Source organism: Muscardinus avellanarius (genome assembly GCF_963383645.1).
Source record: "Muscardinus avellanarius genome assembly, chromosome: 11".
In the NCBI taxonomy this organism is placed as follows: domain Eukaryota; kingdom Metazoa; phylum Chordata; class Mammalia; order Rodentia; family Gliridae; genus Muscardinus; species Muscardinus avellanarius.
In genome coordinates, this window is record NC_137797.1 from 42,218,755 (window position 1) to 42,507,112 (window position 288,358).

General features: G+C 37.0%; 1 protein-coding gene across 2 annotated transcripts; it reads right to left on the minus strand.

Annotated features, from left to right (window-relative positions):
* Positions 1-14,880: 14,880 nt before the first annotated feature.
* Positions 14,881-236,592, minus strand: SYT1 (synaptotagmin 1; the record flags this gene model as incomplete). 2 transcript variants are annotated; one of them, XM_080705390.1, is made up of 8 exons in its annotated part: positions 14,881-15,087; positions 23,256-23,389; positions 125,655-125,772; positions 167,147-167,314; positions 171,517-171,684; positions 175,675-175,788; positions 181,919-182,103; positions 236,427-236,592. In XM_080705390.1, 8 exons carry the CDS (start codon positions 236,590-236,592, stop codon positions 14,881-14,883), a joined length of 1,260 nt encoding a protein of 419 aa, XP_080561516.1. The 2 variants fall into 2 exon arrangements, with proteins under 2 accessions (XP_080561516.1, XP_080561515.1); XM_080705389.1 differs by having other exon boundaries at positions 175,675-175,797.
* Positions 236,593-288,358: the final 51,766 nt, after the last annotated feature.

The window sequence follows — 288,358 nt, forward strand, 5'->3', positions numbered from 1 at the left end:
CATATGTCACATATTATGCTATCTTTTTTTTAACAAAAGAAAAAAAAATGATTGCCCTTCAGTGTCTTAAACATCTGGTATCTGTATGGGTTGAAAAAGAAAAATTCAATTTGAAAGCTGAGGCCAACAGCTCCAACAGAATTAGTAAATAAGGAAATACAATTGCACAGCAATAAGAAAATATAACTCCCCTATTCCCATTCTGCATGCATGAGAAACCATGGGTTTGCTTTCTGAGGCAGCTTGGCTATGCCAGCAGGCTAGAGGGAAGCAGGCCCTTCTCTATGCGGGTGGGGCTGTCAGTTGGGAAGGTTGTTCTGCTTGACAGTTGATTAGGGGTTAAATGAACTGAAAAAATGGGTAATTTTTGCTGCTTTTGCACTTATTGTAACAGCAATTATCTTCTTTTTTTTTTCTGTGCCAGTTCTAAAGACTAGATTCAAACAATTATCTATGTAAGAAAAACAGATTTTGAATGACAGAAGGGCAGCTAGGATTTGAAACCAATGGCTTTTTGAAGGATAAGATTCTTATTGGGAAATTGGCTGATGTGGTTGACAAGTCTTAAAAGACGCCTTTAAAAACCTGTCAGAATAACCAGGGCTGGTGGCGCACGCTTGCACTCCCCCGTACTTGGGAAGCTGAGACAGAAGGATTGCAGGTTTGCTGCTAGCTTCAACAACTTAGTGAGGCCCTCTGCGACTTAGTGAGACCATGTTTCCAAATAAAAAATAAAATAGGGCTGGGAGTCTAGCTCAGAGGTAGAATGCCCCTGGGTTCCATTTCCAGTACAACCCTATCACATACACACACACCTGTCAAATGGGTGTAGAGGTACATGGCTATGTTCTCAATAATTGAGAGGCTGAGTTAGGTGGATCGCAGGTTTGAGGCCAGCCTGGGAAATTTAGTGAGGCCCTCAACAACTTAGAAAGACTTTGTTTCAAAATAAAAAAAATACAGCAGGTTCAAGAACAGCCAAGTACTGAGACTTGTCAACTTAGCAAGACCCTGTTTCAAAATAAAAATAAAATAGGGCTGGGGGAATGTAGCTGGAAGGTAGAATGCCTCTCTCCGGGTTCGATCTCCAGTACTACAAAAAATAAAAATAAATAAATAAGCCAGCTGTGGTGGCACACGCTTTTAATTCCAGCATTTGGGAGGCTGAGACAGGAGGATCGTGGTTCGTAGATAGCCTCAGCAGCGACTAGACTTTAAGATCTACTCGTCTTAATATAAGAACTTGGACTGCTGTGTTGAGAATAAACCACAGGGAAGAAGGCGGCCGCACGGAGGTCCTTAAAAGGTGGTTGCATCGATCACTGAAAGACCCAGAAGGCTGGGACCAGGTGGGAGGGGCAGGGGCTGGGAACAATTAGATTGGATGTTGGCTATATTTCACAGGCAGGCCGGGTAGAACTTGCTCATGTGTTGGACATGGTGCTGGAAAGAGTGAGAGAGAGTGGTCAAGAATGGGGCAGGTTTTCGGCCTCACTGGGACGGAGGACTCTCTGAGCAGCAGGTCTGCATGGAGAGCCGTAGGGTGCTGGGGGAGGGCGAGTGTTCAGCTGGAGACAAATTCCATTTGAGATATCCAGGTACACTGAGCAGGCAGTTGGATAGTTGAGAGTTGAGTGCAGAAGGTCTAGGCTAGAGATGAGAATTGCGGAGCCATTACTGAGTAAGAAACATTAACATCATGAGACGGAGAGATCGCCCAGGGTGCGATGAGAAGTCTGAGCTCAAGGACGCTTTAAAATTCTCAGCATTGTTATTGACTCAATCTATGATTTTTTGATAAGTGCCTCAATCTTTGTGCTTTTCAATTTTGGGTCCAATGTTCTCCAGTAAATAACAATGTGATTTCAAACTTCTAGTAGCTACATTAAAACAGTGAAATTATTATTAATTAGTGCTGGGAATTGAACTCAGGGGCATTCTACCTCCAAGCTACAACCCCAGTCCTATTTTATCTTTTATTTGCAATCAGGGTCTTGTTAAGTTTCTGAGAGTCTTGCTAAGTTACCGGGGCTGGCCTTGAACCTACAATCCTCCTGTCTCTGTCTTCTAAGTACTGAAATTACAGGTTTGAGGCACCATGCACGGCAAAAAAAAGTGGAATTAATTTTAGTAGTTATTTTGTTTAACTCAATATGGTAGGCATAATATTGACTTCAAAGATGTCCAAGGTCTTTGAAAAGTGTGTTTCTCATATAAAGAGACTTTGCAGATGTGATCAAGGTTGAGAACCTGGAGATGCTGTATCCTGAACCGCCGAGGTGGGCCCCATTGAGGCTTCCAAGTTTCTAAAAATGGAGAACATTTTCTCAGCTGTAGTCAGAAAGATGTGAGAATGTAGGAAGAGGAAGACAAGAGATACTGTTGGCTGTGAAGGCAGAACAATGAGCCAAGGCCCTGGGGCAACCTCTGGAGGCTGTTGAGGCAAGCCAAGGGATTCCCACCTAGAGCCTCTGGAGGGAGCCGGATCTGCCAACGCGTTGGCTCTAGCCCAACGAGTCCCACGCCAACCAGTCTACCTCCCAGCTACACCCTCACTCTTCTTTATGTTTTGTCTTGAAACAGCCTCTTGCTAGGTTACTGAGAGTCTCCACTGCATTGCTGTCCTTGAAACGGCAAATCTCCTGTCTCAGCCTTCCATTTACTGGAATTACAGGTGCTGGAATTACAGGTGTGCACCACCATGCCTGGCCCATGTCAGACTTTTAAACAACAGAAATGTCCCTAATAGATTTGTGCTATTTGAAGCCACTAGCTTTGCGATCGTTTGTATGGCAGCTATAGAACCATATGACACTCGGCATACTCTTAAAAATTGTCATTTTCAGGTAAAGTGGATGTAAAAATATTTTGATAATTTACATTTTTTTAGTTTGTCTTTGAGACCTGCTGTGTATTTTACATACTTCTTAAATTGAAATGATGTAGGATAGAAGAAATAAACAAGTAGAAAGGAGACAGACAGGAGGGAAAAATAAAATATAACTTTAATAAAGAACCTGGTGGTAAAGTACCTCAGCCTTTACTTCCCAAACCAGTTCTCTTTCCCAGGCCCATCTCTTCCAAATTCCTGGGAAATCTAGATGCCAGACTTAACTGAAAGAAATTATAATTGCCCTGTGCATTGTTGACAAGACAGATATGAAACCTTGAGAACCTATAATTTAGGACACTACAGCTTATCTATTAATCAGATAATCGAAACGTCCTTCAGCCTGAGGACCCTAAGATGACCAAACTATAGATCACCAGAAAGTAACTCGAGACCAACCGACCAAGGTCATCCTCACTTACCGCTCGTGAAAGCCCCTATAAAAGAAGAGCCTGACCCCCCAGCACTTCTCTCTTCCTCTTGAGATGGCTCACATTCTTCCTTGAATATGTATTTCCTACTTCCCTAACCAACTCTGTTCATGTCTCTAGTTGGTATGTGATGAAATTTTTTTCTGTCACGTTAGCCAATCCTGAGTTCCCGAGTTATGGGATCAACCCATCATCCCGAATAGGACTAGCCTCATTTTAAGTGCTCAAAAGCTTGATGTGGTTAGTAGCTGCTATATTAGCTATTACAATCCTACTTACCTCGCTGAGGATTTGGAGAAGTACTTTAGTACAAGTAGGAAAGCAGTAGTTTAGTGAAAGGAAGACATGCGTTGGACATGTTTTATTTGTGTCTAGATATTTTGTCAAATACTCTAGATGATTCCATGAAAGTTTTTTTTTACTTATATAATTCTTAAATTAATGTTTTAATTGATAAATAATAATTGTATATAAGACACAATAGGATGTGTTGATATATGTGAAGTATGTGGGATGATTTCATTAAATGAATAAATATCTCTATCACTTGGTTTACTTATCATTCATGGTGAGACATTTGAAATTTGCTCTCAGTCAGGAGTGGTGGCGCACGCTTGTAATCCCAGTTCTTGGGAGCCTGAGACAGGAGGTTCCAGGTTTGCTGCCTGACTCAGCTACTTAGTGAGCCCCCCCCCCCCACAACTTAGTGAGATACTGTTTCAAAATAAAGAATAATGCCGGGCATGGTGGCGCATGCTTGTAATCCCCACGCTTAGGAGGCTGAGACAGGAGGATTGCGCAGGTTCAAAGTCAACTGTGCTGGCTTAAGAGACCGTTTCCAAATAAAAATATGAAAATGGGTCTGGGAGTGTAGCCTGGAGGTAGAAGGGTTTCCAGGAACCCCAGTAACACACACACACACACACACACACACACACACACACACAAAATAAATAAAAAAATAAAAAATTGGGCTGGGATTGGAGCTCAGAGGTAGAATGCCCCTGGGTTCAACCCCCAGCACCACCAAAGGGGAAAAAAAAGAAATTTGCTTTCTTGGTTATTTGGAGTTATATGTTATTATTAACTATAGTCACCCTGATATACAATAGATCTCAAGACTTACTCCTCCTGTCTGAAAATGTATATGTAAAGTTTTTTTTTGGTTCATATTAGCATTTAAATTAGTGGACTTTGAGTAAAACAGGTTATTTTCCATGATGTGGATGAGTCTTATACAATCTGTTGAAGACCTGAATAGAAGGAAGACTGGCTCCCAGAGCAAGAAGGAATTCCACCAGCACACTGCCTTTGGACTTAAAGTGCAACTCTCCCCTGAGTCCACAGCCTGCCAGCCACACCCCACCCCATTGTATTGTGGGCCCTGTAAACTTTCATAGTTGTGTACAACCTATTTTTTCACACTAAAAGATTTATTTATTTGGGAACTCTAGGTTGGATTTTTATTTCTTTATTTATTTTTGTGTGTGGTACTAGGAACTGAACCCAGGGGTGTTCTAGCTCTGCATTATTCCCCCAACATTTTTATTACTATTTTTTTAAAAAAATTTGAAGCAGAGTGTTGCTAAATTACCATGAACTGACCTTGAAGCTGTGATCTTTCTTCCTTAGCTTCAGAGTACTAGGATTAGAGGTATATTAGAGGACTGGGGACTGAACCCATGGACATTCTTCCTCCAAGCTACACCTCCAACCCATTTTACTTTTTGTTTTAAAGCAAGGTCTCACTCTGTTGCTGAAGGTTTTGCTAAATTGCTGAGTTGGGTCTTGACCTGTGATCCTCCTGCTGTGGCCTCCCAAGTACAATGATTACAGGCATGCACCATCATGCTTGGCTGGTTTTTGTACTTTTTAAAGGGTTGGAAAGAAAGGAAGAACATAGGGACAGACCGCTGGACAGAAAGACAGAGAGTATATTGCAAGCTGGGCATGGTGGCTTGTAATCCCAGTACTTGGGAGGCTGAGACAAAAGGATTGCAGATTCATGGCCAGCCTCAGGAACCTTGTGAGGGCCTCTGCAACTTAGTGAGACACTGTTTCAAAATAAAAAATAAAAATAAAAAAATTTAAAAATTTAAAAAATAAATAAAAATTTTATTTTTATTTTTTATTTTGAAACAGCATCTCACTAAGTTGTAGGATGGGGTGTAGCTTGGAGATAAAATGCCCCTAAGTTCCATCCTCAGTCCCATTTCTCTCTCTCTCTCTCTCTCTCTCTCTCTCTCTCTCACACACACACACACACACACACACACACACACACACACACCACAAAACCTAAAATATCTGCTGACTCTTTGCCAGTGCTCGTCAAATCCCAGGCTGGATTTAGAAAGACAAGAGCTACCATCTTTGCATGTCTATTTCATATTATGTTTCAAGGTCCATTGTTTTTGATTCTCCAAAGCAGTGCCTTGTCCAGGGCTAAATGGCCAAGTGAATGAACCAGGGATTGGGCCTGGGCGGCGAGGCTCTATGGCCAGTGCCCTGCTGGTCACAGTGGCAGCTGGAGCCCCGGGTGCTGAGTCAGAGAGGCTGCTGGGAGGCCACTGCGACACCAGCCCGAGCGAGGGTGCAGTGGTGGAAATAGAGAGCAGGGAAGAAGGGACTGAGGAGCTTCCCAGGCCCAGTCTACAGGCCTGCGTGTGAGAGTGAGGCGGAGCTTTGGAAGGGTCCCATCAGTCTTCCCAGCCTCCCCCCACGGCTCCTGGGCTCTCTGCCAAAGCTTTGCTGGTGTCCTTGAATTTGGGGTTTTAAAAAAAGTTGCTTAGAGTACTGAGGAGGACTGTGGGTCAGAGTCAGAGACTCATTCCAGTTCTGGACCTGCCATCACCAAGACACCTGACCCCACACAGCTGGCAGTCATTAATTAAACTCACCCTGCCAGCTGGATGTGGTGGTGTATGCTTGTAATCTCAGTTCTTGAGAGGCTGAGACAGGAGGATCACTTAAGTTCAAAGCCAGCTTCAGCTGTTTAGTGAGGCTATAGGCAACTTAGTGAGACCCTGTTTCCAAATAAAATACAAAAAATAGGTGGAGTTGTAGCTTGGAGGTAGAAGGAAGGCCCCTGGATTCCATCTCCAGTACTACAAAAAAAACAAAAACAAAAAACAAAAACCAATCAATAACAACAACAACAACAACAACAACAACAACAAACTCACCCTGCTGCAGTTGGGGAGCTGGTGGGAAACTGCAACATGTCATATCAATGGCAGTGTATCCTGCTGGAGCCTTCCAAGAATCAAGCTGACGACTGAAATAGTTTCTTTCCCTTGGCAACCCTAATTCTGGAAACTTAGCCTAGGACAATAAATAGAAATGGCTGGGCATGGTGGCACACACCTGTAATCCAAGTAATTGAAAGGCTGAGACAGGAGGACTGTAGATTGGAGGCCAGCCTGAGCAATTTCACAAGACCCTGTTTCCAAATAAAAAATAAAATAGGGCTGGAGGTGTATCTTGGAGGTAGAATGTCCTTGGGTTTAATCTCCAGCAACACACACACCAAAGAAAATAAATGAGAAGGCTATCACTATCATCCATCTGTATCTATCTATATCATTATTATCTATCATCATCTACCTGTTGATTATCTATCATCTATCTCCTTACCTAACCATCCACCCACTGGACCAAGAGAGGGAAGGCATTAGTGAAGATGTGAAGTAGGGCTTGAGAGAGAGGGGAAAGTTAATACCTAGAGACACCTTTCATATTCTTGCTGAAGAATTTAAATGTTAAATCTGTATGGAATAAGAAACATAGAAATGCTATTTTAATAAATAAATTACCAACAGTTTAAACAACCGATATTAGGAAAATGGTTGAGTGAGCTTCTACTTGAAGAAAAGTCTGATGATCATTAAAAATATGAATTATAATAATTGGGCATGGTGGTGCAGGCTTGTAATCCCAGGATATGAGACAGGAGTTTTGCAGGTTTGGGGTTGGCCTCAGCAATTTAGAGAGACTTTTTTTTTCAAAGTAAAAAATAAAGTAGGACTGGGGGTGTAGTTCAGGGGTACAATGCCCCTGAGTTCAACCCAGTAACACACACACACACACACACACACACACACACACACACACACACTACCAGAAACTTTCTTACGCCCAGCCACTGAGCAATTCTTTTTCTTTCTCCATTTCCCTTTTTTCTTGTTTAATTTCTGTTATAATAAACTTCTCTTATGAGTCTAGAAATCTAAAATTCTGCTTATGTCTTAATGCTTTTCAAATAAGGCATCAATTTAAAATACACAATAGATGACTAGCTTTCTTGTCAATAAATGGATGTTTTCAGATAATTGGAAGGTGGTACATACTTAGAAACTTTCCTTTCTAATAATGTTGTGTGTGTGTGTGTGTACTGGGGTTTGTACTCAGGGTATTCTACCTTTGAGCCAAACCCTCCACCCTTTTTATTTTTTATTTTTGAACAGGGTCTCACTAAGTTCCTGAGAGCCTTGCTAAGTTGCTGAGGTTGGCTTTGAACTTGTGATGCTCCTGTCTCAGCCTCCCAAATACTGGGATCTTAGATGTGCGCCATGATGCCCGCTCCTAATGGTGTTTTTACGCAAAAGGAAGTGTGACCAGGTTGCTGCTATGGCCTGACTTTGTGCCTTCAATATTCCTTCTTTTAGGGATGAAGTAGGGTCAAGGAATAGATGTCTACTGTTCTGTCTGCCAGGCCTCTGCTTTCCTTTCTTGTTAATATCAGTCTTGTTTTTCTTTGAGAAATTATCCTTATCCCGAGACAGGAACCACTAACGAGGTAGCACTCCTGGGCCTTGGCTGGTGGCCTGACAGCAGTCCCGGGCCCAGGGGGCTTGGTGTGAGCCACCTTCACCCAGAGTCAGCTCCGTGTGCTGAGGTCAGGATGCTGCGCAGGCTTCTCTTCAACAGCTGCAGGAACTTTTCTTTAGCACTTGGGACAAATGCTTGTGTTGAGTGCACCTGAAACCAATTAACATTTTCACCCCTGCTGGTAACCCATAAAGCCAGATCTTTTCTTTTATTCAGGGAGCCAGTCTGATACTTTCTTTTTACTTAATATAAATTTATTTTTGTGGTGCTGGATATTGAACCCATGGACATTCTACCTTTGAACTATATCCCTCAGCACTATTTTATTTATTTATTTATATTTATGGTACTGGGGATGAAACCCAGGGGCATTTTACTTCCAAGCTACACTCCCAGCCCTATTTTTTAGTCTTTTTTTTTGAAACAGGTTCTCACTGAGTTGCGAAGGGACTCGCTAAGTAGCTGAGGCTGTCTATGAACCGCAATCCTCTGGTCTCCACCCTCCAAATGCTGGGATTATAAGCATGTGCTACCATGCCCGGCCTCTTATCATTTATTTTTATTAATTTTTTTTGTGGTACTGGGGATTGGACCCAGGGGTGTCTACTGCTGAGCTATACCCCTGGCTCTATTTTATTGTTTTTAATTTTGAAACAGGGTCTTATATATTGCAAAGGGCCTTGCTAAGTTGCTGAGTTTGGCCATGAACCTGTGATCTTTCTGTCTCAGCCTCACAATTACTGGGATAATAGGCACGCACCACTATTACCTGGCTCTATTTTTTTGGGGGGGGGAACAGGATCTTGCTAAGTTACCCACCACTCTTTTAGAAGTAGGACCTAGATTTTTGCCAAAGCAAATGCCGCATCCTATGGCCACCGTGATTATTTTAAGGGCATGTGACCCAAGCATGCAAGCCAGGTAGGAAAATTTTGATGTCATAATTGTGAACAAAGCATTGTCTTTAAACACGCTAAGCTGGAAGAATATAAATTTGGAATTGCAGGTAACCATCAAGTCTTGCAATGTGGAAACAAAGAAGCTTGACAATGAAGTCATTATTGAGGATCTCAGAGTTTGAGGGGTGGGGAGAGAGAGAGAGAGAGGGAGAGAGAGAGAGAGAGTCAGAGACAGAGAGAGAGAGAAAGAGAGAGAGAAATGAGAGGAGAAAGTGATAATATTATTTGAGACCGTTGGCCCAGCTGTTCCTGAATGTAATCACCCTGTGAACTTCCTGGTTAGGTGAATCAATATTTCTTTTTTTCTCTCTGCCTGCCTTTCCTTTTGTCTTTTGTCCCATATTCAGGTCACATTTGTTTTCTTCCACTTGCATTTATTCCCAAAGGGTGTCAACTCTTTGCTGCTGCTCCCAGCCCAGAGGAAGTGGGAAGATGATAGAGTCAGGCAGCAGAAAAGGAAGTGGGTCCCCACTCGTCCCATGGAAAATGTTTTTTAACTTTACGCACGCCCGGGCAGGGCAGGTACATTTTGCACAGAACAAAGGTTGGGTGAGCAAGACAGTCACTGTCAAAGAAGAAGGATGAATGTGGAAACTTGAAGGACGTGCATTAGTCCAGAAGGGTAAAGAAATCAGGCTGCTGGGATGTGGGTTATAAAACATAGGTGACTTATGACCGGCCTCAGAACTGGAATCGCGCACATCATCAGCAGGTTCCAAATCCTGTTTTTGTTCCCGATCTCATTTGCTAGTTCCTCCTGCATAATCATTACTCTTTATATGGTGGGAAATTTCTTTGTGCATTTAGTACCAGGCCATATCTCATTTTTATTTTTCTGTTTTCTTACCTTTGTAGTCCAAAGTCCCCATCTGACTGTTGAACAGTAAGGATTTGTGTGCAGCTTAAATCAGTTGCTAAACATCAAAGAGTCCTGTGCATATGTAATAAAGGAGTGTGCAGGGAGAGGGGGGAATACAATCCTGGCTGGAGTTCTCAGATCTGTAAGCACAAACTCTGCATAAACGGGAGAATATGATTTCTAAGCATCTGTTGCATCAGGTGGGGGATGCCATGATGGCTTGAACACCTGAACACTCCTAGGAAGATACTAACCTACCTACACAGTGCGTGCAGCTGGCCACAGCTTTCCTAAAGTGTCGGTCATTTGCGGCTGCTCCCGCCGTTCTGGGCTCTGCCATCTACTGGGGTGAAGTCTCATGCTTTGCAGACTGTTGTTCCTAGAATCCTTTTCCAGCCACTGATTGACTTCTGTTGATGGGAAGTACTGGTTGAGGTAGAGGTAGGAGGGGAAGAGAAGAGGGTTCTTCTTGCTTTTAGCTTCTGTGTCTATGTCGACTTCCCTCTAGCAATAGTGAGCAGCCATGAACCAGGGCTTGTAGCTTTCCAAGCACCCCCAAAGGACACCTCTTCTTGACACCTCTACCAGCGCATGACACCTTTGGTGCTTCTTGCCCATGGGGTCCCCATACCATCTCCCTCATTTCTAGCCCCTCCTATACAATCCTAGGTTCTGTTAACGTCGTATTTCTTCTTCCAGTCTTATGGGTGGTATTGACGGATCTGTGGGTTGCCTCCTATCTTCTTTCTTAGCATGTGGCCAATTTCCTAATTACCTGTGCGTGTGTGTGGTACTGGGGATTGGACCCAAGGAGCATTCTACCTTCAAGCTATTTTCAGCCTGATTTTTAAAATTTCTTATTTGGAAATAGGGTCTCATTTAGTTGATGAGAGTCTCACTACTTGGTGAGGCTGTCCTCAAACCTGTGGTCTTCCTGTCTTAGCTTCCCAAGTACAGGGATTACAGGCACACACCACCAAATCCATCTTATATTGCTGTTTTGAAATATCTGAAGTGTTTTTATTTTCCTGACTAATACACCTAATAAGTAGGATATCTTAAGTGAGTCGGGTGTGGTCATGCATGTCTGTAATGGGAATACCTGGGAAGTTGAGACAGGAGGATCACAGGTTTGAGGTCAGCCTCAGCAAGATAGTGAGACTCTTAGCAACTTAGCAAGAACCTGTTTCAAAAAAAGGGGGGAGGGGTTGGGAGTATAGTTTAATGGTAGAACACCGTGGGGTCAATCCTTTTAAGAAAGTAGACATCAGAAAAAGAATGGTTGGGGCCGGGCGTGGTGGCGGACGCTTGTAATCCCTGTGCTTGGGAGGCGGAGACGAGAGGATTGCGCAGGTTTGAAGCCAGCCTCGCTGGCTTAAGAGACCCTGTTTCCAAATTAAAAAAATATGAAAATAAATAGGTCTGGGAGTGTAGGTCTGAGGTAGAAGGGTTTAAAGGAAAGGATGGTCGGGAGCCAGACATGGTGATGCACACTTGTAATCCCAGCATTCGGGAGGCTGAGACAGGATAGGGGTTCGTGGCCAGCCTCAGCTACTTAGTGAGGCCCTTTTCAACTCAGTGAGACCCTGTTTCAAAATAAAAAATAAAAAATAGGGCTGGGGGTGTCTTTCAGAGGTAGAATGAGCATAGGTTCCATCCCTGCTACTGAAAAAAAAAAATGGGGTTGCAATGTTCCTGGTTATTGGTTCTGAGTACAATCCCCAGAGGGACATATTTTGGGTGGAGTGGAAAGCCTCCAACTGTGGCAGGTTCTGGGTCATGAGCAGAGAGAGAGGGAGCACAGAAGTGAAGGACACTGGTCAGGAATGCTGGGCACTCATGGCCAGGTGACCTCCAGGCACTGTTTTTTCTGCAGCCCTCACAGTCAGGTGTGACTCTGGCTGGCTGTCAGCGCCACCTTCCCCTGCTGCCGCCACTTGCAGCTGTCCCACAAGTCTATAGGTCCGCGACTTAGCGCCAGTGTCAGGCAAGAAAAGTGGACCAGCGGCAACATCAACAGGAAATAAAACATTTTTATTGAATATCTGTGTTAATATGTTAAGTCATTTTTAACAACAATCAGAAAACTACTGTGGAATTCACTACACAAAGTGAAACAAAATTTTAACCACCTCATCGAAAAATGAAGGTAAAATACAGCTAAAGTAGTTGGCTCGCGGGCCACGAGCCTATGGCGGAAGGAAACACCCCAACATTTCTACAAGACAGAGGAAATCCACACATAGAAACACTCAAGCAGGCAGTAAGTATACACAAAGGCAACTAGGATCTTTCTAGGGCATCGGATTCTAATACTTTACACAGCTTTGTCAGAAAGGTACATGTGACTTATCGGAGAATGAATCTTGGTCATCAAACAGGTCCGGTCACCAACTTGTGAGACGTGACTTAGTGCTGGCTGCTGCTATGGTGACAACCCCACATTGGCAGTGTTGCGAGAGAATGCGCTAGTAGTGCTTTAATGCAAGAACTAATGTCTGTCCAGCAGCTCGAACCTGCTTGTTCCAGAGCGTTGTTTCACTGTGAACAACTTAAAGCTGAAGATGGTGACATGAAATGTCAGTTTCTGGTATTTAAGGATTTTCTTTTGTTAGTCAGCTCCCTCTCTCTGATGGGATTCGGTCCTTGAAACTGGAAAGCGTCTCATTTGAATGATCTGTTCAAATTTGATGGAGCTCCTGTTCTGACCTGCATATTTTTATATTATCTGTGTGTTTTTTCAGCAGTATGGACCAAGGAGAGGGAATGTCATTCTCCTCCTGTCCTTTGTGTCTGTTCCGTTACGTAAAAGTTGGCTTTGATGGAGCTAAAAGGAGAAAGGCTCGTCTCTTTGATGAGGAAAGAATAATGCTGGGAATTCTAGTTTTATCAGGAAATGGCCAGCCCCATGTTTAAAGTCTACCATCAGCCCTTTCCGAATTCTCCTTTGAGTTTATTTTTATTTTTAAACATGGTGCAATATCCTAAACACCCAACACGAGGCCAATGCTTCGTTCTCCTCTACTTTATTTTGGTACATGTCAAGATAAACACGCACTTCAGAGCGTCACCACCCTCTGTGGCCTGGAAGTTAAAATGGGCCACAGAAGCAAGTGGCAGAAAAGACTAGAAGCAGCGTAAGATCATCGGTGCCCTTCCAACCAGGGCTGTCTACCAGAGTGGGAAAAAATATGGAATATTGCACAGTGTTTGACAAATGCTGTGTGTTCCACTCCAGCCTGTGTCTCTTTCCCGTCCCGTGCATAGCTGTTCAGTTCTGAATTGGTCCTTTGTAATGAGAACAGTTTGTTTGTGCCACACACACCTCGGGCAGTGCAGAAGAAGGGAATGGCAGTATTGTTACAATATCACTACGGAATAAATTGAGTGCTATCCACTGAGGAAACTACGTGTCTAAGCACACACGGCAGTCACAGTGTTACACAGAGCAGTCTTTGAAGACGCCTATGGAATGACTAGTAGCTTCATAATAGTGCCATTTACTATGTAATAACATTGAAAACATTTAAAAACTCCTCCTAAGTCAAGCATCTAGTGTACATAAGAGGTTGCTTCAGTTTTCTAGAACTTGTTCTTGGTTTTGTTTCCCCTTTGTTTAAAGGACAAATTAAAACTTGTTTAAGTAAAAAGAGCATATAAAAAGATCACTAGCTGTCTGTTTTGGCTTAATTGAAGTGCATTCAGAACTATGGCTAATTGTTATTATTTTTCTTTATCATGGGATTACAATACTGTCTGTTTACCACAAAGTAAATTTGTGTAATAAACACAGATTGCTGTGTTAAAAATATTCTGCATTCCTTCTAATCTGGTTTCGTATAATAAAATATTTTGTAACAAAGTCTAATGTGCAAACCTTTTGGAATCATTAGAGATGTGAAATCTGGGATGGAATCTGTGGGATGCACATTTGGTATAAAGGTGATAATGGAGAGCTTTTTTTTTTTTTTAAAGAGTCAGGCAATATTTCAGAAATGCTGACTTCTCAGCTTCTCCTTCCTCACCCCATCCCCAAACAAATGTGTACAGTGCACACACACTCATGTACACACACAAACGCGTGCACACACACACACACATGCACACACAGGCATACCAGCATGATATTGTTACTCTAGGTGCAGTGATATGAATTCACTGGTTCCTGTTCTGTGCTTCCTCTCATGCTGAGTGAAGCCATGGTTTCTGCTTTATAGACATATACAGACAGACGCTATTCTGGCTTGTGGCTATGCTTCCTTGAGGTCAGCCTGGGTGCTGCTGGGACCACGCTATTTTGCCTGTGAAGGAATTCTACAAAACTGGGTTCGCTTACCCAGTTTGTGGCGTCAGTGTGTCTTGGTACTCAAGTGATTCAATTAGAAAGCGCAGGTTTAAGTTGTCCTTTAAGACGATTCTCTGTACTAGTGCCTTACGAGTTAATATTTTTTTTTTGCTGGAATGCAGACGATACTATATTTACCATATAATATATTATTAGCTCTCCTATATCTCGGTCCATTTACATAGTTTAAAATAGACATCTTATTAAAAACATCTAGATATACACAGATTAGGAAACGCTTACAACATACAAATACACAAACTAGAAATAAATCTTTAGCATACTGGTATGTACAACAGTGTGATACAATAAATAATTTCAGTCATGCTCTATCTACACATCATATTGCTTAAAAGAAGAGTAGATCTGGAGGGCAGTGGTATGATGAAGGGCGCAGGGGCTCTCTACACTTAAATTTGTGCAAATTAAAATGGGATTCGAAGTACCACTGAACTGTGTCAGGAATGCACGGCTGAAAGGATGAAAGGACCCATATTACTGAGGTATTTACAGATACTGGCTAAAGAGCACGATGTGGGCAAATGCAGAAAGGCTTCTTCTTCCCTTTACTTCTTGATGGCCAGCATGGCATCCACTTCCTCCTCCACCTGCAGGGTGTGCCACTGGGCGATGGGTCGCCGGGGGTTGGCCAGCATGTCTGACCAGTGCCGCAGCTCCGCGCCGGTGCTGTTGTAGCCCACAAAGACTTTGCCGATGGCATCGTTCTTGCCAATCTTGTCATAGTCCAAAACAGTTACCACCACTTGCACTTTCTGAAAGAGGACACAGAATGCACATAAAGTGTCTGGAGAGATCAAGCCCTGCTACGTACATGACCGCAAATATGAATAATCGATTCCCAGCCACCAGGGTGAGGCTGAAAATGGCTTGGACATAAAAATTTGAGTCCTTTTTTTTCACTACTACACCATCCTCCTCCTCAATCATCATCTTGATACTGAGATGCTAATTTTTTGGTGTATATCTGGGATTATCCTAAGTCTTTTATAAGATCTAACTCAGTTATTTCTCATAATACATCCTGTCAATAAAGCCATTAATCAGATACAGAGGCCTGAAGCTCAGAGAAGTTATGTAACCCGTCTGAGGTCACATAATAAGTGAGTGGGTTGGTTTCCAGAGCCTGTGCTCTAAACCACCAAGCCATGTTTGTGGTGGCAAATTGTTTCCCTTTAAACCTATTGTGTCATCTGTCATCTTTCTCTTCGGTGAGAGATCCAGCACTGACAAATAGGCCATTTTTTTTTTTGTTGCTGTTATAAAAATTCCCTCAAGTAACCACATGCTGTAATCTCATTTCAAGGAGGAACTAGTACAGAATTAAATTTTATTTATTGTCAGCATGAAATGTGACAATATAGTATCTTTAAAAAGTAGCAAGTAAATGAAAATATATTTTCTTCCATCATGCATTCTTCCAACAAACCTTAATTAAGAAACTTCTGTGTATCTGGCACTGACAACAATTGGATGTCACCTTTTAGGCCACACAGGATGTACCTCAATAATGCCACAGATTGTGAGAGTTTATTTTGTAACTTAAATTTTTGGACTCAATGAACTGATGGAAGCAAACCCATATTATTATTATATTATGGAAGATACATTTTTTTTTTTGGTGGCACTGGAAATTGAACCCAGAGTCACTCTAACTCTAATAGGGGAAGAGTTAGAATCGCCTTAACTCATAAGTTGTTATATTTTTTCCCAACTTTGTATATGTGTGTGTGTGTGTGTGTGTGTGTGTGTGTGTGTGTGTGTATGAACCCAGGGACATTCTTTTTCTAAGCTATAGAGCTACAGAGCACTAGAGCACTAGCTGTTTTTAAAATTTTTTTGTTTTGTTTTGAGACAGGATCTTGCTAAGTAGCTGAGAGTAATCCTAAATCGCTGAGGCTGGCTTCAAACTGAAATCCTCCTGTCTCAGCCTCCCAAGTACTGGAGTTACAGGTAAGTATTACCATGCCTGGCTGGAATATCATTCATTTTCATTAATCTGTTCATTTACTTTTGTGTGTGATACTGGAGGTTGAAATCAGGGGCATTTTCCCTCTGAGCAACACCCTCAGCTCTATTTTATCTTATCTTTGTTTGAAACAGGGTCTCACTAAATTGCAGAAGGCCTTACTAAGTTTCTCAGGCAGGCCTGAACATACAGTCCTCCTGTCTCAGTCTCCCGAGTATTGGGATTATAGGTGTGAGCCACCATACTTGCATCTGGCCAAGAAACATTTTTTTAAGAGCACATAGATGAAAAACTTCTCAAAAAATTATTAGCAATTCACATTCAAAACTATATCAATAAAATGGTTCACCATGACCAAGTAGGCTTCATCCCAGGGATGCAATGCTGGCTCAACATTTGCAAATCAATAAATGTAATTCACCACATTAATAGACAAAATCACATGATTATATCAATAGAGAAAAGGCATTTGACAAAATACCTTTTCATTATAAAAACACTAAAGAATTAGGAATAGAAGAAAACTATCTTGACATCATGAAGTTTATATATAACAAACCCAAAGCCAGGATCATTATGAAGGGGAAAAATGGACAGCATTTCTCTTCAGAACAGGAACTAGTGAAGGATGCTCAGTCACCACTCCTATTCAACCCTAGGAGTGTACTAGGAACTCAACCCTCAGCAATAAGAGAGAAGAAAGGAATCAAAGAAATACAAATAGAGAAAGAAGAACTGGAACGAACTATCTTGGCAGATGACATGATCCTTTACATAGAAGATCAAATAAACTCATCAAAAAGACTTCTAGAGGTGATAGCTTTAGCAAAGTCACATAATACAAAATCAACCTATGAAAATCAAAATCATTAGCATTTCTTTACACCAATCATGAGTCCACTGGAAAAAAATACAGTGAACGATCTCATTCACAATAACACTTCAACATAAAGGTAGAAACTTCCTCAATGAGACTCCAAGCTTAGGAAATTAAAACAAGAATTAATGAATGGGATAGCTTTAAGTTAAAAAGGCTTCTATACAGCAAAGGAAATCACCAAGATTCTAAAGAAAGAACCTATAGAAAGGGAGAAGTTCTTCACCACTTACCCATTGGACAAAGGTCTTATATCTAGAAATACAAAGAGCTTAAAAAGCTTAATGCTAAAAACGAGCAAGTGAACTAAATAGACACTTCACAAAAAAAGAAATCCAAATGGCCAATTAAAGTATGAAAAAATATCCAATATCATTGGTAACCAGAGAGATGCAAATAAAAACTACCCTGATATTTCACCTAACTCCAACTAGAATGACAATCATTCAAAACACAGACAACCATAAATGCTGGTGAAGATATGGAGAAGTGGTAACTCTAATATATTGTTGGTGGGATTGCAAATCAGTGTAACCACTTTGGAAAACAGTATGAAGGATCATCAGAAGAATGGGAACAAACCTATCAGATGTTCCAGCAATACCACTTCTGGATATCTACTCAAAAGAATGGAAACAAAATTACCGAATTAATGCATGCGTGTCTATGTTCATAGCTGCACAATTCACAATTGCCAAACTATAGAACCAGCCAAGATGTCCATCCACAGATGAATGGATTACAAAACTATGGGATATGTACACAACAGTTTTTTTTTTTTTTTTTTTGGTGGTACTGGGGGTCCTGGAAACCCTTCTAACTCTGGGCTACACTCCCAGACCTATTTTATATTTTTATTTGGAAATGGGGTCCCTTAAGACAGAAAGGCTGGCTTCAAAGGCTGGCTTTGAACCAGTGCGATCCTCCTGTCTCCGCCTCCCAAGCACGGGGATTACAAGAGTGCACCACCACGCCCAACCACAACAGAATTTTACTCAGCCATAAAGAACACAATTATGTCATTTTCAGGGAAATGGGTGGAACCGGAGAACATTATGCTAAGTGAGGTTAGTCAGTCAAAAACAGTGAAAGTTTAGCGGGGCGTGATGGGCAAGCTTGTCATCCCGGCATTTGGGAGGTGGAGACTGGAGGATCGCAGTTCACTGACAGCCTCAGCTACTTAGTGAGGCCCTTTGCAACTCAGTGAGACCCTATTTCAAAAAAATAAAAGACTAAAAATTAGGACTGGGTTGTAGCTCAGAGGTAGAATGCCCCAGGTTTCATCCCTAGTACCGCAAAAAAAGAGAGAAAAAAGTGAAAATTGGATATTCTGCCTAAAATGTGGAGAAAAAGTCATAAGAGGAACTCTAGACAAAGAAGGAGAAACCATAGATGAGCAAATAAGGAGACCCAATTAAGGGAGACGAAAAGGGGGAAGAAAGAAATTTCCTAACGTACATGATGTACATTGACAAACATATCAAAGTCACTAAGCCAAACATGAGGAGGAGGGGGAGGAAATGGGGTGGGAATTGGGGAAGGGCTAATTGAGTGATGTGTGCATGTATGTCTCCACCATCTTGTACTCCATTAAGATGTATGACTACAATGCACCAATTAAAAAAAAGCTTAATTAAAAATGAGCAACTGAACTAAATAGACACTTTTCAAAAGAATAAATGCAAATGGCCAACCAATATATGAGAAAGTGTTCATCATCTTTAGCAATCAGAGAAATGCAACAAAATTCCACTGAGATTCCATCTCACTCCAGTTAGTATGACAATCGCCAAGAACACAATAATAAATGCTGGTAAAGATCTAAGGAAATAGGAACTCTATTGCACTGTTGGTGGGACTGCAAACCAGTACAACCACTATGAAAATCAGTGTGGAGGTTTCTCAGAAGATTGGGAATGTAACTACTATATAACCCAGTGATAGTGCTTCTTCCCAAAGGAAATGAAATCAGAATATTATAATCATCCATGCATATCCATGTTCATAGCAGCACAGTTTACAATAGACAAATTATGGATACAGCCTAGCTGTCTATCAATGGATGAATGGATCACAAAACTTTAGCATATACATACAATGAAATTTTTCTCAGCCATAAAAAGAACAAAATTATACTATTTTTAGGAAAATGAATGCAACTCAAGAACATTATGCTAAGTATACTGAGTCCTAAAGAACAAGTAGATTATGGTCTCTCTTATATGTGGAAGCTGGAGAGATATTTGGCAACAAGAACAACATCAGATAGATGAGCAGAGACTCTAGAGGAGTGACTAAGGGGATTAGGGAAGGGGGGACAAAATCATAAAGAATGCAATAATAGAAATAATGCAATGAACATAGACAAAACTATCAATTTCAATTTCAAAGACTTGCAGGGTGAGGGTGGGTGGAGAGGGCAACAAGAGTATGTGCATGTATTTTTCTAACTCCCTGTACCCCAATATGATGTAAAATTAAAATGCACCCAAGTTAAAAAAATATTAAAGCACATTTCAGTTCTGCTTCCAAAGTAATGAATTTGCTTAATCAAAAAATATGCGATGTAGATGCAGATGTAGTTTCTAATATGTAAAAGAGATAATTTCTAATCTAGAAACTGAACATGAAGATGAAGAGTTCAAAATAAAGTGGAATGCATAACATTTGGTTCCCAGAGTTAAAGGGAGCAGAAAATGTAATTATGAAAGTGCGGCCCAGATGAAGCTCCAGCTGAGTTCTAGCCCTTTTGTGGAGTTTGTACTAGGAGGATTGAATTATTTTACCAGTGTACTGAGTGATGCCACTGAGCAGAGAAAACAATCACTTCTGAAATTAGAATTTAGAATGCAGAATGCAACACACTGGCAATCGACATGTCCCCATGCTACTCTGGAGTGATTCCACTGTTGACAAAACCACCCATCCCCTGGAGGGTATATAGAACCAAGGACAAGATGGCATCTGTTGCCTACCAATTCTCAGAATTTGTCAAATGCAAACTCATCAGGGTAGACTGGCATTTCAGGGAGTGGGGTGGGGAGCATTATGCACATAGGGTTTTCAGAGCTTGGAGTAAATTTTGATTATTTTATTTAGTAATAAATTGATAGGTGGCACTCAAGACAGAATATCTTTGTGATTAAAGACACTTAATCACAAAAAACACTTAATTTTGGATTAAGTTTTCCAGCCATATAAGTAGGTTATTTCTCCTTTTTTTTGGGGAGGGAAGGAAGGGGTAACATTTTCGTATGTTTTTGGAACTCAGAACATCATGCTATTTTTATAATATATGTCAGCAGGATTAAGGAAGATTGAAGACAGATCATTTTATAACCCCAGGATAAGGAAACCCTAAACCTCTCTTTTAGCATATGAAACACTTGATTATTCTTTAGGGAAATGCAAAGATTAGGAAAGCACAAATTGACTCAGGGGGCAGGGAAAGAGGGATGCCAGCAGAGGCGTGCTCATTACTTTCATGCCTGATGTACTTTACATCTGGCTGGGTTCCTTTCTCTCTCCTTTAAAATGTTGCCCCAGAAACCCCCAAATTTGTCTTGTTTTGAATGTGCTTCACTTGCAATTTATCTGTATTTCTATGCCACTTGTAGCTGAAATTTATTTTTAAAAGTTTAGAATGATAGCTCCAAGGAGAAAATTTACAATGGGATTATTTTTTCATCTCAATGCCCTGCTTTGTACTGTTTTGTGGAATTAAAAAAAAAAAAAGGCCAGGAGGTATTAGTTTCCATAGGAATGAGGTCTTAGAACTAAAAAGAGTTCACTGGACAAATTTTGCAAAATAAATTGTTAGAGAAAATAGATGTCATAAGGTTTACCTGTGGGTCTAAAGCAATGGGGTTCGCAGGTCCCAGCTAATGAACCAGTGACTGGGGACAGGAAAACTGACCTCTGCAATGTCATTTACTTATATAACAACTTAGAAAGTAAGTGTGTGCATTTTGTCACCCTGTGAAACCGTGTAAAGGAAAAAGCTTATATGAAAACTTGAGCCATGTGAGGATGCTGGGGTTACTGGGTATTTTAAAAATTGCCCTATATAATGGAGTAGCTGCCGGTCATGGTGGGGCACGCTTGTAATCCTCGCTCTTGGAAGGCTGAGACAGGAGGATCGCGCAGGTTTGATGCCGGCCTTCACTGGCTTAAGAGATCCTGTTTCCAAATAAAAAACATAACGGACTACCTATAAACCACAGGAAGCAGTTGAAATTTAATTCTAAGTAAGTTGAAATCGAATAATGTTCCCCAGGGACATTAGTGACTGAGGGGCTGATTCGCCACTGTTGGCTACCGCATTGGATAGCAGAGATGATAAAAGATTTCCATCATCACAGAGAGTATTGTTGGACAGTGCTGGTTTATGTATTTTATTTTATTGTTAGATCCATTTCATAATAAGGTATTAATGTAAAAAAAATGACATTAGCATTATAAATATAACTAGAATGGAGACCTTTCTCTGAGTGTTCCTACGTGCTGGGTGATTCCACTGACTTCTCTATTCATAATTTTACTTTCAGATAAATTCTGTGATTATTCCTATTTTATATATGAGGAAATTTTAAGCCTTAGTTTGCATATAGAAAAATTGAAATAATAATGGTATATCTCTCATAAGGTTAAATAAAATTATCTATGTAAAGTACTTGCCTTGGACTCAGGCACATAATATAAAATATATTAAGCTATTTTACTAGCTTTGTTCATGGAATAAGTATAATCATTTATAAGATACTATATTCTAATAGATCACAAGTAAACAAAAAAGTCGAGTATAGTGGTGCATGCCTGTAACCCCAACACTTGGGAAGCTGAGATAGGAGGATTGTAGGTTCAAGACCAGCCTCAGCAACTTGGGAGACCCTGTTTCAACATAAAAAATAAAAAGGGCTGGGGTTGTAGCCCAGAGGCAGAATGCCCCTGAGTTCAATCCCTAGTACTGAAAGAAAAAAAAAAAAAAAAGAAAAAGAAAAGTAAATGAAGACGATTTGCTGAAGTTTGTTATTCTGGACCTTTAGAAGGCTCCATGTTCTAGTTTTTTCTTCAAACCTTTATATCCCTGAAATGATAGACTCACATCAATTATTTAATGAAATGTAAATAGTAGTGTTGCTTTGTGCAATTTGACTCCTTGGTACACATTATAGACTACCAAGAAATAGTCCATAATTAGTGGATATGGACTTTGAAATTTGATAGTCTAAGGAGATGGGATGAAAACATGTAAATAATCTTTAAAATTCCTAAATTAAAAAGATCACATTTTATCATTGTATCTACATGGAGTATCTTATTTTGAAAATGTTAACTACAAGATCTTTTAGTAGGCTACCTCCTATCAGAATTACTGTTTATAAATACAATTTAGCTAGGAGTGGTGGTGCACATTTGTAATCCCAGTTACAAACTGGGAGGCTGAGATAGGAGGATCACAGGTTTGCTGTCAGCCTCAGCTACTTAGTGAGGCCCTGTTTCAAAATAAAGAACAAAAATTGAGGTGGGAGTTGGAGCTCAGAGGTAGAATGCCCATAGGTTCAATTTCTGGTACCAATAAAGAAATAAATAAATTAAAATATAACTTAGCCTAATTTTTAATTGTTAATTATCTTTTAATAAGCATTCAGCATGCTGCATATTTGGCATAAACTAATTTTTTTCTCTTCTATTTTTTTGCTCTAAGGGTGTGATAAGAAGGATTGCTTATGGCTAGGAGTAAATTGTGAGAGCTAACTTTCTCTTGGCTTTTAAACTTCATAGATGAGCTTTCTGAGTTACCAAAGTTGTTCTGTTGCTTTTCCTTTTTCTCCCTATTTCTGCTCAGAAGAAGGCCAGCTGGTTTTGGCCAATGAACCAATACATTCTCTGTGATATATTTTCTTATATTCCTATTGATGTAGCCAAAGTATCAAACATAGATGGGAATAAGAAGGGTAGTTCTAATAAAGACAATGAGCACTGATAATGTATGAGATCTGCGTGTATTGTTTATGTGATCTGAAGGAATAAGATTGAATGGCGGGGGGGGGGGCTAAAATCATGTCTGACATTACCTGGATTTGCTCAAAAGGTACTTCGAAGCTGAACGACTCATTGTAGTAGGGGTTAAGCGTGTTCTTTTTAATTGTCGTCTTTTTCTTCTTCAGCCTCTTGCCATTCTGCATCAGATGAATCTTCACATAAGGATCTGAAAAACAGACACAATACCTTTAGAAGATCAGAGCACATATTTTAAATAATAATTTTATAAAAGGGTCAAGTATTTTCAATGAGTAAATACTTATATAACATCTACTCATTACATTTTTAAACATTTCAAACACACTCTTTACTGAAGGACCTTCAGCTTCCTACAAGGCACGCCCGGTGCCATGCTAGCTGGATAGCTATCGCTGAATCATGGAGCTGAGAGCAGCTGTGAGCTGGTCAACCAGCTCTTTGGAAAAAAGGCGTCTTGGTGCAGCCTTTGCAGATTTCTGTGGTACGGAATGCTCACCAGGGCCGATTTCAAGCCACAGGCAGTTTAACAACTGGCTTGTAAAGTCCCTGAAAATTTAACGATTGGCTTTTGTAAGCTGGCTGGGGGCTTAGCTGCAGCACACCACTGAATGGGAATAAGATTTGACAGAGAAGACAAAGGAGCCATTTCATTCATTCACTGATTCATTTACTCAACCAATATAGTTGAGCACTAAGATGCGGTAGGCACTGTTAGGCCCCAGGGTGCAGGAGTACACACAACAGACCATCTGTCTTCAGGATGGAACCCCAGACTTGTGGGGCGCAAGGACAATGAGCTGGCAAAGAAGCGAAACACATGTGAAATTAGAAGTTGACAAGAGTGCTGGGGAAGAAAGCAGCGGAGTCTAGGTCTGATGAAGAATCCCGGGGGTGGTGAATACTGGGCGTGGCATAATGATTGATAAGGTAGGAATAGAGTTATTAAATTGCTCAGGTGAGACCTCTGTGGAGGTGGAGGTAACATTTAGGCTGAAATATGAAGGTAGAAGGGAGGGAAGAAGCCAGCTCTGTAAGAAAAAGAGTGATGCTTGAACATTTCTACTTGGAAAGCACTTCCTTCAAATGTTCATGGGAAAGAAAAGAGGCCAGTACATAGAAGGTAATGACAAGAGGGGGAGAAAGAGTCCGAGCATTTCCCCTGAAGCTGAAGCTTCATTAGGCAAAGGTAAAATGATCAGTAAGTCACCAAGACAGTTCTCATGCTCAGCGCCCATTACAGCAGTGGATGAATGGCTTGCCTCAGGGTCACTAGGAACCAGAGCCTGAGAGGGACAGGAATGTCTTTCTACTGTTTTCCTTAAACATTTCCCCATTTCATTTGTAATGCGTGCTCATTATAGAGAAATATCAGAAGGCAATGATCAACCAAAAGAAAAATTTAAAACCATCCAAAATAACCACAGCTAAGCCTTCCAACTTTTTTTCTCCTCTCTTTCAGAACACGAGGAGTTGTGAGGAACATTATAATCTTGTCTAATGCCCACATATTTTTAAAAGAGAAGATTGCAGATAAAAAAAGATTGTTTTTATCTTCTCCCTACCCCTTAGTAGAACATAACTCCTGAAAGACAGAAACCTTATCTACCATATTCATTCTTTTAATTTATTAAAAGAGTTACTGGCATACATTCAGTGTTTTTGTTTTGGGTGCTGGGATTGAACCCAGTGCCTTGTGCATGCAGATAGCCTTAATCCTTTGCTTATCTTTTTAGTGAGTTTTTCTGAGATCTAAACCTTACTCCTATCTCCCTAGCAGCTGGATGAGTCCTCTAAATTGAAATATACCAACCTACATATGAGTCACACTTGAGCTTTGAGGGCATAGAATTTTTTAATTTAATTTTTGTACTAGAGATGGAACTCAGAAGCATTCTACCTCTGAGCTATATGTCCAGCTTCCACCCCCATCCCTTTATTTTTGAAACAGAGTTTCCCTAAGTTGCTGAGGCTGGCTTTGAACCTGTGACCCTCCTGTCTAAGCCACCCAAATACTGGGATTACAAGTGTGAACCACCATGCCCAGCTGGGGACAAGTTTTTAAAAGCAAAGATCATCTCTCTTGGAAGGTAGGACTCTCTACAATTAAATTTGTTCTGTTTTAGAAATTATTGTGCAAAACAAATTCTTGTCCAAATCCAAGTTTCTTGGTGGCTTAGAATACCTGGTGATTATATAATAAGATATAATTTTACAGAAATGATAAGATAGGCTATAATGAGACTCACTAATGTTGCCCTTACTTGAGCACAGCTGCTAGACAGCATGCAGGGCATCAAACACATCCCTTGGACTTTGGAAGCATGTAAATTGCATGGAGAAATATGCAAGCCATATAATTGGGTTACTCTCTTCAGGTGCTCTATGTGGCTTGTGGATTCCTTTGATTCTTAAAAGCAAGCACTCAGGGAAATTCCCATCATCTAAATCCTGACCATCCTTTTCCAACAACACCAATTAGATATTCCTTGTTGCCATCAAAACAGGTTCAAGACTTGGGAAACTTCAACATTTTTTTATTGGCTTATTCTCAAAATAGTAGATTTTTTTTAAAAAAGTTTTTTGTTCTGATGTTTGTGTAATTTCTAATGACACATGGCTGTAATTTTTCCAAAAACGTGATAAATTGGGATCAGAAAGAAGGTTCTCTGTTCCTAATAAAACAATGAGTGGACCCCCCCTGTGCTCTTTGTGGATCATTTTCAGGGCTCTCACTTGGTCTTGTTTATGTGTCTCTGTTGCCCCTCCCCACCACTGTCAGGCTTTCTTTAGGTGTGAAATCACCTAAATCCTTTCTGTCACAATAGCTGTTCTGACTTGGAGGTTTTTCAGGATACTAATGAGATCACTTTCAAACTTTCATATGTTGACAAGCCTTTTTAATATAACAAACTGGTTTTTTTTTTTTTTTTTTGGTTTCTAATGTTCACATTATGGTAGGCAGAAAAATAGCTCTTTCCAAAGGTGTCACATTCTAATCCTCAGCACCTATGAGGATGTTAAATGGCAAAAGGAGCTTTGCAAATGTGTTAAAAGTTAAGGACTTTGAGATGAGATCATTCTAGTTTCCAGGAGGGCCTGATCTAATCACACAGAGTCCTTAAAAACAGAGCTTTTTCTGGTTATTCTCAGAAAGAGACATGGCAGAAGGAAGGTCAAAGACATGCTATACTAGCTTTGAAGACGAGGGAGGGCCCACAAGACACGGAATATAAGTGGCCTCTAGAAGCTTAGCAAGGAAATGCATTCTTCCCTAGAGCTTCCAGAACGGAATCCAGCCATGCTGACACTTCATTTCTAGCCAGTGAGATATGTTTCTGGCTTTTAAAGAAATTGTTTTGAAAATTAATTTCTAAATCGACAAATAGAAATGTTAGCTATTTATTGTGTACGATACGATGTTTTGAAACATGTATACATGGTAGAACAGCCAAGTTCAACTAACGAACAGAGACAGTATCTCACATACTTATTTTTTGTAGTACGAACACTTAACTATAGTCATTATGTTGTACAATAGATCCTTTGAACTTATTCCTCTTGCAATGGTTTAGATTTAGAACATGATCCCTAGTCCTCATGAAAACCAGGAAAGCATTTTGGAGGCAAGGCTTGGTTGTCAAGGAGGGATCCCTTGGCATGCGGCCTTGGAGATTATAGGAGATCGCTCCTTCCCTTATTCTCTCTCTGGTTTCCAGCCTCCATGATGTGAGAGCGAAGTCTTGTTCTCTCCCTTTCTCTTCTTCTTCTTACTGTGTCCTGAGCTCTGCAAACCTAGCCTACATGGACTGAACTATAAAATCTCCAGAACTGTGATCAAATAAATATTTCCCCCTTTAAGTTGTGCAGGACCAGGCTTATTAGGTTACATCAGTGACAATACGGACTGCAATACCTCCTATCTAACTGCATGTGTCAGGTTTTTCTTACCTAGAGGTTTGTGATAATCTGTTATGGCAGTAATAGAAAACGAATGCAATAACCAATTTTGAAATGAGGATTCCATTGTTTATTTAGCCAGGCTCAAGGATAAAAGTCAATTCTTTTCTTTTTTTGGTACTGGGGATTAAACCCAGGGGCATTCTACCTCTGAGCAACACCCTATTTTATTTTTTATTTTGAAACAGTGATCTCGGACCATTTATTTAACCTTTTTGTCACATAGTTCTTTCAACGGTAAAGTGGTAAAAATGAAAATAGTGCCTGGTGTGGTGGTGCACGCTTATAAACCAGTACTTGGGAGGCTGAGACAGGAGGATCGCAGGTTCGCAGCCAGCCTTAGCTATTTAGTGAGACCCTCTGCAATTTTGTGAGACACTGTTTCAAAATAAACACTAAAAAGAAGGCTGGGGGTGTAGCTCGGAGGAAAAATGTCCCTGGTTCTATCCCCAGTACTGAAAAACTAAAAAAAGAAAAAAAAAGAAAGTACTTAGCTCACAGAGTTTTGATGGTGAACTGTGTTATCACATGGAAAGTGCTTCAAAGTGAGTCTGGCACATTTTTAATTAGGATGGGAATTTGGTGAAAGTGATAACATCTTAGGCAACATGTGCAGACCAGACTCTTCCAACTCATTTTGCTGAACTGGTGACCGCCCTTCACAAACAAGGACAGGGTTCTCATTTACTGTAGAAGTAAGACAAGCTCTACTTGTACCCGTTTATTTCTGGAAAGGAGCATACCTACTCTAAGCAACCCACTCGTGAATGACAAATTTAATCATGTCTGAGATAAAAGACAGAGAATGCCTTTCATTACTTTCAGTTTGAGGTGGTCTTGAGGTGTGGGATGAGAAACGGATTCAGTGTCCTGAATGGTTTTTCTCTCACTCTAAAGTCAACAGATCAAATGACTCAAGCTGGAAAGAAGAGCTCAGAGTTATCAATGGAATCTTGTTACACACCCTTGGACAGTGTGAATCAGAAATTTGACTTACTGGGTCTTCTTTCCGCTTCTGAGGCCAGCTAATATTGACGTACTTGGGCATATTTTGTATGAAGTACCTACTTTCCTTTGTTTTTGGTAATGAGGATTGAGCCCAGGGATGTTCTACCTCTGAGCTACACTTTTAGCCCTTTTTAATTTTTTTTTTGAAGGTCTCCTTAAGTTACTGAGGCTGGTCTCAAAACTGTGATCCTCCTGTCTCAAACTCTAAAGTACTGGGTTACAGGAATGTGCCACCACACCTGGCTCCTATTTTTCTTATGCTGCTAAAAATGCAGACATGGAAAAAAGGGATCCCTTAGCCTTGACATTTTATTGTCAGAGATGAGTAATACCTATTATTGGAGAAAAGTAATATCTATATTCCTTCTCTTACTTTTCCTGTTAACTATTTTCTTTTGTGAGAAAACTTGATAGTCTGGTTTCTTCTTTCTGGTTGCTACTTAGCCATTAAATTGGGATTTTTTTTTTTGGGGGGGGGAGGACTGAGGATTGAACTCAGGGGCTTTCTACCAATAAACTGTACCTCCAACTCTTTTTATTTTGAAATAGGGTCTTGCTAAGTTGTGTAGGCTGGTCTTGAACCTATGATCCTCCTGTCTCAGCCTGCCAAGTCCTGGAATTACAGGCATGAGCCACCACATCTGGGTTAGCCACAGAATTCTTTCCTTCCTTCCTCCCTTCTTCCTTCCCTTCACTTTCCCACTTTCCTACCCAGAGCGTGGAGCAGGGGATCAGTGTTAAAGCTGCAGTGGTATGATTTGCCAAATCACTTATTGTGCTTCAGGATCAAGACAGTGGAGACTTGGAACACTGACCTACCATGTAAGAGGACAGCAGAGGGCCCCAGGATGTTGACGAGGTGCATGCTGTGGCCTTGCTAGCTAGCTTATTTGACAGGTTCTGTGACTGCTTGGTCTACCCCAGCTTATGAGCAATTCTGAAGATGAAAAGGAGTTCTCCCCTCTGCCAGCTGGGAACTCACAGGCAGAAAGCCTGTGATCTGGTATCATTATTTTTGACATTCAAGCATTAATTTTGAGTGAGAGATTTGTTATATATTTTTCTCATAAAAGTTTTCTGAAAAGCTCCTTCTTCTCTTTTTTGGTGCTAGGGATTGAACCCAGGGGCATTCTACCTTTGAGCTACACACATACACAACACTATTTAATTTTTTTATTTGGAAATAGGGCCACATTAAGTTCCAGAGGGCCTGGATAAGTGGCTGAGTCTAGCCTTGAACCCAATCTTCCTGGCTCAGCTTCTCATATACTGGGATTATAGGTGGATGCCACCATACCCCACTTGAAGGGCTTTTTTTAATAACCAATACGTTCTAGCAGGCTGAGCTAGCCCTGATGCTCAAATATCTAGCTCCAGGTGGAATGAACCATCACCTCCACAGTCCTCAAGGGCCATATTCTGTCCCCCTCAGCTCCATCTGATCTACCCTGGGCACACCAACTCAAAGGGTGATGGCACATTCATGCTTCTCCTTCCTGGCTCTTCTCATTACTGGGCTTTCCTAGCATGCAATCAGTGGGACAAAGGTTCAGCTGGTTTGATGTTTTTATCTTTGGAAAGAAAATAAGGAGTTTGGGAGTAGGGATCAAAAAACACCCGAGAAGTCCTCTCCAGATAGTTCATGATCCCACCATTGCTGGCCTTGTTATCGTACTCCTCCTGCTCTCTTTGTTCCCCTCTTTTTTTTTTTCTCAGTAATCATGAGCTCATCCTCTTTTCTCCTTTACTTTACTCTTCCCCAAGACCCTCAAGGACATATTTTATTTTTAATGGCCTTAGCATTATTTTAACATGTTTCATAGGATTTTTCTCTGCCTTCCTTTTCTGAGACATTCTGCAATGCAACCTCATACTTCCAATATTATTGCTGCCTCTGTTAAACTAAGTTTCTGACCAAGAATCTGGCCCTGGAGTGTATTTTTTTTTTTATCAACACTGGTGTTGCCAGCACCATTTTCAACATGTGGAGCCACATCCCCCCCCTCGAAAAATATAAAATAAACTTGGAGGAAAGCTTTGGAGGTAAGCACAAAATTTGTTAAAATGTTTTTCTTCAATTACAAGGACGCAGCAGGCATGCTTGCAGAAACATAAGCTCAGTTTATGTGCTGCACTCTAAGGCCACAATTGCCTCACACTCTTCTTTTACCCTTTACACAGAAACCACTGAGCTCATTCTCTTCCCCCCAAGCTTGGTCTTGTACTGCTTCCTGTGCCAAAAAAGTTAGAAAATCTGGGGCCACCTTTAATTCTTTCTCTACTTTCCCCAAATAGTTAGCCGTGACATCTACCAATCTACGTGTTTTTTTCTTGGTCAATTTTCTCTAACCCTTTGCTATCTCTGAAGATCATAAATCTAACCTCTCTTGCAATTGTATCCTCAACTTCAAAGCATTCTTTTATATAATTTTTTAAGCTATGTTTGATAACACCATTCCCTGTTAGTGGTTGTACATCCAGACTCCACCGTTGCCTTCTCAGCCCTAACCTAATGTGTTTGTCTTGTCTCCTCAACTCATGGTAGATACTCATTGTTCCTCACGGGGAATTTGCAGTGCTGTGTCTTTGAACCGATTGTCCTTAGCTTGGAATGCCTTTGCTTGCTTGCTTGCTTGCTTTCTTCCTTTATTTCTTCTTTCTTTTTCTTTCTTTCCCTACCTTAAGCTTGGCTTAAAAGTCACCTCCTCCCTGAAGGTTTATCCTCATAATTTTGTCAATCAGGAACATCAGACAAGCTGGGTATGGTGGTTCATGCCTGTAATCCCAGTATTTGGGAGGCTGAGACAGGAGGATCATAGGTTTGAGGGCAGCCTCAGCAAGAAGTGAGACTCTCAGAAACCTAGTGAGACCCTGTTTCAAAATGAAAATAAAATAGGGCTAAAGGTGTAGCTTGGAGGTAGAATGCTCCAGGGTTTAATCCCTGTACCAAAACAAAACAAAACAAAAAATTAAAAAAGTCAAAATTTCTTTTGCCTTGCAGTGTTTTCTTTTGTACTTTCTTTTCTGGTCTTGGGAGACTTATGTGGTACTCTAATAAAATAAAAACAACATTCCTAGGGGAAAATGTGTTTTGAATTCAGAACTATGGTTTCCAGAGGAACTCTGGGAAGGAGATGTACTTGCAAAATGGGAACTTTCTTCATTACTATTCTACACTATAATACCCTAGAACACTGTCACCCTTTCTTCCCCGAGGCAGTTCTAATGTCAAATTATGCTAACTTCATAGAAATATAATTGCCAAACAGCTGGCTGTAAGCAGTGATCCTTTTGTGTGAGATATAAAGGAGCCAATAAAGGCTTTTTGTATTTACAATGAGAACTAGAAAGCAGCAGTTCAGAGCTGAATAATGTGAGATGCCTGCAGTTTTTATCTTGACAATTTTGCATAATGCTATGTCTTCTTTCTTAACTACCACAGTGACCTTGGCCCTGGTGACCACAGCCTTTCCGTTTCAGCCAAAGATAAGAAATGGACTCATTTCAGGAGCTTGGCTCAATCCCTTCTGGGACAATATCCAGCTTCTAAGTGACTTAGGTATTATTCTTTTCATCCTTTCTCCGTTGAGTAATGTTCACTGAATTTCAATTTACAGTGTTGGATGAAGAAAGCAATAATTATATCAATTAGGGTTCTAAACCTCCACTCACTGAAACCCATTTCAAAATGGTATAAATTATGGGCTTATAAGATGGAAAAGTCTGGAAGTAGAGCTGTGTGGCAAAGATGGTGAATAACCTTTAAAATCCTTTCCCCTTATTTTTATTATTTTTGCAATAGAATCCCTGAAGTTTTGCCTGGGAACCAGTTTATCCAGCTAGAAATGTTTCTTTCATATTCTCAAGACTCAGTGTGTGGACTAATGGTACCTCTGAGTCTTAGATGGGAGTGGCATAGTATATCCTTAAAATAGTGGTACTTGATGTGGGGAATATCTGGCACTGGAGATAGTTTTGTCCGAATTGGAAGAGAGGGATTCTATAGAAACCTAGAGGGATGGTGGCCAGGGAATCTGCTCAACATCTTAAAACATATTGGGTAGACCCCCACAGAAAAGAATGATGAAGCCAAAATGTCAACAGAGCTGAGATCAGTAAACTCTATCTTAAAATGAGCTCTTGCTCTCTCTCTTCCTTTCTTTTCCCTTGCAACCGAAATGTGCATTAGACGATGGGGTGGTGAATAGAAGGGCAGCAAGAGAACAATAAGATGGGAGGATACTGGGTCCCTAGATGATGTCATGGCTCCGAACTGCCTGCCAGTCTTGGCCATTCTCCATGAAGAATTTAAAAAAGAAATTCTGTCCTTTTGAGCTCCTGTATTTTGGAGTTTCTTCGTTAGAGCAGTTTAATTTACTCCGTACCTAATATAAAGCTGGTAAGATCAACATGGTTCCAGGCTTGTCTGTGTCTCTGCTCTCTTCTATGGAGTCCTCAGATTTTTTGTGGTTGCCTTCCCAGCCTCTCTAGGCTTTTCTCTTCAGAAGGCAAATAGCAGCAGCAGCAGCAGCAGCAGCAGCAGCAGCAGCAGCAGCAGCAGCAGCAGCAGCTACAGTCTACTATAATCATATGAGACCCGTCAAGGAAAAAGAGTATGTACCCCAAATTTGTTGGGATAATCCTAAATTAACTGATTGACATAGCACCTGAAGTGCTGGCCCTCTATTAATCTGTGTGCTAAAGAGAATGCGATGAAGCAGACTGGCTTAGACCCGGGTTATGTATCCCTCCTCTAATCCATTAGGAGAGCCAGGCAGACCTACTTTTGGAGTTGGGGGTAGGTTCAATCCTATCTGAAGCTAAAGGCTCAGAGTAGAAGAATAGTGTAGATATTTCATCAGGAAATCAGAAAGTCTTTCCCACAGAAGGGGGGACAGAAGATGAGAAGCAATCAATCAATATTTATAGTTTCTCACTCCATGGTCTCCAGGATCCCATCTCTGCCTAAACTTGGAAATATGCATATACTTATTTGCCAAGAGACATTTCCTTTTCACAATCGATCAAATTCCTGGAAATGGACCATCAAGCACTTGTATAAAGTGGTCAAGTAGAGCAGAGACAGTGGAGATAGAACACAGTCGAGATAGAACACAGTCGACCAAGGATTCAGTTCCTTTGACGACTGTAGTTTTTTCTTATGTACCTTTTGAGTACCACTTATTTCATCAGTAAGCCAATCATTTAGCAGTATGCAAATAATTAGATAGTAATAGGGTTCACAGAGCAAACAATTTCCATTTCTGTCGCTGGCAATTTCAACATATTTACTTGAGGGGATCTTTATAAATAATTTACAAGTACTTAGAGAAGCCTACATTAAAGAGTTTATGTGTCTTTATAGTTTAAAATGTCTGTATAGATTAACACACTCCCTGTAATGCTATGGGGAAGGTTGCAGCATTAAAAATAAATTCTGGGAAAATTTTCTACGCAAGCACACAATTTAAAAATGAATTTACGTTAGTTAAGTGCAGTGTTCTCTAGAAGAAAACAACATTACATAAGTGACTACCACAGAGAAAATAAACTCCATTTTAATGAGACAGATCATAAAATAGCAAAGGCTGATTTAGTTCATTAATGGTGGCAGAGTGCTTTGAAGAGACAAAAACCATAAATGCAAAACACTATTATTATGAACTAAATGGAAAGCATTTTTCATGGTGGTAGGGAAAACCACTGAATTCCAACCATCATTTCCAACATTGTCAAACAGTCTTTATGTGACCGCAAGCTTCTTGACTAAAAATGAGGGAATGGATACACAAAAACTAGAGAACAAGGAGATGGCAGAGAAAGACTCTACAGATGGGCAATCTCCTGGGCAGCAAAGATAAAAATGTGTAGTCTGAGCTCCACACTTAACTGAAGAAGGAATATAGTATGTTTACATAATTTGATTCAAGTGTATTTCTCCTGTACTTTGGAAAATCAGGAAAGGCAAACACATGAACATAGGAAAAGCAGTAATTAGGTTTGGCTCTTTCTAAATGACTATAAAGGGTTTGGTGGAATGACCAAGGATAAACTGTTTGTAGGAGCTGATTAGCAAAAACAAGAACAAAACAGAAAGTCCAGCGATTCAGCAAAGCAAACATAACTGTGAACAGCAAATTTGACTTGATCCCGCCCTCCCCTCTGGAGATTTGGGCTTCAGCTCTTATTTATGCCAGAGGAAAAGTCACCAGTGACACAGTTCTTTAAAAAAGAAACAAAACAACAAAATGATAGAATTGTTTAAAAAACAAAATAGGATGAAATAGGATTTTAAAGTACATGTAATAAGACAAATGGATGGATAACACTTGAGAATGGAGGTGTTCTCACACCTCATACACCCAAGCAGGAATCATAGTCTTCAATGAGGCCACCCCAGGCTCACTGGGTTCCTAGGCTGGTTTAGCCAGAATCAAATTTTCTTTCACTAACTTCCTATTCCTTCCATGTATTTGCTGCAAAATGTCTACCTGTCTTCTAAATACTCTACCGCCCAACCATTAGAAAGTTTATGCACTGAAATGATCTTAGGATAACGTTGGAAATGCTTCTAGAAGGAGTAGAGGAATCTCCATTTCCTTATTTTTAACTGTTCCTAACACTCATCAAGGGTCTGGGTAAAGCTTCTAGTTTGTGAGGTCATGGCTTCTAAGTTTTTTGAGTTGGAAAGGTCTCAGTGCTTCTTTCTCATCTTGAGAAAGAAAACATATTAGTTTTTCAGGGAATTTTTTTCCCTCTGCTCCCCATTTCTTGTCCTTAGGTGATACTGTTGAGCCTGAAGACCTGGTAGAGGATGAATTATGCCCTATTGGTCTCCCTGTTAGAAAAGGAGATGATGTTTTCCTAAGATACATGATAGTGTTAATAAGTGATACATCCCACCTTTGGTTTGGGATTTTGCAATATGAATAATACATGTCGCATTCTAGAAAGAAAACAAACTTTGAACACCTTGGCTGGCTTGTTTATTAAGTTTTTTATTTGAAGGGTGATTTTCCTTATCCTTCCAGAGAGATATTTCATTTGGTTCATGGATAGCCAAATATGGTTCTCTTTTATATAACTGCAAAACTCTAAAATCAGCTAGCAGTCTGCATGTCAGGAAGATAAGTAGCTTTGCAGGAGAGATCAACTTCTACCTTGGTAATCTAGTTTCCTCACAATATTAGGAGGAGAAAGTAAAAATAAACTATGGCTTCAATATTATACTGTGTATAGGAAAATGACGAAGTAATACAATTCCATGGTGATTTTACTGCTTCTTATGAAGCAAATTTGTGATTAAGTCAATCACCGCACATCAGTATTTTCAGATCTCAGTAGACACTACAATAATGTTCTCATATTCACTTATTTCTTTGGAACTGACATTATATAAGATGTGTTATTCCTGAGAAGTGAGAGTAGGGATGATAGTCAAATACCTTGTGTAGCTGGGCATGGTAGAGCACGCTTGTAATCCCCATGCCTGGGAGGCTGAGACAGGAGGATCGCGCAGGTTCGAAGCCAGCCTCAGCTACTTAGTGAGGCTCTCAGCAACTTAGTGAGATCCTGTTTCCAAATAAAATATAAAATGGGTCTGGGAGTATAGCCCAGAAGTAGAAAGCCTCTGGGTTCCACCCCCAGTACCACCAAAAAACCCCCCCAAAACAAAAAAATTAAAAAAAAAACCTTGTGTAGAAAACTTGGTTTCTGTGAATGATTTAATTCCTTGCAAGATTGCAGAAGCACAAACTACATGACCAAAGATGGCCCAGGATAAAGAATTCTAGGACTGGTCATGTTTTATCCACATTTTCCATTTTCTTGAATCACATTCTGGAAGGCTAAGGTAGCTTCAATGGTTATTTTGTTTTTCTTGATATTTTCCCTTAATTCTGTGGCATAGAATTCATTCATTCATTCATTAATTCATTCATTCACTCATCCATTCATTCAGGGTCTATTATGTGCCAGGTATTTATCTTTCAGCTAGATAATTGTGCAACTCTGTATTCCCATGCTTGTTGCAGAGATTGAAACATGGTAGGAAAGGAAAATATTTTTAAAATAGCTGCACAAATCAATAAAATCTCTACGGAGCCACTCTTAGGGATTCCAAGAGAATGAAGATGTAAGAATAACTGTAGAATTCAGTTTGTTCTTTAAAGTCTTGCCATTCAGTTGGAACAAGAAGATATAAATTTCTGAAAAATTAAGTTTAAATCAACCCATCTAGTTTTGTAGTAGGAATGATACCTAGGACAATGTGTGCTATCCTGCTAAATGATTTTTAGAGCAGTAATTGTGAGAAGAATTTCGATCAGGAGATACCTTTCACTTGGAGGAAATGTTTAATTTGAATTTGAGGCTTTACATTTAGGGAGTCCAAACAAATTTCAAAAAGAGAGAAGTTAAGCCGGGCGTGGTAGCGCACACTTGTAATCCCTGCGCATCGGAGGCAGAGACAGGAGGATCATGCTGGCTTAAGAGACCCCGTTTCCACATAAAAAAAAAAGTATAAAATAGGTCTGGGAGTGTAGCCCGTGGGAGTGTAGCCCAGAGGTAGAAGGGCTTCCAGGAACCCTAGTACCACCAAAATTAAAAAAAAAAAAAAGAGAGAGAGAAGTAATCTTTTATAATTCTAAATATTATCAGCTTTTATGTAGTCTCCCTCCACCTCCATATATAGTTGTATAATTTCATAAAACAAATACAGTGATGTTTTGATAGTGCTTATGTTTCTGTAAGGAGGAAGAGAGTTCACTAGATGGATGGTCTTTCTTTGAATTTGTTTTTCCCTTTGCTTTTTCCAGACTTCCTGTGCATAATGGAAATTCATGATTACCCTAATGTGATTTTCACAAATAAGAAATCTGTCCATCTTAAGATAGTCTCAGTGAAGTGGAATTTTGTGTGATATGCAAAATTTTGTAAGGAATAGGATCATTCTTACCTATAATATTCAAGTTGACAAAGGCAAGCCCGTAAGCCATCTCTCTAAATAGTTTAAAGTGATAAATTAAAAACACAAATTGACAAAGATGTTATTTTCTATTCTATAATCTTGAAAATATACACTGATAATGATGAGAGTCCAGCCTTGCATTGAGAATGTTCAGATGCCCCGGAGGCTCTGCAATGGGACCTGGTGTTTGGATGCTGTTTCCTCCTGGTTCTGTCCTCTTCTCTTCTCATGAAGTGAGCTCTGCTGGGCTGTGAGAAGCTCTGAACATACATATGGGCATGCCTCAGGCTGCATTCCAGTATCTATACTCCATTGCTTCTTAGACATGGTGTACACATTGCTTTGGGGCCTCATGTGTCCTCCTGTCTCTCCCCAACACATTTTTACTTATGCTCAGTTTTCATACCACTTCTTCCTGGAAATTCTTTAGATTGCTTATTCTAGACGAGGTTCTCCTCTTATAATCCTCATAAAACCTCATTTCATCTTAATAGCTGTGTGAGTGATTCTTTTTTTCTGACTAAGCTTGAAGCTTCCAAAGTTCAGGGACCATTTCTACTATTCAATTTTCCCCCATCCATGTCCTCAGCACTAGCTGGGAACCCAATAGCAAACAAATAGGTCCATGATCAGCAATTTTTGAATGACTAAGTGATTTCTGGTTTATTCTCTTAGAATGTTTGTGTGAAGGCTGTACCTGTTGCGGAGACTTTTTGAACTGTCCCCAGAAATTCAAATCCTCAGAGCAGTAGTTTATTCATGGAACACTGAAAAAGATGGCTAATGGGACTTACAGCCAATTGATTTTTGACAAAGGGGCCAAAAACATACACTGGAAAAATCATGTTCAACAAATGGTGATAAAAAATGGAAATGGTGAAAAATGGAAATAAATTCTACTTTCTCAAGCTGCACAAGTTAATTCAAGATGTATCAAATACTTGGAAATTAGACAAGGGACCTTGAGGCTCCTTGAAGAGGGCATAGGTCCAATACTGCAACACATAAGCACAGATAAAACTTTCTCAACAAGACCCCAAAGGCACAACAAACTAAAAGGTGAATCAATACATGGGGTTGCACGAAACTGAAGAGTTTCTGTATAACAAAGGAAACTATTAAGAACCTCAACCGAGAGGTAACAGAATGGGAGAAGATTTTTGCCACCTACTCCTTTGATAGAGGACTAATATCTAGACTATACAGATAACTCAAGAAACTCAGCACTAAGTAAACAAATAATCCAATAAAAAATGGGCAAGTGAATTAAATAGACACTTCACGAAGTAATAAATTCAAATGGCCAATAAGTGCATGAAGAAATGCTCAACATCATTAGCAATCAGAGAGATGCAAATCAAAACTACCCTGCGTTTTCACCTAACTCCAATTAGAATTGCAATCATTCAAAACACAAACAACAACAAATGCTGGTGAGGATGTGGAGAAGTGGGAACTCTAATACACTGTTGGTACAATTGCAAATTAGTGCAACCACTTTGGAAAACAGTATCAAGGACCTTCAGAACAATGGGAACAAACTTACCATGATCTGGCAATACCACTTGTGGGTATCTACCCCAAAGAAAGAAAACCAAACTGCCAAACTAATGTATGCATATCTATGTTCATAGCTATGTTCATAGCTATGTTTTGGCTATGTTCCATTGCCAAACTATGGAACCAGCCAAGATGTCCATCAACAGATGAATGGATTAAAAACTGTGAGATATGTACACAATGGAATTTTACTCAGCCATAAAGAAAAACACAATTACATCATTTACAGATAAATGGATGGAACTAGAAGACATTATGCTAAGTGAGATAAGCCAGTCACAAAAAAATAAGAAATTGGATGCTCTCCCTAATATGTGAAAGCTAGGGAGAAATTGGTCATAGGAGGAACTCTAGATGAAGAAGGAGATTCTGTAGATGAGCTAATAAGGTGACTTGAGGGGATGGGAAGGGGGAAGAGGGAAATCCTATAATGCACATGATGTACTTTAACAAACATATCAGTGTCAATCACTAAGTCAAGCATGAGAAGAAGGGAGGGGGAGGGAATGGGGTGGGAATTGGGTAAGGGCTAACTGGGTGATGTTTGCATGTATATCTCCACCATCTTGTATCCCATTAAGATGTATGACTACAATGCACCAATAAAAATTTTTAAAAATTGGCTAGTTTATCCCCTAACTCCTTCCATGAGCTTCTCCTTAGAATACTCTACCAGGTATTTTACAGTTGAAGTATAACTTAACAGAAATTACTGACTGGAATGGTCGGAGGGAGTTAATTTCTTAAACTAGAAATCTTATAGAAATTTTGTTAGAAATACAAATACTAAAGTTCCATATTGCTGTGATGAGACTTTTTTTTTCTCCTGCTTCATCATTTTCTAGATGGCTTTGTGAAATGGGTGGTTCTATAGTTATCAGTATTAGATTATTACCATCATGCAACATCATAATCCATAGAGGGCAAGAATGACATGCATTGGATGGCTAGAAATTAAGGACTTTTTTGTTTAAATAGAGAAAACAGCAATGGAATTTTTTGGAGAAAAGCAATTCCACCTCATTCTTCAGAAGATTGTGCCCTATTTGTAAAGCAAATTTATCTAATGAAAGACTGTGAAATGTGTTTTTTTCTTTGAGTAGCTGCCTGTGGTGTGGATGAGGTTGGAACACCCTGTTCACATTCTTCCCAGTTTAGCTTCAGGGTGGGAAGGGTTGCTAGGGCTAAACACTGAACACTGTCAAGTCTAGGAGTGAAGATTAGACAAAGAGGAAATATTCTAAAGCAAGCTTGTGATTAGCCTTGAAAATCCATCTAAGGAAGTGCAGAGTGAATTAACTTAGTGGAATTGTTGAGCAGAGGCAGAGGTCTGATTTTGAATCTCGTTGGGAACTATGCAGGGTGATTAGGATTCCAAGTCTGGTTTCAAAAGGGCTAATTCTTACCAGGCAGTGCTGGATGTGAACATTCTTCAAACAGCTCACAATTTGTTACTTAATCTGAAGGCCACTTTTAAAGAGACAGTTAAAAATCTTTATTGAATAAATGAATAAGAGGGAAGACACAATGTTCTAAAAGAAGCTACCATTTATGGGCTCTGGATTGCATGGAAAGGCTCTCTGTGTTTTTAATGCCTCTTTTAGGAAGCAATATAAATGAGTCAAAGGCCATATGTGATAAACATTATTAATGCTTTGTAGGTAAAACAATGCCTATTCAACTCTGATAGACGGAGAGAAGTCAACATTTTACACAATCAGCTTGACCTATTTTGGCTAACATTTTGCTTATATTGTTATTTGCTGCTTCTCTGGACAAATAAATGTTTAATTTTTGTCACTGGAATTTTTACAAGGACACATTAAAGCAGGATAAAAAATTTCTCAAAAAAGGAAGCAATTAAAGGATTAATATCTATTTAAAACAGGACAATGATGAATGGGAAACACTTTAAAATTCAAAGAAGCAGATCTGCATAAATCACAGCAACATGTTTCATAGAGAAATGGGAGACCAAATAGAAGGTAGAGTATAGATATTGTGCTTCATTTTTAGGGAATCAAAGTAGCTATCAAATAACTTTTGAACTACAAATGGCCAGTTTGTAAAAGTTGGTCTTCACTAACCACTTGTCAGCCATATTCCAGCACCCCTAAAAAATACTCAAGAAAACAGGCTGGGCAGAAAAAAGAAACTGTGCAAATGGAGATGTCAGTGCCCTTGCAGAATCAATACAATCATGGCTTTGCATTTCAACTTGCAGGAGAAGGAAAGATGTCTCGATGTTTATTTCTGTTATTTGTATGACCTCTACTCTTGGAATGTTCAAAGATAGTTGGAATTTCACAAAGACTTTTGCAAATCTTAATTATGAATAAATGCACACACACATACACACACACACACACACACACACACACACACACACACACCCCACAATATAGCAATGGTAGTTGTTTGTAAAAAGTATCTTATTTTCAGGGAAAGAGTATGATTCATTTGTAAGGCTCTCTGTGGCTATTCATTTTCTGGAAATGCAGAAATTCCTCTAAATAGGTCATTGTAATCCTGACAGTCATCTCTACAGTAACCAGCTTTCAAGGCAATGGGCTGAGTATTACATTTCTGGAAGGGGGAAATTATATTAGAGGCATAGTAGCAACATAAAAAGCTGCAAGCTAGGGCCATTCAATTCCCTTATAAGTACAGCATTTATCAAATATTCTCCTAGTTATCTGAGTTAGGCATGATTTACTTGGGAGGACATTGATAGGTAATGCTTAGTTTCTTACTGTATGATATAAAAGGCACAGGAATTTGGTTATTTTCTTTATTGTTTAGGCTAAGCAAATAAACCTAGGTGCTTGGGGTTTTTAGTTTCTACTGTATCTTGTTAAAAGTCTAGGGATAGGTATTTATTCTCACTTTCTGTCTCTGCCACTCTTTATAGGTGGTTGACATATTCAAGAGAAAGAGCAGAATCTTGTGGGATAATGCATAAATAATACTAGGCTAAAGGAATCATTAAAATTAATAAGTCTTACGACAAATATGTTTTTTTAGATATAAGACAATCCACTGGATATGGTGGTACACACCTGTAATCCCAGTACTTGGGAGTCTAAGACAGGAGGATTGCAGGTTCCGACCAACCTCAGCAACCAGTGAGACTCTGTTAAAAAGCAAAAACTGAAAGAAAAAAAAAAAGGCTGAAGGTATAGCTCAGAGGTAGAATGCCTTGGGCTTAATCCTCCCTCCAACACACAAAGATATTAGAGAATCCATTTTTTTTTCAAGTCCAGGAAAAAAGCAAATCAACTTTTTAGAAGTACTCTAAATAAAGTCCTTGGCATGTTTTTTAGCCAAGAGCAAGAAGCTAAGCTAGGACACAGCCCAACCAAACTACCTCAGCTGTAGGGCTTTGTGCCTGTGTCTTAAAACACGTAGACCATTCTGAAGATGGAGCTATTTCATGGCCATGCTGTATTTGCAGACTACAAAGTAGAATGTTCGATAGAGTTAGAAGAAATAGTTGCAGCCTCAACTGAAGGTGATCAAGTACAAGCAGATCACAGTGTCTTCCCATCCTGTTCTCTCTCTCTGTACTAAAAAAAGAATGCTAACAGCAAGGGACACTAGCTCTCTCCTCCCCAACAATACATCAAAAACTAAATAGGGAAGGAGTGTGGCCTTATAATATGATGACAGAACAAAGCACACACACACACACACACACACACACACACACACACACAGCAACCCCCTGATGTTCCTGAAGTTATATAATGCATCCCCTAAACCTGATCCTCCACCATGCCCTTTGGAGCCCATTGTTGAATTGATGAAATCTTAAGATCTCATTATTACCCTTAAATCTAGAGAGATGCTAGCTGAGTAACCATACTTATTTCCTCCCTCTTGTCTGAAGGGTAGTGGGTTGGCCATTGGGCAGAAGCAAACTGCTTCTTTCTGATATCCAATGTATCAGGAAAGATACTACACTGAATCTAACCTTTCAAGCAAGGGGACTTCGGTCTCATCTGTTCGCACAGCTCATTCCCCCTTGCCTAGAGAACAATAGTGCCTTGTAGAGGGGAGAGACTCAATAATAATGTGTGGAATGATTGGAAAAACAAAACAGAACCCCAGAGTGCTCCTTTTCAGTGTGAATATGTGTTCTGATTGGAGGGAGAGGTAGAAGCTTGGTTCTAAACATTGAACACATCCCAGAGCAGGGGGGAGAACCTGAGCATTCTGATCCACATGGCATCTTGCAGCTTCAAAAGGGCTTTCCCAGCCCTCTCTACCCTCTCTGATGTTCCTTCATTTGTGTTGAAGTAGATGGTATCCAATTCGGCATTCTCAAAGGAGAGCTTGGTGAAATGAGTGAGAGTCAAGGGAAATAGAACCAAGTAGAAGCCATCAGAGCAGAGAAGGTCTGGACAGAATTTTTGAGGTATGAGCCAGAGGCAGAGGAAGGATGAATACCCAGATGTGCCAAGGCAAAGCTCCCAAAGAAAGGCAAATGAAAGCAATCCATCCTGAAATGAAAGGCACACAGTCTGCCGAAGAATGAGAAAACCACCACTTCACCAAACAACCAAACAAAATTCCTCAGAAGTGCATTGTTATGAATCAAGTAAATGAGAGCACAAACCCAGGAAAGCATGACCTCAAAGATGGGATGATAGAACAGGAAAGTTGTAGAATGCAGGGATGGAGGACAAAAGCGATGTTATAGAATGAACTAATAAAGTGGATATAGTAAGGAACAGAGTAAACATAGTTGCAAATAAAAATTACTGACCTAGAAGAGCAGCTTTTAAACACAAGGGACCAAAGGAATTAGAAGGGAACAGACTGGAGTTTAAAAGCACTTAACATGAGGGAAATCTCTTTCTGAAGAGGATCTAATAAGTGAAACAGGGCAAGTCTTCACAAATATCGGATGAGGAAATTTTACAAAAGAGGGAGAAAAGCCACATTTATAGATCAAAAGAACAGACCATGTTTCTGGAAATGTTGATAACAGAATGCTTAATACTACAAAATATCTTTACTGAAGATATTCCTTCAGCATTTAAGCAGTTAAAACAAGCTACATGGGAGAAAGCAAAAATTAGGCTGGCCTCAGATGTCTCTACCACATCCACCTGAAGGTAATATGTCTACTAAGCAACATGTCAAAACAGACATCCCATCTTGAAAAAATTTTAGCCAGAAATGGCTTATAATTTGGTCTTGAGAATTTCTGGTCACAATGATTAGAAATAATAATGCAGCCAACTTTAGAATATCTATTCTAGCATTTTCCAAATTGTATCCTATGAACTTTAATCCTGTGAAGTATTCTTTGATAGAGGGCATTGTATTCAGTTTAGAAACACAGAAACTCTAAAGGTCCTACCTTAGAGATTTATGAAACACATTAGCATATAAAAGACTTCAAGACATTAAAGAAACTCAAGATATTCTTTTTTTTTGCCATACTAGCAATGAAACCCAATACTTCATGCATGGTAGGCAATCACTAAACTACATGCCCAGTCCTTTTGATTTTATTTTGAGACAGTCTCAATGAATGGTCCAGGGTGGCCTTAAATTTATAATCCTCCTGCCTCTATCTCCAGAGTAGCTAAGATTATACATACACACCACCAGGACCAGCCTAAAATCCAGTATTTTTGCCTTGAAATGAATTTGACTTCCTAGAACACTTGTTTATGTCTTGTTGAAAAAGTGACAGAAGTCCATTGGGAAGAGTTTGATCTACCTTAATGGAGGGGAAAAGACTTATTAACTCAACTCATTAATTAATCTAAAAGCAATTCATACTTAATTGTCTATTCCTCATCACAGGACAGCAGTGAAATTTTGCCATTCATCTATTGCAAAGGAATGAAATCTTAAATCTTATTTCAGGAGTGAAAGGTAATAGCAGAGTGGTTGTTGAAGGGCCACTTTGAAAGTCTGAGCAATAAATTTCCTCCTGAGGCAGCCATTTGCAATCCTCAAGCTCTGCTCCATTTCACAGCTGTTTTGTTTAAAGGAATGCATCTCTGGAATTCTGGATGCGGCAGAAATTCAGCTGAGTACAGACTGAGAGAAATTCTAGGAGCTTTACTGAAACTAAACACTGGTGTTTTTTCTTCCTGAGGGAACCAGGAACCATGTAACTAAGGCAGAAAAGGAATAAATACCATCAATGCCAGAAAGACGACAAAGCAGTGTCTGCAATACCTTTGCCTAGTCTCCAGTCTTTCTCCAATTTCCTTAAGCACAGTTTATGACAGTGTGAGATGCCTTCTAATTAGAGTACATACCACTGCCTCAGAATGGCAGAGCACTTTGCTGCCGGCTCACATCGCGTCTCTTTTATGCTACTCTGAACTGGAAGAATTTTAATTCAAGACTGGCTTGTCTCTGTTTCCCTCTCTTCCTGTTAGAAGACAGAAGTGTGTGAAGAATGTGGAATGAAAACGTGGGAGGAACTTTCAGATAGTGTTCTATTTATCTGTCCTTCTAAGATACTGCGGAAAGAGTGGGGAGGATTGAGGTGAGGGAGTAGGTTAAAGAATGACTGGCTTGGAAAAGGTCACAGAATTTAATGGAGCAAAGAAGGGAGGGGCCCAGGAGCTGGAATGCAGGGTAACGGGTAGCAATTGCCAGGATATGCTGCCCTCTTCAGGATTTTTAAGGAAAAGCATGTAGAAGTTGGCCAATATGGCAAGGATGTGAGCCCTAGGAGGGTTCCCATACTTCTGGTTAGTGTGTTATTCTGTCCTGTCTAGAAAAGCTGACGATATGCATATTCTACATCCCGGAAATCCCACTGGAATGTAAATATCCCTGAGATTCTCCCCCACATCTTCCCAAAGGAATGTCCTTTGGGACTGTAAGAAGTTGGAAATAACTCCATTAACAGATCAGCTGGAGTATTTACTCACTGTAGAATGCTATATAGCCATAGAAAGTAAAAAGAAACACATTATATTAATGAACATGGATGCAGATCCAGACAATAATTTGCAGAGTTTGCATCATGGTATAATCTGATACCATTCATTTAAAGTTCAAAAACACATAAACATGTAGAGTATAATACCGTTTATATGGTTGAAAACATGTCGAAACAAAACTGAGTATAAACGTAATAAAAACACGCATGGGAGTGACATCCATAAACTGTGAAAATAGATCTGAAAATCACAAATTCCAAATTCAAGAGAACAGTCACCTCTGAGCACAGAGCGGCAGAAAGGAGATAGTGAGAGGTATGCAGTGTATTTTGATGATACATATTAAGTTTTATTTCTTTAGTGTGATGAGTACATGAGTATTTATTATATAATTATCTACCCTTGTATGCATGAGCTATTTCATTCTAAAAATGTAGGAGCTCTGAGTCAGCTTCAACTAAAATTTATGAGTGTCTGCCATGTAGCTAGCATGGCGCCCTTCAACGTCTGGCAGTGTGACAGCCGATACTGGGGGAGTCTGAGCTTATAAATGTAATTAAATCCCATTATATGGAAACTTCTGCATCGAACTCTTGGATCGTTTAGCCAATACCATCCCAGCTGACCCACTGCGGGATGCTGTGAGCTCACCATTATGACTGATGGATTGGTGGAGAAAGGGAGCAGGTGGGAGAAGAAAGCAAGGCAGATGATTGTGACTTCGTAGGGAAGAAATTAAGATGATTTGGAATTCCTTTTCCTAAATGAACTCAGCTCCCTTCTTTCCACGGCTCACATTCTGTCTTATCTTGCCAATATCTCAACATAAACCACAGTATGGGAGATGTGAGTGCAGATAAAGAAATTCTTAAAGAATCATTAGTAGCCCAAGGACCTGGGTTTGGTACCCAGCACTGCGAAAACAAAGCAAAACAAAACAAAACAAAACATCATTAGTGTGTACTGCGTGGGGGAAAGACAAAACATGCTATTGGTTTGATCTGGCGTATAATGGGTAAGACTCAGAGACTGGGTGGTAAGCATTGACATGCTTGCCGAGGCTAGATGTTTGCTTACAAGGCAACTATAGGGGACTCCCAGCATCCAGGAAAGGGGATACGTGTATAGGTGGTTAGTTATCAGCTCTGGCTTTAATAAAAATCACCCGAGGAACCTTAAAAATGACTGACCCCTTGGCCTTATTGTTTGGTCTGGAGTGATGCCCCAGATTTTCATATTTGATAAATATTCATCCCAGGTGATTCCCAAGTGTTTTCATCATTGGGGCGTACTGTGCCGGGGTATTGGCTCATGTACTATTAACAAGTTCAGGACTGTTGGTCACCATGGTTGGGATAGCTACCACTGGCCATTCTTGTCATATGCTTGTGACATAATGGTGGAAAATGGGGATACGTGTTTGTTTCTACGAACTCTCTCTCTACTCAGACCTGCTAGCATCTTTGAGGCCTAAGTTCTTGCCCAAGCCACCTACCGGCTGTAAATTATTCATTGAGCTTTGAATCTTCATTCTTTTGTGTCAGGCTAGGCATTCTGAAAACACAGGACTGGGCTCCACAGTTGGGGGTGCTGACATCCACAGGCCATGGAGAAAATTGGTTTCAGTGTCTAACAGGTCTGGACTCTTTTAACAAACTCTACACTTACATTCTGGGTACAAGAATCACAAATCTAGGATCTCCCCCTCCCCTATACCCCAAAATCTGTTTGAAATAATGGTAAAAAGCCGGGCGTGGTGGCGCACGCTTGTAATCCCAGCATTCGGGAGGCTGAGACTGGAGGATCGTGGTTTGTGGACAACCTCAGCTACTTAGTGAGGCCCTCTGTAACTCAGTGAGACCCGGTTTCAAAATAAAGAATACAAAACAGGGCAGGGGGTGTAGCTCAGAGGTCGAATGCCCCTGGGTTCCATCTCCAGACCCGCAAAAAAAAAAAAAAAAAAAATGGTAATAACCTGGAAGGGGGGGGATCCCACAAATTTGAGAGCTAAAAGAATTGAACTTTCAATCCAGCAGACAGCTTTAAGACTTTTGATAACTTCTTAGTGGAGGAGTTCTTCAGAAAGGAAGGGATGACAGAATAATGTTTTAGAGCTTTGTCATCCATGTATGTTCCCAGCACTACCTGGGAACTGGTTAGAAGTTCAGAGCCCTAGGCCTCTTCTAAACTTGAAGAAGCAGAACTTTCTCCATTGTAACAAGAGCCCCAGGTGACTTCAATATGCCAGAAGGCCTGAGAAGCACCACTTTATAGGATGCAGTAAGGTTTTTTCCAGGCTGAAATTGAGACAAGTGGAGTTTGGGAGGTATGTGTGCGAAGAAAGCATCGCGCTACCACAAAAGCTGCGGTGTGTGAAATAGTGCAGTGTTACCACACCTGGAGCACAGGTTTGTAAGTGCGGAAGGAGCAGTCCACTTGGAGACGCAGGCTGGGCCTTGTCATGAAGGGGCTTGCAGAGCATTTTAAGGAATGTGGATTTCATCATAAAGGCAGAGAGAGCTAATTAAAACCAATGAAAGATTTTAAGAGGAGAATGGCAGAGTGCAATCTTTGCTTTGGGAAGATGCCATTGGCAATAGTGTGGACGACAGAAGGAAGACAGGTCAGGCAGGATCCGGAGGGGCTGGGCTTTGGGGGCCATTCCCGGGGAGGCCACGCAAGAGGAAGCTCAGGAGGAGAGAGGAGATATGTGGGAGGCTTGGCGACAGGACATATTACTATGTGACCATTCCTGTTTCCTTTAAAATCCTTGCAATGATGTCATATGTCACTGGAAGAAGGAAAACGAGCCAGTCAATCAACAAACAAAAACCTCAAACTCAGCTGAGCATGATGGCACATGCCTGTAATCCCAGTACTTGGGAGGCTGAAACAGGAGGATCACAGTTTCTAAGATAGACTCAGCAATCCAGGGAGACTCTCACCAACCTAGTGAGACCCTGTTTCAAAATAAAAATAAAATTGAGTTGGGGATGTAAATTGGAGGTAGAATGCCCTTGGATTCAATCCCCAATATCAACCAACCAACCAACCAACCAACCAACCAACCAACCACCACCACCAACAACAAAACCCAAACTCTCACATCCCTAATCTTAAATAAAATTAAGACTTAGGAGGAAGACACAGGTTCCAATGACACTTTATAGAACTAGAGAAGATTCAATGAAAATGGTCATTGTTCCATTGTTTTTGTGCTGCCTCAAGTTGTCCAAGAGACACTTCTGACAACTGATGATGGATGCATGCTTCACAATGTAGATTGAGTGAAAAATATATTGCTGTTGGGTATCATAGGGAACTTGAAGAACAGAAAGCACACACACACACACACACACACACACACACACACACACACACACCCCTAATAGGAGTTCTCTTGTACTTTGGCTCTTTATGACTACTCAGGGTCTCAGGGTCTTACTGATCAACAAAACAGCTATTGTTTTTATATTTTATTAAAGGTATCATCATTTCCAAGAGCATAAAGTACCTTTTGTACCTCCTTTCTTCATCAATAGCAGATGAAGAGCAGATGTCACGGAATTTATTAGTTCCCAACTTTTTTTTAAAAAAGCAGAAGTGAAAAGGGCTCATTGTGTGATGTGTGCATGTATATCTCCACCATCTTGTATCCCATTAAGATATATGACTGCAATGCACCAATAAAAAAATTATAAAAAAGCAGAAGTGAATTTTAGTAGTTTGCTGTTGGAAATAATAACATGGCTGATAAATTTTTACTCTTTTAGCCAAAAAATTGGATTCAGCCTTCTTCTTTCCATTTTTAGATTTTAATCAATAATATAAATTATGTATGTGAAGGCACAGTAAATTAGCTGAGTATTAAAGAGGTATTTGAAAAAATCCTGAAATTGAATTACCAATGCTGCCATTTGTCTATCAATCATAATTTTATAATCTTGAAAATATATTTATTATTTTTTTTACTATAAAAGTATGAGCATAAACCTGCATATGTGTGTGTGTGTGTTTGTGTGTGTGTGTGTGTGTGTTACTGGGGACCCAACTTAGGGACATTCTACCTCTGAGCCCTATTTATTTATTTTTATTTTGAAATGAGGTTTCATTAAGTTGTTGAGGGCCTCATTAAATTGCTGAGGCTGGCCTCAAACCTGCAACCCTCCTGCCTCAGTCTCCCACATACTGAGAATATAGACATGCTCCACCAGGCCTGGCAACTCACATCCTATTTTGAAGAGGGTTTTTATACAATAGAAAAGCAAACTGTTAATGAAGATGGAATAGTATATTTCTGAAAAGCATTGAACATGGGATGAAAAGAAAAGGCAAATGACTTATCTCTGCTTGGAGCCTTGCTGCCACCCTTCCTCAGGAAGCGTCCAGGCAAATACCTACCATCCTTTTTGTTTCAAGGGATCTGCATGCCACGCGTCACAAAGTTTCTTGAGTTATTTCTGACTATCTCTCTGTCTTGTCTCTCTCTCTGCCTTCCTGACAACAGTAGCTCCAAGTTGGCCCTCACAGTTCTCTTATTAGTTTGCTTTCTAAATAGAATTTTCCTCAGAGTTGGAATGGGAACGCTTTGATAGCAATTAGCGCTGCTGGGAAAGCTAAAACAAATATGATTCTCAATGCGAGGGAACTGAGCCACACCACGGTTTAGTTGCATTACCAATGCAAATTGTTTGGAGATAACAAAAGCTCAGAGAAAGCTGAGCTTGTGTGCGTGACTGGGATCCTGGTTGCAGATGGGTCCCTAGATCCTGAGACTTGAGCAGGTGGAACTGGTTCCTTGGCGGTCTAGTTCAGCACCTCCTACGAGGAAACCTTAAAATAAAGGTTGTCTCCTCCAATAATTATAAATTGTAGCAATGTTTTGGGAGAGCAATTTGGCAGCATCTATCAACACTGAAAATTCACATTCCCTTCCATTTCTCACTTAGAGGAATTTATGTAATGGGTTCACTTGCATTAGTATCCAAAGTTGTCTACGAAGAGATTAAAATAGTAATGCCTAAGAAGGCAAAAACCCTACATTCAAATGATATGTCTACTATTGGGGAGTGATAAAAAAAATACAACCACATATGGTCCATTCACAGAATGGAATGGTTGGTAGCTACATATGTGTTGTCATATAAAAACATTGAAGTGATAAAGCTAAGGAATTGCTTGGGGACTTTCATTTCCAGCACCCACTTGTCTTGGGTATGGGAAACTGGCATTCTATTTTAAATGTTTTGCAACAGCTTCAAGACCCTCTTTTCAAACAAATTGCCTCCTTAAGTCCCTCTATCAACATTACAGTGTTAGCATGATAGCATGGGTTCATGAAAAAGGTAAAATAGTATAATACTTAAACATAATATACATTATGCATATATCTGCATAAGAATTTCAGAAAGAACACATGGAGAACAGCTTAACAATGTTTCTCTCTGAAAGAAGGGTTGGGTACAGTGGTCGAAAGAGACTTTATACTTCTGGTCTATTTTTACTTTGTCATGAACACATACTGCTTTTATAATTTAGGAAAGAAATTTAAAATAAATGAATACTTCTACACAAACAAGTACGTCAAATGGAAAATCTATAAAAGGACAATTATTATCTAAGTTCTTTAGGTGCAGATCCCCTAAGAAGGCCCTGCAAAAAATTACAGCCCTGTGGTGGTCCAGGAGATCAGAGACTTGCCTGTTTTACCCATCACTGTATCTCTACAAAAGAAATGGATTCCTGGATCACACTGCCACTTAATTTTTGTGGATTCTGAAGGTTAGGCCTAAAGTGTGGCAGTGATAACAAATTTCACCTCTTTCTTCTCCCTAGAAGATTGCTGTAATGCTTTTTTTTTTTTTTTTTTTTTGCTTTTGTTGTTGTTTTTTGGTATTATTTTTTGGTAATTCTTGAAGTCCTTATTGGTTTCTATTTCAAAAGTCCTATTTCAAAAAACCAAAGCAAAACTCCTTGCTGTAGATTTGGTGTTTTTTGCTTTTTATTTACATTTATCCTGCTGCGTTTATCTCCAGTTGGAATTATAGCTGTTCTTATCATAGTATTCCCTTCTATAAAAGATACAAGGGTTCCCTACCAGGATTGCAGGTATAGGGAAGAAGATCACCCAGATTGTGCCAAGTGGCTAGAATGTGACATTTTCTAGACAGTACCAGCAGCTCTCCTGGGAAACCCATGCTTCAAGCCAAAGTCCCATCTTTTGATAGCCTGAACTATAAGGATCTATACACATCCCACTCTGCCAATACATGCACACACCCAGGATCTCCATCTGCTGCCACTTCCTGGTGCACACCCATCATCCACCTTCCTCGAATTACTTGTCTTCCTGGTATGCACAATGTATTCTTTTACCACAATAATTTGTACCAACTGTGGTTCAAAATGCAATTAACCCAAATTCATTTCTCCTTCCTTTGCATTTTGATTTAATGCTTCTTGACTCAAATGGCTTTTCCCATGAAGAGAGAAAAATAGACTCCAGAAGGACAATTGGAGGAGGGGCAGACCATAACAATGTTTTACAATCCTATGGGATTACAGTGTTCTTTGTGCCTGCCCACTAAATTTCCACTGGGGTATGTGTTCCAAATGAGTCACTGCAAAAAGCCCAGCCTAAATTATAAACAAAAATGTTTATCTGTCTTCTTTAAGTCTAAGGAAAAGAATTGCACTTACAGAGAAGAAAAGATAGTTATGGAATAATATTTAATTTTGGGTTTTGCAGGGGGAGGGTAATGTTTATTTTATTCCTTATTTTTCTTTTTACTTTAGCAGTCAGTCCTGCAATTACCTGAAGTTTTGTCCTTACAGTCTAATTGTAAATTATTCTGTACTATTCACACATGCTCCCAGATTACCTCTTGATTTACTACTTAGCTCTTGGGCATGAAGAAAGAATTAAAAAGCTGCAAAGAATTAATTACTCCAGAGTAATTTATACATTGTAGAAGCAAAAAAAAAAAAAAAAAGCACTCCCATTTATAGATAGCATGTGCCTAGGCATTTGAAATTTTCCACTTAGCAAAACATCAAGAAATGATACAAACAGCCTTTTTGAATGGCATGTTGTGATCTGGCTCCAGAACGTACATCACCAGGGCTTCAAATGTAGCAAAACATGACACATCGTCAGGTATTTAAGGGCACAGAATTGTTTTCAGCCTTTACATGTTTAGATGGGAAATATTCCATTTGGTATGAACATAGTTGAGCAGACAGGTCTTGTGGTATACTGACTACCTGAATTAAATTTGAAACTCCTGGAATATTTTTACTTGCCACTCTGCTGAAATGAGAGTTTGACGGCCAATTCCAGGGAGTAATGGAGCTGGGAGAAAACCCATAAATCACACAGGAAACAGTATCTTTCACATTCAATGCCAGGCAAGCCAAGATCCTGGTGACTTTCTTTCTTTCTTTCTTTTTTTTTTTTTTTTAAACTGGGGATCAAACCCAGGGGCATTCTACCACTGAGCTACACCTCCAACCTTGTTTTAATTTATTTGGAAACAAGGTCTCCCTAGGTGGCTAAGAGACTCCCTGAATTGCTGGGTTGTCCTTGAACTTGTGATCCTCCTGTCTTAGCCTCTTAAGTACTGGGATTACAGGCATGTGCTATCATACCTGGCTGCTTCTTTCTTAAACAACAGAGGAAATAGCTGGGTTCCCCTCTTTGCTGCAGACTTCATTGACTGTCTCTTGAAAGGAAATAGGGTAACATCACCTTTCTTTTTCTTTTGTGGTACTGGGGGTGGAACCCATAGGCTTTCTACCTCCGGGCTATACTCCCAGACCTATTTTTGGAAACAGGGTCTCACTAAGTTACAGAGAGCCTCACTAAGTAGCTGAGGCTGGCTTCGAACCTGTGTGATCCTCCTGTCTCAGCCTCCCAAGTGCGGGGATTACAAGTGTGCGCCACCACGCCCGGCTTGGTTACATCACCTTTCATGTTGCCATTCATGAGTTAGCAAAAGAATGACTTACCAACCAAAGATTGGTTTGCTAGGGTCTGAAGTATTTCCAAATGTGAGCATCCATAAACCCCTTCTCTCTTGTCACATTTTTTCAACAGTATTAAAAAAGGTTGCATGTAAAGGCGGGGAAAATGTTCAACTTCAAAAGTAATTAAAGACATCCTAAAAGTGAGACCAACATGTTAGACTATCAAATTGGCAAGGATTTGATAAAAATCTGTATAATATTCGTTGTTGGTCAAAAGGTACAGTCATATACTCAGATGTGAGGGTGATAATTTAAAATGTTATTTTTTCTAAGGAAGAATTTGACATATCAGCCAGGCATGGTGGTGATACCTATAATGCCAGTACTTGGGAGGTTGAGACAAGTGGCTAGCCAGTTTCAGGCCCACCTCAGCAACTTAGGAAGACTTTGCTTCAAAATAAAAATTAAAATAGCATTGGTATGTTGCTTGGAGATAGAATGTACCTGGAGTTCAATCTCTGGTACCACCAAAAAAAAAAAAAAAAGATTTTGACATATTAAAGTCTTGAGACATATATACACACATATATTTTGATGAGAGAATTACCTACCAAGGAGAGTATTTGAGAATACGATGCTATTTCAGTATGGCTTAGAATATAGAAAAACTTAAAATGTCTGAAGTGTTCAACAATAGGGCATTTGCTAACTAAATACAATGATCATATCATGAATTGATCTACAACAACTTATTTATTTATTTATTTATTTATTTATTTATTTATTTTTGCAGTACTGGGATGGAACCCAGGGACATTCTACCTCCAAGCTACACCCCAAGCCCTATTTCTTATTCTTGACTTTGAAACAGGGTCTGAGTTGCAAAGGGCCTCACTAAGTAGCTGAGGCTGTCCACTAACTGGGATCCTCCTGTCTCAGTCTTCCAAATGCTGGGATTACAAGCATGTGCCACCATGCCCGGTGATCTACAATAATTTAAAATAGTGTTAAAAGATTATTGACACAGAAAGGTGGTTTCAATATTGTGTTGCTAAAACACAATTTTTTTTTTTTTTGCAGTACCAGGGTCATTCTAACTCCGAGTTACACCCCTAGCCCTATTTTTATTTTTTATTTTGAACAAGCTCTTACTAAATTGCAGAGGGCCTCACTAAGTAGCTGAGGCTGTCCACTAACCATGATCCTCCTGTCTCAGTCTCCCAAGTACTGGGATTATAAACATGTGCCACCATGCCCAGCAAATACTCTGACTTTTTTTTGTGTGTGTGGTACTGGGGTTCCTGGAAACCCTTCTACCTCCGGGCTACACTCCCAGACCTATTTTTATATTTTTATTTGGAAACAGGGTCTCTTAAGCCAGCGCGGCTGGCTTCGAACCTGCTCTATCCTCCTGTCTCTGCCTCCCAAGCGCAGGGATTACAAGGGTGTGCCACCACACCCGGCACACTCTGACTTTTTAAAGGAGAGAACATAGATACACAGGTGTGCATGAAAATAGTCCTGAAAATATGTACTAAAAAAATTAACCCTACTTATCTCTAGGTGGTATATTTTATGGTGATTTTCATTTTTTCCCAAAGTTCTGCACTTTCAGATTTCCTACAGTTTTTATATACAAATGTTAGTGAAACAAAAAGAAGCTACTTCTTTAAATAAACATGAATATCAACATTATTAAGGCAATCTACAATAAGCCCACTGCCAACATCATATTAAATGGGGAAAAACTTCAAGAATTCCCCCTAAAAACTGGAACGAGACAAGGATGTCAATTATCACCACTTCTCTTCAATATAGTACTAGAGACTCTAGCCAGAGCAATAAGGCAAGAAAAGGAAATCAAAGGAGTACAAATAGGAAAAGAAGAACTCAATCTTTCACTATTTGCAGATGACATGATACTATATTTAGAAAACCCAACAAATTCAACCCAAAGGCTTATAGAACTGATCAACAAATTCAGCAAAGTATCTGGATACAAAATCAATCTTAAAAAATCAGAAGCTTTCCTGTACACCAACCATAAATCCACTGAAAAAGAAATTCAGAAAACACTTCCACTCAGGATCTCCCACAAAAACATAAAATATCTAGGAATAAACTTGACCAAGGAGGTAAAAGATCTCTACAAAGAAAATTATAAAACACTGAAAAAAGAAATCGAAGAAGATCTTAGAAGATGGAAGGATCTTCCATGTTCATGGATTGGCAGAATAAATATCATTAAAATGGCCATCCTCCCAAAAGTGATCTACAGATTTAATGCAATGCCCATTAAACTACCAAGATCATTCCTCACAGACATAAAAAAATCAGTCCTTAAATTTATCTGGAATAACAAAAAGCCCAGAATAGCCAAGGTAGTTCTCAGCAAAAAAAAAAAAAAAAAAATCACGCAGGAGGAATCACAATACCTGACTTTAAACTATACAATGGAGCAGAATAGAAGACCCAGAAACAAGTCCACACACCTTTAGCCAATTGATTTTTGACAAAGGGGCCAAAAACATACACTGGAAAAAAGATAGCCTCTTCAACAAATGGTGTTGGCAAAACTGCTTAACCATATGCAGAAAATTGGAAATTAATCCCACTTTCTCACCCTGTACAAAAGTCAACTCAAGATGGGTCAAAGACTTGGAAATTAAACCTGAGACCTTGAAGCTCCTTGAAGAGGGCATAGGTCAACACTGCAACACATAGGCACAGATAAATATTTTCTCAACAAGACCCCAAAGGCACAACAAATTAAAAGGAGAATCAACATATGGGATTGCATGAAACTGAAGAGCTTCTGTTCAGCAAAGGAAACTATCAAGAACCTCAATCGAGAGCCAACAGAATGGGAGAAGATTTTTGCCACCTATACCACCAATAGAGGACTAATATCTAGAATATACAGGGAACTCAAGAAACTCAACACTAAGAAAGCATCCAATAACAAATTGGGCAAACAAACTAAATAGACACTTCACAAAAGAAGAAATTCAAATGGCCAATAAATGCATGAAAAAATGCTCAACATCACTGGCAATCAGAGAGATGCAAATCAAAACTACCCTGAGATTTCACCTAACTCCAACTAGAATGGCCATCATTCAAAACACAAACAACAACAGATGCTGGCGAGGATGTGGAGAAGTGGGAACTCTAAGACATTGTTGGTGGGATTGCAAATTAGTGCAACCACTTTGGAAAACAGTATGGAGAATCCTCAGAAGAATGGGAACAAATCTACCATTTGATCCAGCAATACCACTTGTGGTTATCTACCCAAAAGATAGGAAGCCAAACTACCAAACTAATGCATGTATATCTATGTTCATAGCTACACAATTCACCACAGCCAAACTATGGAACCAGCCAAGATGTCCATCAACAGATGAATGGATTACAAAACTGTGGGATATGTACACAATGGAATTTTCCTCAGCCATCCAAAAAAACTCAACTACATCATTTTCAGGGAAATGGATGGAACTGGAGGACATTATGCTAAGTGAGATTAGTCAGTCACAAAAAGTAAGAAATCAGATGCTTTCCCTAATATGTGAGAGTTAGGGAGAAATGGGTCATAGGAGGAACTCTTGAAAAAGAAAATCCTATAGAGGAGCAAACAAGACAACCTAAAGGAGGAGAAAGGAGGGGGGAAGAGGAAAATCTCTAAAACACACAATGTACTTAAACATATCGAAGTCAACCACTAAGCCGAGCAAGGGAGGGAGAGAAGGGGAGGGAATGGGGTGGGAATTGGGTAGGGGTTAAATCAGTGATGTGTACATGTCTGTACACAAGTTTTTTACCCCAATATAATGTTTGAATATGATGCACCAATAAAAAAATAAAAATAATGAACATGAATACACATTGAGATGCTCAGTCAATATCTGACCCTGACAATAAGAAGTCAAGGAGCCAGGGAGCCCCACTAAAAAGGGGACCGGGTGTTACCTCGCCTGCGTTCATTTCACCCCTTCCTCTTTGCCTGGGCACCCCAGTTTCCTTAGAACACATTGTCCACCCAGAATGAAAGACCACATCTCGCAGCTCTCCTTGTAGGTCGGTGATCAAGGTTAGATTCAGACCACTGACAGGTTAGTGGAAAAAAGAATTTTCTTTTAAAAAGGGCATGGCTTTACCATTATTTCCCTTTCTCTTTTCTCACATGGATGCATTGGCTGGAGTCCCAGCGGCCACACAGGTCTATGACATAAAAACCACATGCTGAGGATGACAGAAGAGAAAGATCCTTGTGACAGATGGAGCCCCAGGTCATCTTTGGGTTGGATACCTTCACACTACTTCATATTATAGAGAAACAAATTTCTTTTCCCACTATCTCACTGTAATTTGAGGGGGTTTGAGTTATTTTCAGATAATCTAAGGCTTAGCTAATATGCTAATTATGGTTGTTGCTTACTAATCAGAATTCTTTACTGAGGAGTTTTTAAAAATTGTCCAGATTAAAAAAAAATACTTGATGTTTTATAAAAATGATAGTTTCACATGTACCTACAGAAGTATGTTAAATTTCTGGATGATGTCCCATTAATGATTTGTGGTTTTTTAATTTTTGGATGAAGAATCGAACAGTCTAGATAGACAGGACCTCAAATATCAAGATAGTCAATTTGGGAGTGACAGCTTCCAAATGTAATTTTTTCTTATTTGTTTGTTTGCAGTGCTAAGGACTCAACTCAGGACCTCACACATTATAGATAAGTGAAATCCCACTGACTGCACCCCCATCCCTATAAATCTTAATTACATAAAAATATATTTAATGGCTGTGAATAATGATGAAAATAATGATATTTTTACCCAAGTGAAATAGAGCTTCTTAAAGTACAGAGGTGTTAGAAAATACATTCAGGGAAAAGTAGCCCCTTACTAAATGACAGCTCTTCACCTGGGATGCATTGTTGAAAGAATTGATACCAAATTAATATTTCTGTGAAGTAATTTATGACCTTGAGAGAAAAACTGTATTGAGCTCCAAAACAGTCAATACCTGGATAGGCAGTTAAGTCATTTCTTTAGCGTTAGTTCAGATTGCTACCAAATTAAGACAAACAGTGTAATTTGTACGCTGTGAGTAGACAGCATGATCTATTACTCTCTTTCAGGGACATGAAACTTTTTTCTCAAATTTCATAATTACATGGTTAATTTGCAGGGCAGGGTAGAGGATGCTTCAAGGATTTAAACCTTGATGATGATGAAAACTCCATTTTGTTAGAATTGCCTCTGTAAAAACATGCAAGCATTTGAAAATGATTTTTTGCAGTGGTCAGGAATATATGGGCCATTAAAGAACACAGCATTCATCAATCCTCCCCCAAAGTAAGACAACATTATATCATTATATGTGAATATGGCGAGAGAGAGAGAGAGAGAGAGAGAGAGAGAGAGAGAGAGAGAGAGAGAGAGAGAAGAGAGAGAGATAAACAGATTTTCTTTTTTCTTTCTTTTTTTTACTTTATCAATGCAAATGCTCATGTTTTCATCTCAGTAGGATCCTTTCCTCACTGCATTCCACAAGCCCAGAGAAACTTGCTGGAACTCATACAAAACCCTCTTCTACTACCATATTAGGAATCAAAATGTGTAGCAGGAACCCACTGCCAAGTCGAGATAATCAACAGGGAATGTCTATGCCTTCAAGCCAAATGAATGCAGGAAAATGATCAAGGCAGCAAAATAAATAATAAAACTGAGGACTGGCTTTAGATTATGGTCTTGTTATTTATCCTACTCTCTAATAAGGATGTGCTGGAAATTTATGTACCTCTTGGCCATTCAGGTATAAGAACTTGGTTAGGTCTAATTTTACTCTGGAGAAAAGTTACTCCGGGACACAAATAGTGTGAAGGGAAATCATCTATCTTTGTCTTATTAACTGCTTAAAAATTTTTGTGTGGTTGCATGCCTCATAAGTCTCACTTAATACCAAACACAGTTTACCATAACTTTTAAGTTTCAGCATTTATCTCCTCAACTTTGAAAAGGGTCTATAGTGTATGGGAATCATCAGAAAACTTTTTGGTAACATTGTTTTTGCTCCAAGTGAAATTGGTGAAGATTAATCATATTTTTCTTTCATTTATACACAACATTTGATCTATCACCTATTTGGCTTGAAATACATTTTTAATTAATATGTGAGCCAAATTAATAGAGGTTTCAAATCACAACTCAGTGGTTCTGGAATCAGAGCAAGGGACAAAATGGGGGCTATGCAGTGAAGGCTGGGCAATTATCTAGTGGATTAAATTGACTACTGTGGAACTAACTGCCAGCTTTATTAAGACAGTAATGATTACACCTGAGAATGGAACACTGTAATGATGAGAAATTTGACCTTGCAGCCACATTTTGTGAGTTTTAAAAAAGGCAGAGGTAAGAAATGAGATCAGAGAACAGAAGGCTTCATAAATCAAGACAGCAGATGACAGGTACACGGGTGAGTGCATAATTGTGGACTCAGGATGAAGCAAAGAATTTAAAGCTATTACAAAGTAATTTGTGTGCTATGACTCTCTTGGAAATTATAATTATCAAAGCAATAATAGATCTGTGGTCAAACTGCTTCTGGTCATATAACTTGGACCAAAAATAAATAAATAAATAGAGTGTTCTAATAAATCTGGGGACAGAGAGAAAAATTCAGGGGGATACTCTAAAACCAATAAAAACTGCCCTTCTTGTATTTTATTGTATGTCATAGTTTACAAAGTAAGTTTTGCTGGTTATTATCTTTTATGACCCTTTGTCAAGGCTATGACGAAGTCTTCCTTATCCCTTTAATCCACATAAAGCATGGACTGAATCACCTCACTAAATATCTTTCTCAGAGTCTCTATGAGAATGTGCACTGGATCTCAGATCCTGTTCTTTTCAACTAGCCCCACAAAGTTCCAACATCTGTTTACTTTCTGGAGGGCCCTTTCTTTTCTTTGCAGTGAGAATTACTTAGAGCCTCCCTTCTTGTTCACTGGTTGTTCAGCCTTCAATTTGTATAATTTCTGGTTCTTCAAATTTTGCAAAATCAGTAAGGACTGGGACTCCTTAGACATGTCATTTAGCTACCATGGCTTTGGTAAGGCAAATCTGCAGCCCTGAATTGGCAAGCAACTCATGGAAAATGCCTTCTCTCAAGACTGAGAAAGGAGTGCCCAAATCCTTGGCTGCTACTGCCATCTCCTGTTCAGAATGACTCAGCTAGAACTGTCTTTACATATATTGCTTTAAATTCATGTGTAATAAGTCAGGTTAGAGGAATATTCTCCATGCCTTAGTGGTTCCTTTTTTCTGGAAGAAACATCTTTTGGTGGTGATCAGTAGCAGAAGGCAGTGTGAACAGGGTTAAGAGAGTGAAATATTGTTTGTAGTAGGAAGGGCATAGGAAGAAGAGGTCATCATCAGGCAGAGAGGGGGCCCATGATGGAGGACAAGAAGACAGCAGGTGCATCTACTCTGAGGATACCAAAGGAAGGTTAAACACTTCCACTCTACAATGACATCCTTCCTTGACTGGGAGTTGCAAGAGTTGTAAAAAATCAGATCCTCTTCTTATTTTAGGAGGGGTCCTTGATAGAGCTTTGATGTGCCTGAGAAACACAGACTCCATGCTGCAGATGGATGCAACCCACCTAGAGCGAGGTTAAGGACTGGGCAGTGGTGGTGCACAGTGAAGAGGGGCTCTTCTCAGGGCTTAGTATTGGCATTTCTGAGATTATGATTTTGAACAATCACAACGGAATGGCAGATGGGGGTAACTATTCTATAATTCATTCTTTTCTTTGCTCTCAGGGCTTCTTGGGTCTCTGGGCTGTGAATGGGAAGTAGAACTGAGGAATAGGAGTACCACTACCTGGTGCTAACGAGTCAAGGCAGGTGACAATATCCTGCCTCTCCATCATCAAGACCTGTCTATATTTGCTGCATGGCCTCTTGTCAATACCATAAAAGGCTAATATTATGAAATTATTTTCTTTTTTAAATAGCTCATGATGCTAAATTTAGGTTTGTTTCACCCAAATAATATTAATGGGATAAGTATACAGAGTATAATTTGTCACGAGTAACAAATCACTCCAGGGTGAATTCCAGTGATAAATTAAGAAAAAAGAGTGAGTCATGGAAAAGTATAAGAAAAGAGGGAGGAAATTACCTTTTTGTAAGGATTTGTACTAAGAACTTTCATATGTCATCTTGTTTAATTCTCACAACAGTCCTATAAAGAAGGCATTATAGTCTCCTTTAAATAGATGAGGAAACTGAGGCTGAGGACCAGTAATTAACTGCCCAGGGTCCTAAAGATGATAAATGATAACATCAGGATATGAATCAAGGCCTTAATGACGTCCAAAGTAGTACATTTAGCCTCTGTACAGGATAATAATGTCAGGCATCATAAAAATATAGCAACAGCAGCCATTCCATGAGTTCCTGTGCCAGATACTTTTAAAGTATACTTTTACAAGCCATCCTTGGGGTGTTTCTTCATGTTTCTATTAAGATGCCTCATGTCATCCTGCAGACTCCTGTTCTTCCCTCTTTTAGTGCCACATTAGTTGTTCTAAACTATGGCTTTCTTATACCATTTTGTTCTTAAGAGTCAGCCATGATGGTCTTTGTTTGGTTTTTTACTTGGCCTTTCAGATAAAAGTGGCCCTGTAATATTAGATCCAGCTAATAATATCTAAGGGAAGTCTGAGTGGGATTTCTGGGAAATGTTTTGCTTTCCTGATAAAGGGGGAAGACATGATGGGAACAACCACCGCCTTCAGTTGCTCCATGATCAGACAAGCATGGGAACAAGAGGGCAGCATCTGGAAGATGGAGGAGCTGAAACAAAAAGGAGAAAGCCCAGATCCCCAATGGCATCACAAAACAGGCAAAACAAGGCCTGCACTCTGACATCGTATGCTATAAGATGATCCATTCTAGTCTGAGTATTGTTCATACTTGGGTTTTCTGTTACTTGTAGCTCAATGCAATATATATATATATGTATATATATATATATATATATGCACACACACACACACACACACACACACACACATATATATATATATATATTAACTTCATTTTTGAGGATATAAAGTATATATACTTTACCCTCAACAGTGAGATCTTGAAGGCTGGAGTCTGAATGATTTTGGTTAAGAATCTATTTGTCAAATTCCTGCATAATGCCTGAGACATACTGAAGGATAACACAATGCTTGTTTAATGAATCCATTTTTTTTTTGGTGGTATTGGGGTTCCTGGAAATGCTTCTACCTCTGGGCTACACTCCAAGACCTATTTTTATACTTTTATTTGGAAACAGGGTCTCTTAAGCCAGCACAGCTGGCTTCGAACCTGCGCGATCCTCCTGTCTCTGTCTCTCAAGTGCGGGGATTACAAGCGTGCGCCACCATGCCTGGCTAATGAATCCATTTTTTAAATTTACCACATATAGACCCACCTTAGGAATTTGCCTAATTCTAGTCCAATTAGTTGACATTTAAATAACAAGTCTTTGATTATGGAGGTGCCCAGTGAAAAAATCCAAGAACTTATGGAATATATATTCATGCCTACTGGGAATTTCAGGAATTTAAAATTCTCTTGTTAAAAATATTTCTGGTTCTATAAAGCCCTATTAGTTAAAAAAGTGCCAGCATTGCACAAGTGCATGTGGAGCCCTTATAGATTTCACTGGATGAGGAAGAAGCAAAAGAAAATTCAGATCAAATACTTCCAGTTCCTTAGAAAATAACTGATGACAAACATCCCCTTTATTTAAAAATGATAGAGAGCAAGCTTCCAGAAACAGGGCTGCTCTTGTTCATGTGGCAACAAACATCAGTTTCTCAATCGATGGCCTGCTGCTATAATTGCTCAGTAGGAAAATACTCTCTATTCCATCTGGACCCAGTTAAATAATGTAACTAGCAAGTGGTTGTGAAGCTCACTCACACAGGGCCTGCCCGAATGTATTAATCTCACAGTTGTCATTCTGTGACAGAATGTTATCAAGAAGGTACATTTAGATTCAAATCCAATTGAAAGGGCTCCTTGACAATCTCTTTCTTGATAACTGATATAAAAAAAATCAGGTTCCATAAATATGAATCATTTATCCCGAAGACCTGGGACATCCTTGACATATAATTTGCATAAACAATTATGAGCTTTAGCTCCGGTTTTATTATGCAATGTCATCTAGTGTCTTATGTGTTAAGGACTTGGCTAGATAAACCAGACAAGCTTCATGGACATAAGATCTACCTTTTCTGGCATGTACCTCATCATCAGGTAACACACATGTCTCAAATGAAACTGACTTCTCTAGCTGAGTTGGTGGAATGTATCCCTATTTGTGGATCTGACCATCCCTGACTTAGACATGACTCACAGGTGAAGTAGAGTTTTTCACTCCTAATCCTGTTACTGTTGATTCTTAAAGGGGTGGGGGTGAGGCCTGCTCATGGCCAGTGAATTTATAAAGGCTAACATTGTGAGGGTGTTTGGGGGACATGGGATAATTTTGATTCTTACTCAAGTGTGGTCACTCAGTAGTTCTATGTCTACTGCTTCATTTTCAAGAAGGGGAATAGACAGATTTACTAAGTTCAACCAATATAATTTAGTCTGCCATTCATGGGAGTTGCAGAAGGTAATTGAAGACTCCAACCAGACAGACAGCAATTAGACTGCTCTGGTATTTGATAAACTGGCTTTATTGGGTACCCGCAGTTTTGCTTTTACCCCGTGAAGTCTGTATTTGGAGGCCAAGTTCCTCTGCAGTGTTGTTAGGAAGTTTTTCTTTGAGCTCTGGCTTCATTTCCAATTTACAAGCATAAAATGGATCCAAGGCCCATTTATAAAATATGACTCAGAGTCATGTATTTAACTGAAATGCACAGTTTAAACAATGTTTACACCTGTATTCGCTGGAAAATTTCTGGGGCTGCATCATTCTTGTATTCAAGCAAATTCCAAGACAGTTGCCCTCAATGTCAATCTTCGTAGGATTCACTGAGGGGGTTTATTAAACTCACTTAGAGGGCTGGGCCCCGCTCAGGATTCTGTGGATCTGGGGTGAGGTCAGGGAACTTGCATTTCTAACCCTCCCCAGGCGATGGTGATGCCCCTGGGCCTGGCACCTCATTCTGGGAATCACTGCTCAAAGAATAAACATCTCTACTAATCTCTTCATCTCCCTCCTATTTCCCTTTTTACTTTCTTGATCATAATAAAACCCATTCAGGTATCCTATGGGTTGAATTGCATCTATGCAAATTCCTATGTCAAAATTCTAAACCCTACTACCCCAGCATGGGACTGTAGTTGAAGAGAGGATACTGGGGATTGAACCCAGGGGCATTCTACCTTTGAGCTCCACTCCCATTCCTATTTTTATTTTTTTTTTCTATTATGAAGCAGTGTCTTACTAAGTTGTGGAGGGCCTAAGTTGCTGAGGCTAGCATCAAACCTGCAATCCTCCTATCTCAGCCTTCCAAGTACTGGGATTACAAGCTTGTGCCATCACGGTCAGCTAGAGAGGGACTTTAAGGAGGTAATTAAGTGAAAATGAGATCATTAAGTGGGCCTTATCCAATTAGTTTAAGGCCCTGAGGGGGACTTTCCCTGTCCCCCCAGGAAGAGGGAACTCTGAGTCAGACTGTCTTTTTTTTCCTTTGTCTTTGGCTGAACAGACTCTTCCTGGGTCTCCAGTCTATGGTCCTACTCTACAAGTTTAGACTTGGCAGCCTCTGCAAATGAGTGAGCCAATTCCTTAAGATAAATTTTACTTCCTCCCCTACACACACACACACACACACACACACACACACACACACACGAACTCTTTATTCTGTTTCTCTGGAGACTCCTGAAAAATACAAAGTTTTATTCACATTCCATTCCAGTTCTGGTTGTAGCCCAGGTTTTCTTTTGAATATTTTCCAGAAAATAAAAGCACCTGGAGAGTCAACCCCGATAAGGTTGGCTTGCCTCACATACACCTGTTATCTACTGACTTCTGTTATCCTTTATTCAGATGGCTTGGCCATCTGAATAAAGGCGTGTGAAGGCTGCTCTTTCCTGGTGAAGAGGGCAGCCTCTCCATCATGGAGACTGTGATTTCAATTGCTTTTTTAATAGGTTTTTCTGTGGTCAACATTAGGGCAGAACTAACTGTATGTAAGTGTATGTAAGTATGTGTTAATCGAGACTCTGGTTTAATCAGAAGGGCTAATTCAGGCTCTTAGTATGCTGGGAAGCCATGTGGAGTTGGAGTATTTTGGTTCCTGCAAGCTTTACAAATACATCAGCATAAGCTGATCTGGGGCCTTAATGTCTTCATTAACTTCCCCCTAAACCTGCCCCACACACTGAGGATTTAGAGAGCTTTCACAGCGATCTTGACATCAAAACAGAAGTTGGGGAGTCATTGAGCTTTCTCCTTTCATCTCTTGCTCCATTTTCCCCTGCCCCCACCTCTGGCATTGATGTGATTGATCTTCGGGGTTACTGAGATCTGTAGCACACAAAAAATATCTGTGAGAATCTGTTTCTTAGGCTGCCCATCCAAGAGAATATTTCTCAGGCTGCCTTGTGTTAAGTTAGCTTGAAGGACAGAAGTCAAAGCCTTCAGAATTGATTAATCATAGATAACTACTGTGAAAAAAGACTTTGTCAAAATTGAAACCCAGATTTTTGTTTCTTGAAGCTTGAAACCTTGAATTCTTGTTAACTGGAAAATAGAGCATGTTTACCTGGCGCCCCCTACTGGCCAAGTGGGATATGGCGGCTCTAGGAAGTAGCTCGCCCTCTGGCAAGATGGGGGCTAGGATTCCTACACATGTAGGTGGATGGAAACTTTTCATGGGAGAAACTGCTATTGTCTGAGTGTGTGAGGAGCAGAGAATAGTTTGACTTCCAACTGGCATCAACTCCAGTCTCAGACGATTTGTGAAGGGCTCCACAGTTCTGAACTTGTGCAATAAGCGTTTGGAAACCAGGGCTATCCTGTGAAAGTATATCCCTGACTGGGGACAGGCCGCCTAGTCAATGCCCTTCTTCCTAAGAAATTTGATTTAATGATGATTATTCTTAATATGTTTTGTTCACATAGTAATCTATCATTGGTAAAGTAAATGCATTAAGAAGTAAAATAATTTTTACAGAAAACTGCTGGCTAATAAAAGCATTCAGGAAAAGACACTTTTTCCAATAGCGGAAAAAGGCAAAACCTGGATGTTGTCACAGGCTGTATCCATGAGGGACTTATATTCCTAGTTCACGAACGCTAAGGGAAAGCATTGGGAACTCTATGGCATGTTCTTGGTAGATGCGAACGCCAATCGACTTGGTTTTAGTTATCATTGCAATTTAACTTTGTCGTCAGTATTACTTTGGCCCTTGTTTAGCGTTTTTACTTTTTAAACCATTTTGTGTATGCCATGATAACAATGAAAGGCAGATGAGCCAGGTAGCATTGGGCCCATCTTACATCTAAGGTTATAGACACAAGAAACTGAGGAAGATTTTTCAAGGCCACTTTGGTTGGTGGAGCTAGCGCCCAGATGACATGTCCCTAACTGCTAGGGGAGTCATCTGTTGGTACCTGTGAGGGATTGTTTCAGGATCCCCACACATGCCAAAAGCTGCAGAGGCTTGAGTCTCTTAGAGAAAATGGAGGCAGTATGTGTTTATAACCTATGCCCTTCCTCCTATATAAAGTCATCTCTAGACTCTTAATACCAAACACAATGTAAATGTTATGTAAGTAGTTGTAACTATTTTTTTTTTTTTAGGAAATAATGACAAAAATCACTTGAATATCCTCAGTACAAACACAACTGCCCCCTCCCACTTTTTGATCTATAATTGGTTGTGTCTGGGGATATGGAACTTGGGGAGGATAAAGAAGGCTTACCACATAGGGTCTGTCAAACTTGCTAGGCCTGATTAGTTGAATCTTATCATAATTGCAATATTGGTTAAAGGAGTGAATGACTGATTCCATATTTTGCTTTGGTTCTTTCAGAGCTTATAAGTAGACTTTAGTTAAACAAATGTACTATAGAGATCCAGGGAAACACAACGGTGCGTTAGAAGGTGCATGATGTTGACACTTGCCTTTCAGCACTGCTCAGGTCTACGACCCACTATTACATATTGTGTGGTCTCCATTATGTTCCGTCAGAGAGCTCTGTCACCTGTGGCAGTGCTATCTCACCAGAGCTGATTAGGGAAACCATGAAGTTCCTTAGCTCTAATTTCTTGACCTGTATTTTCTTGCAAGTAACCATCAGTTCAACCCTTTTGTTTCTCTAACCTGTAAAAAACTAAAAACCCTGTCTTAGCATCTTTATTTTCTCACTTTCTATCTGGTATACTCTGGATTGGCAGTGGATATGAAATGCATTCGACAGGGAGATTAGTGTAATAACTTGTAAAGACTGGAGGTTCTAGGACAATAGAAAGGAAGCTCCCCTTCGCAGGCAGTAGGCAAGACCTTTTGTTTGCCAGCATTATGTTGGATTCTGGAGATATATCATCCCATTTAACCATCCAGTATAGTCAGAAGTAGGTATTACTTGCCTCCGCTGTTATACTTCTTTCTGTAATGTTATTCTGTGTTCATAAATATAAAGGATTACTAGGCATAGATGAATGTGAGACTAGAGAGGGAAGCTTACATTTTGGAGAGAATGTGATTCATGTTCTTGGAGAAAAAGTGGAACTAGTAATGCTGTAGCCATCGTGGCTTTAGAGAGAAAGAAGGTCAGAGAAATTTTGCATTTACTCAGATCAGTTTAGATTGTCTAACAGAGCTGCATATGAAGGTATGCATGAAGGATTAAAGATCTTCCTTGTGGATGTCACTGGTTAGTTGAACTAAGAAAAGCAGGGAGCTGGGCATGGTGGTGCATGCCAGTAATAACAGTACTTGAGAGGCTGAGACAGAAGGAGCAGTGCAGCAGGACTCTCAGCAACCTAGTGAGACCTTGTAAAAAAAATAAAAAGGGCTGAGGGTATAGCTTGGAGGTAGAATTAAACATCATTTATTCCAGTGGTTCTCAAAATGTGGCTTTATAACAGGACATCAGAATCACCTGGGGACTTGTAAGACATGCAAATACTTGCATACCATCCCAGACTTCTGGGGCTGGGACTAGAGATCTGAATTTAGGTGAGACCATCACCAGACAATTCTGAAGCAACACAAAGTTGACAGCCACGTGTTTACTCTGTAAGTCTTCTAATGAAAATTCTAATTTCTGTCTTCGTTTAAATGTGAAAAGGTATCTCTAAAAACAAATCCCTTAGCAATTATCAAACGTACTCGATAAGACCCAGTCTGCTTTCTTTCCTGATTTGTTATGGAGATGCAATTACATTTACGAGGTAAATGTAATAATGCAGAATGTTCCTTTTTGTCAATATATTTGGACACTTTGACTTATAAAGAAAACCCAACATCTAACTAACAAGAACATCACATTTGAATTTTTACTTTCTCTTTAATCATAATATTATTTTCTTTGAGATTACCTGCTGAAGACAATGATTGAAACTTTAAAAGAAATTCAAATCACCACAGATAATTTGTTAATGTCATATAATCATCTGCATTTAAGAACAACACTATCAAAAACTCTTTTAAAACTTGAAAGATCAAGGAAAAGATAAATATTCATTCTCATCCAATCCCCCAAGAAAATAAATATAATCGAAATAAAAATGTTGTAGGACTTCAAATGAGACCAAGCGCTATGCTGGACCTTCTATGAATGTCAACTTTGACAAAGTAAGAATGCAGAAACACAGAGAGGACAGTTTGAGATCTCGCAATTAACTTGAATGCACTCTACCAGATATTCACATGGCCATGTTGAGCTGGATAGTGATTTGAAGTCTTGAAAGGAATTAGCTACAAGGGCTGTGAAAAAAACATGTTTCAAGAAGTTGCTGTTAAACATAAAAATTGGGTTTTGTCCCCCAATATCAAGTTCTCTCCTCCACTCAAACCTACTCTTTGTAAATCACACCCATTTTATATATTGAAACTTTCCTTTGGAAAATAGCAATTTAGATGATGAGTTCGCCTTAGAAATATATTCTAAGTTTATTTATTCATATTTTTTGGTACTAGAGATTGAACCTCAGGGCATTCTGCCCATACCTTCGACCCTATTTTGTTTTTTATCTGGAAATAGGGTTTCTCTAAGTTTCTGAGGGCCTTGATAAATTGCTGAGGCTAGCCTCTAACTTACCATTCTGTCTTAGCTTCCCAAGTTCTGGGATTACAAGTATGTGCCACCATGCCTGGATGTTTGTAAATGTTTTGATATGTTTATTATTTAAAAAATTATATGTCTGTTTGTGTTACCTAAAATTCATGTAATCATTTTAGAATCTATTGTGTTCTTGACTTCTGGAATAGAGGAATTATATTTTATTAAATGCATATTGTGTCCAACAACTATTTACTGTTTTCTTATTACATATTTTACACCATAGTAGGCATTATGACTCATATACCATAAATAATATCTGGTCCTTGTCATCAGGAAAATTAACGTCAAGTTGGCTGATGGTACAAAGCCAAGATAACTTAGGAATTGAACACAATTCAAAAGCTATTTTAAGATAGTAATTGCTTAAAAGCCAAATCAATTATTAAATACAAGATAGCATCTGGTATGAACTCAGAGCAGTCTTTAGTATTCTATCTAAAATATGAAATTCATTCAATGGCATTTGAACAAATATCTCCCCAGTTTCAGAGCAGCTTAGCCTACATCATAGCAAGGACTATCTTTTCGTTTTGTGGATCAGACTGACCTTGCATACTGATGACCCTTTCAGAAAGGTAATAAATTTTATATATTGTGACTATTATGAATGATATCTCATGTTTAGAAATTGATTTCATTGGAAGGTTTCCTTTTAGCTTTAAGCAATAATTCAGAATCCAATGTTTGTAGTATGGACCTAGCTTCATTCATAAGACTAAAGAAATTCACCAAAATTTCCTGAGAAAAAACAAAAACTTCAGGGATTTAAATTCTATATAGCAATATAGAATTTACAGTTTATAACAGACAACATAGTGTGAGCTTTTCCTGGATCACCAGCAATTTGGATTAGGACATCACATATACTTAAAAAGGAACAATTCTGATATAATTTCCTATGTGAATCACATCTCCATACCCCTACCTTTAAGACTTTCAGTATAGAGTTTTTGCCTTTAAAGAATGATAAAGAGATATCATGACTTGAATTATTTAGGGATTGGTTAGAATCTCCCCAGGACCATATCACATCATCTTGCTGTATCAGTGAACCTGCCTCCAATTTCGACTTCTTTCCTGGGCCACCTGCCACACAGCAACCAGAGTAACATTCCACAGAGCAGGCACCTCTCCTTGTTGTCACCCTTTCATCCGAAGAACCTCTGATGGCAGCTCCCTGGAGTAAGGGTAGTGTTGACCGCCCCCCTCTGGTGGCCTCCTGCTGCCTCTGGACCTGGTACCTTCTGCTTTCACAGCTGCGTCCTGGCATATTGGCCATGCCAGCCTTCTGACTATTCCTCAGCCATGTATACTTTCTTCCCATTTCAGGGCCTGGCCATTTGCTTTTCTTGTTCCTTGAAAACCTCATCCTTCAGGTTTTCAAAATATCACTTTTTTAAAAAAGATACCAGAGCCAAATCCAACCCTGCATTCACCCTTTGATTGTTCTGGGCTCACAGCATTTACCAGTACCCCAAACTATCCTTCTTAGTTTTTCAATGCTTATTATTTTTTGTTTCATAATATAAGCTCCTTAATGGCACTCTGTCATGTAATGCTTTCTAATTCCCAGTACCTACTGGATAGTGCTTAGCACTAAATAGACACCCAATAAATATTCACAGATAGTCTAAACACATCCTTCAACTAAGCCACAAATTTCTCTACTAAGCTTACAATTATGTCCCCTTAGTCTGGCTATACAGCTTGTCAAAATTCCATTCTTTGAATAATTATTTTTAATTAGAAAAAGAATATGATGACTTCATTTAACTTAATTTTGTACTGTATTAGTTGTATTAGTATCACTTAGGAAAAGTTTAACAACATCAATGCTCTCTGTGACCTTTAGCCAACTTCTTCTCTTGGATGGAACCCTGACACTGATATTACAAAACTTCCTAACGTAAATCTGATGCACTTAAAGGGTCAAGAAAGACTAGACTAGTACTTAATGTAACAAATATTTAATATTTAAATTAATATCTACTTACAATGTATTATATACTTATCAAATATATTCTCAAAACTTTGCCTTTAATTGAAATAGAAAGTCTCAATATAGGGCAGAAACCATGTCAACCAGTCTTCCTGCATTGAATGTGGTCCTAGATGATAACTGGCCACCATTAAAAAAATTCCTTAGTCTCACCTATAAATCTATTAGCATATTCTTCTGAATCCTATAAAATATTCAACATGCTATATATCTCACTCAGTTTCTAAATTATTATAACATTAAGTTTAGAAATGGTTATAGTATTGAGCAACTAAAATTATTTTTTAGGTAGATATATATTTAAGATGGAGTGTTACCAAATGTTTTGCAGCCATAATATGACAACAAAAATAGTTGACCTGGAGATAACTCAATGGTAGAGCACTTGTCTAGTATGTTCAAGGTCCTGAGTAGGATAACAAGCACCATAAAAATAAAAAACATCCTTCCCCAAAATGACAGTAACATAGATAATTGCTATCCTGTGTACCTTAACAAAAAGTATTACTAAACTTAGCCGGGCGTGGTGGCGCAAGCTTGTAATCCCTGCTCTTGGGAGGTGGAGACAGGAGGATCGCGCTAGTTTGGAGCCAGCCTCACTGGCTTAAGAGACCCTGTTTCCAAATAAAAATATAAAAAAATAGGTCTGGGAGTGTAGCCCAGAGGTAGAAGGGCTTTCAGGAACTCCAGTACCAAAAAAAAAAAAAAGTATTACTAAACTTATTAAGAATTAATTTAAAAATCAGGAAAATTTGGATACTTCTTTACTGAGTATGCTATGATGCCTTATAAATAATTTAATGTTATTTTATTTTTGATGCATCTATTTTTGATGCTCCCTGTGTTCTTATTCTCTTTACATTTAACTTTTTGAGTAAAGTGTATATTACACATATGTGAGGAGAGAAAATACGTTTATAGATCAAGCAACTTAGTATCAAATTCTACAAGCGTTGAGCTATTTATTTCACTAATTTAAAAACAAATCATTCAGAGGCATTCTGAATTACAAACATGGTTGGTTTATGTCTGTTCTATAAACAGTCTTCCTTTCTACTTCTTTTTCTCTCTTATTTTCTCCATTCCACTTATTTGACAAATATGTTTAATGCCTGATATATATCAGGTCTTTACTTTGACATCATATTGACATTAAAAATAACAACATAAAATAATAAAGCAGTGTGGTGCATAAAAAGGTTTCAAACACTGGGATTCTCATGTGATTCACCTGTTTAAATTTTATATTCTTAATAATAATTGAGGAGATAATTTTAGGTAGACAGGCTAATCCATAATGACCAAATATACTTACGGGCAAAATGACTTTCTTGGGCTCAATAAGTTACTAGCAACATTAAATTTACATACCAGATATTTTAGCATTTGAAAGATTAATAAGAATGAAAACATATATTCTAGTTTTCTGAAATGTGGTAGAAACTTCTGATGAATTTTACTTAAGTATTACATTTTATTGATATGAGTTAAAACAAGTTTTTTCTAATATAAAAAAGACAAACAAATCAATTCTTATCTCAATAGTTGAGCACCTCAAATGCATTAATTTTGAAGTGTGTCAACCTTTAAAATAAGACATCAGAATAAAGGTGGTTATGTGTCATCAACTTCTGATTGATTACTGTTGGTCTTGCTGAATAAATGTGTTCATTTTTGGACTGAATTATCTTGCAGTTTCTGTTTATATACTGTCCTAACAAGCTACCTTTATCTATGTTTATCAATTCCCTAGACAGGTGAAGCCTGACACACTGTTTGAGATTCTGCCTATAATTTTTTCCTAGCTGCATTTGTACTGTCTTCAATTTTTTTCTTCCCAGTGAAAGCAATATATTCATTCTAACAATGGCTTTAGTGACATTCCAGATCATGTTCCTTTCTTCTGGTCCATTGCAATTCAAGTTAATAATACCCAGCTTCATACCCTTAGCAATTATCAGGTGCTTATCACCAAGTTATCTGGGCTGCATGTACAAACTTGTAGATCTGTCTGATTTTAAATAATACAGGTGACCAGGTGCTATATCGTCAGAGAGGACTGTAGCCAAATACACGGTACTAAATACCTCTCAATGCCATCCCTGTAGAACTTCTGGGTTAGTCAGAAACAGGGTACACATTGTCATGGCAGCTGTGTCTGGTCCCTCCTCTCCCAGGTTGGAATAGTAGAGGGATATTAAGGCTCGGTAGGGAAACATCTCAGTGGAGATGCTCAATATTCATTTCTTCCCCAAAGGGCAAAAGAGATCAGAGAGTGTTTGGGTAGGAGAAGGTGGAGGGTGGCAAACAGAGGAGGCTGTATAGTTAGAATAAACTACTTTCTGTATTGATTTGATTAAGTTATCAATCTTTGATTTTGTATACATCAGACATAAATTTTTCTTTTTTAAAAACACTTGGTATCGCCGGGCGTGGTGGCACACGCTTGTAATCCCCGCGCTTGGGAGGCAGAGACAGGAGGATCGCGCAGGTTCGAAGCTAGCCGCGTGCGCTGGCTTAGGAGACCCTGTTTCCAAATAAAAAATGTAAAAATAGGTCTGGGAGCGTAGCCCGGAGATAGAAGGGCTTCCAGGAACCCCAGTACCACCAAAAAACAAAACAAAACAAAACAAAACACTTGGTATCAGCTTAAGCTGGCTTACTATTTATTATTTTTTGTGTGTGTGTGGTACTGGGGATGGAACCCAGGACCTTCTACCTCTGAACTATAACCCAGCCTTACTATACTATACCCCAGCCTATACTATATCCCAGCCTTATTTTATTTATTTAGAAACAAGGTCTTGTTAAGTTGTTGAGACTGGCTTTGAACCTGCGATCCTCTGGTCTCAGCCTCCCAGGTAATGGGATTACAGGTGTGTGCCACCATGCCCATCATGGTTTGCTAATCTTTTTGTTCTTTCTTTTTATTGGTGCATTGTAGTCATATATCTTAATGGAGTACAAGATGGTAGAGGCATACACACACAGCACTCACTTAGCCCTTCCCCGATTCCCTCCCATTCCCTCCCTGTAGCTCCTTCTCATGTTTGGCTTAGTGATTGACTTTGATATGTTTGTTAACGTACATCATGTACATTAGGGAATTTCCCTCTCCCCCCTCCCATCCCCTTAGTCAGGTCACCTTATTTGCTCATCTATAGTATCTCCTTCTTCGTCTAGAGTTCCTCCTATGACCCATTTTCTCCCTAGCTTCTGCATATTAGGAAGAACATATAATTTCTTTTTTTGTGTGTGACTGACTAATCTCACTTAGCATAAAGTAAACAATGGAATTTTACTCAGCCATAAAGAAGAACAAAATTACATCATTTACAGAGAAATGGGTGGAACTGGGAAACATTATGCTTGGTTTACTAATCTTGATATTTTTCTGTGTCCCTTCTTTTGTCCTAAACTCCATGTATATTGTATATCACGTGTGTGCAAATAAGAGTAAAGAAGTATGTTTGATCTTCTTGTTCTAATTTGGTATAAACTAGTGTATATTTTTACTTAAGTATCAACAACATGTATTATTGGATATATTCCTTTTTAATGTATTTTTATTGGTGCATTATAGTCATATCATTATGTAGGGATATATTCTTTTTTTTGTGGATTTGGGGATGAAACCCTGGGGCATTTGACCTCCAAGCTACACCCCAAGCCCTATTTTTTAAATTCTTTTTATTTTTGAAACCGGGTCTCACTAAGTTGCAGAGGGCCTCACTAAGTAGCTGAGGCTGTCCACAAACCGCGATCCTCCTGTCTCAGCCCCCCAAATGCTGGGATTATAAGCCGGTGCTACCACGCCCAGCTGGGATATATTCTTATTTATAGTCTTTTATCTTTTTTCAATGGATAGTCTTGGCACAAATTAGGAAATCTATCTATATCATGACTTATTTTTATTATTACAATTACTTTTCCACAATGGCAAAAAGTCAATTTTGTTGTTTTATGCATGCTAAGAAACAAATCTATTTTATAGAAAATAATTTGTGTGTGGTATTGAGTTTGAACACAGGGGCATTATACCTCTAAGCTATACCCCCCCCCCACAGTCCTTTTTATGGTTTTTATTTTGAAATAGGGTTGCTGCAAATCTTAATGAGGCTGTCCTTAAATCTGTGCTCCTCCTGTCTCAGCCTCTCAAATCCTGGGGTTACAGGTGTGTGCCATCACATGTGGCTTAATTTGTATTTCTTACTTTGCTTTCAAAGTGTTGTCCAAAGTATATTTCCAAGAAAATTTGCAATCTAGAGTATTTCAAAAATTCATTTTTTTCTTTGTTATTTTTTCCTCTGGCTGATTTATTTCTTTATAACATTTTTTTCTCTTTTTGCAGGTCTGGGGATGAAACCCAGGGGCATTCGACCAATGAGCTACACCCTCTACACCCTCTACCCTATTTTTTATTCTTTATTTTGAAACAGGGTTTTACTAAGTTGCAGACGGCCTCACTAAGTAGCTGAGGCTGTCTGAGAACCAATATCCTCCAGTCTCAGCCTCCCAAATGTTGGGATTACAAGTGTGTGCCACCACGCCCGGCTTTATAACATTTAAAAAATTTTATTGGTGCACTATATCTCACATCATAATGTAGATCATATTGACAAAGGCATATATTCACACAGTACTTGCCCCCCCCCCCCAGCATCCCCTTTTCCCTCCCTCCCAATTCTGAGTGTCCATGTTAACAATGTTATATTTACATGTATATACATATTCAAATATAGCTTTGCCATTAATTAACCTTAGCCTTCTTCCTCTCCTACCCGCTGAGGTTTCCCCTCCATTGTCTGGAGTCACCTCTGGTATCCCTAATACTCCCTAGCTTGAGCATATTAGAGAAAACATATGTTCCTTCTCTTTCTGAGCTTGGCTGATTTCACTTAACATAATGTTCTCCAGGTCTTTCCATCTTCTTGTGAATGACATGATTTTGTTCTTCTTTATTGCTGAGTAGAATTTCATTGTGTGTATTTCCCATAATTTTGCAATCCATTCATCTGTTGATGGACACCTAGGTTGGTTCCATATTTTGGCTATTGCAAATTATGCTGCTATGAACATGGGTATTTGTTATTTTTAATATGCTTTTATTGGTACATTATAATTATGTATTGTAGTGAGGTTCAAAGTGATATAAACATACATGGCACACCGCACTTGGTGTGATTCTCTCTGGATCCTACTTTCTTTCATCATTATTTTTGAGAGACTGAAATGCGGCAGTCACTGTGATACCTTCACAAAAGGATATCTGAACTGTTCTTCTTTCTAGAAACAGTGATTAGTAGCAGATATCACCCTTTCTTCAAAGAAAATTACATTTATGAGGATATGCGCTCTTCACCTGTTGGGGGATGTGGTACATTCTTAGTAAGATTTTAGGATATATGTGGAGCACCTTCAACAGTGGACTAATATTTGCCATGAAACTTGCAAAACCGCTGTAGTGATAGCCTCCTTTCCAGTTGTGACATCTGGAATTCTGCCCATTGTCTCACAAACCTCATAGGCAGGTTTGTACTCCTTGGTATTTTAAAATTTCTTGGTTTCTGATCACAACAAATCAGCCATTCTGAATAAAAATAAACCCACTTATTTCTTTCTATGGCTCTCCTAAGTGGTATAATCATGTATAATTCTTACTGTCTATTCAAAACTGTTGGAGGATCAACTAAAGATTCTGTTTCAATGAATACAAAAGATAATGACTTTTTTTTTTCCTTTTGCTCTTGGCAAAACCTTTTTTGCATTTGGAGAATAATAAGAGTGGGCCATTTCAGCTCTTGGCTATCTTCCTAATACATCCTTTGGAGTTAATGACCTGTGGACTGTGTCATTCTTTATTAAATTAAGATTTTCCATTCCCAGGGAGATTTTCAAAAATTTTAAGCAATATGATTCTGGCATCCAAAATGTATACATGTTGGAACTGGAAAAGAAGCTTTGAAAGCAGCTTTTATTACTGGCTTTAAAAACCACTGTTGTCCTTTGTTATTTTTTGCTGTAAATATGTAGGCTAATGCTTCTCAAAGAGTGATTCTTCAGGACTTTGCATTGCATTATCCAGGAGTCCTGAAATGACCAGGAGTTATTAATATGAAGATATCTGAAAACTTATCCCACAGCTACTGAATTAGATTCACTGATGTGGGCCTGGGCACCTGCATTTTAAATAAATACCCCCAGGAGCTTCTACTGCACAGTACTGATGAAAAATGAGTTCTTTAACTTCCTGGTGCTTCGTGACTGTGACTGACCTTAAAAGTAGTGATTTGTTACTTTGCTCCTGGTGCCACAATTTGCATTGTGTAGCTGGAGTGAAACACACTACAGACTAAGCATTCACCTTAAAGAACTTAGAAAATAAGCTAAATACTCTTGGATGCCTCCACAGTTCCATTAAAAGTGCATGCTATTACTTGTGGTTGAGCTGAGAATTGAATCTCTTCAACCATTAAGATGAAGTGGTTGCATTTTATGGCAAGATAGCAAAAGAAACTTGAATATAAATATGCAATTGAGGTACGGTATAAAATAATGATTCAGGAGTCCCTGGAACTAGATTTGGATTCTTGTTCCCATAAAAAATTAAAGAAAAATTATTTAACCTTCTGGAGTTTGTTTTATCATCTGTAAAACTATAATTATGGTCCCTATCTCATAGGGTTGCTGTAAAGCAACCTTTGGACTGCTTTCTGTAAAATATTTAGCACAGTGCTCGATTCATATTAAGTACTTAGCCAATGGCAGTATTTTAAATTAACAAGATGTTCTCAGTTTCACTGGTTGTACTGTTTAATTTAGGGCTTATTAGACAGGACACAATACTGGGAAAGATAAATATATATTTTACTAGAATTTTTATAATGTAATATGGATTAGGTATCTTTATACAAATGGTTGACATATGTGTTGCTAAAAGATCTGATTATTAAGATACCCTGTGGTCTATTGGAAATGTCCCTTGAGTTAGAACTGATATTCTCACATTTTAATTTCTTGTCAGTTTGTAAATATGAATGAAAATAACTTAATTAAAAACAGTTCTGTTGTAAGGAGATAGAGAGTGCCCACGGAGAGAAGGGGACAAGAGAGTAAGTCTACACACAGAGCTTATGTTTCAAAATATTACGGGATGATAAAGTTCCTAGTGTTGTAGATACACACCCTTCATGGCATTCAAAAATGCTTTCTTTGGAATTTGCTAAGCAGCAGTATTTAGGCATCTGCCAAAAGCTTAGAAAAAGGGGCTGGACTCATATGACGTAGATCACATCTTTGCATATGTTTCATGACATGCTTAGCCCTAAAAAAGTGGTACTTGGCTCATCAATGGAAATACTACCATAGAAAATAAAAAAAAAATACTACCATAGACTATGTGTATGCATGTGAATATATACCAACGTCAATCTGGGTATTGTGCTGGGAGGGAGGGGAACGAGGAGGGGGGCACCAAGAACAGATGCATGTATGTCATTGCCAACATGATTTACATTATGATATGAAACTATAATGCACCAATAAAAGCACAAAAATGGGACTTAAAGTGCTTGCTTATTCCTCAAGTCTTCCTATGAATAGAACATGGAAACTTAGAAATCATGATCACCACAAAACTTATACCTTTCCAAACACATAATCCTTCTCCTGAATTAGTAGTTCTGTTTTCTTCTTAAAAAAAAAGTAGAATAAGGCATGTGTATATATGTTAAAGAGAAAAAGGATGCAAGTAGAAACACTATTGTTGCAAGGTGTTGACAAGGGAACTGCAGATATTTTTTTGCGCAGTTCCACCTATAGCCTCTGAGAGCTATACATACACAGGTTTAAATATTTGTACAGTTAGTAGAACAAAAAGTAAGTGAGCATATGATATAGGTTCTTTTGTTTTAGTTTACAACAATGACATTTATGTTTATGACAAACTGTCTTCATGAGATAGATAGCAAACATCCTGGATTAAATATATCATCTAAATAAGATGCATACAACAGCTACTCCTGAAATTCCTAAGAGTTAAAATATGTCTACTAAATTGTGTGTATTGATCAAGGCATTCTAATTCCCATAAAATTTTATGCCAAAGATAAACAATCTGTAGCTATACATGGTTAAATATTACAGATATTTTTAGACCATCTTAGGCATTTTAACTTCCTAGCTATTATTTGGTTATTACTTAAGAATATTCTAAAATTAACAGTAATTTCTAAAATAAGTAAAGAATTCTTGTTACCCCTACCTAATATAATGTATATCAAAAGAGAATTTGGTATATCCTTTTTATTCAAATGCTTATAGAAAGAATAGAAAGACTAAGAAAACAGTAATTATAAATTGGTCAGAAATATTTTTAAAAGTTTGCATTGTCAACATATTTGAAAAGGTATTTAATTATATTTTTATTATTCTTTAACCTCGATATACCAAGATACTAGGTCTCATTTAATTAAAAAATAAAAAAATCAAATCAAATAGTTGATTTAAACCTGAAAGGGGCCTTAGCTGTCAGGCAGTTTAATTTTTTCCACAGAGAGGTGTCGATGACCAGGCAAGTCAAGTGATGGGCCCATAGTTATAATTCTAATTATAAAAGAGCTGAGATAAAACTGTTTACTTTACTCTATATTCCACTTAACTAAGATAAGGAAGGGAAAAAAAAGTCATATCCTGACATGTGAATTATCACTAGATTAGCAGTCTCTTTTCTGGGTCACTGCTGTCTCAGAGAATTACTGTCTCTTTCATGTAAAAATGTATAATATGTGCAAAAATATTTCTCTTCTGAAGGATACCAGTCAGATACAACATGTAAAGATTTTAAGGTGGGTACCAGCGGGTAGAGACAGTACAAGTGCTGACATGTAAATAAACTAAGATAAGTTGTGATCAAGACAGGTTAAGATATCAGTCATGGAGCTGAGTATGGTAGTGCAAACTTGTAATCCCAGCATTTGGGAGGCTGAGACAGGAGGATCACGGTTCACAGACAGCCTCAGCTACTACTTAGTGAAGCCCTCTACAACTCATTGAGATCCTGTTTCAAAATAAAGAATTTAAAAAATGCCTAGGGGGTGTAGCTCAGAGGTAGAATGCCCCTGGGTTCCATCCCCAGTACCACAAAACAAAACAAAACAAAACAAAACAAAACAAAACAAAACAAAAGGTATTAATCATGATTGGGGTTTGCAATGATACTTGTGTCTTATCTCAAACTCATGTTCTTTATCCCTTACAGGCAGGTGACTGTGCAGACATCTTTATGTCCACTACTCTAAAAATAACTTCATTAATCCAGGGATAGGTATTATCCCAGGAGAATGCGATTCAAACATTAGTGTTGGGAAAGAAAGCAAGAAGAATGAGCAGAGCGCAGTATTGTGGAATCTTTGGCTGGATGCAGCATTGCAGACGCGAGAGGTAGGAGTTGCTGGGAGATTGACCAGCTGCCAGGATGGTGCAAGGAACCCTCAGGTCATGGATGCACCTAGTTCTGCGTATGGAGGATGCCTGGAAATACCAGCTTCAGAAAAAGGCACTGAACCTCTTTGTAAATCCTTGTTAGGTTACAGAAATTATGATCATAACGGGTGCTTAAAAACCCAAATAGGGAAGGCAAAGAATGATTATTTCTTTAATAAAAGCATAACAGGCATAAAAGACACTCTATGCAATAGAAAACAAATAAAAAAGAGGGGAAGGGAATTCCAGAAACATATTTGAGGAAAGTTTGGTTACTTGCAAAGGAATCTTATATTTGTGAATTTGTTGGAAATTTATTGTTTATATACTTTTTGTCAAGAATTACATTATTTTTCTCTGGTGGGGGATGTGGTATCTTTCTTTGGGAATGGTTTGAAAAATTTTTTATCTAATAGCAAGCAATGGTCTGCCCAATCTTTAAGCAAGAATTCGAGGTCTTAAATTGGCCAATGTTGACTTAAAATAGGCACTTGGTATCGCCAGTGCACGTCAGAGCCATAGCGGTGACAGTCACCATCATTGCCATGTGCCACCTTTCCTATGGGGCAGCGTCCACTGCAAAGTATAATTTTCTTTCAATGGTTGTATTTTTCTAGCTTTCTAATTTATTGATAAACCACTTTATCTTATTCTGACAAAAGTGATTTTGGGGGGAGTTATAAATTTTGTTATATGTTCTCACCTAGGACACCAGTAGCACATTCTATTCCTGGCTTTCTTTTCTTTAGTTAGTATGCTTATGCACATTTTTGTAAAAAAAACAAACAAACAGGTAATTGAATTTATACCCGCAATTGTCTGATGTTTTCCCAATTGGTACCTTTGGCTTAATACACCAATTTATCCTAAAAGCCAGGATGGGCTGCACATACGAAACTAGTTTAGTTTATAATTATGCCCAGACACCATTTTGAATTGGAAATCCTAACACTCTGCCACCAGCAATTTTGGTAGCATGACTCTAATTTTAGTTGTGGGTGACATTTTAAGGGGGGGGATAAGCATAAAGATTTGTTGTTTTTAAGGCTAATCAGACTTGAAAAAAATCAATGAATATACATAAACCTTGATTGAGCATCCACAAATAGATTGAAAACAAATTATACCTGTAAACAATCCTGAGAATTCATTTTCAATAACTGCTCATGCAGTCCTTAACTTTGTAGAGTTTGGGAAAATTTTTTTTGTTTTTGATAGCAGTTGGTTCTTCACTGAAAACCAATTGTTACTCTCTCCCAAAGAGACTGTTATCAATTGTTTGGTGGAAATAACCACTACCAGAAAAAGAGTAAACAATTAAACAATAATCCAAAAATCTGAAAATTAAACACCTATATATAAACAGATTATGAACACAATATCTATGTGACTCCAGAGAGAGTCAGTGAAACCTATTACATAACAGGCGATGGTAGTTTCTCACATTTGCCAACACTGTGGAATCATCTTTCATTCCTTGTTGATGTGCTTCTATCCGGAACTTGAAATGATGGCACTATAAAATGATTTTCCAGGAGAGTATCAGAAATATTTGGAAAAAGAACTTAATCACTAGGTGCGGTGGCACATGCCTGTAATCCAAGTACTTGGGAGGCTGAGAGAGGAGGAATACAGAGATGAAAGCTGGGCACGATAATTGAGCAAGATTCTATTTCAAAATAAAAAATTAAAAAGGTCTGGGGGGTATAGCTCAGAGGTAGAATGCTCCTGGGTTCAATTCCAAGTTACGTACAAGTATGTGTGCACACACACATGACCCATTTATTTCAGTGCATAGCTTTATGTCTATAAACACATTTATTCAGGAGCTGTAAAGCTGCTTAAAATATTTTCTGTAAATTTGTATAAGTTCTACATGCTAGGGTTAAACTGGATTTTAAACATTCTTATACCTAGTCCAGATACTGGCCATTCTGGTTATGTGTCTCTGTAGACTAGTTGCTTTTTCTTTCTTTTTTTTTTTTTTGTGGTACTGGGGATTGAACCCAGGGGCATTTTACCTTTGAGGTGTCCCCCTCCCCCAGCCCTATTTTATTTGTTATTTTGAAACAGAGTCTTGCTAAGTTGCAGACAGTCTCCCTAAAGTTGCTAAGACTGTCCTCAAACCTGTGATCCTCCTGTGTTGGCCTCCCAAGGACCAAGATTACAGGTGTGTACCACCATGCCCAGCTGGACTATCTTCTACTTGTTCTAATAGTAAACTGTTTAACTAGTCTTGTTTTTTGACATCCAAGAATTGGATAATTATAGATATGAAAGAGGTCATCTAAAGATTCTTTAGGCATTTAAATCTAGTCATATAAAATTTGGTCTATATTTTGTGTATAAATGTTGCCCAAACTTTTACAAGAACACTTTTCTACTAGCCATTGTCAAAAGCATATGTTTAAAAGGTGCTGGAAAAATAACAATACTTAAATCTACTGGATATTTTCAAAGCTAAAAACTTTGCTTCAGTTGCTGTGTTTTATTATGTGGTTCAGCACTATAAAGTAAATACGCAATTTATTATAAATGTATAATAATGAAATACAAAAACATGGCATGCATGAAAAACTTGCTCTAACTACTGAAGCTCAATTTCTTTCATAAAAAATCTTTCAGATTAAAGTGATCACTGTACAGTCTACTGTCCATATTAAATTTTCTAGAGAAGGGTAAATGCCCTACTTGAATAAACAGGGCACGAAACCTGGTATAAGATCCTACTTCCTCCAGAGAATTTCCAAATAATAGGTATGATCAAGGGTGAGCGATATACTTGGAGGCCATTTTTCAATTTATTGTTGTAGTGTCTTTGAGATGAATTCATCTCGTTAGCACATCAACATAATAAAGAGGGTTTTGCATCTTTTAGAAAGGCACAGGTGCTTCACATGATTAAGAATTGAGGAGCGCAATGTAATAATTCCTCTCTGTACCTGTTTTTATATTGTCATGTCTCTGTGAGTAATCTAGGGATTCACTCCTTCATAAGATGAAAGAATTGGAAAGCTGCTGCAACAACAAATAAACCTAATTAAATTCTGACCATTCTATCACGCATTTTGTCTAATATTTTAAATTTTGCAAGAGACAACATCAAGATAAATGCAGTTATAGAAACAAAAAGATTTTTTGTTTTTATTTTTAGAAAAACACTTTTTACTTTTTTTTTTACTATATTTTTATTTTTCTTGTGTTTTTATTGGTACATTATAGTCTCACATCATGATGGAAATCATGTTGACAATAACATACATGCACATGGCTCTTAGTGGCCCCCCTGCCTCCCCACTTCCTTCCTTCCCAATACAGAGTACCAAGATTAATGTTTGTATATATTCATGTGTATACACATAGTCTATAGTACTATTTCCATTAATGAACCTCAATCTTTCTCTTGACCTACCCTTATGTCTATTTCCTGGCTGAAGAGGAGATATAAGGTTTCTCCTCTATTATTTGGAGAATTTCTTATATCTCAATTACTCCCTATCCTGCACATATTAAAGGAAACATTATGGCCCTTCATTATTTATGGTTGGCTAATCTCACTTAACATAATATTCTCCAGGTCCTTCCATTTTCTTGCAAGTTTTATTTTTCTTTATTGCTAAGTAGAATTATCTTGTATGTATTTACCATAGTTTTGTAATCCGTTCATCTGTCTATGGACACCTAGGTTGTTCTATAATTTGTCTATTGTGACTTGTGCTACTATGAACATGGGTATGCATATGTTACTGTGGTTCTCTGGTTTTAACCTCTTTTGAAAGATACCCAGTAGTAGAATGGCTGGATCATATGGTGGATCCATTCCCAGTTTTCTAAGGAATCGCCACACTGATCTCCAGAAGAGTTCCTACTTCTCCACAACCTCACTAACATTAATTGTTATTTGACTTCTTTACAATTGCCATTCTGATTGGGGTTAGATGGAATCTCAGTGTGGTTTTGATTTGCATTTTTCTGATTGCTAATGATGTGGAGCATTTTTTCATGTATCTATTGACTATTTAAATCCACACATTTATAGTCAATTGATCTTCAACAAAGGAGCCAGATACATATGCTGGAGAAAAGACAGCCTTTTCAACAAATGATGCTGGAAAAATTGGCTATCCATTTGTGGAAAAGTGAAACTAAATCTTCACCTCTCATCCTACACAGGAATCAACTCAAGATAGATCAAAGACCTGAAAGTTAGTTAGACCAGAGTCTATGAAGCTGTTAGAGGAGAGAATAGGTTCAACACTCTAACATATAGATACAGGTAGAAACTTCCTCAACAAGACCACCAATTAAAACAAGAATTAATATATAGTATGACATCAAACTAAAAAGATTTTGCTCATCAACAACAACAAAAAAATCAAGTCTAAAGAGAAAGCCTATAGAATGGGAGATCTTAACCAGCTATTTCTTTGACAGAGATCTAATATCTAGAATATACAAAGAACTTAAACAACTTTACATTAGAAAAACAAATAATCCAATCAAGAAATGGGCAACTGAATTGAATAGAAACTTCACAAATTTTTGCTTTAAAATAGCTATTTGTGCCAGGCGTGGTGGCGCACACTTGTAATCCCCATGCTTGGGAGGCGTAGACAGGAGAATCACGCAGGTTTGGAGCCAGCCGCGCTGGCTTAAGAGACCCTGTTTCTAAATAAAAAAAATATAAAATAGGTCTAGGAGTGTAGCCCGGAGGTATAAGGGCTTCCAGGAACCCCAGTACCACCAAAAAAAAAAAAAAAAGCTATTTGTACTATATGAATTTATTTTGCTATTATGCCATATTGGACAGGATAAACATATCTATAGATAGGGAGGAAATAAAAATATATGTATCTATTCTACAAAGCATTGTAAGGTTTTTTATTACCACATCATGAATAAATATTTCAACAGATGTGTTTAGGTGTGGATTAAATTCCTTTAGAAGAGCCGTCGAAGACATGACAAGTGATTCTCGATTTATCTAGGATTCCAAACAACACACAGAGTACTTAGGGGGAAATTTTATATTTTACAGGGAGTAAAGAAATGCCCACATTTTTATAATATTTGAGTTTGTTTAGTAGTTCAAAGTGGGGACTATACTATGCCTTTATATCATATATCAAGAATCTCGATTCAATGTTTACAGCACATACCACTTATCATCTCTCAAAGTGATAAAGCTATCCTTTCCCTGATTTTTCATATATGCACTAGGACTAAAGGTTAGCACTGAAACAGTGTCATTGTGATAAGATGAGTCACTCCAAGAAGGCCAGTAGATACATATTATCAAATTATGGCTCAAGCTTTATTTGAGCTTCTTTTAAAATTATTTTTAGTTTTTAAACTGACTGATAACATTGTATGTATTTATCAGATATAGCCTGAAGTTTTGAAGTATGTACATCATGGGATGATAATGTCTAGCTTATTAAAATGCATTACCTCACAGTTATTTTTGTGGTGAGAATGCAATATCCACTCTGCATTTTTCAAAGACACAGTAAGGCATGCCAATGTTACCTGGAGTCAGTATGCCGTACTATAGAACTCTTAAACTCATTCTTCCTCTTTATCTGTGGTTAGATATTATTTGCTAAACATTTCCCCAACCAACAGTGAATGGTAATCACCATTCCATTCTCTGATGAGATCAATTTTTTAAATTTCACAAACAAGTGAGACCATGGAGTATTTGTTTTTTTGTGCCTGGCTTATTTCATTTAACATAATGTTGTCCATATTTATCCATGTTGGCACAAATGACAGGCTTTCCTTCTTTTAATGGCTGTGTAATGTTCTATTGTATTCAAATACTATGTTTTCTTGTCTATTCACTCATTAGTGTACACTTAGGCTTAAGTCCATATCTTGGCCATGAATAATGGTACAATAAACTTGGAATACAGATATCTTTTAAATATACTGCTCTCTTGTCCTTTGCTTATATACCCAGTAATAGGATTGCTATATCATATGGTAGTTCTATTTTTAATTTTTTGAGAAACTTCCATATGGTTTTGAACAATGGATAACTAATTTATATTTCTCCTAATATAAAGATTCCTTTTCTCTACGTCTTCATCAATAGTTATCTTTTGTCTTCATGATAACAGCCCTTATAACAGAAATAAGATGATGGATATTATTGTAGTTTAGATTTTCTTTTCTCTGATTCAAGGCATTAAATAGTTTTTCATACAGCTTGGCTATTTGTATGTCTTTTGAGAAATGTCATTTGTCTGTTTCTAAATCAGATTGTTTAATTGCTACTGAGTTATTTGAGTTCCTTATATATATTAGATATTAGCTCCTTGCCAGATAAATAGTTTGGAAATGCTTTCTTCCATTCTATAAGTTGTCTGTTCACTTTGTTAACTCTTCACTGTACAGAAGCTTGTTAGTTTGATTCTATTTCTCTGCTTTTGCTGAATGTATTTTGGGGTTATATCCAAAATGGCATTATCCAGACCAAAGTCATGGAGCTTTTTCCCTATGTTTTCTGCTTGTAGTTTTCTTTGAGTAGTTTCATTGAGTAGTAGCTTAAGGTTTTACATTTAACTTTGGACTGATTTTTGTGCATTGTGAGGGATAGGGGTCTTGTTTCATTCTTCTGCATGTGGATAATCAGTTTTCTCAACTCCATTTACAAAAGAAATTGTCTGTTTTTGGTACCTTTGTTGAGAATCATTGGCTATCAGTGTTTAGATTTGCTTTTGGGATCTCTGTTATGTTCTACTGATATCTGTTCTTATACTAGTGACCTGCTGTTTTATTATACATTTGAAATATATTTTGAAGTCAGGTAGTATGATATCTCTATCATTCTGTTTTTCTCATGTTTGCTTTGGCTGTTTGGGGGTCTTTTGTGGTTGCATGGAAATTTTGGGATTTTTTTTCTATAAGAATGTCCTTGAGATTTTGAAAGGGATTGATTGCATTGTATCTGTGCATTGCTTTGGGTAATATGGATATCTACTAATACTTACTTTTCCAATCCAGGAACACATGACATCTTTCCATTTACCATGTTCTTTTTATTTCTTTCATTAATATTTTATGTTTTTTAGTATAGAGATCTTTAACATCTTTGATTAAATTTATTCATAAGGTCATCCACATGATGGAAATGGGATCATTTTCTTCTTTTTCAGATAGTGTGCTATTAATATATACATATGGAAAACCTACTGATTTCTGTATAATTGACTTTGTATCCTGCAACTTTGCTGCATTTGTTTATCAATTTAATAGGGTTTTGGTAGAGTTTTCAGGGTTTTCTATATGTGAGATCATATTGTCTATGGATGAGGTCTGAGTCCCCATGATCCAATCACTGCCTCAAAGGGAACCTCCAATACTACTGTGATGGGGACAAAGCCTTCAATATGTGAGCCTTTGGGACCATGCTAGATCCAAGCCATAATATCTCCTTAGCTCTCGGAATTTTCTTATGTGTATAGTTGTTCTGTTATTCTGCTATCTTTCTCTACCCCCTCTTCCTCTATTTAGGCTTCTTTTACTTTCTTTCCTCTTTGAATTCTTTCATTTTTTGGCTTTTTTTCATATATATATATATATATATATATATATATATATATATATATATATGAAGAAATATATTCTTTACTATGTACCAGAAGAAAATAAAGGGAAAGAATCACTGCTTCTTTTTTGCTAGAAAATTCAGTTAGAGTATAGGGGAGGAAGTAAATCACATCTATGTACTTTCATTCTTTTGTAAATAAATTCCCTGAGGGAGGTCAGTCTCTTCAACATTATCCAGAATTTTATAGGAACTCGAATCTGAATCTTTATGGAAAAATGATCTCAGGCAACTTAAATACAGTAAAGAAACCAGTTCTCTCTTTCATAATAGGAATAACCATTAGAGCATTCTAGACAAAGGCATCATACCTTTAAAAAAAAACGCCTTGCACTCGAGCCTGAGAAGCCTGTTAGCATTTAGTCACTGCCCTGAAGTAACTAACAGACTCCCACGATGGAGAACTACTGTGCCATTTTCATATGCAGGTTTTCTTTAACCGGGGATGGGCACTTTGACAACTGATTGAAAAACACGTTGACTAAAATGGTCTTAATAAGCATACCTCCTGACCTTCCTCCCCCGTGGTCTCATCAGCAGGCAATAAACTAGGCTCATCACCCTCCATTCTCCTGTAAAAACCTATCTGTCAGAGAAGTAATTACCTAGCCAGATGTACACCTCTCTGAGGCTGGCCCAGAAATCATTATAATACTCTGTAATTAGTGTTTATTATTTTATCTGTTCATGTCAGTAGAAGTACAGAGAAAAAAAAGGCCCCTCAGCTGGACAATCCTATCATAACAAGATGTAGAAAGTATTAATGTAAAAGCTTTTCCTTGTCTGCATTTTCTTTACCATGGCAACTTAAAATCAGCTTGCTTCCAAGCAATTTGTAGCTCAACCACAGTCCTCAACCCTCACACAGCAGACCTGGCATTTCATCTAGGAATATCTAAATCTTTAGCCTGACAACAGGTGTAGGTATAATCTTGACAAAGACCTGCATGATAAGCTCTTCATTTTTCTCTACAGGGGCAAGTAGTGCATTCAGGGCTTGTTCTTGGCAGATGTTATTCTAACAGAAATTCAGAATTCAAATCCTTCAATCCCCCTGCTACGCTGTGTACTAAGATGGGGAGTAAGTACACAGAATTGGCTCCTGCATTTCAATGATGTGCTGTTAACTGGACCTCGGCTTTTGTTGTTCTGCACTTTGCAACCATGGTGGTCTTTTATATTCTCTTCAAGGAGATCTGATAAAAATGATCTGACTCAGTAAGAACTTGAGACATCTACGTTACAGAGTTTGCAAAGTTTACACAGTTTTACTTTTGAACAAAAGATAGGTTTCTTCTGAGGAGCAAAATGAATGCATGTATAATTTTTAAAAGTTGAACTTGTGTTTTAAAGTAGGAATCAGAGAGTTTATAAGAATGGTTTTATAGTTTAATATAGGCCATTGATCATCAAGTCATCCAGAAATAAAAGTGATTAAATATTAGGAGAAAATATGTTTAAATAACTAATGGCAAAGACTTTAGATTCCTCAACTTCAAAACGTTGATAATGATACCAGTTACCTAGAATAGTCATAGAAAGTAGGTGAGGCAAGGATTTCCAAGTATTTAGCACAGTGCCTAGTACACAGTAAACTCTGAGTAATGTAGCAGTTACTCTACTCTAGCAAACCACAGAGTACTGGTGTGGTGCTAATCTTCTCTGGTGGGCTTGGTATTCTCTGCCAACTTTGGAATCCTACACAAGGGGTTGCTATAGCACAAGCGGCTTCTGGAAATACACAGGACTTCTGAGAAAAAAGAAGTCAATAAGTAGGTATTTCTAGAAAGTAGTGGGATTAGGGGAGGACCATGCTTGGAGAATTTTACAAGGGACTTTTTTTTTTTTTAAATCCAGCTAAACAAACCATCACTTTTAGGAAGGAAGTTGCTTGCGTCCAGATACAGAGGTATGATACAAATCTGCTGACCTATTGAATAAGGAATAAGTGTGAATAAATACGCTCAAGGAACATATTTCCTATGGCATCTTGGCCACAGTCTCTCTCAACCCTGGGCTCTGTCTTTTAGGATATGATATTTAGTTCTCACTTTATATTTTCTCAAAAGATATAAATGACAGATGCTCTAATTTCCTTTCTCTGTGTGTGTGTGTGTGGGGGGGGGTGAGTATTGAAGAAATGTTGAAAGAATGGCCAGGATGAGAGTTAAAAATTTTGGTTAATCTTCATAGCAAACAAAATATTTAAAGTAAAATAGGTGAATTCTAGAAGAAGTTTTCTAAAGATTCTAAATTGTTTCTGGAAAACAGTTTTAGATTCACAAATCAGAAAGAAGAACCCAAGTGGAGTTAGAAGGCATGGGTTGAGTTATTCGTTCAGTCATTTACTCTCTGGGGTGATCTTTGGTAAGTTCTTCAACCTTCTTAGCCCTGTTTCCCCAACTTCTCATCAGGGTGAATAATACCCTTTTCAGGTTTGTTGTGTAAATATGGCATGTAGGTACTATAAGTCAACCCTCACCAATATCTGTTGTTATTTTTATTGCCATATTCCCTTTTGGATAATTATAATATCCTTTTAGTAAACATATTCCTCAAAGCTAGCTTTCTATTAGATAATGTTTTAATACAAAACATTATGATTACTATATTAGGGGGCAAAAGACATAACAGATTTATTTGATTTATATGATTTATTTGAAATCACAGCTTACTACAGGTTTGCTACTGAACTTCGAAAAAAGATATGAACCAATCCCAAAGCTTGGGCTAACTAGGACATTCTATAAAACACCAGGAATCTCTATGTGGATTCACTGTGTTATAGTACAGAGCAGACAGCTCTTTGAAATGTTAAGATGATTAAGAAAGCCCATATAAGCCGGGCATGGTGGTACACGCTTGTAATCCCAGTACTTGGGAGGCTGAGACAGGAGTATTGCACAGGTTCAAAGCCAGCCTCAGCTACTTAGTGAGGCTCTCAGAAACTTAGTGAGACCCTGTTTCCAAATAAAATATAAAAAAAAATAGGTCTGGGAGTATATCCCAGTGGTAGAAAGCCTCTGGGTTCCACTCCCAGGATTACCAAAAAAAAAAAAAAAAAAAAAAAGCCCATATATATATTCAAGGCTCTCAGAAAACTACTTAGAAAGGTATACAGCTGGCACCTTTGGGTAACCTGCAAAAAGGCCATTCTGTTGCATTCTTTGAAACATTACCCAGAAATTTTAACTGAGGCTTACATTTTAACTGAAGTTTCAACTAAGTTTTTTTTTTTTTTTAAATGATAGTTTCATTCTGTGGCAGTCGTACTAACCTAATTAAGTAATCAAGTGATTTGTTATTTCAAGCATATCCCATTGTCTTTGTTGCATTTTTGATTAACATGCTAAAAAAATTCTCTACTGATATGCTTATTGGGTCTGAGGACCATTTATAAAACTATAGTCTCAGAACTGAAAATGAGGATGTAAGTTGTCAGAAACATGACAGGAACACTAGAATTAAATGCATTTCTTTTCTCAAGAGAAAATTACCATGGAAGGATTTAGAAGAAAACAGGTCTCTAGGTCCCACCCCTATTTTGAAAAGAAACACTTTGACCCTAGTTTTTGAACATGCACTTATTTTGGCGTTGATTTTGAATGTAATTTTCATGGCTTTCATATATTTTCTAGGCTCTGTTTTCAAGTAACTGATATAAGAACTTTCCCAATTAAGGATGTAAAATTATCTAATGACCATATTTAGTTATGATATTTAGCGCTTCCCCAAGTACAGTCCTTATGTTGAGTCTGTGTGTGGGCCATTCCAGCATGTTCCTTGAGTTAATCACTGATTCAGATTCTAATCTTGATCCTTTGTTCTTGAGCTAGTAATATAAAAGTAGGGTCTTGTCAAAAGCATTTTTCTAAGTATGGGTCACATTTTGTTTGTTTTTATAAAAAACAAGGCTGATAATTTATGCTTCTGACCTTCACAAGTGGTTCTTGGATCAGAACAGTAGGAAGATCACTGCCAAATCAGGATCCAGACTGGCTCTTAATAAAGGAGACTATGAGCTCACTACTGTAACTTCTCTTTGGTTGAGTCTTTAAAAATATTTTTTAACCAATTAATTTTTGTAAAGTGGCTTAGTGGGATATGCAATCTAACATGTTTGGTAGTAAGAAAATAAAAAAGATTGTTTACATCTCTTTGCAGTTTTAAGAGTTTACACTTATGCGTTGCAGATTACATAACAAATTTCTGAAGGTTTCTAGATTGGTCCTGGAAAGGTACGTGTCAGTAAATTAGGTTGGATTGGAAAAACTTCATAAAGGAATCAAGACTTGAGCATCTTCTCGATGGTAAGTTACAGATTTTTAAGGGAAGGAAATTGAGTGTGATAATCTGATAGACAAGTACGTTAACGATGGCGTGTGGCATAAAGCAGAAATGCAAACCTAGGATGAAGACTGCATGTGACAATGAGGGAAAATTCCGTGTTTCACGGCCTGTGTTTTACAAAGCTGAAAGTTTTAAGAATTAGATAATATAACATGTAAGTGGAAAAGGTACCTGAGCTACGAACAACAGAAATTTGTGATGGTTGAGATGGGGGCAGGAGAAGGGAAGGAAGGAGGGAGGAAGGAAGGAAGATAATCCATGGCAATGAAGATAAATGTTTTCAGTGCAATAGGAAGTTGTATGTTTGGTGTTTAGTTGCATACCAGACATCTCCATTCATTGTTCTCATTCTATCATAGACTTGACCCTGACTCTTTGAACCTAAGCCAGCCTCTCCATTCCCCCTGATCCTGGACCGATTGCAAATTCCGCATCTCAGGGTTTAGCAATTTTATTCTTCCTGCTTAGGACAAAATCAGTAAATTTATCCTTGGCTCTTTACTTTCTTTCATAAAACAAATTCCATTGGTTCTCCCTTCAAAATATATCCAGAATTTGACCACTTTTTAGTAACATCCCTGCTTAATTTTTCTCCCGAGTTCCCTGTTGCTTGGAATAGTCTGTGTTTTTTCCCTTTCTTTAGAATATCATTCTCATGGTGGAGAATTTTTGTCCATTTTATGCACAAATTTATCCTTAAGCTCTAAACTTGCCTAGTATGAATAGTGAGTGCTCAATAAATAGTTTTTGGGTTAATGAGTGAATAAAGTTATTAGGAGAGAAAGAAGAAAGGGCAACAAATACCAAATTGTATTTATTCTTAATTGACTAATTCAACAGCTATTTTTATGTACTTCCTAAGTGCCTACTTGAATATTAAGTCTTTAAATGTTGTAGATATTACATATATTTCACCAAAATTCTAAGTTATCCTTAGGGCTTTGGATAAGATAATTCTAGAATAAAATTATACATACATATATATATATATATATATATATATATATATATATATATATATGGAACATATATTCACTAACTACTGCATAGAAAGAGTATATACCTCTCCACTTTTTTGGTTTAATAAATTAGCAGGTAAGAATTAAAATTTAAAAACTTTCAGGGAATCTCATCACATTTGGATAAAGTATCACTGGGAAGAAAAGATCATCTTTCAGACGTGCTTGAACTGTTTCTTCACATAAACTCTTTCCTGTTTAACTTCATTTAAGATTGCAGTGATGACAAAATACATGTTAGAACATAATTACAAGAACTCCTTAGAAAACAACAGGGTTTTCCTAAATAACAGATTGAGTATGTTGACTAAATTGTACATCATTTTAGTATCCTGGCTATTTTCAATTTATAATTAGTCTTAAAGGAGTCTAGAACTAAAGGGAGAAACTGAGTTGTTGATGCAACAAAGACAATATGGACAAAGTCTGAATTTTCAAAAGCAACTCTGTCATATGTAAATGAGGTTAATTCCAGGATGCAGATATATTCTTTCAGAAAAAAGAGAGATGACAGCAACAAAAGATGGTGCTTCTCAAAATCTGCGTGTAATTTAAATAGTTCTATGAATTTTATATTTTACCTTTATTGACTAGAGAGGTTAGTAGACTATTTATATCTAGGCCATAAGTATCCATAGTGGAAAAAATAAATTGGTGGTTAAGATGCAAGCTATTTAGAAAGCAAACACATTATAAAATGTAAATATCTCCAAAGGGAAAGCTGTAACATAGCCCAGCACATAGTAAGTCCTCAATAGGTATGTGCAGAGTAAATGAGTGAACTCTAACAATAAGGAGCAATTTGAGTTAAAATTCAATATGGGTTTTATTGATTCCTGGTTTGTTCTGCAACAAGAGCCCTGACATCTAATAAATAGATAAGTAATATATTCATAATTTACAATGTGATATGATATTGGGTGGTAAAATATGAAATCTTTCTGCAATTTACACAGGGAGGCATACAGAGGGTTTCAGATAATTCATGGAATGGGTCACTTATTCTGTCTTTGAATTCAAGTTAAAAAGTTAGCCCAATGAATTGTACATTGGAAAGATTTTTCTTCACCTCAAATTCACTGCAATGTAACTAGAAAATCACTCCATTCGATTAAGGATATTTCTTAAAGGAAATGCATTTCAGTGGGAAAGGAAAAAGCCATGTACCAAAATGAAATGTAATTAGAACTTGCTCAAGAAAATTTATTATGAATAAGACAGTTGTATAGAGAATGATTTATCTTTTTTTTTCTGACTGCTTTTGTTCCAAGTTTTACATAAATGGTGCAGTCTATTGATCTATATAAAGCAGGAAGAAAACATCGACATAGATAAAGTAAGGGGGAGAATATTGGCTTTATGGCTGGCTGTTGATTTCCCCTGTCCCCTTTATTCACTAACTACGTCTGAGTGAGGCGCTGTGCTGAGCACTCAGCAAGTATTGATGACATAGTCTCCATAGGGGCAGCAAATAGCAACTTAGAAGTGAAATTCATGTCACCAGTTATGATACTACATGAAATTAGTGAAGCAAATAAGTGCAACAATGGAGAATAGCAAACAATAAAATAGGGGCTAGCATCCATTTTAAAAGAAGGAAGAACATCAGAAATTAATTTGAGGTTACAAGCTCAGTGTGGGGCAGAACTGGGATTCTAAGGCAAGTAAGGCTGAACTCACAGGTAGCATTGCTACCACAGAACCCATCGCTGCGGCCCGTTCTAGCATGAACTCCCTGCTCACACCCCCATCTCCTCTGGAGTGTAGAGTTCAACTCCTTAAAGGCACCAGGCTATCTCTCTGACTTCATTTCAATTATTCTGCAGTCCCCTGGTTTCATACCACCTCTCCTTTGCTCACACCATCCCTGAGGCCTGTTCCCACGACCTGCATAATCCTTCAGCTCAGTTCTTTCTCCAAGAATTATCCATGACATGCTCCATTGGGGTTAAGTACCCTTCCTCTGAGCTCCTGTAAAATACTCTTAGTTAGCAAATTATCACTCGTTGAGTAATCTCTGCTGTATGTTTTTGTCGGCTATGAGCTAAGAAGATATTTACATTTTTAAAAGTTGAAAAAATAAAAAGATTAATTTTTCATGAAATAAAATTTATGTCAGTGTCCATAAATAAAGTTTCATTAGAAGATAGCCTGGCTTATTTGTGGCATAGTGCCTATGGCTGTGGTTGTGTTTCAATAAGGGTCAAACAGTTTTAAAAACATGATGGGGCTTGCAACGTCTAAAATATTTACTATTTATTTTTTTACAAAATAAGTTTGTCAACTTCTAATCCAAGTCTTGCATAGTATTTCCTAGTAGAGTTCCCAGAGCCGGCTTCATGTTCCTATAGGCTGGGATTACATTTTACAAATCCTCTGTTTATCTGACTCCTAGCCTGCTGTGGTGCTTAGCAAGTGGGCATTTAATACATACATACCAAACTGTGATTTCATACCTTTGTCCCTATGATAGTTCTGCAGACACTTGTAAGCAGCCAGCCTGCTGCCCACCCATTCTTCCCCTGTATAGGTTAAACATCCAGCCATTTTTTGTGCCTTTGTGACACTGGAGTTCTGAAACAAATCATGTTTAGCACCATGGTACCTGTGTTCTTCTTAAAACATGGCATTATTACTGAATTTATGAAGAGCTTCCCATTCATTGGAATACGTATCATTTTAAGCTGAAAATCAGGCATTATGTTGATAAATCTCAATGCTGCAATTTTCTGGTTTAATAAGTGAGAAAAAGTGGAAGCAATACGATGTATTTTTCTGTCTGTAGTAAGAGATAAGAAAGGAAATGGGGATACTGTTGGCAGAATTTTGGTTTATAAACTAGAAAGCTTTAGACTTCTGTGATTTTCAGTGTGGAGTTACATGACCTCCTCCTTCAGGTACCCTAAGAAAATATTAGAATTTCTACTTCATTCCTTTCAAAAAAAGAAAAAATTAGAAATGGACTAAGATTTGCACAGAGCTTGAGCATGTCCTCGTTGGGGCCTGAGTCACATGCAGTACTCCAGGTGTCCTGAGGGTGGCGTGGGAGCACCACCCTGGAGGTGGTTGGGGGGCTCATTTTATTTGCCATGGGCATTCTGCTATGAGCTGCTTATGTGAGTCCGGTTAACTTGATTTATGGATTATTAAATTGTAACTAAAATGATCCTCACAAAATGAGTAAGTTGCTTAAAATGCTTCCTGAAAAGCAACTGCACAGTACACTGAAGAAAACTTGAAATGCAAACATGAGTGGAAAACAAGAATGTGGCAAGCTGACACCTTGTCCTTCTTCCACTGAGCTGCACCAGTCATGCTTAGATGACAAAAATAGAGTAAAATAAAATAAAAAACCTTCCATCAATGTGGTATACTGGCATATATTTACTATAAATCTCAAACTAAATCCACATTATAAGTAGTGTGCATCTGTGAAGTGTTTTTCATAAGTGACCTTTAAAACGGAAATAAATGGAATGTAATATACTTGTGAATTGCTACATTACAAAGTTTAATACATTAAAAATATGAGGTTGTATTTGCTAAGATAATAATAATTATGAATAAGCTGGGAGTATACTTGCAATCCCAGTACTTAGGAGGCAGAGACAGGAGGATTGCAGGTTTTAGGCCAGCTCCTGCAACTTAGACCCTGCTTCAAAATAAAAACTAAAAGGGTTTGGGGTGTAGCTTGGTGATAGAACCCTTCACTGAGCTCAAGCTTTAGAAACACACACATACACACACACACACACACACACACACACACACACACACCACACAATATTTTAAAGAGAAACATTTATCATTATAAGCCAAATGCCATAATTACAAAATGTTTATTTTTGTTTCAGCCTTTATATTGTTCTACTTTTCAGTGAGTTTATAATGTTCATTTTATGCTACCTTGTAGTAAATGTACAAAAGGGAAGTGTTCCAAAAGTTTTACTGATGGGTGACTGACTATCAACCATATTTGAAAATATCTCATTAGACAAACCTAAGTAAGTTTGTCTGTAACTTACATAGGTTTGTCTGTAAAGTGAACTTGTATAACTTTACTTATGTTAGTAAGACAAGCACAGATATAGGAGAGAATAGTCTCCTTCCCTCAATCACTTAAATTTTTACAAAATATTTACTTAATATGGCTATAAACGATTTTTAGGAAAAGGATGTGATTTTGAGAAAATGAATATAATTTTGAGATGAGAATGGCCATTAGCCCCTAAAGCAGACTGTACCATTCGGATGATGAGACACTCATTTCTTTTTTTCACATCCTGTTAAATTTTTCCAGTAGGATTTTCTTTTGTATTTGTTTATTGTGGGTCTTCTTTTTGAGAGTGTAGGCGTCAACAGTGAGAGACAACGTCCATTTTTTTTTTTAAATGAAACCTGGTGCCTAATGTAGGGCTTAGCTGGTTAAGGTACATAGTATACCCTGCCTGAGTGGTGTTTAAAAGCTGGAGACGGGAAGAGTAGAGAGGTGTGTATGGGGGGTGGGGTTCTGATGATCTGGCTTCTCCTGGGAGCATAGCAAACCTTGCACCAAGAAGATGACTTAGCTCTGGAAACAAAACTTTACACCCGTTTGTTTGACTGATCCTCCTGTACAACCAACAGCAGCAGCTTAGATTACTTTACACATCATTTGCTTTTTTGGAAATATTGTCAACTTTCTAAAGCTTGTTTTACATTTCCCAGACAATTTCAAATACATGTTGATTTATACTGTGTCTGCCATTATGGTCTCAATTTAAAGCTCTTACTATACTATTAAGCCCAAAGGTTGCTACCCTTTCCATGGTAAGAGCATCACTCACTGAAGTTATATAAAATCATGACTAGTTCATTTTGATTTGTTCTGATTCTAGTTCATTTCAGTTCATACTATATGCCCAACACGGAAGATAAAATAAATTGTTCAAACTGGGTGCAGAGGTGCACACCTATAATTCCAGTGGTTGGGAGGCTGAGAAAGGAGGATTGCAGATTTGAGGTGAGCCTCAGAAACTTAGCAAAACCCTGTGTCAAAATTAAAAATAAAAGGGCTGGGAGAGATATCTCAGAAGTAGAATGTTTCTGGATTCAATCTCCAACACCACCACCACCAATGAATAAATAAATAAATAAGAACTGTTCATATTCTACTTTTCTTATGGACCTACGTGTACCTGCCATTGCTAGATGATGGCCACACAAAAGTGAACTAAGCAGGATCTCTGGTTCAAGGAGTTCACATAGCAAGAGCCACAGGTACCCACGATGTGAAAATCATGGGGCGGGACAGTAGCCCCAATGTGCAGTGGGAACACAGAAAAGGTGAACAAGATGGATGGTGCTTGGCAACCCTGATGAGGAAAGAATTGTGTTCCATCGGTGAGGATAAACATTTTTAGGACAAAACCAAAGAAAGACAGCAGTCAGTGTTCAAGTAAAAAAAAAAAAATAATAATACAGATCTTAAAAAGGTAAAGAGTCACAGCAGTGGGGCTCGCTTATCTGGGGAAAATTTCCTGGGAAAGCAATATTTGATCAGTGGCTTTGTGTTGCTTGAGTTAGTTTTTGCTACGTTTTGCCAAACTCAAAATGAAGGGGCCAAAAACAAAAAAACAAAAAAACAAAAAACCAAGGGGGAAAAAAAAAGGACAGGATGCTATGAGCTTTTGAGCTCATACCTCTGAGGCATGACTACAAAAATGATCAAAAGTAAATTAAAACTGCCCAGGGACTTGCTGGCTATATGTGATTGTCTTCCCTCCCGGACGCCGCCGCTCACTGTCTTGGGGCTGCACTTTCTGTATTATGTAAACTTGTAAACACTGGCCCCTCCCTTCTTAGTTTGTCATTGCAAAGAACGCAAATTCCTTCTGGATATTATTTTCCAGAAGAAATGAGAAATATGCTAAAGAATGAATAAAGAGCAGTTGTTGCTTTTTTTGGGGGGGGACTATTAATGCATTTGCTGTTTATCTATGAATTTGCAGGGATTTGCATGTGCTGGCATTTGCCAGCACAGTTGGAGAGCGTTACTTTGTCAAAATAATCTATAGAGGGTTCTAAATGTGAGTCAACTGATGATCATCTTACAGCTCAAGAGCATTTATTATCTTCTAGAGTGAGCTTTCCTGATTTAGGGATTAGGGCCAATTGACATTACAACGGTGCACAGACGAGTGGGTTGCCACGGGAGGCAGGCAGGCAGGCATGGGCAGCAGGTGGCCGGGGCAGGAGCCGGGGCTGCCATTTCTCCACTCTGTGACCTTGAGCGAGTCATTTAACTTTTCCAAACCTCAGTTTTTTCATTTGTGCACGGAGATAATGATATCTATCTCAACCTAATGGGATTATGATTAGGATCAAATAAAACAAAATTAGTAAATGCTTAGCATAGAAAGAACTGACTAGATTCTCGCTGCAGTTATGATTTTATTAACAGCATTAGCCTTTAATTTTTATTTTAAGAAAAAATAAAATCACTTTTGATGGGAATAATTTGTTTTCAATAGATGTATTCTTCTACATGCTGATGTGAGCTTTAGGCCGCACCTTCAGCCCCTTTTTATTTTTATTTTTTGTTTTGAAATAGGGTTACTGAGTCTCACTAATTAGTCCTCTTGTCTCAACCTTCCAAGTACTGGGATTACAAGCACGTGCCACCACACCCAGCTGTAACCCAGTATTTCTAATAATTGCTGCTAGTCTTGGTTTAGAAACTAAAATAGAAAGAACCAAGCATAAGTCTCCATTGCTTACAACCATTGATCCCAGTACAGGTCCTACCATTAACAGGAGCGAGTGAGTTCACGTCTTTCTCTCACATATTTTCAGGTGGTCACCGTATTTTCTGTTCCTTCTTTTGCAGTGTCCATATCTCCAGTTTCCCAACCGTTCCTTAGCTCAGACCTTATCTGCCTTCTACATGACCCTGATTTCTTGCTAGATTTGCTTCAGGAAATTAATGTCCCTGTTCCTAAGTATGTTTCCAGAAATGAATGCAATGTTCAGGTTCTTCAGAGGAGACTATAGGAGCTTTGTTGGTGGAGTCTCATCTTGGAAATGAATAATCTCAGCTGGTAATGAGATCTCACTGTTGTTTTACATTTCAGATTAACTCATGTTAGAACTGAAATGGGAAGTTAAAGAGGTAATGTCAAGAATCACAGTTAGCAAAAAAAAAAAAGGAGTTTTTTTTTTGCTCACTGACTTGCCCAAGATGAAAAGAAAAATTCATTCTTGATAACTTGCTTGCAAGCAAATGCTAAATCCTCACAGCTCAATAACTAGTCCTCTTGCATCATTAAAGATGGTCTAGAACCTGGTGTCGTGGCACACACTTGTAATCCCAGCATTTGGGAGGCTGAGACAGGAGGATTGCTACTTAGTGATGCCCTTTGCAACTCAGTAAGACCCTGTTTCAAAATAAAGAATAAAAAAAAGAATAATAGGGCTGGAGGTGTAGCTCGGAGGTAGAATACCCCTGTGTTTCATCCTCAGTACTGAAAAAAAAAGGCTAGACTAATGTGGATTTAATAATATTTCAGGTGGCAGTTACAAGAACCAAAAATATATATGCAATAATAGCGTGAGGCAAGTTTTAAGAGGTCTATCTCTATATATAATTTGAAGATGGTGTCTTTTTCTTTAGTTTGGAGTAAGCTTACATAATTCTTTAATTCTATTGTATTAAATCCTATTGGATGCATACTAAAGTAATCCTCATTTAAAAAAAGCATCCTTAGCCAGGTATGGTGGCCCATGCCTGTAATCCCAGTATTTGGGAGGCTAAGATAGAAGGATCATAGGTTTGAGGCCAGACTCAGAAATTGGGATTTTGGTTTAAAAAATTAGAAAGGACTGTGGGTAGGACTCAGAGGTAGAACCCCCTTGGTTCAATCCCTAGTATCAAAAACAAAACAAATTCCCCAAACACATTCCTGATTGCAATATGTTTGCAAAGAGTTTTTCACTTTAGGACCGGGCAGACACATACCTCTTAATTTCATGCTTATAACTGCCTTAGCATCCTGGGGAGCTCTGACACTTTGATCCCTAGTGTCTGAAATATGGTCTTCTGGTCTATAGCTTCACAGAAAATGTTTTCTTAGTGATTGGTTTAAGCTGGGGTCAGCCTGGCTAGTTGTTTGAGAGAGGTGCAGCCAAACAGTACTGAGGTGGGCCAATTTAGCAATTAGCTAGAAAGCAAATCAAGGTGGTATAGGGGTATCACCTCTGCTGGAAGACTAATTTACAGTAATCGTCCACAGCCCTTACCCAGATTCTTGGTAAATACTTTAACCATGCTGCTTTTCCCATCGGCAAGTGGAACAAGGGCAGGTGCACACTCCCACCTGAGTTTTCTCCATTTGTTGAAAGGTCAGGATGGGCTCAGCTTGAGAACGTGTTTGGTATAGAAAATGAAATTTTAGCTAGAGGAAAACAAGCAGAAAAGGGTCAAAGGGTCTTGGAAGAAAGTGGGAGTTTACATGGGCCCTTTTCCTGTTTTTTTTTTTTTTTTTTTTTTTTAGTGTTGATCTGATTTGTGGATATTGGGAAATTGAAGAGGTAAGTGACAGCTAAAGTGTCGACCCCAGAATATGCATCAAGCAGCGACTGTTGACTCATATTTTATCCAATTAGGATTTATTAGCTGGGGCACGATTGTTAGGCAAGACAATTGGGAATTGCTCTGGGATCAGGCTCTGCCACTTCTAGTCAAATTAACATAGCAACAACAGGTTTCATCTTGTGGTGTTTCATTTTGGAGAGAAGGCGAGTTTGTCCAGCATCCAGGCAGAGACTTGATAATTAGGATGACAGACGCTCCATTCTTCCTCTTTATCCCTACTTGTTGGCCCAATTAGCTGTGTTTGTCTTGAGCCTATTACCATATAAGAAGTACTTGGAAGAAAACTCTGGTATCTTAAATAATCCAAATTATTGGCTTAAGGAATTAAAGGTGGAAATAAACTATATTTGGCCCTCTATACCCATGGATTCAACTAACTGTGGATTGAAGCTATTCAAAAAACTGCATCTGTGCTGAACATGGGCAGACTTATTCCTGTCATTATTCCCTAGACAATATAGCACATCAGCTATTTGAATAGCACTTACATTGTATTCAGAATTAGAGGTAATCTAGAGATAATGTAGAGCATCCAGGAGGATATGCACAGCTATACATGCAAATACTGTGCTGTCTCATATGAGGGACTTGAGCATCTTTGGGGTTTGGTATCTATGGGGAGGAGGGAAGATCTTGGAGCCAATTCCTTACAAATATCCAGGAACAACTGTATTGCTGGTCTTATCTCATATCCCCTGGGAATTGTGGCTGAATAGCAATAGAAGCGTGGAGGAGAATTTACTGCCTAGCTTTCAGATGCCCTCAGAAGTTTAGTCTAAAGCAGATAGCTGCCATCCAAATAACGAAGAGGCATTCTTTATAAATATACATATGTATTGTGTTTATAGAAGTTATATAGAAAAATGGGTTTTCCTGGAACCAGGATATGGTAAGAAAAGATGAAGAGTTAACCAAGAATTGCCTTTTGTTTAGAAATCACCAGCATTTATACAATGCTTTTACTTAGAGCTCCCACGTAATGTTATTTCACTTGTTTACTCAATAGCGTGGCTGTCTTTAATACCCTAGTTTTATGGATGAATAGTCAGACTTAGGATCAGAAAGCTAAGGCTTCAGTGCCGGTTGCCTCTCAGGAGAGGGGCTGCTTCTGGCTGAGTTACAACTCCACTGGAGGCCAAGGAGGCAAGGACAGATGCTGGCATTTCCAGATAGGTATTTATTATTAGGCTGTGCCCTGTAATGACTGTTAAATCATGCTGTAGGCGTGCCTCTTGGCAAGGTCAGGGCACGTAGAAAGCGTTTTATAAAGTTAAATTCCTGTTGGGAGGCTTTTAAGGTTTTTATATTTTAATGAAGTTATTAAAATGAAAGTTCAGACTTGCATAATTCATAAGCATTCACTGCCTCTTTTAAAATCTCTGCCACTAAACTATTTTTTGAAATTTTCAGTGGAATTCTTATATAAAACACGAACGAGTATTTCGGCGAAGAGGAAAACAGATTTCTAGTTATAGTAAGCTGGAGTTTCGCTGTCCTCTATCTCTTGGCAAGCTTTATTTACTGCTTTCCCTGCATTAAAGGCAGGTATAAAATTCAACGTGTTTTCTATGTAAACACCTTGAATTGCCGGCCTTTAGTAGAAGCAGCTTACAAATGTTTAAGTGGTTTGGTAAAAATCTATGAACTGGGAAATCCTCCGAAAAATGCTGTTTTTGACTTTTGTAAAGGCACATATTTTTACTCTGACTTTTAGTGACTGTCTCTACAAATATCTTCAAGTTGCTGTCCTAACAATGTTGCTGGATTGAGTATTCTAATGGATTCAAACTCCTACAAATATAGTTGATGAAAACCTGCAAGCTAATGACCCATTTTCTTCTTCTTCTTTTTTTTTGGGGGTACTCTTTGCAATCAATCCAGGTTGTCTTTTTAAGCAGCACTTTTTAGGTCCTGAACTTAGGGTAATTGCATCTTACTTTAAAATCTTTTCTTATTTAGATGCATGATGAGATTCTGTAATTGTGACATTTTACTTCTCAGCAGCAGGAGCCAGAAGTAGAAGCAACAAGCTAGCAGATTGTAGGAACATTAAGAACTGAAATGGAGACTTTCCTCCCATTGTCTGTCTCTTATTGAGATGTAAGAACCCTTTGTATTATAGGGACATTAATATTTCATATGTGTATGTGAGGGGAAGCTTTCTTTTAGTCTGTTCCTTGTCTTTAATGTCATTTATGGCTTCAACATTTGGAAGGAACTGACATCTTTATTACATTGTTTCTCTGTCCAAGAACATATTATTCTTCTCTTTAGGTTTATCTTGAGTCCTCTGGTGAGCCTGGTTTTTCTCATAAAGTTGTATCTATAATGGAATTACCAAATTTATGAAGAGAAATCCAAAGAGATGCTATGCAAGCATTAGCGACAATGGAAGAACTACATATGTGGCTGAAAGAATCTCTATTTCAATTTCTTTAGGCAAAAATAATTTCCAGAATTACATGATTCTTATCCCATTTTTAAATTAAGTGTATACATACATACACACATCCATATATACATACATATGTGTGTGTGTTTCATCGGTATAGTATGAAAAGCAAATCAGGAAGTTCATGAAATTTCAAATTGCTTCTTTGAGACAATTAACTCCTTCTGAAGAATGGGGAGGGACTAGAAAGTTGTACTTAATTTTTTACTTTACATGTTAAAAGAAGCATTGCAGTTATGGATTACTTATTGAGGTTTTCTATAATTTAAAATTTTAATTCTAGTAAGAGATTGGAAGCAGTGCTACTTGTGAAAGCATTTGTTTCCTTAGTCAGGATACAAAAGTCTATAATATTATCAGCAAGTGACATCTTGTCAGTAGATCACTACACAACCTGCAGTTCCATATGTAGGTGCATTAATTCTGCAAGCACAGTACCACTAAATGTGAATTCAGCTCTTTTTTGTTAACTGGGGAGAATTTCATTAATTATACTGTCACACTGTTGGCTGACATCAGTTGTTTGAATTTCTTAAGTCAATCAATCTTGTTGTTTTCGGTTTGGATAAAGGCAGTTTCAACGTTCCAAAAGATATGAACATGCTTATTTCATATTTTTTAAGTTGAAAAGTCAATTTCCCAAGTAAACACTTGCAATCATTTTCTTGTTGAAGAAGAAGTGATAGGAAGCTTCTCAGCTTTCCTGGGATCACTGAGAATAATGTGCAGCAAAAGTTAGGCCATTAGTGACTCAGAAAGGCCACCTGCTGCTATGGTCTTTGACTTCCTTTTATAAGGATTCAGTCTATAAAGAAGTTGACACAGAGGATGTGGAATCATTACTTTATCTGTTCATGCTGGGCAAAAAATATGACCAGGGGATCATTACTTCTTCCTTGGAAAATGTCTTTATGACTGTCACTGAGGAATAACTGCAATAATGTGTCCATTTCTGTGTCACTCTCTCCTTTTATCTCTTGAATGTAGTCTGTTACATTTTTTTTTAACCACAAAGGGGTGTGGAGGCAGAAAGTAAATAAAGAAATGAAGTAAAATCTCCTGAAAAAAATGGTAGCTAAAATAAGCAATAAATTTCAAGAACTATGTTTCTGGTCTTATTTATTGCTCAGCTGATATTTCCATTATAATAAGATTATTACTATGTGATACCAAAATAGTTATATTAAGTTGTATGAGTTGGAAGATGATGACAAAACAATCATTTAAATTGGTAGAGTTTTGAAATTCATCACTGGATGTTTGGGCAGAGTATGCTGAGGTCTGTCCCTTCAACAGAGATATGAGGGGCTCTGAGAAGGCAGTTAAAAGTGAACACAATCCCTGTTTTCAAAGTAGCTAATTATAAAGCAGATGGCAACATTATGGACAAGAGGGAGAAAGAGGAATGCCTTTATAACTAACATTAGGTAAAGGGATTAAGGGACCAAATACATATAGTATGTCTTTTCAGAAAATGAGATGTCTCTAATAAACATATAATAAACAATGAACCCAGGGACATTCTACCTCTGAGCTACACCCCCAGTCCTATTTTTCATTCTTTATTTTGAAACAGGGTCTCACTAAGTTTCAGAGGGCCTCACTAAGTAGCTGCGGCTGGCCATGAACCTGCGATCCTCCTGTCTCAACCTCCCAAGTACTGGGATTAAAAGCATGCCACTACGTCTGGCTTAAATAATGATTTTTAAAAAGATTGTTTTTGATATTCCAATTTCTCTTAGTGTTTTCTCAGTGTTTGAGACTCAAAATGTTGCATGTTTCTGTCACCTGACCATTGTAGGATTTATTAATAGAAATCTTACGGCTTTACAAAAGGGAGAGAAAAACAGTACAGACTTTTGCTATGCACTTTAAATGGTTCTATTAGGATAAAATTTATTTACAAAACATGAATAATATCTCTTGAAGGAGACTGTTAAAAAATAAGATTTTAAAATAGAAGTTTTGGGGGCTACATTTCTGTTAACCTAGTAGAAATTTGGACCCTTTCTTAATTCCTTCCCTGTATATTAAAGCGAGAGAAGGGGCTAGAATTGGTTGGGCTAAGGATGCAAGTGCAGCCGTTCCGTGTTGGACTGGGGAGATTCACAGGTGTGGAGCTTTTCTGATAGTCTCATGCCATAGCATGGTGGGTCAGGATTCCTATAAGACAATACCAGGTAAATTAAAGGTTTAGAAATATCCCTTTATAAGCTTACAACACAGAACACACTCATACATTTATTTTTGCCTTCTATTTCAGCCTGTCCCATCTTCTAGAGCAACATGTTTTTACTACCAACTGTAAAGTAGCAAAGAAACTCTGACAAAGAATTTTTGAGTAGAAAGGTACCTTTGAGATCATCCCAAATGGCTCTCCCTTTTATCTATTCTCTTTCAAACATCAAGGTTACTTTCCAAGTCTAGTATTGTGAGATGTGAGGAATGAGTAGGTATTACTCTAGTTCTACCTTTCATGATTTTCAGACTTTAATCATATCTCTGCTCGGGCTTCCTTTTCCGGACTACAAAGTCCGTATCTTCTTAGCCCGTCCTTACCTACAGCCCTGTCATCCCTCTATTTTGGCTCTCCTCCTCTGGCATAGGTCATCGAATGCAACTGTCTTTTCTGAGGTGGAAACTATACTTATGTGTACTCCATGTACAGATAAACCCCAGGCTTGGACACAAATGGGGCATCCCCCACCCTACCTTGTATAGTTATAAAATCTTTGGGGACAACATCGACACTTTTGTGGGAAGGTAGCATCACACATGGTGAATGTCTTCAATGGATGGTTCTATGTGACTCTTTTCTTCACCTATAATCGACTATCATTCTCTACTCTAATTTGGATTTTTTTTTCCTTTTCCACTTATTGTTTCCAAGCTTGCCAACAAGCTTGTCAGTCATCTTTCCATCACTGTGAAAAAATACCAGAGATAACTTATTAAAGAGAAAAGTTTATTGTGGCTCACAGTTTCAGTCCATAGGCAATTCACTATGTTGCTTTTGGGCTTGGGACAAGGCAGAATATTACAGTAGGAAGCCCATGATAGAGCAAAGCTGATTACCTCATGACAACCAGGAAGAAACAAGGTCAGAGAGAGTACAGGGCTCAGGTCCCAGCATCCCCTTCAAAGACACATCCCCAGTGACCCAACTTCCTTCACCTGGGCTCCACCTCCTAAGGGTTCCACCACTGCCCAATGGCACCACAACCTAGTTAACTTTAACACATGGGCCTTTGGGGGACAGTGAGATCCGAATTATAGCAAAGCTTGTCATTTCTTAAGGGTTTTTCATTGACTCACTGAGCTTGGCTTTCAATGGCTTGAAATACATGTAAACACTTATGTCACCTTCAGAATTGGACATTTCAAGGTGACTAGCAACAATGTCTTAGCACTGACCTCTGTGTAACTCACTATTTCTCCAGTTGGGGATTTCTCTTAAGATTTTCCAGCTGGGCTCTATTTTTCAGGTAAGTTGTCTATCACAAGTTCAATTTATTCTTATTTGGTTTTAGTCAAATTTATTTAATTTTAATATTTAAATATGTAACTTTGACCCACAGAGTCCCATAGCAATTTATAGCGTAGTAAGCATTTATACTAATATCAAAATGTCCTCCTCCCTGGAAATATGACCCAATTCCTTCCAGAATTAACCCTTGATAAAATTGAGTATTAGGAACAGCTTTTGCATTAATGTCTCTCTTCTATATAAAAGGCATTCAGATTCCTAGTCTTGGACTCTCTTCCATTATGGTCAGCAACATCTCTTACTGCTTCACACCCATGCAGCTAGAATGTCACTTTTCTATATCTTGTCTTCTTTAAAGAACCAATTACTAAAGCAACATATCAATCGCTACTCAGGACAGAAAGTAAGAAGGTCCTTTTCAGCATAGAAATAATCTATTAATATTCAATGGCTGGTCTTAGGGGCTGGATGACCCTACTTTTGCCAAGTAACTAAATAATATCAAATGATCAACCAACCAATTTATATTAGCAACTTCCATGATGGAATTTCACTTTGGGTTTAAAGGATACTTGGAGTCAGGTGGAGTTTTGGGGCATCTTTCAAACTGTGACATGTAGTTAGCCACCTGTTCTTCAGGTTAACCCAAGTGAAAAAGAATAAAGACTTAGAAGTCATGTATTATTCAGGGAGTCTGAAGACAGACTATTTGGGTTGACATCCCAGCTCTGCCAAATACTAATTTCTGTGACCTTGGGCAAGTTATTTACTTCTCTGTACTTCAGTTCCATCAATAGGACAGCATTAAAAATAGTCTGTACCTCATAGGGCTGTAATGGGGACTAAATCAGTTAACACGTGTAGAACATTTAGAACAGAGTCTGCTTCACATTGTGCTAAGCAAGTGTCTGCTGTTATTTTTACTTGCATACCCAAACACTGGCATGGTGCCTGGCACAGAGTGGGTACTCACAGGATGTCTGGTGAATTACTGTCTATGAACCTGCTGGCTGAAGCACATAGGCGGTTTTGCACAAACTGTTCTGAACTCATACATTTTGTCAATCACTTATTTCTCTTGATTTCAGGTCTAGTCTCATACCCCACATCTGTTTCTCCCGTTTCCTTAACGCATTTACTCTTCCAGGCATCGCAGTTCTGTCTATTCTGTAGCACTTTTAATGGTTCCTGGGTTTCAACTTGCATTCAGGCTTGGTTATAACCTTTTAAAATAGCTCAGTGTTTCGGACAATCCAGTTTCAAGAGTTGTCATTGTGCTTTTAGATCAATCTGTTCACATCTTAGAGACTCATATTATTTTATCAATATTGTAATTAAGCATTTGAGAGTGTCCCAGAATTAATTTTGTATTGTAACAGTCAAGCCTAAAATTATGATGAGGCTTCTGACATCACAGCCAACTTATTATGCATATTCCTGTCCCATTAGCTCAATAAGATACCAGTTAATTTACATATTATTGCTTGACCCTGATAGCATGGCCAATTAATTTGCATATCCCTATCTAATTGGTTCAAATAAGTTTTTGCCATCTTATTTATTGGCCCAGCTCCCAGACTGAAGGCTTTTATTTCGAATCAATTGAATTCGAGGGATTTTCTTTGTTATGATTTCAGCACCAATGGAAGGACAGATAAGGTTGGTGGTCAAGATATTGGGAAATGACTCCAAAATATGAAAAAAAATTTGTTTTTATTGCCTCTTTCAGTGGAAAAGACTTGGGGGGAAAAGACAATGGCTTTCACATGTGAGCAAGGTAATTTTTTAAAAAAGAGGATACTGGTAAAAGAAATAGAACTTCTTATTTGAGGAAACTCCAACAGATAAGGGAAAGAATATATTCTACATCACTGACAACAAATTCTCACTTGGAACATGGCAGATCTGGGTTTCAGCCAAAATTAGGATATATGGTATTTGAGCCTTTAAACTAGTTTTCAAATTTAAGATGCATGAGAATAACATGGGATTGGCGGTGAGGAAAGGAAGGCCTTGTTTAAAATGCATTTTTCAGGTTCCTACCCTCAAATAGTTCGTTTTAATTAGGCTTGAGAGAGTCCTTGAAATCTTACATTTTAACATGTTCCCTGAGCAGTTTTTGATGGAGGTAAGCAAAACATCACATCTTCATACGTACTGCCTTGGGGAATGAACTTCCTTCGCTAGTTCATGGTTTCTATGTGGCATCTAGTGGTTACCTAGGTTCGAGTGAGTTCTTTTATAAATTACTCGAAATGTTTATATCTGGCTGTACTTAGGCCGGGCTTCGTAGAGCATGCTTGTAATCCCAGCATTTAGGAGGCAGAGACTGGAGGATCGCGGTTCGCGGACAGCCTCAGTTATTTAGCGAGGCTCTCCGCAACTCAGTGAGACCCTGTTTCAAAATAAAGAATAAAAAACAGGATAGGGGGTGTAGCTTAGAGGTCAAATGCCCCTGGGTTCTATCCCCAGACCCGCAAAAAAAAAAAAAAAAAAAAAAAAATCTGGCCATACTTTCCAAATTATATTTCTGGGACAGCAGAAAAACGGATAGAAGAAAACACAAAACCATGAGCAACTTTTAAAAAAATATTGCCTCTGGTAGAAAGGAGAAAAGAGAGCATGTGTGTGAGATAGACAGATGACAAGGTGAGCCTCTCCGGCCTGAGGCTCAATGGCTAATCCACACGCTGACAGCCTGACAGACACTGACTCCTAGGTCTTCCTCCTGCATCATTTTATCAAGTAGTTGCTGCCACTTTTGAATCTCATTGCTCTTTTCTTTTGGAAACGCTTTGGGAAATCTCTCTTCTCCCTGGTTTGCTTTTCACACTACAGGTTTTGTAGTGATAGGGCTGGCCAGGAAGAAGACTGAGCTGAGCACCGGACAGAAGTGAGAGAGAAAGATGATGAACACTTCCAACCACACTTTCACAACCTCTGTTGTTACTCAGCCTTCGGGTACCCTGACCTGAACCCTGCTCTTGGCCACACTTTTAGCAACTTGATGTGCAGAAAAAATGCAGGTAACTTTTGCCCATTACATATATTTTCTCCGCACACTTTGGCCTCCATGCTGGGCATTCTTTTTTTGTTCAACCCCCAAAACACATAATTGAGGCAAATACAACTTTATCAAGAAGGCAAAAATGCAAACTTTTTGTCCTTGTTGATTTTCTTTGGTTCTAATAGTATCAACACTTAGACAAATCTATAAAGCGAGTGGGGGAAAAAGAACAGGCCAATGAGCTGAGATGCCTTTCTGTTTCATACTGGCCTAAACAAAAAAGGAAGTCTGTAAGAGACCACAAGTGAAGCAAGAGGATCAATTTGGGATTGTTTTTCCTGGTGAGAATGTGGGGAAAGAATACCTGTTACAGACTGTCACTAGGATTATAAATTAGTACAACTACTGTGGAGATCAAGTGAGAAGGTTCCTGAAAATATTAGGAATGGAATTACCATATGATCCAGCTTTACCACTCACTGGTATCTTTCCAAAAGAATTAAGGTCAGAACATTATAGTAATGCATGCATGTCCATGTTTAAAGGAGGACAAATCACAACAGCCAAATTATAGAACCGACCTTGGTGTCTGTTGACAGATGAATGGGTAAAGAAAACGTGGTATACACCCACAATGGAAATTTACTCAGCCACAAGGAATAACAAAAACATCATTTTCCGCCAGGTGTGGTGGCGCACGCTTGTAATCCCTGCGCTTGGGAGGCGGAAACAGGAGGATTGCGCAGGTTCGAAGCCAGCTGCACTGGCTTACTAGACCCTGTTTCCAAATAAAAATATAAAAAAAAATAGGTCTGGGAATAGCCCAGAGGGAGAAGGGTTTCCAGGAACCCCAGTACCACCAAACAAACAAACAAACAAACAAAACATCATTTTCAGGAAAATAGGTAAAACTAGAGAATATTATGCTAAGGAATATCAGCTGATCTCAGAAAATCAGGATCATATGTTTCTCTCATATTTAGAAACTAGAGAGAAATAAGAGACAAAAAGAACTTTACTTAAATGAGAGAGACCAGAAGAAAAATTGAAGGAGACTGAGGGAGTAATGGGAAGAGAGGAAAAAGGAGAGCCAACTAAGAGGAAAGTTCAAATAATCCTATGTCCATATACGAAGGTATCACTACTAGGCCTACCAGGATGTACAGGGAGGGGTGGGTAGCAGGACAGGATCTGCAGGAAAACACGGCAAGAACTGTGTGCATGTATATCTACATCACTTTGAACCTCACTATGATAAGTACTATACTGCACCAGCTAAAGTATAAAAAGAGGAACTATATGAACAAATATCAATTTGTGATTCTGAGAAGACAATAAAGAGAATGCCATGGAGTTATTTGACTGAGATCCCTCATACTGATTTATCCGTAAGAATATTCCCCCAGTTTTTTTTTTTCCAAAATGGCGACTGAGGGACACAGCACTCCTCAGTAGCTGAAGCAAATAAAGTTCAAATACTTAGAAAGCTGTGTCTTAATCAACAAAATAAATACATACCAGGAACCAAATCAAATCCTGGTACCTCGGGGGAACTCTGAACTTGAAGAAGAAGAAGAAGAACACAGATCGGACACCGGACCAGCTGCAGATACAATCGGATCTGAACGCTGATCAGCGGCGGGCTGCTTTCGCGGGCCCGCGGAGCTGCCTGCCCGATAGTCCCGCAGCAAGATAATCCAGGACTGAAAACAGCGAGCAGCACCCACCATCAGAATTCTGTGTGTTCACCAGCGACTGGACCACAACAGCATAGAGACTCCCACGAATCCTGAACCAAGGAAGACAGGTACCTGCGGGCGCCCAGGGAAGTGCGGATCCCCCCAGCACGCCCAAGCCTCAGACCCGAGCACTCTCCTCTGCGCACCTTGTCTGCGCCCCGTCCCCTGCTAGCAGTCAGTGCCTGGGCCACTCTCTAACTAAATTGGAGCCTTCCTGTGTGTCTCGCCCCCCTCCCCTGCCCCCGCCACCTTGCCAGAGACGACCTTCCAGGCTGCGAAAGCCCTGTGTAAACCGGAAATCTCCTTGGGGCACCCCCAGTTTCTACATCCCGCGGGAGGCAGAGACCATTACTGGGCACCACGCACTGGATCCTTGAGCACCTATCCTGCACTCCTGGCCCACCGCTAGGTGTTCCTACTCTCCTGGTAGCCAGATGCTTAGTTCTAAGCGAGAACTCAGCTCAATACAACTTGGAAGAGCATACCAGCAGCAACAGACAGCTGCATCCACTCACTCCTGGGTCCAGTAAAAGCAGCACACCCAGCCTGCACTCTTGGAATAGGCAGAGCTCTGGCAGCAAGTGTGGGCATCCAGGAACCAGCATCCATTTGCCCAGGGTACATCTTGGGACCACACCGGCTAACCCAGCTGGAATTTCCAGAGACACAGGAAACTCCAGAGGGCCACAATATCTGCACAGGACCTCAGGGGGAGGTTCTAATTATACCTTGGTCATTCTCCACCCATGTTGTAGGGAAGCACAGGTTGGAGCCTAGGGTGGTGAGTGCAGAGGTACTGACCACAGGTTAGAATTTCGCAAAACCTGTGAATTGTACAGAAGCAAATAAAAGTGAAACCAGACATCCGGACACATAAACCTAAAGCAGCTAAAGGAGACAAGGTGTCCAAACACCCAGAGTGACCTAAGTAGATAAAAAATAGAGTACAAAGAAAACTAAGAGACATTGGATGGTATTCTGAAAGTTACCAAAGCAATCAGATAGCACATATTATATAGACCTGATCCCATATGCGTAAATAAGGAGGACTGTTTATTTTACTTTTAATGTAGATGTTTTGTTTTATTTTGCTTTTACAGTGCTTTTGTTTTGGTATGGTTATTGCTGTTTTATTTTTTTTTTTCTTTTAACCCACACTTCTCTTACTTTCACATGTTGTTTTTATATATATATATATTGGATTGTTTGCCTTATTTTTTTATTTCACACAGCTGCTAGTTCCTTTTATTTTATTCTTGTTCTTTTTTCCTCTTTCTTCCGCTTTCCTTCCTTTATTTTCATTCTCCTCCTTTGATTGGTTTTCCTCCCTTTTTCTTGGATTACATAATAGTCTTGGTATCTTGTGTGGATTTTTTTTCTATTCTTTTTTTTTTATGTCTGTCTGCTCCTTCCATCACCCCTATTTACAAACCTTCCCACACTAACCCTACATACTTTTCTCCCCCAAAACTTTTCCACATAATATACCTCCTGGTCTAATACCCTACGTATTTCTTACATCCATAATTACTCCACGAATGACAAGAGTCCTAGTAGTTAACTCTCTCTCATTCCTAGCAAGATTTCACCTTACCATACTTAAAGTCTTTCTCAACCTAAACATATCCTCTACCTAATCCAACTCCTTTACCAATCACCCCAGCTCCTCCCACATCACCCAACCTCAACACTGGAAAGGCTCTGCTGACTAGCCGATACCCCAACTCCTAATATTAAGATTTGACTAAGCATAATACTCACGAACGATGGGTAGAAACCAGAAAAACAGGACAGAGAACGCTACAAATATGAGAACGAGGAATTATGAAGAGACAGCAGAAATCACGAATACTGACCTACTAGAAATGCAAGAAGGGGAGTTCAGAATCTTGTTGTTCAATATGATGAAAGGATTCAGATCAAGTATAGAGGAGGTTAGAGGTGAATTAGAAACACTAAAAAAGAATCAGAAAGAGGTCTGGAATGAAATGAAAGAGGCAATAAGTGAAATGAAGACAGCAATCGAAAGAAACTCTGGAAGATTAGATGAAATGGAAAACAGAATATCAATATTAGAAGACAGTACATCCCAAACCGAAAACACAGTCAGCGATATACAGAAATCTTTACAGCACAAAACCTAAACATCCAGCAATTATGGGATAATATGAAGCGCCCTAATTTACGGATAATAGGCATTGAGGAAGGGATAGAGGTACAGACCAAGGGCATCTGTAATATCTTCAAGGAAATAATCTCAGAGAATTTTCCAAATATGGAAAGAGACTTCGATCTTCAAGTCCAGGAGGCATACAGAACTCCACTGAGACAAAACCAAAGAATGACCACTCCACGCCACATAATAACCAAAATGACCAATATAGAGGCTAAGGAAGGAATCTTAAAAGCAGCGAGAACAAAAGGTCGGGTAACATATAGAGGCAAAACAATAAGAATCACCCCAGACTATACAACCCAGGTTAGGAATGCTAGGAGAGACTGGTACGACGTGATTCAGACCCTGGAAGAAAATAACTTCCAGCCCAGACTAATCTATCCAGCAAAACTACTATTCAAGATCAATGGCGAATCCAAAGTCTTTCACGATAAACAGAATCTCAAAAAATTCATGAATTCAAAGCCAACACTAGAGAAAATTCTTAAAGAAATAAACCATAAGGAAGAAAAAAGAAGCAGACTTCAGAATCAGAGAAGAGAGGAAGTTAATAAGTGGGCCACTTAAGTAAAGAAGAAAGATCACACCACCCAAGAGTAGACAGAACACAAAATGGCAGAAAACAAAAATCATATTTCAATAATATCTCTTAATGTCAAAGGACTTAACTCACCAATCAAAAGACATAGACTGGCAATGTGGATTAGGAAACATAATCCAAATATATGCTGTCTGCAAGAAACACACCTCACAGCCAAAGACATTCACAGGCTGAAGGTGAAAGGATGGAAAAAGATATACCATGCCACCAGTGACCAAAAAAGAGCAGGGGTAGCAACCCTAATATCCAACAAAACAGACTTTAAACTAAAACACATCAAAAGAGACAAATCAGGGCACCTCCTTTTACTAAAAGGAACAATATACCAAGAAGATATAATGATAGTAAATATTTATGCCCCAAATATGGGTGCAACCACATTTGTAAAACAAACCCTTCTGGACATAAGATCCCAAGTAGACCCAAATACAATAATTCTGGGAGACTTTAATACGCCTCTCACACCACTGGACCGATCTTCAAGGCAAAAGTTGAGTAAAGACGTTTTAGAACTAAAGGAAACCATAAACCAAATGGACCTAATAGACATTTTCAGAGTATTTCAACCAGGAACTACAGAATACACTTTCTTCTCAGCAGCCCATGGAACCTTCTCCAAAATTGATCACATCCTGGGACACAAAGAAAATACCAGCAAATTCAAAAAATATAATATAATTCCTTGCATCTTTTCAGATCACAACGGAATAAAAGTAGAAATCAACAACAGGAAACTTGAAAGAAAGTATTCAAATTCATGGAGAATGAATGATACTCTATTGAATGACGAATGGGTAAGAGCAGAAATTAGGGAAGAAATAAAGAAATTTATGGAAACAAACGAAAACAGAGACACAACCTACCAAAACCTATGGGACACCATGAAGGCAGTACTAAGAGGAAAGTTTATTGCATTGAGTGCCCACATAAAAAGGACGGAGAACCACCAAGTAAAGAACCTAATGACACAACTCAAGGATCTAGAAATTCTGCAACAGTCTACTCCCAAAGCCAGCAGAAGGCAAGAAATCATCAAAATTAGAGCAGAAATAAATGAAATAGAGAACAAAAAAAAAAAAAACAATTCAGAGAATCAATAAAACAAAAAGTTGGTTCTTTGAAAAGATTAATAGAATTGATAAACCCCTGGCCAACCTAACCAAAAGAAAAAGAGAATCAACTCAAATTATCAAAATTAGAAATGAAAAAGGAGATATCACCACAGATAGTGAAGAAATTCAAAATATTATCAGAAACTACTTTAAAAATTTATACTCCAATAGACTTGAAAACCTGGAAGAAATTGATAGATTTCTAAGCACAGTTAACCTTCCTACACTTAGCCAAGAGGACATAGCAAGCCTAAACCAACCAATAACAACTAAAGAAATAGAAATGGCAATAAAAATTCTTCCACCAAAGAAAAGCCCAGGCCCAGATGGGTTCCCAGCTGAATTCTACAAAACCTTCAGTGAACAACTAATACCAATACTGCATAACGTGTTCCGGGAAATTGAAAGAGATGGAACTCTCCCAAATTCCTTCTATGAGGCCAGTATCACATTAATCCCCAAACCAAATAAAGATACCTCAAGAAAGGAAAACTACAGACCAATATCCTTAATGAACATAGATGCAAAAATTCTAAACAAAATACTAGCTATACGCATTCAAAACTATATCAAGAGAATAATACATCATGACCAAGTCGGTTTCATCCCAGAAAAACAAGGCTGGTTCAACATACGCAAATCAATACATGTTATTCACCACATAAATAGAATCAAGAACAAAAACCACATCATCATAGCAATAGATGCTGAAAAAGCATTCGACAAAATCCAACACCCATTTATGTTAAAAACACTGCAAAAAATTGGGATAGAAGGAAAGTACTTCAACATCATTAAGGCAATATACTGCAAACCCAAAGCCAACATTATATTGAATGGGAAAAAACTGCAAGAATTTCCGCTACAGTCAGGAACAAGACAAGGATGCCCACTATCACCACTCCTTTTCAACATAGTCCTTGAGACTCTTGCTGCAGCAATCAGACAAGAGAAGGAAATCAAAGGAATTCACATAGGAAGAGAGGAATTAAAATTATCCTTATTCGCAGATGACATGATCCTCTATCTGGAAGACCCAAAGAACTCAACCAAAAGACTTCTGGACCTGATTGACAAATTCAGCAAAGTCGCAGGTTATAAAATCAACCTAAAGAAATCAGTGGCTTTTCTTTATGCCAACAACGAATCCACAATGAAAGAAATAAAAACAACAATTCCATTCACTATAACCTCAAAACCAATAAAATACCTAGGAATAAACCTAACCCAAGATGTAAAAGACCTCTACAACAAAAACTATAAAACATTAAAGAAAGAAATTGAGGAAGACCTTGGAAGATGGAAAGATCTCCCGTGCTCATGGATAGGCAGAATAAATATCATCAAAATGGCCATTCTGCCAAAACTGATCTATAGGTTCAATGCAATTCCCATTAAAATACCAGTGACATTCTTCAGAGACCTAGAAAAATCAATCATGAATTTCATATGGAGAAAGAAAAGACCTAGAATAGCCAAAGCAATTCTCAATAACAAGAAACACGCAGGAGGCATTACAATCCCAGACTTCAAACTATACTATAGAGCAATAGTAGTAAAAACAGCATGGTACTGGCACAAAAACAGATATACTGACCAGTGGATTAGAATAGAAGACACAGAAACAAACCCACACATCTTTAGTCAATTAATCTTTGACAAAGGGGCCAAACACATACGCTGGAGAAAAGACAGCCTTTTCAACAAGTGGTGTTGGGAGAACTGGCTAACCATTTGTAAAAAGATGAATCTAAACCCCTATATCTCACCAAACACAGGAATCAACTCAAGATGGATCAAAGACTTAGAAATTAGACCTGAGACTGTGAAGCTAGTAGAGGAGAGCATAGGTTCAACACTACAACATATTGGCACAGGCAGTAACTTTCTCAACAAAACCTCCAAAGCTCAGGAAATTAAAGCAAGAATAAACAAGTGGGATAATATCAAACTAAAAAGTTTCTTCTCATCAAAGGAAACTATCAATAACCTAAAGAGGAAGCCTACAGAATGGGAAAGAATCTTTACCAGCCACCATTCTGATAGGGGGCTAATATCCAGAGTATACAAAGAGCTCAAAAGACTCTACACTAGCAAAACAAACAACCCAATCAAGAAATGGGCAAATGAACTAAATAGACACTTCACAAAAGAAGAGATACAAAGGGCTAATAGATACATGAAAAGATGTTCTTCATCACTGGCCATCAGGGAGATGCAAATCAAAACTACACTGAGATTCCATCTAACCCCAGTCAGAGTAGCAAGCATAAAGAAATCAAATAACAACAAATGCTGGCGAGGATGTGGGGAAAGAGGAACTCTATTACACTGTTGGTGGGAATGCAAACTAGTTCAACCACTATGGAGATCTGTGTGGAGATTCCTAAGAAAGGTGGGAATAGATCCACCATATGACCCAGCTATACCACTCCTGGGTATCTTTCCAAAGGGGTTGAATTCAGAGAACTACAGCAACATATGCATACCTATGTTCATAGCAGCACAATTTGTAATAGCCAAAATATGGAACCAACCCAGATCACCATCAACAGATGAATGGATAGCAAAACTGTGGGAAATACACACAATGGAATTCTATTCAGCCATAAAGAAGAACAAAATTATATCATTTGAAAGAAGATGGAAAGCCCTGGAGAACATTATGTTAAGTGAGATCAGCCAAGCACAGAAGAAGAAGATACATATGTTTCCTCTAATATGCCCAAACTAGGAAACACAAAGAATACCAGTGGGTCTCCAGATATTGAAGGGGAAATACTAGCTAAGTTTAGATGGTAAGATAGGAGAGGAGGAAGGCCGGTTTTGATTAATAAGGGTCTACACTTGAACATGTGTAAAATTATGAATAAGATATGGTTAACCTGGACAACCATTGGTGGGAGGGGGGAAGGGAAAATGGGGGCGGGGGGGGAGAGGGCACCAAATATAGTGTAAATGTATACTATTTATGTTCAATAAAAAATTGTTAAAAAAAAAGAATATTCCCCCAGTTTCTAACAATCCTTGCAACCTCCATTTTTAGCCTTGCCTACCCTAACAAACCCATCTTGGTATTTTAGTTCTAGGCAGAGGAGGTACCTTTAATAAGTTAGGCCTGGAAGTCCTTGTTCTTCTATGTTCTAGGGGAGAATGTGTTTGGGATGGTGTATTGGAAAGTGTTCTGCTGGGAGTCAGGGGACCTGAACTCTATTCCTACCTACAAGTCAGGTGACTTGAATGTTATTGAAGGTAATTGTGAGCATTCAGTATCTTGATGGGTGCATCATGTGGAACAAAAAAAAATGCAGATACATTATCTAGTATATCTATGCTTCAATTTTCTCCCTGGTAAAATTGAGGCTAATACCTTCAGAAACCTTGTCACAGCACTATCATGAGAAGCACCTGAAGAAACCAAGGCAAAAAATTTTCTACATTAGAGAGTAATATGACATTTTTTTTTTAGTGGTACTGGGGTTCCTGGAAGCCCTTCTACCTCTGAGTTACACTCCCAGACCTATTTTATACTTTTTAATTTTTGGAAACAGGGTCTCTTAAGCCAGCACGGCTGGCTTGGAACCTGCACGATCCTCCTGTCTCCGCCTCCCAAGCGTGGGGATTACAAGCGTGCGCCACCACGTCTGGGTATATTACCTTCTAATATGACTAATAATATGACCTTCTAATAGTTGAATTAATTATAAGAATTACTTGAAAAATATAATTTCTCCCTAAGTACTCCTGATTTTTTTCCTTCCTCTAAAAAGCCATGTCCATAAGTATAAAACTTTGAGAATTTCACTTAATTTGTAGTAGTCCAAACTAAGTTTATAGTCTTGTAGAAGTCTCATTTTGAGATGACCAGAACAAAACAAGAATCAAAAAATTTGAGAAAAGTAACTGTTGTGACATAAACAAGGATAAGAGATTCAACCAGGAGTCTAATTCATAGGAGTCTTCACAGGTACAAATTTGAGTATTAAAAATTAATATAAGTCGAAACTATGACCTTTGGGAAGGATCAGCTTTTCCAATATCTTTAATTCTTAGACCTCTTAATTCTCTTTCAAAAGAATAACAGTTTTTTACTACTTGCAAGGAGATTTATTCCTAACACACAGATATGTGAAAGGCAGTGAAGATAAGAGATTAGATGTTTGCTAGGCAGAAGGCTTGATTTTCTCTAAGTACCCACTGAAAACAACAAAAACAAAACAAACAAAAAACACCTATCCACACCTACTGTACTAACTTGCTCAAAATAGTCTTGTGATCCACATGATTTAAGATCTTAATACTAACAGATTTATTTATTCCTCTGCTTGCTCACAAATTCTTGGGAGTTAGAATATTAAGAATGCAAATGCAGGGATCTACTGTAGAGATGTAAATAGTCTAATTAAGGTTGTCATTGTGGGGTATGAAGGGCTGAGATTTGCATCATTTGCTGTATGAATATAGGACAGAGGTAAAATCTTTGTGCAATGTATTTTGAATTAATACAGTAGGAAAGAAATAAACTGACCCAGTCAGAAAAAAGAAAAAGTACTTTACAAAATGTTTACATTTTTAATTTTCTTCAATGTTTTGCTGATTACTTCCTACCTTGTCTTAATTTATCTTTGGGTCTATGAATAAGATATGGGTCTACTGACTTTTTGAATTGATTGGACAGTTCTATTAATCAGATGAAAATACCCCCACACTCATTGATTCAAGCAATTGGTTATGTCATCCATTGGTTGCTTTTACATTTTACATATTTATGCCAAGCTTTGATAAAGCTACCAATAGAAATAATTGCAGTACTATTTAGTGAGTACCCCATTGTCCCAGGCTCTGTACTCTTCATTATTTCTCAAAATAAATGTATCAACAAGGTCTGCTTAATACTTCTCTTTTATGGATAACACAACTGAGGCTTAGAGGAGCCAAAAAACTTGTCCAGTGCCAAGTAGCTAGGAGTGGCAGGGGAAAACACCCCGCTTTGGTTCCAATTAACTAGCCATTTCCCCAAATGTAGTTTGGCATTTGAATTACCTGGAATGATCTTATTATATAATTTTGGTCTCCTCTTACATAGGTCAACTTACTTTGAGACAGACCATCTAAGTGCTTAAAGTTGTTTTACTAAGTAGGTTAAACAAATTGGAAATGCAAGACTTGTTTTTTCAGGCCATAGCTCCTCTGTAAATAATTCATTATTTATTCAGCAGCTACGCTCAGTGCTACCAGTCAGTGAGAGACATAACACAGAACACAGCCTAGTGAGAGCGAGGTGTGATGTTAGAGGGGTGTAAACAAACTCCTAGTGACATTTAAAAAAGACAAAGATTTATTCGAGTGGGGTGGATCAGAAAAGGCTTCAGAGTCCTACTGTCTAAAACCTTTTCTCTCCTTATGTGACCCCATGGCTCACTTCCTTACCTCTTCATGTCACCAATCATATGACTTTCTTTCCCTGACCATGCCCCTTAAAAAACACCCCAGCATCCTTCTACTTCCTGCTTTTCTTTTCCATAGCACTTTTTACCTCTTGGCATACGTTATGCTTTTTCGTGTATTGACTTCTTATCTGCCTCCCCACTTTGAAATGCAAGCTACAGGAGGGAAGGTTTTCTATTTGTCCATTACTGTGAACCTAGTGCTCAGCACAGGGGAGGAAATAATACTTCTGCTGGAGAAGAAGTATAGGTAGGATTGAAGATGGGAGTGGTGATATATGCCTGTAATCCCAGTACTTGGGAAGCTGAGACAGGAGGATCACAGGTTCGTGGCCAGCCTCAGCTACTTAGCGAGGCCCTCTACAACTTAGTGAAACCCTGTTTCAAAAAAAAAAAAAAATAGGGCTGGGGAGGTAGCTTGGAAGTAGAATGCCACTGGGTTCAATCCCTAGGATTAAAAAAAAAAAGTATGCGTAGGATTGAACTAGACACTGTTGGAAGGAAGGGGATTCCAAGTGAAGGACTTGCCTCAGCAAAGAGTGGAGGCAGCTAGTTTCACGGCCTGAAGGAGAGCGCTGGCTCATTTGGTTATAATGAGGTATGGTGCAACATAGTCTGAAATTATTGACATTATATGATCAGCGCTATTACAATTTAAGTCAACAGGCAGCAGGAAGCTTTTAAAATTAGGGCTCCTTAAGCAGATTTGCCCTTTAAATATCCTTATTTAACATTTGATAATTAAACAAAATAATTCCAGGTAAATCAAATATAGGGATGGATCTAGGTTGTATGGGTTCTGAAGCTAACATAATTTTGCTGCTTTTTAAAAAAAAATACAAAATTGTAAATACTAAATTGATCTGACCTTTAGCCTTAAGCCTTTCACAACACAAGGCAGAGTTAGTATACTGCAAGGGTAGGAATCATCCCAGTTGCTCTTCTTTCATACAACGGCCAGCAGGAAGCTGAGTGTACATGGCTATGACTGTAAGCCACATAAGCAAAGCCTGCAAGGCCAGCTTCCATTAGCCCAACCCTGAAAATGCCTGCAGGCATGGACATCACTGAAGGAGGAAGCAAGGAGGATGAAGGAGATGTAAGAGTGGAAAGAGACAACAAATTGATGAACAATAGTTGTTGAAGTATCTCTTTTTGACCATGGGAAGTCATTGCTAGGATCTGGAAGGAAGTCGGAACAAGCGAGGGGTCCTGAAGCCTTACTGAACTCATGATGAGGCTGCTCTGGGTCTCTGCTGAGGGATACTGGGTGGATTAGTACTAGGGGAGTATTGAACATGGTGATCAGGGGATGGTTGGTGTGGAAGATCGGAATGGAGCATATGAGAGGGAATGCACAGGAGCCATTAATGGCACGAGGCTGTTGAACCATAAGACACAGAAAGGTCAAAGGTATCTGAAGATTCCTCAGGATGCTAAGCAGTAATCTGAGTGAACTGCTGTAGTTAAAAACTCTTCTGCATATTTTTTTATACAGGCATGTGTAGTATTCTTTATATTTTCTGAGGAAACCGCGGATGGCTTTAAATTTGCTTTGTTATGCTATTAGGTGATGAAAGCAGGACATTACTAAATAGGATCTTAGTGGCATGAAAGAATTAGTGTGGTTTCCCCAGGTGGCTTATTTATTAAGAGAAACAAATGTAGGAAGCAGGAAATATTGGTTGACAAATCAGTGGGTCAGTAAGTGAAAACTCGACTTCAATACTTGTTAGCTATTATGCTTTAGAATATAATATCACTGTGATGTGTTGGTGTGACATTTTGAAGTTCGCAATAATTTCATTAGAGAAAGCATTGAATGATAAGTAATGTCCATTGTAAATTCAAAGCCAGAAACAATGGCAACTATGGTCTATTTATGATGACCTTGTGGCATATCAAGAAAATTCCTCACACTTTAATGATTTACTGGAATATTAAAAATATAATTGATTTCATCACACAGAGGAGAAAAAAAATTATGTTCAACCAGGGAAATGGCAAGTCCTTGAGTCGACTTTGCTTTTGAGGAAGAGAGCACTTGACTTACTCTATTTTATTATGGTTGGGTTGGACAGACTTTTCAATACAAAAGCCTATCCCTCCCCAAATCCAATTCTAAGTCATAGAATTAAAGGCATTACCATGGGGATTCACTCAGAGATATTATTAATATATATTTGAAACGCTGAGCCTTTAATAAAATAGTATTATAAAATTATGTTAAGCTATCAAATACCTACGACATCTTAGACAAAACAACATTTTATATCCTGGATGAATTTTGGCCAATAAAACAAAACAAAACATCAAAGCTATATTTTGCTAGAGGCATCATTGCCTTTCAGAAGAGAATAAAAAATTTTTAGCTTTAATGCCATAGAAATGACAATTGATACTTTGGCTAAGAAGAGAGAAAATAGATTTCATCTTCTCTGCCAAATCCAGTAAGTTGAGAGTGGCTTCCTGGGGCACAGTGTTGAGATGAATTCTGAGACTGCTTCCAGACACCATGGGAGAGAGCACTGTGATCAATTAAGGAGTGGGGAGTCGCAGCATGTGTGCTATGCATTTGGTATCCATGATGAAACAGCATTTAAGAAAATCAATAATCACCATGGACTTACCAGATAAGCCTCCCACATCCATCTTCTTCAGGTTCTTTGCCTCCAGAATAACAACGGTCAGTTTCCCAGCGGTAGGCACGTAGCGGAGGGAGAAGCAGATGTCACCCAGTTTCTCTTGCTGCAAAAACCAATACAAAAGAATTAGTAATTTTTTTGAATAAAGGTGAATGCAGTCTGTATATATAGATAACCAAATATCTATATATACATTGTATACCTCTGTATATAATATATGATATATGATGTAAATTATATATACATATGCAGTAAATTTCTCAAGAGGACGGTTATGACAATTAAAATCGGAAAACTTGTAGGTCCATTGGCATTTACATAGTGGTCTTTTATTCACTAAGGTATCATTGAGAGTGATACAAGTTTTTTCTTTTTTTTAAATGACCATTTATACTTTACCATCCTTTAGTTATAGCTATAATTCAGTGGAACTGGAAATGAGACCAAAATGACTGTTTCAGAGATTGTTCACTGAATAGTGCTGAAATACTCAGTAACATTTCAAAACTTTATTAAAGAGTTTTGTAAAGGCTTAAAACCTGCTTAGTAGAATTAACCTAATTAATTTTTGTCTTTGTAAATTTCCAATAGGATTATGTCTAATATTCTGTACTTAGGGCTTGGGGGGAAAGACGTACAGATAAGTTCTATTAAATTCTACTTATTGATGAAAAACTTTAAATTCTTTTTTTTTTTTTTTGGTGGTACTGGGGGTGGAACCCAGAGGCTTTCTACCTCCGGGCTATACTCCCAGACCTTTTATATATATTTTATTTGGAAACAGGGTCTCACTAAGTAGCTGAGGCTGGCTTCGAACCCATGAGATCCTCCTGTCTCAGCCTCCCAAGTGTGGGAATTACAAGCGTGCGCCACCACGCCCGGCTGAAAAACTTTAAATTCTTAAAAGCTGAAATACAACAAAATATATAACTTTTGGTACTTTCGGTATTACTCATTTCAAATGAAGTCTTTCTTTTTTCTTATCCTAAACTTTGTAAAAATAAAAACAGTAGGCTGAAATTTGAAACACATAGTTATACAATGCCAAGAATTTTATAGCTCTTCATGTTATTTCATTGATAATATACTTCAGGCCCCCAAATTATTTACCAATCTTGTACTCAAGGCATTTTTTAACAACTGATGCTGCACTAAACTGATTTATATAGAACTATTTCTTTTATTTTTTCCATATCAAATGCCTATCAATTTCTCCATCTTAAGTGAAATTCTAGGTTTACTCATTAGTGTCTAGTTAAGAATCATGCTATTGTTCAATACAAGTAGAACCTGCATTCATATTTGTGTGTGTGTGTGTGTGTGTGTGTGTGTGTGTGTGTGTGTGTGTGTGAGAGAGAGAGAGAGAGAGAGAGAGAGAGAGAGAGAGAGAGAGTGTTTTTTAACCCTTCTCCTCAGATTCAGAAGGCTCCTAACTGCTATTTAACACAGGGAATTTACTATATAGCAAATCAGTGTTCATTTCTAAGTATTTCCTCTTACAAAGTCAGACTTTTGCAGATAGACTCAACATAGGAGTGAAGGGAAGAAGCCCATATACTAAGGACTTCAGATATTATACCGTTATGATAACTATATTTGGATTTATCTACAACTTGACATGTGTGCTAAATCAGCCAGTCTCCAGCACAGAAATAACTTCCTAGATGTAATTTAATGATGTAAGGAAACTTAATTCCTTCTATTTGAGTACCCATTATATCCATCTTTCAAAAAAGAGAGAATATGATTTTTCTATAGGTGAGGTGTAATGCATTCAGTAAGAGAAATAAATGGAGTCTTCTTAGGTAATGCTCCATCAGAGACAATACCACATATGCTTATGGCCCCAGTTCTTTCATTTTTGAGACCCCCATAGTATCTTACTATATGGATCTATGTTACTAATAATTTTGTATTTGTCTTATTATTTACATATCTCATTTTGCCCACACGACTCTACCCTCTTTGAAGGTGGAGTTCTTGCCTGGATATAACTTCCCACACATTTTCAAATTCACATAGGTAAAAAACTATAGATAATAAACCTGTTTTGAATGACTGAGGTCATAGCTCCCGTCCATTACTAATGGACAATAGAGAGTAATTCACCTCATGTGCCTACTGACCCCCCAGAATTTATTTACACATTTGAAGAGTCTAGTGGAATGCTCTTTATAATCTTTGAAAATACAGAGATTTACTATCACTGACATTAATCTAAAATATGGACAAATTTATCTGACCTTGATGAGATAAAAAATGTAAATGAACAAAATTATTGTTCAAAATGCTCTTTAAAGTAAGGTTCTTTTGTGAGGAGGCTGCCTATGGTCTAAGCTCTTCTTCCAGAGTTGCTGAGCTGTGGGCTCAGGTTACTCTAACCTTTCACAGGCAGGTCAGACATGACCACTCTCTTAAATCTGACCTCTTTCTGTGGCTCATCATCTTACTTCATGATCAACTTCAGGGCATCTCAATTGTTTTAAAACAGGAACTGTTATAACTTATATTTCTCTTGATATAACTTCATTCTTTAGTAATATAATGTGTGGGGACTTTTAAAGATTTTATATAATATTTAGCTTTAGAGAATAGCATTTATAGGGTTTACAAAACCATAACTTAGGCAGGAGAAACATGTAAAGTTACCTGTAATTTAAAAGCTATGGGATGGAGGAAGAATGAATGTTTAAAAGAAAAAAAGGATATTTAAGGAGGAAAATATAGAAAAGTGCTTATTTTAGAATCTTTTACAGATCCATATTTAATTCATTAATTTAGAGACTTTAACATGGAAAAATTTCATTTGCTCATAAAATTACCATAATCGGTATGCCAAATTAAATATGTATTTTCACATTAACTAACTCAGATTACTTTTTGAAGTTTTAATTTTGTAAAAAGCTATTTTAAGGCTAGTGACTGCCTTTTTCCTGAAATTTATGTCCACAGCATCAAGATAGAGAAAGCTAATTTCCAGGGAAATACCCAGTTTATACAAACTTTTGAGAGTATATTGAGTATAAACTATCTGGCATGAGCATATACTTACCCTTCCCAGTACTTTAAAAATCAGCTTTCATAATTTTCTAAAATAAAGATCTTGAGAACGAGGGCAATATTTTTTTTATACAATTGATCTGTGATCCACTGATTGAGAACAACTGCAAATGTGATCAAAATGTGTTTGTCACATGTTGTGGACCATGTATGGGGATTCAAAGTTTGTGTGAATTAAAGAGTTATTACTGCCTCATGGCCTTGAAGCACCTGTATGAAGGTCATGTGTCAGGACTCTGGACTACTGGACTGTGGTATCATCCCTTGAATGGATGCTCTATTTGTCACATTTAATATCTGTGGCTTACATGAGTAAGTGTGGTGCCACTTAGATTTAGCCTCATACCAGTATGAACCGTAGGAAACAAATACTGTCTTTTTCCTGGTGACATCTTTCACTGACTGTTTCTGGTTAGGAAAGGCATCTCTGTCCTACTATCTTGTTATAGCATGTGAAGGTTTTACTTTACCTTATCATCTACATAAAAGAAGTGGAATGGTCTGAGAGTTTTATGTGGACAGTTCTACATCAAACTCTCATAATTTTATATGTCAGTTTGGAAGGAAGACAACTGGACAGCGATATGTAGGCATTTAATTTTCAATATTGTATTGTTACAAAATTCTATAAACTACTATTTTCTAAAGAAAAAAGGAATTTATTTGAGGTTATGATGGGGGGAACAAAAAAAGTTCTTGAAAAATTTGAGGAAAAAAGATACCAAAATCTATATTGAAGGTCCTTATAAAGCTCCTTAAAATTTCTAGTTTTTTCCCACAATGGCCTTGTGAAGTTGGTACTGTTATATCCATTTATAAATAACTACTCTGAAATTCAGAATTTAGAGAAGTTTACTTAAATATCTGTGAAGAATCAAAGCAGGTTCTTTTGACACAAAATCACGTGTTGTTTACTACATAAATAGAATATGTCCTTTTAAAATGTCATAGCATAAGTCCATTCAGGTACCCTTTTAAAACTCATTCAAAGATACATAGTGCCTCCAACAAATGTATGAACTTAGCCCCATTGACAAAGGCCACTACAGTGATCCTCTTGGATCATTCATTCTCACTTTAAATTATTGTACCTTTAGCTAAATTTGGGATAATTAAAAATTGTCCTCCTCTTGAATGCTCAATACCCCTGTCTGTTTCCAATACCCCTGTCTTTTTCAGTGTCACTAATCTAAGAGTAGTGGCCAACTCCCCTTCTCTGTTTTCTTTATTAATTTAACCTATAAGAAATTGATGTTTCTTTTTTTGTTGTTAAATATGTCTCCGAATGAATGGATTTTTTCTTTCATTCTGTTCTTTCATCATCAACACGACTCTGCCTTAAGCTATACTGCCTCTACTTCCAATTCCGTATCACTGCCTTCATCATTCGACTCTCTGGCCTCAGACCACTGTCCCCAGGACTTCCATCCTCACAATGAGCTCCATGTTAGTTGAGATTAAGCTCTAACCACTAATGTTATTTTTTTTTAATACTATGATAAAAGAGCCATTTAGTTTTAGTGTTTCCAATGCAGGCTGTATACCAATGTCAAACCGATGTTTTCAAGATCCAAATCCCTCTTCCTGACTCTAAAAATACCTGTACTTTGCTTCTGTCTTACCTGTCTAAACCCTTTCATCCATTTTTCTGCCTCCTCTACCTTCTGCCTCCTCTACCTGAATCTGACTAACTCTTCCCACTTATAGGGCTTTTATACCAGTTTAAACTCGGTAATCAACTATTCTAATTTTCTCAGGACTCCACAGGAAATGCCCTCAATCTGAGGCAAACCATGACCAGTGGTATCTCTATTTCCACACCATCATCATTCTTTACTTACACTTATGTAACAGCCTCCTACTAATCTCTCCCCATCCACTCTTGCTTTATACCAGACTATTCCTTAGTTAAAAGAAAGAGTGATCCTTTCAAAGTAGGAATATGATCAGAGGACAATCCTATTTAGAGCCCTTCAGTATCTTCTCATTTCACTCAGAATTACACAGATTTCATACACTAAAATGTGAACCAACGGCTTCATCTCCTAATACTCTTCTGATCTCATTTTTTCCCAAAACATGTGATGCACAATTCTACAACAGATCTACATTGTTTATCTTATTTGAAGTATTTCTCCCCTAGATATAGATCCCATATCTATTCCATATAGATTCCATTATAGATCCATTTCCTTATGCATTATTCTATTAGTTTATTTGTCTTTCTGCTTAGAAGTCACCTCCTTAGAGAGCTTTTCTTTTTTTAATTTTTTTAATTGGTGCACGTAGTCATACATCTTAATGGGATAAAAGACTTGTGGAGACATACATGCACACACCATTCAATTAGCCCATACCCAGTCTCCATCCCATTCCCTCCCCATCCTTTCTTCCCATGCTTGGTTTAGTGATTGACTTTGATATGTTTAAGTACATCATGTGCTTTAGAGAGTTTCCCTCTTTCCCCCTCTCATCCCCTCAGTTAGGTTGCCTTATTTGTTCCTCTATAGGATCTCCTTCTTAATCTTAGAGAGCTTTTCTATGGAGACCTATATAAAGTAGTCCAATAGACACTTAAACACACATATTACCTATTCTCTTTCCCTGCTTCTTTTATGTCCTAGCACGCATCATAACTTGACCTTCTATGATGATTTAGGTTTCACCACCAAGATGTCAGACCCATGAGAGAAGAGATGTGTTTTTCTCCCTGCTATGTTCCCAGCATTAGAATAGTGCCTTTTGAATAAATACAGATTCCCTACAACTGGTCTTCTCAATAGCCTCTTTTGTCATAACTGGGTTTTCTGGAGAAGCGGACTTAGAGATTTTGAAGTATTAGGTTTATTGGAGTGTGTCCTTTGGGTCAACACCTGTGGGGTAGAGAGGGGAAGGACTGTACCAGTGAGGTTGCTGGGCTGTGATACAGTACATCAAAGACTTTTATTTAATCCTTTGGGGAGCTTGTATGGCTCCTCAGAGATGTTTTGAATTGGGCAACAGGGATGAGACTTTACAACCCAGAATCTTTAGAACATAAGGTATTGGCTGCCCACACATCTAGGGTCAGGGTGTCTTTAGCTGAGGGTGATACTGAGGACTCGTTTATCAGCTATCAGCCATTTTGGACAGCCAAGATAGTAAATACCTTGGTCATAATGGTGCCAAGATTGGGAGCTCACCATAGGAATCACTTCCTCTCCATGAGCTACATCCCTTCCCATCACCAGAATTTTACTCAGTTGAGAAATCCACCTGCAATGCCTCTATTATCTTTTGCTGATGAAATAACTCCTAACCATCAAGCCCTTGCCATTCTATATGTTTAATAAGGCATCTTCTTACTTATGGATTTATGCTAGAAATTTATTTATGGTCAATGCTTTGGCGCCCACAGATTATATGCTTCCTTTTTACTTTGCATATGTGGCTTCAACTTACCTTAAATTCTAGAAGAGCAAGATTTGCACTACATACTACCTTTCTATGCCTAGCTCAGAGTACATAATAAAGGCTTCTAAATAATTGTAGGCTGTCTATTTTGAAATGAACCTCACCAGTCTTTTGCTTTGCAAACAGTATGGATGCTGGTATTCTATCAACAATGTGTCTAATTTAATCAACACAAGTCAACTAATAGATTTATTTGGAGCTCCTCTTTTGTGCCTAGTACTACAAACACTGCCATGTTAACCTTGTCATGAAACTAGAAACAACATTTCTGGAAGTGTAGTTTTTATAAGATAATTTCAAGACCCTGTAGAGTTACAGCCAACAGATGAGTGCTTTTGCTGGTGTGATTATCTCATGAAGGGGCCTTATTACTATTAGTAATTTCAGCTTTATGTATAATTTATTTTAGTCAACTGCCTTGATCACTAGCTGGAGCTGCCAGTTAGAGTTAGAAAGTTCCAACTGTGAGATTCAGAGAAATTAACCTGCTCTTTTAGAATATGGAGCTGGCAATCAAAAGGCATTTTTGTTCTGAGCAGCTTGATAATACCATTATTTTTTTTAAAGCAGCCACTGAATAGAGGAGATACAAATTAATGATTTTACAGACAACTACAGCAATACCTTTTGTTTGTGAAATGCACTATAGATATTAGAGTAAAGGTCATCGCCAATGGATTAAAAAAGACTTGATTTAAAATGAATGTTTATTTGGTGGCTTCTATAACACCATCAATCATTTTATGTAAAAAAAGAAGGGCTCACTGTAGTGGCCTTTGTCAATGGGGCTAAGTTCATACATTTGTTGGAGGCACTATGTATCTTTGAATGAGTTTTAAAAGGGTACCTGAATGGACTTATGCTATGACATTTTAAAAGGACATATTCTATTTATGTTAATTGTAAGAAGATTGTCTTATGTGTTAAATTGGCAATAGATTTGCTGATGAGTAAATGTCTTTTTTTGAGGTTGGGATTCTATTTAGAGGTGAGAAACAAATAGAAGGCTAATGGAGATGTAGGCCATTTGCATATTTTCCATTTGTAAGATTATTAAAATGTCCTTTTAAGAAGGACAATGCCAGATTTTTAATTTTAATAAGAGAATGGGTAGCTTTAAATATATCTTTTGGGTAGTAATATTTTTCAAGTTCATTTTATTCCCACATCTACTCTCATACCCCTGAAGTATCTGCCAAATCGGTATTTACATCTAATGGGCCAGATGGTCACAGTGTGAAATGTTGCTATGAAATGTACCCAGGCTAAAAGGACTGAATTTGTTCTAGTGTACAAATGTACAGCAAATTGTTCAGGTGAATGAGACAGTATATTATGTCTTTGAACATTTATTTTGTGCGGGCATTATATGATCCCTTATGTTTGTATTTATTCAATTATGCATTTTGGAAATTAAAAAGGAATTATTGAGTTCCACCCTAGACTACTAAGCTTGAGTTCAGCTCTATGGGCACTGTCATGGTTTAGATCTATAATGTCTCACAAAGGATCATATGTTGAAGGCGTGGTCCTCAAAGCAGTCATATCCAGAGGTGGGGCTTTTGGAAAGTTGGGAAGTGTTTGGATCACAAGAGTTCAGACCTTATCAGTGAATCAATCCATTCATAGCTGCATGGACTACTTAGAGGTGGTAGAAACTGTAGGCAGCAGGACATGGCTGCAGAAAGTAGGCCACTGGAAGTGTGTCCCTGGGCACTGTGTCTTATCTGTGGCCCTCCCTTTTCTTTTTCCTTCTTTGCTTCCCCTCTGCCTGGTAAGGCCTTTTGTGATGATATTCTGTCTCACCTCAGATCTTCCCCCAAGCAATGAAGCCAGGTGACTGTGGACTAAAACCTCCAAAACTATAAACCCCAATAAATCTTTCCTTGTCTAAGTTGTTCTTGTCAGGCATTTTGGTCAAAGTGATTAAAAGCTGACTAACATAAATACAGCAATGGGTAACAATATAATGTGTTGACTGTAGCATAGAAATAGGCAGAAATGCTATGGGAGGAGATGGCTGAAATGGACCAGAAATTAGTAGTGGAACTATAGAGAAAGAGGCTTTAACTGGAGGTTTAGTCCCTCAATAATCTTTATCAATTTAACCAAGCCATCTAAGTTGCACACTCATTTGTAAAACCAATGTGCTTGTTGTGTAAATATAGCTTTAAGACAAGTCTTTGATCTCTCCCTTTTGAACCTCATGTAGGGGATGGGGAAGGGCTGTAGACAAGAAAGCACTCTTGGGCTGAGATGTGAGTGATGAACAGTAAAGAGTTGAGACAAACTTCATTCACAAGAGGGCAAGAGTGGTCTAGGTGCAAGGCGCACACATACAACGTCCTTGACCCTTTTAGCAGCTTAAAGGGTATTACTCTTTTAGCAGCATAAAATCCATGTAATTTAATTTTAAATCTGATTTCCATAAATTTTCTCATGATAGCTTTAGTTTCAAGCTTGATTAAGAGACAGGTTTATAGACCTATTAGAGATAATAATTAACAACAGAAAAATAGATATTCTGATGTAACCAAAATAAGAATGGTGGAAATAGAAAATCAAAATGCCTATTAAAATTAAGTAGCAAAGCTGGACATGGTGGCACATGCCGGCAATCCCAGTTCTTGGAAGGCTAAAACAGGGGGCTCTCAGGTTCAAGGCTAGCCTTAACAACTTAGTGAGATCCTGTTTCAAAATAAAAAATAAAAAGTGTTGAGTGTGAGGATGTAGCTCAAAGGTAGAATATACCTGGGTTATATATCCCATTTCAACCACTCTCTTCTCTAGGTTGTGCTATGTGCCTCCATCACTCTTCAAAGCCAAATTTCTTAAAGAAATTGGCTGCAGTCACTGTCTCTATTTCTTCATGTTCCACTGATTTCTCTCTATTGAAATGGCTGCTGCTAGGGTTCCAAATGATATTCATATTACTGAGGCATAAATATTTTTTTCAGATCTCATTACCATGAACTCTCAATACAATGCTTTCCTGATTAGTTTTTTTCTGCTTCTCTGGCCACTTGCGTTTTGTCTACTTTCTCAATGTTTTGTTCTAGCCCACTTCTTTTCCTCATAAACTAATCTTATTCCAGTTCTTGACTTCAGTTACAATATGGAAGTGACTTCCAAGTTTATATATGTAGTGTAGATCTCTTATCTAAGCCCCAGACGCATATATCCATAAGCCTACTTGTTTCACACACACATTTTAGGATCACATGCCAAAATCTGAATTTATGATCAGATACTATCAGTTCATCAGATTGTACTAAACCTGGTTCACTCTATTTCAAGGAATGGTACCAGGATCCAACTAGCTGCTCAAGCCAGACAACTGGACATTATTATTGACAGATAACTTTAGAGTTCTAATTTAATCTATTAAATATCTCTCAGATGGGGTTCACTTTAGATGAAACCAATCTTTATCACCTAGTCCAATAGTCTTTTAATTGTTCTTAAATTTACCCCAGGTATACAGTTGACAGAGTTAAATTTTAAGTAACAAATTCACTTAAAATGTTTATGTAGGTCTCTTGTCTCCCAGGACAGAAACTCAAAATCTTTATTATCAGGTATAATATTCTTCGAGTTCTATTTCCTGCTTCCTCCTTAGCTTCATTTCATGCCATCCCCTTCCCTCCACTACAGCCTTACGCATATCCTTAACTATGCCCTGTCTCCTGGACTCGCAGCGGCTGCCCATAAACTTTTCCTTTTGTTTGACACATTCTACCTTCTTGACACCCTTACCTTTATTTAGTTAACTTTTACGCATCTTTCAGACCTTGCATCAAATTCACTTATTTAGGTTAAGTTAGACACTTGTATGAATGCCTATGTGTGCACATATTTTTTTCTGGTACTGGGGATTGAACCCAGGGCTTCATGCATGCTAGGAAAATGCTCTACCACTGAGATGTACTCCCAAACCCGTTTATACATTCTTTAGTAGCTGCTGGTATTCTTCTTTTGAAATATATATTAGTTTATAATCATATTTCAATTCGTGTGATTACTGGATTTTATCTCCTTTGATTATGTAGTACCTTTTATCTATATACAGAGTAGCTAGCACATAGGAGATGATCAATATGTATTTATTGAGACAAAGAATGACAATATGTTCATTGAGTGCTCAATTCTGGAAAAGACTGCTACATCTTTATCAAAACCCATTTTCTTTTTCACACAGCTACACCACATCCTCCAGCTGTTCTTTTAGTTAAATGTAGTGATGAGAATGGATTCTACTAATGGAATGTTAACAGAGTGTTGTGCACCAATTGTAAAGCTAACTAGTCCCCAAAGTCCTTCCTACCATGGTCTTCTGTCCCTTCTCTCTGAGACAATGACCTCAGGGGGACCTTGGGAACGAAGTGCTGAAGGTGGCAAAGGGTTTGTTAACCAGAATTTCTGATGTTTCAAAAAAGCACAGCATGGCCTGCCAATCTAGAACTTCTTTATCTTATTGAACAAGAATACACTTATCTTCTGCATTACTTCTTTTTGTTCTTTGTGGCTGCAATCTACCTTGATATAACCAAAGCAAAAAGTGAATGAACACTGGGGGGTGGTGGTGGTGCACGCTTTTAATCCCAGCACTTGGGAGACTGAGACAGGAGGATTGTGGTTCTCAGCCATCCTCAGCTACTTATTGAGGCCCTTTGCAACTCAGTGAGACCCTGTTTCAAAATAAAGAATAAAAAATAGGGCTGGGGAAATAAAGAATAAAAAATAGGGCTCAGGGTGGAGCTTGGAGGTAGAATGCCCTTGGGTTCAATCCCCAATACTGAAAAAAAAAAAAAAAGGAGAGAGAATTGATGCTAAATTGTTTTTGGAAGTATAATTAGTGATTCATCTATTATTCTACGGTTTGTAGAAAATGAGCAAAGCTAAGTCATATATGTAATTAATTCTGTTTATCAAACTCTTATTTTGTGTTTTCAATGTCAGTCATGGTGCAATGTATTAGTAGCAGAGGATTATTAAAACTTGTCCTCACTCCCAAGAAACTTATTCTATGCTGGGATTACTCAGCCTATAAGCAAAAATTCAACACACAATCATAAGTGCCATTATAGAAACATGTACTAGAAAGGACCACTATGGAGGAAGTAAAGGACTTTGTCAATTTAGAGTGGAAAGTAGAGATGATGAGTCTTAAAAATATATTTGTCAAAAGAGTCCTCATATCAATGGGTACTAAGTTATCATTAGATAACAGTGAGAATTTCTGGTGGACTATTGCATAACATGGTGACTATAGATAACAATAATGTGTATATATTTAAAGTTAGAAGATTTTGAGTCTCATATTTTTTTTCTAAAGGAATAACAAATGATGAGATAGACATGTTTAACCTGATGTAAACACTATACACTATATATGTATATTAAAATGTCATTTGGTATTCTATAAATATGTATAATTTTGTTTTTTAGTACTGATAAATATATGTATTTATAAGTATGCACACAATGTAACACTATTCAGCTTTTACAAAGAAAAAACCTGTCATTTGTGGCAACATAGCTGAACCTAGAGAAAATAATGCAAGTGAAATAAGCCAGACACAGAGAGGCAAATACTGCATGATCTTACAAAACTGAGAACTCATGGAGACAAAGAGAAAAATGTGAGCTGAGGTAGGCGGGGGAAATAGAGATGTTGGTCAAAGGGTACAAAGTCTCAGATACAATAAATTTTCTGGAGATCTACTGTACGGCATGGGGACTATACTTAATAATAATGCATAGTTGAAAATTGCTAAGACAGTAGATCTTTTTTTCAAATTCTAACAAATCCATCCTTTTAAGTTAAATAGTTCAGTAATTTTTATTATATTCAAAATGATTTATAAGACTTATCACAAATTACAGAATTTTTTTTTTGTACCAGGAATGGAAGACAGGAGTATTCTATCTCTGAGCTATACCTCAGCTCTGTTATTTATTCTTTATTTTGAAACAGGGTCTCACTGAGTTGCAAAAGTTCTCACTAGGTAGCTGAGGCTGTCTGTGAACTGCAGTTCTCCTGTCTCAGCCTCCTAAATGCTGGAATACAAATGTGTCCTTACCACATACATAAATGATAAGCATATAAGGTAATAGATGTTTTAATGAACTTGATGCAACCTCTTCATAATGTGTACATATTTTAAAATAATCATGATGAATGACATATATGTGTATATATAATTCTTATTTTTCAGTTAGACCTTAATAAAGCTGAGAAAAAAATTTCTTTTTTTTCTGGACAACTTTGTTGGCTTTGCTCAATTTTTCATTTAATAAATATGGATAGCCTCACACATGTTGGGCTCCATGGTGGATGAGATAGTTTCAGTGATGAGTGAGAATCCATGCCTAATCTCATAGAGCTTTCTGTCTTTGGAATTTGGGTGTGGTGTGCACCAGGGGTGGTAGATAAAGAACAGTGACAATACAGGAAGTCAGGCGTGGCCTCCTGGGGTAGGTGACCATCAGTGGGGATGCTAGTGTTCTGTTTCCCTTTCGGATTCCTCATGCTATAGTTGCTAAGGTGTCTGTGATTCTACCATTCATTCTCTTTACATTTCTAGTAGTTCTTAAAATAATATGAAACACCGTTTTGCTCCCTGGGGGGAGGTGACACAGCACCCATTATGGTATTACATTTTAATTCCTTGTGTTATGGAAGATTTATCTAAATATGTGGACATGGGAAAAAATGGAGAATATGGTAGTATGTGTCATAGCTTTGGTAAAAGGCTGAGTGGGAATCCAAATAAATGACAAAGCACCTATGAACATGTGAAAAGGAGGGAAGAGTTCTTCTTTGGACTGCTTCTCAAGCTATCCATTATTTTAATCCAGTTGCTTTGTCCCTTTCACACTCTCACCCATCAATGATATATCCTTGATTTCTTGCATCCAACTTAACTTTAAATGTTCAATTTCTTTTGTTCTTATCTGACTTTAAGGCTTGGAGGTAAAGTGATCTTTTCCAAATAGTGACCTGGGTTATGGGAACCAGTGTTATCCTCTGTTAAAATGTAAATGTGGATACCAAGTAATTTTGAAATATAGGAACATATATTTGTCAATTGCCATAAGGATTGGATCCATGCAGCTATAAAAGAGGTATTTAAAAAAATATGCCATTAATCCTGGAGCCTTGTGAAAACCAATTCTAGATAGATAATCCTTGAATAATGTTGTTTGACACTTTGACCCCGGGAAGTGTCGTCTCTAGTGGCAGAGTATATCTGTGATTTATAGAGAGGCTTACTGACAGCGACATTGAATTTTTACTAATCATACACAAAGACTGCCGACCTGGTAGCCTGAAGTTCTGGCATCCTCACGAACTTTTGAGATATTACGGGGGAATGTGGTCTTCATAGAGGTATTCTATCCAAAGAACACTTTTCCTTTTTTAGAGGTAGGAGCATAGCAGATTGTAACCAAGAAGAAACCCTGGGAGGAATGGCGATGACCACAATCCTGAGATGCTGCTGCTGCTGCACAAGTGTTCCTTCTTGTCAGCAGAGGGGTGGGAAAAGAGGGAGGTGAATGCTCAGCAGACCAGAGCTCTGCCACCAACCAGCTCCTGGGGACATAATGAACAAGTGCTTCTCCCCCCATTAAAATGGGTAAGTAATAGCTGTTTTATCTATTTTTGGAGTTATGAGAGGTCCATCTGTACACCAAGGGGACTCTAAGGTCATGGAGAAGAGGCCCAAAAAAGAAAGTGACAGAAATAACTTAGCATGAACTAATGCAAGTCATATGGAAGCTGGTAAAGAGAAACAAGCCATTGAAAAGCAGGGTTAGGGATGGGAGAGGGAACCAAACCTGGTTTCTCTTCTGGCTTCTGCTGGCTACGGAGCCCATCTGTAGCAAAGGGAGCCTTGTAATTATAAAGAAGAGAGCGAAAAATAAAGGAGAGGAACTGGGGTTAGGAAGGCAAGGCAGAAGGAAGATGTAGAGAAAGGAACAGAGGGAAAAAGCTTGAGAAAGAGAGTAAACAAAAAGAACATGCTGGCTTGTGTATTTCATCTTCTATTAACAAGAAGACAGAAGGAAGAGAGGAGATAAGGAAAATCAACCACTCGGGGAACCACGAGGAAAGCTTTTCAAAGAGATTTTGGATTCACTTCAAGAGAGATGAGAGCTGTAGCCTCACCAGGGACTCTGTGGTGGGACTCTGGTTATTTAACTAAGAAGAGCCCAGGATATGTATTTGCAGTCATTCAGATCCACAGGAATAGGGAGTTTGAAGTGAACCTCAGGTGACAGAGGAAAATGGAAATGTTTTGTAGATTGTACTGAGAGGAAAACGGGAGGTGTTGCGATTTCCTTCAAGCATGCTGAAGCGAAAGGCTGCTTGTTCCCTTCAGGATTCAGTCAGGCATAGATCATATGGCGAATTCATTGAAAAACTAACCAATTAACCAAACAAATGACAGTCCCAAACTATGATGTACAGAAGATCTATTCACAGCCCCAGAGAGATTTGGTATTAAAACAGGACAATGTAAGGTATGAAATAGAAGGCTATACAGGTGAACATGTTTACTCTATCTTTTAGTAGCTTTGAATCAAGCAGAGATGAGACCTAACTATTGTTAAGGGAACAGGTCCTGATTATTGTTGGGAGAACCAGAGATGTCCTTTGCATGTTTTGTGTAGCAGAAAGTACCTGGAGAAAAGTCTCAGTTAAGGGAAAGAGAGCATAGGGGGATTAGTAAGAAAGGAAGGCATGTGTTTTGGGGGTAGGTGGCCCCTAAAATGGGTTGCCATTGGGTACTTTGGGATGGGTGGATGTAGGGAGGAACCTACTCTTGACTGACTGTAGGAAAATATTAAAAAGTTATGTAATGTTTGTTTCTTTTAAATTGGATTTGAAGGGACAGCAGGAGTTTGGATGTATTACAGCAAGAACTAAGATAGAAATTTCTGAAGAAGATAATGTATGCACATGAAAAACAAGTATCCAAGAAGAGAGGCCTGTGTCTGAAATCTATAGAGGAATAAAGAAAGTACTAAGAAAAAAGGAGAGCATTCTGAGAAACAAGGAAAGGCACAAAGGCAAGTGCAAATCACATACAGGAGAAGGCCAAAAACCAAACCAAACCAAAACCCAAACAAGCAACAACAAAACATGTTTTCTCTTGGGACACCCAAGTTTTAGAAAAAAGAATAAAAAGGAGGGCTGATATGAGAGGAAGGATTAAGTCACAGGAAGAAAAGAGCTAGCTGCAAAACTTGGAGGCACAAATAAAATTACAGGTATAGAGAAATCATTATTGCAGTAAAACTATGTAATAGAGTAGACAAAGTGTGCCAAAACTTAGAAGCAGACTCAAATTTTATAACAAAGCATTTTTCAATACAGTATAGAGTAAGATGAACACATCAGAAAGAAGTGGCTTGGGGCTTCTTGATACTCAATAAAAGAAATATGCCAGCTAGAGTGGAGAATGGATTGCTGGAAAATGTGGTCTAGATGTGTGAGCATGAATGTGTAGCGAGAGGAAAAAGACCTGCTTTGGGAATGTTCCTGGCTCTCCTCATCTTCATGAGCAAGAAGAATTTCAATAGTAGACATGGGAGGGCCCAGCTTAAACACAACTGGCCCTTTGACAGACTCTTGGAAAGGGTCATCTCACTTGGAAAGATTTTTGGAAATACAAAGGGCAACCTATGAAGGTAAAGCCACAGTAAAGGATAAAGGCTACAGACTTAAAAAGGGAAGTCACAGAAGGATTAGCAAAGCAGTATCAAAGGAGATGTACATTTATGTAACAGCAATGTGACTGCATGAAAGCAAATTCACAGGGGGTGCAGGAAGCAGGACAAGGGGAACTGTGACTTCCGTGTCCTTGATTGCATCCTGTTCTGCTGTGCCTTTGGGCCTTTGAGTGTGTTGCTTCCTCTGAGTGGTGGAACCTCCCTTTCTTTCTTTTTCCCCTGGACTTTCCTTACTTTTCAACTGTTATCTCTTTCATGAGTCTTTCCCTGATTGTGCTCAGTAGAGTTTGACCTTTCTCATTCTGCTTTTCTAGAACACCTTTCCAAACTCTCAGGATAGCACTTGCAATATTGTAGTGCAACTGTCTCTTCACCTATCTGCTGCTTTCCTCCAACAATTCCTGTGTGGTAATCAGTTTTGCCTAACACGGTGACAGCCAGATGGCTAAAGGTCAATACAGAGTTCCAGGTCCAGAGAGATTGTGTCTTGCTGTAGAAAAGGTGGAAAAAATGGCAATTCTTAGTATTTTTTTTTTTTTTTTTGGTGCTATAGTAAGAAAAAAGGGAGTTAGTCATTAAGACCATAAGAAGAGAATGAAAAGTTAACATTTATATATGGTGGTCAGACAGTGCCTTTTTAAAGTTAATATTTAGGTTTCTTATTAAAGCAAAGCAAAATAAAATGGGAATAGAATTTGAAGGATTAAACTTTCTGGGAGAGTAGAAAGACAAGAATATTAAATAATGAGTATTAAGGGAATAATGAATGTAAGAGATGCAAAAAGAAAACTGTGACAACTTGGGAAGCCTGAATAGGCTTCAAAAAAACATTGGGCATTTGGTGGGTTTGGTGGAGAGAAATTGTAACTGTATTTAAATGTAATAATGCAGTTGCCTTTTATAATAAAACATCAGTAAGAATAAAATGAAACCAAAATACAAAAGAGCTTAGAAATACTAAACCTATTCTATAAATGAAAGGTATCAATATTTTTGTTCTAGTTTAATGTTAACAGAATAATAATTTTTAAGAAAGAGTTTTTTCTAGTTTCTGCTACATTACTGATTTTTAGACATTCAGTGATTGGATTTTGTGAAGATACAAAAGAATCCTCTTAGCTTGATGACAAACAGAGGAAGTAGAATATTTGAAATCTGAATAGGTGTGCCACGGACTGAATCTTTGTGTCCTCAAAATTCCTGTGTTGAAATCCCAACTTCTAAAGTAATAGTATTAGGTGGTGGGGTGAATGGGGGGGTGACTGAATGGGATCAGTGCCAGAAAGAAGCCCGAGTGAACACCTTCATGTAAGGACACAGCAAAGTACCAGGAAGCAGGCCCTTACCAGACACCGAGCTTACCAGTGCCTTGATCTCTTACTATGAGAAACCAGCTTCAGTTGTTTGTAAACTACCCACTTTATACTAGTTTATCATAATAGCTTGACAGGACTAAGACAAAACTTTTAATTATCATTATGGGCATTTTAGTCATATCTAAGAAAATTAGAACCCTCTAGATGAAATGCTATGAACACTGTAGGACTCTTCCCTAGTCATAAGGAAGAAAGCACAGTTCATCTTTCCTGCCATGGCCTTCCCGCATCTAGTTGACAATTTTGGTGTTGCTATTAAAATAGTATTGTCAGATCCTGTGAACAGAAACAAAATCTTTGTCATGCACGGTCCAATTAATTCAGTTTTCAGGTATAGATAAATATGTGGAGCAGCAATTATAGGCATATAGATTAGGAATTTGAATTCAGATTTTCATCTTGGCAATATAACTGACTTGAAGCAATGTGAAGAAATTTGCTTAACTTTGGATCCCAAAGTAGGTAAAAGAGAACCACTTCAAAGGTAGTAAGGGAGTGCCTTATCCAACATTTACATTAATCTTTTATTTTTTAGTGAAAATTCCATCTGCATATTACTTTTTTTTTAGAGATTTTGACTTTTATATTTTCAGTGGTGATCTTCTGTTCTCATTTATTTCTGCTTAAAGGTTACGCAACTAATTAGTGTATTTCCCATGTAGGCCTTAAACACCTAGCATGTTGTGGCAGAGTTACAGAGAAAGTCAAGATCATCTCTGAGTATATTTGGGATTCAATTTGCCATAGATTTCACAAATTGTTCATCCTGCAGGAACAATCTTCTTTCCATCTGGTTTGCCTAGGGGAAAGTTCACTGGTGTTCATTGTTAGGAAAATGAGAGTGTCATTTAGGGAATTCAATGGCTCCTCACAAGAAAATGTGATGTCACTAAATCACATGTTGCAAAAATATAGCTGATCTGCAAATGAGTATGATGTGAATTGGAATGAAAACATTCCTTTTAGACAAAGACGGCACATAAGTGTGCCTTCTCTGCCTCATTTTGCAAGTATTCACACTGACAGCTGGGATGACCCTGCTGAGATGTCAGGGTTTTTTTTTTAGTTATGTAAAGTACATCACAGATTTTTATGAGAAATGACTACATGAAGATATTTTTTAAAACAGCATATGTTATGTAATTGTAACTTATTTAAAAATATGATAATTTGCCTCTTTATTTATAATGGCGTTCTGATTTTCAACTTTTGAGCATCACATTTTGATGGAGAATTAAATCAGAAGTATGAGTATGTGAAACACCAATTATAGGCAGATAGATTAGAAATTTAAGTTTGAATTTTTTGTATTTTTTAGGAAAATGAAAATGAAAATGGTGACTCATAAGCTTCTGGTCAGTTTCATCACATAAATATTATGATTTTATTATGAGATATCCTAATGAATAGAGAGAAATACTAAAAATTTTTAAAAGATATCTTTTTCACATGTGAAATCCAACAAAAACATGTTTACCAGCACTATCACTTATGGTCATTTGCAGATTCCTATTGAAATGTACATTATAAAGGTACTAACTGCTATTCAGCAAATTCTGCAAAAGGATTAAAAAAGATTCTGCAAAGAGACACATTAAAAGCTTGAAGTATCCTTATTTCCATTGCTTTAATATGTATATTAGTTCTTGGTAAGTAAATAAAGAAAAAAAAGAACTGAAAGTGACATACATTTTTAAATAACTGCATAAATTTCAGAGAGCCCCCCCAAATTTTTCAACTACGAAAAAGAACATGAAATGTCTAAAGGAGAACATTTTGAACTTAAAGCTGGGAAGAGTATGTACACAATTGTGTTAACTAAAAAAAGCCTCCAGGCAGCCAGAGTCCTTGAATATTTGAGAACATGTGGTTGAAGGAGATGAATCATAGATGCAGATGACTCCTCTTGTGAGATGCTAAGCTACCAAAACAGACTTCTAGGTTTAAGTGTATGGAAAAAAATTAAAAAAGGAAAAGAAAAAATGTACAATTGTAAAAGATTGATTTCCAAAGGTATCCATAGTGAATTAAAGGTAGAGAAACCAGCCAGTCATTTTGTTTATAGATGAGAGTGGTACAGTTAGGTGGGAAAGCTTTCTGAAAGAAGTTGTTTACATTATAAAATAAGAACACCCCTCAGTTATGTGTGAGAGTAAAATGAAACAGGCTACAGAGGTAACCTGGGGTGACTTCTCTGGGTCCTCTAAGGAAACATTTTCCTAGTAGGGCATATTCAGGAAAGGAACATGGATTGAATGTTTAGTTTATATTCTCCAAAGAGATTAGGTTCTCAAAAATTATAATCACTACAATCGTTAAAACTACAGTCAGCCTACTGAGTCTAAGTGTTGTATTATTACTTAATAGCTGTGTGATCTGAGAGTATCCTTAACCTTTGTGATTCTTCATAGCCTCATCAGTAAAATGAAAACAATAATAATACCTAAACCCAAGTTGTTGTGAGGATTAACTAAGTTCATATATGTGAAGTACATAGAACAGAACCTAACATGTCATAAGAGCTCAATAAATGTTAGCCATTGTTAACAACAAGCTACTACTAATGGAACAGCTTCTATAGGCATCACTGTCATAATTATCATCATATCCACAAATGGACAAAGTAAGACCATCCTGTGAAGTTGTTTTCTTAAGGAAATGTGGTTATTAGAACTCAGAACAGAGATCTGTTAAGTACCAAAGTCCAGGTTCTCCCTTCCTCCCTCCCTCCCTCCTTCCTTCCCTTCCTCCCTTCCTCTCTCCCTCCCTCCTTCCCTTCCTCCCTCCTTTCCTTCTTTTCCTCCTTCCTTCCTTGTTTTTATGTGAGCTACTGGAGATTGAACCCAGGATCATTCTTCTTCTGAGCTATACCCCCCAGCCCTTTTAATTTTGTTTTGAAGCAGGGTCTCACTAAGTTGCTGAGAGCCTCACTATGTTGCTGAGGCTGTCCTCAAATCTGCCATCCTTCTGCCTCACCCTCCCAAGTACTGGGATTACAAGTGTGCACGACCATGCCTGGATTTTTTTCTTGGATGTAGTAAATATTTCTAAAATTTTAATTTGCTTTTTATACTAGATCATTATTTAATAATATTCAACCCTAGGCCAGAAAGATACTGTTAGCACAAAGTGCTAAACTGGAAAAAAAAAATCACATGGCAGGATTTCCCTGGTGTGAGTGTTCGCAGCCAGATTCTTCATCTCTAATATTATGCATCATCTGTTAAGCGATTTGTAATTGCTTTCATGTCTTCCTGGATGCACAGGATTCAGCGGGCTGCAATTCCTAAATGACCGTCTCAAGGTCTTCCATGGGCATCTGTAAACGGCTGAGGTGAAAGGAGTTCTCAGAGGAGCAGAGGCATGTCCAAACACAAGCTCCCGATTTTCCTTTATGTTCCTGAGCTTGCCCGAGTTAAACTGATTGACTAAAAGGAGATGTATTACATTGCTTTGAATCAGAAGGGATAATAAAATCCATTCCTCTTCCCTCTTAGGAACTTAACAAGGTCAAATAAGATAAAATAGGTGGAAGGATAAGCTTTCCACAAAGGAGGGGATAAATAAATGCAAAAAAAGAGATTATTTTAAGCTGTAAATTAGAAAGATCCCTAATTTGCCAATTGTGCGTGCTATATGACCTTGGGAAGGTTGTTTCTTCTCCCTCAGTTTTCTGCTATATAAAATGGGAATAGTAATCATATAGATTGATGCTCATGTCTACTACTTGTCATGAGCATTAACTGAGGGAAGGGTATGTAAAGTGCTCAGAAAAATTCCTAGAATATGGTAACTGCACACGCTTGCTGGTTATTTTATTATTCAAGTTCAGTAGTATTTTCATGTAATGGTAATTAAGATTTTTAAAATTGTAATTGTAATTAAGATTTTGAAAACTAATTATTTATTTATCTTTGTGCATTCCTTACTCAGTGCTAGGTATAATGCCTGGCTCAAAGCAGACATATTTTTATTCAATTAATTCATGGAAGGATAATGTCTTGTGTTTATACACACCAACCTAACTTGGCTGTCTTGTTGGGTTGTTCTTGGACACAAAGATGAGCCTATGGATATCCAGGAGTGGGGCCTGATGAGAAAAATAACTAGAGACATATTTCTCACCGCATTTAGACCCTGCCCAATGTTTTTCTCCTTCTCCAGGGACACTCAGGTCCCCTTCCCACTGTGGGTCTTTCAGAGTTGAAGTCCACTGAATCCTGCCCTGGGAAAAAATGAAGTTTGGATATCATCCCTTCCTCAACCCCTCAGCAGCCCTGAGCTTGGATCGGCACAGCAAGGAGCAGGTGGTTGTAGTGGTTTATTACACCTGGCTGCTAACTGGGAAAGCTGAAATGGAAATCACAAAGTCCAAGGGGAAACTTGAAAATATACCAGCCTAAGATGCTAGGAGGAAAGCCAGGCTTGTTCTTCAAGGCATTATTTCTTCTTTTGGAGATTTTTTTTCAAAGGAAGAACATGACCTTTGGCTTTCTGTAGGAGCAATTTTATAAAAATATTAGACTGGCAAGGAGATAGTAGAATTAGGGAAATGAAGTGACACTAAATAATTGTGAGCATGATACTATTTAGGAAAATAGTAAACATCAAATGTAAGGCATTTCAACCCAATAACTTGTGGGGAAAAATAGAAATGTTAATATGATCTTAAGTGGAAATGAACTCCATTTTAGCCAATGTGCCCCAAATAGAACTTATTTCCCCTTGAAATTAGTGTATCTTTCTATAATTTTATTTCTTTCCCTGTTTGCTTATTTCTGTCAACCAAACTAAAATTGGAATAATTTTCAATAGTTCTCTGCCTCTCACTCTTCTACATAATCAATAACAAAATCCTGTAAATCATTCTTAACATCTTTTCTAACTTTGAGTTTCTATCTTTACAATGACATAGTTTTACAGATTTTACAGACTTCATCTTATCACTGCCAAAGGATTAGTTTCCTAAACCAAGAACTGATACAGCTATGGCAGGCTATAATACCCTTCTGGCTTTTAATCATGAAAATAAAATGTTAAGTTGTTAACTTGCATCTTCAAGGTCATAAAATGTTACCCATGCTTATTTTTCTGGTTTACCTTCTCCTCCCATGCCCCTCTACATATTGGGATATCTCATCATTCTCTAGGTATTCCTAAGCCTTGCCATGCTTCCTTTTCATGGAACCCTTGTTCTCAACCTGTTGGATTCCTAATCATCCTTTATGACTTATTTCAAATTCACCTTCTGATCATCTCTTCTGAACTTAAGACAATATCATTCCTCTGTCATTGGCTATGCACTCCATGAATGCAGAAACAATGTCAGACTCATCTTTATTTCACAAGGGCACAGCATGGAATGCTCTTTGGATATATGTTGGTTGAAATAAATCATCAGATTAAGGAAAGATTTTACACAGAGGTGTATTCTGTGTAAAATCTTTCCTTTGCTGGTGTCTTTTCATTTGAGATAGTTAAATAAAGAAGGAACAGAGCACAGTTGCCTAGCATAGAAGACACTGTGGATTGGTTTCTTGAAAGAAATAGGGCCAGGGTATTTGTGGTCATGTTTCACCTAGAGCACAGGATTTTGAGTCATATTGATGAGAATTAAAATACAGATCCTATGACTTAATAGTCATGTGTGACTTAGAGGGAATCATTGCCCTTTTCCTTCGTAAACCAAGGACAACAATCCTTCCACATCATGCAGGAAGGCTGTAGATATAAACAATAATATACAGCCTGAAATATAGTACTCTTAATTTTATTAAAATAGAGAAACTTTTGGTTAAATATTTAAAAATTGGATGATATATTAGTAATATTTCTGAACAGATAAAAATATTGTGCTAACAGATTTATGAAGGAAATGTGAAGGTTTATTCCCATGAGTGTTGCTAAACTGGATTGTCAAACTTATACTCCTGAAATAATTATTATCTAGTTCTTGTCTATAGTGACCCCCTTAATAAGGCTATATCCATTTTCCTTCTAATTTTATTTCTGGTTACAATAATTGACATATTAGAGCTCACAGAGAAGCATAAGACATGACATCAACCATTTTTGTTATCCAATCTCTAAGTCATCATAAGATAATTTCTTTTCAGGCTAGACATGTATCTTTTAACTATTTATAGACAACCTATTTATCTGTGCCATAGGCAAGGAGTATGTAGGAGGAATTTGAAGTCTCTAAATTAAACCCAACCATTAGGACTTTAAAATGCCACTTTTTGGTCATCAGCTCAAAAGCTATTACCAATCAGCAGCCTCTTGCAAGCACAAGAAAAACAAACAAAAACCATGTGAACTGAAAGCCACTTGAAGAACCAGAGATTAGCAGGAAGATGGTCTCTTATTTTTTAGACATGGGGCCAAGATGTCAAACATTTCTTGTTTCTCTAAAGACAAAATCAGGACTTTTTTTGGGAAAGGGCAAAATGATCCACAACAAAACCCCTCAAGTTTGCTGGAGTGACATTCTGCACCTCTGTGCCTGAGCTCACAAAGGCTCACAGCTGCCTTCTCTGCTCTGATGACCGTGGCTCATTCTGCCGCGCCTCTTGGCTCCTTCTAGCTCCTGCCTGATCATATTTCGAAATGTCATTCACATTTATGCAGGCCAGTGCACAAAACAAAATTAATTTAACTCACAATGGCATGTTAATATTATTACTTTTGACACCATGGAAAACTTATTAACTATAGCTTGTCACAGGCCTCTCAGAGTACAAAGTACAACTAACTACATCGAAAGGGAAAAGAATATGAGTAAAAAAAATTTTTTTGGATCACTAGATATTATAAAAAGTCAAAGTAACTGAGGTCTTTTCTAAGTTTACTAAAATTAATCATTTTTCTAGGAAGGGCTGGAAAATCTACTCTATTTTGTAGGACTACCCTTTAAAAATATTTTATGCCACATGATTTCAGCTCTGTGTGTCTTTCCCCTTTGTCAATGAATATGGTATGTTTTTTTCCTTTAAAGAGGCATCAGAAAGGTTAAGTAGTATAATCTGTTAGTTATTGTACAACTTCTAATAGCACAAAAGTCTAGAAGAAAGAAAGAGAGTAAAAGGTACTGGTATCCATTACTTGCTCTCACATGCTGTACCTCATTTTATTTTTTAATAAAATATTTTTATTAAAGTGAGAATCCATTTTATCCTTCTTATTTTCTAATTTGTACAATAGCCAGTGAAGATGTTTTATATTCATTATCTAATGTATAAGGGAATAAAAGCACAGGGAGATTTAGCTGACCTCATCGAGTTTACACAGCTCATGAATGGCAGAGGCAGCCTGAATCCAGGTCAGACCACAAATACACATCTCCTTCCATGAACCCTTTCTGTAGCCACATAAAATCCATAGGTTAGAAAAAAGGAAAGAAAAATAATCATAGGCCTTAAATGATATAGGCAACCTTTTCTCTGAATTCTAGAAACTGTGGATTTCATGAACATGGATTTATATAGTTTTTTAAATTACTCAAACCTGGCACTTACTGAGATGAATTTGACATCTAAAAGGTACAGGAAGCTTAAAATAAATTCTTTATATATTTTTTTTGTATGAAATTAAGCATACAGCTCTATTTTCATTGTCTAGTATCCAATGGTTTATTTTTCCATTTTCACCAGAATGAGATTATGTGCTTCTTTTTAGCCATAACACAGCCCTTTCCAACCTAGGAAGGTATACTAGTCAGACTGTGATATGGGGATTTAAAAAACTCACAGTAAATACTGGCGATTCTCACTGTTTTAGCTCCTGGTAGGCCAGCTAGGGAGTCAAAGCTCCTTAGCTGTCAGAATCAGGCCAAAGGTCTTGTGAAAATAAATGGATAATTTGGCTTCTGCCCACCCCCCAGGCTCTCCCTGGGAGAATACACTCTTAAGTGGGGCTCACACATTACAGCAGCATATCAAAGTTTACTAGATTTTATTGCAATAGAGCAAACTTGCCAACCACTCAAGAGTTTCTTCTGGTGGCTAGGAAAGGGAATGGATATTGGATGGCTACTTAAAATAGAGCTCAGCTGTCATGCAAAAAGCAAATTTTTAAAAGCTATGCTTCAGGAAAGCATTCTGGATCAATATGATTATGTGTTGTATCCCAATGTTGTTGAAAGCGTTTGGGCAATCTATTTTCTGCTATATTAATCCAGGCTATGAATCTTTGTTTTGACCCATTCCTTTCTAAGGCTTGGAAAATTCATCACAAAATACTTTTTCCACCTGGATTCTTTAGGTCTTTTCATATTTCTCAGTTTCTTAGTGATATATTGTATTTGTATCTCAAAACCCCATAAGAGTAGCACAGGGTGCCCTAGGTCTTATTTTTTAAAGTGAGAATCCATTTTAACCTTTTTATTTTCTAATTTACTAAAGGAAAACACTAAATGCTTTTCTGGAATAATCTGGATAACTTTCAGTGCAAATTAATTCAGAAAAAAAGAATATTAACTAGATAAGCTCAGTTAAAATGGAGACCCAGTAAGTGTATGTGTGTTGCTGATGCCAGGGGTCTTGGAAAGAGAGAAAGCAGTGAAGGAAAGACCAGGAGGGTTTCTATCTCTTATAACTGAAGATTAAGCACTTTAAATAGATCTGTTCTAAAACCAAAATATATTGGGCTGAATTTTGAAAGAGTGGTCATTTGTTATATTAAATGTACACCTGTGTGTACATGCATTTAAGTTCATATGTGCATTAAAAGGGGGACTAAATTACCATAATGTTAGAATCCTATGACAATTCTTGTTTCATAAATCCACAAATATCTTTACATATATGCAAATATTTAAACCTACTACAAAAGCATATACATAAATAATGTGTATATATATTTTATATTCTCTTTTTTGTGTTACTGGAGATGGAACCCAGGGGCATTTTACCTCTGAGCTACACCCCAGCCCTTTTTTTTAATTTTTTATTTTGAAACAGGGTCTCACTAAATTGCAGAGGGCCTCACTATGAGGTTGTCCGAACCTGAGATCATCCTGTCTCAGCCTCCCAAGTACTGGGATTACAAGCATGCACCACCATGCCAGGATTATATTCTCTTTTACTTAACATACTAATGCATTTTTCAAAATTATGTCTAATGGCTACCTAATATTTCACTAAGTCACAGTATAAGTAACCTTTTTCTGATTCTTGATACTGAAAAATTGGTACCCACAAATATATCTATAGTAGTTTAGATATGATAGCCAGAGGCTCAACTTGTTAATTATTCTATTTATAACTTCTATTTATAATGTGAAATTTCACATCTCTGGACTGGATTTTTTGGTGTTATTAAGTAGCCCTCATTAAATGAAAAAGTATGTATATTTTAAAACTTGCTACCTTTTATTTTTTTGCAAGGTACTATCTGTTAGGAAAGACACCATGATATGACTTTGGTTTTCGTTACCTTCATCTAACTTTGCTCTGAGAGTTTGCTGCCTGTGGGCACTTGCCCAAGAAAGTTAGAAAGGCCGATATATTGAAACCCACTCTGCTAAATTAGCTCCCCAGATCTATCATTGTTGTCCACAGCTTCAGAAATCACTTTCCTCTATTTTTCACTGTCAAAAATGGATTACTCTGGAAGAGACTGAAAGCCCAAGTACTGTTATCATTGTTTGTCAAAGTAATTGGAGAGGGTATGTCCTACCGTGATAGGTCTTATGAAAATGCAGGGAGAGATTAGGAGTGAAAAACAAAGAGAAAGTGCACCTAAGCCTTGATTGAGATTGATGCTGCAGCTCTTTTTCTCCTATGGCTTTGCTTTTCAAACACCTTTGATGAATCACAGGGCTGCTAGATCCCCCGAGAGATCACCTTCTCTATTCCCTTAGCTTAATGCAGGACTAAAAAATCCATGCCCCAATTTTTACTTTTAAAAACCCTCCAGAGAGTGGGTCCTTTTATATACCTGCTTCAACATTTAACACTTCCAGGAGAGCCTTGGGTTCAATTTTTCCTTCTCTATTTCAATCCTTTTCTTTCTATTTAGACTAACATTCCATGCTGCCTTAAATGGATGTTTGACCTCTAATAAATGGCTGGTCATAACTGAGTCCTCTGATTTCCAGAATGAGATTCTGGTTCATTAATATTAAGAGTTCCAATCAGAATGGAAACTACGATAGGTGCCATGTTCTCTAGGCTGGAAGAAGGAGACAATTTGCTTCTGTAACTAGGTTCCCATGGCTTCTAGGTCGCATGAAAATGTCATGCAAATGCGAGACCATATTAACTAGTATTCACTGATACACACACAGAAATAATGTAAAGCTTACTTAAAGTTACCACTCTGTAAATGATCTACAGTTTGGGGGACAAATAAGAAAGGTTGAATGAATTATGGAATATGAGAGATAAACCAAGCAGATGCAGACTTTTAAGTAAAAATACCTCAGTTTTTTTTTTAGTAGAGGCACCGAAGATGATGGCGAGGCACCGAAGATGATGTCGGTAGCAGTTTTCATTTAGACACAGATGGGTCCTCAATTTTCACAGTCTTAGAATATGTTTGAATAACTTAACGCCTCAAGTTGAAATCCTTGGGAGATTTCAGCTTGTCATTTCCAAGATATTTGTTTAAGGATGCCAGAACTTGCCATTGTAGGAGAGACCACTTCTGTTCTTGGGTCTGAGGTCAAGAGCCAGGATTTCTTCTCGAATGGAGGCACACTGCAGTGTTTCTTGGGGGACACTGGGCAGGTGAGTACTGAGAATGGAAGGGATGGTGGGAAACGGCGGGTCCCCTCGTTAGGCTCCCTGAGGGGAACTAGGAACAGCTCCCTCCCCTTAGGCTCTAGCCTTAGCTTCCTTGGTCTCCTCCAGGCACTCTAACTAATGGCCGATGAGCTGCTCTGTGCTCCACTTAGAGGAGATCACACAATGTCTCAGGCATTATCTTCCTGTAAAAATTACACATGATGAACCAGTTTTTGCTCCCAGTTACTTAAGTTCTAGCCCAGGGCACTGAATTCCTTATGTGCTGAATGTGAGGATCTGAAAGGTTTGATCCTTGTGACTGGGTACCAGGCTTTCCATGACTATACCCCTCCCTGTGACTTGTGTAACACATCCTGGTAAACACTTATTTCAGACTCAAACCAAATGCTCTGAACCGCAGCCCTGGCCTCAGCTGGCCTTTTAAAAATTCAGCTCCGTCTCATCCCTATTCTGTCCTCAGGTTCAGTGCTGTTGCCTATGGAACAGGGGTCCCTGGGATAAACAATTTCCTGTCCTACCACACCCAAAGAGGAGGAACTAGAATTCAAACTGCATGCAGATTACTTAAATAGGTATCTTTCAGTTCCTGATGACTGCTTCAGGAAAACCCTCAATCTGTTCATGAAAAGATAAAAGACCACCATATCTACATGATGCGATACATTTCTTATATAAGGTAAACACCAGGGTTTGTTATATTTTTGTGACCATTTCCTGATTTCCTAAAACTAAGAGTTTGACAAAGTCCCTGCTCAAGAGGAATTTATAATAGAATAGATAGTAGTTAATAGTAACTAAGGGCAATTTTTTGGATTTAAGTATCTGGTCATCATTTGCTAGTTATATGATTTCAGACAGCCAGGCGTGGTGGCGCACGCTTGTAATCCCAGCATTTGGGAGGCTGAGACAGGAGGATGGCAGTTCGCAGATAGCCTCAGCTACTTAGTGAGGCCCTCTGCAACTTAGTGAGGCTATGTTTCAAAATAAAGAATAAAAAATAGGGCAGGGGGCTTGGAGGTCGAATGCCCCTGGGTTCCATCCCCAGACCCCAAAAAATCCAAAAAAGAAATTGTAAGCTGCCATGCCTGAGTCTGCTTCCTCTTTTGAAATTTGACTTAATATCTAGAACACAGTGTGTGAGATTTCATAGAACTAATGTGTTTAATTATTTTAGATTTAAACTATACTTCTTTTTTCTTTTTCTTTTTTCTTTTTTTGGTATTGGGGATAGAACCTAGGGGCATTTTACCTCCAGGTTATACCCCTACCTCTTTTTATTTTTTTTAAATTTGAAACAGATCTCATTAAGTTGTTGAGGGTCTTGCTAAGTTGCTGAGGCTGGCCTTGAACTTGCAATCCTTCTGTCTCAACCTCCCAAGTACTGGGATTACAGGCATGTGCCGCAATGATCACTTTAAATTATACTTTAGGAAGAACATAGCTCGCAGGTAGGGGGAGCTGGGTTGTGGGTATGCTGTGGTGGTGGCAACCGAGCCCTCTAGAAATCCCCAGCATACCTGTTGCTAACACAGGAAACCATGTCTAGCACCAGCTGATAAAAGGCCTCGAAAAATTATAACCAAAAAGGATAACAATGACTTCTCATTTAATAAAGGTTAGTTATGTTGTTAAATTCAGACCTGACATAAGAAGTGTTTAAAAATTTAGTTAAGTATATATGAAACTGGTCAAAATAATTCTTATAAAGATGACATGTAAAACCTTTAGGCGGGCTGGGAGTGGTGGCACATGCTAGTAATCCCAGTGCTTGGGAGGCAGAGACAGGAGAATCGCACAGGTTTGAAGCCAGCCTCAGCTACTGAGTGAGGCTCTTAGCAACTTAGTGAGACCCTGTTTCCAAATAAAGTATAAAATAGGTCTGGGAGTATAGCCTGGAGGTAGAAAAGCCCGTGGCTTCTATTGCCAGTAAAACACACACACACACACACACACACACACACACACACACACACACACACACACACCTCTTTAGGCAGCAATGCTACAATTTATTTTTCAAAACATTAAATTTTTTTTGTGTGTGTAGTACTGGGAATTGAACTCAGGGGCATTCTACCTCTGAGCTACACCCACCCCCAGCCCTATTTTTTATTCTCTTTTTGAAACAGGGTCTCACTAAGTTGTGGAGGGCCTCACTAAGGAGCTGAGGTTGGCTGTGAGCCTGCAATCCTCCTGTCTCAGCCTCCCAAGTATTAGGATTGCAAGTGTGCGCCACCATGCCTGGCTGAAACATTAAATATTTTGATCTGAAGAAAGGATACACTGGGGACCAAGTGACACATATTTAGTAATCATTTGGGTTCATAAGGTGTAGGGCAAGTTTTATTCTCATCCTCTCTTTCATTAGAGCAGGGTTTTAAACAAACTCTAAGAGAATAAGTGATATTCCATTTTCAGTTGTAGTACTTTATGGGGGAACCACTTATTTTTGGGGCAGCTTTACTACTTTTTAAAATTATTTCATAATGCTAAAAAATGGCCAATTTTATAGAACTCATCTTTGCTAAATGATGCTAATAAAGAGCTTCTCTTGCAGTATGAAACATAGGTGCAGAAAACTCTAAACCTACAACAGTATTTTGATTTGTAAATACCTATGCTTAGTTAAGAACTATTTCAAGCTAAATGAGTGATGTGTACATTTATGCCTCTACCATTTTGTACCCCACTAGGATGCATGACTACAATATACCAATTAAAAAAAATGAAAAAAGAACTATTTTGAGAATGTTAGGTGGCTCATTGATTTTTTGGTGCTTTGGATGTAATGATAAAGTAGGATATGCTCATCATCAGAGCTGGCTTAAAGGAGTGTAATAGAAGAGATAGAAGCAAGTCTTTCAGATGAGTATACAGGAACTTATACAAGGAAACATCCTAGCTGGGTGTGGTGGCTTGCATTTGTAATCTCAGTATTTGGGAGGCTGAGACAGGAGGATCGTGGTTCCTGGACAGCCTCAGCTACTTAGTGAGGCCTTTTGCAGCTCGGTGAGACAGTTTCAAAATAAAGAATACAAAATAGGGCTGGGGTGGAGTTCAGAGGTAGAATGCCCCTGGGTTCCATCCCCAGTATTGAAAAAGGAAACATCCAAATCTTCTGTGGGATCTTTCAAACTTTTCACACTTATCAATGTCATGGAAAGAGTGACCCTGGAGGCTGGGTGGCTAAAGGATTAAGGGCAGTCTGTTGCAGTTCTCTCTCTTGGAACAGTGTGGTGGTGGCAAAGGCAACAAACTATAGGTGCACTGTGTGTTCACTGACTAAGGGGTCACCCTAGCTCAGGCCCTGTAACCTCTTTCTCAGTAGCAGTTTAGTGTGATGGATAACTGCCTTTGGAGTCATACCGAAGACCAAATCTCAGCACTCCTACTGTTAGCTACATGGCCCCATGCAATTAGTTAATTAATTAATTTATTTATTGTGGTACTAGAAATTGAACTTGGGGTGTTATACTTCTGAGCGACATCCTGTGCCCTATTTTTATTTTAAAACAGGGTCTCAATAAATCTCAGGGGGCCTTGCTAAGTTGCTAAGGCTGGCTGCACACCTGTGGTCCTCCTGTGTCTGTTGCCCAAGTACAAGTACTGGAATCACAGGCATGTACCACCAGGCCCAGCAGGCCACATGAAATTTTCACTCCTCTGAGCCTCATTTTTTCTTAACTGGGGATTAGATCCAGGCATGTTCTACCTCTAAGGTATATCCCAGCCCTTTATATTTATTACCTTTTGAAACAGGGTCTTGCTAAGTAGCTGAGGGCCTCACTAAGTTGTTTATGCTGGCCTGGAGCCTGTGATCCTTCTGTCTCAGTCTCCCAAATTCTGGTGTTATAGGCATGTGCCACCACACCCTGCTTGAACTTCACTTTTCTTATCTATAAATTTGGAACCGCAGAGTGTTGTTATGGGGATTGAATGAACTAACACACTTAGCATGGTGACAGTCTCCTACACACAGTAGATTTGAGTCCATGTTATAATTAAATGTAAATTTGTGCTATACCTGATTTTCCAAGAAACAGAACATTGAAAGTGTTGTTTACCAAAAAGAAACAAAATGGCCCTTTTTCCCCTAAATTAGGCAATCCTACTGTGACACTTAGGCTCCACAGGCTTTATATCACATTCAGCCATGACCTCAATATAAACAAAACATCAGCATGAGATTGCTTGGAAAGTCAATGACCTTAAAGAGAAGCACACATCTCTCCTCCCCTTGGATTCTAGGTTAAACACTGATGTGGATTTTATACCAGGCGGGCATTTCAGGAGTGCTTTCTGCATTTCCCTATCTGTGATTTGGGCTATTCACAAATCGGCTCTAAAATCAATACATAAAAACTCCAGGCCCTTTATTTCTTTTAATAATGAAATCTCACTTTATTTTAATTTTTGCATCGAGATACAATTAAGAACAGACTATTCCTGACACTGTGCTAGATTCTGAAAGACATTTTTTCGCCTCCTATCTTTAAGTACTAGCCAAAAGTAAAAATTCCAGGGAGCACCTTGCCAGAATAGTGATTTACTAACATAGAAATTATAGCTAAAAGAGCAGCTGACTAACGAAGGGTAAACAGCAGCCTCTGACCACTTTCGAGAGAGTCTGCAGCTTAGGAAGTTTGAAGAGAAGTATTTTTGAATTTTCTTTTTCTGGCCTCTAATTGTTTGCTCTAGGAATTTATTTTATATTATACACAATTGTGGTTGAAAATATCTTTCGAGTCCCAAACACATACATAAACTATTTTATATTTCTCAAAATCATTTTACATGTATGGTTAGGAGGTCTAGAGAATTTATGGGATTTGGACTCAAACTTCTAAATTCATTTGAACTATGCCATACTTTCCACTAACAGCTACTGAAATGTATAAAAGATTATTGTTTTAATCTGTAAAGACAACAAAAAAGATAGATACCTTTTTATGTTACAGCCTCATGTAAATATGTACCTCATATAGAGAACAAGGATGATGTAATGAAATGCCCAGTGTATTGTACAGAATAAACGATATACTACTGCCAAGGTCAGGGATCGAGGATCAAGGTGACTGAGAGCATTGTCGTGGGTTAGCGAGAGCAAGAAGAAAACATGATTGAATCCCACATAATAATAAATACCACAATGCATTCCTACATAGACTATTACTTTTTGCTTGGTCATTTTGGCTTAAAAAATAGTATGATACACCTGAAATTCTAGTGAAATGAAAACATATGTCTCCAGAAAGCTATTCAAGTACATTTAAAACAGCTTTTTAGCTGGGCGTGGTGGCACACGCTTGTAATCCCCGCACTTGGGAGGCAGAGACAGGAGGATTGCACAGGTTTGTAGTCAGCCTCACTGGCTTAAGAGATCCTGTTTCCAAATAAATAAAAAAAGGTCTGGGAGTGTAGCCCGGAGGTAGAAGGGCTTCCAGGAACCCCAGTACCACCACCAAAACAAAACAAAACAAAACAAAACCAAAGCCAAAAACAAACAAACAAAAAACCCAAAAAACAAACAAACAAAACCCCCAGCTTTTTAATTTTACAGTAATCCCTAACTGAAAATAATTCAGAAGTCCATCAGCAGAAAAATGGCTAAACAAATTTTGATACATGCATATACCATAGAATATTATTAAGCAATAAAAAGGTATGAAATACTACTATATGCAACTATATAAAGGATCTCAAAAAGATCTTGAGTAAATAAGTTAGACATAAAATAGTATGACTCCTTTTCTTTGTTGTTTCAGAACAAGCAAGCTACTCTGTCTCTGTGGTGATATAAAAAAAAATTTCCTCCAGGGGCTTGGTTGAAAAAAGGCATAAGGGGATGTGGGACCTTTCTTGGGGGCAAGATATGTATTGACACATATATTGTGTCTTAATTGGAATGGTGGCCATACCAGTACATGTAATTGTCAAGATTCAATGACATTAATATCTATAGACTTTTTATTGTATGTCAGTTATACATATATGTATTTAACAAAATAATGAATGCTTAAAATTAATGTGTACTCCTTCAAAGCTCTTGATCATAGCTGGCAAGAATTTAGTCATGTGTCAACTATGTTTGTGCCAGTGCGTCTGTGTCTGCTCCTTCTCCTCCTCCTTTAATTATATACACTCATATTTGTAAGCAAGTGCTCGTCCTTCTCCCGTATTCTGTAGTACAACTCAATTGCTGACATTTCCTCTAATTGTGGAGAAACAGATTGTAATGGATTAAAGATTTCACAATACAAACATTTGGCCTGCTCAAAGGCAGGTAGGAGTAAGACAGAAGGTAGAAACATTTAATTTGAAGATTCGCAAACAAGATAATAGAAAAAATTGTTCCCAAACATACGATGAGCTCATCAGAGAAGATTACATTTTTAAAAGATTCAGATGTGTGGAAGACAGAACAAGACATTCTCCTGTATTGCTTCCCACTCAAAGTCCACTTCCCTGTTTCAGTGATATAGAAAATCAGATGTCGACAAGATTGCTCTTATTTATATAATTTTTCTTTTCTCCTCTCATTTTCTATTCGTTCCCCTTTTAACTCCCACTCCTCACTTTCTGCTCTGTCAACCTACATGCATGAAAATCAGGCTTCCAAACTACTTTGCGCTGCTGTATTTAAAATGCAACTGAAACTCTCACTCCTTTTATTCTTGGGTAAAAAGAAAAACTAACACCTACACTAGTTTCTATTAAAAAAATCAGATTTCCTTGGCACTACATGTATTAGAATTTATATCTCCCAGTGAGAGTTTTCCCTATAGTAACTCATGTGAGAAACCATGAACATTTTGGTCAAAGGAAAGATACAGGCACAAAGAACATTCACCTTGTTATTTTTCCATAGTAACTAAAACTGTCTTTCCTAATTCAATCTGCAACTCATCATCTCTGCTTGACTATAAGCAGTTTATGACCATTTCAGTAGAATTTACCATCTGTTTAAAGACAAGTCCCTATTGAATGGGACAGACTAAAGAATGTATTGTGTGCTGAGAAAGAGATTTGGAAATGAGGGCTGTATTTTGAGGATATGTGGAAAGAGATATAGAGTTAGGGTATCTGGAGATATTTGGAAATACAAGCTGTATTTTGGGCAAAAGCAGTGTAATGGACTAGTTAGGTATCCTTCAAAGATGATGCATGTTTGTAAAAGAAAATTCTTATTTTAAAATTTCAACCGATTTACATGAAAATATCTGTTTGAGCACCTTGTATGTTCGAGGCTGAGGGTTATGTACTGGGGATAAGAATGTAGATAATCTTGTACTTATGAGCCTTAGTCAAGTATGTGTCAGAGTAGAGAGAAAGTGGGTTTGGGAGTTGGACAGACATAGGTCTAAATCCTTTGGCATGTTTATTTTCTGGCTGGTACTGAGCAAATTATGTCATCTAATATGTAAAATATGCATAAGAAGAGTGACCCCATAGGGTGGCTCCAAGGACTACATAAGATGATGTGTACTTAGAATGGTGGGCCTGGCTTTCATGTTCCCACTCTAGTCTTTGGGAAGAACCAAAGTTTACAATCTTTACTTAATGTCCTAAGTCTGGATCCATTCTTACTCATTCCGTCTTATTTCTCAAGATATCATTTCATCTCTTGCAAATACTATTGTTAACATCAGCTTTAAGAAAGGAATGTGGAAATATTTCTCACAGTATAATAAACACCTCTCCCTACTGATGTGTCGAAATAAATTTTTGCATCCCCATGAGCTAGCTTCAGTAATCAAATTTGGTATCACAGTGGGGAATAACAAATAAGGCTGTTGCATAGATGGAGCTTGCTAAAGACAGCCAATAAAAGAGTCAAAGCAAATATGTATGCCTTCCTGAAATGCCGTGCAGGTAAGTGAATGTCTTTGTTGATTTCTTAGATGTGATAGACTGTGAGTGACAAGGAAGGAAAAGCCTTATTGGTTTCCTGCTTAACGTTATAGCAATTAACCTTTTATAATGATTTCCAGTCAGAGCACTGATTTGTTTGGTGGAGATTCTTTAAGAGTGTGAATTGCCATCTGACTATCAAATGTACATCGAAGCAGCATCAGTTCTTCCATGATACTTGGCAATAAGGATGCCTTAAGAAATAACAACTTTTGCCCATTCTGAAGAGGTATCAAGTAATTGACCACTTCAAGCTAAAAAATTCAACAATTTGATTGAATATGTATTCTCCAAATGCTTTTCTGTGAAGTAAATGTTTTTCTAATTAGGCTTAAAATGTGAAATTTTCTTGCAAAATTGATTTTCCATTAGGGCACTAAAGTAGTTTCTTTTCCATTCTGCTTGGATACTAATTAAATTATGTCCCAACTTGTTTTAATTCAGCAATCAATTTTTTTTCCATTTGCACTGGATTACAGAATCTCATTTAAAAATCACTCTTTAATGAATTCCACACAAAGCAGAGGTGATAGACTTATCCTTTAATGGAGACAAAACAGTACTGGTCAAGGCATGAGAGTTTGCAGCATATTGGAGCAGAATGCTAAAAAAAAAAAAGTTTAGTTGTTTTCTGGTAGTGTTTATTTCTTAAGCTGCTTTTAGAGATAAGAGGAAGTATGGAAGGCTGGGGGCTCGGGGTGGGAAGAACAAAGTCCTAAAATAAAAAAAGATCTAAATCCTTTGATGATGTGCCCGATGCTGAGTGCTGACCGAAGACAATTTCCAAAATGGTTATAAGTTTATAAAAGAGAAAAATGGAGGCATAGCTGTGATTGTAATATGTAAAGTAATTAAGTACAAAAAAATAAATGAATGGTTTATTCTAAAAGTATGACACTGGGTTTCAGATTTAACTTGTGGATAACATGAACAATTATTTCTTTGGATGACTAATAAAATCTAAAAAAACCCAATGGAAAAAACAAATTGAAAATGGAAGAACTATAAATACTTCTAAAACAGGATGATTTTGATGTCATATACTAAGAAAGGAAAATTGATAAAACGAACAGCTTTGTATGCAACCATCTTTTGAAACTCAGAGGATACACATTTCTCTTTTAAAGAAAGAGAAGAGAAAAGTTGGTTGAGCTGTCTCCAAGGTCAAATTCCACCTTCATTAGAAGGTGAGGAGGTAGCAAGAGTGAGCAGTCAATCATGTAACATAAAATATAACAACAACTACAAAATGACAAATAAAGCAGCTTTAGTTGTGTTAGTTTGAGGACCATTATCAAGCCAAATGGAAACTTCACTAGTAGCTAGAATCTCACAGTAGGGGCTGTGTGCTTATGGTTCTTCCTGGTGTAGTTTCTTTCTTCTACATCCCCTCCTTTATAAACATTGTTTAGTAAGGTCCAAACTAGGCTCTTACACTATCCATGCACTTTCTAAATAACTCACATATTAACTTATCTCTAAGATAATATAATTTTTTGACTTAGACAACTACTTCATCAACTTTTTGGCAGTAAAACCTTATCCTATTCTATCAAAATTGCAGGGTTGGATCTCAGTGGGCCTGATTTAAACTGTTTAAACCCCAGTCTCTAAGTGAACCACTTGTGTGGGTAACAGTTACAGATTCAAAAACTGTTTCTTGAATTCTTTTTTTCTCACTTTCTTTAGTGCCCTTTCAACTCATTATGACATTAAAAATAACATTTAACCCTGGTCGATGAAAGAAAAACCAAAACCATGAGCAAAATTGTTCCTATTAAAGGAAAACATTTTTTAAAATACAAGAACTAGTCAATCTATGATTTCAATTTATTCATACAATTATAACTTTCCGTAGTTAATGGACAGTAGCATAAAAATTTAGAGCACATATCAGAACAAGTAATTCTTCAGATTTGAAATGTAATTGAAATCTTATTTCCTTTATTAGGAGAAAGTTTCTACCTGTGTCTAGTCCAGAGATATTTGCAAACTCAACAGCTGGTTGATGAGGTTTCCTTTATCATGAAAAAGGGAGAGAGCCACTCAACTGAAAACACAAAATGACTGTCCCAGAGAAGATTTCCAGAGTTTTAAAAGTGTAATGCCAGAGTTACTACTGTCTATAAAAAAACTCAAGAAACATTCAGTAAGCTCAATGATGTTGAGAAAAACAGAAGAGTAGGTACAGCAGAGGGTAAAATAGGAAAATAACGAAACCGAGAATATTAAAAGGAAGATCTCTCATCTATTAAAGAGTTACTACCCACCAGACTCATGGTAAGTGCTTTACATTTTATCCTTTTTAGTCTATAGGTAAGATCAGGGGTAGGCAATGTGAAGATAATTTCTAGATTAAAAAACCCTGAATTTTGGAGGATTTTAATTTTAGAGGCTAGTTCTAGGTTTCAGAGATAGTAAACAAATCAGTCAGGATTGAAACTCAGATATATTTGGTCTTAAAAATACCAGTGTAGTTGGCAATATCAAGGCAAAGATTGAAGTTGGGAAGGAAGAGGAATCAACCTGAAACCTTACAAAAGAATGAGTGCCTTTTCTTTGTCCCTTAAAAATATTTAGCACAGTTCTAGGAATGTAATCATGAATAATAAACATTTTCATAAGGAATACTTTTGAATGACTTGGTTGAAAAAAGTTTTAGGGAGAGAAGAAAGAAGTGGGTGAGAACAACAACGTGATTCTCTTGGGGGCATCTACCTAACCTAGATTCTAGAGTCATACCTGTCAGCTCAGAGTTAAGTCTCTGCACCTTGCTCAAAAACGATCATTTTTGTGTGTAGTGCTAGGAATCAAACCCAGGACCATTCTACTGCTGAGCTATACTTCATCTCTATTTTATTTTGTAACAGGGTATCACTAAGTTGCAGAGGGACTGCTAAGTTGCTGAGGCTGGTTGAGAACCTTCTCTACTCCCGTCTTACCTTCCTATCCCTGTATAAACACTGGGATTACAGGTATGTGTCACCATGCCTGGTCTCAAAGGATTTTTCAAAGAGAAAAATTACTTGGTGGTCTCTGTTTCTTTTACTCAGGGAAAAATATTCTTCAACTTTTTAGACGCCTACTGGGTATTACTGTGGAATCTTACAGCACTCAGAGCTCCCGAGGTGAGAAGAAGGAGTGCTGGCCACACTCCCTGGACAGAGGACATTGTGATGTTCAAGTGGCTCATATTTTGATATTCTACTAATGAGTCAACCAAAAGCCAGTTAATTAAAAAACAATCAGTTAATCAATATATGTTATGGTCCCAATCTCTCCCACAAAGTCAAACATTTCAACAAAGTATTGAAAGTTCAACAAAACATCTCAGTATTTTGTTAAAATATTTGGAAATACCATGTTTAAATGATTAAGTGCTTATTTATTTATTTATTTATTTATTTATTCATTTTTTATTTTTTGGTGGTACTGGGGTTCCTGGAAACCCTTCTACCTCTGGGCTACACTCCCAGACATATTTTTATAATTTTTATTTGGAAACAGGGTCTCTTAAGCCAGCGCGGCTGGCTTCAAACCTGTGTGATCCTCCTGTCTCCGCCTCCTAAGCATGGGAATTACAAGCGTGCGCCACCATGCCCGGACCAAATGTTTATTTTTATACAGATGCCGAATGTGTCAATATTAGCCCACTCATAGGAAAGAAGAACTAATAAAAATAATAACATTTAAGGTAAACTTTTCCTTGTTATTTTTGATTATGCTGAGTAGGACCAGATCTATTTCAGTATCTACGAATGTCAATTTTGACTAACCTACTTAGATAAGATGAGCGTATCTCTTTCTCCCCACTTCTCAAAGCAAAGCTTCATTCAAATAATTTTGCTTCCATTTTTATAACAAAAAAATAATTTTAGAGCAAAATAAAATCCACTTTGAGCACAGAAATCAATGAGCCTGTTCTAGAATCTTACTTTCAATGAAGGAATCACTTCCATTGACATTATATACATTTGTGAGAATATCAATGCCAATCTCAGTATCCTTATGGGGAAGGGGGGAAGTGGGGAGGGAGCCAAGGGAAAGCATGTGTGTCACCATCACCATGAACTACATTATGATGCGAGACTATAATGCATCAATAAAGGCATAAAAAATAAAGCCTTACCTCATATTAGAAGTCTTAAGTTACCAGCTAGAGATGGCTCAGAGCAAACCTTTGGCTGAGAGGACCCCCAGCAGGTCTTGGGTGAGTGTCTCTAAGGGATGGTTCTGCTCTCTCATCTACCTGGTGGCCTCAAAGTGGCCACATCTTAACAAATTTGATGGACCTAGGGATCCTAAATGATAGCCTATTTGCAATTGCTTGGGGTCACTGTAGCCAAATGTCAAGAACCCAGAGAGCAATTGGAAAAGAAGTTGCTTTAGAAATTTGGAAAAGCTGAGTTGTTTGCTTCTCTGGGATTGGCCCGCTGAGACATTCACACAGAAAAATACCAATGCCAGGCAGGCATAGCATAATCAAATGGAATGGATTATTATGGAGCAGAAATGCACTAAGGATACTGAACTTTCCTTTTTAAATCACAGAAAAATACTGGGCTAAACTATTAAAACTGGGAAAAAAAACAACCTGAAGAGTACTCTAAAAATGTGAGTCATTTAAAAAATGGATTTAATATCAGCCTTTGTGAATTATTTTTGATGTTTCAGCCATCAAGCTCAGATATCTTCAGGAGAAATGAGGAACTGTTGGCAACACGCAGAAATAATCAAGGAAAAAGTGCCATTTTATTTCTACGTTATAGCTACATAATCTATATAGAAAGCACAAAATGATTGTGGAAAAATACAACGAATGAGATAATTTTTCACTGTCCTTTTAAACAAGTAGAGTATATGTGTGTGGCACTTTGCTAGCTTTTAGAAACTCTGTGTGTGTGTGTGTGTGTGTGTGTGTGTGTGTGTATAGGTATAGGTATGTGTGTATACATGGATGATTTTTATAGACACTCTGCATAAATATCTGTTTTCTTTTAAGTAACCCTCAGAAGACCTGTATACTTTCAAAGAGGTTATATAATCCCCGACCCTATTTTGCTAGCTGTCAACAGCTAGAAGTCCCCATCACCATATGCAAAGAGCATCTCTCAATAAATAGGTTAGTATATGAGCAGCAACGGGCAAAGACAGCTTGTCATATTGGAAATGCTAATGGTCTTCTTACCTCTTCCTTCTCAGCACTTTGCAGATCGCGCCATTCCTCAGTTACGTGACCAAAATCCACTGTGTTCATGGGGACTTTGAATTCCCCAATGATGTCATGCTTGGAGAAACGATCAAAATCATAAACAGCCATCACCAAAGTTTTGCCACCCAGTTCTGAGTACGGAACCTACATAAACACACAAACACACACACACAAATGAATAAAATAGCTGGTCACAAGAATGCTTAAAGTATGACACTTCTTTATAGTGTTTGATTTAATAGATTCAGAACAGAGAAATAACTTTTTTCTTTTTTAAGCGGTGTCTTAACTGTTAGAAGTTCAATCTGCTTGGGAGAAAATGAGGACTTGTCATAGGGATTTATCACTTTATACCAAATTTCTAAAAAGGGTTAGTAATATTAATACTGATTCCTGCTATTAATTATGCTGTAAACTGTCCAAGATTCATAAAAGAATAAACAAGTGAATTGCATTTGACTGCATACGTTTCTCTTGTAGAATGTTTTGCTTCCCTTGCGGTGGTAAGTTGCAAGTTATATGGTCAAGATATAGATTACTCAGAGGCAGATAAAAGTTCCAGTAATTCTTCCAAGCCACTTGAATACCACAGCTTAATGGAGCAGCGACTTACTAAAAGGTACACTGGGAGTCTAAAAGGATTAAAATGAAATTCAGAAGGTGCCTCACCTACTCACTAAAATAATTCACTGATTGACATGAACTGACTAGAAAATTGATGTTTTGAATAACAGAGATTCAATATAATATGAATTGTGAAGTTCATTCGTAGGTATGACACTCTTTGGGATGAACAATGGCAAAAGGCCAAGAACTGGTGAATTCTCCAGCTGTTCAAATATATCTGGGACAGATGCTATGGGGTGGAAAGTTTATTAGTGACATTTTTAATATTCAGGGGAAAGCAATGCAATTCAAGTGAGCTACACTTCAGTAGCTGGGTAGAAATGCCTAATTAAGAAGTTGTTTAGACTTGTATTAAAGGTTTAATCAATTTTCATACATTTTGTATTTTATCAGTATAAATGGCTGTCCTATGCTTCAGCAAACATTTCTCAATTAACTCTGTATATTAAGAAGTGGAGGAAAAGGAAGAATATTTGGCCATATATGCATCAGAAATTGTATTTTTCTAAGGTATTTCTATTTTAAAATTTTTATTGGTACACTGTAGCCATACATTTTAATGGAGTACAGGAGGGTAGAGGCATACATACACACATCCCTCATTTAGCCCTTCCCCAATTCCCGTCCCATTCCCTCCCCCCTCTCTACTTCTTATGATCGGCTTACTGACTAACTTTGATATGTTTGTGATTGTACATCATGTACATTAGGGAATTTCTCTCTTCCCTCTCACATTCCCCACAGTTAGATCACTTTATTTGTTAATCTATGGGTTTTCCTTCTTTGTCTAGAATTTCTCCTATGACCATTTTTCTCCCTAGCTTTTGCATATTAGAAAGAACATCCTATTTTTTTTTACTTTCTGTGACTGACTAATCTCACTTAGCATAATGTTCTCCAGTTCCATCCATTTTCCCAAATGATATAATATTGTTCTTCTTTATGGCTGAGTAAAATTCCAAATGATACAATTTTGTTCTTTTTTATGGCTGGGTAAAATTCCTTGTGTATATATTCTATAGTTTGTAATTGATCCATCTGTTGATGGACATCTTGGCTGGTTCCATATTTTGTCAATTGTGAATTGTGTGGCTATGAACACAGACACACATGCATTAGTTTGGTAATTTAGTTTCCATTCTTTTGAGTAGATACCCGGAAGTGGCATTGCTGGATCATATGGTAAGTTCGTTCCCATTCTTCTGAGGATCATCCATACTGTTTTCTAAGGTGGTTGCACTAATTTGCAATCCTACCAGTAATGTATTAGAGTTCCCAGTTCTCCACAGCCTCATCAGCATTTGTTGTTTTTTGTTTTGAATGACTGAAATTCTAGTTGGAGTTAGATGAAATCTCAGGGTATTTCTATTTTATGTCATTTATATATCATTAGTTTGAAATCTGATTATATTATTAAAATACTATGATTAAAAATTAGACATAATGACTTTTCCAGTTTAGAAAAAATCTAGAGTAAACTCCTCCAAAGAGCTATATTTCAAAGGAAAAAACAAGAAATTTTAGAATAGGAACAGTTAAATCTTTGAAAATATTATGTAATTCTGAAATTTTTCTAATATTTTTGATGATTATGCTCAAATAGCAATAGTCAAAAACCTGGATTTGAGATCAAAGGGGTTTAGACTTTCCAGATTTCTGGCTGAAAGGCTTGGGGCAAAGGAATAAAACTCAGCTTTAAAAAATCTATCAAATTGTGATAATAATAGTGTATACTTTATGAGGCCATTTTAAGAATGAATAAATATAGGTAAAACACCTAGCACATAGTGGGTAATAAAGTACTTGTTATTGATTGATAAATACTTCCTCCAGGTAGAAGTTTGTTTTGGAGAAAATAAGATGCATTTAGTTTGGTGCCTGTTGGGTCCATGTTCAGAAGATTTAGCTCAATTCTACAACAGGCTTTTATGTTTCCCTTCTGATATATTATTGCCTCTTGGCATTTCAAAATATGTGAACCACAATGTCTGCTGAAAAAGTCAACTAGTTCTCTAAAAAATTGGTACATTTCTTAAATGCATCAAAATGTATTATACTTTAAATTTCTATATGGTTTGATTGATCTTCATGAAATAAAATAAAATGGAACTTATAAAAAGTTTATAGATAAAAATTTACTTAAAATTTTGGAGTTATGGAAATTGCAAATAAAACTAGGAGCAATACATTTCTTCAGAAATCATATGCAGGTAAACAAAAAAAGTCTTACAATGTTATTTCAAATCATGTAAGAATCTGCTTGCTAGATTCTCATTAGAAACTGATGACCTAAATAAACATTAACATATATTCAAATGAAATGCTTGTGATTACTGTTCACAGTAACTCAATAATTTACTTTCATTTTATATTTTATGGTATATTAACTACAGTGATTAGCTCTTCATGAGCTTCAGCTTATTTTCACAATGTTTTTATTTTAACTGCTACTAGAACTCTCTGGGTACAGAGAAATTATGGATGTTAAGTAATATGACTCACAATACATAACAGACTTATGGCTTGGAACCTCAAAAATTTTACAGTGAATAGGGACTGTTATCATTTGCAGAATTGTAAACAAGGGTTTGGAAAATGCCTCCTCTCTTCAGTTTTACCAATTTATTTCCTACCAGAATGTTTGCTAACATGAGGCATGTGCTAGTCTTGAGCCTGTCTGCTGAACGGGTGATTTGAGTCAGCCCGTGGCACACTCACAGACGTTTTGTTTTTCAGAAATGTATTGTTCTAATTAATACAACGAAAAAAATAGTCTTACATCTACCCAAAGAATTGTTTTTATGAATGACTCCAATCCAAGAGCTGCAAAAACTCCCTGAAACCTGTAGGGCATGTTTTCTTGACAAGTTGTTATATGGCCAGAATCTCTCTTGGTTATTGTTTGTCAACTGAGGTATCTCAACAAGATTAAGAACACTGGAGACTAGCCTAGAGTAAAGAAAAAATGCTAGGAATGTAGAAAAACAATATGTTTATATTGTTTTTATTGATAAAAAGAATGACTTTAGAGTATTCAAATTGCCCCTTCATACGCAGAATTTTGCAACGGTAGTAATAGTTATTTGTACCATTTAAGCATGGAATATAGTTTACTTTATTCTGTGGTTGCAGCAGGGTTTAACTATTTACAGGAATTTCTAAACTTAGGAAAATATTTCTCTTCTTTGGTTTTATTTTTGGGGGCTATTGAAGCATATTGGCACACATAAAGCAAACCTGTTACATCTTTATTTGTGTGGTACTGGGGATTGAACCCAGGGGCATTTTATCTCTAAGCTGCTGTCTGGCCTTTTTTATTTTTTCTTTGGAAACAGGGTCTCATTAGGTTGCTGAGAGTCTCAAAATGTTGCTGAGGATGCCCTTGAACCTGTGACTCTTCTGTGTCAGCCTCCCAAGTACTGGAATTACAGGCCAGCACCACCATACCCAGCTAAAGCAGACCTTCTTCAAGATGTGACTGTCACATCATAATCATGTATGAATCTATGTTCCCTCCTAAAAGTCAGAGCTGAATATTACCTTTACCTCATTCAAATAAAGTATAAAATGTTCATCGGACTGAAGATAAAAGCTTAGAGTATTCTAAACACAATCATGGTAAGTTCCTAAGGAAGTGTTCATGTGCATGTCAGGATAAAACCAGTATTTTTTACCTAAAGTAACAAAGAAAAAGTTGTGAGTCAAAATTAACAAAATACCTTGAAAGTAAATTGCTCATTGAAGACAGGATTAAGAGTTTTCCGATGGACCTTTGTCTCAAATTTCTTCTTTTTATCAGGCAGCAGAAACACTTTCACATAAGGATCAGAGGTGCCCCCCATGTCCAAGGCGGGCAGTTCGGCAGCCTGGATGATCCCTACCAGCAGCTGAAATGAAGGTCAGAAGACAAGCATGAATGTTTTTGGACATTTTCGAAAAATTGACTTGTTCACCAGTGCTGCATATTGTGATTTCTCCGTAGTCCTCTTTGCTTTTAATAAACTTTTATTCTCCTATGAATCTGAACACAGGAAGGCAAATGAAATGACTATCTAGACTTCAGAAACTCAATTATGACAGATGCAGGCTCTAGGAAGCCAAGTTTGAAGCACAAAAGAGGCTTTTAAAAGGTTGCTGATTACAGTTAAATATGGAATTCATATTTGCAAAAGGGCTGCAATCAAATAACTTTCCAGTTGCTAAAAGCTCTCGTGCATTGTTTTTCTTTCCAGGGCATGATTTATGAGTGGAAATGAATTGTTAAACAATCACGAGTCTGTAATTACAAAGTAGGAAATTTTTGTACTTTACCAAAAGCTTCAAACTGGCTAGATAGAAATTTCTTAGAAATTAGGTAGCATTTTAAGATTAAAAAATAAGATTCAAATTTCTCTCATCCTTTACCTTCACTGTGTACTGGTTACTTTTGACTTTAACTTACAACAGAATGGTTATTACCCAATAATTTTAGTGCTTAAATATAAGGTATGGAATCAAAGAAACATGATCTGAATTTCATAGAGAAGAAAGGGGTATCATACATGTGGTTGTTAATGCTTAGTAACATGGTTTCTGATTTTTTTCTATAGCAGTAATCTCTGTTTTTTGAAGCTGATTTCCACACTATGATCTTAAATCTCATTAAGGATATGAGAATATTATGGAATTGTTAGTATTTTCGCAAAGAATAAAAAGGGTGTCAGTGTGCTATTCTAGAAACGCCACCAGAAATTTTGTGTCAACATCCTGGCTTAGATCCACATGGGAAACCAAAGAAGACCCTTGTTATTGTAAATATATACTATCTGGTAAATCTGGTCACACCATAGGTTTTCAAATCAGAACTTGGAATTTTGAGTCTGTGACTTTTTAGTCAACAGAATAAAAAAGAAAATTTGCCTTCTTAGAAAAAATAACATCTATTTTCTGTAAAAGGTACCCACCATGTTCATAAGTGCATTTTGGCCAGTTGTCTTCATGTTTAACCGGGATCTTACCCAAAATGAGTATGTTGCTTCTATTTTAAAGTATAGAATGGAGAATACATTAGGAGAAAAATATTTGGTGTATATAAAAAGAGGTTAAACTGAAAAACATATGCATCTGCTTCGGGCATTGTCTCATAACAGAAACAATGACTGCTGGATGGTAGGTCCACAAAACAGACCCATGGTCCAAGAATAGTCAATGCAGACATTAGAGGATAAAGACAGGATTAGTGAAGCAAACAATCTCTTTGCTAAATTTATATTTGGTATTTGCCTTGATGGGGCATTGTGACTAAGCAATATCCTTTTCCCTTACTGCCACTTTTTTTTTTTTTTTTTTTTGGTAGTACTGGGGATTGAACACACAGGCATTCTGCCTCTGAGCTACACCTCAGATATATTTTTTATTTTGAAACAACGTCAGTCTCACTAAGTTGTTGAGCATCTCACTAAGTTGCAGAGTCTATGCTTGAAACTTTGAGCCCTTCCCCCATCTCAGCCTCCTGCTACTGGGATTATAGGCATGCACCACCATAGGCAGCTTTATTGACACTTTATAACCAGTTTGCTTTTGTGCAGTGAAAACACCAGAGATAGAGCGAAAACACTTAAAAATAACATCACCTATTATTTAAATGAGTTTTTGAATTTTTTGGCTAATTTGGGATGGTCTGATCTCTTCCAATTTCCCTTCAACTTCTGCCTAAGAGATACGTATTATATAACTCTATACCATGAAAACTTCTCAGGATTTTTAGTTTTTTTTTTTTTTTTTTTTTTTTTTTAGTTTTAGAAAAAAAAATGTGTATTTGACTATAGCCTTTTCTACAGAGTTCCTCAGACTTTATCTTCTTTGACACAAAAAGTCTTGCAAATCAAATTAGTGAAGACCACATAGAAAAATCAATGTAAAATATTAACAAAAGTCATATGTAGAATCTTTCAGACCCTCAGATAAAATACATTTTTAGATTTAATTTTTGCATTCAAGGGAGTAATAAATGTACTTTCATTATATATGGGTAAAAATCAGCGCTATTATTTTTTTCTTAAAAATACTATAGGTGAATAAAATGATACATATAGTAATTAAAGCCAATTTAGAAGTTTTAATATGGCTAACCAGAATTAGATGCTATTAGATTTCTACTGGCAAATATGAATGAATAGTACATTAGGAGAAAAATATTTGGTGTATATAAAAAGGCAGATTAAACTCCTGAAAAACATATTTTAAAGTAATATAAGTTGACCTTTCCTAGAATACATAAGTCATAGGAGATTTTTCTCTTAACCACGTCCTGTTGCTCAAATTATATTAGAAAAGATCCAGAAATGGCCTCAAATGACATATTTAATTAAATGTAAACCTATATAAGTCCCTAATTATAAACATACCTAATGTACAGATTTCTAGAAAGTATTGTGAAATAACTAGACAAGGTTATAATGATGTTCATCAAACATTTTTAATATAAAATAATATACCCATGCAATCTTCATGGGGTGCCCCTTGGAACTTTAAAAGTTGAAGATATTACTTGAAGTATCCACTTCTAAATCACAGAATTTCTTTACCAAATTAGAGTTTGACTTTAGACATTAGTCATCAAAGATGAGCGTTAGTGTTTGATTCATTTGTCATTCATTGCTCAACAAACTAGATATCATTAGCACGTGCTGTGCTAATAATTAGTAGTAATTATATTTACAGTTACCAGTCCTTTCTCACCACTCAAAATAAGTGAATAAACAGAAGGAACTGGAGATGTTTGGACTCCTCTAGTTGTAGAACAGTTATGTTGTAAAAATTCTTAGCAATCTAATTTTTTTTTTTTTTTGGTGGTACTGGGGTTCCTGGAAGCCCTTCTGCCTCCGGGCTACACTCCCAGACCTATTTTTAAATTTTGGAAACAGGGTCTCTTAAGCCAGCACAGCTGGCTTTGAACCTGCACGATCCTCCTGTGTCCGCCTCCCAAGCACGGGGATTACAAGCGTGCGCCACCATGCCCGGCATCTTAGGAATCTAATTTTGAACTTGACTGCTTTCACTAATTCTTATTTAGTTTGTTAATTTCTTTAGCTGAAGGTACAAAGACATCTCCATAAAAGTCATAGATCCTAGAAGGTCTTTGCAAAGAGATTTTTAACAGTTATCTTTGAGCTATTTCAGTAAAAGAGAGTCAATAAAATGTATCTAATAACACCATTCATCTAAATATTACTTTATCACTTTTTGAGAAATTGAAGTAGGAACACCTGTTTTGTAGTTTTTTTTTATCTGGTTGTCATTTCTGGGCAGCATTCAGGGGCCCTAGAAATCAAAATGCTGGTCTTTCTACTTTTGTAGAATTGCTATGTCATTAATCTCAGGAGTTTCTTCTGGTATCATATTATATAAGATACCCATACCTTTAAAATTCATGGACCACTGCCAATTTTTCAACCTTGCTTCCTTATTTAATTGTTAAACTGTTTTTCAAAACCTTGAATAGAAACTGAACTCAAAGGCACCTTGATCTGTTTTAATCTGAAGTCCTGAAGTCCAAGGAAGGCTTTTCCAGCTTGGGTTGGGGGACCTATCGGGGCTAGACTGGCTGGGAGCTCTCAGTAGGAGACTGACTGCTTTGAGTTAATTTATATTCTGCCTGCTTGCTCTAAGTGCCATAAGTAGATGTAATCGGTTGAATACTGTGAATTCTAATTACCAGAAGTTAAATTAGCAAGTAGGGGACTGCCTGTACTTAGAAATTATTTCATCAATAGCTTTGATAATTGCATTTTCCCCTCACAGCAAATGAAATGTTTTAAGAACTGTCTTGCTTCAATTTCTACTTGGTAATTTCAGAAAATGTAATGGAATTAGAAGACATTTTTCCTCCTTCAGACCTGGTTATTCTGGAAATCATAATCCAGGGAATATTGAAGTTTTCCCAGTTTTTCCTCTTCTTTGGGTTCTTCTTTTTCTTCCCCATCAGTCAATCCAGTTTCAGCGTCATCATCCTTCAGGGCCTATGAGTGAGGAAGGATCGGATGTGAGTTCAGGTAAATTTTCATCAAAATCCAAAGTAAGTCGCTCCTACAGTCATACTTCCAAGCTGTTAGAAGCAAGCACTAAGAGGCTGGAGATCTGTTTGTCTGACACACATTCACATTTGCTGCTTACATATTTTTTAAATTCCAGTAGTGCATGGAATTTTCCCCCCAATCAGCAAGCAACATGGAAGCAATGGACGAAGCCCCTCAGACTATTGCAAGCAAAAATCGTAAAACTGTTGGCAAAGAAATGTCAACTTGGTATTACAGTTGGCTCTGATAAGACTGCTTTTTATTTCTTTTTAATATGATAAACATGCTCTTAACCAGGCCAGTTTTCACATTCTTGTAGCTTAAAAAGATGCTTAGCATCGTGTAAAACGTCATTGATACATGCAGTGGAGTAATTTCTTATGAAATGCATGGGCTTTAATTGGCTTACTTCCTATGGAAAAGATGGTTAAGTCATCCCCAGATAATGTTAACTTTCTATGTTTCACATATATACTTGTAGTCATTAAAGAGAAAACAGGGGAAAAAAACATGCTACCAGCAAATGCATGTTAGAGAAAAGTTTACTCCACTTCCAGTTGAAGTTTACCCTTTTATTTTCATAACAGCTCCACAGAAAGCTAGGCTGAATTAAATTGATTTAAGAGTTTAGTTGATATCAAAAGATAAAAAGTTGTGTTTATGATTTTGTCAAAAACTCAAATTGGTATAAAAATTCATTTTTCATTAAAGTATAAGATTCATGAGACTGAACTCTCAAAATTTAGTCAGACCAATTAAATATTCTTCATAACCTAAAACTTCAGTGTTATATAAGTTGAAATACTAGAAAGCTCATTATTTCATAAAAATACATTCAAATGCTCTTTTATTCTAGTTTTTTGAAAAATAATTTTATTGGTGCTTTACAATTTGTTCCTGATTTATAAAAATTTTACCAAAAATATTAAACATTATAGAGTTTTAATAGTAAAGCTTTGTTTCTAAGGGTATACATTTTTATTAATTAAAAATTAGAACAATTATAAGTTTAGTTATTTGAAATTAAAATTATGAGAAGTGATAATTTCCTGATTACTAGTCAGGCTAAAAAAACCCCTAAAACAAAAAATATGTTAGCTATTTGCATTTTTCTTTCTGAGGTTTGCCTATACATATCCTTTAGGATTCTTCTTTTTTTCTTTTCATCATATTGTTTGCTTTTTTTCCTTCTCGAGCTACAGAGACACTTTGTATTTTAGTGGTCTCAGCACTGTTGTTGCCTAAAAATATACTGTCATCCCGTTTTTGGTGATGGATTGTGTGTGTGTGTGTGTGTGTGTGTGTGTGTGTGTGTGTGGGCGCGCGCGCGCACGCGCGTACATATTAGGATGCATATGCATTACTATAGAACTTCAGAGAAATCAAGGAATATATGAAGTGGCAGATTTCTATGCATCTCTGACAAAAAAGAAATTTATTGCCAGCTCTCAAATTGAATCTGAGAATTTTTCTAAAATTCTGATGCAAGAAGTTATAGCAAGGCTATGGATAGGCATCAGTCATCAGACCATGGCTCAAACACCTTGTTAGCTCGATTCCCCATGTTGTAGGGAGTTTTGCTCTGCTGTGATCCTCATTCTCATAGAATCTCTCCTTGCACTCACCCAGTTTCATAGAGACCCTCAGTGGGGCTTCAAAATTGTACCCATGGTCCCTGGATTTACAGTATTTTCCTATTTGGCTTTTCTCAGCTAATTCCAGGTGATTCTAAAAAGTGGAGAGTAGGGGCATCATAGATGAACAGAGCTTGGAGCTCATGATTTCTACTTTCAAGAGAAAAGATTTTATGAAAAGAGAGCTGGGCTCTTGTCAGGAACACCTTCCCCTTTTGTGCTTGCTGAAATTTCTTAGGAGCCTACAATGAGTTTAGAACACTCAAAATTATCAATATTACACACATCTGTGTAGAAATCTTTACAAATTTGTTTAGCCATGCACCATTTGATTTAGAAAGTTTAATATATATTTGGCTATTTCCTTGAATATTAAAATGTTGCCTTCCTGGTAGCCCAAAGCAGGAAACATAATTATTTGAAACTTTTTATTAATAATCTTTTAACCTGCAAGGTGAGGGCATCACACAGTCAGTGAAGTGACAAGAAAAGACTACTGAGATATTTTTAGAGAAGTTTAGGTGGTGGGTTCCCACTACCTTTTGAAAACCTTTGCTGTGTATAAATCTTTAGCACGGTCATAGAGGATGTGCCTAAGAAATTGCAGTTGTGGTACTTTGCTCCCTGAAATATTTAAAAATTTAAATAATGGCAAACTGATGCATATTTCTGTCTGAAAATCTACATTACTCTATTCTCACAATAAAAATTCCATGAATTAAAATACTTTTTTCAAAAGTCTCTTTCAGAAATGACAAATTATATATCATGTTTCAGCCCAGTCCAATTTGAAGTATCTGAGATATTAAATCTCCTTCTCTCCAAGTGGTTTCTGCCAGAAAAAAAGGTACAGGACCATCTGCAATTATTCTGCATAAAAGAGGGCTAAATTTTTGATAATTTCTCAGTGCTACTGTTCATCATGAAATGATTAAGTCTATTCCTGTCCCAAAGGCTGAGCTTAAGCAAGACATTTTCTGTACCATCACATTAAGTTCAGAACTATTAAATCAGTAGCCATTACAGTATCTCCAGAGCAATACCCCCACTGCCTCCCAGGAGACAAAATTTGGATGAAAAATCTTGTAAATTCAGCAGTTCAGTATATTGCAGTAGGAAAAACTATGCTGAGAACATCAGGTCTTCTTTTACAGGTGTAGTGGTTTACATCTGACTGTGGTTTGCTTTGACATTCGAAAGGTGCTAGATTCACAGCCACCAGAAGGAACATTTGTCCGTTCTGAGCTATATAGTTTGGGTTGGGATTTGCTAAGGCAACTAAAAAGATGGCACAAGGGACTGACTTTTCTTTCTGTGACCATCAATTTAAGATTTTGAGCTTTCTAATAATGTTGTAGGTAGTCAATGTTAGGAAAATTTAAGACGAAAACACTTTTTAAAAATCAATTTAGTTCAGCCTCTTGATGTGTGTCAGATGGTATGCCCTCAGCTGGGGAGTCCCAGCTGCCAGGCCCCAAATGTCCCTCAGCATTGACTAGGGATGTCTAAGAGCAGAGGAAACCTACCGCAAGGGACAGTCCAGAACAGTCATGAGACACAACACAGATAAGGAGGACATAGAAGGAAGAAATAAAAATTAAAATATCCACACACATTAGTGAAAACCATGGAGAAATGACCTTTCCAGACCTGTGACTTTACACACTGATACTTCCCCTCAGGTGTTTGGTGTTCTCAAGTTTTAAGGCATAAAAAAGAACTCATATATATATATATATATATATATATATATATATTTTTTTTTTTTCAATACACTATCTCCTAGCTACTTTGTGGCCATTCCTTTTGGAAAAGTTTTAACTCTCTTACATGATTAGAAAAATGTGCCATACAGATATATCACCGTGGACATCGAATTTGAATTTCTGTGAGTTTCATCTGGATTGAAATGGGAAAACATCGGTTTCCCTAGAGCCTATACAGCATAGGAAATCACATCTAAAAATCACCTACATCTGTCTTATTTTTGAATGAGAGGGACATTGTCTCCTCCATGTTCACTTCAATATCCTGCTTAAAGTATTTTGAAAACAGAATTATTTAAAAATAACTTTAGCTTGGGTTTATATCTTGAATTAAGATCATCTGATCATCACCATGTTTTATATAATCTTCCTAAAACCTGTAGCTTCTATTTTTTTTCTTTAGCTTTCCTAGAACATCAGAAACCCTTATAAGTACTTTCACTGGACTCAAATTGTAGCATAAACTACTGTTGTATAATTGTTTATCCCTAGGGCCTATTTTTACTCATCCAAATTATATTTCATTCTGTACATTTTACTGCTCAAAACTTAAAAATAAGACCTAAATTATAAGTACACAAAGTGATCTACTTAAAATGGTGCAAAGTAGCTTTTTGAGCAGTTTAAATCCTAAACATTTTGTAATAAGAGTATTTTATTATAAGTTATCTCTACTTAGTACTTTTTTTTGTGGGTTTGGGGATTTAACCCAAGGGCATTTGACCTCCTAGCTGCACCCCTGTTCTATTTTTTTATTCTTTATTTTGAAACAGGGACTCATTAAGTTGTGGAGGGCCTCACTAAGTAGCTGAGGCTGTCTGCGAACCGTGATCCTCTCCAGTCTCAGCCTCCTGAATGCTGAGATTTCAATGTGTGCCATCATGGCCGGCTACTTAGTACTTTCTTATTTGATTTTTTTTGTCCTCCCCACCTAAATGAATTAGTGATTGATGAAAAATCAACCACTACTAATTCTTTATTTGAGGTCTTGGTCATTTATCCCGGTCACAACAGGGGTAATAACACCACCACTATGCTATAAATTACTATTTTATGTCATACAGAACAAATTCCACAAATAAAAATACAGATTTATTATCCTAGGAAGAAATGTTATAGTTATCATTTAACGTTTTTCAGTGCTTTTGTTAGTTCCAGGACAGTAGGAAACTACATTTGAATTTTATGGTAATTAAGAAAATAATATCGCAATTCAAATTATTGGTTTCCCAGATACTGCAAAATAGCATGCATATTTTTTCAGACCATGTCAATCTAAGAGATTATTTCCATACTAAATCTTCCAATAAAATGTTTATAAAGGGTTTGTATTAAATCCTGCTTGCTATGAAAACTGCTGAAAAGAAGCAAAACATAATTCAAAATTTCAGTTTCTATTTAACAAATTAACCAAAGAGAAAAATCCTTACTAGACATCTGTACTTGTATATATGTGCATGGGATTTTGTAGCTATCACTAGACAGTGTCAGAAAAATTGAACCTTTGCTACTCTGAGCTTCAGCCAAAACCCTCTCTGAGCATGGGTACAGCCATCGCATCCATTCCACAGCTCAAAAATGAAGCAAACGTGTAGGAAGTTAAAAGGAGCTTTGTGAAATGAATAGACAATGTGGTGTTTTTGAGATAAAGAGTTTAAAACTGGGAAGGGGGTTAGTGTCCTGAGAATACTGCTAACTAGGAAACTATGCAACTGTATTTTAAATGGCTGTTATAACATTTGGTCAAGCAGTTATTAACAATATCCATATATTTATGGGTTCAACTGATAAAAAAATAATGCCATAAGATAAGAGGATAAACAGCCTGTATGTATTGCTATTTGGGGACAAACTGTTTTGAATTATCTGATGTAAAGCATTGATAGCTTCCAATATAAGTTCTGTGAAAATATCTACATTACTCTCTTTTATGTTAAGTATTCTTTATAAATATTCAATATAAATATTATGTCAAAAATATAGAGGCATTTAATAATTATCACTAGTAACAATAGACTTTATCTTGAACTAAATAGTCTAATTAATTTAGATAAAAAAATAGACAACAATAAAAAGGAAATCCAAATGGCTTCCTTAGGCTTGGGAAGGAAACCCAGCCAGGTGGAGTTTATACCAGTGTCCCTATGTGAGGACATAACATTTTTTTGTTTTCCAACTCTGTTCTGTTCTTTAATACTGGCTCATATTTCCTGTCTATCATACAATTCATTGTTCTTGAGATAAAATTACTAAGCATGGTGGCTATGTAGGAATGGTAGTTTTCATTAAGTATGATGAACAGCCATAAAACTCAGTTATTTAACAGTGGCTATAAAAAGTAAAAAGAAAAAAAGTTGAAAAGATTCTTTGCCAAAGAATGCTGGTACCCTTTCTCCTGGTTTTGAAACTCTAAGACTGGCTAAAGAGATGTAATAAAAATATTCAGGCATTATTCCATTATGCTGGGCCCAACTGAAAAACTCTACCAGAGATCTCCAGTTCACTTTGGGCTGTTCAGTAATGACTGGAAGGATTGCAAAGCATCCCCATAACAATGACATGTGACCACGAGCTGTCTATTTCTATAACTATCTGACACAAAATATCATTTGTAAACAGTCAACAAAATCATCTCTGAACAAACACTAGGGAGGGGTACGTTACCTGGTCTTTCATGCTCTTCCCCAAGTCTTTCACATCTTTCATGTTTATGGCATTCTTTCCGCCCTTTTCCTTTCCCTTCTTCTTGTTTTTCTTTTTGAAGAGACATTTCTTACAGATACAAAAGCAGCAGGTCAGGACCAGAAGGACTGCAACTATGGCTATAGCGATTAAGGCCCACGGTGGCACTGGAAGGAGAAAAATGCACACAAACCCTTAGGGATACAGCACTGGGCATGGAAAGGCTGTGAACCTGTTTGCTGCAAAGGCGGACCAGTGGGCATGCTTGCCTGCTTGCCTACCTACCTACCTTCCCTCCTTCCTTCTTTCCTTCTTCCATCCCTCCCTTCCTCCCTTCCTCCTTTCCTTCCTTTGTATTTATTGAGTGCTTACTAAGCTCCAGGCACCCTTTGCATAATATTTTATCCACACTTTTTTCTGCCTGGAGTTTTGTTTCTATCTTCTATACCCTCTTTCCACATATTTCAAATGTCACCTCCTTTCCATTTCTTTGCCTCACCCTCCAAGCTATAGGTTTCCATGAATTCAACCCTTCATTCATTCATTCATTCAGAGCATAGTCCTGGGGTTTGAACTTGAAGTTTAAATCTTGGTCCTATTTTTTTTTTTTTTTTTTTTTTTTTTACTAGCTGTGTGATGTTGGGTTGCTCATCTCATCCCTAACACAGTTTCCTCATCGGTAAAGTGGAGGCAAATTAGTGTGCATCTCAGAGATTCCTTAGGAAGGTTAAAAATAAGATGCAGTGACTGAGATGGCAAAAGCTTAATATATGGTAGCTGCTATTATTCACCTATGAAATATTAGATGTTATATTAATATACTCTGGCATGTAGAAAGGGCAGATATTAATCACACAAAGAGAAAAAACAGACGTAAAATCAGAATGGAGCTGGGTGTGGTGGTGCATACCTGTAAGCCCAGTACTACTGAGGCTACGGTAGGAGGATCATAGGTTCAAAACCAACCTCAACAATTTAGCAAGATTATCAGCAATCTAGTTAAACCCTATTTCAAAACAAAATGAAACAAAAAGAAACAAAACATAGCAGAAAGGGCTAGGAGTGCTCCTTGGAGGTTGATGCCCTTGAGTTTAATCCCCAGTAACATACACATAATCAGAATGGTAGTGAAGTTTAGGAATAAGGACTTGATACTCTGAAAGCCACCCACAGGGTGATGTACCTATTAGGAGTCTCCAGAGTCAGAGTCAGGGGAGTGGTTATGTTTCAGGAACTAAGAAACCAGGGTTGGATTCACACTTGGCCACTTAGAGGCCATTTGACTCTGTTTAATTCTTCTGAGTTTTTGTTTCCTCCACTGTGAAGTAGAGATCATAGTGGTGTCCATTTGATCTGGTTGAAGAGCAAAAGAGCTAATACACTAAAAAGCTAAGAGTGGCAACCAGTATATAGCAAGATCTCAATTAATGCCACTATTCTTTCTTTATTTGCAAGGCATAGGTCTCAGTGTTGTAGTTAATGCTTAGGGTATGTGTGAGGGCCATAAAAATGCACAGCAATAAAAAGAAAGACGTAGATACACCAAGAAGCATTTAATGAAAATACTAAAGGAACTGAAAGGGGGAAGAGATGACTGAGATAAGAGGAAAGACATCAGATTTACAGGCTCTCTTTAAAACAATAAAACACGCATAAATAAATATAATGACATTTAGTTTTCTGTTATAGTCCACCTCCTAAAAGTTAATATATTTTCTAATTTGACATTCTCTCTACAGTGTGTTTACAAAAATAAGGTTGCATGGAAACCTTTAGGTTTCACTGTGTCTGGAAAGGAATTATTCATGATTCAAATCACAGCTATTGAAATTAATCAGAAGAAGTAATTAGATTTGTCCACTGTAATAAAAAAAGACATTACACACTGAAATTATAAGAAAAATATAATATTCTTTGAGCCACATAAACATCATTAGTACCAATGACTGTTGAACACAAGTCAGGAGTACTTTGATAAAGTAAAAATTCTTAAAATTAATCTTTCTTCCTTCCAGACTCAAGAAACCCACATTTGTTCTTTCCCTTGTATTTAGCTTCATAGTGTGGCATATTTATGTTGCCTATTATGCTAGTGGATGACTAGATACTTGCTGTTAACTTAAGGACATAGAAAATTACAGCTTCTACCACTGATTTTTTTTTTTTTGGTTGTATTGGGGATGGAACCCAGGGGCATTCTACCTTTGTGCTATACCCCCAGCCCTATTTTTTTATTCTTTATTTTGAAACAGGGTCTCACTGAGTTGCAAAGGGCGTCACTAAGTAGCTGAGGCTGTCCTGGAACCGTGATCCTCCTGACTCAGCCTCCCAAATGCTGGAATTACAAGTGTGAGCCACCACGCCCGGCTCTGGCACTGTGTTTTTAGCCACAGAAATATTTGTGTGAATGTCATAGTCAAGTCCACACCCTTATAGTTCTCAATTAAATAATTCACTTTAAAAAAGATACAGATTAAAGTAAGCTCATATAATCAGTGATATTATTCATAATACTTCATTTAAAGCATCTACCTCTGCCGTTCCAGTTAAAGTCCTGTCATGCATGAACGAGAAAGTCCATGTGTTCATTGCAAGCAAGACAGTGTTAATAATGTCCCTTCATTCTGAACCTTGTAAATGATTCTCCCAGTCAGATTTTGTGATAGTCTCTCGGAAAGTCACATAACAGTCAGTTATATTACACAAGACAAGACAGAGAGGACTTCACAAGTTCACAAAGAGAAAATAGATGGTCAATGCAAAGGAACATTCTTTAATCAAAAGATGCTAAGGAGAAAGGAACACGGGATTACAGGGAGAAATCTGAAATAGTAACTTGAAGGTAATTTAAAACCACAGGAGAACTTATTTTGGTACTTTCATTTTTTTAACGTGCTGTTGTCTCCAAATTTGCTTTCAGTTAACCTTTTGAATAGTTTAATTTTAATTTTAAATATGCTATGTTCAATGTAGTTTAATTGATAGAATTGTCTTCACATTTTACTGGCACATTTAGTAAAAAAAAATAAAAATAGTAAAAAAGTAAAAAAAAAGATAAAGAAATTTTTTTTACCAGGTATGTTGGCATATGTCCGTGATCTCAGATACTTGGAAGGCTGAGGCAGGAGAATCACTTTCCAGACCAGCCTGGGCAATTTAGCAAGACAGTCTCAAAAACAAAAACCCTCAATATAATTATTTTTGTATATCCATAGGAAAACCTGATTAGTAAATAACAATGTAAATAAATAGCCTTTTTTCCCCTTAAACTGAGTATTAAATCCAGGGGCATTCTACCTCTGAGGTATACTTCTAGAATTTTTTATTTCTTAATTTTGAAACAAGGTCTCCTTGGGTTGCTGAGAATCTCACTACATTTCTGAAGCTATTCTTAAACTTGCTATCTTCCTGTCTCAGCCTCTCAAATACTGGGATTATAGGCATGTACCACCATACCAGCTAGAAACAGTCTTCTTTATTTTTTATTTATTTTTTTGCCATACTGAGGATGGAACCCAGGAGCATTCTACCTCTGAGTTACACCCCCGGCCCTATTTTTTAGTCTTTATTTTGAAATAGGGTCTCACTGAGTTGCAGAGGGCCTCACTAAGTAGCTGAGGCATCCTCACCTCAGCCTATCCTCCTGTCTCAGCCTCCCAAATGCTGGTATTATAAGCATGCATTACCACGCCCGGTTAGAAAATTGAGTTTAATGCTCATGTAAAAATATTTGACTTTCCTGTACAGAGCAACATATTTAAAATCTGGTAAATTTACTAAGAAACAATATCTATAGCATTATTCCTTTACAGTATATACAGAAATATATTTCAGTATTAGAAAAATACCAAGAAGCCGGGCGTGGTGGTGCACGCTTGCAATCCCCGCACTTGGGAGGCTAAGACAGGAGGATCACACAGGTTCAAAACCAGCCTCAGCTACTTAGTGAGGCTCTCAGTGAGACCCTGTTTCCAAATAAAATATAAAAAAGGTCTGGGAGTATAGCCCGGATGTAGAAAGCCTCTGGGTTCCACCCCCAGTACCACCAAAAAAAAAAAAAAAAAAAAGAAAAATACTGTGGAATATATTTTTGATTAGGTTAAAATTGATTTAAGTCCTACTTATTTTGGCCCAAGAACTGTGCTAAGGTTTTCTATATATTACTTCATCTAATCTTTATAGTTTTTTTTCATTATCACCTCCATTATACATAGGAAAACTCCCTAGTAGATCAAATACTTTGAGAAATTCAAATGTATCCTTAGGTTGTTAGGTTAATATATAAATATATGTATATATATGAACATTATATATACAAAGAAAAATTCCTTTTCAGTTTTGAAAGCTCTTTAATATAACATTTTATATTAAATCCAGTGAAGCAAATAAATAACAGTATCAGATGGTGCCAGGAGTGATTTATTGAATATAAAATACAGTTTCATCAAAATATTGCTACTGGCAGAAATCATCCAGCTTATTGTTACTGCTACCCAACTATCATCAAATGGAATTTCATAAGAAGAATTTTAACATTTAACTTAAAGGCTTTTCAGCAGAAAATAATAGACTAATATAAAAACACTCTGTTAAAAATGTTATTTCCTAGTTAATGAATCAATGCCACATACATTATTTGACCCAAAGGTAAACTGACGCATAAGAATTAAGTCAAAGGAAAGTTAATCAAAAGCTAGGTCTGATATGGCAGGCAGAATAACAGTCCCTTCAAGACTTCTACACCTTACATAACAAAAGGGGATTTTATGAATGTTATCAAATTAAAGATCTTGAAATAGGAAGATCAGCCTGGATTATTTAGGCCGTTCTAACGTAATCAAACTTGTGACCTCCAAAATAAGCAAACAGTAAGTTTGTATGTGGATTTTTGTTTTGTTTTGTTTTCCAGAAATTTGTAGAAAACCTTACAGCAACAATAGGAATTCAAAAAATACAAAGGCCACCTGAGGAGATTTATAGTATATACCACATCTAGATGGCCATACAACGCTAACACTCAGAAAGATCATTCCTATTCAGTCTACCCTTTCCTCTGTGCCTTAAATCTTTCCAATCTGCATCCATGCTCACGACTCTAATATGTACCCAAAGCTTTTTCAAAGATAATCAGTGGTTTGCTTTGGCCGCAATCTAACCAACATTATCTGTGGTATTAGAAAATCTTTATTACATAATCCTTCTTGAAAATTTCTTCTGCTCTTGTTCCTGTATCTTTACCCTTACCAGCTTACCCTTTCTTACCCCTCCCCCTTTGTGTTGCCTTCTCTCCTTTTCCAGGGCCAACAGGGGATGGGGCTGTTATTGAGGGTGGTCTTAACCCCTCACTACCCTTACCATCACTCAGTGTTGAGCACATCCTGTCCCACACTATAAGCATAAGCGTTTAGATCAGTTATTCTGTTCTCTGTTCTTTACTCTCATCCTGTATTCCCAACTGTCTATAGAATTCTTCCTAGAAATCCTTTACCTTCTCCTAAACCAGTTCTCCAAAGCAACTAAATGTCTTTTATCAGTGCTATCATTTCCTATTACCTACTCATTGAAACAACATGGAAAATTTTACTCCCATGGTCCACTGATTAGCAAGACTTGCCATATCTTTTCCAATGTGTTTTCTGCTTGTTTTCTATCTGTTTATAAGGTATCAGCCTGACTCTTCCTTCAGTGATCTCCATTTTATCTATTCATTGTTATTGGACAAAACTTTGAACCGACATTTAAAAAAATTTGTGCATAATGTTTAAAGTCAGCTGTCACTTGGCCCACTCTACTCCTCCATTTCAATTTCTCATTTTCTCCCATACCCATCTCTTGTCTCATTAGACTAGGTAATTCATTGTTTCCTGCTCAATTCTACTCCCATATTTCTTTATAGTGTATTACTGCTTTTGTGAAATTTTTTTTTCTAAGCATTTGAATGATTTTCACATTTCAAACCTTAATACAAGTCTCATTTAGCACTGGATGATTTTAAAGAAAAAACATTATATATATATATATATATATATTTGTTAAAATTCTACCCCTTTCTCCCAGTGGGAATATTGATCATATGTAATATATTTTTTGGGTGGTTTATATTAGAATGTCATAAGAAGATGCATTTTTAAAAATTATTTAAAATTTATATAAATGCATAAAAGATATATAATATGCACAAAATATTCTTGGCATATAGGTCACTTCTTTCTGATTAAAACTTGACTCTTTGGGGATTATTTGTAATATGAATACTAGTATAATATAGAATAATAAAATATTAGGCATATTTAGACAAAAGTTTGCATTACCGGGTCTTTTATTGGAAAACAGAACACAACAATTTTTCCTTATTAATAAGGCTATTTTTCCCCCTGGGAAGTAGTCATAAATTGAGCAGTGAATAAATAATTGTTTAATCAAAAGCATTTTCTGAGCATCTACCATGTGAAGGTTATTTTTCTCAGGGGTAGGATATAGTAGTACGCAGGTTTATGCAGTCATGAAGCTTATTATTTAACTGGTGTTAAAAAGTAGGTATTATTTACTTTATTAAAAGAAATCAATTTCTCAGTTTGTTAAACTTGTCTCTAAGGATATAATATGGTATATTCTAAAATTCAATCTACATAACTTAATAGTCTCTTGTGCATAAATTTAGTGCTGCAGGGATATATCTATTGATGAAATCAACTAGTAAAAATCTTTTTACCATAAAAATGTAATGCTCACCTTGAAACACATCATTTGTTTTTCTCTCAGGGAGTTTGGGCACAAAATACAATTTTGAAAAAAATTATTTAAAGAACGCTGGCATATTTTATTTTTTTAAAAAGTATATCCTTCTCTTCAAATTTTCTTCTCTTTAATAGAACAGTGTGAAATCAAAGACAAACGCTTCACAAAGAACAAGTCTATTGCATGGCGTATGTTTTCAAAAGGGAAATCTTTAGCATTACTGAATAGTGGCACTGTGTTAAGATTCTGCTCTCAAATCTGAAGTCTGCTTATTAGATTACATGATATCTCAGACTTAGAGAGTGAGTGGCTGGGGAGAGGCCCCCTTTTCCCAATTTACACAAAGCACTGAGTGGCCTAGGGGAGGCTGGCTGTACATAGTTTCTAAATAGATTTTTTTTCCATTCCCTGAAATGCCCAAGTCCCTGCTCAATGAATATAAAGAGATGGGGAGGGAAAGAAGGAGAACTGATGGAGAAAACAGCTCAAATAATGCGATGTCCATGTTAGAGAGTATCACTGCTAATCTCACTAACATGCATTGGGGGTGGGGAGAGGGGTGGGATTCAGAGGAGAACACACCAGGTGATGTGTGTATGTATGTTTGTGTCATCTCGAACCTTCCTATGATGTATAATTACAATGTACCAAGAAAAGCATATATAATAAAAAACAGCTTTAAAGAAAGCCACATAGCCCTGTTCTTCCAATAGAAGCAAGCGTGGACAGTCCTTGAGATTTGCTCCCAATCTGATGGGCTTTTCCACAGGACTGTCAGTCCTAGTTCATTAGTTCTGGTTTCCTTCTTCCTCCCATCTATTCATAGTCTGCTACTGCTGTCTCCTCAGCTAGCAATCACTGGTGGATTCCTCCTTGGGATCTTGGTTTCATGTAGGGTACAACTCACTGGTGTTCCTTGCCTTGGCTTTGCTTTTAATGGCAGTGTTGCATTATTTGTCAGTTGTATTCTCATTCACCATATTAAAAAAATAACCCTATGAATTCATATCTCATTCCAAAGATGTGCTGTTATATTTTCCTCTCTGGGGGAATATAAGCTCATTTGCATCAGGCCTGGATATTTCAGCCAAGATTCTCAAGACAACAAAGTTAATATCATTGCTATGGTCACTATAAAACTCTAGCAGTGACTTCAGGCATTTTCTACCATTGACAAATCTCTATTTTGTCAAATGAATGTCTCGCCACTGCATTAATGTCTGCTTAATGAATTTTATGAATAATATTCATATTTACTTATTCTTATATTTACTAAAGCTTTTTTGCTAACTGCTAGTTTTATCTAAAAGAATGTGTCATCTTCCTCGATCATCATAGTAATTTTGCAAGATGCATGAACAATATCAAAATAATTATTTTGCTATTAACTAGTAGAAATAATAGCCCATATTTCAAAGCCTTGCTTTTGAGGCTGTTTATGAGTTTCACATAATCTTTTATTTAAAAAAAAACTGTCAAGAAAGAGAAAAAAACAAAATAGATCTTGCATGTTCAAGATTTTTCTATATTATAGGATGCAAATAGAGAACTCTGGAAATATGTAGATCGATATAGTAATCAGTCACCTCTTGAGACAGAACATTAAACACAAATTTGAAAATGTTTAAAGAGTCACATGTACTATAGCTTAAGATCAAACCAACCAGTTAGAGGTCACAATGACCTTCATAGGTCAGAATTTTCCATTATAGGATAAAATGGCTTCAAATACTACCAATTTTTGACTCCTAATTAGATAAATTTATCATTTCTCAGAATGGGAGATTTAAACCTCATATGTTAAAATATGATAAAAGATGTGAAATCTTCATGGGAAATATATGGTGTGTGTGTGTGTGTATGCATATGTGTGTTGTGTATTTCAATCCAAATCATAGCCCTCAGGTCGTGGGTAGCACTTGCCTCCACATTTAAAACTCCTTTCCTGGGGCATCAGGATAAAATTTACCAAGGCTGGCTGAAGAGAGAGAGGGTGGCTCATTCCTTCAACTGGTCATTTACCCTTTCCTTAATTTCACACTGACAATTTGTTGTGTACTTATACTCTGCAGGGATGTGGGTAGAACAGAGAACATAGAGAAGAAAGGTTTCTTGCTCTGTTAGCTTAGAAACAGTAACTCCAGAGAAAAGCAGGAAAAAGATAGGAGGCAATTCAGAGTTAAATTCAGTGGAGCAGAAGGGCCCTGTAGATAGCTGCTTGGAGAAGGGCAAGATCCAAGGGTCTTGGAGTCGCAGGAAGGCTTCCTGAAGGAGGTGAGTTTGAAAGCATGCTCTGAAGCCCTGCTTTCTAGAGTGGAAATAGCATATTTAGGTCTCCCACTTCTTTGCCTCCTAGCCTTCCTTACTTTGGTTCTTTTTCATTTCCTTATTTCCTTCAGTGTTTAGGCTCCTTTGAATCTAAGTTATCACTCACTGACTTTCTTGTTAAATGAAGCCCTCAATAGGTCATAGACTCAGCAAAATCTAGATTGGATTTTTTTATGGTAGTAAATGAAAAGATGCTTTCTTGCAGTAAACTCATGTAGCCTTTTCCCAAATAGCCTTCAAAATTACTTTCTCAAGAACACATCTTACCTTCTCCTCTCACATACTTCTGTTTCATTGTTTGGTTTGTGTCCCTGCCAAAAAGTGAATTGCAAGATGTGCCTATGCTAAAATGTGGTAAGGGTGACCCAGGCTATTGGCTTGGTTCAGTGATATGCCTGTAGCTTTTTAGGGCAGATTGACTGTGGTTAACAACAGTGTAAGAGAGACTCATTCACTCACCCAATTAAGTGTTCATTTAACACTTTAATGCTCAGTGTACTGGAGAAATAGCAAAAAATTCTGAAATAATGTACTTAAAGAGCTTCTGGTCCACTTGCGAAGATTTGACTAATATATATGAAATAAATTATGGGCAATACCACATAGCATGTTAAATGTCAAATTAAATGGGATTTCTTGCTAGATTTCAATTCTCTATAGTCACGGTAACCTTATTCTATACAATGAATGAATACTTGTTTAGTTTTTTAAAAACCTTTAAATATTAAAGATGAAAAATCTGCCTTGCTTTGCTCATAAACTCTTAAAATCTGTGAGTACACAAAAATTTCAGTAAAATATGTGACACTGCTTTGATACAGTCACAACCTACACCTTGATAAATTTTTAATAGAATCTATATTCCTTAATCTGATTTCAGAATTTACTGTGCCGTGGAACAAATTCCCGTCTCTTGCTGAATAACATTAAGGTTACCGATGTTTCTTACTGAATGCAATGATTAGTTCTGATAACAGAAGTTAGTTGACTGAATGCCATTTTATCTGCATAAATACTAATCATATAATTAATTTTATAAAACATCTATAAGAATAATGGTCTGCTCTAAATGATAAGGCAGAGTCACCCATATCTTCACAGTCCTGCAATGTGAGAATCTGATGTGGAAAATAATGTTGGGTCTTTGGGCAGAGATAAATCCCAGCACAACTTCCAGAGGATTTAGATAAGGCTGCACAGCAGCCCAGGAGCTTGCTAGCTGCAAGCCCCAGGGAGATGTGTGTTGGTAAACACAGAGGGATGCCAGGTGAGTTGGCAGAGGTGAAGGCGATTCTCTAGCTAATCGGTTCTGAAGCCTTTGGAAGTCTGCAACAGTTTGCAATCATGCTGTGGACAACACAATTTCCTGGTTAAAAGAAAATCCATTTATTCTATGAAATTTGGAGCATGTCTCTCTTGAGTTCTGATTTCTAAGTTCAAAACTAAAGACAAGTTATAATTCAGTTTTTTCCCCCTTAATGGAAACTAACTCTTCAACTTTCCTATGAGGAAATCTTCAAAATAAGCAGCACAGGTTTGTGATTCATTCATATTTGGTTTTACTTTGATGCTTTGAACAGGTTAAACATTTCTTTGGTCTGTTTTCTAGCTTTGTTAAAGATACCCAAGGGGTATCTTAACAAGGGGAATATATATGTGTGTGTGTGTGTGTGTGTGTGTGTGTGTGTGTATTCCAAGAATCAAACATGCCTCTTGTTGGTAACTTTTGGATAATTAAATATTTGAGTTTCTACTCATTTCTTTTTTAAGCAATTTAATGTTACTAAGATTAAATTCATTTATGATAAAAGCACATTAGCTAAAAAGGTAGCTATATTCCCTGCTATTTAACAGTGTAAGGCCCTGGTTATAAGGAACAAACAAATGAAAATGGCATTTAGGCTCATTATCTGATTTGGGGAGAGTTTTCCCTCCAGTACACTCGGTTTATTATGCTATAAACAAGTGGGCTCATTTTTAGAATTTGCTATAACTTGGAGCGATTCGGCTGCACTGACAGGAGGCTTGTGCTGTGCATGAGTGGCGAGCAGGATGTTGGAGTCTTTCTAGTCATGAAAAGGAAGATGCAGGCTCATTAATTTCATTACTATACAAAGTGACAGGTAGACCAGAGTGGAAACAAAGCCGCTTGCTTGTCTCGCTGTCCGTGAGACATTTTTCCTTGATTACCTAATGGATTCCTGCTGCTCTAGACCAAACATCAATTTTCCTCTCCAACTGTTGTTTTTGATGTTTATCTCAACATATTTCTCTCTCTGTGGCCATTTCATCCGTCCATTTCCCAATTTGTAGCACCATTTCTTTGTTGTTTCTTGGACTGGAACTTTCATCTTTAGTCTACAATGCCCAGATTTCTGGATTTACTGTCCCTTCTGGCTTTTGAAGGAGATTTTTTTTTATTTCCAATCTTGTATATAATAGTTTTTTCTTTAAAAATTTAAAAACCACTGTATCCTTCTGTTTAGAATTTGTGCACTGAAGCACTGTACTGCAGCACATGACCTCCAGGCCCTACAGGAGGACTCCTTGGTTTTGCAAATCCTCACAGGTGTTCACCAGGAAGGTAGATTTCACTGCTTTCTTTTCTTGGCCAGAGTCAAGACATTTCTCCCCAGAGATCACTTCCAAGTGTTTACTTGAGTAATAATATACACAAACCCTTTGTTTATCATCCATGTTTATTCTTGCCTTTTCCCTTGTATTTTCATACAGCAATCCTTGTTTTCTAGTGGCCCTGCGACCTGTCTCTTCAACATGGGGAAGGCTACTCCAGGAGTGATAGTGTTATCTCTACTTCATCTGCTTCTGTGAAGCATCGCTTAGGATGGAGACAGGGTAAGACTTTAGCAAATGCTGATTGAATATGAGAAAGTATAATCAGAAGCATAAGAATCCTTTTTTTTTTTTTTGTGGTACTGGGGTTCCTGGAAGCCCTCCTACCTCCGGGCTACACTCCCAAACCTATTTTATATTTTTGAAACAGGGTCTCTTACGCCAGCGCGGCTGGCTTCGAACCTGGGCGATCCTCCTGTCTCCGCCTCCCAAGCGCGGGGATTACAAGCGTGCGCCACCACGCCCGGCAAGAATCCTTCTTTAAATATTGTTTATGCACAGGAAAAGTATGGTTCCAATAAACACCTTGTTAAAACTACATAGGACGCTTTTAAAAAATAGTTGGATCAGCCGGGCGTGGTGGCGCACGCTTGTAATCCCAGCATTTGGGAGGCTGAGACCGGAGGATCACGGTTCGTGGACAGCCTCAGCTACTTAGTGAGGCCCTCTGCAATTCAGTGAGACCCAGTTTCAAAATAAAGAATAAAAAACAGGGCAGGGGCTGGAGCTCGGAGGTCGAATGCCCCTGGGTTCCATCCCCAGACACACACACACACACACACACACACACACACACACACACACACACAAATAGTTGGATCAAATTCTGACAAAATTTCACACTGAATTTTTCCAGATCATTTAGAAAATGTGTGCAAGTATGCCTTGTTCTTTCAACTAGAAGGACTATAGAAATGACAGCAAGGTTCACTTTTCTGTTAATTATTTTTTCTAATAATTTTCACATCATTTATCCCATTAAAAAATTCTCTTGAAATTGTATTAGTAATGCTAACATAGTTTTCCCTTTCTTGAATGCAGCACCTGTGATATTTAATCTTATATACTTCATGTCTTTCATGTATATAGTTCTTGCACTCTTTGAGACCCTTTCACATTAGCTCAACTTGTTTGACCTTAGAAATGAAATTGTAGCATGGCTCAGGTGGTGGTACCATCTCCATTTCATAAAACACAAACACCATGGATTTGAAATGTGGCTTCCATAATGGAATTCTTATTAGACGTGGAGTCAGACTTTGGTCGTTGTGTTTCAACTTTCATTTTTTCCCCCCTATGTTAGTCTGGCACTTTTCTGTGTCTCCACTAAAAATTGACCCAACACTAATTACCTTACTGCCAAGAAGAGTTTAGTTTTGTTAACATAGTAGGTAATCCTATCAGGTTTGACTGAAGTAATTTTAAATTATTTACTCCAAATCAATGAAAATAATTTGTCATAAAATATAATTATCAAATAACAGGAAGATCATGGATTTTAATTTCAACCTCTGCCACTTAAATTTGTGAACAAATGTGATCATCTTATTTAAATTTTTCAAACTTTGTTTTCATCATTTGTATAATAGGTGGGGAGAGGGGCTATAATATAAATCCTGTGATTTGTGATGTATAAATTTATAATATATAAAGTCCTCAGTACAGTACAGTGGGTAACATAAAGAATTAAAAAATGTCTATTGTTGTTTGCCAACCATTAACCTTCATAGCTTAGAGCCCGACTTGGTGGTACATGCCTGTTGTCCTAGTGATTGGGAGGTTGAGACAAGAGGATCATAGGTTTGAGGATAGGTGTAGCAAGTAGTGAAACTTCCATCAACTTAGTCAGACCCTGTTTCCAAATATTTCCAAATAGAAAAGAAAATTGTGCTGAAGGTGTAGCTTGACGGTAGGATGCTTATGGGTTAAAAACCCAGCTCGCCCTCTCTCTCTCTCTTTCTCTCTCTCTCTCTCTCTCTCTCTCTCTCTCTCTCTCTCTCTCTCACACACACACACACACACACACACAGAGCGAGAGCGAGAGCAAGAGCGAGAGCGAGAGAAATAAAACTCTTTAACTTGAAAATTTTGAAAAATTGGCTGGAAAAAGCAAATTCTAAAACTTATCCAGGTAAAAGATGAAGAACAAGCAATTTTGTATGCATAATACAACTCCCAATGTATTCAACATGTTCTGACTTAACACTATATTAGAATGTCAGGGTAACATTCTAAAATAAAGATTGCTGTCAGAAAACTGAAAGGCAAGGCATTTTGGTAGTACTGAAGCTATTCATGGATAAATAATAGAGAGAATACATCAAACTTTGGAAAGAATAAGAAATAGTTCTTTGAAGCCACAGCGGCCAAAACTGCTTTATATTATTCAAATAATGGAAGTGCATTAGTATAATATTAAATTTTTACTAATGGAAACAAACAATATGTATAAATTGGTATTTTTGATAATTAGTCAACACAACTAATGCTACCTGAAGTAAATGTTTGCAACACAGCAGTAAAGATGTTAGTGGTAATATTTTTCACTGTATCTATTGGTAAAATGATAGGTTTGCTTGAATATACTTTCAGTTCTATAGTGAATATGCATTAACAACAAATGCTCTTCAGTGCTACTCTTTCTTTCCCTTTCAAAACTGGCCAAGAGTTTTAAGTGACAGAGAAAGCTGCCTTGAATATTTGTTATTCAGTAATTATTTACACAGAGATTTAAATTATAATGATCATTTTATTAAGAACCAAATTTAGGTTTCAACCATGTTTCCATAAAATTCTTGGGCTTGTTATTTCAGTTAGTCAATATCATCATCATTTAAACATGGTAAATTTTGCCAGGTATGGTGGCACATGCTTGTAATCCCAGCATTTGGGAGGCTGAGATGGAGGATTGACGTTTGTGGACAGTCTCAGCTACTTATTGAGGCCCTCTGCAACTCAGTGAGACCCTGTTTCAAAATAAAGAATAAAAAACAGGGCTAGGGGTGTAGCTCGAAGGCTACCCCTGGGTTCTGTCCTCAGTATCCTCCCCCTCTCTCTCATAAATAAATAAATAAAATAAAAGTAAATTTCAAGTACATAAAGTAATAGGACTCTTGAAAGATCCTTGTTAAAAATCTTGACCCAGTCTCCAGCTTAGTTCTTTGTCATGTTCTTTTTATTAATACAATTTCTGATAATTCTTTTTCCAAATCAATCAATTATGATAGAATTTAAGTTTATTTAGGAGCACATTTTTTTTTTCTTTTTTGGTGGTACTGGGGTTCCTGGAAACCCTTCTACCTCCGGGCTACACTCCCAGACCTATTTTATATTTTTATTTGAAAAAGGGTCTCTTAAGCCAGCGAGGCTGGCTTTGCGTGATCCTCCTGTCTCCGCCTCCCAAGCGCGGGGATTACAAGCGTGCTCCGCCATGCCCGGTTTAGGAGCACATTTCTTAATCCCTCATTATATACATTATTCTGTTGTAGAGGTCCTATTTATTTACACAAGGAAAAATATTTATTTCCTACTATCTCTGCTCACAATTTTCCAGAAAACAGGGTTAGTAGCCCTACATTTTCTTTTGGTGGATTTGAGTAGAATTGTAACATTAGTTATATTTACATTCTCATTTGATTTAATAAAAGAATGAGATAGGATTTTTCTTAAGGAATTAAAAGCTATGCAACTTAATAGAAGAGATAGCTGTGTTTTAAATTTTTTTCCAGTATTTTACCCATATATAACGGTCAGAGTTAAGAACCTCATCACTATGCAAATATTATGCTTCTATCCTTATAGGATCACTAAGTCCAGCTAATGCCTGGAAGAAATATAATTATCTTACTATACTGTGGCCTCTTAAAATTCTTTGAAGAACGATAATAGATCCTATCCGTTACTTAACATATTTAGGTGAATGACTTTTAAGGAATATAAAATTTTGTAATTGAAGTTCATCTTAATGTTTTTCAATAAAAGAACATAAAATGGATATTTCATTGAGCTGATATGGGCAAGTCTTTTTGGCTAAGGTTGAAATTATCATCTCTCCAAAGATATATTTATTTATACCTTTTACATATGCATTTATTTAAAATTAAATATTTAGGGGCAGAGAGAAAGAGCAGGGCACTGGACATAAAACCACAGCAAGAAGAATCTTCAGAACAAAACAATAAAGAAATGAATGGAGGGTGTTCATTCTTACTGAAGCAGCTAACCACTCACTCCAGAAAGGTCACTCACTTACTAGTGGTGATTAGTTGCACCAGACTTCTTTCATCAGGACCCTTTGAAGTCTTATCATACACTTGAGATAAATGAAGTGAAGCCTGGGTAGGTATTTTAGGGACAGTTAGTGACTAAATGCTTATGCTGACCTGAGTCACTTCTTCTTAAACCTTGCATCCCAAACTTCACTCCTGGCCCTTTCTGAAGCACAGGGTACCTTGGTACCTTGGTACCTTCTCTCCATTTATTCTACCTTTTCCTTGAGCTGTTTTATGCCTATTTTAAATGGAAGGGAAACAGGAGAAATAATATAGTACAAAGCTGGGGGAAGCTACTTGGAGCTATTTTATTCTTTTGGCACTTCTGATTGTCTTTGAGCAGCACGAAAACTTGTGAAAGAGGGTGGGGAAGTATAAGTAGACCGAGAGCTGCAGTACATTTCCAGAAGAGCTAAAGAGCAACTGGCGCTTCAACAGTGCTCTGGAGGTGGCAGAAAAAGCAGTTGGCACCCCTTTGTCCCCACTTCATGAGAAGGGGCCATTGCTCTATTTAAGGATGGTACAGGTGAGAATCTCAGGTACAGCCTCAGGAATACAAACCTGAGAATGCTTAAGATGAGCTTAGAGATGTACACTCTTCCACAAAGGCCTGGTAATCTATGGAGTTGGACATGTGGCACGATTGTATAATAGTTACTGGAAAAAGTAAGTGATCTTGGCGCTGTTCCTTAAGTCGGTCCCCACCAAGCAACAGTAAAGATTTTACAACAGCAGATGCTAACACCTACGGCTGAAAAAATATCAGAGCAAGGCATGAAGCTGGAGTTAGATAGAAGTTTCTATTCTTTAGAAAGTTAAGATAACCACTATTTATTTTGAGATGCTTTATAATTTTCTAGGCAAAAGTCCAACTATGCTCTAACATAAACTAGCCTATAAAATGGGCTCTTTCAGGGAAAAAGGCAAAGTAAAAAGAGATAAAGACTCATCAACCTCAACTGATCAGAATGATGAACATACACACAAAAAAATAAGTTCCTGGGGTAGCTGGAACATGATTGAGTGCTTTGAAGCCATTTTATAATGGAGCAATACATAAGGGTTTACCTTCTTAAATGAGAATTGACTTGAATTAATTGACTTCACACAGCAGGTATTTTGGTCTGTTGTTGGTATAACTTGATTCACAATTGAAAGAATGTTTATATAAAATGTATTTAATAAATGTAAAATTTAATAAGAAAAATAGTAAAATAATAGAAAATCAATTATACTATTAAATATTACTTTAAATGTTTATGATATACTAAATGTTGCTAGAGGTTTGGAGTCAGAGAACCCTGAGTTTAAAACTCATTATTTTTTTCTTTGAGTTTTTATTTTCTTATTTGAAAAGTAGGACTAATGATATGATAAGAATTATTGCAAAAATTTCATAAAATGGTACATGTGAACACCTTGCATGTAGATGAAATTGAATAAATACTAGTTCTAATTTGTATTTCTAGTAATAAGAAATATATATATATATATATCAAATTCTGTTCTACAATTTAATATTTTTGCTGACTCATTTATTATTATTATTTTTTAAAAATTTTATTGGTACATTGTTGTTTTTGTCCTAAAAGTACTCCTTGGTTAAATTTAAAATGGTTATATACATACAACAGAATTATATAAAATCTCCTGGCTTTTTTCTAAAGTCTTGGCTCTATTTGCTTCTCTTAAGTGTTAAATAAAAGAAAATTGGTCCAATGTAATTTCTATAATATAAAAGAAACACGGATAATTTGGAGCTAATCCATAATAAAATAAAAACATTCAAATTTTACATAGGGGAATCTACTAGATTTATAAGAGAACTAAGAGCATAGTCTGTATTTTTCAAGAAGGGAGAGTGAGAAAATAAACATAGTATATTAGTAGATACTGAGGATAGTGGGTATAGGGTGGTATAAATTATTTAAGCATTGATACATTCTGGAGGAACTTGAGAAATAGTAGATATGGCATAGATCCTTATGTAGGCAAGGAAGGTTAGTTAGCAGGCAGTTCTTGCCTGGCCACCACTTAAGAGTGTCCTATGGATTTTTGGCCTATGTTTCTGAAGTATAATAGCTCACGTTGTTCCTTCTACTAGAGAAATTGGCATGCTACAAGTATGAGACTACAGAGAACTTAATGACTTTACATCCCTGAAGAACAATGGTTGGTGGGGAGGGACTGCGTGAAATGGCTGAAGTTCCAACACTGAGGAGACCCTGGGCTACACTCAGCAGCTCCCAGTGATTATTCACGCAGAGTTTCTCCAGGTAGAGGGAGACTATTCACTAGATGACTCTCCAGTCTTTCTTCACTGATCTCATGATACAGTCAGATGTTATTTAAAAAAAGTATCCCTTTTTTTTTTAAGGGCTGAAGATCTAAGTCTATTGAAAACCAGAAGCAATTTATTTAGGACAACTAACAACATTATATTAATAGAAAGATTCTGAGCTTCAACTTTGGAGATTTTGACCATTGTTTGAGGAATGTGTAGTAGATAAAAACAATGAGATTTAGGAGCTGTGAAAAGACTTGGCCACCTTAGGAAGTTCAAGCCTGGGAAAGAGGAAATCCTCAGTGCTTTGTACCATCTGAGGCCAAGACAGTTTAGAAAGATGGTATTACGAGACACAACAGTTTTGTCTGATAGCTCATGTTGACTGTGCCAGAGTTCATAAAGCATAGGGAGCTGCTGTTAGAATCTGGGTATTAGGGTGGATCTGAAAATACTTATTATTACAGTCTCTCTTTTTTTTTTTTTTTGGTGGCACTGGGGTTCCTGGAAGCCCTTCTACCTCCGGGCTACACTCCCAGACCTATTTTACACTTTTTTATTTGGAAACAGGGTCTCTTAAGCCAGCGTGGCTGGCTTTGAACCTGTGTGATCCTCCTGTCTCTGCCTCCCAAGCGCGGGGATTACAAGGGTGTGCCACCATGCCTGGCTTATTACAGTCATTTTGAATCCATAAATTTGATTTTCTTGTAATAAGTACATTATGTCATGGTGGAACTTTTATGGTATTTGTGGTTCTCTGAGGCAGCACCTTGTATTTTGAAAGGCAGTTTGGGCTGTGTGTATATGTGAAGTTGGCCACCAATAAAAAAGTTTTTCTCTGGCAGAAGCATTCTGAAATGTTATGATTGTCTACATTTGTAAAGGCTAGAAATTCTTTTTTTTTTTTTTACCATTGTCTTGTTTTATATTTCTAATTTAAACTTAACACCTAAAGGTGTTAGACTATGTCAGATTCAGAATAGGCAATAAACAGGAAATTCAGTTTAATGTCAGGTATTGTGTGTTTGTAACATTTTAAGCCTACAAACACATTTACACCCTGTTTTAAGTTTAATTCCTGTATTTTCTTTTTTTGCAGAACTATGAATATCAACTCTGGCTGCTCATACAAAAAGAAATGTTTTCATTAATCAGAAGAATGTATAAAGATTTGGTGATCCCAAAAGGAAATAATGGAGACAAAGCCCTGGTTCAAATTGGAGAAACTCACCTGTGCTGAACATCCCCTTAGTTTTATGTGACAGAAGTTCCAGTTTTCCTTCTGTGATATTCTCATTTTCTTGATCACCCCAACTTCAAGGTAGTTGTCTTATCCATTTCTGTCTAAATTTCTCATAATTCTACTTCTATAAGTCACTTCATTTTCTCACCTTGCCCTTATTTATACAAACATTTTTTAATCTAACCCTTGCCATCCAGACTAATCAATCCCCACTCCCTCTCACCAACTCTATTGCCATGGCCTTTTACTAGTTTCCCTAATTCACACCTTCCCCAGCTTTCTTGCTTATCTTGTTCTCTTGCAGCAGATCATGTCACTTCTTCATTCAAAGTCCTCCAAAATCCTTGCTCAGAATAAAATACAGTGTTCCACCACCGGCCCCAGAGCCTTTTCTGATGTGTCCTGTATGACATTCCTTCCCTTTCTCGTCTTCTTACACTCCAGTCCTTGCTCACTTCACCCCAGCCACCTTGGTCTCTTTACTGTCTGCATCTCTGGGACATTGCATTTGCTGCTGTGTGTGTCTAGGATTCTCTTTTTCCAGATATTTATACACAAACTTTTTTTGTGTGTGTGGTACTGGGGTTCCTGGAAGCCCTTCTACCTCCGGGCTACACTCCCAGACCTATTTTACACTTTTTTATTTGGAAACAGGGTCTCTTAAGCCAGCGAGGCTGGCTCCAAACCAGCGTGATCCTCCTGTCTCTGCCTCCCAAACGCGGGGATTACAAGCGTATGCCATCACGCTGGGCTATACACAAACATTTAGACCGGCCTTCATAACACATAAAATTTTGTATTTGGCCTTTCTCATTATAGTTTTTTACACATTACTTCATGAACTTCTTTAATTTTCTCCAACATTTTTATTAAGTTCAAGTCAAGACAAAGGAAAGAAAAAAATATGCTATCCATTTACCCACAACAGAATGAAGAACTGAAAGATTATGGGTGCTGTTGGGGCCATTTATGATCACCGCCAACTGCATTTTTTTTTTAATCTCTTCCCAAGATAAAACCTCTACACAAAAAAGATACTGATTTTTCAGATATAAGTCCAAAGGCACAAGCTATTAGTATAAACAGATAAATGGGATTATAACAAACTAAGAAGCTTCCTAACAGCAGAGGAAATGCTCATCAGAATTAAGAAGTAACCTATAGGATGAGAGAAAATATTTGCAAGTTATTCATCTGACAATGGATTGATATCTAAAACATATAAGGAAGTAATAAGCTGGACACCAAATGAAAACAGGATGAAAAAAGTTATTCCTCAGATAATACAATTAAAATGGGCTAAAATACCAGCTAATTTTCAAAAGAAGATATACAAGTGAACAAGAAGTATACTAAAAATTTCTCAACATCATTAATTACCAGGGAAATATAAATCAAATCAACAATGTGATATTATCTCATCCTGGTTAGAATGAATATTATAAAAAAACAAAAAATAAGAAATGTTGTTCAGGATACAGAGCAAGGGAAACTCTCAAACATTGTTGGTGGGAATGCAGATTAGTATAGCTATTATGGAAAAAGTAAGAAGTTTACTAAAAAAAAATCTATAAAGAGAACTACTATATCATCTAGAAATACCACTACTGGGTCTGTATATTCAAAGGAGACAAGATCACTTTACCTCAAAGATATTTGAAATACCATATTTATTGTGGCATTATTCACAATTGCTAAAATAGGGGATCTATCTAGATTCCTATCAGTGGATAAGTGGATAAAGACAATGTGGAATATATGTACAACAGAATGTCTTTTAGCCCTAAAAAAAATAAAATCTCATCATTTGCAGCAACATAAATGGAACTAGCAGTTATTATGTTAAGCAAAATAACCCAGGCATAGGAGACAACACATGTTTTCACTCATCAATCTTGTAGAAGAATGCAGTAGTCAAGTGGTCACTAGAAACTGCAGGGGGAGGGTAAACAGAAAGAAGTCCAATACAGAGCACCAAAGCACAGAGAAAAAGAATGTGAGCACACAGGGTAAAAATTAGATTTTTTTATGGTGTGGTAGGGTAACTATTGATTAAAATAATCTATGACATACTTCAAAATGACTAGGAGAATATGAAATTCCCAACACGTAAAAATGATTAATGTTTGAAGCGATGGAAATGTTTATTACCTTTGATCATTAGACATTGAATAAGTGTATCTAATTACCGTAATGAACCCCATGAAAAGGTATAATATTATTTTTCAATACAAACCACCCCAGTGTTTTTGTTTCTACACATTTTTCATCCTTTTACTTCATAGAAGTGTTTTCTTAGGAACATTTTAGGCTTAACTTTTTATTCCTAGGTAAATCTTAGCACACATCGCAGTGAAATCTTAGCTCTGAACTTTCATGTGTTAGAATCAAAATTACTTAACTTCAAAATCATAACAGAGTAGTATATGTACCTGTACAATTTGTTTCCTAAATTATCAAAAGACATCCAATATGCCCAGAAATCCATTCCATGTGTGCTCTGTGTAGTTCTGCATCCATATTCTCTATCCTTGGAAGACTTATCATAGTTTACAGAAGTGATAGTGTTCAGATGTTTTCTCATCATCCCTTGTCTTATTGATACTTTCATTTCATATGGGCTGTTTGAAAGTCAGACTGGGCATAAGTCAGAAAAACATAAGAAGAGAAACATAAAACCTTGCCTTCAAACATGGCCAAAGTCATTTTGATGTAAAATAAATCAGAATTATTATTCTTGAGTGTAATCCATAGAGATATGTAAAATAAAGATATGTTCAGCTGACTTTCTTCTGCAAATGAGCTATCTTGTTTATATTCATAGCAAAAACAAAATAATCTATTCTTATATTAACTGCTTAATTTTCTTTCTCATCTAAGAGGTTGACCTTTTCCTCCTTTTAATAGACTTATCCTTTGAGAAACAAAATGCAATCATCAGAGGGACAGTCTCAGATGTCATTGTACCGCATCCTAAAACATCTGAGTTAGATTTCATCCTCCTTTTTGGACCTACTCTATAAAGCAAAGAATTTTTACCTCTAAGGCCGTAACTTTGATATGGCTTGAGAGGTAATATCTAAGGGGCTATGGAAACAAACATGCCATTCCAACAGTATGTGATTTTAATAGGCGCTTTTCTTTTTTTCTTGGGTCACTTAACAGTAATGTTGGAGTACAGTAATGATGACAGATTCCTGGTTTCTGCTTGTTTTGCACCAGAAGTGTGACTTCAGTGAAATAACCACTGGCAGCATGATAAATAGATTTAGTTAGTATGAGCCATGAGACAAACACATCACTTAACCTCAGTCCGTGACTGCTCATCAGCAAAATCAAGCTTTCAGTGACCACACATGCTGATCTCCAGGATAAAAAGGGTATGAGTTGGCCATTTTCCCACATCAATTAATATCACCTCTATCTACAAGTCTGGAAGTGAGTCATGTCTTATTATAACATCTCCCATGTTTTCTTTGGTTTCACACAAAATTGAGTTTTGATAAATGCTGCTACATATCTATTAGGGCTAAATTCCATGAAATTGTCTTTGGTTCTCTAAATCTTCAAGGTCATTTATCATGGCCATGGCCACACAGAGACTTTCCTAGTATGCTGCTAGAAGCAACTTTGTTAGTAATATGATCTCCACAGCAAACGGGGCTAAAGTTTACATTAGCAAGCTTTGGTTTGAGATTTCCTAAATTTAATTTAAAGGCAAATCATGGAATACATAGGGAGAGATTAAGTACCTTCATGAATAAATTTTACAATATGGCCACAGAGATAAAATTCAAGTGTAGGACAAACAAGTGAAAAATGTAGATTAATTGGTAGATTGTGTTTTTCTTCTGCTTCAGACAGAGTAACTGGCATTAAATTTTAGAAGGTTTCCTTTTATTAGTAAACTTTTGGAAAGATAACTACTGTTAATAGTCATGTTTATCTCTTGATCAAAAATTATTTAGGGTTATTGGCCAACTCCTGTTAAACATCTCAGAACTATGTTGTGAGACAAATATTTTTATCACTATAGTTAATCAAACTATTCTGTAGAACTTATAATTTTGGTACTTGTAACTCAGAAGTCACAAGGGTTGGCAGAACATTTGTGCTCGAGAGGGTAATGGTTTGATAATTAAAATGCCACTCTAAAGCAAGCACAATGACAAAGAATTAAAAAATACTTTCCTGGATATATTAAAATCAATCTGCAGCTAGAAGAATTTTCAGCATAACAAAACCTGAGATTCCTTTTTGCATTCTTATTTTCAACACCGAATGGATTTGAATTGTAATATTTAGAGGCAATTAAATACACCTGTGCTATTAAAATTGGAATTGCAAATATTAATAAGGAAAATGTGTGCCATGAGGCAGAATTTGTTTTGCTGTATATCACATTGTCTGCATGATCACATCATGGAAAGACTTGGCAATCATTTGCTTTTAACTTTTAACTGGAATTCATGCTCTAATGCAAATTCTGTCCATTTTCAATGCCATAAATGGGAAGCAGAGAAGATCATCTTTATTCTTTCCTAAGACTTTTTCTGCACATCTTTTACCATAGAACAAGCTAAGCTGCTATTCATTTTCTACTCTAAGGCATTTATTCTAACTCAAGAACTGCTTAAAGTTGGAATAATGATAATCTAAGTAATTAATTAATGATCACACATTCTCCCTATTAACATACTTTAGTGCACATTAAATTATTAGGTGTCTGCCTAATAATGTGGCTGAGCAAATCTATTTAGAGATCTCCATTATCCACAGTAATATGCAAACTGAGAGCTTTAGCAGCACACCTCAGTCTCTTCTCAGTAGGTCTAAAAATCCTCTGCTGAGAGAAAGTGCATAAAATGTAAGTGCAAGGTAGCCTCATTTTAAAGTCTTCTTTTGATTCTTTTTGTAGAAGGCCACTGCTCTTGTGAAAAGTGCTCCTGGTTGGTCAAATAATCATTCTCCTTACTCTGCTAAGGGAATGCTGACTTGTTCAAGCATCATGAAGATCTTTGTGTACTCAAGAATAGTAGGCTCCTTCCCCAGTTTTTGGGGGTGTAGTATGATTGAATTAAATCCATTTTGAAATTTCTTGAATTTTTGTCACTGACTTAGGATTATATATAAGATCCAGTGCTGCAAATAAGATGTAAGGAAATCTTCAGGAGAATTCAGGAAAGTATTTTCTTCCCTGATAAAAGATAGCTCATTGAGGGAACAAGATCCTTTTTGCCCTTGCTCCTTACAAAACCACTTCCCAATTGGATTTCTGTGTGAGAATATGATATTTAGAGCTGCCATGACTATCTTTTAATTATGCAGAGAAGGCTCAGAATTGCTAGATTAACCTATAAACTAGCTCTGGAACTGTCTTCCTCAAGACCTAATTTTTTTCTGAAATATTCAATGCTTTATTGTGTAAGTTGCCTATATTAGTGAGGATAAGTTAGATTATGCAGCAGTAACAAGCATTTCGAAGTCTCAGGGGCATGGCACAATGAAGGTTTATTTCTCACTCGTGCTTCAGGTCTACTGTGGGTCTGCTGAGTTTCTGCCAACTGTAGTCACTTAGGGATCTGGGTGGATGGAGCAAGGGCATCTCCAAAATGCTAGTTTGTGTTTCTGAAGGAAGAGTGAGTACTAGATCTTCTCATATCCATAATGCTATATGCTGCCCAGAATTGATGCATATCTTGTGCACTCACAACTTACCTCCCAAAACTAATGATGCAGCTGTACCCACAAAAGGGCAAAGAAGTGTGAACATGCCATATGCATTTGGCCAGGGCTAATCAGAAATCTTTGTTGATAGTACTAATGACTTCATCTGCTTATGGTGAGAGTTCTGTTACTGGTGGTGAAGGTATTCTGAATATGTTATTGATTTGATGATGATGATAATAATGCTTAAGATTATTGAATATTCATTCAATAGTAATATGTGTTTTGTTTATATATATTAATGCATTTAATAGGCATGATGATTTTAGAATGCAAATACTGTCATTATTTTCATTTCTTTGATAAAAAAAACTGCCTCAGAGAAATTCCTTCCTAAGAATCATTTAGAAGCTTAATGTCAGAGTCATGATTTTAATTGTGGCAGTTTAGCTGCAAAATTTATATTCTTAAATACCACGTCATAAATCTCTAATGGTTTTGCTATTCAAATGTCCATGTATATAGATATATAGATACATATCTATTTATTATGTTCAGAAAAAATAAACATAGGCAAAGGCCATAAGATTGTTGCTCTTAAGAATAAAATTAAATATTTTTCCAGAAGAAACTTTTCAGTCCCTATCCACTTAGTTGAAGTAAGCATATTAAGCAAAGTTTGAATCAATTTTTTCCAAAGCATAGGAGAAAGTTTTTCTTCCGTTATAGAGAGAAGTAAAGTCAACCTTATAAATTACCAAACCTGAGGCCACAACCACAAAAATAGCTTGAGTTCTACTCACTTGAGGATGACACAAGATTGAATATACTCTTTACCATCCATGGAAGGAAGCAAGTATCTATAGCCCAGAGCTATTTACTTGGTGGGTGCTTAAATTTTACACACAATGAACCCCAGGCAGCAAGTTCACACAGCAACTGCTGATAGCTATTATCTATGCAGATACCTCTGACTACATTTAGCTTTCTCTTTATTGGAAGAAAATTTCTCTATCAGTAATTTTTGATTATGTGAGGGTACATCAAAATTTGGTGATTCTGGATGCTTAGTGGACTTAAATATTCATTGTTTTTATTATTTATTATTATTTTTTTATTTTTTTGGGGGTTGAGAGGATATTGGGGTTCCTGGAAGCCCTTCTACCTACAGGCTGCACTCCCAGACCTATTTTATATTTTTATTTGGAAACAGGGTCTCTTAAACCAGTGCAGCTGGCTTCGAACCTACGCGATCCTCCTGTCTGCACCTCCCAAGCGCGATGATTACAAGCGTGCACCACCACGCCCAGCCATTGTTTTCTTTTCTAAGCAAGTCATATTTATTTTCTGGGAAGGTTTCTGCATTTATCCTTTCTGAATTTGTACTCTGGTACTTTAACAGAAATTTTATTCTCCCCAGGTTCATCATATCCACTGTTTGGTGTAAGTACCCTGATTCCTTCTTCGGAAACTGCTTCCTCATTCTTAATTGAAGTAACTTGAGTACTATTGATTCTGTGTTCCCTTTTTAAAGGATGGGGCTAAGTGTCAGGTCTGGTGAATCAAAATATTCCATTTCCCCAGTGAATAATAATTAGTTCATGGCTGGACACATGGTCCAAGTCAGTGTAATAGCTCTCAGACTCAGGACTATTGTGCCAAAGGCTGGATCTAGAAAAGGAAATAGAAGAGCAGAGACTTTCTCATTGTCTTTACTGACCTCTATCCATCTTGAGAACATTGCCGGCACATCGCAAATACTCAATATTTGTATTTATTGAATGAATGAAAAAGTCACTTTATGCTAAGCTGCTCTGCTGCTCTGTGTAAGTCTTGAACTCACAGGCACCACATGAAGAACTCCTGCCTGTGAGAGAAGCCAGAACTGAAGAAACCCAAGCCAACAGAATTCCAAAGATATTATTTGAGCCTTAGGATCCAGTTATCTGGAAGCAAGTTTTTATAGGTGGTTTGTAATATTTCCTCAAGGCTCCTGTGTTGAAAGCTTGGTCCTTAATGCAGCAATGTTCGAGGCAGGGCCTTTGGGAAGTGATAGGATCATGAGGTTATGATCACATCAATGGATCAGTTCACTGATAGATCCATGGCTGAATGGAGTGTTGGGCAGGCAGTAGGGGCTAGTTGAAGGAAGTAGGTCACTGGAAGAATGCTCCAGAGCTTATATCCTGTCCATGGCCACTTTCTCTCTTTTCTTCTCCCCTCTCCTCTCTACTTTCTCTTTCCTTCTCTCTATTCTCTCTTCTTTCTCCTCTCCTCTCCTCTCCTCTCCTCTCCTCTCCTCTCCTCTCCTCTCCTCTCCTCTTCTCTTCTCTTCTCTTCTCTCTCTCTCTCTCTCTCTCTCTCTCTCTCTCTCCTAGTTTTTGTCATGGGCTAATTTGTCCTTCTCTGTGTTCTTTTTCACTCATTAACACCCTATCCACTGCCACATTGCTCTCCTTAGTGTTTTGAGACTCAACTCTTTGTTTTTACAAACACCACACTTCTCCATGCTTTTGACATGCCTGTGCCCTAAGTGCTATGATGTTTAAACAAGAAGGCAGCAGAAGTCTCTGGCTTCCAAGTTATTAAGATTTTTTTCTTTTTCAGATATGTTTGCTTTCCCCTTCTAAATATGTCAGGTGTAACAGAGGTTCTCCATCAGTTCTTTCTATTGATTCCTAATTATTTTTTTTAATAACATTTCTCTTTAAAAAAATCTAATTTTGTTATATTCTCCATCATCTCACCCATTCTACCTACTATTATAGCCTATCTTTTGGATGTAAGAATAATAATCTTGACTCTCCTTTAATGAAGGATTCACTTTAAGTATTTTCTCAGCAATGTTGTTGGTTTGCACCAATCTTTAGGTGACCAGCTCATCAGCTTCAGTGTGGAGCATCCCAGGCTAGATTAAAATGGACTATGATGTTAATGTGGCCAAACAGTCTTAGTTCTGCCTCAGTGCACTTTAAAAATTGGACTTAACCACCTTCACTGCCCTTTGATATTTTTTTAAACAACATGATTTTTATTGACCCTCATTTTATGAAAACACAATTGCAGGTGTACTTTCTTGAGAAAAAAGTTCCTCCAGGGTGTTTCTCAGGACATTTCCATCATGTGCTTCTCCTTCCCTCTGCTCATTCCTAGATTTTTACTCTTGTTTTCTGAGACATTTGATCTCCTGCTCTGGAAAGTGTTCTTCAACTCTTTGCAATGTGTTTGGTTTTCCCTTTCTTGTATAACTGTGAGCCTTTTTTAAAAATTTTTTTTTATTTTTTTATTTTTTTATTAAATTTAATTTTTTATTGGTGTGCTGTATTCATACATCATAGTGGGATACAAACTTTTGTAGACATACATGCACACATCACCCAGTCAGCCCCCACCTGATCCCCACCCCATTCTCTCCCCATCCCTCCTTCCCATGCTTGGCTTAGTGGTTGACATCTAGTATTATAGCAATTTATCCAAAATTAAAAATGATAATCTCACATAATAGTTTCATTTGTCTGATACCAAGCTTTTGATGACTTAAAGATAACATTTCAATATTTCTTTCTGCTTTCTTTCTTACCAGAGAATATTTTTTTTCTATTTTTTTAGGTGAAACTATTATATATTTATATATTTATTTTTCAGAAAAAAATCTATCCTAATATGGAATATGGATTCTAGATACCCAAAATGATCTTGAAAAAGAACAAAGCTAGAAGATATATATTTTCTGATTTCAAACCATATAAAGCTACAATAATTGAAACAGTGTAGTACTGTTCTAAAGGCAGATATATAAACTATTGGAGTTAAATACAAGCCTAGAGCTAAATTCTTCCCTATATTGTCAAGTTATTTTTGACAAGGTTTCCACGAACATTTGGTGGGGGAAATAATAATCTTTTAACTAAATATTGTTGAAAAATAATAATTACATGGAAAAGAATAAAATTGGACCCCTACCTAATCCCATATACAAGTATTAACTCAAAATAAATAAAAGACCTAAATATAAATCTTAAGACTATAAACTTTTAGAAGAAAATCTGGGTCATAAAACCTAACAACATTGAAATTGGCAGTGATTTCTTGGTTATGATTTCAGTGGCACAGGCAACAGAAGAGTATACAAACTCCCTAAAAAATAAAAAAAATATTGTATATCCAAAGATAATGTAAACAGAGTTAAAAGTTACTAATAGAATTGGATAAAATATTTCAAAATGCTGTATCTGAAGGTATATTAATGTTCCAACTAGACATCCTAAAAATTAACAACAATAAAGGCAAACAATACAATTTAGAGATAGGTAAAAGACTAACATAAATAATGAATCTCCACAGATAACCAATCTTAGTTGACTGTTGGATGGAAAATCTTGTTTCTCTGGTTCTGGTGTGTGTTACCTATTTCTTCTTTGTAGTTAATCTCTTTGAGTATTTTCTCTAGCGCTGGTTTTGAAGACATAAATTCCTTCAGTTTCTGTTTGTCATGGAAGCTTCTTATTTTTCCATCTAATTTGATAGAAAGTTTTGCTGGGTAGAAAATTTTTGGCTGGAAGTTGTTTTCTTTCAGAGTTTGGAATATGTTACTCCAAGCCCTGAGCCTTTTGAGTCTCTATGTCAGTGCCCCATGAACATACATTGTGTTGTAACTCTTCCCTCCCACCTCACTGTATAGTCTAGAAGATTGCTTAGTACACAGCAGGCACTAACTGTTGAGTGATCTACTGCCAATGTAGAGGTGGATGCAAATATTCCACCATGTGCAAAAGGAATATATTTTTTATTCTTTTTAATTGCTGTTGGGATGCTGATAGCCCTGGGGTCTTTAATAATTATCCATAATTATTTCTTTCATAGTAAAGGGTTGTATGGAATAGATTTTGCTTGTGCTACTTTGCATTATACCTCAAGAGTACATTAGTTCTAAGTAAAGAACGTTTTAAAAATATATTATAAATTTTAATTATAAGAAAAGATGTCCCTACCTTATAAGTTGTAACTACTAGATGGTTTGCATTTTTTTATATTGGTGAATCAAAAATTCTGGCAAATAGGAGAAATGAAAATACATACTTCATGAAGGTATACAAAGATACTTAATTGCCTCTGACTTCAGAATGCTTTTATCAAGTCTTATCTACTTTATTAAAATCATATACTGGAAGGTCACAGGAGCTAAACTATCTACTAAACTCAATTATCTTTCTCTCCCCTCTCATGAAACTTGAAATTATTGATATATTAAAAAAATATATTTTTTGGTGGTACTGGGGTGGAACCCAGAGGCTTTCTACCTCCGGGCTATACTCCCAGACCTATTTATACTTTATTTGGAAACAGGGTCTCACTAAGTTGCTGAGAGCCTCACTAATTAGCTGAGGCTGGCTTCGAACCTGTGCGATCCTCCTGTCTCTGCCTCCCAAGCACGGGGATTACAAGTGTGCGCCACCACGCCTGGCTCATATTTAAAATTTTTAAACAAAAAATATCTTCCTTTGTCTTCTCCCGCAACTGTATATTTTAGTTCTGTCACTTTATGCTTTTAACATATCAAAAAATAAACTCCTTATCACTCTTATCCTCAACAATAATGTTGTAGCCATTAGACTGGATAAGGATCATAAAAAGAAACTAAGGCATAATTTCTAAATCTTCTAAGAACTTGCTAGAGTTGACATAAGAGATAAATGATTATAGTGCTAGAAAGAATTAGCAATAATTTCTTCAGAGGCTCCCAGGCTGGGAATGTGTTTCTCCAAAATTTATAAGTTGAAATGTAAGCACCGGTGTGATGCTTCTTAATTCACTTCTTAATACCTTAAGAAGTGAGACCTTCTGGAGGTGACTTAATCAGCAATGCGATCAGCGCCTCACAAAAGAGGTTTCTCATAGTATTTACCTTTTTTTCCTTTTGCTCCTCATTATGTGAGGACACAGTGTTTGAAGTGCTTATATAGGAAGCAAAGACTGGGTGGTCATCAGATACCAAATCTACTAGTGCCTGGAACTTGGACGTTCTAGTTTCTATAACTATGAGCAATAAATTTATGTTGTTTAGAAATTTTCACATTGCAAGTATTTTATGATAGCAGCGGGACTGGACAATGATAGAGGCAACAGTTAAAAATGGGGGAAACCTAGAAAAATAAAAAAAAATTGGAATGGCTTCATGGAGGTGGTATCACCAAGGAAGTGCAGAATTCAACTTGCAGAACTGATAGGGGGAAGGAAAGGGGCAAAGTGAATAAAAGAATGGGGCCAAAATAAGCACTAGCTAAGGGTGTAGCTCAACAGGAAGTTGCCCGCCTCCCTTGTGCAAGGCCTGGTTTCAGTTTCCAGCATTACCACCACCACAAAAGCAAACAATAAAAGTATTGGATTTGAAAATAGGAAAATGCTTTGTACATAGACTTTCTTATCTTTTGGAATTGATCACTTATTTGTTTTCTGATCCTTAGACTTTACTATTTCTTCTGCAAAGTACCCATAAAATATCACATTTATAGTTTGATTAAATCTTAATGAAAATCTTCAATAATCACCTATTTTTTAAGCAGGAGAAGTGATGTTTTCTAATTGATATTATGATTAGATGCTAACCATTCATTTTATAGTAGGGCACAGGAGCCTTTTTTCTACAACCTCACTGATTTTCTACATTCCTCGGTTATGCCACATTCTAGCCAGATCTGCATTTGCTGGTTTAATTTTCTTTCCTGAAGAAAAATATGGTCTTTTTTGGTCTACTGATCTACAAGATCTTCTTAAACCACTCTGTCGAACACTTCCACAATTGAAGAAATCACACATCATGCTTTTTTGGTATGTCACTTATACCTACCCTACTATGTGATTAGTAAGAAATCAGGCTGAATTTAATTAGTGAAAGAAGCTAGTTTTAGGAATTTCTCCTGATGTTATTTTCAGAAAAGCTTGCTTTAATGTCAGTAAGAATTGGTAAAATCGTGGAAGATTTTTCTCTGGGCTATTTTTTCTCCTTTTTGTCATAATTCTTCATGTTTATAATTTGCTTCTCCTACATGTTACTTTTTATAACATTCTGCACAAAAATATAATGTTCTGTTTATGAAGTCAAAGCAAGGTTAGGTTTTATTTACTTATATTGGAGTTTTCAAGTAAAATGTAAGGTGATATTTTTAAAAAGCATAGCTCCTTCACAGAGTTATGACAAATTTAGAGTCATTCCTTTGGGAAGAAACCTCATCGCTCATCCTAGGTCTTGCAGCCATAATAGTTGTCATTCCAGGGGAAATAATTTCCAGGAATTACATTTATTTGCTGTAATGGCCACCTACTTATCAGACTAAGTTTGAGAATGACTTTCAGAGGAATCTTTCTTTTCTTGCCACATAAGGAAAGAAACTACAGAAAGAAACAACTTTAGGGGAAAAAAAAGCATATTCAAAAGTTGAGCCAGAAGCTCATTTTAACTAGTTCAGTGAGCATTAAATTAAAATGTGTGGAAATATAGGGAGAATGGGTTAATATATATTGTTTTAGCTTTTCGATACCAATGTTTTCTGCAGAAGTGTAGAGAAAATAAAAATTTCTACAAAGAGAGAGGGAAAAATGCAAACAACAAGCTGTGAAAAAAATCAGGTGAAAAATTCTTGAGGATCCAGGTGTAGCAAATAATAAAATATTTGCAGTAGCAAATAATAAAGATATTGAGGGTGCAGCAATGTGGAAAGCCAATGATAGTGCTGAAGGTATTCATAAAGGCACCTTAACTTTAGATCAGGAAAAGAGCCCAGAACATAATAATTATCAGTACATAGTGCTTCACTGCAGTACTTTAAAATTCCCAGAATTGAATCTAGATAAATCAATCAATTGTTTTCACACATTTGAAAATGTGGAGTGCAAGTACATGTGAGGCCGGGTAAAATGTATAATCAATTTTTTCTGCCGTATGATAGAGTGCACAGCATTGTGCTTTTATGGCATAAAATCTATACCACATTCCAAGCACTGCTAGGTGTGACGTTACCGCCCCACCTCTGCTATGACTTCCCTAATTTCTTCTCCCCTCTTGGTCTGTTTTGTTCTACTTGAATTTTAACTGTTGCCTTTTCCTCTTTGATTGCCCTGTTAACTTTGTTCCCAATTCTGAGATAAGGATACTTAGCACATGTAAGAAGTTTGAAATTAATATTTCAATTACAGCCTCTAATTAAAAGCAACCCTTTCCCACGAGGGTTCGGCATGGTGGTGGTAGCTCTGAGATCTCCTGCTTTCCAGTAATAAAGCTTCATGGTCCTCGAGTTTGGAAACAGAAAAGAAATGAAATTTTCTGTCATGCCCCATACAACCCTAGCCATCCTTGCTTCTAAGTAAGGTCCTTTAATTTTTCTTGCTGTACTGATTTTGTTTGAACATTCTAAAAAAAATCTTACAAAAGGCATCTAACAAGAATTCCTATCTTAATTTGCCATCAAAATTACACCAGTGTGGAAAAAAAATGCCCTTTGTTAGATGTTTCAGTTGGCACTGAAGTGTGAGCAAGCATGTGGTTAGACTTGAGTAACCTAAAAATTCTATTTAACAAGTTATAGAGGAAAAAAGTCATGAAAAAAAAATGAAGAAATGGGGAAAATTATTCTCCTTAAATTTTAGAAATCATTTTAGGAGAACAGTTACATGGTATGCATTTAATATAAGTTCCATACAAATTACAATATATAAGTTCAATATAAATTACATATAAAGTAGATCACACAGTCTTACTATGGGCAGCTCAGAGGAAGAAACAGAATCTCATCTTGGGTGAGTGCTTGTTGGTTCTGTAACCACCAGCTCAGTTGTGAATTCTGCCCTGCTACTCCTTAGTTGAATGACCATAGCTAATAAATCTCCCTAATCTTCAGTTGTTTGTCTAAAAGTGGGGGTCATGATAGCATCAACCTCAAGAGGTCATTGTAAAGAATAAGGTAGATAATTGTGTATCACAAGGTGCATATTCAGTAAATGGTATCTCCAATGACAACTAAACTACCATACACCAAGTGGTTTTCCAATGAAAACATAGGAGAGGGACTCTCTGTGGCAAAAGTGCCTTTGGCTGGAGTTTTATTTATCACACATTTGAAAGTAGAGGTGGGAAAGATGTTCTCCTGTGGCCTTGAAGAAGAAGTCATGTTGTTATGAATTGACTATTCCAGGGGCACATTTAAAAACTGAGGGTCTGAGTTGAACAACTGCTCTGGACTGAATTTCTGCGAGAATTCAGAAAGAGATTAGAACCCCCCCCAAAAAAACCTAAAGATCCTTTTCTGTACTCTGATTGAAACTTTGCAACCTTCTTACACCATCTGCTGTGAACCCCATTAAATTGTACCAGGATTCTTGACCCATAGAAACTGTAAGATTATAAAATATATGTCATTTTAAGTTACTAAGTCTGTGGCAAACCAAGAGAAAATGAATATAACATTTCTCCACAAGGTCAGTATTTTGAATATATTTATAATAGTAAAAACAGTCTTTTTAGTTTCATTCAATAGATAATTATTTAGTATCTACTCTATAGGAGAAACATATACAAAAATGTCTATCTTTACCCTCAAAGAATTTAGAATAGTCTTGATGACCAAGATAAATAGCTAGAAAGAGCCCAGCATGGTGGTGCACGCTTGTAATCCCAGTACATAGTCGGGAGGATCGCAGGTTTGAAGCCAGCCTCAGCTACTTAGTGAGACTCTCAGCAACTTAGATCCTGTTTCCAAATAAGATATAAAATAGGTTTGGGGGTGTAGCCAAAGGAAGAAGGCCTCTGGATTCCATCCCAGCCCCCCCCCCAAAAAAAAAAAAAAAGCTAGAGGGAAGAATGCAATTGGCAAGTGCCATAAGCTTGAGGCCTCTGGAGAACCCAAGGACAAGTAAGTTCTGATTAAAGGAAGCATTACAGGTGTGTTGGTACGTGACCTCAGCAACGCTTTGTTGTCAAAGTGAATTGGACTGTGAATAAACCAGGAAGAATTTCTCACTCAGGGCATAAGTGGATTGTTCCTCACTTTTCTTTTTTCCTGTCCCAGGTTCACAAGCAACTTCTGTTATATATATATATATATATATATATATATATATATATATATATATATATTCTCTATATATATTCCATATATATAAATATATATTCTCTCTATATATTCCATATATATAAATATATATATTCCATATAAAAAAATATATATATTCCATATACATATTCCATATATAAAATATACATATTCCATATATACATTCCATATATAAAAATATATATATTCCATATCTATAAATATATATATTCCATATATATATTCCATATCTATAAATATATATATTCCATATATATATTCCATATCTATAAATATATATTCCATAGATATGTGGCAACATTGGCATTAGCCAGGAAAGAGTCAGCTCTGCCTACGGTAATGGCCGTCTATCTTCTCTCATCTTATCCCATTTACCACCTGCACTCTGACCCAATTTCCTCTCACCTGCTAAATGTGTGCTGCGATTCTGTCTGTGCACGGATGGGAGAGAACAGTTCATGTTCAGGGCTTTTACTCTCTTCCCACTTCTTAACACCTCACCTCATGCCCTGCACATTGACTTCTGATTCTCATGAAATGAGGCTGAGGCTTTCCATTGCCATGGAAGAGCTTTAAATCCAAGGGACTTTCTCAGGACTAATCTCCCATGATCAGCTTGAAGCATTTGCTATGCCTGGATGCATATATCTAATTATTTTTTCTTTTCATGGTCAAAGAAGGAAAAAATTAAGTTGGTTCATACTCTATTCCTGAAAGCCCACAGAGGCTGATGGTTTGCAGAATAAAGCCTGACCTGTTTAGCAAAAGATTAAAAGTTCTGAAAAAAATGGGGTGCTATTCTTTCTTTTCCAACCACATCACTAAAAGTATCTTTCAATCTATTAAGACCAGCCTCACTGTTAATGACAAAATCCTGCGGTACTCTGCTCAGATATGGGAATGCTTTCTATCAGTTCTCTGTGTATGCAAATTCTTCTCTGGTTCTGTGCAGAATTTAAAGCTACCTTTAAAAAAAAAAATCTCCTTTAGAGCCAGGGTTGGTGGCTCATGCTTGTAATCCCAGTATTTAGGACGCTCGGATTACAAGCATTACCGCAGCCAGCCTCAGCTACTTAGTGAGGTCCTCCACAACTTAGTGAGACCCTGTTTCAAAATAAAGAATAAAAAATAGGGATGGGGGTGTAGCTTGGAGGTAGAATGCCCCGGGGTTCAACCCCCAGTACTACAAAAAATTTTCTTTTTGTCATTCCATAGTAGTAGTTCTGCTTTCTTGTACCCAGAATACTTGGAGCTCTCTTTAATACTTAATTTGTTCTAGTATTAAAACTTATTTTTCTTAGCATATCTGAGACCCTTTATTTCCCCATAAAATGGGGATCATAAATGTATACCTAACAGGGTTGTTACAAGTAATAATTGTCAAATTTATGATTCAATGTAAAAATGAGGGCCAGTATCAAGCACTGGGAATATGTTGTTGTTTGATGATGATGATGATGATAGTTATGATGGTGATGATGTCTGTAGCCCTCACCAACATATTTCATGCCTATTTCTTTTCTGTTTATCCCAAACTATTTGGCACTGTGTTCAATTCTTTTCTTTGACTTGAGTTGATGATTTCTCAGAAACTCTCTCTTTACTTAGCTTCCAAGACACTCCACGGTTCTTCACCCAATACTCTTCCACAGTTCACTTAACTCTGCATCAGCCTCTCCGCTTATCCAGGAGTCTTGTATTTTAAGAGTCTATTATGACTCACTTTCTCTTTTGTTCCCCTACACAGACCTACTTATGACAAGTATCCACATTCACAACCTAAACTCCTACGCAGTCCACTCCAGATATCAATTTCTAATGCTCTACTCACTTGTATCCCCAACTTTTTAAGAACATGATTCTGGAATGGATATTCAGCCTCTCTGAAATTATTTTTCACTTTTTCTCTCCTTCACACCCTCAGTCCCAGTTATGGTGCCTGTCAGTGGAACATTCACACCTCCTGCCACATTTGTCCTTTCCTTTCCTGGCAATTTTGGCTTTGATTATCTCATTCTAGTGTCCTTCAATTACCTTGTTCCTGCCTGCTCCCTCTCCAAGTTCTTCCCTCAGATCCATCCTACTTACTCACTGCCTCCAGATTGAATTTTCCCAGATAAGACTATCACTATGAAACTCAGTGAGACCTTCAGCAGCTTAGTGAGACCCTGTTTCAAATAAAAAAAATAAGGATGGGGGAATAATTTGAAGGTAGAATCCCTCTGGATTCAACCCCCAGTATTTTCTGTACTCCTTTCCCCGAAAAAAGACTACCACTATGCTATTTCATGTTTAATTATCTTGAATGGCTATGGACTAGCTCCTCTTTAACTATAGAAATAACTTCATATATCGATATATATGTTTTAGATACTCCCTCCCAGTCTGTGAGACTTCTTTTCATTTCTTTTTCTTGTATATTTAGAAAATCAAAAGTCTCTACATTTGGAGAAGTCTGATTTATAAAGTTATTCTTTTACAGTTAATTCTGCTTGTGTCCTTTCAAGAGAGCTTTTGCCTAAATTAAGATTATGAAATTATCTCCAATGTTTCCTTCTAGAAGTTAAATATTTTTGACTTTTGCACTTAGGTCTACAATCCATTTTGTGTTACCATAGAATTTCATATTAAACTACAATAATATACTATATATATTTATATATAAATATATATATTTATATATAAATATATACATATATTTATGGCTAAAATAAAAAAAGGATAATTCCAAGTATTTGCAGGATGTATAGAACTGAGAATCTCATACATTGCTGGTGGGGATATGAATAATATAATTACCTTCTCAGATTTTTTTTATAAAATAAAATGAATTGTGTACTACTCACAATTCTCTATCTAGGTAGTTTCCAAGAGAACTGAAAACACAGACATGCCCACTCAAAGATTTGCACAAAAATATCTATTCTTATTCTCTCAAGCCCCAAACTGGAAACATCCAAAATGTTCATCAAGAGATCCATGGCTAAGTAAACTCTGGTTATCCATACATTGGAATTCTCCTTAGTAATAAAAGAAATGGACTCCTGAAACATGCAGGAACATGGATGTATCGGAAAAACATTATGCTAAGTGAAAGATACCAGACACAAAACCCTATACTGTACATGATTCCATTTTAACAAATCACTGAAAAAAGGACAACTTACAGTGACAGAAGGCAGATCAACCATCATCTAATGCTAGAAATAATAGGATAGCAACACTGGGAGGGTCTAGAGGTACTTTTATGAAGTGATGGTTTCAGGGCATACACATGTCATATACACACGTCATATGAAGGTTTTGTGAACCTTCAATAAGGTTCACAAAAGTGGGGAGTTTAATAGATGCCATTGAATTTATAAAGATAGCCTGGAATTATGATAAAGCCATGGAAGTAGGAGAATGAAGGAAGCATATCTTTGGAAAGTTGGAGGAGGCAGTGAGAAAGTGTGTTCAGAAAAAAAAGAAAGAATTTGAGAATAAAGTATAGGAAGTAAAAGGCACATGACACAGGATGCCTATATATTTACATCTAAATATTCCTTGGCTGGGTGAATGACCAAATCAAGTAATTCAGCAACATCTTTAATGGTAGATAAAAGAAGCAGACCAGATTGTGGGAAGCAGCCTACATACTTTCCTATAGCTGAAGTACTGATGCAATCATGTGGTGTCAAATTTTAGAACGATTATTAAACTCAAACCTTGATGGAAGTGTCTGGCTTTCAATCAGTAGCACTGGTGTTATAGCTTAAGACTACTTAATGCAAAACAGCAAACAGATGCACTACTGATGAGGACCTGGAAGTCTGCCAGGTGCATCGTATTAGAGCCACATTAGCAGATCTGGGAAAAAAAAAGATGGATGAGTGACAGCAGCCATGGAAAGGTGAGGTGACGTGGGATGGCTCCAATCAGCGTGGGTAGGAGATGGCTGGCAAGGCCAGGCTGAAGCACCTCTTCGAGTGATACCACTGTTGTGGCCTTATCTGCAACAATAATAGCTGAAAGATTCAAATGCTGGGCTTTGTGTACTTGATAGGGTGAGATAGGGAAATTCACACAAGGTTCCAATAAACAGCTACTCACCAAAGCACACCTCCTCAAAGCACCCATTGCGGGAAAAGCCACTGTAACATTTCTAGTCATCTTTTGAATTCTCTAAGTGAAAGCAGAGGACACTGGGCTGTGTTAACATGGCAGTTGTTATATGAAATGAGCTTATCTTGCTTCCTGAGCATTCCAAGGCAATTCATTATTTTTAAAACTAAAAGACTAACACTGTATTCCAGATTCCCTCTTGAACGTAGCATGGTCAACGTCGACACTCATTGTTGCGAGGGGGGAAAGGGGGCGAGGGGGGGAGAGCACTGAGCACTCTGTGAATATATGCCATTTTCAATATGATCCAAGTAAAAATAAAATAAAATAATAAATGCTTGTGGGAAGGATCATTTACCCGGAGGACCAATTTGGTGGCTGCTTGCCTCTTAAGTCTGAATCAGCCTGGGCTGCTGGCAGACCCAAGAGGATAAAACAGACAAGGACTGGTTTTAATCAGCACAGGAAAACGGGAAAGAAAAGAGAGAGCAGAAGATGACAGTGTTAAAGAAAGGTCCAGGAAAGGGAGAAAAAATAAAAGGAGAGTGAGAAGTAGAAAGGTGGTCTGATAAGTGTGGTGTGATCAAGGGCACAGCAGCCTGGCTGTGTGAGGGTGCCTACCTCCTGTCTAGGTGAATGCTGAATGTCAACTGTGACTACTGTGCCCACTACCTTTTTCATTTACTTTTTTTTTTCCTTTTGATACTAGAGATAGAACCCAGAGGCATTCCACCTCAGAGCTGCACCCTGAGTCATTTCAATTTATTTATTTTTTTAAATTTGAAATAGGTCTCACTAAATTGCTGAGATTTGCTGAGGTTACCCTCAAACTTGCAATCCTCCTCTTTCAGCCTCCCAAGTACTGGGGTTACACGTATGTGACATTATGCCTCACTCCTCGCTCGCCAATTTCTAGTAGGTTCCTGTGCAGTGGCCCATACCAGTAATCCGAGTATCTAGGAGACTGAGATATGAGTAATTCAGGTTCTAGGCCAGCCTCAGAAACTTAGCGAGACCCTGTTTCAAAATTTAAAAGCAAATTAAAAAGGGATTTGGGTTGTAGCCTGGTGGTAGAATGCCCCTGGCTTCATCTCCAGTACCAAGGAAAAAAATACAAGCATATGCAACATACAGATGTGTAACATAGGAAGACTTGCTGCTGCTGCTGATTGATAGTAGGTTAGTAATTTAATAGCAGGGGACAGGAAGAGCTTGAATCAGGAGGAGAATTCAGAAGGATAATGAGAAGAGCAGTAGTGGTTAGGAATTTTAGTCAGAAAGGCAGTTTGTAGGAACACCTGGAAGCATGACTCATTTCGGCGAATAACTCAAAGATATTTTGTCCTGTTAAAGCAAACCATGTGAGGGTGAACAGTTGGAGAAGGGGCTGGAGCTTATACAACGGCTGTATCTAATACAAGCATATCTATGTGCATAGCCACACAATTCACAATTGCCAAAGTATGGAATCAGCCAAGATGTCCATCAACAGATGAATGGATTATAAAACTATAGGATATGTACACAATGAAATTGTACTCAGCCATAAAGAAGTACAAAATTATGTCATTTGCAGAGAGATGGATGGAACTGGAGAACATTATGCTAAGTGAGATTAGTCAGTCATAGAAAGTAAAAATTGGATGTTCTCCCTAATATGCAGAGACTAGGAAGAAAAAGGGTCACAGGAAGTACTCTAGACAAAGAAGTTAGAAACCATAGATGAGCAAAAAAGGCTACCTAACTGAGGGGATTGGAGAGAGGGAGAGGGGAATTCCCTAATGTACACGATGTACATTCACAAACATATCAAAGTCAATCACTAAGCCAAACATGAGAAGGAGGGACAGGGAAAGGAACAGAGTGGGAATTGGGGAAGGGCTAAATGAGTGATGTGTGCATATATGCCTCTACCATCTTGTGCCCCATTAAGATACATGATCAGTGCACCAATGGTCAAGATATATGGTACAATGCACCAATAAAAAAAACTGAAAAAGAAAATAGAAGCATACAAGACTTCAATAAATAAAGATAGAAAAGGACTGTATTGAATCATATCATACAGAGCTGCTGATGTCTTGCTAGAAGTTTTAATTTAGGAGTACTTCTGGCCAAAAACTTCTGAGTTTTTATTGAGGCCCAGAACATGTCAAAATGATGTGCTCTGATTTACATCCTTAGCACAGCTTTGATTTTGTTCTTTAACTTACACAGGATGTATTATAAGTCTGGTACCTACAAAAATTCTATATAAACAGGCAGTAGAAACTTATGCAAATTTTTAATATGATCGACACTATCCTCCAGACATTGTCCCTAGCACTTTATGTATATTAATATTTCACTGCTCAACCTTCCCAAAAGAAAACAGTGCTATTATTGTTCTTATTTCACATAAATATTAAATGATTTGTCCAAGGTCACACACCAGTAATGGTAGAGGTTGAATTTTGAATCTAGCTAGACCAACTCTACAGTCCAAACTGTAGACCACCTTACTCCACAGCCTCTCTTCAGAGCCAGCAATGCTCCCCTGACCTGAGCTAGTCAGTCATATTGGGTTAGAGTTTCTGGGTGATTAACATTGCATTACAGACAACACATTTGGGCTACTGAAGTATACCAAAGAATTTCAGAAGTAATATTGGTATGATTATGATAACAATAATGTAAACTCGCTGTGATGGCTGACTTATTGTAAAGACTTGCTCCAAATCCTTAGGAAATAAACTTATTATAATAAAATTCTACTTTTAAGGAATTGACCAGTATGATTAGGTCAATGATAGTCAGTTACCCTGAGATTCTGGGTGTTTTCTTTGTTTCTGTGAACAGGTATATGCTACTTTGAGATAATGGCATATTTATCAAAGACAAATATATTTTTATTGTTTGTAATCTATTATTGCTTTTCCTTTCTTTCATTTTAAAACTTGCATGCATGAAAACAGCTTAAGAGGAAAGATAAAAAGGGAGAGGGCACAAGTGGTTTGAAAATTTCTCTAGGGCAGCAGTTTGAATGGAAGTATTGCTTGGTGAGGAAATCTTTAAATGGGCCAATATTTTCTTAATCTTTACTTCAAAGTTATCTACATTCACTTAAAAGACAGGCAAGGAGGCATGTGGACTCAGAAGATATGAAGTTTAAATCCTTTTATTATAGTACTCTCAATAATGAAAATCAAAACAAAGAAAAATAAAGCTAAGTGCTAAAATTATAATGGTACATCACATAATTTCCCTCTGGTTTCTGCCCTTAAATTCTTTATCCAATTTAACAGAAACTGGCACAAACCTGACAGGTCAGCAATGTAATAAAAGATCAACATAGTCATTAGAGTGAAGAGAAAATGGTAGTCCACCCAGTTTCTCTCAAGTCTGCTGTTTTCTCAATAGATGTGGCTTTTGTAGTCAGGCTTTGCTGAGTGACAACCTGGCCTTATTTTGCAATGTTAACTGCTGTGTGGTAAGAAATACACTTTCAAAGCTATATATATGTATATGTATATGTATATGTGTGTATATATATATATATGAAATAATATGTATATATTATTTTAGCAAGGTAATTCCCAAACTATTTTAAATATAGGTCCAAAATATTATTCAGGTTCCTTATTTTCCTCAGGTGTATTCACTTAATATCTTTGATATGCTAATAGAATGTGGCCAAATAAGGCTTTGAAACTTAGCTGAGATCTTAATTCACTTGGTAGCTTTATGTGTTTACTGTTATTCATATTACTTCGGCTTTGGAAGTTTATAAAATCCCTCGACACTAGTTCATTTTAAAGACATGAATTTCGGGGGGGGGGTTTCTGGCTAATAGAATTTCTACAGTGAAACCACAAGGACACATATGAACAACCTTTCTGAAATATATCAGCAGTATGTGCTTTTGTTAGGGTTTGATATTGCTCACAGGATGCTGATAGAGTTGCATTGAGCATTGTTTAAAGTCAGCATTATATACATGCTTCACTTAATAACAAGTATTTTATAATAATTTTCTCCTCTCAGAATGTAAATGGATAAACCACATAACTTACATTTGTAATTTAAGGAATCAATAACATATGCTAATTTTAATATAAAGGAGAAATAAAAGATAATAGTGTGTCATAAATAATTTATATTTCAGCACAAAAATTCTCAAGTTCAACTGCACTGGAAGGCACTGTGAACTAATCAAATGCTTTCAACTTCTAAAAAGGATGTTTTCATTTAGAGAAGACAATCAGAAGAGTTTTTCAAACATCAGGAGAAAGTCAAAGAGCTTAGGTGGTCAGTATAATAAAAGCTATTTGGCAAATATGAGAGAAATGAAAAGACATTAATATTCATATGTAAAATAGTTCTATTTCTCAGCTCAGGTTTCTCAGCTTCCTTTTGTATGCATGTCCTATGAAACTCTTGAAATTTGTGTGGAATGCAAAACAATTCTTTATTTTGTCATGTGGTCCCAAAAGATGCAGATGAGTAGGATCCTGGGCCTATGTCTTCTAGATGCTAGGAGCTGCTCCCATAACCATTTTTTAGCACAATGAAAATGACCCAAAACATACCCAGTGTATCCTGTAGGAGGCAGTGCCAACTATACCAACAACTGTACCTACTGCTGTAGGTGAACCAGACTTTCTCCCATAGGATTACATTTTAATTGTAACTCCTAAAACACACACACACACACACACACACATACACTATTCACACATATGCATATATTTCCTATATTTTGAATGAGAATTAAACTAAAACAATTATGATGATAAAGTATATTAAACTAAAAATACATGTTTATTGAATAGAAGCATGAATCAATTCACTGCAGTGTGATGAACTGTGATCCTTAACTCTAAATGTCTCTGTCCCAAATAGATTCCTTCAGCATTGCCTTGTCGAAGTTACTTAGTATTGCAAAAGCACTTGCTCTGAGAATAAGACTCTCTGGGATCGTAACTTTTTCTTATAGCTATTTCTATTTAGTAAATGAATAATTTCACTTAACATTTCAGTGAATGCTTTTGTGAAGTGTGAGAATTGAGTCAACAGAGAGAGCTGATGCTGAGTCATACACACAGAGTTCATTTGCACAGTGAAATAGAATCTATCAGTGCTGAGGTGGTAAGAGTTATTAACAGGACAATTTATCTGAGTTAGGGCAATGGAAGAGATGCAGAAACAAAGGAAATAACTTCTGGATTTTCAAATAAGATCATGCAATGAGAAACTCTAACTTGTATTAAAACGAGTTCCAGTTATCAAAAGATGAATATTAAATACCAGCCAATAACTCTGACTGGCTCAATAGAACACTGGTAGTCTTCAGTCTTAGTTGTAATAAGTGAAGATACAGGTGATTTAAAGCTTTTGTGATATTCTCTTACGGCTTAATCATAAAACTGATTTTTTTTCTCCTGGCCATACCCCTATACCTCCAACCCATAACATATACATCATTTGAACAATTCATGTACCTTACCTAGCCTCAGTGATCTGATCTATAAAATGAGAATAACAATTGTTTTCCATGATAAGAGTTTTGGCAAGGCTTAATGGATTTTTATTTCACAGAATGTGCGGCACATGCATACTTGCTGAGGGTTTAACAAACACTGGTGATCACAACGGTAATTATTGTTCACATGCTCTGGATCCTCTGTGTTCTCAAAGGTTCATCTGTCTCTTACAATTAATTTCTATTTCATCACATTCACATGTTGTTCATGTCATTGACCTATGACAATGGCATCATCTCCATTCTGCAGTCATATGAGGGAAAACTAAGTTACTGGACTGCGTTTTTCTTTGTTGATGAATATTTGCTTGTATCAACTATATCAACTATCATTTGTTTAGTTTCAACTGTAGTTTTTTGTTTTAGTGGCTGTTATGAAAGATAATACTGATCAACCTACTAAGTTTTAAGACCACTGCTTTCAAATTGTGTTCCATACAGCCAGATATCTTTGCTATTGACTGAAGTATCCCAGAGGGATGAGTGGGGGAGACATCTTGGACTTGCAGCAATAGTTCTGATGTGCTTGATCCACTTTATAATTATCAGTATTTTTATTTCAGCTGACAAAGGAATTCTTGGTTAAAAAGGTTTGAAAACTATTGCTTCCTAGATCTTAGTTTCCCTAAGCATGGCACAAGGACCACTCTGCTTAGTATAATGTTAAGTTTTGTTATATGATATTCACTATGGTTGTTTCTAGCATAAATTGATTTAGTCTCAAATAAAACAGCTACCTTGTACTGGAATAAGAGCTTTGCTCTTGGTATAACCCCAACAAAGTGCCCAGCAGAAGGTGCCTTTGGTGTCAGACACTATCAAGTTATGGGACATACAAAGATGCATAAGAAATGGTTCCTATCCATGAAGAACTTAACCTGCTGGTGAAACAGGCAAGCAGAAATCCCCAGATAACCAAGACAGTGAGAGATTTGAATGATAAGATTTGGAAGATTAGAAGAAGGCTCACATGGTTCTGCTTTGGAAAATGAGGAAACCTCTCATGCTAGTGGTAACACCTGAGCTGGCTATTCAATGATAAACCAAAAGTATCAGGTTTAGTGGAGCCTAAGATAAAAAAAGAGCAAGAAAGTGCTGGCAGGGTTCAAGAGATGTTGCAGGACAAACATTCACAGGACTTGAATGCAGGTGGAGAACAAGGCAGTAACCAAGTTCAAGGAGGGAAGGACAAGAGTGAGATTTTTTAGTTTAAATGGCTAAGTGAATAGGATCATCCCAGGAGAGCCTGCCGAATAAGAATGACTAGGATTAAAAATGTCAGCCTGAAAAAAAAAGAACCTCTGTCACCAAAGAAAAGAAAAGCCAATGAAAAAGGAAGGCAGGGTGGTGGAAGAGAATAAGGAGAGGAATTAAGAAGACAAAAGGCGAGTGAGATCCAGGAGTTTTCAGATGATGGGGGTCAATAGAGACCATCATGTAGAAATATCTGATAGAATGAAGATTTTGGAGGCAATAACCCTAGTCATGTGTCAGGAAGTACCCAATGACTTTAGTGAAAACAATTTTAACAGTACATGAAAGATGGTAATCAGAGCAGAAGTTGAGTTGCTAATGGGAGGTGAAGAAATAGATGTCTGGAATCAAACTATGCTTTTTTTTGGCTAATTTTGGTGGAGACATGTAAAAAAGAACAGAATGGCAGCTTGGGAGTGAGGTAAGATCACAGAGGAAGAGAGTTTTAGAGAAAAGAGCCCTGGTGTTTCTTCAGCACTTATTTCGTACGTAATTTTGCCGAGCACATTCTGATCTGTGAACCATGAGCCACAAGCATATGTCCCGGATACAAGAGATGAAAAAGTGAAATTAAAGAATGAGCCGGGCACGGTGGCGCATGCTTGTAATCCCGACGCTTGGGAGGCAGAGACAGGAGGATCGCACAGGTTTGAAGCCAGCTGTGCTGGCTTAAGAGACCCTGTTTCCAAAAATAAAAATATAAAATAGGTCTGGGAGTGTAGCCCAGAGGTAGAAGGGCTTCCAGGAACCCCAGTACCATACACACACACACAAAAAATACAGAATGAAAGAAAAGGGAAATTAGAAGAGATGATGGGACGAGCAAACACCAAGAGGTAATCGACTTTTCCTAAAATGAGCATCACAGGAGTGGAATTAAGGAATGCAGTACACATACATTTAGTGGCAATTTTCTCTATTTGGTGACTGGCCTGAATAGAGACCTTGTCTAAAATAGAAATAAACTTGTTAAAATAATAGCTGGAGTTTAATAATCACCACCATTTAAAAAGTGCTTACTCTGTGCCAGAAACTCTGCTAAGCACTTACCACACATTGACACTTTTACCCCATACTCCTATGGTGGAAGAATATTTTTGTTCTCATTTTATATTGGAAGAAAATATACATACAGCTGCGATGGAGTGAAGCTGGGATTTGAACTTGTGAAGAGCTTGTGTTTTTAATTCCTGGATCAAACTGTCTACCCCCAAGCATTTCTGTATGGATTACACAACTATCCCTGGCCCACTTGCTCTTATTCTGGTCTAATCGTCAGGATGTGGCTGTTTGGCTTTCTGCTGTGCTCAAGAAAAGGTGCTCTCTACTTCAAGAAACTCATGAATATCAAAACCTTAATCACAGCTATTTGGATGACACGAGTTCATGCTTTACAAACCAACCATGGCCCCAGTCATATTAAAATCAAAGTTGCAAAATAGAGAGACATTCTGAAAAACCTTGTCTGCTTCATTTAGATAACAGTGTACAGAACGAATTGAAAGATAAAATATGCTAGACATTTACCATTTCCTTTTCTTTTTTTAAAAAAATTTGAAGCCCTATGGTGTTATGGATGATATCATCAGGCAATTTGGTCTGAATATGTTCCATGCTGGACTGTGCAGATTACTTAACTAATGACATGCACACTCTTTGCCATTGTGACACCTCTCTTCTTACAAGTGGGAATTTCAAGTGACAGACTAAAGCTGTTTGCTATCAATTTTGAAAAACAACAACAACAACAACAACACATCTGCCAGATAGCCATGATTTAGCTCAGTGACTGAAATCGATTAATATTCTAATTTGTTACCCATCATTAGTGTCACACAATATTATACCAAGCCAAAAGTGATCAACTTTTTGTAACATTTGCTCCTAGAGAAATTTGATTTTAGGGATCTGTTTTAGTTTTGCTTAATGTTGCTCCTTAGTGTATAAATCACATTAGAAATTTCAGTTACACAAGCAGTAAAAATTGTGATGTATTAAAATAGAAGTGTAAAATATACATTGTTCTATACTCTTATTAAAACTGTATAGCTCTATTTATGATACAGATTTTTTCTAGTACCAATTTACTATCACATTTTAAGATTTTACATATTTTACTTGTTTCTTCCTACTACATCAAAGAGAGTGCTAGCAATATAATATTCTCCATAGGTGGCACTTAAATCCTCCAGTGTTCTATTAGTTTAGGTGGCTCGTCAAAAGCAAATCTCTGTGGAGGAGGAAGAGATTATCTGGCAAATTTCCAGGACCTAATAAAGGGACCTGGGATGGGGCAATGGCCTGGCAAAGAGTAAGGTAAGGCTGGCAAAGGAAAGGAGATAAAAAGAGTATATATTTTTTTCCAGCTGATTGTTTTCCTACTGGTGAACAGGGAGGAAGTAAGGAAGTAGTTGGCTCTAAGTGATAAAGGTGAAAGATGTTGGAGTTTTCATTACAAAGAACATTTTCTTTGTTTGATGGAGCAATTTATACTTTGTTTTGCTTTTTGCTTTTCATTATTACTCTATTATTATTATTATTATTTGGTGGTACTGGGTTCCTGGAAGCCCTTCTACATCTGGGCTACACTCGCAGACCTATTTTTACATTTTTATTTGGAAACAGGGTCTCCTAAGCCAGCGCGCATGGCTGGCTTCGAACCTGCGCGATCCTCCTGTCTCTGCCTCCCAAGCGCGGGATTACAAGCGTGCGCCACCACCACCCGACCATTATTACTCTATTTTGAAGGCACAGTTAAGCACTTTCCTTAGTGTTGGAAAGTTAATACTTGTGCTTTAACAATATACTTTAATTTGGCGGCATCTGAAAGACTCCGAGTCTAAGAGGGATGGTTATAAGGATGTAAGTTAAAGTGAGATTCATTCATTAGTTTATTCTGAGCATCTTACATGTTCTAAGTGCCACCACCATATACAGCTGTGTATAAAATAGACCCAACTTTTTGCCCTCATGGAAGTCACATTATTTTGGAGGGATTCAAGGAAATTTAAAACCAAATAATAAAGGACAAGGTTTTTCAGGTGGTGCTAAGTAATATGATAAGGAATAAAATGAGGTTTGGGACAGAAAATTCTGGGAAAGAGGGGTTAAGATGAAAAGTGCTACAATTTTAGACAGTGTGTGTAGGGTAGGGAGGCCCTAAGTAAGAAAAAGACAGTGAGCCCAGACCTCAGGGAGAGGAGCGAGTGAGCAATGCTGATTCACCGGGAACATTTCAGTCCTATAGCTATCGGCCTTGCCATTGGGAACGGTCTGGATTTAGGATGTCCCCGAGCCCTTATGGAAATAATACAGCAATGTTGGAAGTGGGAGTTTGTTGCTAAGGAGGGGTCCCTGGCATCATATATATCTTCCCCCCACCCCCGCTTGCTCTCTGCTTCTGGCCTCTGTGATGTGAGATCAGAGCCTGTGCTTGCGCTCTCTTGTCTCTCTCTCTCTCTCTCTCTCTCTCTCTCTCTCTCTCTCTCTCTCTCTCTCTCTCTCTGTCTATCTCACCACTTCTTACTGTGATGCCTTGAGCTCCGCAGGCACTGACCTCACATGGCTGAAGCCCCAAATCCTTAAAATGTGTGAGCAAATAAATCTTCCTTGCTCAAAGTTGTGTCATCATGTCTTTTCAGATCATGGCAATGAGAATGTTGACTGAGACCTCATGTGTCTCATCTGTACTCATGCAGAGGAGGAGCTGGTTTTGAGACAAGGCAGGATATGTATGCATCCTATGTGGTGTTACTCATTGCTTTCTCTGCTTCTAACAAATTTCTCTTATAGCTAATACACACACACACACACATACACACACACGTGTGTGTGTGTGTATGTGTGTGTGTGTGTGTGTGTGTGTGTGTGTGTGTGTGTGGTACTGGGGATGGAACCCAGGGGCATTCTACCTCTGAGCTATACTTTCAGCCCTATTTTTTATTCTTTATTTTGAAACAGGGTCTCACTGAGTTGCAAAGAGCCTCACTAAGTAGCTGAGGATGGCTGGGAACCCGATCCTCCTGTCTCAGCCTCCCAAATGCTGGGATTACAAGCGTGTACCACCATGCCTGGCTTCTTATAGCTAATATTTTAATAAAACACTTTTTAAGTGAGAGTTTGTGCCCATAATATATGCATTTTGTTTCTTCCTGGTAGTTACAACCTCAGTGTTATAGCAAAAGTACTCAAAGTTAATGCTCTGGGTTCATTAGCCCTGCAGTAGAACAAAAAAAGGAACTGAGATTTTGCATTTCTTGTCCCAGGGTTTGATCTATTGGGCCATCTCTCTTCTGTTATGGATCTTCCTGCTGAGAATGCTAATTACTGACAACTGTGCTAAGAGTGTGTCTCCGATAAACTTGGATTTATTAAAAGCGGATGGACAAATCAACACGCTTCTAATTACTGAGGGAGAAGAAGTTGATTTCTCTTGTTTTTCAGTGTCTAATAATATTTTGAAAGTCTTGCATCCGGATTTTGTAATAGTCTGGTTTCTCTTCTGCCCTAGCCCCTCTATAGGTTATTTTCAGTACCCTAGCAAGAATAATGTTTGAAAAATCAAAGTGAGATCAGGAGATACCTCTGTTTTGGAAAATACCCAAAAGGCATTTTGTTTTCCTTGGTAAAATCTGAGTTCCTTAGAATAATCCTCAAGGCCCCACATCACATGGCTTCTGCTACATAGGATTCCTCTTTTTCTACTCTCCACCTTGCTTGTTCTAATTCTGATACATGGGGTTTCTTGATATTCCAGGTGAAATTTTGCCTATTTACCAGATTTTATGATAACTTTCTCTTTCACTCCCCTCAAGTTTTTAATGAGAAAACTTGTTCTGTAACCCTAAGGATATGATATATTACCCATTTACCTTCTTGTTTTTCTATACATTTATCACCACATTTTATATATACATATATATATATATATATATATATATATATATATCCTCTTTATTACTTTACTAATCCCCTACTCCCAACTAAAATATAATCTCTGTGAGAGCTCAAGCCTTTGGTCCTAGCACTTGAAAAAATGTGTAAATGTGTAGTATATAAAAAATGTTCAAACTTAACAAACAAGACAAAGCTGTAGTTTAAGTTTCAAATTAAATGACCCTGGCATGGGGTAGAGCAAGAAGGCAGAGTGGGACTCCCTAGTGGTTTTCCACCTGCAGAAATATCAATTTGAACTACTATCCACACTTGAAAATGCCTTCACAAGAGCCAAGGAAACCAGGTGAGGACACACTACCGGGTAGTGGCATCATAAGAAAACAAGATGCATTGATGAGGGCAGGAAGGAGAGTTTTGCATTACATGCACCACCCCTGTCCCAATCCCATGCCCCATAGCATGGAGAAAGGTATTTCTTCTTGTGGAAGAGAGCAGAAAGCAAGCACAGGATTTTGACCTGGACTCTACTATAGTAAGATCCAGCACTGGGCAGAGCCCTGAAGTCCTATATTTTAGGCCAGTGCACGTGGACAGAACCTTTAGAGCCACGCTACTACCAGAAGGAATCACACAGTTCCAGGATTCAGTCTTATATAGCAGACTCAGTCTCTGGCATGCACGACTGCCTGGCTGATGTTGATGACTCTAAGCTCTGGGCAGCCCTCAGCAGCTCCTGGCTTTAGGTGCTCCCAGAACCACACTGGTCATACCGGCCCCCAGGCTTCTGGAAATACTTCCTTGGCCACAGCTGCTCTGGGCTTCTGGTATTGCAACTTCAGCCATAAGGACATTTGGCTTCTGAAATGTTTTAGTGCCTTGCTGGTTACATCTGGACATATCTGCTCCAAGCATCCAAATTGGAAAGGAAGTGGTTAAATTGTCCATTTTTTGCATATCCTATAATCATGCACACAGCCATAAAACTTCACTAATGAAACTTTTAGAATAAATTTAGTAAAGTTGCACCATGTGAAATCAATATAAAAAAATCAGTAGTGCTCCTATGCATTAACAGTGAACTATCTGAAAAAGAAATCAAGGAAATCATATATATATATATATTATACAAAAGGAAATACTTCAAAATAAATTCAACCAAGGACATAAAAGACCTCTAAGTTGAAACTATAGACCTTTGGTAAAAATAAAAATGACAGAAGTAAGTGAAAAAATACCTCATCTTCAAAGTTTGGAAGAACAAATGCTGTTGAAATGTCTATATTATCCCCAGTGAGTGACAGATTCATCATGAACCCTATCAATATATCAATGATATTCTTAACAGAATTAGAAAAATAATCTTGAAATTCATATGGAACCACAAAAGAATCAATGAACAAAGAAATTTTGGGCAAAAAGCACAAAGCTGGAGACATTATTCCATCTGATTTCAAAAGATACTACAAAGCTATGGTAACCAAAACAACACAGCACAGGCATAAAAACAGATACATAGACAATGGAACAGAAAGAAAGCCAGAATTTAACCCACAAATTTATAGCCTACAAATTTTTGACATAGTAGCCACAAACACATAATGTGAAAAGGACAGTCTCTTTCATAAATAGTATTGAGCAACTGGTTCCATGTAGAAGAATGAAATTAGATTCTTATCTTGCACCAGATTAAAAAAAATCAACTCAGTGAGACACTGTTTCAAAATAAAAAATAAAAACTAGGGCTGGAGATATACCTTGGAGGTAGAATGCCCCTGGGTTCCATCCCTAGTACTAACCCCCATCCCCCCCCAAATGTTTATCTTAAATGAGTGTAGAATAATAGTTAACTCCTGGTGAAGGGGTTGAGGTGCAAGTTGAGGAGATGTCCATAGGATACAAAAATTTATTAGATAGAGCCGGGCATGGTGGCGCACGCTTGTAATCCCCGCACTTGGGAAGCAGAGACAGGAGTATTGCGCAGGTTCAAAGCCAGCCGTACTGGCTTAAGAGACCCTGTTTCCAAATAAAACTATAAAATAGGTCTGGGAGTTTAGCCTGGAGAAGGGTTTCCAGGAACCCCAGTATCACAAAAAAAAAAAAATTATTAGATAGAAAATGTAAGTTCAAAAGATATATTGTGCAACATGGTAGTTAATGTATTATAGTCTTCAAAAATGCGAAATGGATCTGTATAAAGTGTTCTCAGCATGAAAACAATAAGCATGTGATGTGATGCATATGTTAATTAGCCATATAGAGTACTGTCCAGATATAGCAGATTATATATATCACAAATATATGGTAGATTATACATGTATACATACACACACTTTTAAAGCATATGATGTGATGCATATGTTAATTAGCTGTATAGAGTCTACTGTCCAGATATATCAGATTATATATATCACAAATATATGGTAGATTATATATGTATACATACACACACTTTTAAACATAATGTTATATACACTACAATTTAATCATTAGTGTAAAAATAAAATGAAAATTAAATGCTACTGATTGAACTTATTGCTACACTTACACAAAAAAATGTTGCTAATAGTTTTGTATTTTCTGGTAACAAAAAAATATTGAAGCTGGGCGTGGTGGTGCACGATTATAATCCCAGCATTTGGGAGGCTGAGACAGAAGGATCATGATTCGAGGACAGCCTTCGCTACTACTTAGTGAGGCCCTTTGCAACTCAGTGAGACCCTGCTTCAAAATAAAGAATAAAAAATAGGACTCAGGGTGTAGCTTGGAGGTATAATGCTTCTAGGTTCCATCTTCAGTACCGCAAAAAAAAAGAAAAAAAATTGAAAATTGGGCAAAAGATTTTTAAATGATTATGAATGAAAAAATCAGATTTGCAGAACTGGGAAGTAAATATTAGTGGTTGTTTAGGAATTTTTTTTGTGTGTGTATGTGGTACTATGGATTGAACCTAGGGGCATTCAACCTCTGAATTATACCCCTAACCCTTCTTATTTTTTTTTGGAAACAGTCTCAGTATCTTGGTAAGAGTCTTGCTAAGTTGCTGAGGTTGGCTTTGAACCTGAAATCCTCCTGTCTCAGTTCCCAAGCACTGGTATTACATGCATATATGCCACCACACCTGGCAGAAATAATTTTTACAGTGGAATCATTTCAAAAATGCAAGTTCAGAAATATGTAATGTAAGCTATGGGCATTCATATTCTTGAGAGAAACAGACATAAAAGAATATAGCTACATTAAATACAATATGCAATAAAGTGGACTGCCATTTATAAACTGTAAAAAGTTAATACGAATATTCAATTTCCAAAATAATTGTTATTGCAATTTCTATTTTTACAACATCTTTGAAAAAAATAAAATGTTAACAGTTCTGCTTGTTTTAACCAATAAAATCAGATGATTTTCAATATTCTTACTCAAGAAACAGTAGAGGCTACTCACGTGGAATTTTATGTAGCTCATTCATGAACTTCTCCTTCAGCTTAGAAAAGGCATCTTCCTTTCCTTCCCCAGGACTGGCCGGCTCCGTGGCATTATGTGGTAGCACAGTCCCCACAGTGGTGACTGGAGGGGCAGCCAGGGCCTCGTGATGACTCTCGCTCACCATTTTAGTTTCAGGAGAAACTGTAAGGGGAGGGAAGCAAAAAGAAAAACAATTCAAAATGGCTCACCTGACCCCACATCAAAGGTGGACCAGAGATGAAAACACATCAGAGGTTGCACCTGCTCACTGGGTAAATAGTCCATCATTAGCATATTACTTTATGTTGGCTCATGAAATATTTATGGGACCACAGCGAGTGGAGAGTTCTTTCCCAGAGGGTAAGACCAGACGGAGTTACTGAATAGCATTCTCTCCCAACAATACTATGTCAACTGTCACCTCTATTAGTTATTTATACAGTCTATTCCTTGCTGTATAGATTTAACTTCCAACCTGTCTCTTACTGAAATGTGTATGAAATATAATTGCTAACAACACACATGCTCTATATTCTAAACATTCTTTTTATTTTCTAACAGGAAAAAGGAGATATTTGTATTGGAAATGTTGATAAGTGGTAGCATACTTTCAGAATGTCAGTGACTCTTTCAATGGTTGTAATGATACTATTATAACATTGATAGTCTAAGATATTAGAATTATTCTATAAAAATTATTCCTGGAATCTCATGTATTGGTGGTAGATTTTCTTTTCAGTATTTTTTCTTTGACATTTAATAAAGACGATGCTCTGATCAATAATTCACTTGTCTTGCTGGGTGATGTTTTTAGGTCACTGTAAATGTGGCATGGGCGACTACATATATCAAGACTGATGAAACATGGCTCATCTGTTTAATTATTTTAATTTACTTAGGTTCATTATATCCTGGAATCATTGTGTTAAATTAATTTATTCAATTATTTTAAGTGCTTGTTTATCTCCAAACTACTGGAAGACAATCAATCCTAAGTAAGTCACTGAAATCATCATAGTTCTGAATTCAGAACACATCGGTCTTATTCTATCACTAGCTAAATGAATTTTGACACGGATTTGACCTCTAATTCAACAACCTTCTGAAATGTAAAGAATTGAATGTGCCCTTCCTATATTGTTCTTGGTATAGCACATGTAAGATATAAATATAAGAAAAAAATTCTAAAGGAAAAGAAGTAGGCTCATATTCCGCAATCTAAAAATATAAATTCACTGTTTGATTTAAGACTTCAGGCTATGCTAGTGAGATACTGGTCCTGACTTTGGGCAGAAATGGACAAATGTAAACAGGCTTGGGCAGGTATAACTTTATAGTCACAACAGGGAACTTGATGGGGAGGAAAATATCCTATGATTTATGAAAAAGTAGAGATATTCAGCAAACATATAAAGGGTTTTTATAGAAGATGAATCTTTCACAACTTATTATGTATATTACATATTTAGTCAAAGTATAACTGAAATAGGATAATCTTAGGTATGTAGTATTATTAAAATGTTAAATATCTAGAGATTTTTGAATCTCTTGGAAGGAGAATATGGCAGAAGTCAATACATACATAGAGAATCCATTTTTATTATATAAATAATTCTCATTTTCAGCTTCTAATTTTTAATGGGTAGCTAATAATAGAGTCCTAAAAGGGAGTATCAGAATGATACAGGTTCAGATCTTCTCTTTTCATTTGTTTTATTTGTAAAATCAATAGAATAATTAAGGAATATATATGAGTTTGAAATGAGATAATCAATGCAAGGAGCTTGGTACAATGTCTGACATATGAGTTCCATCCATCCATCCATCCATCCATCCATCCATTTATCCAACCATCTTTACTTCTTTAATAGTTCTTGGCAGCCCAGAATTTCCTAAAATGTAGAAAAATTTCCTTTCCCAGAAGCTCTTTCCTATCTCTCTTTAACTCAGAAATCTGTCCCCCTGAAAATATTTTATAGACATTATTTCACTGCCAGCACAACTTGATGAAACTATTGACATTGATGGTATTTTAACTTTTATATTTCCTACAAATCAGCCAGACTAAGATTACACATACACATTCGAGATATTAGTATGAAAGTATTTAAAAAGTAAGTTTGTTTCTCCACTTTGAGAATCACCAGTTATGAAATACTCGATTCCTCATCTATATAGAATAATTGAGGATATTTAAGAAATATGATATTAAATATGGAAATAATTAAATTAAATTAAAAGAGCCAAACTCAAAAGTACCATCATTAAATTAAAGACATATTGTCTGTTTTTTTGCTTATTTTTTGTCTAGTTCTAGAAGCTGGGTAATGTTGCTGGCCCTTCAGATCGACATTCATTTGCTAACTACAAGTGGTTCTCTGGCTGCTTTTAGCTTTTGTATGCAGAGAGGGATGGGTCCTTTTCTACTGGAATTGTTAAGTATGTTTTATATTACTTTAGCTTATTTTGAAATATAAAACATAATTAAAATGATCTAAAACTATGGAAACAATAAGAATTTTGCTACAAAAGGTCAACATTTAGAAAATGTGCTTGAAGGATCCTCCTGTCTCTGCCTCCCAAGCACGGGGATTACAAGTGTGTGCTGCCACGCCTGGCTTTACACATTATATATGGGAACCATATATACAATTTTTGTCTGTATGTTATATACTGAAAAGAAGTTTCACATAAATTAAGCCTTACTATGCGTGAAAAACCTTAATATGTTCAATATAACTCTGTCAGTTTCTTTTACTACAAAATTCTCCTTCCAAATTTAGTTTCAGAGTTCACCAATGGTTTTAAACATGCAATTTGCAAAACCACTGTAATAAGGCATGTTAAGATACAATCACACTAAATGATGCTAATAATTAAATATGCTATTTATTATATACCTAATATCTGTAAAAATAGTATCATCATTATAAAAGTATACTATTTTCAATTTGTAATATTATTCTGAAAAGTAACTTAATTTTATTTTACAAAAGAATTTGAGATGTGGCTCTCCCAGTTAAATTATCTGTCCTGCACAGAGTTTTCCTGATCTAATATTCTTTCTGTTAGTCTAATTTAGTAATACCATATAAATATTGTTAAACAACTAACAATACTTCTAGTACCAAAGACGTATTTATGACTTTCTTTCAATTTCTTTGCCAGTAAATAGAAAACAAAGTTATCTTACTAACAGGAAATAAATTGTTTAACTTTAGAGGTAGAAATGTTTGTTAATGTAGAAATGACCATGCTGGAATATATACCAAAAATATTACTGGATAGAAAAGTAAATTATCTCTTAAAAGAAAGTTCAGTACAAAGGATATGGGTAAATGATTTCTAAAGAAATGCCAGGCGTGGTGGCACACGTTTGTAATCCCAGGGTTCGGGAGGCAGAGATTGGAGGCAGAGATTGGAGGATCCTGGTTCACTGACAGCCTCAGCTACCTAGGGAGGCACTTTGCAACTCAGTGAGACCCTGTTTCAAAAACAAAAGGACTAAAAAATAGGGCTGAGGGTGTAAGCTCAGAGGTAGAATACTCCTGGGTTCCATCTCCAGTACAGCAAAAACCAAAAATAAATCCCTCTTTCCTCTTTAAGAAAAGAAAAAGAAAAAAGAAAAAAGTTGCATTTCACAAATTACCAAAAGATAGAAAAATAACAATGAAATAACATACATTCATTTAAAACATTGGCCAAAATAGACTGTGAAGGTGGTAATATAGTGAACTGAATAATTAAGGAAGATAAATTAGAAAAAATGTTTTGTTTTGTTATTGGTACTAAGGATTGAACCCAGAGGCTTTCTACCTCTGATTTACACTCCCAGCCCTATTTTATTTTTTTTGTTGTTTTGAATCAGGGTCTTCTAAGTTACTGAGGGTCTCATTAAGTTGCTGAGGCTAGTCTTGAAGTTGTGATCCTCCTATTCCAGCCTCCCAAGTTCCTCTGGGATTACAAGTGTGCTCTACCATATCCAGCTAGAAAAATATTTTACAGGTGACAAACAGAATATATAAAAATCTTTAAAAAGGCTCTTTCTTATTTAAGAAATTTTTGATAATGAATCTTAGATGTACAAATTATTCAATATAAAGATATTTATAGTAATCTTATAATATTAGAATTAGCAGAAATTACCTACAAAAAGATATATTAATTATGGTAATTCATAAAATAATGTTATTAAATTATCCTAAAGATTAATGTAGATAAACTTGAAACCATGTGTCAGTGTTAGATGAAAAATGTAAATTATGAGACAAAATATAGTAAGTTCAAATTTTCCAAAAATATTTTCTAGAAAAGAGGCCAGGATGATAAATATAAATATTTTAACCTTCTAGTAGAATCTTTGTTTTCCCTCTGTACGTTGCATTCTCCATATATTACAAACCAGGATTATTATTTTTAAAATTACAAAAAATGCTGTGAGCACGTATGTTTCTATCACTGTGAACCTCACTATGGTATCTAATTACTATGCGCCAATAAAAATAATCCTCTAAAATTGTTCTCCTCTTGAGAAAACTGGACCTTGCAGACTAACTTTAATTTCCTAATCTCAAGTTAAAAAAAAGATTAAAAAATGCAAACAAGCTAAATGCCAAGAATGAAAGCTATAGCTACACATTTAAAAAATATCTCATACAAAATAGCCACTGGTTAAAATACAATGTACAAAATATTAAGGTATCATAAAGGTTAATACTTTCATGGTATAAAATGAAGAAAATCAGGATTTTTTTGTTGCCATGACAACTTCCCTCTCTCCCCTTATTTTTATTCTCCCTAGTAAGACTAATTATGTCTATCTCTAAAACTACAAATTGATATGGATTTTCCAGATTACATAGTGAGATAGTCTACTCTCCTCCATAAACATAATGATTTGTAGTGAAAACACTATTTCTACCTCTATTTAAGTATTATATTTTATAACAATAGCAGGCAAAATTAAAGAGCAATCAGGAGAAGGTCAGAGAAATATTGAAAAAAATATTGTAACTAAAACAAAAGTATTCTAACACACAGAAGCCTTAGACTGAATATAACTCTTGGAGTAATTATTCAAAACTGTCTGGAAGATACTGGAGAACGTGTTAGGCTGTATTCTGAGATCAAGAATAGAAGGTGGTGTTTTTATTTTATTAAAGTGTCCTTTGCGTTATCATACTGTAGGCAGAAACTATAAGTGGATGCCATGTGTCTCCCTAATACAATCTCTCCCCACCTTTCAGGGATGAGGCCTTTAGCTTCTTGCCATCAATTTCAGGGACACTGCCCGCTGACAGAGCACAGCTAAGCAGCCCCTCCTAAAGAACTGCCTGTGGCCAAAGGTCGCTGCCTAGCTTCAAGTTAAACCCATTCCTGAGGAACAGCCCTCATCTTGTGACTGGTGGATGAGTGACCGGGGAGGAAGCTCGGCTCCTTGCATCAGTTTAGAGCATCTCTGAAGGCTGCTGTAGGATCAGCTAAAACTCCTAACTCCACTCAGTTCAGTGAGCATTTTCCTTGGCCCAAACCTGCATCCTTCAAGTCCCTTACACAGTACACATCCCACAGGATACTACCTCAGACTCAGAACAGGTTCCCAGCGCATCTGGCCCCTAGCACTCATTCTGAAAGAATTCTTTTGGGAAAAAAATGAACCACTGTTAACACTTTCATTTAAATTCCTTCCATGCCCAAGGATCCGTAGGCATTAAGTGAAGTCTAGCAGCATATCAAAATATCCCACGAGTTTGCAGATGTTTGAATGTCAGGCTCAAGGTATATCTTCTCTTCAGTTCACACAGATAAATTCTGTTGAGGGAAATAGGAGATTATACAGCCCTGTCATGGTGCAGGAGGGCTGACTCCTGGTAGCAGTTTCAATGAACAGGTGGCTGGGGAAAATTTCCTCTTCAGACCTTGGAGCAGGGGAGGCACTGCAGGTGGCCAAGCCTACAAAAGCACCTGGGTTTCTCTTCTTCCTCTCCTCCTCCTCCTCCTCCTCCTCCTCCTCCTCCTCCTCCTCCTCCTCCTCCTCCTCCTTCTTCTTCTTCTTCTTCTTCTTCTTCTTTTTTTTTTGTTTAAAATAGATTCAGGTAGTTCCATATTTTGCTCATTAATAGAGTTAGAAAAGTCTCCTCAGAAGTGCAGAGAGAATTTTGCTTAAGGGTATGTTGTCTAGGATGTAAAATACTTTTAAAAAACTGAATATAAGTGGGCCTTCTTAGCATTACTTTGAGAATAGAATCATTATTCTTCCCCAGTCCCACGGGACTCACATTACAGACACTGATAAGGCAGATGGATTGTTATGCTGAAAGTGTCTTTGGAAGAATGTGGGAAGGGATGAAATGTTGCATGCTCGCCGGCTGCCTTTCCTGAGTTCCTTCTAAACATCGCTCTTCTTTCCAGTGCCCAGCTCTTTAGAAGTTTCTATGTGTTTTCTTTCTCCCTTCTTCTAAAGCTGTCTCTCTGAAGCCTCCTACAGCCATATTGATTTTTCATGTCTCTCTGTACTCCTCATCAAAATTCTCCTGTTTGTTTTTTCTATACCCCCTGCCTGTCTTTCCTTCCTTCCTTCCTTCCTCCCTCTCTTCCTCCCCCCCTCCCTCCCTCCCTCCCTCCCTCCTTCCCTTCTTCTCTCCCTCCCTTCTTCTCTTCCTCCCTTCAATTGTAATATTTATTTATTTATTTATTGCAGGTGTGGGATGGAATCCAGGGCCATTCGACCTCCGAGCTACACCCCCTGCCCTATTTTTTTATTCTTTATTTTGAAACCAGGTCTCACTGAGTTGTAGAGGGCCTCACTAAGTAGCTGAGGCTGTCCACAAACCATGATCCTCCTGTCTCAGCCTCCTGAATGCTGGGATTACAAGCGTGCGCCACCATGCCCGGCTCAATTGTAACTTTTAGTTAGGTTTCATTTATCACATGCTGGGCACTTATTATATGTGCTCTGTACTTTATGGCAATCTAATACTCATATATCACAGAAATCTTATATCTGCATTTTGTATTTAAGAAAGTATAATGCAAATAAAACCCAGTCTCTGAGTTTACTTGGTTTGTTCGTTTCTAGAGAACTTGCATTTATAAGTCAGAAATGATGAATTCTGTTACTAAGCCTTTGCTCTCCATTCCTGACGTTCATGGAAGACTAATAGAACTGACAATATTGAGTGATGTGGGGCTCCTATCATGTAGGCTTAGAAAAATGCATGGAGACTGATAGTTGAGTGACAGATTAAACATTCAGCAGCGTAAATTCTTTAGCAATATTTTTTGACATTTTTCATATCTCCAAAATGGGGATTTTTCTTATAATCGGTGGCATCTTACTATCACTGTCTGCCAGACCGAGTAGTTATTTGCTATGTATGCTCAAGGTGGTTCTTATTCCCACTGACATGCCAATCAACAAATTGTTTAAGGGCAGCCCCAGGAACGGATCTGGATCCTGCTTGTTTTCTGAAGTCTTCTTATGTCACTGTATAAGATCAAAACCAGCAGAATGAAATGAAAGCAATTCACAAGATTTTGGAGGCTACAGTAGAGCAATACTGACAGACATGCTTTAGCCTAGTATTCTTGATGACACAAGAAATAATGGTGTGTGAAAAAGATGGGCATCATCAATTCTGAGTTGAGGACAAAATTGAGGAATTTTAGGAATTCATTAAACAATCCATGTTGTATTTATTTCCCTCTTTCGTGTGCACAAGAGTGACACAAAATAAAATTGGTGTTAATAAATCTGACTTATCTTCCTAAAAATTCAAGTGATATAAGTGATATAATAAAAACATTTTTTCTTAGAGGTAAATAAAATGTAGTGAATTTGGTAACTAATTGCTTCTTAAAGTAAAACCATTAAATATAAAATAAATATTTGCTAAAAATGAAGATAAAATATGGACATTGTTTAGAAACAATGTATTATAAATTAATTAGCTTTACAAAATTTTGAATGAACGTAGTTTCTCATTTCTAGATTGACCACACTTATACTTAGCAAATGTAGTTAAACAAAAAGTTTAGAAGAACTAGCTAAAATAAAAATGAATCCATGAGCCAAAAAAGAACTCTATCCATTGCTATATTATTTTCTCTTTCAGACCAATATTAGAATGAAAGAATGGAAATAAACAAAACATATGCAAGTCAAAATCCAAGCACCGAATTATCATAATAATAATACAAAAACCAAGAGTCTTATATAAACTTAAAATTTTTCTTTATATAGTAAGGACACTATTTTTAATAATATGGGATATTAGAGATATTGCTAAAAGTATTTGATAATGAGTTCACAAGTTTAACATTGTTTTTGCTAATAACCCATTTCTTACCTACCCATTTCTCTATTAACAAAATATTTTATCCCCGAAGTTTCAAAAACTACATTCATTAAAAAAAAACTCACATAATATTAGAGAATGTTTATGGTCTTAAAGGGCAACTCAAGATTTTTTTTTTTTAAAGAATGGCAAGGTCATGATCAAAAGAAGATATCAGAATAGCCCTTACAAATGTATTAGAAAGACTTCAAGTGTATCTTGTAGCGCCCTAAAAATGGTATTGTAAGAATCAAAGTTTCTCTTCTTTTTATTTTTTTTTTAATAGGAAAGGCAGACATGAAAATTTATAGCTGGAGTTGAAATCTTTCATGAATCCATGTGACACAGTTTTCAACCACTACACTCATTGTCTAAAATATTAATTGAAGTCACCTTTCTTTAATGTCTGTATACTAAGAAGAAATTAGATTCTTTTGGCAGTCTCTAAAGAAATACAGTTTAGTCAGATGAAGCCAATTGGTTCTCAAAACATTTTCAATAGAACCTACAAGAGAAATTGGAATTTCCATTCTCCATTGCTTTGCTGAAACTCACTTAGAACTCTTGCTGTTCCTGAGCTGCGGGCACTTGAAAGAAAATCTAAGCCTGCAACTCAGGCCCTCTTTTATCAAACTGTGTTCAAACTGTCATTGTTTTGTCACACAGTGAAGCAAAGCTTTTAAAATCAATCCATATCCAGTTCAGATTGTGGTAAATTTGATAGAAAATGCTTCAGTCTTCCAGGCAGAAACAGTATATTAATAAATAAAGAGGACTAGCACTTATCAAGCCTTCATAGACAGACATTGTAAGTGTTTTAAACACATAAGCTCATTTAATGCTCACAAAATAAACCTCATGAGTCAGGCAATATTATCGCCTCTCTATTATAGATGAAAAGACTTGTCAAAGGTTTTAGAGCTAGTAAGTAGGGCCAGGATTTGCATGGAATCAGTTTAGTTCCAGAGCCCATGGAATTCTGCCTTATTAGTAAATGAGTAAATAAAGGCTGATTAAATGAATAAATTGTGTGCCTACGTATTTTATTGGTTTTGAGGTTATAGTAGATGGAATTGTTTTATTTCTTTCACTGTGGATTCACTGTTGTCATAAAGAAAAGCAATTGATTTCTTTAGGTTGATTTTGTATCCTGCAACTTTGCTGAATTGGTTAATCAGCTCCAGAAGTCTTTTAGTTGAATTCTTTGGCTCTTCTAGATAAAGAATCGTGTCCTCTGCAAATAAGAATAGTTTTAATTCCTCTCTTCCTATTTGGATTCCTTTGATTTCCTTCTCTTGTCTTATTGCTGTGGCAAGAGTCTCGAGGACTATATTGTAAAAGAGTGGTGATAGTCAGCATCCTTGCAGTAACATATGCATACCCATGTTCATAGCAGCACAATTTGTAATAGCCAAAATACGGAAACAACCTAGGTTTCCATCAACAAATGAATGGATTGCAAAGTTATGGGAAATACACACAATGGAATTCTATTCAGTTATAAAGAAGAACAACATCATGTCATTCACAAGAAGATGGAAAGACCTGGAGAACATTATGTTAAGTGAGATTAGTCAAGCACAGAAAGAGAAGGGACATATGTTTTCTCTAATATGCCCAAAGTAGGGAGTAGTGGGAATACGAGAGGGACTCCAGATAATCTGAGGGGAAATCTCAGCAAAGCTAGAATGAAAGGATAGGAGAGGAAGAAGGCTGAGGTTGATTAATGGAGGCGCTACATACGAATATGTGTCAAAGTATGAATATGGCATGGTTAACCTGGACACTCATTGTTGGCAGGGGTGAAGGGAAACTGGGTGGGGGAAGAGGGTACCAAGCACAGTCTAAATGTATACCATTTTCAATATGTTCCACATGTAAATAAAATAAAATATGAAAAAAATATTGTGTGCCTACACAGTTTTTAACATGACACTAGGTGCTTTGAAAAATTCTCAATTCATTCAGAATCTGAATGCAGAGGGATATAGCTGTGCACACAGAATGATTACAACCAATGTGATGTGTATTGTGGTAGAAATGACTAGGGAGACTATACTGAGAGCATGCCACAGAGAAAATCATTGCGAGAACCACTTAGAAACCTGAGTATAGCAGGGCCTGAAGATGAAGTTTATATGCTAAATGTAAAAAGCATTAATTTGGCTTACTCCATCTGAAACTCTACCTTCTGTTGTGTGCCAGTTCATTAACTTGAGAACATGAGGCATGGACAAACAGTATCCACAATTTACAAAATAACAATAAATGAAATCATATGTGGGTTGCTTACTGAACACTTCTTTCTTATAATTTAAGAAAAATCTAAATTTTTCATACAACTATTACTCTAGGGAGAACATCTCATCTTCATCAGTATTATTACTCTTTATATCAGTCATGGTAACCTGGTTCTTTTTGCTAATGGTTAGTTTAGGACTGGAATATTATCCAATTTAACAGGAACCCCTTGGTCAGGTGTGGCAGTACTTGGGAGGTTGAGACTGGAGGATTGTGGGTTTGAAGTCAGACTCAGCAATTTAGCAAGATCTTGTTTGAAAATTAAAATAAAGAATACATATGTATAAATTAGGGCTGGATGTGTTGCTCAGAGGTCCAATCTCCAGTACAGAAAAAGGGGTGGGTAGGGGAACTCCATTGAGTAATTTCTAGTAATGTTTTTCTAACTTTAAAGGGATCCACAGAGGAATCAAGAACCTCAAGCTTCAAAGATCAGTAATAAAGATCCACAGAGGAATCTGTGGAATCTTTAAAGAGATCAAGAGAGGAATCAAGAACCTCCTCTACTGGGTGGTTGTATGTTTGCATATGATACCTAGAACTGTTTGCAGCTATGTTGTGATCATAAAAGAATCCAGTGAAAAAGAAGGCTGATGCTTTAAGGATGGTAGAGTTGAAAGCTGGAAGTAACTATGACTTCCATGATGGGGATGAGTAGCTATACTAATCAATTGTATAACCACCGTACCTTCAGACTTGTAATGAGAAAGAATACATTTTCCTTCTGGTTTAGCCATCAGGATTGGTTTAATACAGGTTGTATGGTATTTGCTGTTGCTTGCAACCAAAGGGAAGCATATATAAATACTCTATGATTTGATTTGCATAATAATAAAAAGTCAATTTCTTTTTTCTATAGGCTTCTTTTCTATGATGTTTGCTGACTTGGCTTTTTGCTGGGGCCCTCTACCTGTGTGTGCCTCTTATGCCTAATATTTTCTTCTCAGTAGGTCTAAGAGATACTCATTATACTTTATACTATTCAGAGCAAATCTGTCTCCTCCTTATATCCTGTATATTACGGTAAAGTTCAACGCCTTCCATCATATAGTACTAAATGAATATGAATTGAGTTGATCTGAAAAACAAAAACAAAAACTGGCTTTGTGACTGGTTACATTTGAAACATTTGATACAAGTATGCTGAAAGCATAAATAAAATATAAATGTTGGTTTAATCATCTAAAAGATACCTTGCATTATAGAAGGTGAAATATAGATTAAAATAGGAGATTTGATAAAATTCTACTTGTTTACCAGAGATTTTGTTCATTGAAACCACTGAGAGGTCTTTGTAACCACAGATAAATCAAGGAGAAAAAATTAAACCCAAAGATTCTACCAAAATTTTGTCTCTTAAAGAAAGGAGGGGAGAAGAACAGACAGATGGATGGAAAGAACATAATGGTATTATAGTGCCACTAAAATAAGTAGACCAAAAATCATAAAATCAAACTAAAATATATGAGTAAGATTTTTAGATACACTCAAAATCAAATAATTTTTCATACTAAAAAGTAGACAGTATATGTAAAATGTAGCTCTATTAGAAGATTTAAAGCTACAAAGGTAAAAATAATAACAGCATAGCTAAAGGAAGAATAATTTATAATGAAATGTGGGGATTAAGGTATTAAAAACGGTGATAAAAAAAAACTCAGCAAAAGGAGAGGGGACTTTCTCAGGGTAAGTGTTATCATGAAAGTAGCTCCTTGGCCAATTGGAGAGGAATCTCAGTTCTGACACTTGTCTTTTCCTAAAGCTAAGAAACACATGTGAATGACCCTTGTATTCTGAGCCAGTGTTTCCTTATTTAATAGGAAGCCCACAGCTTGTGCAATTATTATGGAATTAGATAAGACAATAAATGAATAAGACATAGCAGCCACTCAATGTTTGTTAGTAAAAGTTACATTACTAATACTAATACATTACATTAGTAATAGTAATGAGTATTACTAATAATACCTCATCTCATTCCTATAGCACACATATATTTATTACAGAGCCAGAAGCAATGAATGATTCTTAATTTGAGTCCATGAGGGTTAACAGTGTTATTTGTCATGCCTCATTCTATACCAGGCAAGAATGACAGGTGTGAAGATGCCATGTCCAATCCCTAAATAATTATGAGCATTCCACTTTACAGATTAGCCCCTTGTGAATTGGTTAGTTCAAGCCACACCACCAGATGACTTTCAGAACAATTTTCTAAGCTTTGCACTTTGAAGACAAGGTCCTGTAATGCGGTCAAATTTTTCTTCTGACCTCTTTGTCTCCTTGTCCTTTGAGCCTGATGCAACTTCAATTAGACTTGTAAACAAATGAAAAAATTTTGGTGAGTTTCTTGATGGAAGTTGCTTATCTTTCTCTATAAAATAGGATATATAAATATATTTTGGGGCTGATTGATTTTAAATAAAATGGCAACTGCCTCCAAAGGAATTTTTCAGGAATGTGTGAGTGAAACTGGCGAGATTTCCAATGCCAGCGGACACTGGCTTTGTGGGACACTCAGATGTAGCCAACTATTTACAAGCTCTGTTTCCATGCAGTGCCTATAGGGAAATCATCCTTGCCTATCCCACACAATTCTGCGACAGCTGCCAAACAAATGTGAGGCTTTTGGAGGTTCTCCCCTCTCACAAACAAGCAAGAAAGCAAGCAAACGTGAGGATTTTTGAGGCTCTATAGCCTTAGAAGTGAATAGAATGAACAACGAGCGAGACTTGGAATGAACCAGGAACAGATGTAAAGATGACAGTGTGGATGACCGGCTGGCCCAGGTGACAACCCTCTGATTCCTCATGCTCTTCCTTGAGCTTTTATCTTTTCACTCTATGTACAAGTTTATTGTTTATCAAATGGATAGATTTTCTGCCTACCAAAAATATAAAGGCAAATATAACCCAGGTGGGGGAGTTATGCTACTGGATTATGTAGAATAGTCCAGTTCAGTACTAGGTAAGAACATGAGCTCAGAAGGCAGGAAGCTTACATTTGAATCTTCTATCAACAATTATCAGCTGCTGGCGTGGATTTCTTTTAAACTGTGAAAGTCACTTTACCTCAGTTAGCCTTTATTCTGAATTTGAAGGGTTGATTGGAAGCTTGGAGGACTTGGTTATAGGGTTCTGATGAATAGATTCCTTCCAGATGACTGAGCAAGTAGGAGTAGATAGGCTAGATCTGGACTTTCAAGATAAGGAAAGCTTTTCTCTGGGAGTAGATGTTGTTTTCTTTCTGGCAGGGGGGCTGTTCCTACCATTCTTCTTCATTCCCTTTGAGATTAGGAGTACCCGCATTTGCTTCTTTTGGTCCTAATCTCCCTGTGAAACCTCATACTCAGAGCTCACTTAGTGACTCTAGTACACTTACGTGTATTGGAGCCAGTTGTCCAGCTGTGAACAGGCAATTCTGTTTAATCAATTGCTCCATTATAATTATATCAGGCATAAATCCTTGGGCAATTTGTTGAAATATCAAGGGTCAGCTGGGAAAAATGGCTCCTTTCTCTAGAGTACCTTTCTCCCAAGCAGTTCTGTTGTAGATTTCCTATGTCTGTTATCTCCATCAATTATATAATGCTGTCTATGCTTTTAAAACACTTCAGATTTTGTTTTGTTAAGGTACTTTCAAGATGCCCAGAGTTTCTTGTTCTTCACCCTTTTCACATCTTTTTTACCATTTGGTAGTTTTCTGTAGGAAGCATAACTAACCACTTGTAGTTAATATATACCAGCAAAAGAGCCCCTATTTATAATTGTAATGAAAACACTTCACATTCTCTGTTCTTAAGCATGTAAAAAGCACTCCCATTATATTTTGGGGAAAGGAAAATATAAGGATTTAAATGTATTATTATTGCATTTTTAGACTCATCATATATTATGATTTACTGCTTATATAGCTATTTCATTTCTCAGACCCTGAGCAACCTGAGTTTTTGGATAGGGTCTTATTTGTATTTATGTTTGCAATACTCATCACAATGTGTTAATCTCTACTATGACATGATAGGAAATTGAAAGTGCTTATGATATATATTTGTATTTGTACAAACCAATATTACACTATGCTTTTCTAAAGGAGTGAAACATATAAACCTAGGAAAAGTTAGGTAAATTTGATAAAGATTCCTCATTTTTCTCTGGTGTCATGAGTAGGCTCTGGATAGTCTTCTGGGTTTTGCAAGTAAGATCCGATTAAGTTCAATGCTAGAAGAATTTGGTGTTTCGAGAGGTGAGAGGGCATTTCAACAAAGAGAATGGAGGCCTGCTTCAAACCCTCAGTGAATAGGAACCTCCATGACATTGGGCGCACATCATTACTGAATCTTTTTCATCCCAAAATGCTGACAGTGGAGAGAGAGAAGGCAGCTGGCAGAGAGAAAGCGGATATAGAGCATTCAGCGTTGAAAGAGGGGCGCATGTGGCTGCAAAATCATGCTGTTATTCATTACGGGTAAAAAAAAAAAAAAAAAATCCAGACAGCATTTTGCAGAGAGTGTTAGAAGAAAAGTCTCTGTGGAAATCAACTGATTAAGATGGCACTGTGTAGACATCCATCATCAGAGACTGAATACAGTTGTGAGTGAGAAAAACAGCTTGCTGGAAGAGCCAGGAATGGTGTGGCATTCAAGTTCATCAAAGAACTTAGACAGCAGCAAGTCTCTACTGCCCTTGAGACTTCTCTCTTGGCCCTGCTGGCTAATGAGAGAAATCCTTTTCTCAGGGAAGGAAGACTAGAAATCGATACCAGAACGCCAGTTGATATCAGAATGTCAACGTACAAAGGGTCAGGGGCCCAGAAATTCCACAGGCTTACCCTTCTCCCAGTGGCCTGTTGTCATGATGTCTGGGCATGTTCTGTGTTACATTTATAACTTAGGCCTGAGTCTTCTGCTATTATCAACTGAATTGAAAGAAAATGGCGAAAGTCCTTAAATGTAAGCATTTCCTTTTCCAGTAGGAATGGGGGACATAAAGCTGTAGCAACTTCTTTCCACATGCTCTCTCTGTCACTTTTCACACTTATATCTTGTTTCTTGAGGCTTCTCTAAGTCTCAAAACTCCTGACACTTCCAACCACGGGCATTTATGCTACTACATAAGACAAAAAAACTAAAAACTAAAACAACAAAAAACCCCACGCACACTCAAAGTTAATGTTCAACTTGATTCAGGTATGAAATTCTAATACCATCCAGAGAGGGCTCATGCTGCTTCTAAATAATTTTTGTGTAATTCCACAGATAAAGAAACCACTTATATCAATAAAATACTTGTTTTCCGTGTATTGCATAAAATCAATTTATATTCAAATATTTGGCCACTGCCAAGCCAAAGTCTTTAGAGAGCTCAGAAACAAAAGTACTGCAGAGATTAACTGTGTAACATTTTGCTCCACCAAGAACAATAAAACAGAAAGTAGAATATTAACAAAATTGCAAAGCTGTTGACAAGTTCACTTTTGTAGCTCTGGGTTATTCTGAATTAGCAATTTCCTACCACCTTTTTTTGTGATCGATTTTTCTCTCCTAGCTCTGATTTATTTATTCATTAACTTAAGGGATTAGTAAAATTAATTAGAAATGAAGTTGATCTAAGTACTAAGACTTGAAAGATAAAGAATAGAGAATATCAATTTGCTTTTCTTCCTAGTTAATTCTTAAAATTAAATTACAAAGTAGAAATTTATAACAAATTTCTACAAGTTTTTTTATTGTATGGTTAGCAAAACTTACATGTATGAAATGAAATTTTTTAAATTTTGGTCTAATAAGAGTTAACATTTAGAATTAATTTTCCCTGTTGGTATTACTTAGTTTTTCAAGGTAATAGTGATATTTTGTCTGCCTTATTTTTTGGCTGTCTTACTTGTCTCCATCAGAGAGTTTTTATAAAAGAAATGATCTATTCATTAAAGTAGCCATGCTATCTTTTAAAAATACTAGCTTTCTCTGAGGGATTGGATTTATGTAACTCTAGAGTATTTTTCTCAGAATGTACTTCTGGTTTAAATACTATACACATACACAGATTAACATCAGTACCTTATTTATTCCATTACTGATGTCTGGACAAACTAGTAGCTAATGTAAAACATATAAGGAATTTACATACTGGGTGGAGTCAGCTCTGATCACTATTAAGGATGGGCTAATCTCTCAATTCAAAACAATATAATTATAGCTTTAACTTTTTCCTATATTCTTGTCATAAAAGAAATTGGTTTTGTATTAAAATTCTTAAGTGTTTTCTCTTCTTACCATCTTACATGAAATGTCCATTTTTCTATTTTTCTTTCTGTTTGCTCACTTTCTGGATCAGAGGGGTTGCAGTCTCTTGCCAGGCTCAGAGTCTTGTATGAGACGTAACTTTGAATTCAACTTAGAACTGGCCCATAATCCTTGGTCTACCCTGAATTTCAACTCTATGCTGAATTTTAGACTCTGATATGGCAATGGACACTTCATCCAGAATTTTGTGTAAAATGAAGATCTCATCAAATTTTATTACTCCCAGTTGACTCATGTTTTCTTGGCTCATCTATCTCACAAATCTTGTACTGTTTCTACATAAGGACTTTATTAAATATAAATAGAAATTCAGTGTGGACCTCTGAAAGAGAAACAGGTTTGAACCGAATATTTGGTCCCTCAGATTTCCAACCTCATGTCCAAAGAAGGAGAGTCACAAAATTGCATCCTGGGAATTAATTAATCACATTGAGTTTTCCAGGAACCCTTCAGCCACATCATGTCAAAGATAAAATCTGCAGCCTTCCAAAACCATGAATACAACCTGACTAGTTTTGACAGACTATTATTAATTGCTGCCAAATTCTAATTGTTATTGCATTATCATTGCCTACCTGCCAGAAGAGCAGCGTCCACTATGCATCTGTCTCTGAAATCCGAATATAAATTAATTTTTTTAGGTTTCACCACTGATATTTAGCATTCTTATTATTTTCAGGCAATTTAATCTACAACCTCAAATAAATTGTAAAAACTGGAACTAATTGTCCCACTAATTGATTGACTCTCTTACCTCCTGTTGTGTGTATAATGCATGTCATCTGGCTGTATGTAGCAACGGGAGGGCAACTATCAATCAATCATAGAACAATTAGTTCTGATCTGAAGATTTACCCTCTGCGTTGAAAGGGAAAATAGCTTCCCTAAAGGTTAAAGAAACACATTTCTGCTCTGTAGTTGCTACTAAAGAAAAAGGTATATGGGTAAAGTTATGTAAGTTAGATTGAGTTTTCCCCCACATATAATTTACATTAAATTCTTTTTTTTTTTTTTTTGTGGTACTGGGGTTCCTGGAAGCCCTTCTACCTCTGGGCTACACTCCCAGACCTATTTTTATACTTTTTGAAACAGGGTATCTTAAGCCAGCGCGGCTGGCTTCGAACCAGTGCGATCCTCCTGTCTCCGCCTTCCAAGCACGGTCATTACAAGCGTGCGCCACCACGCCTGGCCTTAATTTACATTAAATTCTAAGTCACCACTCTAAGATTAAGAGAGGTACTCAGATATTATAGGACTGGGGACCCTTGTTATGCTGTATCCTAGAACCATGGGCTATTACACCTTAATCAGAAGGCGGAGTAAGGAACATCTGCTTATAACTGCAATCACTTAAGATATGGGACATAAAAGTTCCATAATAAATAGTAGTTGAATGAATGAAGAAATTTTATCATTTTCAAATACTAACACTGGAAGTGATTTCTAAATTACATATGCCACTGAGTCATTTAGAGGCTGTTTGCTATAAATTCACAGATACAGCAGTTAGAGACATGTAGTTTTAACCTTGTCTTCTATAATTTTGTGAAAAGGAAAAAAGTAGGCAATTTGGTTTTTATATTTTCTACCATAGCTCCTCCCAAGTTACATTGCAAAAGAAGGCAGGCCATGCGTCAGAATGGTGAATTTGGCATACTTTAATCTGTTACATCTAAATCTTTAGGATTTTCCTTATCCTGTGTGGCTCATCTTCTTTCTCCATCAAAAGTCTCAAAGCCTCAGAATGACTTGCAGTTTTCTTTTTAGGGCCAAAATGGTTCCCAGTGTTTCTGAAATTCTGCATTTTCTCATTTTTCAAACCCAGTTTGTATTGTATTCTAATTTTTTTTATGGTTATCACTATTTTCGGTATAAGATTGTACAAGAGATAATGCTAAAATAAACTATTCAAAATAGACTATTCAACCCAACAAAATGCAGTATTTATTATTATTATTATTATTATTATTATTATTATTATTATTATTATTTTAGTACTTGGGATTGAACCCAGGGGAATTCTACCTTTGAGCTACACCTCCAGCCCATTTTTTATTCTTTATTTTGAAGCATGGTTTCGTTAAGTTGCAAAGGGCCTATGTTGCTGAGGCTGGCCAGGAACCTGCAGTCTTCCTGTCTCAGCCTCTCAAGTACTGGGATTATAAGTGTGTGTCATTACCCTGGGCTTAATATTTCTTTTAAAATATATAACTAAATAAATATAGCTATGACTTTTATCTTGATGGAGTGAAAAAAAGTTAATTTTTTGGATTTTGAAAACAGATTGCTAAATTGAGAAAAATATTAGAATAAAAAAAGTACAAAAATAACAGAAAATACTTTTTCAAAATGTTCTTATCCTTCTTGCAAAAGTAAGTAAACTGCCACTAAACTCACATCACACATCTACATCCTATTGGAACAGGCAAAATGAAAGACTGCTAGTAGAAAATAGATTTCATTACACAGCCTGACACGTACTTACAAATTAAAAGGGATAGCAATAAATATGCAAAATGGGCTTAGTTAACAATAGGGACTTCCTTGCTTATTTGTGTTTTAATCAGGGCTCTCCGGTTAAAAGAACTTGTGCTATTAGAGTTTATCAAAGTAGTTTATTGAAGTGCCAATTTCGTATCTATCTGACTAACATTAAATCCTCCCAGGCAGGATTCTATTGACAATTTGACCTCAGCATTTAAGACATTCCCGGTAGCTGAGAATTGGTTTTGGCAGCTTTGTACATACATCAAAACAGCTCCAGAAGGTAGATATGGTTTTATTCACTACCGTACAACTAAGAAAAAATTCAAGAGATAAAGAATGTAGTTGGTTGAATGATGTGCAAACATACACGTATCTTTAAAAAATAACATGCTTTTCTTTCATAGCCAAGAATCAACTTTAAAAAATAGTTATCTGTATGTGTATGTGCCTGTGTATTGAGTTTATCCTCACAAGGTTTCTTAAAGGTTTCTGGACCAGGAACATTAACATCATATTAACATGTTAGAAGTACAAATTCTCAAGCCCCACTCCGGACACACTGAAGATAGAGTTCTGTAATCGAGTCTAACAAGACTTCTAGGTAATTTCATGTTGCCTAACTTTGATAATCACTGTAGTGATTACATAATTAAATGTAGATGAACCCAGGCATGGTGACAAATGCCTGAAATCTCAGTACTTGGGAGATTGGGACAGGAGGATCTCAGGTTCAAGGCCTGCCTCAGCAACTTAGCAAAACTCTCAGCGACTTATTGAGACCCTGTTTAAAAGGACAAAAATAGCACGGGCTTGGTGGTACACGCTTGGGAGGCGGAGACAGGAGGATCGCGCAGGTTTGAAGCCAGGCTCACTGGCTTAAGAGACCCTGTTTCCAAATTTAAAAAAATATAAAATAGGTCTGGAAGTGTAGCCTGGAGGTAGAAGGGTTTCCAGGAACCCCAGTATCACCAAAATAAATAAATAAGTAGATAAATAAATAAATAAATAAACAAACAAATAAATAATAAAAAGACAAAAATAAAAAGGGCTGAGAGTATAGCTTGGTGATAATAACCCTATGCTCAATCCCCAGCACACCCCCCCCCATTCAAAAAACAAATCAACAAATATAAAACACATATGACACTGTTCATACTCGCTTAAGAAAAATACAAAAGCAACAATTATATTTTTCATACACTACTACTCCTAATTCAAGGATATCATTATTTTTCATATTTGAAACTAAGAATTGTGATCTTTTTCTATGTTATGCTAGATTTACTGAGAAACAGGAAAAATAAGCCTGCTGAATTTAATGGAAGTCTTACTTTCAAAATTTGTTTAGACTGTAGATAATATTTCCTTCAGATACTACCCCTGAATAAAATGTTACTTTTCTAAATAGATTTAAACAAGTTTCAATGCTTAGGAGGTACTTAAGATTCTTACAAAGAATTTAATAAAGTTACATTCTTGTAATGATGATTCCATGAATTTTATAACCAATTATGTTTTTTCTTAAACTCCAGTTTTTTTTGTTTTTGTTTTTGTTTTTTTTTAGCAAATCTAGGTATCTGATAATTCCAATATGGTCTATGGCAATTATATTTTCAGATCATAATGGTAAATAAAACTACCTAAAGTAGGAAAATAAAACAAAAAACAAAATTAATTTTTAAAAAGCAAAACATTCTGTAAAATTGAGAGTAGATATCTAAAATTAGATTCATTCATTTTGCACACAAAAGTATATTTTGGTCATGATTCTTGATGGATCTAAACAATAGTAAAAAATAAATTGAGTATAGTAAAAATAGTAAAATAAATAGTAAAAAGTAAATAGTAAAAAATAGCCAGGTGTGGTAGCACACAATTGTAATCCCACACTTGGGAGGCGGAGACAGGAGGATCGCGCAGGTTCGAAGCCAGTCTCCCTGGTTTAGGAGACCCTGTTTCCAAATAAAAATATAAAAAACAGGTCTGGGAGTGTAGCCCGGAGGTAGAAGGGCTTCCAGGAACCCCAGTACCACAATAAGTAAACAAACAAACAAACAAACAAATAAATAAATAAAAATAGTAAAAAATAGTGTGGCCTTCAATCTCTTTTCTTTCTCTTTGCATCTCTTCTTCATATCATGTTTCTCCCACACAATACTGTAATCTTGTTTGTTTAATCTAAAAATAATACCACACATCTAAAGCAAAGGGGAATTTGTTGGGTTTGGAATGAAATTAGAAATACTGCTAGCCAGGCGTGGTGGCGCACCCTTGTAATTCCAGCATTCGGGAGGCTGAAACTAGAGGATCGCGGTTCGCTGACAGCCTCAGCTACTTAGTGAGGCCCTCTGCAACTTATTGAGGACCTGTTTCAAAATAAAGAAAAAAAAAATAGGGCAGGGGATGTAGCTCGGAGGTCAAAAGGCCCTGGCTTCCATCCCCAAACCTGCAGGAAAAAAAAATACTGCTTTTGCTCAGGTCTACCCCTAATGTTACCTTTTAAAGGGAGCCTTTTAAAATTCCTTTATGTAGAAGTGACATTTTTCTTTTGTACAGATTATTGTTATTTATGTCTGTAATTTGCTATGGCAGTAAAAATGGCATGCCTTAAGATATGGTTATTTGGGAATGAATCTCATATTCTAATGCTAGACTGGCAAATATCTAACAGATTGTGATGAGGATTAAAGGATGAAATGCTATTATGTGTGAAGTTCCTGGCACATGTTAATGTCCAGAAAAATTTTCTTCACAACAGGAAAGGATTCGCTTATCACTCCTTTGTGAAGTATAGAAAATATTACCCAATTTAAAAAATATCTCAATACATGGTCTAATTATTCTGGTGTAATGATATCCATATACCCTCATGTGTGTAGCAGGAAGTTGAAGAGAAATGTATAGCAACTAAAATTCAGGACATTATAATATCATTATAAATATTCCCATTAGCAGAAATCATCAGTACAAAGCATTGTCTCTTCTTTATCCCTTAGGCTTCTCATGAATTGTACTAGAATCTTCCACTTCTTGAGTAAATTTCAAGTGTGTGCCTTTGAATAGCAAAATAGATTTTATACATGTTTTTAATAAGTAAAATCCAATAAGAGAAATAACATTATGTGGACTTACATCTCATCCAACTTTTCCGTCATCGTTGGCCTTTATTTTTAGTACTGAGATTGAACCCAGGGAGATTATACTGAGCTAAAACACCATCTCTAATTTATTTGTTTTTATTTTGAAACAGGTTCTCACTAAATTGCTGAGGTTATCTGTGAACTTGTGATCCTCCTGTCTCAGCCTCCCAAGTACTGGGATTACAAGTGTATGCCACCATTCCTGGCTTATCACTGGTTTTGATAATGGAATAGTGATGTATTGAGAGAGTCTTTTAGCAATAACAACAGCTCCTAGAGTAAACAAATAAGATACTTGAAAAATAAAGCAGATTTTAGATGTATATATTCAGTGCAAATTACGAGTCAATAATATAGGTGTTATGCAAGTATTTAAACTACTGATCCTCCAAGTCTCACATTTTAATTATCTCTCATTGGTAAGTGAAAGGTAGAACTTTCTGTGCATAATTAGCACAAGGAAAATGAACCTTCCTGCTTTTGTAAGCACTTGCTCTCATTATTAGGGGTTACGGGTACCTCTTTGTAGAATGATTACAAAGAAACATGTAATAGATTGCTCTATGAAAAGAATAACTACAAGACACAAAGTTCTCAAGAAAAGGGGCCACTGGAAGTAAAATGATCAAATGCTAGAAAGATTAGCCTCACAAACAGAACTAATGAAAAGCTAGGCTTTTTAAGTCCATCAACCTGTGATATTAGTGAATAATGACTATAAGTGAATGAATATAAATTGCTTTCCAAATGAGCAGCATATATTCTAAAATAGCTGAAAGTCATTTCTCTGAAAGAAGAGCATTAATCTGAAGAATGAAATTCTGATTTTCCCTCATGTTGAGAAGTGCTGCACTCAGATGATAACATGAGAACTGAAAGTGTACATTCAAGTGTTATCAGTTTTCACCGGTTATGGACTACCATGGGGTGGAAGCTCTGGCTTCTTATATCTGAGGTGAAGGTGAGCGTGTGTTTTGAGGAAGTTTTGTCTATGGCGTCCTTAGAGCCTTTCCATACCAATTTTATCGATTATTCAGTGAATTCCAAGAGAAATGTAAACAAGCTTTGGAGCTGCCTAAGAAACTTCATCTGTTGTAGATGATTCTGGTAAGAAAGAGGAGTAGGGTGTAACATGTGATTGAAAATTGTGTTAGAGGAAAATGGAAGGAGCTGGTGATTATGCTAAGATTAGTCAGTCACAAACAGTAAGAAGTTGGATGTGTTTCCTACTATGTGGAAGTTAGGGAGAAAAAGGATCATAGAAGGAACTCTAGATGAAAGAGGAGAAACCATAGATGAACAAACACGGAGGCATAACCAGGGGTGATGGGAGGGGGGAAGAGGGAAATTCCCTAATGTACATGATGTACATTCAAAAACATATCAAAGTAAATCACTAAGCCAATCATGAGAAGGAGGGAGGGAGAGGGAATGGAGTGGGAATTGGGGAAGGGCTAAATGAGTGATGTGTGCATGTATGCCTCCACCATCTTGTATCCCACTAAGATGTATGACTACAAAGTACCAGTAAAAAAATTATAAAAAAGTCTTTGACTTTGAGTTTGCATCCATATATATGTATTTATTTAGATACAGATAGTTGTGTATACTACATGTATTATATATATATGTGCAAATACATGTATATATACATATTATACATATACTTAATATACATTTATGTGTGTGCAATTTTTTTTTGCAGTACTGGGGATGGAACTCAGGGGCATTTACCTCCAAGCTACACCTCCAGCCCTATTTTTATTCTTTATTTTGAAATAGGGTCTCACTGAGTTGTAAAGGATCTCACTAAGTAGCTGAGGCTGCCCCGAGCTGCGTTCTTCCTGTCTCAGCCTCCCAAATTCTGGGATTACAAGTGTGCAACACCACGCCTGGCTTGTGTAATATTTAAATAGTATGTTTTATTCTGAACTGGCAGGTTTAGAACAAAACTACTATAGATAAAATACCAATTATAAAAACAATATGAGGAAGATTGTTAGGTTGATTTTTTTTAGGATCTAATGCTGCATTTAATTATGTGTTTGTCATCTAGACTGAAAGCAGAAGACTTTGGTGCTGGGCTGGCTGAGCTCTGTGGCTGAGTGTAGACACTGGAATCAAAGCTGATTACCATCCTATGCCACCTCTAGCACTTTTTTTTTTTACCTGCAGGAGTGTATATTTCTTATGTTTTCCCATGGGCAAACCAAAGATAATTATATCTTCTATACTGAGTTAATGTAAGGACATATAAATAAAGAACTTCATGTTTGGCATGTAATAAGCACTTGATAACTGTCCGCTCATATATGAATATTTAAGAATTATATTACCTATATTTTGAGGTATGCTAGTTGTTTAATGTATTTGTAATAATGTAAAAATAACTCTCATAATCAAATACCAGCTACTGATGACCAGATGCCCCAACACAAAGTGCATTTGATACAGTTCCTTCTATTGCAAGTGCCGCATCCGTTTTATTGATGAGGATGCAAGTGTAGGTGCATCAAAGAGCTTATGTAAGAAGAAATTTGAACCTTAGACGCTTACTGCAAAGCCATTCTTAAAAAGTACACTGAGACTCTTACCAGGCATGGTGGCACGCACACTTGTAATCCCTGTGCTTGGGAGGCAGAGACAGGAGGATCGTGCAGGTTCGAAGCCAGCCGTGCTGGCTTAAGAGACCCTGTTTCCAAATAAAAATATATGTATAAAAATAGGTCTGGGAGTATAGCCCGGAGGTAGAAGGGCTTCTAGGAACCCCAGTACCACCAAAAAAAAAAAAAAAAAAAAGTACGCTGAGAATCCTCATTTTAGAAGAAGAAAATAACATTAAAAAAGGCATAGCTATTTTCCAAAATCATAAAGCTAGACAGTGTTCTAGTCATCATTTTACTCAATTAGCTCTTCTTCTATCAGCTGAGCTAAAAATCAGAATGTGGAAGTTGATGTCCAACATAAGATGTCTCACTGAGGGAGAACTGCTTTCAGAGCCTGAGCATCAAGATACTTTGAAAATTGGAGAGTAATTTAACACATCTCTGGTTTTCCTAAGAACAATAACATGAAATATGTATTCCTCCATGCATTTTCAGACTTGAAAATGTTTCAGTCACATCTCCTGGACACCTCCTCCACAGTTAATGGAGTTTTGCTTGAATTTTCACCATTACTGAATCATTTATTTGGGTTGATTATCTCTTTCCTTTGCTTTTTTTGTGGAGACAAAAACAAACAAACAAAACAACAAACAAAAATCAAATTCTTTTTGGAGCGATGCCAGGAATTTCAGATACTGAGATCCTTCCTTCAAGAGAAAAAAGGCTCAGCAAGTGCGGTGTGCACTTCTACCACTCTCACTATGAACTGCATTATGATGGGAGACCATAATGCACCAATAAAAGTATAAAAAAGATAAGCCAGATACGGTGGCATACACCTGTATTCCCAGTACTTGGGAGACTGAGACAGGAGGATTGCAGGTTCAAGGACAGCCTGAGCAAGTCTCATCAACCTAGTGAGACCCTGTTTGAATATAAAAATAAAATAGGACTGGGGATGTAGCTCAGATGTAGAATGCCTCTGGGTTTAAGAAAAAAAGAAAGAAATAGAAAAGAGTTTTAATAGGAAAGTCACACTGGGTGCACAATAATTGTGGAACTAACAGGTTAAATGGCACAAAGAAAAATGCAGCTTATTCACAGCTTCATCTATGGCCAGCCCTTGTAAGTGGTATGAAAGCACAGGTGTCTCCCTCCATTTGGAGACAACAGGGATAAAGGGAGTCAAGAGATGTGAAAACAATCTTAGTCCCGAGCAAAGGGTCCAAAATCCAAATTACACCCTTACTTTCACCTTAAAATCAATTTTGCATGGCTACTTTCAGAAAGGAAGGAATTGCTTCTAAATCATAGATCTGAATTCTAAAATCCAATCAAAAATCTTGCACTCAGATGTTCCAGATACATTTTTTATAAGTTTCAAATCCATTTTTCATAAGGCCTAAAATGGAAAAAAATTCTGTCATTTGTAGAATGTCTTCATTCTAAAAATATATTCTGATATGTTGGGCTTTTCACTACCTTACAATTTTACAAAAATCACTGGATTAATAAGAGAAATGGAAAAAATGTTTTAAAATAGCGAAGTACAAAAGATACAAGACACTAATATTAAATTAACTATTTGGAACTGAAAAGGAGTAAACTGTGATGTGTTCGTCTGTGTGCCCTCATGAGTGTGTGGTATGCGTGTGTGAGTGTATGTGTTATAGATGTATCTCTTTTTTGACAGTGTTTTGATATCTCAATGAAACATGACATTCTATATAATATATAATATTATATAAATGAGAAGAATTGAGAGAAAGTGAAAAATGTAAGAAATATTTGGTATCTTCTGGTAAGTTTTCTTGGAAGAATTCAAATTATACATTTTCTGGGAAAGATATGTACAGTCTATTCATCAATAAGGATTAATACCCCAAAATTCATTATTTAATGGAACTTAAATAACTCCACAGCAAACACCAAATAATCTAATTAAAAGTTGAAAAGATAATCTGATTATATTTCTTAAGATATATAAATGGCCAATAAGTATATGAAAAAGGAGCAGCATCACTAATTATCAAGGATAAGCAAATGGAAACCACAAGGAGATATTATTTCACTCAGTTAGAATAGCAATTCTCTTATCAAAAAATAAATGTTGGTTAGGATGCAGAGAAAAGGAACTCCCAAACACTTCTGGGGGAATGTAAATTACTATAGCCATTATGGAAAACAGCCTGGAGGTTCCTAAAAAACAAAACAAACAAAACAACAACAACAACAACAAAAACAAAAAACCTAGAAACAGAACTACAATATGATCCAGCAATACAACACCTGGGTATTTATCTAATATAAAGAAAATCTGTATGTCCAAGAGATATTTGCACCCCCAAATTTAATACAGATCATTCACAACATCTAAGACATGGATTTAGCCTAGATGTCCATCAGTGGATGGTTGTATAAAGAAAATGTGATATATGTACCTACTGGAGTATTATTCAGTCATAAAATAATGGAATTGTGTCATTTGTGCAAACACGGATGGAGGTGGGGGAAATTATGTTAGGCAAAGTAAGTCATGCACAGAAAGACAAATACTGCAATTTCTCACTTCTATGTGGAAGCTAAAAAAATGTTGATCTTCCTGAAAGACAGAGTAGAACACTTGTTATCAAAGGCCAGGTTGGGTGGTGGGGAGGGGAGATAGAGAGGAAATAGCTAATGGATATCAAGATACAGTTACATAGGAGGACCAAGTTCAAGTGTTCAATAGCCCAGTATAGTAAATATCATTGACAATGTTTAAATTATATATTTCAAAATAGCTTGTGGAGAGGATTTTGAATATTATCAACACAAAGAGATAATCAATGTTGGGGTGATGGATATACCAACCCCTCTGATCACTGTACATTATATACATATACTGAAATACCATGCTGTACTCATAAATAAAATTTTTAAAATGTCAGACATATAATCCCAGTACTTGGGAAGCTGAGACAGAAGGATCGCGTGGGTTCAAACTCAGCCTCAGCTACTTAATGAGGCTCTCAGCAACTTACTGAGACTCTGTTTCCAAACAAAATATAAAATAAGTCTGGAGCTGGGTGTGGTGGCGCACGCTTGTAATACCCGTGCTTGGGAGGCGGAGACAGGAGGATCACGCTGGTTCGGAGCCAGCCTCGCTGGCTTAAGAGACCCTGTTTCAAAAAAAAAAATATATATATATATATATAGTCTGGGAGTGTAACCCGGAGGTAGAAGGGCTTCCAGGAACCCCAGTACCACCAACCTCCCCCCCAAAACAAAACAAAACAAACAAAACCAAGAACAACAATAAAATTAGATATTCTTAAAAAAGGAGATTCTTAGTGGTCTTGGGAAGGTTTCCATTTGTTCACTACCAAATATGCTTTCTTGGAAGAAAATACTTTTCTGCCCTCTCAGGAATAGTGAAACCAATCTACTGGGACAGTAAGAAAGCTATTTCTAGTGCTCCCAGTAATCTTTTATGAAGCCTCATCTGCTCTCTCCATTAGAAACTAAAAATAATGCGAGGTGATACATGAATATAAAATGGAATTTTAAAGATGCTCGCTCAACCTGGGGGAAGGTTCTCGCTGTTACAACAGGGATATTACCCAAATTAACGTGAATTTATGAAATCCAGCAGGAAATGGGTCCCAGGTGCTTGTCATCTGTGGGAGATGTGAGTGAGAGACAGGCAGGAAGACGAAAGGAGAGCATGGAGGTACTAAAAGCCTTGCTTTCTGGACTGTACCTGGGGCACGCTGATGGGAGAATTATCCCAACGCTCCCGAGCAGCTGCTGCTTATGACCTCCCTATTATTCCCTCCGTTATGCTCAATGACTTTTAAAAAGCTATTTTGAGTGCAGTTCCTGGGCTCTATCCAATATATATTTTTTTATTCTTCACTGGTATATTGCCACTTGAATGGGCTTTGAGAGTTATGTAAAACAAACCAGATGGCAGCTGCCAAGGTTTGAGATAACTTGTGCTGTAAGGGGGGGGGGGGTTAGAAAAAAAAAAAGAAACAATAAAAACATGAAAGCATGTGTAAATAAAGTAATTTTTAGATGAGGAAACTATCCTTTCTTTCTTGTGTCTAATTAGCAAAACATTCCTGAAGTTGTCTGCAGAAAAGATAAATGTTAAGTAAACTTTTTAATGAAACTAGATTAGATGATCTTTTAAGGAAGAAAACAGTAATAGCATTTATGTTCATTGTCTCTAGGAATTGGTGTATCATCATAGCTAACGTGCTTAACACGACTATTTTTGTCTTTTGCATGAACTGAAAAAAACATGAAATTGACATTCACTAATTATTCATTTGCAAGGAAAATGAATCTCAGGCCTTAATTGTATACTACTTAGAAGATGACAAATTAAAATTTCAGAAGTCTAGAAGGAGAATGTGCATCCTGTAGCTAGTGTACAGTGTAGGAGAGCAGGGACCCAGGAGTCTGCTTCCAGCTTTACTACTTATGAAACATGTAATCTTTGGGAAATCATTTAGCTTCTTAGAAATATTTTTACCAACTGAAAATGGCAGCATGAATAAAATTTCTTTCAAAGAAGTTTTAAAAGTTCATGAAATTTTTTTCTAGACCTGTGAATGGTAATAATTAAGGTGCACACAAGTAACAACACATACACATCATAATAAAATTCTGGGCAAAGGAACACAATCACTTACAAATATCCTGTTTTACAGTTGAGGAAAAAGAGTGCCAAGCATTGCAGGACTAAAACTCAGGTATCCTACACTATTTTTTGCTATTCTGTAAGAATATTTTTACAGCATAATTTTAGTATACACAAAATGTAAACAAATTATAGGTACCATGTATGGAAAGTATAATCAGTAAGAGGAAGTCTGGATGTTGAGGATTGACAAAGTAAATGTATTTTACATCACAGCACTTATAAAATTAGTCTGACCTAGGGGATGCGAGAAAATTGCATACAAGGAAAGAAAAGAGGAGGATTTTAATGGATGTGAATAGGAGAGGATTCTTGAGCATAAAGAAAATAGTGTGGTTTCAGGGAAAGTGAAATGGTAGAAGCTCGGTGAACACCCAAAGCTGATAAAAATGCTACAAAAGCAAAATTAACTCTTTCTAAAGATTAAAATGTCAGAAGATAAAGTACAACAATTCTTGACATGCCACATGATTTCATATACACTCTTGTTGGCCAAAATATTGAAGATTTTTTAACAATAAGAACACCTCTAAGACTTTATAATGGAAATATAGGACATATTTAAGAGAAAGAAAATGTAGAGTTAATTTTGCTAAAACATTTGTCATCACTAAATCTAAATAACAGATTATTTGGTTAAATGGAAACAGCATATAATCATGGAGACCTTAAGACTAGCTCATCTATATAGCATTCACCAACACCTTAGTCAATACTGTTTGTAGACAGCTAATACTATAATGATTTACTATAGTTTATTAAAGATTTTAATGGGCTCCTTTTTAAATTTTTTTTGTCTTTCTCCAATAAAGATGTCTGTTTTTTGAGGAATCAGACTATTTCTTCTGCAGTGCAAACCTATGTTAACAAGATATAGTGTGGCTACCTATCTGGGTATTCTGAAGAAATGTAACACAGGAAGGATACTGGAAAGGTGAGATTGCTTACTCTGTAAAATATTGCACTAGAATTGCTCCCATGTACATCCAACTTTAAAAGCCTGAGGGAGGTGGAGACTGCTCTATGCAACAGGCTTTCTTAGAAAAAATGGTCTAAATAAATGGAAACACAAATAGCTAAGCGAAGAGTGAATGGAAGCATTCAATTTCATTTTAATATTCCCTTACTTGTCATTTAAGTAGGTAACTCTTCATAAGTATTAGAGATTGACTTCTTATGAGCACAGGAGATTAGAAATTCACATAATAAAAAACCCGGGTCTAAAGTCTGCTTCTGGGTGTCACCAGTGTGTCTTTATGATTGGTAGCAACAGACTAAGATGGCCACACAGAGAGGAGAGCCTGCTCTGATAACGCCTTTTTATTTGGCGGCATTTCTACTTGCTAATCAAGAACTAAGACAGTATTAAGTCAGAAAAGAAGGAAAATTTTGATGTAAGAGAATTCTCAGAGAAAATGTTTTATTGCTACCAGTTAAGAGAAATAGTCCTTTTCAAATTATTAATAGTTTCCCAGTGAATCTAAGCTACTTAGAATATGCATATGAAAAAATATGCTAAGACTATTTCTACTGTTATGATTCTATGCCTAGACAATTATGTTACTTGGAAAGAAAGCTTAAGATATTTCTAATTTTGAGCAGTCGAGAAATCCTGAACACTGGCTATGATGTTAGTAAGTTTAGGATGATTTTTAGTTGTGTCTGTAGGAGACACATTTAAGATAATCATCTGTGGTGACAACATGAGTGGCAAAAATATTGAAATGGCTATATTAATCTTGATTCATTAGAATCTCTACAAAAAGTGGGACGATTTGCTGATGGCCTTACAGCCAGAAACTGGTGATACCAAATTCAATCCTAGGATTCTCCTGCTAGCCTCTAGCTAAGCTCGTCTATTTACTATATTGCTAAATCCAGCTTTCGAAAGCTTAAATCATTTATCTAATGTTATGGAAGTAGTAAAGGTATAAATTCCATTTGGGTTTTCATCATTGCAAAGTAAGAATTCATATTCAGTCATGCTGTACTATAAGTACAATGACCTTACAATCCAATATTGTTTTCAGTATTTAAAAGAAAAATACGGTGAATTTCAGATTAATGTCCCTGTGAGTTTTCTATCATCTGGAATATAATACTAAAAAGAATTAATATGACCAATTTTTTTCTTCATGATTTAAGTAATTTTTTGTCTATTTTATACAAGAGAACTATATGAGAAAAATACTGATTTACATGAGAAAATGCAGAATATTATGAAAAACAAATACTGAATTATTTCCTCACCCTGGGAAGTTTGATGCTCCTGGTATTTCAGGAAGGTAGCTAAAAAAAAAAAAAGAAAAAGAAAAAGAAAAAAAAAGAATGGTGGCTAGCGGAGTCAGTGATGTAGGCCTGCTGTGAGCTACAGAGGGCACAAACACACTGGAAAGGAATTGCAATTGTGGATTGTGCTTGTACTTCTTGTTATGAGATTTTAAAAACGAAGTTGTTTTCTATAATTATGCCCAGCAGGCACAGAACTTACTACCTTAGTGCTTCCTCAGAAACTTTAGTAAGCATTGATTGACCCTTGAGAACAGCCCAGAAAACAAATAGAAGGTACATATTTCAACTGAACAGTTTACCCATGGAACAACAACAACAACCACAACAAATCAGAGGCTTGAAAGGAGATGGTCAGAGGTAGGAGCGGCTTAGAAATATGGTTTACATTCCCTTTCTAGGGGAGAATCTAAGAATTAATCCTAGAGTAGGGCTTCTCTGCCTGGGTACTGGTGACATTTTGGGCCAGGTATTTCTTTGTTTGGAAAGTAGCTGTTGGGCACTATAGGATGTTTAGCAGTGTTGCCAAATGTGCTTCTCCTTGAGTTGTGGCAGTTAAAAATGTCTCCATGTATTGCCAGATGTCACCCTTTGAAAACGTTTGCCCAGTATGAACCAGTTCCTTTTTATAGAAGACCTTCCTATCTGTCCAGCTTACTGTGTTTACTAAAAGCTGTTATATCCTATTCAGCACTGTACTCACTGCAGGGAGAGACAGATATAAGTTATCCATATTCTAGTATCTTACCCAATTCATTCCCATGCAACATGCTTGCTGTGAGAGCAAAGGTTTTGTCTGGCTTGAGTCCTTAATACCCAGAAGAGTGACTTACACGTGAACAACCAATGAACAATATATGTTTGTTGACTTGGATAGTAGATATGATTAAATATTTTATTTCCTGACTGAAAGACATAATACATTTTATTCTTTTTCTGAACAAAAACTATAAAGACCAGCTTGTATCAGAAAATGATATATATCAAGTGACATATATCACTTGAATCTGTAATAATGTGTGTGAAAAATATTTAATGATTTAAAAGAATTAGGCTTTTATTATTGAAGAAAGAGAACTGATTGAAGAAATAGAACTGATTTCCAATAAGAAATAACAGATGATTATTAATGGTATAACTATGGGCAGTTTAGACACAGTAATAGAATGAAATTTGCACAGTAGAAAGGCTAAGAGTTAACATTTGTGTTTTTAAATTATAGTTTAGATTTTTTCTTGTGGACAGTTAAACAATATTGCCATACTAAACTGTGATGTGTACAGGCCCAAGAGGTAAAGTCCTAGGAGTACATAGCCTGGGATCTGAACATACATTTTCTCCTCTCACTACTCTGAGCCTTATGCTTTGAGTTCCTGAAGTGTATTATGCCATTTTCAAAATCCAGGAGAAGTACCCCATGGCTAATTCTGAAGATTGTTCACGTAGTGAATTATTAAATGGAACTTAGGAAGATGTTGCCTCGTGAATTATTAAATGAGGCTTATGAAGATGTTTTACAAAATGCCTAATTTTAGAAATTGGTGCAAGCAAACAAAGAGCGAGAGAAAGGGAGCCATAATAAATGTGTCCTGAGTGCTGCCTCCATGTACGCCTCGACCATCTTGTATCCCATTCAGACATATGACTACAGTGCACCAAAAAAAAAAAAATCATGTCCTGGGCAGTCATAAAAAAGTACTTTAAAGAAAAGACCAATCATTTCTAACAATTATAACAGGGAGTTTGAGGAAGATGGAGATCAGGAAAAACTACTGGAATTAGACTTTAGAGGTCATTAGAAACTTTTTAGAGAACAGTTTTACAAAGTGAAAGCCAGATTGCAAGAGCTGAAAAAGTGTGTAAAAGCTATGGTTTTTAAAAGAGGTCCTTTCATAACCCTACAGTTCAAAGGACAAAAGCAAAGTAACAACTCAAAGGCATAAGGTAGAAGAAGAAATCTTGATGGGTGAGACCTACATATGTGTGGAAGACAAAGAGAATTGTCAAGTGAGAGGAAGATTAAAAGAATTATGAATTAAAATGGAAATGATTTATAGAATACAGCTTCACAGGAAGAATGTGGGAAGTTAGCCTGAAGAAAAAATAAAAAGAAGAATGAAAATGAAAATATTTTAAGAAAAGGAGGATAGAGTTGGTAGGAACAAGCTGGGTGTGGTGGTGCATACTTGTAATTCTAGTACTTAAGAGGTTGAGGCAGGAGGACTGCAGGTTCATGCCTGGTCTCAGCAACTTAGTGAGGCCCTCTACAACTTAATGAAACTCTGTTTTAAAATAAAAAGATCAAATAATACTGGGGATGTAGCTTAGAGGTAGAATGCCCCTGGGTTAAATCTCCAGTACTCCCACCCACACACAGAATGGGTTGCAACACAAATGGAATATTCTTGGTCTTCACATCAAGTAAAAATCAAGATAATCAGCTGAAAGAAAATAGAAGAATTTCAGATGTCTTCAGGCTGGAGCAGGCGTGGCAATGAAAGACCACTGATGTCACATGTGGAGGAACTATAGTGGTTCTCATCACATGATCTAGTCATCTACATTTAGTGACTTTACAATAGGAATCAAGAAATCAGATTGTGGGATCTCAGGAACTGTGTAAGTAGAAATATTAGCAATCTAGAAAGGCATAGTGTTAGTGTACAAAGCAATGGAAGCCCTAGAAGAAAAATAAAAGAGATTATATTTAGAGAGTAGCATAAGTACTACATAGATAAGGTCAAACTTTTTTTTTTTTTTTTTTTTTGCAGGTCTAGGGGATAAGGTCAAACTCTTAAGCAGCAAACATAGGAAGCTGGGTGTGTACTTGTAATCCCAGTTACTTGGGAAGCTGAGGCTGGAGGATGGCAGATGTAGGCCAGCTTGAGCCACTTAGAGAGATCCTATCTCGAAACAAAATTTTAAAAAAGGGCTGGGGTTGTAAAATACTCGGTGGAAAATACTTGCCTAGTGTTTTGCTTAGCTTTTTCATTGATGTCAACAAACTACCCAACAAGCACAACTTAGAGGAAGAAAGATTTATTTGGGGGCTCACCACTTCAGAGGTTTTGGAGGTTTCAGAGGCCAGTTCATGCCAGCCAGCTCATGGAGGCAGAACAAATTGGTGGCCAGGGCATGTGAAGGAGGAAGAAAATCAATGGCAGTGGAAAGCTGCTAAGGGACAGATATAATGCTCAAGGCCACATTCCCAGTGAAGTATCTCCTCCAGCCGTGTTCCCCCTCCCTGAACCTCAATGCACTGGGACCAGGTTCAACACATGAGCCTTTTGAGGGGAAACATTTCAGATACAAATCACAACACTTATATGAGAGGCCCTCAGGTTATTCCTGAAGATGACAAAACAAGAAAAGAATATGCATTTAATTATTTTTATATTGTCAGTACTTCATTTCCTGCTAACATGATCCATAAAGATAAATCTATGAGATTTTCTACTATTCTCCATTTCCATTGTGTGAATTATTTTGTATTTTATATTTTTAATTAGCCTAAGAGACATGCAATCATGAATACCAATGCTTCAGCATAAGTTATTCTGCGTGTCCAGGTTTATCTAGCCTTCCAATCCTGCTCTGTTTGTACCGTGGCCTAGGTTGCCAGATTTGAATTTTGGTTTGGAATGCGGAAGTGAGTAGTAAAGAATTCCCACTTCTATGCTTGTTCTAGTAAAGCATTGTATTATTTAAGATATATTACTCAATGCTAATATTTTCAAAGATAAGTAACAAGTGATTTATTTTAAGTTGTACACCAGTAGAAACACAAAATGGTGCAATTTTAGTGGAGGAAAATTTAGCAAAATTCAACAATACTATACATCTTTGGCAACCCTTGTCTCTGCAACCCTACTTCTAGAAATTTATCCTGAAGATATGCCTTTAACAATATAATATAAAATATAACATGCACAAAGCAAATCATTGTGCCATAATATGGGGGAGGGTCTAGACATGAAAGTACAGGAGAGTGGGTGAGTAAATTCAGATGATCCATAAAAGAGAGTCCTATAAAGACAAAAAAATAAAGGATATCTGTGTGAACCATCAGTTTAACACTGTTGTGGTAACTTTCCTCCTGTTGGTCTTTTGAAGCAAGATTTGTGTATATTTTTCAGAGGTGGTTTCAAATATGTTTACTTGCTGATACAGGGTAAATCAAGGCTTTTCAGGGATTCAGTCTGGACAAAATGTTCAATGATTCCACATGCAAATGATGCTAAAGATGATGAAACATATGCTTCAGAAAAAAATAATTTAAGTAGCTAACACATAAAGCTAATTTACCATGGAAATTCAAATAATGAATTTTTGTGGAAATGGAAAATTTATTGTTAAAGGTTCCAAATAGGATATCTCTAAAATTATTTTAAATATATATGTTTTAAAGAGATGTGCAATGAGTTTGCAACCTGTGCTTTTGTAAAAATTTTAAGGGTTCCTTCTAATGGCACCTTGATTCTCCTATTTCGTCAGCAGCTAAATTAAAGTCTCTCTGCTAAGTTTGACCAGATGACTTTACGGACAGACTAAATGTGAGTCAAGTTAAAAGTGTTTACCACATTATTACTATACTGATGAGCAAACTGTGAAGGATAAAACCCAGAGCACCAACAAAATCACAGCAGCAAATATCCATTACTTTTCTCTGATCAACTAGGCCTATGTTGCAGATAATATTTTCCATTGTGTTTCTATTAGAGCTAAAATTGAATACAGCGTAAGTTCCATTATTTCATGGTTCCTTATTGCATTAATCTCGATGGAGGACAGGCTAAATCATGTTTCCTCAGAGCACAACACGTATAGAAAACAAGCTGGATATAACTCCATTAGATGTGAAGAGCAAATCAAATCCCTTGGACGTGATTTTTTGATGATACAATAAAACACTTTGAGACTTGTTGAGGCTATGATGAATATTCACTATATAAAATATATTAAAGAGGGATGGAAAGAACCTGCAAAGTAACCCATCTAACCACTGGATGGCATCATGACTACATTAGAATACGTTGGCAAGACCTTGTTTCCGTCTCTTAAAAACTCCTAAGTTGTTAGCAGTGAGCTCCAGTGGAATGTTGCTAATTCCTTATTATAGTGTGGAAGGAATATAATTTCTCAATATCCCAAAGTGACTTGGGATTGAAAATGATTAAATTATGTGACTTTCTGTACTGTTGACGGTTGCTTGGGGCTTTTACTTAAAACCTTTGTTTTCCTAATCCTTGCAATGGGTTCTTCCCAGGTCCCTTTTCCTTTTTTCTGACTACCTACCTTCCGACTATTAGTTTATCAGTATCTCCTACATCCAACAATGTTACTGACTGCTTGCATTTTATTGCACATTGTAATACATTTTCAAATCTTTCTGCAAAACTCTTTCCAAATTTAATTAACTAAAATCTGATTTCCTCTGATGCATGCTAACCTATCTGCCTATAAGGCCAGGAGTCATACAAAACTAGGTAGAAAAGACCAGCCAGCACCATGCTCTTAAGCCATTGGCTTTTTCTGTCCTTACGCCATTACATTTCCTCATTGGTGTCAACAGCTTCTCGGGTGGTTGCCCCTTCTTTGGCTTATACAGAGCTCTGCCAGCATCCTTAGAGCCCGTGGCATCCATTGAGGATTCTTCTCCATTTGGACCTTAAAATTATATTATTTATTTGATTCTAATGATTTCCATAATTATAACGTAGCTTTCAACTCTGGGCTTTGCTCTGCTTTCTATAATACGTCATGCTGAACTTTTCTTCACGACAGCTTTCTGCCTTCTCTTTTTCTGTAGAAATTTGTTCAGTGTTTTTCTCCTAGTTTGACACAGGTCATATTAGTTCAGCTTTTCTCTCCTAGTTTGACCCAGATACCAGTTTCATTTGTCCAGCAACTGAGGCTGAATCTACAACATCTACTATAATGATACATATTTTCACAGAATGCCAGATCCACTTAAATATGCATGATATGTACTTTCTAATTGCGTACACTTCATGTCTACATTATTCTTGCCTCTTCAATATTTGTAAAGTCATAAATCATACTAGGTTTGTAAAAAAATTCATTCCGGTGTCAACTGGGTCCTCTTTGATGCTTTGAAATCTTTTAGCTATTTCTGCTGTACTTTCTACACAGCTCCTTATGGCAGCCTTTTTTTTTTTTTTTAATCTTGCTTGTCTTAATTTGTATTCCTCTTTTAAACTTAACTTAGATATTGTCTTCTCTGTGAAGTATCTGTGGATCATCCCAACCATCTGGGATCCTTTTTCTCTGAATAGCATGGATGTTGTCTATTTTAGGATTGGAATACTTATTTTCACTTCTCATATTTCAACTGAGTTAAGGGAGAATTTCCACTGTACTCACTAAAGGAAAAAAAAATAAGGGAGAGGTACTCTCATCATTTTGGCTGCTTCCTTCTGTCCATCTTCTGTAGCAGAGAAATGCCTGACTTAATGGTTTAACTTGGTAAAGGGGACTGAGTATTCTTGGTCCAGGTTATCTGGGGTTATTACTACGCATTTGCCTACATAGAAGCTATATGATATTGTATTGGTATGAAGTGAACTTAGGGGTATGCTCTGCTCTTGCAAAGGAATCTTGCTTATTTTAACTGTAACTCAGTTCTAAGAACCACATTGGGGATATACATTTAAGCCCATAATGGAATTAATGTGCTCCAAAAAGCAACAATTTTGGTTGATAGCATCTTGATTCCTTGCTCTATATCTCAATTGTTTCTGGGATTTGGAGTGAAAAGGTAAGAGATGATAAGCAATTCCTTAAAATGCTGTGGATATATTCTTTCTATGCCACATTCTTTTGTTCTCTGGGAATATTTCTTACTAAATACAAAATTACCTTTTGCTTTTGAGGGTCAAATTTTTATTGAGCTGAAATATATGTAGTAACATCATGACATAAATTTATTGAATTAAAATATAATGCTAATGTGAGAAAGAAATCTAGAATTTGATCCTCTGCATTGTCAAATAACCACAGTATTTTCAAGGGAAAATGCCTTACTCTATAAAAATAGTAAGAAAGTTACAGAATAATGGGGTGGTTTATGGAAGTTTTATTCAAAACTGATAACAGAGAATTGGAATTCACTAAAAACTGACAAGTATAAGTTACATGAATACTTTCTAACTTATAAATTTAATTCAGAGCCATTATAAAAGCCATCATATTAGATTTACCCTATATAATTAACTCCATTTTCTAGAAAAAAGTTCTGATAAGAGAAACAATAAAATAACAAAAAACAGCACTAATAGCAAAATGCCACAAAAAGATCCAAGTAATAACCAACCCTACTTCTGAATAAACATGTAAATTGCTGGGCATGGTGACACAGGCTTGTAATCCCAGCTCCTGGGAGGCTAAAACAGGAGGATCGAATAGGTTCAAAGTCAGCCTCAGCTACTTAGTGAGGCTCTCAGCAACTTAGTGAGACTCTGTTTTCAAATAAAATATAAAATAAGTTTGGGAGTATAGCCCGAGGTAGAAAGCCACTGGGTTCCACACCAAGTACCACCAAAAACTAAAAAAATAAAAAATAAACATGTAAGCTACTGTAACATCCATACCCAGATACTGTCTTCATATTTTCTCAGAATGATTTTATTTTTAACCGCAATAAATGTCTTGACACTTAAAAATGTAATTATTTCTAGAATGAAGTCCCAATATACCTAAAGTTAGTTTTTTTTTTTTTTTTTTGCGGGTCTTGAGATGGAACCCAGAGGCATTTGACCTCTGAGCTACACCCCGTGCCCTATTTTTTATTCTTTATTTTGAAACCGGGTTTCACTGAGTTGCAGAGGGCCTCACTAAGTAGCTGAGGCTGTCCTCGAACCGTGATCCTCCAGGTCTCAGCCTCCTGAATGCTGAGATTACAAGTGTGCGCCACCACGCCTGGCTTAAAGTTAGGTTTTTTAATATATATGCATGCCCGGCTTAAAGTTAGGTTTTTAAATATATATGCCTTATGTTTGAAAGTAAATTCAGAATAAGGGAAGTTGAAATATCTAGTTCAAGCCATTTATAATCACTAGACAAATATTACTTTTACGTCTCTAATGGACTGAAACATTGTTGTATAATTAAGCATTTACATCTCTATTTGAAAATATCTTAGGCACGCGGACAATTCACTTTGAATATTTCAATTTCACTTTCTATTATTTTAGATCAACAAAAGAGGTATATATTTGCATGAGTACATCCATAAACGTCAAAATACCTTAAAATAGTGATGTGTTTGCACTTAGGAACTCTAACCATAACTACCATTTATTGAGTATTTATAATAGATACTTTAAGAGGTTCTTCAACATGCTCTTATTTAAACCTCTCATTAAAGCAGGGAGGGGACATGATTATTATCCCATCTTACAGGTAAGAAGACTTGAGTGTGAAGATAATTAGTAGTTTTTCTGTCACATAGCTAGGAAAGAGTACAGCTAAAAGTATAGCTAAGACCACCCAGGTGGTCCAACTTCTAAGCTCATGGTTCTAGTAATTTACCTGCCCAACCTCTCCTTTGAAAAACCATACAGTGATTTGGCTGATTAAGTCTTTACTGATAAATAGTTGAATTCCTTGAGGGATATATGAAAAATAGTGACTGTGAATTAAATTAAGGAACTCCTTTATATTCAATAATGTTATTAATATAAAAATATAAAAAATTGAATGCTCTCCCTAATATGTGGAAGCTAGGGAGCAAAAGAGTCATAGAAGGAACTGTAGATGAGGAAGGAGAAACCATAAAGGAGCGAATAAGGAGACCTAACTGGGGGGTGATGGGAGGGAGAAAGAGGGAAATTCCCTAATGCACATGATGTACATTCATAAACATATCAAAGTCAATCACTAGGGCCAAACATGAGGAAAAAGGGGAGGGAATGGGTGAGAATTGGGGAAGGGCTAAATGAGTGATGTGTGCATGTATGCCTCCACCATCTTGTACTCTGTTAAGATGTAGGACTACAATGTACCAATAAAAAAAAGTAAATGACAGAAAAGAATGTCAAAAACTCTTCCTCTGGTATGGTTAATTAGTCGCAGTAAGAATCATCTTCCTTAAAATTTGTTCTGTTCAGACTATATTTCTCCTCAGAAGTATGTATAGTGAATTCCAATGATGCCTTTTCAAATCTACGTGCATCTAGATGTGGTCATGTAAGTCAAATCTGCTTGCAGCTTTTGCAAGTGAATCTGAACCTTCATTGATTCCATCTTCTTTCAAAAAAGTGTTTAAAATTCTGTTTGCCTTAAACACCCCGGGCCCCTTCTCCAAATAATTCTGCTCACAGATTCATGTAGTAATAAGCAAATAACAATTAGGACTGCATACATTTTTATTTTTTTCTACATGAGTTCTTATCTTTTTCCCGATTTTTATTCTTTATTTTGAAACAGGGTCTCACTAAGTTGCTGATGGCCTCATTAAGTGTCTGAGGCTAGCCGTGAACCTACGACTCTTCTGGGGTCACTGAGTCTTTGAAGCTGGCCACAAGGCTGGCAGCGTACCTGTGATTGACCATGCCCAGATCTCCAGTCCTATTTCTATTCCAGTCCTATATTCTATTTTGAAAGATGGCATTACTAAGTATCAGGCTGGCTGTGAACCTATGATCCTCTTGAGTAGCTGAGGTCTCACTGAGGGTCTCACTGAGTATTTAAGGCTGGCCACAAACCTGCAATCCTACCTCTGCTGGTTTTAGAAAGGATATTTGCAGGAAAAGGTGTAAATCACATTGTTGTAGAAATGAAACAAAATGACACCTTGTCTTTTCTGTAGTGCCCAGGAAAGTAGTGTTGTAGTGGGTCAGGAATCTTGCAAATACAATTACGCCACTATTCAACAACAAAACATGATAACTTGCTCTTTAAGTAGGAATTAGAATTCCCCATAAGGGGGTGCCCTGTTTCTGGAAGTACTGCAATACCAGGTTGATACATGGAGTGGACGGAGCAAACTCCCATTCCATCTCCTAGTTTCAAAAATCTATTTAACATATTGTCCTCGAATAGAGGATATATCAGATATTAAACTGATAAGAACAGATACTACATTTGATCTTAGCCAAAAGGCCAAGAATCAATGAGTCTTTATTTTTTTTAAATATGCTTTTATTGGTGCATTGCAATCTCACACAATAATGAAGTTCCGAGTGATAGGGACATACATGCACACAGCCCTTGGGGAGCTTCTCCCCTCCTTACATTCTCTCATGCCGCCTTCTCCCTCTTCCCTGTACATGATATTAAGATTGGCACTGATAATTTTGTGTATGTACATAGAGTCAATGGAAGTGTTTCCTTTCTTAATTCTCTCTCCCCACCATGATCACCCTCTCCTAGACCCCCTCCATGGCTGCTTTGCTTTCTCCTCCTTTCTCTGAAGTTCCTCTTGTATCTCTAGATTTCACATGAGAGAAAATATATGACTCTTCACTTTCTGCCTTCGTGAGTTCTTAGATTTTGAAACATTTTTCCTAGTATTTATACTTTAGAGTTCTGGAAGTCCGGGCCATTACACATAGACACACAGACACACATACACACACATATACACACACTTTTGAAGAATTCTCTGGTGATCAGAAGTACTTGTACAGTACTTTATAAAACTTGTTAAATACAGTTGACTGATACCTTAAAACCTATTCTTGTGTGAATATTTGGAGCTATTAAAAAAAGAATAAGAATACTCTTAAAAATGAGGCAAAAAGACATGAATGGGTTAATATCTGTAAAGAGTTCTAAGGGTATTTTTTAGAAAGACATATGCAAATGGAGAAAATCAGAGACTTCCTGCTGTCCCTTGATTCATCCATAATTTCTTTGGGCCTCTCATTTAAAAGTATCTACATTGTTGGAAACCCATTTAATTTCTCATTCACAAAAGCATTCAACTGGTGATTGCTGCAAACAGGGAAAATTGCTGCTCAAGTATTCAAGATGCTTTGAAAAGAATATTGAAAACTTTCAAAATAAAGAAACTAATGGCCCAAAAGGATATGAAAAAGCTATTTAGAAACCTGACTTTAGATTATTATCGCTAAGGACTAGTTAAATTAGAAAATGTTATCTGTTAATTAAGGTAATCATAGATAATTAGCCTCTTATACACATTTAATACACAATAGCTAGTTGTGACCTCAAAGCCACTTTATTGCTATCCTCAGACTATATAACTATAGCTACGTGAACATATTTCTGAGGACAAAGTTTGGTTGAAAACATTAGTTTCATGAAATAATCTTTAGAAAATTGTGTTATTTCTTAACCATAACACTGTCCCTTATATTCCAGTGACTAGATTAGAAAAGCTTCAAATGTTAATTTAAAGTTAAAATATGAAAAGAAGATGTGTTTATCCTGTATGAATTAGTGAATCACCCTTGGGAAATGGTAGTATTCTGTGGCAAAGAGAAAGAACAGTTTAGTGTTCTTTGATGGATCCATATATCACTTGGTGGCTTAAGAATGAAGACTGAGATTCCATCTAACTCCAATCAGAATGGCAATCATCAAGAAGTCAAACAATAATAAATGCTGGTGAGGATGTGGGGAAGTAGGAATTCTACACTCTTGATGGGATTACAAATTAGTGTAGCTTCTATGGAGATAAATGTGGAGATTTCTCAGAAAACTGGAAATAGATTCACCATATGATCCAGCTATACCACTTCTGGGTATCTTTCCAAGGGCACTGAAATCAGAATAATATATTAATTCATGTATATTTATGTTTATAGTAGAACAATTCACAATAGCCAAATTATGGAACCAACTTAGATATCTATCAACATATGAATGGGTTACTAAATGTGGGGATAAATACACGAAGGAATTCTACTCAGCACTCAAGAAAAAAAAAATGTCTCTCCCCCATGATCACCCTCTCCTAGACCCCCTCCATGGCTGCTTTGGTTTCTCCTCCTTTCTCACTTAACAGGAAAATCTCACTTAACATAAGTGAGATTAACCAGTCACAGAAAGTGAAGGGAAATATGCTTTCTCTCATAAGCAGAAGCTAAGGAGTAATTGGGATATAAGAGGAACTTTAGATAATGAAGGAGAAACCCCAGGGGAGCTAGGGAGATGGTCTTGGGGAGATTGGGTGGGAGAAGAGAGAGAATTAATGAAGGAAACACTTCCAATGACATTACATACATACCTGAGAATATCAATGACAACCTCAATATATTTTATGGGGAAGAGGGAAGTGGGGAGGGTTCTGGGGGAAAGCCCATCAAGTGCTCTGTGCATGTATGTCATTAAAACGATGAACTATATTATTATGTGAGACTATAATGCACCAATAAAAATATAAATTTTATAAAAAATAGAATAAAGACAACTGATTTATGGAACACTTAGTATTTTTTTTAATTTAGCCCTTCCTCAATTCACACCCCATTCTCTTCCCTCTCCCTCCTTCTCATGTTTGGTTTAGTGATTGAGTTTCATATGTCTGTGAATGTACAGCACATGCATTAGGAAATTTCCCTTTTCCTTTCTCTCATCCTCCTCAGTTTGGTCGCCTTATTTGCTCATCTATGATTTCTCCTTCCTCGTCTAGAGAATCATTTACTTTTTTGAGTCTCAAACTTTCAAACTTTTGCCTAGGATTGTGTTGGTCACTTTTGTTCACTGTGAGGCCAAGTCTTTACCCCAACTCAGTGAGATAGACTTTCTTTACAGATAAGGGAACAGGCTTGGTGAGTTCATTGGACAATGTCACACTGACACTCAAATGAGGCTTATCCCAGACCTGGATGAATCCCCTTGGCTCCCTCTCTCTTTATTTGTCTAAAGCAATCACTAGACAACTAAGGCGTTAAGGCTATACATATATGTACGACCATAACATAATTTATCTTTAATTCTTATTGTTTTAATTCCAACTTATTAGACCTTAGGAAAAACATAGCTACAAATATTTGGTCACTAAAATTTAATCGTTTTTTGTAAAAATAATTACCCATTTTCTACATAGTAGGCCTAATAAGGATAATTTACCCTTACAAAACACATTTGATATCATTTTATGTTCTTTTGTATTATATGTTTCATGTTCCTCAAATATATAAGCTTTTTTTTCCCCCCTGCGGGTTTAGGGATGGAAACCAGGGGCATTTGACCTCTGAGCTACACACCCTGCCCTGTTTTTTTTTTTGTTTTTTTTTATTCTTTATTTTGAAACCAGGTCTCACTGAGTTGCAGAGGGCCTCACTAAGTAAGGCCCTCTGAGTCTCACTAAGTAAGGCCCTCTGAGTTTGCGGACTGAGGCTGTCCGCAAACCGTGATCCTCCATGTCTCAGCCTCCTGAATGCTGGGATTACAAGTGTGCGCCACCACGCCCGGCTAATATATAAGCTCTTGAAGGAAGGTAAGGAAACATTTTTATTTCTGAGTATAAATTTCAACTCTATTTCTACTATACACACACACACACACACACACACACACACACACACACACACTTATTTCTCTTTGTGTAGGACAATATTTTTGATACAATTATCAATAAACAAGTATTATCGATTCTACATTTCAGATTTAATCCTTAAAGGGACTTTTTTCTTTTCTTTTCTTTTTTTTTTTTTTGGTGGTACTGGGGTTCCTGGAGACCCTTCTACCTCCGGGCTACACTCCCAGACCTATTTTATACTTTTTATTTGGAAACAGGGTCTCTTGAGCCAGCGTGGCTGGCTTCGAACCTTGGCAATCCTCCTGTCTCCACCTCCTAAATACAGGGATTACAAGAGTGCGCCACCATGCCTGGCTCTTAAAGGGACTTATAACAAAACTTTTGTTTTTGGTTTATTTCCCTTTAACTCACAGATACCCAAAGTGTGCCCTACCTGTTCTTGAAACTGTAAAAGGCTCAAGTCTAGTGCTTTGTCTACCAGTTTTCTGTTCCTCTTGATAGATTACTGAGATGTTATACAAGTATGCATTCAATTGCCAATATTTTCTAAAGAAGAAGTTCTTTTTCTACTTGATGTGGTGGCACACAGTTGTAATCTCAGTACTTGGAAAGCTGAGATAGGAGAATCCCAGGTTCAAGACCAGTCTCAGAAATTTAGTGAGTCTCTGATTCAAAATCAAAAATAAAATAAGGCTGGGGGTATGGCACAAATATAGAATGCCCCTGAGGTCAGTCCCCAGTATTAAGAAAAAGAGAGAGAGAGAAAGAGAGAGAGAGCAAGAAAGAGAGATTTTCACTTAATTGCATTCATTTTATTGTAAATAAATTCCTTTTACCCATTCTATATTTAATAAGTAATTACAATATGTTATATTGGTATTGTGCTTTACTATTAACAAAGCAATTTCATTTTGTTTCTTTTTTAATTTTGAATTGGTGCAATGTAGTTGTATATCTTAATGGAGTAGAAGATGGTAGTGGCATACATGCACACATCACCCAATTAGCCCTTACCCAATTCCCACCCCATTCCTTCACCCTTCCCTCCTTCTCATGTTTGGCTTAGTGATTGACTTTGATATGTTTCAAGTGGTTTACAAAACGGAACTTTGGAAGAAATTATTATCCCCATTTTACACAAAAAAAATGAGACCCAGTAGAATTAAATTTAAATGATTTACTTTAAGAACTTGGCTCCCAAAACTTGGATTTTTCAAACACCAAGACCAAGAGTCCTTCTACTATTCAAAGCCATATCTAAAGTTTTCCTCTAGAACTCAAATGTCATTTGAATGGCATCTGGAGCTCTTTCACACATATCCTCTTATTTGATCTTCACAAGACCCAGTGAGGTAGGTATTTTTATACCTATTTTGATGTCAGTGCATTTCAAAAAATAAAAGAACCTGTTAACAACAAGGGTATAGGGCTATTTGTGATGCTTTGGAACCATTCCTAGGGCATCACATCATAAAAATAAAATAAATAATATTTCAGTTTAAAGAAATGACCTAGATGGCTATTAAACATTCCATTCTTTCTTCCTAAGATACTCTTCACCAGAATATCACCTTTTCTTCCTAGTCTCTGTAGGGTATATAACAATATAGAGCTTGATCTTTCCTGCATAGAATTTGAAGTGACCACTATTAGAATTAGATACTAACTTCTATTTCATGCATTACATTAAACTTTTATGTTCATCATTGGAGTACTCTATTGCAATTATTGTGGTAGAATTGACCAGAAATGAATTTTTAAAAATTAATGACCAGCAGAAGTCACTACAGAGTGTGAAAACTGATATCTGCTTCAAAATTCCAAGTTGCCCTCTCAAACATTAGTTATAAAAATGTGGTTTAAAAGCAGGTCTCATGACTCTTAAGTTTCATTTGATAAATAAAAGTAAAATTTATATTATGTAGACACTATTTCACGTTTTGTATAATCAAACTGGAACCACAAGTTGATTAAAATGGCACAACATTCAATTTTGATTATTGATTTTGGTTTGCCTTTTCCATTTGAAAATAAAGGATAGTCTTTTTATATACAACAATAAGAGGCAGGTGGTCAAAATTAGAAAAGGTAAGAAAACTTGGATGAATTCTACTGATAATTAGATTTTAGCTTTAAACATCAAAGAAAGTTTCCTATAATGTTATTCTTTAAAAGAAAATGTGGCTGGGCATGGTGGTGCACGCTTGTAATCCCCACGCTTGGGAGGCGGAAACAGGAGGATCGCACAGGTTCCAAGCCTGCCGCGCTGGCTTAAGAGACCCTGTTTCCAAATAAAAAAGTATAAAAATAGGTCTGGGAGTGTAACCCGGAGGTAGAAGGGTTTCCAGGAACCCCAGTATCACCAAAAAATAAATAAATTTTAAAAAATGTGTTTGTGTTCATTCTATTGTATATGTTTAATCTATATCATTATAAACAATGAAGATTGGCAATTCAAATTCCATTTAATATTTACTTATCAGCTCATAGAACAGACTAGCAAAATATAAAGTTGTGTTACAAGGATTAAAAAGGACAGATTAATATTCATTTTACATAGAGATGGGAGTTAGGCTTTCAAATAGCAAGTGCTTGATGATAAAAACTCTTGAGTTATTATAAGAATAAATAATTGCTCCAAATTGCCATCTTACTTTGCAATCAAGACAAATTTCCTAGGCATTGGCTGGAAGGATAAATTTTCAGTGATACACATTTTAATAGAAGAATCTTCACACATACCATCGAATAACACCAACAACGATATCTTCCTTAAGGAACATCAGAAATTTCTGAATATTTTTATAGAACAAAATATTCTCAACACTACTCAAAATGAGAATTGGTTTGATGCCCAAAACACTTATTTTTAAAGAATTCTCTTGAGCTACAAATATGCAAAAATGTGTCTATTTAAATACCATATAAGCTTTATAATTAATCATTTTTTCTAGCTGTTTAATTATGACATTTAATTATAAATGACATAGAAAAAGAGTTAAACATTGTTTCTAAAGATAAATGCTACACAAATATTACTCCCAAGAAGCTTCCTTTAAGTGAGATTAGATGTATTTGTCTAAGAAAAATTATGCTTCAAAACTCAAAAGTAAAATTTTTGAAGTTGATACAAAAATCAACAACAAAGATTCAGGTATAAGAGCTCTCCATCTTCACGTAACAAGTTTGTGCCCAACACCCTTACAAAAGATTAATAATAGCACAAATATCACTTGTCTAGATACTTGCCATTTACTTTAAATCAAAGTCTTAAACTAAAGGATTAAATCTCCCTCAACAAAAATTTCGGTATCCACCCAGGTTCTGTTTAGTCATTTTTTTCCCTGTGTGCTTTAGCCACTGATTTTTATGTTATATATATATATATATATATATATATATATATATATATATTTGCTTTTATTGGTGCATTATAGTCTCACATAATAATTATAAATTATGTTGACAATTGTTTACATGCACACAGTACTTGGTGCCCCCCAATCTCCCCATTTCCCTCCCTCTCAAACCAAGTGCCCAGATTAGACATTTCTTATTTATTACATGTAAAAATTATTATTTCTTGACCTAGTTAAGAAATGCATTTAAGTCTGATCCATATTTCGATGTACTAAAGAATGCATAAACAAGCTGGGTGTGGTGGTTCACTCTTGTAATCCCCGGCATTCAGGAGGCTGAGACCAGAGGTTTGCAGTTTGTGGACAGCCTCAGCTAATTAGCGAGACCCTTTGCAACTCAGTGAGACCCTCTTTCAAAAGAAAGAATAAAAATAGGGTTGGGGGTATAGCTCGGAGGTCCCCAGACCCCCCAAAATAAAAGAATGGATAAACATTAAAATCCCAATGACAAAACAGGGGGTCAACAGATACTATAGTCATTTAGAGAAGTACTTACTCAGGCTTTCTCTTCAGTATGTGTTTTTGAGGGCATGCTCAAAAGCAGGCAAAAGCATATTCTCCTTTACTCTCGTGTACTTTATGACAGCTAAGACTGATATGGATGATTGGTGAATATTTATTCATGTATACATACTTTGTAATTTAGTGTACCTCTATGTAACTTCTCGTCAAATTTTTTGTTAAACAAATGGAAAATTAGGACTGAAAGCATAATCTAATTTAGAGGAGTTAATTAATACTCGGTAGGAAAAGAGAAGTTTTCTAAAAATAGACACATGCTAAATTTTCCAGGAATGCTTCAAGCTAAGGGGCTATTTGCAGTAGTGTGTTGGAACACCATTTATTCATCACTGATAGGAAAGTACCCACAGTTCTTAGTTATTTCATTTAAAAAGTACAACTGATTAACTGATTTGATGTTCTTCCTATGGTAACATAATGCTCACTCCCTTTTGTGCTAGTGATATTATTTTTTAATAGAAAATGAGCTATAGAATTAAGAGTGCTATGATATTTTGAAAATGGTATGAAAATATGTTATCAGTCATTTATCTGAGGTAGAAAACATACCACAATGGCACAGGCTGGGTTTCTTTCTTTTCATTTTTTTTCCTTTTTACTAAAAACCTGATTTAAGAAACGAAGGTGTGTGTTGGGCACTAAAGTACGTACCTAACAAATTGTTAGAGACATAACAATGTATAAAAAAGTATTTCTCTTGATTTAAAAAAGTTAAAGCTGGGCATGGTGGCTCACGCTTATAATCCCAGTATTCTGGAGGCTGAAACCTGAGGATTGCAGTTCGCGGACAGCCTCCACTACTTAGTGATGCCCTCTGTAACTCAGTGAGACCTAGTTTCAAAATATAGACTAAAAAATAGGGCAGGGGGTGTAGCCCGGAGGTCGAATGCCCCTGGGTTCCATCCCCAGACCTGCAAAAAAATAAAAAAATAAAAAAATAAAAAAGTTAAAAATTATAGGCTCCATAGTAGACTATTTAAATTCTACTTTTGGTTTTGCTACATGCCTGTCAATTAAGTCTTACTTGTTCACAGAAGATAAATCTCTTAGTAATTAGTAACTGTGGGTGCCAAAGTCCAATTGCTAATTTATGTGATGAAATTAAAGGTAGCACACCAGATGACCCTCTTTTAACAATGGCTCAGGTGAGTTTTCATGTTAGATAATCCTATTGGAAAATTCACCCTGACAATTACTGTGGCAGACTACTGAAGTTCTTTATGTCTTAGATTCTTGTTTAAGTGTGTATGAGCAACCCTTCTCTAACACTGTTAAGCAATGTAGGAGATGACATGCACAAAATGTGTGGCAGAGAGCCTGGCACATGGTGAATCCTTAGAAAGCATGCACTGGTATCATTATTAACACTATGGCTCCGATAGTTCTCAGAGAGAAACTCATGTGGAGTGAAAGGCCTCAGAAACTCATGTGGAGTGAAAATCAGTGAGTCAGATAAATTGATGCTCATAGATTAGTTTTTTTAAGGAGAGAAACACAATGTTCTTCATCAAAGGTATATTTATGGTTTCCAGCAACGAATATTGTAATCAGGATGAAGACTGAAGAAGATCTGAAGGCTAGAGTTCTGGATAATGGCCAAGGAAGTCAAGTAGCTAAAAATCACAAATGTCACACAGGACTGGCTCACAGGTGTGTCACAGTGTGGTAAGACTCTGAAGGGATGCAGGCAAATGTAGATGATGCTGTGGATATCTGTAGAATGTTGCAGAGGTAATGCTTAATGGCTAATGCAATATTCTAATGATGAATCAAATCTACTTTAGACCTTTTAAAATTATGTATACCTCAGTGGAGAAAACCACCAACACTCACTATGTATATGAACATTACATAGAATGAGTGGCAGGTCTTTTTATTTGCAGCTGTAAAAAAAAAAAAAAAGATAGACTGGAAGCTGGGCTTAAAATCTAGAATGGGCCCAGATAAATTTTAATAACAAAATATAAAGTTTTGTATTGAATTTTATGACAAGATGGCCACAACTTTACAAAAACTGGTTATATAAGATTTATCTTGGCAGTTAATGTGAAAATAAACCACTGAGAATTTTTATTTACTAAAACTAGTTAAGCACCAACAGGTGATATAGATGCTGAAGAAGAGAAAAAGCTAACTCAGTAGTAGGTCACAAAGCATAAATACAGGAATGGTCACTGGATCCTGAAAGGGTCAGAGCGAAGCTCCAGGAGTGTGTTTAATTCTAGATGTCCTAAGAACACTGATAGAATGATTTTTTTTAAAAGAGAGTAAAGCAACGTAAACACTAAAAGAAGCTTGGAATATAAATTAGACACACAAAGGTAGAGTGACATCATTAATACTAAA